The sequence below is a fragment of the Anomaloglossus baeobatrachus genome, chromosome 8 (assembly GCF_048569485.1).
Source record: "Anomaloglossus baeobatrachus isolate aAnoBae1 chromosome 8, aAnoBae1.hap1, whole genome shotgun sequence".
NCBI lineage: Eukaryota > Metazoa > Chordata > Amphibia > Anura > Aromobatidae > Anomaloglossus > Anomaloglossus baeobatrachus.
Genome location: NC_134360.1, coordinates 63,795,867 through 64,084,224, shown reverse-complemented (window position 1 = coordinate 64,084,224; position 288,358 = coordinate 63,795,867). Strand labels below are relative to the sequence as shown.

Below are 288,358 nucleotides of genomic sequence, written 5' to 3'. Positions count from 1 at the left end.
GATGGAGCACGTTTGGGAGTGCGCAGCATGGCGGATGGAGCACGTTTGGGAGTGCAGAGCATGGGAGATGGAGCACGATGGGGGGTGCACAGCATAGGGGATGGAGCACGATGGAAAGTGCGCAGCATGGGGGATGGAGCACGATGGGGGGTGCGCAGCATGGGGGATGGAGCACGTTTGGGAGTGCGCAGCATGGCGGATGGAGCACGTTTGGGAGTGCGCAGCATGGCGGATGGAGCACGTTTGGGAGTGCGCAGCATGGCGGATGGAGCACGTTTGGGAGTGCGCAGCATGGCGGATGGAGCACGTTTGGGAGTGCGCAGCATGGCGGATGGAGCACGTTTGGGAGTGCGCAGCATGGCGGATGGAGCACGTTTGGGAGTGCGCAGCATGGCGGATGGAGCACGTTTGGGAGTGCGCAGCATGGGAGATGGAGCACGATGGGGGGTGCGCAGCATAGGGGATGGAGCACGATGGGGAGTGCGCTGCATGGGGGATGGAGCACGATGGGGAGTGCGGAGTATGGCGGATGGAGCACGTTTGGGAGTGCGCAGCATGGCGGATGGAGCACGTTTGGGAGTGCACAGCATGGGAGATGGAGCACGATGGGGAGTGCGCTGCATGGGGGATGGAGCACGATGGGGAGTGCGCTGCATGGGGGATGGAGCACGATGGGAAGTGCACACCTCCCCCCATCACACACACACACACACACACACACGCGCGCGCGCACTGCACAACACACCACACACACACACGCGCGCGCGCACTGCACAACACACCACACACACACACTGGGAACCACAAACAACTGCCCTACACAGACACCCACACACACAGACAATGCTGCACACACACAACACCCAACACACAAACACCGCAGCACACACAATTATATGCACAATACCGCACAACACACACATTGCACAAAACATACCTCCCCCCAAAACACACCACACACACACAATGCTACAGACACACAGCGCTCCACAAACAACGCAACACACGCAACACACATACAACACCGCTCTCACCCCCCGTCACACCCAGACAACACCCAGAACATGTACAGCGCCCTACACAAACACTTGGTAACTACACACAACAACATCTATATATATATATATATAACAAAAATCCTACATGAACTACACAATACGTAAATTCTAGAATACCCGATGCGTAGAATCGGGCCACCTTCTAGTGTATATGTATATATATATATATATATATATATATATATATAATAAATATATATATATATATATATATATATATATAATAAATATATATATATATATATATATATATATATATAAACTACATTCTCACCCCCTGTGGGTGGTTATTTGTCCTTCCTTATTCTCGGGTCCTCTACCAGAGGCCTGGGAGTTTGAGGGTTCTGCGCAGGATCTTAGTTGTTCCCAGCACTGCGCTTTTCTGGACAGAGAGCTCAGATGTTGCTCCTGGAATCTGTTGCAGCCATTTTTCCAACTTAGGGGTCACTGCTCCAAGTGCTCCTATCACCACTGGAATCACTGTTACCTTCACCTTCCACATCTTCTCCAGTTGTTCTTTAAGGCCCTGGTATTTCTCCAGCTTCTCATATTCCTTCTTTCTGATGTTACTGTCATTAGGCACTGCCACATCTGTTATCATTGCAGAAGGGCAGTGAGCCCCATAGGGGTGAGCAGGCCCATGACGATCGGGAGGGTGCAGGGTAGTAAGGAGTTAAAAGGTTTTGGTTGGGGATGAGGGAGATAGATGGGGGCATGGGATTGGTGGTTGGTACTGGAGGGGGGATTGGTGGAGAGCAAGGAAGGGGTGGGGGCGTAGTTTGAGGTATAAAGAGAATGTAAAGTGTGTTACCTCCCCTTTCGTCGCTTGAACTTTGTGCCCCAGGACGTTTGTGCTGCAGCCCACTGCGATGGCTGACCTGGCTGCTTTAATGGACTTAGTGCGTGGGGCTGCTGAGGTCCTGGGTGCTGACGTACTACGGGATCAGCTGGCGGCGGTTTGCGGTGCTGGAGCGGTGATTCCTGCTGCTCCTGCGCCCGGGCCTGTTCTGCGTGCTCGGCGGTCACGGCCGCCGGTGCGCTACTCCCCCAGTGGAGGGGGGAGAAGGAGATCAAGGAGCCCCTTCGGGGACCCTCCGGCACGAGGGAGCCCCGCGTCTGCTGTGGTGGAGCTGCCGGTTGCCGGGAGGAATCCTCGCCGGAGATCCCGCAGGTCGGAGGTGGGCGGAGCTTCGGCGAGGCCTACTTCCGGTCCGCGGCCTGCAAGGTCCCGGAGCGGAGTAGCGGCAACCCCCGGTGATGTGCGGGCCGGGGGTGGAGCCCAGCGTATCGGATTGGCGGTGGAGACTCCCTGCAGACGGCAGGGGAGCGACTCAGGACGGATAGTGGAGGTGGAGTGCGGCGGCGGGCAGAGACGAGCGGGAGAAGAGTGCGGCGGCCCGGCGGCCATGGTGCGGTCCCGGATTACGGTCCCCTCCGGCGAGGATCGGGCTGGGGGGGGTTCCCGGCGTTTGTCAGAGGCGGGACGGCAATCCCGCAGTCGGCAGGGAGGGAGCCCAATGAGCAGGGAGGACGCAGCAGCGGCGCAGCAAGGATACCGGAGGCCAGCAGGGATGGACGGCGGTACGGCGCCACGTCGTGCCAAGAGACTGAGGTCCAGCAGGAGGCGTCCGGAGGAGCGGGGTGCGGTGACCGTGGGGGTCGACGGCCGCCAGGTGCGGGCTGTCCCCTTGCTGGTCCCCCCTGTGGCCAGCAGCGGCAGTTCAGACTCCGGAGGGGATGAAGAGTCGATGGCAGCGACAGGCCGGACGGAGCGACAGCAGGATGATCGGGGCACGGCTGTGCCAACGTCGGTGCAACGGCAGCCGGGTGAGCGAGCGACAGAAATGTTTAATGCTGTGGGTAGTGCGGGCGGGGGAGGGGGTTCCTCCGCGGGAAGTGTTGCGCAAGGGGCGAGTGCGGTCGGTCAATCTGGTCTACCGGGCCCGGATTTTTGGGGGCAGCTTTTGGGGGTGTTGCAGGGGTTGTCGGCGGAACGGGGTAGTCGGATTGGGCCTGGGGCTCCGGTGGGGGCGTGGGTGGCCCCCTCGGAGGTAGTGCAGACAGAGGCGCCGGGGCGTGAGGTTGCGGCGCGGGACACTACCGCGGCGGTAGATGCGGGACAGGCGGCCGGTGGGGTGGCTGCCGTGGGTGCGAGTAAAGAGGCGGAAAAGGAAAAAGAGAAAGAGGATGAGGTTGTGCGGTTGGATGATAGGGCGCGGAGTGAAATTTATGTGTGTTTTGAAGGTCAGTTGGGGGTTCATTTAAAAAAGGAAGTGAGGGACAAGATTTGGAAAGGGGAGTATGTGGAAATTTTTTCCCTGCTTCCCCTGGAGAAGTTTAATTTGGATAAGGTGAAGCCCAGTGATACAAAAAAGGAGAAGGAGGATGAGGAAAAACGGAGGTATAGGTTGATCCCGAGGACGTTTACCAATTGGCTGCAGGCCTTTGCGATCTTGGCTAGCGTGATTGGGGAAAAGGAGCCGGAGCATTGTTCCGCTCTATTCGGTTATATGGACGCGATAGGGGAGGCGTATAGAGTATACGGCGGATTAGGGTGGTTAAGATATGACGAACAGTTCCGGCAACGGAAGGCTCTGCGGCCTGGTGTTCGGTGGGGACACAAAGATATTTCTTTGTGGATGCGGCTAATGACGGCTCCGGCTCAGCCCTTTCGAGGTGGTGCCGGGAGCCCGGGTGCGAGCGGCGGGTCCCCGGCTGGACAGAAAAAGGGGGCTTGTTGGCAATATAACGAGGGCCAGTGTAAGTTCGGGGCCTCATGTCGTTTCAAACATGAGTGTTCCGGATGTGGAGGTTCTCACTCCCTGGCAAGGTGCTTTAAGAAAGGAAAAGGAAAGGCGGGGGAGGGGTCTGGAAAAAGGGAGGACGCCAGTGAGGGTAGAGGCGATGCTTCCCTATCTAAATAGGTACCCGGACGTTAGAGCGGCGGAATTGTTGGCACGTGGTTTTACGGAAGGTTTTCGGATTCCGTTTGAATCTGAGGCGCCGGTGTTTCGCCCGGGGAATTTGAGGTCCGCAAAAGAACATCCAGCGGTGGTGAAGGAAAAGCTGCAAAAGGAAGTGGAGTTGGGGAGGATGGCGGGTCCATTCCAGGACCCGCCATTCTCCAATTTAAGGATTTCCCCCCTTGGGGTGGTGCCTAAGAAGGAGCCGAACAAATTTCGGCTCATCCATCATTTATCTTATCCGGAGGGATTGTCGATGAATGATGGGATATCACCAGAGTTGTCGGCAGTTTCTTATGTATCCTTTGATAAGGCATTGGAGCTGGTAAGGGCTGCCGGGCGGGGGGCCCTAATGGCAAAGGCGGATGTGGAAGCAGCTTTTCGTTTACTTCCGGTGCATCCAGAGAGTCTTCATCTCTTGGGGTGTATGTGGGATGGGGAATACTATGTGGATCGCTGCCTGCCGATGGGCTGTTCCATTTCGTGTGCACATTTTGAGGCATTTAGTACCTTTGTGGAATGGGTAGTCAAGGACGTGGCAGGGGTCCATTCAGTGATTCACTATTTGGATGACTTCTTTTGCGTGGGTCCGGCGGGCTCTTCGGTTTGCTCCTTGTTGTTGTTTACGTTAGAGCGGATTGCGAGGAGCCTGGGTATTCCGTTGGCAAAAGAAAAAAAAGAAGGGCCGGTGACTGCTCTATGTTTTTTAGGTATTGAAATTGATACACTGGCAATGGAATGCCGATTGCCTGAGGGGAAGCTTCTGGATTTGAAGGCGTCGGTGCGTTTTTTGTATCAGGCCAAGAAGGTGCGGTTGCGGGACTTGCAGTCAGTGCTCGGGAAATTGAATTTCGCTTGTCGCATCATGCCGATGGGGCGGATCTTTAATAGGAGGCTGGCAAGTGCAACCGCGTGGGTAAGAGCTCCGAATCACTTTGTCAGAGTGACAAAAGTGATGAAGGGGGATTTGTTGGTTTGGGAGAAGTTTTTGGACCGGTACAACGGTCGGACTCTTTGGATGAGCAAGGCTTTGTCCAATAGCCAGTTGGAGTTGTATACTGATGCGGCTGGAGCGACAGGTTTTGGGGCAATTTTTCAGACGCACTGGTGTGTTGGAAAATGGCCAAAGCTTTGGGTGGAAACAGGTCTGGTGAGGAATTTGGCGCTGCTGGAATTGTTTCCCATAATTGTAGCAGTGGAGTTATGGGGCCCCGATTTTTCCGGAAGAAGGGTTTGCATGCATTGTGACAACATGGCGGTGGTGCATTCCATCAATGCGCTGTCGGCAAAATCCCCGCCGGTTGTGGGGTATTTAAGGCACTTGGTGTTGCGTTGTTTGGAGTTGAACATTTGCGTGGTGGCTCGACACGTGCCAGGGATTCGAAACGAGGTGGCTGACGCGTTATCACGGTTTCAGTTTTGCAGGTTCAGGAAGCTGGTGCCGGGAGCGGACGCGGATGGAGAACCTTGCCCGGACGGGCTGTGGGACCTGGCATCGGTGTAGCTTTTGAGGGGATTAGGAGATCGGTGTCTGAGGCTACTTGGTGCCGATATCAGGCGGTGTGGAAGGAATGGGTAGAGTTGGAAAGAAGGGACTTCGTGGAGTCGGGTTACAAAGACCGAGTGTTGGGGGTCCTGATGTTAATTAGTGGGGATTTTTCGGCAGGTCGGTCCGTTTCGGTGATGGGTGGCAAGCTGGCGGCATTGGCCTTCCTGTTTCAGATGCAAGGGGTCCGGGATGCGACTAAGGATTTTCTGGTGCGGCAGGCAATGAAGGGTTTTCGGAAAGGGGCCCAGTCGCGTGACATGAGGCGGCCGGTGTCATTGCCTTTGTTGGGGCGTTTAGTGGGATGTTTGGGGGAATTGTGTTCGTCTCCTTTTGAGAGGGGGTTGTTTTCGGTAGCTTTTGTATTGGCGTTTTTTGGGGCCTTTCGCATTGGTGAATTGGTCAGCCCGACTAAGCAAGCAATGGGTGGTTTGATGATGGAGGATGTAATGCTGGGGGAGGATAGAGTGGAATGTCGGCTTCGTTTTTCGAAGACGGATCAGAGGGGGCGGGGGCGCTTAGTGGTGTTGTTTGCGTTACCGGGACACCAACTGTGCCCGGTGGTACAGGTTTCGGAGTTTATAAAGGTACGCGGAGGTTACCCGGGCGTTTTCCTGCGGCATGCGGACGGATTGGCCTTGTCGCGTTACCAATTCATTGCGGTGCTGAAGATGGCCTTAGCTCGGGTGGGGGAGGAGCCAAGTGAATACGGGTCTCACTCCTTCCGGATTGGGGCGGCAACGGAAGCCGCCAGGTGGGGTTTGAGTGAGGATTGTATCCGGCGGATAGGGAGGTGGGAGTCTTCCAGGTTTCGCTTGTACATTAGGCCTCATTTGGTCAGATGATGATTCGGGGGTGGGGAATTCCTGTTTTGTGTTTTGATGCTGGTATGTGACAATTTTCTTGGCTGTTGCTGTTTTATTCGTGGTGTTTATATTTTGTAGGGCCATGCCTTGTGTGGATCCTCGGGCACTCCTACGTGTATTGGGGAGCGTTGCGGGCGGATGTGCGTCACGATGGTCGGCAGCTTGGAGTGTCGGTGACGGAGGCCCGAGTAAAGTGGCTGGGAATTCGGGGCATGACCTGGGGTAGGGTGCGCCCAGAGGTGGCTTATTATAGCCGTATGGATCGTGACCCGGATGTGTTAATTTTACACGTGGGTGGGAATGATTTGGGAGTAAGGTCGGCAAGGGAATTGAAAAGGGACATAAAGTTGGACCTGTTACATTTGTGGAGGGCGTTCCCGGGCATTGTGATCGTTTGGTCGGACATCATAGCTCGGACGCAGTGGCGTTTTGGTAGGTCGGTGGACCGTATTAATAGGGCTCGGAGTAAGCTGAACCGGGCAATTGGCAGGTTTGTGGCACGGAATGGTGGTTTGGTGGTGCGGCATAGAGAATTGGAGGAGTCCACGGAACAGTACCTAAGGGGAGATGGAGTTCACCTGACCGATGTGGGTCTGGATTTATGGATGTTGGGTTTGAGGGATGGCCTGGAGCAAGCACTTGGGGTGTGGGGGGCCCGGGCCAAGTAAGGTGGTCACTTGGCCGGTCTGTGGCGGGGGGATAGGTCCGTCTGAGAGGTTGGGAGTACCGACAGTCGGTTGGTTGGTACGAAGTCGCTCAAGGGGAGTGGCTTCGGAGTGGATGGGAACTTGCAGGCGGAGGTCCTGCAGGTTCTGGGTGGGGGTAATTAACGATGGAACGTTATTACCCCTCACCTTGGGCCGGTTGGTCACGGCCGAGGTGGTCCTCTGGGCCGGTTTGGAGGTTACGGCCGGGGGGTTAAGAATGATGGTTGTTTCCCTCTCGGATGGATCTATCGGTGGTTTTGGTTATAAGGGTATATATGTATAAAGGTTATGTTTAACAATGGGTGGCATGTTGAGCCACGAGTTTGGTATACATATATACGGTTAAATAAAAGCTGTGGCCATTCCTTGCAATAAAGTCGTAGTTATCGTCTTTATTTAAGTAAATAGGGTATGGGGGGTAGAACCTGTTAACCTGCTTATCCCTTATAGATGCGTCATGTCTTCTGATCCTTGTCTACTATCACGATATCTGGTTGGTTAGCTACCACTTGCTTATCCGTCTGGATCTTGAAGTCCCACAGGATTTTAGCCCTTTCATTCTCCACCACTTTCTCTGGGGTCCCCACCTGGACGTAGGGGGACTTAGCCCATACACTGTACAGATATTCCTGTATACAATTCCCGCTACTTGGTTGTGGCATTCGGTGTACGCTGTTCCTGCTTACATTTTGCATCCTGCCACTATATGTTGGATTGTTTCCGTGGTTTCTTTAGATAGTCTACACCTTGAGTCTTGTCTTGTGTGGTAGATCCCTGCTTCTATGGATCTGGTACTTAGTGCCTGCTCTTGTGCTGCTATGATTAGTGCCTCTGTGCTGTCCTGGAGTCCAGCTTTCTCCAGCCATTGGTAGGATTTCTTCATGTAAGCCACCTCCATTATCTGTCTATGGTACATTCCATGCAGCGGCTTGTCTTGCCATGGCACTTCATGTTCTTGTTCTTCCTTCTCGGACTGTTGTTGTTGCTGTCTTAGGCTCTCCTTCAGCATTTCATCTTTTGGTGCCATTTTTCTGATGTATTCCTGGATACTTCTTGTTTCATCCATGATGGTGGCTTGGACACCTATCAAGCCTCGACCACCCTCCTTTCTGTTGGTATACAATCTTTGGGTGTTTGACTTGGGGTGGAGACCACCATGCATTGTAAGGAGCTTCCGGGTCTTCACATCTGCAGTTTCCATTTCTTCTTTTGGCCAGCACACTATGCCAGCAGGGTATCTGATAACTGGCAGAGCGTATGTATTGATGGCGCGGATCTTATTCTTCCCATTGAGCTGGCTCTTTAGGACCTGTCTTACCCTTTGATGGTATTTGGATGTTGCTGCTTTCCTAGCCTCCTCATCATGGTTACTGTATCCCTGTGGGATGCCAAGGTACTTGTAGCAGGTTTGTACATCTGCTATGTGCCCTGCCTGTAGTTCTACTCCATCAGTCTTTACTACTTTGCCTCTCTTTATGACCAGCCGGCCACACTTCTCCAGCCCGAAGGACATCCCAATGTCTTCGCTGTATATCCTGGTCAGGTGGATGAGTGAACTGATGTCCCGTTCATTTTTCGCATACAGCTTGATGTCATCCATGTAGAGCAGGTGGCTGATGATGCTTCCACTCTTGAACTTGTATCCATAGCCAGACTCTGTTATTATCTGACTGAGGGGATTTAAGCCTATGCAGAACAGCAATATTATTTTTATATATATATATATATATATATATATATATATATATATATATATATATATATATATATATATATATAGATATACAGTCCCCGTAGGACCACTCGTACAGGTTGTGGCCCAGGTCAGGATAGCTTGGCAGGACAGTCCCCACAGGACAGGTTGTGGACAAGACCAGGTTAACTTGGTAGAACTGGTTCTGTGGAAGACACAGTGTTAATGCAAGACAGCAAGCGGGACCTGGACTCCTAGCTACAGAACGCGTAGAACAGGCGACGCCCTCCAGGCAGGAAGCTCCTAATATACCTGACCCTGACTGATGCTATATCCTGTTAGGGAGTGCTGGGCCTTTAAGAGGAGGTCAGTGACCGCGCGCGCGCCCTAATGCGCATGCGCGACGCCCAGGTGCCGGAAGCCAGAGCAAGGAGCGGTGCCGAAGAGGACGTGTGGCTGGAAACAGGGGACCCGGGGACCGGAGCGGTGAGTGAGGAACGACGTCGGGACCCGGGGAGCGTGACAATATATATATATATATATATACAAACACTGTTTTTATATATATACAGTGCCTACAAGTAGTATTCAACCCCCTGCAGATTTAGCAGGTTTACACATTCGGAATTAACTTGGCATTGTGACATTTGGACTGTAGATCAGCCTGGAAGTGTGAAATGCACTGCAGCAAAAAAGAATGTTATTTCTTTTTTATTTTTATTTTTTTTTAAATTGAGAAAAGTTTATTCAGAGGGTCATTTATTATTCAACCCCTCAAACCACCAGAATTCTGTTTGGTTCCCCTAAAGTATTAAGAAGTATTTCAGGCACAAAGAACAATGAGCTTCACATGTTTGGATTAATTATCTCTTTTTCCAGCCTTTTCTGACTAATTAAGACCCTCCCCAAACTTGTGAACAGCACTCATACATGGTCAACATGGGAAAGACAAAGGAGCATTCCAAGGCCATCAGAGACAAGATCGTGGAGGGTCACAAGGCTGGCAAGGGGTACAAAACCCTTTCCAAGGAGTTGGGCCTACCTGTCTCCACTGTTGGGAGCATCATCTGGAAGTGGAAGGCTTATGGAACTACTGTTGGCCTTCCACGGCCTTGACAGCCTTTGAAAGTTTCCTCCCGTGCCGAGGCCAGGCTTGTCCGAAGAGTCAAGACTAACCCAAGGACAACAAGGAAGCAGCTCTGGGAAGATCTCATGGCAGTGGGGACATTGGTTTCAGTCAATACCATAAGTAACGTACTCCACCGCAATGGTCTCCGTTCCAGACGAGCCCGTAAGGTACCTTTACTTTCAAAGCGTCATGTCAAGGCTCGTCTACAGTTTGCTCATGATCACTTGGAGGACTCTGAGACAGACTGGTTCAAGGTTCTCTGGTCTGATGAGACCAAGATCGAGATCTTTGGTGCCAACCACACACGTGACGTTTGGAGACTGGATGGCACTGCATACGACCCCAAGAATACCATCCCTACAGTCAAGCATGGTGGTGGCAGCATCATGCTGTGGGGCTGTTTCTCAGCCAAGGGGCCTGGCCATCTGGTCTGCATCCATGGGAAGATGGATAGCACGGCCTACCTGGAGATTTTGGCCAAGAACCTCCGCTCCTCCATCAAGGATCTTAAGATGGGTCGTCATTTCATCTTCCAACAAGACAACGACCCAAAGCACACAGCCAAGAAAACCAAGGCCTGGTTCAAGAGGGAAAAAATCAAGGTGTTGCAGTGGCCTAGTCAGTCTCCTGACCTTAACCCAATTGAAAACTTGTGGAAGGAGCTCAAGATTAAAGTCCACATGAGACACCCAAAGAACCTAGATAACTTGGAGAAGATCTGCATGGAGGAGTGGGCCAAGATAACTCCAGAGACCTGTGCCGGCCTGATCAGGTCTTATAAAAGACGATTATTAGCTGTAATTGTAAACAAGGGTTATTACACAAAATATTAAACCTAGGGGTTGAATAATAATTGACCCACACTTTTATGTTGAAAATTTATTAAAAATGAACTGAGCAACATAACTTGTTGGTTTGTAAGATTCATGCATCTGTTAATAAATCCTGCTCTTGTTTGAAGTTTGCAGGCTCTAACTTATTTGCATCTTATCAAACCTGCTAAATCTGCAGGGGGTTGAATACTACTTGTAGGCACTGTATATATCTATATCTATCTCTATCTATCTATATCTCTATCTATCTAGCTATATATATATATATATATATATAACCCATGATGGAATGGTCCTGCTGTAACGCCCATACTGATGTCCGCGCGCTGCCCTGCCTTCCTCCCCCGGCGGGGACGTTGGTTCTCTCACCTGCCTGGCCGTCCTGCGGTGGCTACCCCGTCCCCGGTCCATGCTGCTGCAATTTTCAAGCTTTTAATTTTTATGCCCTTAAGGCCTGTATCACACGTCAGTGATTCTGGTACGTTTGTGCTTTTTTTTTCTACGTACCAGAATCACTGACATACGCAGACCCATTATAATGAATGGGTCTGCTCACACATCAGTGATTTGTCACTGACCATGTCTCCGTGCAGCGTGCACGTGTGGCCGTGATTGCCGCACGGAGACGTCCATTTTTTTCTGGCATCACGGATGTCCCACGGACCACGCAGTGGTGTGATCCGTGAAACACGTGCCAGAAAAAAACGTGCTTATAAAATAAAAAACATGTTTACTCACCCTGCTTCAGTGGCGCTCTCTGCAGCCTGTTCTGCCTGCTGCTTCTGAGCCGGCTCATTACTGTCGCGCATATTCATGATTGCATGACACAGCCGACCCGGAAGCAGCTGCTGCGGGGGTCAGCGCCGGACGGATGCTGCACCGCGGGAGCGATCAACACCATGGAAAGCGGGAGCGGGCACAGGTGAGTTTATTTCTAAGTGCAATCACGGGCCACGGAGAACGGAGCCCAGATTGCACTTAGACAACCCACGTGTGCCGTGAATCACGGCACACGGAGGGACATGTGCGTGTTTTACACGTCAGTGAAGAACGTCAATGTTTTTCACTGACGTGCAGGGCCGTATTTACCATTAGGCACCCGTAGTCCGGTGCCTGGGGCGCCGCGTTGCGGGGGGGGGGGGGGGCGGCACCTTCTGGCTGCAAAAAAAAAAATTATTTTTTTTTACATCCTCCTCCCCCTCCGTTAGACAGTCTATTAAATCCGCTGTGTTTTCGGAGGGGGGAGAGGGGTGAGAGGCGCACCTCCTTCTATCTGTATCTGCGTCTTTAAGACGCGCATACAAATAGACTGCGGGCGCCGGGCACAGGGAGCTGATTGACCTCGGAAGTGCCACCCCCTGCACTTCTGGGGTCAGAGGCGCGCCAATCAGCTCCGTGCTGTGGTGGTCAAAACTGTAGATGCCGCGGAGGACAGCACACTCACCGGAGCCAGCTGCAGGAGGATGACGGACACCGGAGGAGGAGCTGCAGCTCCGGCAGGAGGAGAAGGAGGAGGAGGGCGGCGGCAGCAGCAGCACAGGAGCAGGTGATTAATCACTCTCAGAGTTCCTAGTTCCTAGTGAAGTGAAGGGAGGAGAAATGGGGAGGCAGGTAGAGGCTATAAAGTTAGGATTGTGGGGGAGGGGCAGAAGAGGCTATAGTCTGGGGATTGTAGGGGAGGGGCCGGCAGAGGCTATAGACTAGGGATTTGGAGGCCTATTATTGTAGTCTGGAGGTTAGGGGGCCTATGACTCGACAGTGTTTAGGGGGGGTTGGGGCTATTAGTATAGTCTTAGAGTTAGGGGGCCTATTAAAGAACATGGTGGTCAAGGGGGCCTATTGCTGTAAAGGGGGAGGTTTAGGCAGCCTGTTGCTGTAGAAGGGGGAGTTAATGGAGCCTGTTGCTGAAGGAGGTGGGTTAATGAAGCCTGTTGCTGAAGGAGGAGGGTTAATGCAGCCTGTTGTTGTAGGAGGAGGGTTAATAGAGCCTGTTGCAGTAGGAGGAGGGTTAATGGAGCCTGTTGCTGTAGGAGGAGGGTTAATGGTGCCTGTTGCGGTAGGAGAAGGGTTAATGGAGCCTGTTGCGGTAGGAGGAGGGTTAATGGAGCCTGTTGCGGTAGGAGGGGGGTTAATGGAGCCTGTTGCGGTAGGAGGGGGGTTAATGGAGCCTGTTGCGGTAGAAGGGGGGTTAATGGAGCCTGTTGCGGTAGGAGGAGGGTTAATGGAGACTCTTGCGGTAGGAGGAGGGTTAATGGAGCCTCTTGCAGTAGGGGAGGGTTAATGGAGCCTGTTGCTGTAGGAGGAGGGTTAATGGAGCATGCTGCGGTAGGAGGAGGGATAATGAAGCCTGTTACGGTAGGAGGAGGGTTAATGGAGCCTGTTGCGGTAGGAGGAGGGTTAATGGAGCCTGATGCAGTAGGAGGGTTAATGGAGCCTGTTGCGGTAGGAGGAGGGTTAATGAAGCCTGTTGCGGTAGGAGGAGGGTTAATGGAGCCTGTTGCGGTAGGAGGAGGATTAATGGAGCCTGTTGCGGTAGGAGGAGGGTTAATGGTGCCTGTAGCGGTAGGAGGAGGGTTAATGGAGCCTGTTGCTGTTGGGAGGAGGGTTAACGGAGCCTGTTGTTGGGGGGGTTAATGGAGCATGTTGCTGTTGGGCGGGGTTAATGGAGCCTGTTGCTGTTGGGCGGGGTTAATGGAGCCTGTTGCTGATGGGGGGGGGTGTTAATGGAGCCTGTTGCTGTGGGGGGGTGGTTAGGGGGCCTGTTGCTGTAGGAGGGAGTTTAAGGGGGCCCTTTGCTGTAGGAGGGGGGGTTTAGGGAGCCTTTTGCTGTAGGAGGGGGGGTTTAGGGGGCATATTGCTGTAGGGGGCCTAATGCTGTAGATGGGGGTTAGGGGGGCTTACAGAGGGAGGGATAGTGCAAGGGACAAAATCGATGGGGAAAAGTATAAGGACTCGGTATGTTGGGGTCTCAGTATGGAGAGGGGTAGATGTAGAAACTTGGCACCCAAGATCAATGTGAACCGTTTTTATTGAGAAGAACTTGTAGGACCAGCACAAGCGCAGATGTTTCAGTCAAAAGACCTTCATCAGTGTGCGTGCAGAGGGTCCTCCGAAGATATAGTAGCGTGGCGAGCAGCGTGGCTGGGTATGACGTGGTGTCCACCACTGTCTATGTGGTCCTACAAGTTCTTCACAATAAAAACCACTCAGTATGGGGGGGTTCAATATGGAGTGGATCAATGTAGGGGACTCGGTATGAAATGTGAAGTAACGCGGGGGTCTCTGTATGCTGAGTGGGGCAGCGTGGTGGTCTCTGTGTGCTGAGTGGGGCAGCGTGGTGGTCTCTGTGTGCTGAGTGGGGCAGCATGGTGGTCTGTGTGCTGAGTGGGGCAGCGTGGTGATCTCTGTGTGCTGAGTGGGGCAGCAGGGTGGTCTCATTATGGAAAAGGGGCAGGCAGCATTTGGAGTACATTAAGAAGGGGCAGCATGGGAGGCTCAGCATGGAGATGGGCAGCATGCATGGGACATTGTGAGGAGGGGGCAGCATGATGTGAGGACAGTGTGCAGATCATATTTCATAATTGAGGAAGGTGTGGTGGGTATAATTTATAAGGGAAGGCAGTGTGGTGTTTTAGTTTATTAGGGGCAGTGTGGTGGGAATAGTGTATAAGTGGGGACGGTGTGGTGGGAATATTTTATAGGAGAAGATAGGGTGGAGGTCATGTACATTAAGAGGAATTGTGTGGAGTAATATTCTTTTGTGGGGAGCGCAGTGAGGAGCAGTTATTTTTTTCACAGCATAGGATTATTTATGGCACAGCGTTTGTGGTTATTGTTATTCAGGAACATTATAATGACATTATTATTTTACAGGCCACCATGGTGAGATGTGCTGCAGAAGACCGGAGAAGAGGGAAGTCTGCAGAGACGAGATGTGGATGTGAAGTCATCATGGAGTCGGGGACATGAGAAAACGGCGATCGGTGAGTGAATTATCACAGACCGTAAACTACACTAACATTTACTCAGGTTTAGGGGAAAAAATGACCGGAGTGCTTCTTTAACCCCTTCACGACCATGGACGGATATATCCATCATGGATCGTGTCCCGTTTTCAACAGCTGACATGTGTGCCTGCATGTTACGAGTGGAATCGCATTCCACCCGTAACATTAACCCCTTACATCTCGCTGCCAAAGTCTGGCAGCGAGATCTAGATGCGCGCGGCCATGATTTTTACTTACCGCCGCCCCCATGAGTGATCACGTGACTTTCGGTGGTTGCCATCATAGCACAGGGTCATGTGATGACGCCTGCAGCTATGAAGTTTCACTTTCGTTTTCCCTCGGCCAGGAGCAGAGAGAAACAGGAAGTGACTGAATCTGCTGTTTACAGCTGTATAGCTGTGATCAGCAGATAGGTAAGAGCGATCAGATTGCTGATTGCTATAGCCCCCTAGGGGGACTAGTAAAATAAAAAAAAAGTAAAAAAAAGTTTTAAAAAATAAAACAAAAAACCTAAAAGTTAAAATCACCCCCCTATCCCCCCATTGAAAATTAAAGGGTTAAAAAATAAATAAATATACACATATTTGGTATCGCCGCGTTCAGAAATGCCCGATCTATCAAAATATAAAATCAATTAATCTGATTGGTAAATGGCGTAGTGGCAAAAAAAATTCCAAACGCCAAAATTACGTTTTTTGGTCGCCGCAAGTTTTACGGAAAATGCAATAACAGGCAATCAAAACGTAGCATCTGTGCAAAAAATCTGCTACGATTAGAAATGACAGCTCGAGACGCAAAAAATAAGCCGTCACTGAGCCATAGATCCCGAAAAATGAGAACGCCACGGTTTTCGGAAAATGGCGCAAAACGTGCGCCACTTAAGTGAGGCCCTACCCACTAGACAAGTTCTTACTAGGAAAACAAGGAAGCTGCGGAGACACCATCACATGTTTCTCAACACTGGCAGGTAAATAGCCAGGTCTTTCACCGAGAAGGAACAACCACGGGAATGGCAGTCTCCAGTCAAGGAGACCACCTATGCCAAAACATGGTATCCATCCACAGACAGCTGTTTTGGGGTATTTGCCCCTCAGTGTGGAGTAGGAAACTGGCTAGTGGGAGCAATGCCTAGTAGAAGACTACATAGGTAAGGATGGTTGACCTTAGGGAGATCAACATCCAGCACCGCGGAGCACCATCACGTGTTTCTCAATGCAGTGACACTAGAACAAGGCCCCTGATCTCCCTAAGGTCAACCATCCTTGCTTATGTAGTCTTCTACTAGGCATTGCTCCCACTAGCCAGTTTACTACTCCACACTGATGAGGGGCAAATACCCCGAAACAGCTGTCTGTGGATGGATACCATGTTTTGGCATAGGTGGTCTCCTTGACTGGAGACTGCCCTTCCCGTGGTTGTTCCTTCCCGGTGAAAGACCTGGCTAGTTTCCTGCCAGCGTTGAGAAACACGTGATGGTGTCTCCGCGGTGCTGGATGTTGATCTCCCTAAGGTCAACCATCCTTACCTATGGAGTTCTCACTAGGAGTTATCACATTCTTGACCAACATGAGTGCGCTGGGAGGATTCATAGGTCTGTAGTCAAAGAGGGACACATAGTCGAACTACAGACTTGTCATTCTAGACCGGACAACCCATTTTAAGCTAAACTGTGTGTGATTTTTGTAGTGGATTCGTCCCTTATATAAATGTTTGTTTATGTAAATGGAAAATCACTTCACCCGACAAACAAACCTTTTGCTTGTGTGCTGGGTGATCTGACAGCCGGTTTACATAGATCATTCGGTTTCTGATTAGCGTTTTAAATGCACCTCAAAGAGTAACTGAACTTTTTGTTTATTTTATGCCCAATAATTCTGAGAAGATTGGTGAGAAATCTGGTCCAAAGACCCCCAACCACAGCTGAAAAGCTCTTTTTGAAGAGCATGCAGAGCGGATGCTGTAGAAAGTCATAGTCCTGTCTCCTGAGCTGTGCACTTCTAAGGGGTCTTTTGAACAATTTTTAAATGTTTAATATCCGCAGGTACAAAGTCCCGTGGACACATAGCGTAAAGGGTGCTTTACACGCAACGACATCGCTAAAGAGATGTCGTTGGGGGTCACGGAATTCGTGACGCACATCCGGCCTCGTTAGCGACGTTGTTGCATGTGACACGTACGAGCGACCACTAACGATCAAAATTACACACCTTATCGTTGATCGTTGACACGCTGTCCATTTCCCAAATATCGTTGCTGTTGCAGGACACAGGTTGTTCGTCGTTCCTGCGGCAGCTCACCTTACCTGCGGCCGCCCGCTATAAGGAAGGAGGTGGGCGGTATGTTCGTCCCGCTCATCTCCGCCCCTCCGCTTCTATTGGACGGCCGCTTAGCGACGTCACTGTGATGCCGAACGAACCACCCCCTTAGAAAGGAGGCGGTTCGCCGGCCACAGCGACGTCGCTAGGCAGGTAAGTAGGGTAACGGGTCCGATATTGTGCACCATGGGCAGCGATTTGCCCGTGACGCACAACCGACGGGGGCGGGTACGCTCGCTAGCGAGATCGCAGCGTGTAAAGCGGCCTTTAGTGTCTTTGAAAATCTGAAGCTGTTAACAATAAGCTAAATAAAACTGAACGTGTGCACAGCAAGTGCAGATCTTCATTCTTATAGCGTTTAGCACTTTTTCAAGTGTGTTACACAGTAGATCCACCTTAAATAGATGTCATGTGCCCAAAATCATAGTTTTACGTTGTCAGTAAGGGGCGCGAGCACTTACAGTGCCTAGGGCAGCATGGAGGCCAAATACAGCCCTGCTGACGTGTGAAACGGGCCTTAACCAGAGAGTTCTGTCAAACAAAATAGTTAATAAATTGCATTTCCCACATACGTACTTTACATCAGCGCAATTTTTGAAACAAAATTTTTTGATGTTAGGAAATTAGAAGGGTTCAGAGTTTATCATCAATTTCTAATTTTTCAAACAAAATTTACAAAATCATTTTTTTTAGGGACCACACCATGTTTGAAGTCACTTTCAAAAGCCTAGGTGACAGAAAATACCCAAAAGTGACACCTTTCAAAGTACTCAAAACCTCATCCAAGAAGTTTATTAACCCTTCAGATACTTCACAGGACCTAAAGCGATGTGGAATGAAAAAAAATAAAAATGATCATTTTACCTAAAAATGTTGCTCTAGACCCAATTTATTCACTTTTAGAAAAAAATAACACAATAAAATGGACCCTAAAATTTGTTCTCCAGTTTCTTCTGACCGCGCTAAAACTCCACATGTGGTCAGATACCTCTGTTTGGACAAATGGGAGAGCTCGGAACAGAAGGAGAAATATTTGAATTTTGGAAAGCAAATTTGACTGAAATACATTGCGGGCACCATGTCACATTTGTAGGGCTTCTAAGGTACCTAGACAGAAGAAACCCCCCACAAGTGACCCCCATTTTGGAAACTAGACCCCTCAAGGAATTTATCTAGATGTTTGGAGAGGACCTTGAACACCCGGTGTTTCACAGAAATTTAGAATGTTGAGCTGTGATAATAAAAAAATACATTTCTACCACAAAACTGTTACTTCAACCAGATACTTTTATTAAAAAAAAAAGAAAAGAAAGCCAACAGGAAAAAAAAATCAGCATCAAATTCATTGTGCAATTTCTTCTGAGTACGCTGATACCTCATATGTGGTGCAAATCCAACTGTTTGGGCGCATGGCAGGGCTTGAAAGGGAAGGAGCGACATTTGACTGGAAAATTGGCTAGAAAAAACCCTCGTAATAAAACGATGGCAAAATGTTTACAAATGAGAATAATTTACATTCTCCTCCATGTACATCATTTACAAGTGAACGCACATTCATGGCGGATGCTATGAAGCGTTTGGAGAGCCCCTAAGGTGCCGAAATAGTGGAGCTCCCCCACAAGTGACTCTATTCTGGAAACAAGACACCTCAAGCATTTTACCTAGGGCTATAGTGAGCATTTTGAATCCACGAGTACTTAACAGAATTTGATAACCTTAGGTCGCCATATTGAAAAATTTCCTTTTTTTTTCACACAAATGTTGCTTTAGCATTAAATTTCTCATTTTTTTCGAGAGGTAGCACCAAAAAGTGGACCCCACAGTTTGTCCAATTTCTTATGCAGCCAGGGATACCCCACATGTGGTCAAAAACGTGTTTAGATAAATGGGAGTGCTTGGAATAGAAGGCACACCATTTGAATATTGGAAAAGTTGAAATAAATTGCGGGCATCATGTCGCATTTGCAGGGCCCCTAGGGTACTTATACATCAGAAACCCCTACAAGTGACCCCATTTTGAAAACTAGACCCCTCAAGGATTTTATCCAGGAGTAAAGTGAGCATTTTGAATCCTCAGGTACTTCACAAAAATATTGCTCTAATGCAAAATTTCTCTCTTTTAGGCTATGTGCCCATGATCTGGCGACACTGTGTCTAGTACACAGTGCCAGCCCTTCTGCAGAGATGGGAGTGTTGTCCACGGAAGAATACAGCTGCCTGTCCCCACAATCCGGGTTAAGGCTGCTGTGGACTTTAGCTCTCGTCTCTGCAGCATAAGTTTACATGCTGCTGCTCAGGAAACCCCATCGGATGTCAGTTTATGCTGCAGAGAAAATAAGCGCAGTGGGCATGGGATTTATAAAAATTCTTCCACTGCGCTTCTACTGCACAATGCAGCGTACTGGAAGGAACGAAACTACTCTGCGTCCAAAACACTGCAAACCCTGATTGTGGGCACACAGCCTAAAACGCTACAGTGGATGGATGGATGCATGTCAAACACATATATAATGTCCCACCCCCTACATATTCTAAGCTGGCACCCTTTAATGCCTTTCATGTGGCACAACAGGGTGCTTAGCCTTGTATTTAGCTGAAAACTAAATAAATAATTAAAATAAACGACATGGGGTCCCCCCTATTTTTGATAGCCAGCTAGGATAAAGCAGACAGCTGCAGCCTGCAGACCACAGCTAACAGCTTCACCTTGGCTGGTAATCCAATGTGGAGGGCACCCCAGGCTGTTTGTTTTAATTATTTATAAATAATTACAAAACAACATGGGGTCCCCCCAAATTGGATTACCAGCCAAGGTGAAGCTGACAGTTGGGGTCTGGGATTCTCAGGGTGGGAAGTGCCATGGTTATTGAACTCTTCCTAGTATAAAAATAGCAGGCCGCAGCCGCCCCAGAAGTGGCGCATCTATTATATGGGCCAATCCTGGCACTTCGCCCCAGCTCATCCTGATGCCCTGGTGCGGTGGCAAACGGGGTAATAAATGGGGTTGGTACCAGCTGTAATGTCACCTGGCATCAAGCCCAGCGGTTAGTGATGTCACAGCGTCTATCAGATACCCGACATCACAACTGTCAGTAATAAAAAAAAAATAGACAACAAAAAAAAGGAACACCGGGGTTTTATAGGGGGTGACCTGGCTGAACCTAGGGAGGAGTTTTATGTTGCATCTGCTATGGCACATGCGACAGCAATCAGGAAGGAGGAGGGTGAATGTGGCCGGCATGCTGCCATCTTGAATTATGGAGAGGGGGTTGGGGGGGTCACTTTGGCGACACCTGACGACCGGAGGGGATTGGAGATTTATCTACCATCTGACATGTTTGATCATGCCATTTGGGAGATAAATCATTTTTCACCGTGCGCTGTCATTTACTGTAACGTGACCATCAGTATACAGTGTATACCGATGATTACGTGAATGGGGACCGGAAAAAACGACCCGAATCATGATCTCCAGGGTCTCACCTACCCCCGGTAGCTAAAATACCAAAGATTTTCTGACGCTTGGGGGCGCTATTTACTTTTTTCTGCCTGCCGTTTATCTCCGTAGGCTGTTGTAATGGGGTTAAATGTCAGTAATGCAGAAATAACCATCAGCCGTGTGAGAAAAAGAAAACTTTGTAAAATATCCTGTTCAGGAAAAGGTAATTGAAAATAATATAATTTATAATTAACTCCTTCATGGACCGATACTCTAATAATATGTAGAATATAATGTTCTGACGATATCTTTAGTGATATTTTAATTGCTGAGTATGAAATCATAAAGCTGCCCCCCAGATTATCTCCCCAGCTTCATATATTAAGCAGAGTTATAGCACGTCTATATGAAATGCACTGTGAAGAAATAACAGCGTCCTGTCCCTTTAAATTCTGTGTGTTGCATGACACTGGTCAGCAGCCAATAAGATTGCTGGATTTGAATCTGAAGAAACACAAACAAACTGTCGCTCTCCTCAGTGTTTTACAGACAGTGACGAGTGGAGTTGTATATCGGTGAGTAGCCGCCATCACATCCCCTGATGACCGGACACTGATTTATCTCCTCGCCTCGATGCTTCTTTCCTGTTTTCTGGAATCCGCTGATGGTTTTATCATTTCACCTAAACTCAAAACAGGCGAGAAACCGGGCAGAGCCGAGAATTCTGCCACAACCGCTGCTGTCACTGGCCACTAGGGGGCGCTATCAGTACAATCTGTATTTACTGGTGCACTGTGCTCCCCCTAGTGGCTGCAGGAAAGCAGAGGTTTATGTTTAGGTCACACAGGACACTGCTGCCGGTATTATTTATTGGGGCATTATTTACCACTAATGTCAGTGGGATTAGTGTCCTGGCACTGTTATTGGGGGTCAGGCTCTACGTGCTGGTAATGAAGTCACTGTCGCTGTCATTTTTGTGGGGTTAGTTGTTTTTATTTGCATGAAGAACATAGGAATCCATGTTTGCCATATATCTTTATTTACAGGCCCCAGTACAATCCAATGTACAATGTTTTCCATGTGGTATTACCTATACTGGAGACTCTACAAACACCCAGAATAGACTGGGTTTGCTCATGTTGCCTCCATGTATGGGTGTAATGGGGTCTGATACCGGGGGTGGACGCGCACTATGAATATGTGTGGGATCTGCAGTGTTTGTGTATTTATCAGATCTGTGACTAAATCTTTTTTGGATTCACAGATTTTACTATGGAGTTGTCAATGTACGATATTTACAAGATGGCACAGAGCAGCCGCTCTATGGAGGTCCGTAGCTTTATTATACACAGAGCCTCGTCCTATTGTCCATCCCTGATGAGAGGACACTCACCAGATTCTGTTTTCTTTAGGACGTCTCCCGCCGCCGGCACTGCATCTTCGGCTCTGGATACGTATCATGTGAGATTATTATTTTATAGAATAACAATTTCCAGTAAATCTGAGAATAAAGTGTCATTCCTATAATCCAGCATTTAATAATCCAGAACATGTATTAGTCCAGCACAGAATTACAGCACATTGTCAGTTAGAAAATAGTTTTCCATAGTAATTTGTGTGATTTTCTTTGCATAGAATTATTCAGAATCCAGCAGGTCACGGTGATTTGGGTTAAAGGAATTTTCCTGTAATTTTAAGGATTTCTGGATATTGTATGATTTAACCCATTATCTGCTTGTGTTTTCTCTCCAGATTGTCCCAGCACAAGGGAGGAGGCGGAAAACCAACTTCTCATCTACAGCACAAGATTCCTCCCGTCACCAATCTTCAATATGGAGGTGACTGATCACTCCGCATATTATGTCCTCGTGTTCTGTCCATAGATGTAAAGGAATGTCTCAGCAGACAATTAACTTGCTCTTTTTTTCTTAGCGCCTGATGCCGACCAACCGCGAAGCACAGAAAAAATATCTTCCATATCCTTTATATGAAGAAAGACCTGAGCCGCCATCATGGACGCCAGAGCCGCCATCATGGACGCCAGAGCCGCCATCATGGACGCCAGAGCCGCCATCATGGACGCCAGAGCCGCCATCATGGACGCCAGAGCCGCCATCATGGACGCCAGAAGAGAAAAATGAAGAGATAATGGAACCAATGGAGGTGAAAGACCAGGAAGAAAGTGAGAAAGAAGACACCAAGAAGACGCCACAGCAGCGGAATGAAGTGGTGATATCCGATCCACTAAAATATCGGGAGGTGAAAGACTTTGAAGAAGATGAGAAAGAAGACACTAAGAAGAAAGAAAAGAAAGGTTCAGGAGCTCAACGACGAATGGTTCAAAATACCACAACAATCACACAGAACCAGCCGGCAAAGAGAAAACAAGATCAGGACCAGCCGGCACAGCGTCAACAAGATCAGAACCAGCCAGCAAAAAGACAACAAGATCAGAGGCAGCCAGGAAAGAGACAACGAGATCAAAACCAGCCGGCAGAGAGTCAACGAGACCAGAGCCAGCCAGCAAAGAGACAGCGAGATGAGAACCAGACGGCACAGAGTCAACGAGATCAGAGTCCGCCGGCACAAAGTCAACGACTTCGGATCCACTTGGCAAAGAGACAGAGACTTCAGAAAAAGCCAGCAAAGAGACCAGTTAAGAAGCAGCCTGCACAGAGACAGATGATCCGCCAGCAGTCCTCCGTATTCAAAAAGATGTGCACCAACCTCAGTAAAATAAAAAACACCGTATGGACCAAGCTCTTCAAAGCGATGAGACGCTGATGGACTGTGGACCCAACATACAAGCTGTAAGAACATCAACAGCATAAAATCTGGTGAGTATAATAAATTAATAATAATAATAATCAAAAAATAGTAATTATTAGGTTTAGAAATAGGTTAAAAATGTAGTAAAAACATTAAAGACATATATAATAGAAGCAGTAATATAGTATCTAATATCATAATAATAATAAGCAGTAACTCTAACATTAATTGTATAATAATGATAATTAGATCCATAAAAATCTCAGCAGGTTTGATCCAGGGTTATTGGACTGATCGCCTTTTCCCGGGGTCGAGAAGGAATTTTTCCCCTTGAGACACAAATTGGCTGAACGTGTCCAAGGGTTTTTGCCTTCTTCTGGATCAACAGCTTTAGGAATAGGAATTTAAGTTATAATTTTAGTAAAATATCAATACAAATGTTAGTAATAATAATAATAATAAAAAATATAACAAAAATATCTAGAATAAAATATGACAGTAGAATAATATTAAAATAGTAATACGATCAGTAAAATAGCAACAAACTAAAAATAGCATAAATAATAATAATAGTAATAATAATTTTACAGTATTTATAGTAATGACTAGAATAATTAGTATATCAATAATAGGTATTAGGGGATTTGATCCAGGGTCTTGGACTGATCGCCTTTTCCCGGGGTCGAGAAGGAATTTTTCCCCTTGAGACACAAATTGGCTGAACGTGTCCAAGGGTTTTTGCCTTCTGCTGGATCAACAGCTTTAAGAATAGGGATCTAATTAATAGCAAATAAAGAAATAAAATGGATATTAGTAATAATAATTATATTAGAAAGAATAGGTTAAAAAGGATAGAAATAGTAGTTAAAAAAATAATGGTAATGAAATAGTAATACAAATTATAATATTACATTATTATTAGGAATAATATAATTCTAACAATACATTATTAGGTACTGTCAGATTTGATCCAGGGTTCTCTGACTGATCGCCTTTTCCAGGGGTCGAGAAGGAATTTTTACCCTGTGACACAAATTGGCTGAATGTGTCCAGGGGTTTTTTCGCCTTCTTCTGGATCAACAGCTTTAGGAATAGGGATCTAATTAATAGCAAATAAAGAAATAATAGAAATATTAGTAATACTAATTATAATATTAAAAAGAATAAGTTAAAAAGCATAGAAATAGTATTTTAAAAAATAATAATATAAATGATATTACATTATTATTAGAAATAATATAATAACATAACACATTATTAGGCACCAGCAGGATTGATCCAGGGTTCTCGGACTGATCGCCTTTTCCCGGGGTCGAGAAGGAATTTTTCCTCTTGACACAAATTGGCTGAATGTGTCCAGGGGTTTTTTCGCCTTCTTCTGGATCAACAGCTTTAATTCTAGTGATCTCATAGTACTAGACTAATGATAGTAATAATAAAGTATAATAATATTGTAATAGTAATGAATAGGTTACTAGGATAATAATAAGAATATTACAAATACAATAAATAGGTTAGTGTAGGGCCCCATCTGATGAGGTCGCCTTGTCGTTGGCAGATGGGCTTGCACAATTTGGTTAAAATGTGCACTAAGAACCTCAAATTAATAAGTATAGTAAATATGGCAGTAATAAAAGGTAAACTATTATAAATATAACTTTCTGTCGTTGCCTTTATTTTCCTGCAAAAAAGAAAAACAGAAAATAAAACACATTTACAAACATTTGTCTTTCAATGTAGCAATGAGATGCATGATCTAGATGTCGCCTGCAAATGCCGCTGTGTAGCCCTAATCTAAAGTGTATCACTGGTGGAGAATCAGCCAGTAATTGTGAGCTATGGGAATGATGGGTCCAGTTGTTCTCATATGCATACAGTCTTGTGGGACGCACAGTGCGCTTACATGGACGATCATGACGGACATTCTTTGTACCGTGTTAGCCGGTGGATAGAAGAAAAATGTTTAAAAGAGATGAGAGTCCTCAGAAGTTGATCCAAGTTTCATTAGTATTTTCCATCAGAGTCATCAGAGTTTGGTCAGAGGACCGTGTGTGAGAGGAGAGCTCCTTTTCTGCAGATCACAGCAATTCTGCTCTGATCTACAGAAATAAATGAGCGATCAGACTGCTGATCCTTTTACTCCCCTAGGGGGTCAAGTAAAATAAAAAAGTTTAAAAAAAAAAATGAAAAAAACCTAAAAAGTTCAAATCACCCCCTGATCGCCCCATTGAAAATTAAAGAGTTAAAAAAAAGAAAAAATATACAGGTTTGGTATCGCCGCATTCAGAATGGCCCGATCTATAAAAATATAAAATCAATTAATCTGATCGATAAACGGCGTAGCATCAAAAAAATTCCAAATGACAAAATTACATTTCTTGGTCGCCGTAAATTTTGCACAAAATGCAATAACAGGCGATCAAAACGTAGCATCTGTGCAAAAATGGTACTGTTAAAAATGTCAGCTCGAGATGCAAAAAAAAAAGCCATCACTGAGCCATAGATCCCGAAAAATGAGAATGCTACAGTTTTCGGGAAATGATGCAAACGTCTGCATTTTCTTTCACCCCTTAGATAACAGTAAACTTATACATGTTTGGTGTCTCTGAACTCGTAATGACCTGAAGCATCACACCAACACATCAGTTGTACTATATAGTGAACAAGGTGAATAAAATATCCCCAAAACAATTGTGCAATTACCGTATTTATCGCTTTATAAGACGCACTTGGATGATAAGATGCACCCCAAATTTAGAAATAAAGGTAAAAAATAAAAATGGGGTCCGTCTTATATTCCGGTGTTGTCTTACTGGAGGGGGGGCAGCAGTGGTGGTGAAGCGGGGTCACAGGACGTAAACATTGTGCTGGCAGGCGCGGTGGGTCAGTGGAGGCTGGCGCGTCGACGTCCGTGGTGGCAGGACAGTGGCGGCGTCCCGTGGCGGCAGGCGCGGAGGGTGAGTGGTAGCAGGTGCAGCTGGTAAGTGGCGGCAGGTCAGTAGTGGCAGCAGCAGCGGATGAGTGGTGACCCAGGCCGGTGTGGTGAGTGTCCCAGTGTCCGCGGTCCTAGTTCACATGATGGCGCCTGGAGCGGCGCATGCGCAGATGGAGCTCTCATCCAAGGGCTCCATCTGCGCACGCGCTGACTCCCGGCGCCATCATTTGAAACTGGGACCGCAGACTCACTGGGAAACCTGCCGCACAGCCGCCCGGACGCACAGAGTGGCAGCCAGCAGGTCACTCGCCCACCTGCACAGATGCAGCCCGCACCGACAGGCACCCGGCTGCCGCCCGCCCGCGGCACACAGGCACCCGGCTGCCACCCACCTGCGGCACACAGGCACCTGGCTGCCGCCAGCACGCACACAGGCACCCGGCCGCCTCAACGGACCTGGTCGCCGCACAGACGGGCCCCCCAGGTAAAGCTACATTCAGATTTTAAGACGCACCCCTCATTTTCCTCCCAAACTTTTTGGGAGGAAAGGTGCGTCTTCTAATCCGAAAAATACAATACATACAGCAGCCATTCTAAAAAAAAAACCCATAGCGCTGCAGTCTTAATTTGAGGACATAGATTTCCAGTAAAAAATGGTAACAAATTTATAGAGAAAATAAATTTTAAAACCTTTTTTCAATCTCTTATACTTGGGGAAAAAAATCCACCTGCTTTGGGGACATTTCTGGAGTAAAGGCCCCGTCACACACAGATAAATCTTTGGCAGATCTGTGGTTGCAGTGAAATCATGGACACATTGTTCCATTTGTACACAGCCACAAACCTGGCACTGATTGTCCACAATTTCACTGCAACCACAGATCTGCCACAGATCTATCTCTGTGTGTGACAGGGCCTTAAGTTACACATCTTTAGTGATGTAACCTATGATGAATTTGATGGGTGGACAGGACACCCATGCGCTGCGCATCCTATGCTTGTATTGGTGGAGCTGGCCGACACGGTGGTGTAAATGCCAAAAATCACAATGTTTTTGTACAACTTCCAAGTTGTGAAAACATTGCAACCTATTAAAGAGAAGAAAACCAACCAGCAGGATTTTGCTGTTTAAGGCCTCTTTTACACGTCCGTGAAAATCACGCACGTGTTTCACGGACGTGTCAAAGATACGTATTGCCCTCGGTGTGCTGGGTGTATGGCACACGTATGTTCTTCGTGTGTTATCCGTGATAACACATGGAGAACGGGAATTTTCTACTCACCTGTCCCTGGCGTTGCTGTCCATGGTGCTGATCTTCGGTCTCCGGTCTTGCAGACTCCCCGCTGCTGCAGCTTCCGGCCGCAGTGAAGTGAATATTAAATAAGCATAATGAGCGGCGGTCGGCAGCAAGTGACAGCAGCGGCAGAGACAGGAGGGCTGGAGAAGGAGAGTAATGTTTTTTCTTGTCTCTCGCAGACACGTCTTTTCTCCGGTGCGTGTCAAACGGAACACATCCGTGTGGTCCGTGTGCATTACGTGTGACACTTTTGCGTTCCGTGTGACACCCGTGATGCCAGAGAAAAAAATGGACATGTCGGCGTAAGAAGCACACGGATACATGTAAGTTCCGTGCAAAAATACTTATGTGTATCCAAATCCATTAGAACATCCTGGTCTACGTGTGTACGTGTCTCCGGTACGTGAGAAAACTGCCAAACATGTACCGGAGGCACATACGTGTGAAAGAGGCCTAAAGTAAAGGCAGTGGCATACAGGCAGTAAAATGCTGAATCCAGGCATACCTGTTATAGAAAGATCCGATGCTTGGCTTATGAAATATCTTTAATCGAAGTTCCAGAAATGCCCTGCACTTTGATTGACAGGTGCAACGGGGACGGGGCCTTTGTGGGTCGGGTCCTCGGTATTTATTCCTCCTCCGGCGTCCTCCTGGCTTTCCCCCTTTTCTTTATTTGAATATCGCACAGCACCACCACTGCAGCACGTCCTCATTACCACAGTATTCTGTCTTCATTAAAATGGTGCTGGAGTCCGCGCATGCGTGTACCACGATGTCTGGCTCCATTTTATTAAAGACAATGTCCTCCATTGCCCAAAAATTGCCAGGGGCCTGGAAGAGAGGGGGAGGCTGCAGAGGAGCGCACGGGGGCGTGGGGAGGCTGCAGAGGAGCGCACGGGGGCGTGGGGGGCTGCAGAGGAGCGCACGGGGGCGTGGGGAGGCTGCAGAGGAGCGCACGGGGGCGTGGGGAGGCTGCAGAGGAGCGCACGGGGGCGTGGGGAGGCTGCAGAGGAGCGCACGGGGGCGTGGGGAGGCTGCAGAGGAGCGCACGGGGGCGTGGGGAGGCTGCAGAGGAGCGCACGGGGGCGTGGGGAGGCTGCAGAGGAGCGCACGGGGGCGTGGGGAGGCGGTAGAGGAGCGCACGGGGGCGTGGGGAGGCGGCAGAGGAGCGCACGGGGGCGTGGGGAGGCGGCAGAGGAGCGCACGGGGGCGTGGGGAGGCGGCAGAGGAGCGCACGGGGGCGTGGGGAGGCGGCAGAGGAGCGCACGGGGGCGTGGGGAGGCGGCAGAGGAGCGCACGGGGGCGTGGGGAGGCGGCAGAGGAGCGCACGGGGGCGTGGGGAGGCGGCAGAGGAGCGCACGGGGGCGTGGGGAGGCGGCAGAGGAGCGCACGGGGGCGTGGGGAGGCGGCAGAGGAGCGCACGGGGGCGTGGGGAGGCGGCAGAGGAGCGCACGGGGGCGTGGGGAGGCGGCAGAGGAGCGCACGGGGGCGTGGGGAGGCGGCAGAGGAGCGCACGGGGGCGTGGGGAGGCGGCAGAGGAGCCCACGGGGGCGTGGGGAGGCGGCAGAGGAGCGCACGGGGGAGTGGGGAGGCGGCAGAGGAGCGCACGGGGGCGTGGGGAGGCGGCAGAGGAGCGCACGGGGGCGTGGGGAGGCGGCAGAGGAGCGCACGGGGGCGTGGGGAGGCGGCAGAGGAGCGCACGGGGGCGTGGGGAGGCGGCAGAGGAGCGCACGGGGGCGTGGGGAGGCGGCAGAGGAGCGCACGGGGGCGTGGGCAGGCGGCAGAGGAGCGCACGGGGGCGTGGGGAGGCGGCAGAGGAGCGCACGGGGGCGTGGGGAGGCGGCAGAGGAGCGCACGGGGGCGTGGGGAGGCGGCAGAGGAGCGCACGGGGGCGTGGGGAGGCGGCAGAGGAGCGCACGGGGGCGTGGGGAGGCGGCAGAGGAGCGCACGGGGGCGTGGTGAGGCGGCAGAGGAGCGCACGGGGGCGTGGGGAGGCGGCAGAGGAGCGCACGGGGTCGTGGGGAGGCGGCAGAGGAGCGCACGGGGGCGTGGGGAGGCGGCAGAGGAGCGCACGGGGGCGTGGGGAGGCGGCAGAGGAGCGCACGGGGGCGTGGGGAGGCGGCAGAGGAGCGCACGGGGGCGTGGGGAGGCGGCAGAGGAGCGCACGGGGGCGTGGGGAGGCGGCAGAGGAGCGCACGGGGGCGTGGGGAGGCGGCAGAGGAGCGCAGGGGGACGTGGGGAGGCGGCAGAGGAGCGCACGGGGGCGTGGGGAGGCGGCAGAGGAGCGCACGGGGGCGTGGGGAGGCGGCAGAGGAGCGCACGGGGGCGTGGGGAGGCGGCAGAGGAGCGCACGGGGGCCTGGGGAGGCTGGAGAGGAGCCCACGGGGGCCTGGGGAGGCTGGAGAGGAGCCCTCGCGGGCCTGGGGAGGCTGGAGAGGAGCCCACGCGGGCCTGGGGAGGCTGGAGAGGAGCCCACGCGGGCCTGGGGAGGCTGGAGAGGAGCCCACGCGGGCCTGGGGAGGCTGGAGAGGAGCCCACGCGGGCCTGGGGAGGCTGGAGAGGAGCCCACGCGGGCCTGGGGAGGCTGCAGAGGAGCCCACGCGGGCCTGGGGAGGCTGCAGAGGAGCCCACGCGGGCCTGGGGAGGCTGCAGAGGAGCCCACGCGGGCCTGGGGAGGATGGAGAGGAGCCCACGCGGGCCTGGGGAGGCTGGAGAGGAGCACACGCGGGCCTGGGGAGGCTGGAGAGGAGCACACGCGGGCCTGGGGGCACAAACCTGAGGGACGCTGGGGCAGCCGCTCCTCTTCTGTGGGACGAGAGCAGAGCACATTGCAGGCTTACAACGCCCACAAAATATGTCCTCCAGTGTATGCATGGCTGAGCCTAAAATGTATGGGCTCCTTCCAGGTTGGTGGCCATGTATTGTATGCGAGATTTAAAGGGCCAGCAGCCGGCTGCCGCCTGAGCACTCCTGTCCCTGGGAATCTGCCCAGGGGCCGCAGGGAAGATCATCGCGGTCCACATATGTCCCGCGGGCCGAAGGTTCCCCTCCCCTGTATTAAATTAATGTGTGATAGTTCAGTTTTCATATGACCTCCAGCCTCTGGGTGGCGCTGATGAGCACAAGTGCTGCAGTCAGTGGTCACAGGTGTGCGGCACATGATGGGGAGTCCTGGGGCTGCACTCACTGCAATGAGCACAGGATCTGCAGGTAACTAGAATCCAGAATGTATGAGGTGACTGTACCGGGTCAGTCGTTGTTTGCTGGTAATTCCCTGAAGGTAGAAAAGGTGATGGCTGCTAATTAACCAATTGTTGTAATGTCCCTCTGTAACAGTCACTTCCATTGCCCCCATACACGCGGCAGCTCCCATATTATATATGAATCCTGTAGATCTGCAAATGGTTTTTGGCCCATGTGATAATCTGAAGCGATGCAGCTTCTCCGCAGTGACTTCCCATCATTAGCAGCGCCATATTGCAGGGCACTGCGGCCGCTGCCGCTGCCCCTGACTGCTGAGCCCCTCACTACGTCCCCCCCATGGTCACCTCTCCCTCCTCCCCACTGTGCAATGCCCCCCGCTGCCCCCCTTCCCTGCTGGGACCTCCTACAGGGCATATAAACAGCTGCCGGAGTCCCTCCTTTCTCTTACCACATCTGCCCTCAGGGTGAGCATCGCCGATGGACCCCCTGGAAGCAGCGGTAAGAGAAAGGATCGGACGGGAGGGAGCCGAATGGCTTGCCTCCCTTGTGGGCACCAGCTTCCTCCTGCCGGTTCCCAGCAGCGGGTGGCGCAGGTCTTCCAGACCCTCCCGTCCACCGCAGCGCCTAATCCCCACAACAGACCCCAGGCGCAGGGCGGCCCGGTCCAGAAGGTCCGGTCCGCTCTCACCCCCGGCCACCTATCCCCTGCCCCACCGGGCATCGCGTTCACATATATCGCGCAGCGCTGCACCCCCGTCACCCAGGCATGCTGCCCCCCACCGAGCATCGCGTTCGTCCACGCCGCGCAGCGATGCTCCCCCTCCCCTCAGGAATGCTGCCCCCACCCTGGCATCACGCTCGCCACCACAATGCAGAGCGCCTCCCCCCAGGCACTCTGCACCGCCCAGCATGACGCGCCCCTCATGTTGCTTACCGCTCCATGCTGAGGCTGCGTCACATCCGGTATCCATGGCAGCCGAGTCACTTCCTGTGACTCGGCAACCATGTGACTATACTGTACTTCCGGTTTTCGGCCCCCGGACCGGAAGTGATGTCATTAAAAGTAAAAGCGGCAAATTTAAAGGGAAATGCAGTCATAAACAAACATGCTTTATAACTGCATTTCCTGCCCAGCGTTCGCATTCTTTACAAAGCGAACGTGGTGGTCTGCAGCAGTCAAGCACCCACCCTCCAGCCAGCAATCTCCACTGCCCTCTAATCACACATCAGCATCCAGGCCACATTATGGGAGCATCAGAAAGCAGAAGCTCTTCAGCCGAGGGATCAGCACACTCTGACTCACACCAGGAATGCAGGGACCATCATGGGCACCTTCCCCAATCTGACCCTAGCAAGAACAATGAGTTCCATGGTGAAGAGGATCCATCCTTACCCCTGACACCGCCATGCTCCAACCTACAGCTCCAACCGCAGGAAATCCAAGGTACTCCTCCATTAGATTTACCCCCCCTGCCAACCCCTGCAATCCATCCATCGCCCATCCTGCCAGTAAGCCAACCGCAGGTAGAAGCAAGGCACTCATCACGCGTGGGGTCAGCCGAGCCAGGATCATCAGCTCTCCATCGTAGACCCCCTAGGGGTCATAACCACAGAAGATCACCGTCCACTTCCCGCAGCAGAAGCCGAGATAGCCACGGGCGTCACTCCCGGCGCTCACGGCACAATCACCAGTTCCGTTCATCCAACCGCAGCAAGAGATCATCCCGCAGGAGACACCACACGCCATCCAGCACTGCGTCATCCGACTCTCGCCGCAGCCGCTCACTAAGCGGCCCTCCAGGCGAAAGGTTTGCTAATCACCACCACGGCAGCGAACCACTACCCGAAGAACTACCCCAGATGGCGGCGCCAGAGGACCAACCTACCACATTGGCCGGTGAGTGCAGCTTTACCAGCGCTTGGGCAGGGGGGACCCATCCAGGAGTAATGAGGGAAGCGGTTCGTTCACCGTCGGGACTAGTTCTAGTTAACCCCGCGTTCGTAAAACGCCAAGACATAGCGCATCAGCGCCCTGACCTACACAGGGACATGTTCTATTGTGGTGTTTCACCGCTTGGAACCCACCTAACCCTGGAAACAGTCCAAAAAATTTGGGCTAATGATTATGTGGATATCTGGTCCCTAATATCTGCGGATCAAAACACCGTCGACAAGGAAAGACGAGGCAACGACCGCCAATTCGCTAAAAAACCCACTGTAGCCAAGACCATAAATAATTGGTTGCAGGCTTTCTGCGTTATGGGGTGCGTGATGGGTCAGAAGCACCCCGAACGATGCTCAGAACTCTTCACTTACTGCGACACCATTTACAACTCCTATAAAACCCATGGGGGATCAGCGTGGTGGAAGTATGATGAAGAATTTAGGAGACGCCTGGCACTCCAACCACAATTGGGTTGGGGTGTAAAGGCAACCGATTCGTGGCTCAGACTCATGATGGCGCAAAAGTCCTTTCAGTCCTTTCCAGGCCAATTTTCCCCAAACCACGGCACACCGGGAGCCGCAAATGTTCGCAGACCAGGTTGCTACTGGCTCTTCAACGAAGGCCATTGCAGGTATCAAGGTCTCTGCAAATACAAGCATGAGTGTTCATCCTGCGGGGGAAATCACACCTCCACCAAATGCGATAAGCAAACAACAAGGCACCATGCAAAAAATGCACCACCAGGTCCCAAGGAACCCAGTGATCGTGCACGAGATGGAGCCATGGCTCGAACGTTACCCCAATAAGGCGGCGGCTGACACCATCAGAGACGGTTTCACCCACGGTTTCTTTATCCCCTTTAATTTCTCCTCAGAACCAACCTTTGCCCCAAACCTGAAATCTGCCCGGGTCCAACCACAGGTCCTGGAAAACAAATTACTCAAGGAAGTGGCACTAGGCCGCGTAGCAGGCCCATTCACTAAATTACCATTCCCAAACCTTCGCGTTTCACCCCTAGGGGTTGTGCCTAAAAAAGAAAAGGGTGAATTTCGCCTCATACACCACTTATCCTTCCCGGCCGGGAGGACAGTAAATGACGGCATCCCCACAGAGGACTCAGCAGTGTCCTACGCGTCTTTTGACAAAGCAGTCGGACTGGTACGCAAAGCAGGGCAACGAGCATTAATGGCTAAATCGGACATAGCGTCCGCCTTTCGCCTGCTACCAGTGCACCCTGATTGTCACCACCTGCTAGGGTGCTATTTCAACAAAAAATTCTTCTATGACATGTGTCTTCCCATGGGTTGCTCCATATCCTGCTCTCACTTCGAGCTCTTCAGCACCTTCCTAGAATGGGTGGTTAAGGACGTGGTAAAGATCAAATCAGTCACCCATTATCTAGATGATTTCCTGTTCGTTGGCCCCGCCAACTCGGAAACATGCGCTATTGCGTTAAATTAATTCCAGGCACTAGCGGACAAATTCGGGGTTCCGCTGTCAAACGAAAAAACAGTTGGCCCTGTGACATGCCTTACCTTTTTGGGAATTGAAATAGACTCAATTACCATGATGTTTCGGTTACCACTGGAAAAGGTCCAAAAAACAACATCGTTCATCGACGGGTTCTGTGCGGTTCGTAAGGTAACCCTGGCGCAAATGCAATCTTTATTAGGCTTGCTCGCCTTCGCCTGTAGAGTCATGCCTATGGGAAGGATCTTTTCCCGTAGGCTTTGCCTGGCCACTAGGGGCATAGCTGCCCCCCACCACAGGATTCGCATCACCAGCGCCCTACGGGAGGACCTACGTGTATGGAGGTCTTTTCTAGCTAATTACAATGGACGCACGTGTTTTCAGGAACAGGAGGTTTCCAGCTCTGACATATCTCTATTTTCGGATGCTGCCGGGTCCACCGGATTCGGAGTTTTCCTTGGTCCCAAGTGGTGCGCTAGTCGCTGGCCCCAAAAATGGCACTTGTCAGGTTGGACAAAAAACCTCACTTTACTTGAGCTGTTCCCTATAATTGTAGCTACGGATCTTGGGCAGATCAGCTGGCGAATAAACGAATCTGCTTCTGGACCGACAACATAAGTGTCGTCCACGCCATTAACCACCTGGCATCTTCTTCCCCGCCAGTGATCAGCTTACTGCGCTATTTAGTCCTCAAGTGCCTCGAGCATAACATCTGGTTCAGGGCCCGTCACGTGCCAGGGATCGATAACACTATTGCTGATGCCTTATCACGTTTTGAATTTCAGAAGTTTCGTGTATTACATCCGGAAGCGGACAGCATTGGCCAGAACTGTCCACAGTTCCTTTGGACGGTCCCCGAGGACAGCTGATGCCTTTGGTCCAGGCATCTCTAGCTCCATCTACGTGGCGTTCGTACGGTAAGGCTTGGAACGAATGGTTAAATATAGCACAACCGCTGCCTAGCCAGGTGTCTGCTTATTTTCTCAGCAACTCCGTTGCTCGGTATATAGCGCATTTGCATAGTAATGGCGTGTCGGGTATTGTAGCGCAGCAGCGGCTCGCAGGCATAGCCTTTCACTTCCGGGTTCGTGGATGGCCTGATGTCATCAAGGCCTTCTTGTTTACGCAGGCCGTTAAAGGCTGGAAGCGGAAGCGTCAGTGCACTGAAAGCAGAAGGCCCATTTCATTTGCCATTCTCTCAGGCATAATAAACCAGCTAGGCGACGTATGTGCCAATGACAGCGAGGTCCGCTTGTTCCCGGCTGCCTTCTCGCTTGCATTCTTTGGGGCTTTGCGAATCAGTGAATTAGTCAGCAGATCATCAGCTCGTCCCGGGGGTCTGCTCCACGACGATGTTATAATTTGCAATGGTGGAGTACGGGTTCGCATAAGGCGCTCTAAAACAGATCAGCTCGGTAGAGGGGTTTGGTTCCCCATTTTCCCGTTTCCCGGCCCCCTCTGTCCCATCCTTATCTTGCAGTGTTACTTAGAGTCTCGGGTTCCCAATAAATTCTTTTTAGAGCACGCGGATGGATCCCCGCTCACGGCAACGCAGTTTTCAGCCTTGCTAAAAACGTCACTTTCCAACCTGGGCTTACAGCCAGGGGATTACAGCACACACTCCTTCCGCATAGGCGCAGCAACCGAGGCAGCAAGGGCCGGCTTCTCGAACGAGGAGATACAGCGGATAGGGCGTTGGAAATCAGACTGTTTCTTCCGCTATATTAAGCCAGATCTAATTTAACCCCCCGATCCCTGCAAACCACCAAATTTTACACAAGTCTTAACCTCGAACCAGCCTCGGCAGGCACTACATCTTTCCACATCTCAGATAACTAATCATTGCTAACCATTCAGTCCCGTAGTTCCGCCACCAAAAGCTATGACAACACTAATACAATGATGGACGCTGACACTATGATAAATATGCTGAGTACAGTTGCTAACAGCTTTTCTTCCTAGATCCGGCGAGACCTAGCATTTGGATCCTAGGTCACTCACACATATTCTGGGCAGCACGGCGGGCCGAGTCGAGACCAGGTGGAAGCGAGCTGGGATTTCATCACCTCAAGTTCTATTGGAGAGGAGATCGGGGCATGGCCTGGACACAGGTCCTGCCCGAGGTAGTGAACATAGCAAGGATAGCCAGGGGCCCAGTAGTGTTAGTCATCCACGCGGGTGGGAACGACCTGGTAAATGTGAGGATCCAGGAACTGCTTGCGGTCATGCAAGCAGACCTGGATAGGTTTAGCGGCTTCTTCAGCAACGTAGTGGTGGTATGGTCCAGTATATTACCAAGATTATGCTGGATAGGGGCAAGGAACATAGCGGCTGTGGAGAGGTCAAGGCGGCATGTCAATATGCAGATCGCCAAATTTATAGCATCAGGAAGAGGGATAGTGCTGGGACATGAGTTGCTGGAATCAGAGATCAGCAGATTGGTGCTAGAGGATGGTTTTAGCCTCAATGACATAGGTCTGGATATTTTCCTGTCAGACATCCAGGACGGGGTTGAGCGGGCCATGAGGGCCCTGTGTGGGGGTCGCAGCTCAGGCGTGGGCCTTCGCCACTCCGTGGCCGGTGGAAGAGGGATTTGGTGAGAGCCAACCTGCCACGGACGGCCGTAGGCATCGGGCCTCCTCCCTCAGGTTTAAGGCGGATTTGTGCCTGTGGTAAAAGCTGTGGCCAAAATATCAAGCAACCCCCTTTTTATATCAAAATTGAATGGTGTTACGTGGATACCTTCAATAAAGAACAAAAGAAAGATATTCCATGTGTGGTCTCCTTCATTGCGCGGTGGGGAGGGGGAACCGGTTGGTGGGTCTCGGCAGTCTGCAGGGCACTGCGGCCGCTGCCGCTGCCCCTGACTGCTGAGCCCCTCACTACGTCCCCCCCATGGTCACCTCTCCCTCCTCCCCACTGTGCAATGCCCCCCGCTGCCCCCCTTCCCTGCTGGGACCTCCTACAGGGCATATAAACAGCTGCCGGAGTCCCTCCTTTCTCTTACCACATCTGCCCTCAGGGTGAGCATCGCCCGCCCTCCCTCCCTTAAGAAGGTTTTGTTACAAGTTCGGAAGTCACAGCCGGTGGAAGAGGGATTTGGTGAGAGCCAACCTGCCACGGACGGCCGTAGGCATCGGGCCTCCTCCCTCAGGTTTAAGGCGGATTTGTGCCTGTGGTAAAAGCTGTGGCCAAAATATCAAGCAACCCAATTTTAATATCAAAATTGAATGGTGTTACGTGGATACCTTCAATAAAGAACAAAAGAAAGATATTCCATGTGTGGTCTCCTTCATTGCGCGGTGGGGAGGGGGAACCGGTTGGTGGGTCTCGGCAGTCACAGTAATGGTGCAGGTGGTCCATGGTAAATCTGGAGTGCTGACCTCTGTATTGCACCATTGGGAAAACTAAGTTCAGAAAGCATCACATTAATATAGGACTTATCCAATAATTGCAGGGATTTTTGTCTTTTCTGGGTTTTTTTTTGTACTTTGCAATGGTGAGAAAGTATTGGAGGAATTTCTCATTGCTTCCAGTGCAAAAAAAAAACAAACAAAAACAAAACCTGGCACACTTGCATTAATATCATGCCCCAATGGATGGAACTATATGCAGGTATTAGCAGGACACGGGTTTGACCAGAAATTGCTGTAAACTGTTCATTGTTTTTTTTTTGCAGTTATAGCATCATAAATACCTTTAAAAATGGGTGGCAAAAAAAAAAAATGAGCGTTGCAAAAACGTGCTGCTTTGTTGCTGAGTTTTCCATTTTGGCTGTGTCTTCTGCACGCTGGCCCAATTATGGTTCTTACGCTTATGTGCACACACTGCAGGCTTGGTGCAGAAATTTTCTGCATGAAAGCTGCACCTTCTGGAAGAAAAAGGCACCAGAGCATTTTTGTGCCATGCGTTTTTTTTTTTTCGTTTTTTTTAATAAAGTCAGTGGGTGGAAGGGCTAAAAAACGCTGGAAAAAAACGCACCAACAATTGACATGCTGCAGATTATTTTCTGCAGCAAATCTGCAAGTAAAAAATAAGCAACGTGTGCACAGGACTATAGAATTCTAATTGAATTTGGTGGCATGAAGAGAGACATGAAGATTTGGGCCACAATCTGCACCAAAAAAAAACTAGTGTGCACACAGCCTAAAAGTTCTCATCTATCCACTCGATAATTGATAGCTGCCGGATTGGTGAGTGTCCCTGCACCAGGGTCGCCGAAAGGGTCTAACGGACTCCAATCTGTCCTGGCTGCAAGGTCATTATTAGGAGGGGCCGAGTGGTGAGGCGTTACCAGGAGGGGCCGAGTGGTGAGTCGTTACCAGGAGGGGCCGAGTGGTGAGTCGTTACCAGGAGGGGCCGAGTGGTGAGGCGTTACCAGGAGGGGCCGAGTGGTGAGGCGTTTCAAGGAGGGGCCGAGTGGTGAGGCGTTACCAGGAGGGGCCGAGTGTTGAGGCTTTACCAGGGGGGGGCCGAGTGGTGAGGCGTCACCAGGGGGGCGGCCGAGTGGTGAGGCGTCACCAGGGGGGGGCCGAATGGTGAGGCATTACCAGGGCGAGACGACTGGTGAGGCATTTGTGTCGCCCCTGCGGCTTCAGACGCCACAAGGTACTGCACCTCACCCGGGGTGCAGTATTAATCTCAGATACGGATGAGGTCATTGCTGGTAAACCACCACAACACATCCAACACACAACTCGGGAGCTCTGTCACTGGGACTGGGCCAGGGTAGGTGCCAGAGGTGGCCATCACAAAGTATGGGACCTCTTGCCAACTAGTTCAGCAACGCACGAGGTGGGGCACCTGCAGGGAAAGTGAGGAGCCATCTCACACATCATTCAGTTATCTCCAGGCGCAGCCCATGCCAGGTCAGACTCGGGGAGAGACGTTGGAAGACACTGCACAGAAAGGAGCCCGTGGTCAGGAGCTGGAGGGTGGCTCGACCCGGGTTCTTAGGAAGAAGGGCATCCCAGGGTTTGCGGGGAGTGCGACAGGCACCCGTGACTCGTTCCACAGCCCAGGAGCTGGGGTGGAGGGAAGACCACTGAAAGGACACACAAGGAACCACCAGCTTTGACCTCTGAACTATCCAGGATCAGCTGGAGCCCATCACAGCTGAACACGGCACTCCAAAGGTGGTGTAATTTCAGTGAGTACAGAACTTGAACTACACCCTCTGTGTTGTCCCATCATTGCCGGCGCTCCCATCATTGCTCCCCTGTGCCATAGGTGGTTACTACTCCCAACATCCTCTCTGGGGCCTGAGCTCTACCTTTGGAGAGCTGTAACATCTCAGCTGCATTATCATCCACCCCAGAGAAGACCTCACGCAGCGGCTGCTAATACTGGCCGCACACCACAGGTGGTGTCACGAATGACTACTCCCATCATCCCCATCTTTATTAACACCGCCGGGGTCACAGAACCGGGCCAGGCCGCTATGACAACTCAAACAGACACCGGCCCGGTGACGAGTAACCCCCCCCCCCGAAACCGCGTGGGTACGTCATTACCAGGAGGCGCTGAGTGGTGCGGCATTACCAGGAGGTGCTGAGTGGTGCGGCATTACCAGGAGGTGCTGAGTGGTGCGGCATTACCAGGAGGTGCTGAGTGGTGCGGCATTACCAGGAGGTGCTGAGTGGTGCGGCATTACCAGGAGGTGCTGAGTGGTGCGGCATTACCAGGAGGAGCTCAACACCTCCTGGTCTCAGTCAGAACAAGGGGCATAATTCCTGCTCTGGAGATCAATGGGGGTGAAGATAATTTGTTCAATTTGGAAAACCCCTTTAATGTCCCAGTGCCAGTATCATGTAAGGTAAGTATATAATGTCAGGGTCATTATCTGTGAAGCCCCGCGTACGCTGTGTCGGTGCATTACCTTCAGGGACTCCACGTAGATGGATCTGTCTGGTCACAGGTAGGAAACCTTCTTTGTAGTTTGCCGTGACGCCACTCTCAGATTTGCGGTCAGTGGGGACCGCCACTGCAGGTTAAGGGATGCCTGGGGCTGATGGTGAGTGCAGTTAGTTGGAATAGCCCCCTGAGAGCGAGGCAAGCCCCAGGGCCCTGTGTAGGTGCGTAGTACCACAAGGCGCAGAATAACTCCACACAGGCAGAATGTCTTTCAGGGTTTTTACTCACTTCAGGTGGCAGGGTGAGTAACCCGGGCGTAGCTGGGATGAACCAGGCGGGAACCAGGTGTCCTTCAGGCTGACTTGTGAGGGTGACTACTAACTCGCCTTCCTTAGCCCTTGGTGGTTTGGGGTGACCCCGACTTTGAGTCCCTATGGGGGTCACCCAGGGAAGTTGCTGAAGCCTCACTCCCCTTCGTTTGCCGTGTGCTTGTTGCCTGGGCCAGATCACTCCAGCTTCTTGCCTCCTGTGAGCTATGGGCCCTAACTGTGGCTACGTGGCTGCGGCTTTTTGTGGTGTTGTGGCGTGGGCTTTGAGAGCCCCACACCGGCAGGTTTAGCAAAAGAAAGCTGGATCTATCTCCGCTTCGGGATCTGCCGCCCGTTTGGGCCTGGTACTCTCTAGCAGTCTCCTTACTTCCCACTCCGTTGCTCTCTCTCTAGCTGAAGATGGATTTCGGGTAGCACTCCTAGTTGACCGTTCTCCCCCGTCGGTAGCCACTGCGCGGACGCTGTCAGACTACAGCAGCCCAGGGGAAGGGGTCAGCTCTCCTCGGAGCTCCCTGGACTCTGCTCTGAACCGGCTCACATCTGGGACCTTCACTCCTGCTCCTGTCAGAGCTTCACTTTCCTGCTCCTCACTCCTCCACACTCTGCTGCAGACTCTAGACTGTTTACTCCTCCTCCTTTCCCTTTTGTGCCTGCCTACGCCACCTAGCAACCAGATTCTCTTACCACACCCCTTGAGAGGAGATGGAGGCTTTTGGCCCCCTCCACTATTCCAGTGAAGGTGAAGGCTTTTCCCCCTCCTGGGATCCCCAGGGGTCCTCTCATGGGTACATGTGTGAGACCTGATCACTATGCGCCTGTGTTCCACACCCCAGTCAGCCTTCTGGATTACCTGTGTTGTACTGTCCCCAGCATGGGTGCAGTACTCAGTGGTGCCTGACCAGGTCAGGGGCGCCACATATCCTGTACCCCCAGTGTCAGTGTCATTATCCTGTACCCCCAGTGTCAGTGTCATTATCCTGCAACCCCAGTGTCAGTGTCATTATCCTGTACCCCCAGTGTCAGTGTCATTATCCTGTACCCCCAGTGTCAGTGTCATTATCCTGTACCCCTAGTGTCAGTGTTATTATCCTGTACCCCCAGTGTCAGTATCTTGTACCCCCAGTGTCAGTGTCATTATCCTGTACCCCCAGTGTCAGTGTCATTATCCTGTACCCCCAGTGTCATTATCCTGTACCCCCAGTGTCATTATCCTGTACCCCCAGTGTCAGTGTCATTATCCTGTACCCCCAGTGTCATTATCCTGTACCCCCAGTGTCAGTGTCATTATCCTGTACCCCTAGTGTCAGTGTCATTATCCTGTACCCCCAGTGTCAGTATCTTGTACCCCCAGTGTCATTATCCTGTACCCCCAGTGTCAGTGTCAGTATCTTGTACCCCCAGTGTCAGTGTCATTATCCTGTACCCCCAGGGTCAGTGTCATTATCCTGTACCCCCAGGGTCAGTGTCATTATCCTGTACCCCCAGTGTCAGTGTCATTATCTTAGGCTATATGTAATTACTCTTCAGGGGGCCTCTATATGTGATGATAGTACAGGAGGAGCTTCACTATAAATACTGTATATGTAAAAAAAAAAAGAAAAAGCCTGATCTGTGTATAGAGCAGTGTTGTCAGAATACACAGGACTAGAGAAGGGTTTATCCAACATGTAACACTAATGTGGAAACTATAGTGCAGACAAATATTCACCAGAGTCTCCAAATAGTAAAGTGTATTGGGTGGTAATGCTTCACACCTCCACATACTGACTCTTAGGGTATGTGCCCACGATCAGGACTCACTGTGTTCTGCATGGAGCGGGTCCTGAGCTGCGGGGCCGCGCGTCTCCTCCGCAGGAGACCGCAGCTGTCAGTGCCCACAATCAGGCTTCAGTGTGCTGCGGTCTCTCGCTTGTGTTCTCCATATGGAGGAGCATGCGATTACGCAGCAAACAATTGACATGCTGCGGTCTAGAAAGAAGATCCGCAGGTCAGTGTTTGCTGCGGAAACAAGAATCACATTGGGCGCGGGATTTCTAGAAATCCATCCACTGCTTGTACTTACAACGCAGCGTTTTGGATGCAGCTGAGCCATGCTACAGCCAACATGCTGCAAACACTGATCGTGGACGGCTGGGCACGCACCTTACAGGGGATTTCCCAGATAGATGGCGGCAGAGGGGGATTAATGTTAGTAAATGTTTCCATGTGAAGATGCTGGATAACGTTCTGCTTCTCTTTGAATATTGTTGTCCTGATGGACTCGGTGGTTTTCCTAGGACAAGGAACGTCCATGTGTAAGAAAAACTGCGACTGACTGTAAATAACAGATTCCATTATTAACCACATGAGATGCTACAAGAGATCCTGTGCTATCTGCAGGCACAGGACAGGCCTCTTCTGCGCTATCTGCAGGCCCAGGACAGGGCTCTTCTGCGCTATCTGCAGGCCCAGGACAGGGCTCTTCTGCGCTATCTGCAGGCCCAGGACAGGGCTCTTCTGCGCTATCTGCAGGCCCAGGACAGGTCTCTTCTGCGCTATCTGCAGGCCCAGGACAGGGCTCTTCTGCGCTATCTGCAGGCCCAGGACAGGGCTCTTCTGCGCTATCTGCAGGCCCAGGACAGGGCTCTTCTGCGCTATCTGCAGGCCCAGGACAGGGCTCTTCTGCGCTATCTGCAGGCACAGGACAGGGCTCTTCTGCGCTATCTGCAGGCCCAGGACAGGGCTCTTCTGCGCTATCTGCAGGCCCAGGACAGGGCTCTTCTGCGCTATCTGCAGGCCCAGGACAGGGCTCTTCTGCGCTATCTGCAGGCCCAGGACAGGGCTCTTCTGTGCTATCTGCAGGCCCAGGACAGGGCTCTTCTGTGCTATCTGCAGGCACAGGACAGGGCTCTTCTGCGCTATCTGCAGGCCCAGGACAGGGCTCTTCTGCGCTATCTGCAGGCACAGGACAGGTCTCTTCTGCGCTATCTGCAGGCCCAGGACAGGCCTCTTCTGCGCTATCTGCAGGCCCAGGACAGGGCTCTTCTGCGCTATCTGCAGGCCCAGGACAGGGCTTTTCTGCGCTATCTGCAGGCCCAAGACAGGGCTCTTCTGCGCTATCTGCAGGCCCAGGACAGGGCTCTTCTGCGCTATCTGCAGGCCCAGGACAGGGCTCTTCTGCGCTATCTGCAGGCCCAGGACAGGGCTCTTCTGCGCTATCTGCAGGCCCAGGACAGGGCTCTTCTGTGCTATCTGCAGGCCCAGGACAGGTCTCTATGCGCACTGTAGAGTTTTCTAAAAGGCGCATGTTATACTGAGAGAAGCCGAAAATGTACAAGTAATAAAAACGTTTATGGTAGCTATAGTGTGGGCCCCTAGAGGCAATTTCCCTGGTAGGCCCCTCACACCCCAGCTTTCCCCTGGCCTCTTGCACCCCCTCCCCCCCCCTGTAAGCTACATTCAGATTATAAGACGCACCCCTCACTTTCTCCCAAATTTTTTGGGAGGAAAAGTGCGTCTTCTAATCCGAAAAATACGGTATGTTAGAAGACCAGGATTTCATGGAGCTTGTTCCCTTAATAAATGTGAATGTCTTTCCAAGTGTCGACATGGAGGTTTGCTTAATTTGGCGTGAACCTTGTTCCCATGGCAGATCCCCACTGCTGGATGTTGTAGTCCGCCTCATTCCAGTTATAATGAAACAAATGCAATCCCTGATAAATAGGACTAAAGGCCGCTTTACACGCTGCGATATCGTGACCGATATCTCCAGCATGGGTACCCGCCCCCATCGGTTGTGCGACACGGGCAAATCTCTGCCCGTGGCGCACAACATCGCCCAGACCCGTCACACTACTTACCTGCCTAGCGACGTCGCTTTGACCGGCGAACCGCCTCCTTTCTAAGGGGGCGGTTCGTTCAGCTTCACAGCGACGTCACAGTAGCGTCACTGAACCGCTGCCCAATCAAAGCGGAGGGGCGGAGATGAGCGGGACGAACATCCTGCCCACCTCCTTCCTTCTGCATTGTGGCCGGGAGGCAGGTAAGGTGAGCTTCCTCGTTCCTGCGGTGTCACACGGAGCGATGTGTGCTGCCGCAGGAACGAGGAACAACTTCATTACTTCTGCAGTAACGATATTTGAGAATGGACCCCGATTGTCACCGATGAGCGATTTTGCACGTTTTTGCAATGATGCAAAATCACTCATAGGTGTCACAAGCAACGGCATCGCTAAAGCGACCGGATGTGCGTCACAAATTCCGTGACCCCAACGAGATCGCATTAGAGATGTCGTAGCGTGTAAAGCCTGCTTGTTTGAGGAGCACTGTGTGTCTGCAGCATTCTGTGTGTGTGGTGCTGTGTGTGTTGCGCGGTTTGTGTGGGTGTGGAGTGCGTATGTGTGTTTTGGGGGGAGGTATGTTTTGTGCAGTGTGTGTTGCGCGCTATGTGCGTATATTTATGTATGCCGCGGTGTTTGTGTGTTGGGTGTTGTGTGTGTGCGGCGTTGTCTGTGTGTGTGTGGGTGTCTGTGTAGAGCGTTGTTTGTGGTTCCCAGTGTGTGTGTGTGTGGTGTGTTGTGCGGTGCGTGTGTGGCGGTGTGTATGTGTAATTTGGGGGGAGGTGTGCACCCCCATCGTGCTCCATCCCCCATACTGCGCACCCCCATCGTACTCCTTGCCCCATGCTGCGCACCCCCCATCGTGCTCCATCCCCCATGCTGCACACCCCCCATCGTGCTCCATCCCCCATGCTGCGCACCCCCCATCGTACTTCATCCCCCATGCTGTGCACCCCCATCGTGCTCCATACCCCATGCTGCGCACCGCCTATTGTACTCCAACCCCCATGCTGCACACCCCCCATCGTGCTCCATCCGACATACTGCGCACACCCCATCATGCTCCATCCGACATGCTGCGCACCCCCCATCGTGCTCCATCCCCCAAGCTGCACACCCCCTATCGTGCTCCATCCCCCATGCTGCACACCTCCCATCGTGCTCCATCCTCCATGCTGCACACCCCCATCATGCTCCATCCCCCATGCTGTGCACCCCCCATCGTGCTCCATCCTCCATGCTGCACACCCCCCATCGTGCAAAATCCTCCATGCTGCACACCCCCCCATCGTGCTCTATCCCCCATGCTGGGGCCGCCAGGGGCGGGTCCGAGCGTGGCAACGTGTGCCGGGGGCGGGGCTGAGCGGGTGAGGCGTCAGCCGGCTCCCTGTACATGTGTCCTGGGAGCCGGTGTACGCTGGTAACCATGATACACATCGGGTAACTAAGGGAAGCGCTTCCTATAGTTACGCGATGTGTATCATGGTTACCAGCGTGGCGTCAGCGTATGCCGGCTCCCTGCACATGTGTACCGGTGTACGCTGGTAACCATGATACACATCAGGTAACTAAGTGAAGCGCTTCCTATAGTTACGCGATGTGTATCATGGTTACCAGCGTACACCGGCTCCGTCACAATCCCAGCATCGCAAAGTTATGTTCGCCGGCGGCGGGGCTGAGTGTGGCGGGGGCGAGGCATCAGCGTATACCGGCTCCCTGCACATGTGTATCGGGAGCCGGTGTATGCTGGAGCGGGCGATGCGTGCGGAGGGCCGGGGCGAGCGGCTAATTCATGCGGGGGGCGGGGCCAGGCCGAGGCGAGCGGCCAATCCGTGCGGAGGGCCGGGGCGAGCGGCTAATCCATGCGGGGGGCGGGGCCAGGCCAAGGCGAGCGGCCAATCCGTGGGGGGCGGGGCCAGGCCGAACCCAGTGGCCAATCCGACAGTTGTCACGCTAACGACACTGTCACGGTGACACTGTCACCGTGACACAATTTTGGAGCAAGACAGACAGACAGACAGAATAAGGCAATTATATATATATACTAGAAGGTGGCCCAATTCTACGCATCGGGTATTCTTGAATTTACGTATTGTGTAGTTCATGTATGATTTTTGTTATATATATATATATATATATATATATATATTAAACCAAAAAAGAAGAACCGAACAACAAGGTCTTAAATAAGTTATATCTTTATTATCAAAATTAAAATTATACATAAAACACACACACTACTGTTGACTGGAAAAAGGCGTCAAGAAAAACCTGCATAATATGTATGAATAAATATCAATCGAATATATGACGGTAGCGATAGGGAATTCAGGAATGGTAATAAAGAATAAATTACTGCCAAAAACTACCAAAAATAACTAGCAAGCACTGAGATATAACTGAATTTGGTGCCATGTATTTATAATAGGCAAATTACAACTGGTAGCAAATACATTAATAGGTACCACCGATAGCCTCAATAAGGCAGGAAAATATAAAGGAAAGACACATGGCTCAGGGGATTATTAGACCCGTAAAAATTAATTAATCCTAGGGAGTTTGTCAGAGTCGACACAATTCAATCACTAAATAGTGGTGTATTCCCCAGAAATTTGTAGAGCACAGCTTCTTTACAATATATAATACCTGCCTTAGCAAGAGGACATCAGGTACCGTAATAAAATACGATCATCAAAGGTATAGCTGGTAGTAGGTAGATAAATAAGTGAAGAGAATACCATTCCAAATAACCACTAACACTAAAGCCGCCAGCCACAAAAAAGCAGGTAAAGTAGAGAGTGAGAGACAGCTTCACAGATTATAGACCCATAGAGGAAAGATATAGATGTAAATAATCCTAATCCTAAAGAGGTGTCAGAATCGGCACACTCTAATCACACAAATAGTGATATATTCACCTGGGGTTTGTGGAGCACAGTCTCCTCTCAGTGTACGGCGCCTGCCCCGACGCGCGCACGTTTCGTAGCGACTTCTTCAGGGGGTGGAGTCATAGAGGATTGCCTCGGATTAAATGTACACTAACAACCTATCAGCACAGAAGGTGAACGCATGCGTTGTTAAGCGCATACGTCATTAATCACGTGATAGCGGTGTCACTTCGCGTCATAGGTGAATCAGGGAGATGGACGTAACAATAGAGCGAATCAGCACAAGGTCTGCGCGCATGTCAATTAATGATCCCTCAGCACATAATATAGTATAAGCGCAGGCGTAGTCAAGCCTGTACGTGATAAATCACGTGACAGGAGTGTCACAGCGCGTCATAGGTGAATTACAGAGATAGACGTAAAGCAACAGATCAGCACAATACCTATGCGCATGCGTCGCTTGATTATATATATAGAAAGTCATATGGAAAAGTGTCCGAAACCATTGCAGAAAGGCGGGAAAATAGCCATAGAGATAACGTATAGAGTATTAATCTGAACTAAAGAAATTTGACATAATATCATATGAAATCGATGCTAGATTAGATATATATCAAAGGGGATCAAATAATAATAATAAACTGGACAATATCAAAAATGAATTTGCAAGACAAGTGATCGAGACCAATTGACCCATCCAGTAAAAGTTCTAACCATGTATTTTACCTAGCAATAAAATAATAATAATTAGATGAAAGAAAAAGAACTTAGGAAAAGCCAAATATGGACAGACAGATGTGACAGAGAATATATGATAAACAGTAAATAAGACTCTATATAAAGAGAAAAATATATATCATGTTATAACATAACATAATATAATATAAAGTGCACAGTGTGCTTGGATAACATAGGGGGTTAGATAATAACCCATTATTATGTTATAACATGATATATATTTTTCTCTTTATATAGAGTCTTATTTACTGTTTATCATATATTCTCTGTCACATCTGTCTGTCCATATTTGGCTTTTCCTAAGTTCTTTTTCTTTCATCTAATTATTATTATTTTATTGCTAGGTAAAATACATGGTTAGAACTTTTACTGGATGGGTCAATTGGTCTCGATCACTTGTCTTGCAAATTCATTTTTGATATTGTCCAGTTTATTATTATTATTTGATCCCCTTTGATATATATCTAATCTAGCATCGATTTCATATGATATTATGTCAAATTTCTTTAGTTAAGATTAATACTCTATACGTTATCTCTATGGCTATTTTCCCGCCTTTCTGCAATGGTTTCGGACACTTTTCCATATGACTTTCTATATATATAATCAAGCGACGCATGCGCATAGGTATTGTGCTGATCTGTTGCTTTACGTCTATCTCTGTAATTCACCTATGACGCGCTGTGACACTCCTGTCACGTGATTTATCACGTACAGGCTTGACTACGCCTGCGCTTATACTATATTATGTGCTGAGGGATCATTAATTGACATGCGCGCAGACCTTGTGCTGATTCGCTCTATTGTTACGTCCATCTCCCTGATTCACCTATGACGCGAAGTGACACCGCTATCACGTGATTAATGACGTATGCGCTTAACAACGCATGCGTTCACCTTCTGTGCTGATAGGTTGTTAGTGTACATTTAATCCGAGGCAATCCTCTATGACTCCACCCCCTGAAGAAGTCGCTACGAAATGTGCGCGCGTCGGGGCAGGCGCCGTACACTGAGAGGAGACTGTGCTCCACAAACCCCAGGTGAATATATCACTATTTGTGTGATTAGAGTGTGCCGATTCTGACACCTCTTTAGGATTAGGATTATTTACATCTATATCTTTCCTCTATGGGTCTATAATCTGTGAAGCTGTCTCTCACTCTCTACTTTACCTGCTTTTTTGTGGCTGGCGGCTTTAGTGTTAGTGGTTATTTGGAATGGTATTCTCTTCACTTATTTATCTACCTACTACCAGCTATACCTTTGATGATCGTATTTTATTACGGTACCTGATGTCCTCTTGCTAAGGCAGGTATTATATATTGTAAAGAAGCTGTGCTCTACAAATTTCTGGGGAATACACCACTATTTAGTGATTGAATTGTGTCGACTCTGACAAACTCCCTAGGATTAATTAATTTTTACGGGTCTAATAATCCCCTGAGCCATGTGTCTTTCCTTTATATTTTCCTGCCTTATTGAGGCTATCGGTGGTACCTATTAATGTATTTGCTACCAGTTGTAATTTGCCTATTATAAATACATGGCACCAAATTCAGTTATATCTCAGTGCTTGCTAGTTATTTTTGGTAGTTTTTGGCAGTAATTTATTCTTTATTACCATTCCTGAATTCCCTATCGCTACCGTCATATATTCGATTGATATTTATTCATACATATTATGCAGGTTTTTCTTGACGCCTTTTTCCAGTCAACAGTAGTGTGTGTGTTTTATGTATAATTTTAATTTTGATAATAAAGATATAACTTATTTAAGACCTTGTTGTTCGGTTCTTCTTTTTTGGTTTAATATATATATATATATATATAGATGTTGTTGTGTGTAGTTACCAAGTGTTTGTGTAGGGGCTGTACATGTTCTGGGTGTTGTCTGGGTGTAGCGGGGGGTGAGAGCGGTGTTGTATGTGTGTTGCGTGTGTTGCGTTGTTTGTGGAGCGCTGTGTGTCTGTAGCGTTGTGTGTGTGTTGCGCGGTTTGTGTGTGTGTGTGGTGTGTTGTGCAGTGCGCGCGCATTCCCCCAGCATCAGCCTCTCTCCTCCCAGCATCAGCCTCTCTCCTCCCAGCATCAGCCTTTTCTGTCCCCAGCATCAGCCTCTCTCCTCCCAGCCTACCCCAGCCTCAGCCTCCCCCAGCATCAGCCTCTCTCCTCCCAGCATCAGCCTCTCTCTTCCCAGCATCAGCCTCTCTCTTCCCAGCATCAGCCTCTCTCCTCTCAGCCTACCCCAGCCTCCGCCTCCCCCAGCATCAGCCTCTCTCCTCCCAGCATCAGCCTCTCTCCTCCCAGCCTACCCCAGCCTCAGCCTCCCCCAGCATCAGCCTCTCTCCTCCCAGCATCAGCCTCTCTCCTCCCAGCATCAGCCTCTCTCCTCCCAGCCTCCTCCAGCACGCCGTGCTCCTCTGCCGACACTCACAGATCCGATCGCATACACTCACACACACCCACCCGATCGCATACACTCACACCCACCCGATCGCATACACTCACACTCACCCGATCGCATACACTCACACACACCCGATCGCATACACTCACACACACCCGATCGCATACACTCACACACAACCGATCGCATACCATACCCACTGTGCTGCTTTTCTCTGCAGCGTAAATTGACCTGCAGCGCGGCTTCCCAAGATGCAGCATGTCAATTTATGCTGTGCAGAAGCGAGTGTCCTCAGCTGGGAAAATAGTCTGTTGCCTCATTAGTGAATGGATCCTTCGTGGGTTTCACCTGAATCATGTATTTCGGAGATGTAGATGGAAACCCTGATGTAAGTGCTCAGCATAGAGCACAGGATAAATGTGAACTGATCCAAAATGTTCTGTACCAAAATTGTCACCAAATAGCATTCAACTTAACCCACAAAAATACAAAGTCCCCATTCAGGTCCGTCATCGACTATTGGAAATATAGGGGGCTTCAACGTTATTGGTAGCACAAATGCTCTCGAAAAACACTATAGCTCCCCCCTCAAAAAAAGATTAGTAAAATCTGCGCTCCCAATCCAAATGCCCCCTCCCTACTGAGCCCCACAATAAGGCTAAACCACAGTTGGCATCCACATGTTTGCCATTTTTGTAGTGGGGAGAGCCCACTAAACTGTACGGGGTGCAGGTTTACAGAAGCACGAGCTGGGCACAATATATGGGCACTACAATGTACTGGGCACAAGGGCTTATTTGCAATTTTTAATTCTGCAGCATTCACTGTGTTTGACACCATGAGTGTTTTCCAGAGACTAAATAATCACTACACCCAAAGATAAATTCGCACATGGGTGTAATTTCCCAAATTTTGTCATTTGTGGGGGATTCCTTCTGTTCTGGACATGGGGTCTGCAAACTATTCTAGGAAAATCTGTGCTCCAAATATTAAATGGCGCTCCATCCTCTCCGAGCCCTGTGGTGCGGCCAAACAGTACTGTATGGTCACATGCGGAGTATTGACACATTCAGAAGAAATTGTGTTACACATTATGGAGCCCTTTTTTTTACCTATTCTGTTTGCGAAACTTGGAAATCTGGGGTTAAAACAACATTTTAGTGGTAAAAATGTAAATATTTTTTATCCACTGCCCATAATAGTATAACATTTTTTGACACACCTGTAGCGTCAATATGCTCACTGCACCCCTGGATGAATTCATTGATGGGTGCAGTTTGTAAAATGGAGTCACTTGTGAGGGGTTTCTGCTGCACTGGCACCTCAGGGGCTCTGCAAATGTGATATGGCACCTGTAAACCACTCCAACTAAATCTGCACTTTAATATGGCACTCCTTCTCTTCTTTATTTTTTTACTGTGCCTCAAAAGTAGTTTTCTGCCACATATGGGTTAAGGCCGCTTTACACGCTGCAATATCGTGACCGATATCGCTAGCGTGCGTACCCGCCCCCATCGGTTGTGCGACACGGGCATATCGCTGCCCGTGGCGCACATCGCGCGGACCCGTCACACTACTTACCTGCCTAGCAATGTCGCTGTGACCGGCGAACCGCCTCCTTTCTAAGGGGGTGGTTCGTTCAGACTCACAGTGACGTCACAGCAGCGTCACTGATCCGCCGCCCAATAGAAGCGGAGGGGCGGAGATGAGCGGGATGTAACATCCCGCCCACCTCCTTCCTTCTGCATTGCTGGCGGGCGCAGGTAAGATGTTCCTCGCTCCTGCGGTGTCGCACAAATTCCGTGACCCCAACAGATCGCTTGAGCGATGTCGCAGCGTGTAAAGCGGCCTTTACTGGCATACTCAGGAGAAATTGCACAACAAATTTTATGGTTCATTATCTTCTGTTACCGTAGTGAATTTGAAAAATTTGGCGTTAATGCAGTATTTTTGTGGTTAAAATTTTTTTTTTGTTGTTTTCACAGCTTAACGTTATAAAATTCTGTGAAGCATCGGGGGGTTCCTGGTGCTCACCAAACATCTAGATAAATTCCTTGAGTCTAGTTTCCAAAATGGGGAGCTCCACTTTTTAGGAACCACAGGGGGGCTCCAAACGCGACATGGCGTCTGCCATAATTTTAGCCAATTTTTTAACCAAATGGCGCTACTTTCTTTCCAAGCCCTGCCGTTCACCCAAACAGTTGATTTTTACCACATATGCCTGCCTCTGGACACAACTTTTTCAGATAAGTTTTTTTGACTTTCCATCTACTTGGATGGCAGTCTTTTGTTATATTTTTGGGATACTGTCTTTAAAAATGCTTCAGATAAGTTTTTTTGACCTTCCATCTATTTAGATGTTGGTCTATTGTATATTTTTTGTGCTTTTTTTGATCTGTGCAGGGCTGAACAGGGCCATATAGGGTTTCCCTTTCGGTGAATGGGGGCGCCAGAACCTTTAGGGCAGGGGTCTCAAACACGCGGCCCGCGGGCCGCATGCGGCCCCTCAGGATGCTTCGTGCGGCCCCCAGGCCCGTGCCCCTGTTCACTATCGCGGCAGGTGCAGGGGCCGCAGCCACTGTCTGCACTGTATGTCAGATTAATGTGTTGCTGGGGATGCGCTCTCGCGCCGACAATACAATCATCTGACATAAATCACTGACAGTGACACTGCACCGGCCGCGATAGTGACAGGGGTCACGGGGGAGCGCAGGACAGGTGAGAAGAATGGTGTGTGTGTGTGTGTGTGTTGGACGTTAACCCCTTAGCGACCTATGATGTACTGGGTACGTTATGGCTCCCTGGTACTTAAGGACCCATGACGTACCCAGTACGTCATGGCGAAATCGCAGCCCCGGTGGCTGCGATGGCTGCAAATACCTTAGATTCGGGAGGAGGGGACCTCAGGAGGGGTGGTGTCTCCTCCCCAGACCTACGGAGGCTGTGATTGGCTGAGCGGCGTTCGTCAGCCAATCACAGCAACTAATGTTTCAGCCATTGAAAATCGCTGAAACATTGAAATCCAGCCAAGATCAGGGCAGCTGTAGCCCTGATCATTGGCTGGAGCTGGGTGACCTGTGTTTCACCTGCCCCCAGCTCTGATTGGAGAGACCGGCCTTGTGACCGATCTCTCTAATCACTGTGGATCTGGGGCCGGAGACCGCCCCCTCAGCTTCACTCCGGCATCTGTGGAAGGTGAGTGGAGCTGGTGACCCATTACTACAGGATGGGGACAAACTGCGCACATTACTATGAGATGGGGACAAAGCTGGGGACATTACTATAGGATTGGGACATTACAAGGATGGGCACAATACTATTGGATGGGGACATTATTACTATAGTATGGGCACATTAGGATAGGGACTAGGATGGGCACATTACTATAGGATAGGGACTAGGATGGGCACATTACTATAGGATAGGGACTAGGATGGGCACATTACTATAGGATAGGGACTAGGATGGGCACATTACTATAGGATAGGGACTAGGATGGGCACAGTACTATAGGATGGGGACATTACTACAGGATGGGGACAAGGTGGGCACAGTACTATAGGATGGGGACTAGGATGGGCACATTACTGTAGGATTAGGGACATTACTACAAGGGGACAAGGATGGGAAACATTACTATAGAATAGGGATAATGCTGGGGACATTACTATAGGGTGGGGACAAGGTTGGCACATTACTAAAGGATGGGCACATTACTATAGAATGGGGACAGTACTATAGGATGGGGACATTGCTACAAGGGGACAAGGATGGGGAACATTACTATAAGATGGGGGACAAGGATGGACACATTACTATAGATTGGGGACATTACTATAGGATGGGGACAAGGATGAACACATTACTATAACATGGGGAAAAGGATGAGCACATTACTGCAAAATGGGGACAAGGATGGGGAACATTACTTTAGGATGGGGACAAGGATGAGCACATTACTGTGGGATGGGGCACAATACTACAAGGGGACAAGGATGGGCACGTTACAACAATATGGGGAACATTATTAAAAGATGTTGGTCAAAATTTCTATATAGTGCTAATTGTAAGACTATTAGTTACAAGAAAGGGATAAAATGTAAAAAAAAAAAAAAAAGGTTTATATTTAAACAAAGAATGTGCACGTTTGCTATAATGAACAAGTGAAAATGTTGAAAATCAGTGATCCCAAGGTGTGTAAAAAAAAAACCAAAAATAAAATATATATATTATATATGGTGCCAATAAAAATGTCACTTTGTCCTGCAAAGAATGCGGCCCCCCCAAATTATTTTTTTTCCTCTGTGCGGCCCATACACCCAGCCGAGTTTGAGACCCCTGCTTTAGGGCGTCATACCCGCCATTGCTAGGCAGGGAGAGTTTCCATTAGGGCTTATTTAGGGCCAGTTTACAGTCTAACTCTCCCGCCTGGGTTTTTGTGTTGCTATATATTCTGCAGGATCTTAATTTATTTTTTCTGTTTATTGTGATTGAGATGGTCTTTGACTTTTTAAAGTATTTATTAAAAGTTACATTTTAATGGGACATTTTTCTATGGTTTGCTTATAATTTTTGTTAATCTCCTATAGACTGCGGCCTGGTTATATATGGTCAGATTACTTGTTAGCCTTTCTTGACCCCTGCTTTTTCCAAACTTTCTCCTGAAAAGGCATTTCTGTTCATATTCCTGAGGACACTTTGGGGCTTTATTTCCCTCCCCAAAAAAACAGCTTGCAAACCAATATCAGTATGAGATACGGAGGAGATAAAAGCACCCAAACCAGAGCACTGAGAAAAGGGACCGGGCAAGACCCTTCATCATAAGTCTTGAGAACAAAATAAGCAATATAGAATTCTCTCAACAAAACAAATGTAAGGTGACGCTCTCTAGATACAGGCCTACCCAAAAAATATTTAAAAGACTGGTTTCAGACGTCCGTGTTTAATCAGGTACAAGCAACACGCATGGGTATGGTCATACGTGTGTCACATATGTGACATCTGTGTTTACATACATGTGACATCAGTGTGACACGTACCGGAGGAAACACGCGTCTTTGAAATAAAAAGATTTTCTATATTCACCTGTATCCAGTGCTGCTGTCTTCGGCTCTGCTGTCTCCTGCTTCTGACCCCCGCTAATTATGCTTATTGAATATTCACTGCACCTCGGACCTGGAAGCAGGAGCATCATCGGGGACAGTATCGCCGGTGACAGGTGAGTATCCAGCAAGCAGTGTGTGTAGTGATGTCCATGAGGTCATTGGAGTTCACAATGAACTCTGATGACCTCCTGATGACACCCCCGCGACACCCACACTACAGCAGATGTCACGACGGTGACTTCACGGGTTCATCAGAGTTCATTGGGAAATCGGATGACCTCCTGGACATCACTGCACACACACTGCTTGCTGGATACTCACCTGTCCCCGGCGGTGCGGTCCCCGATGCTATCCCCGGAGATGCTCCTCCTTCCAGGTCCGAGGTGTAGTGAATATTCAATGAGCATAATTAGCGGGGGTCAGAAGCAGGAGACAGCAGAGCTGGATACAGGTGAATATAGAAAATCTTTCTATTTCAAAGATGCGTGTTTTCTCCGGTACGTGTCACCCTGATGTCACACGGATCACATCAGTGTATGATCCCTGTGACACTCAGGATGCTGGAGAAAAAACAGACATGTCTCTGTGTGTATGTGCAGGGCCATGAGGCATCTCGCGGTCCGTGTAACAACATGGACGTGTGTGCAAATCCAGAGAATAACATGGGTGCGCGTGGCATCCGTATTAAAAACAGATGTCACACATACCTAAAACACGAACGTCTGAAACCGGCCTAAAGGGGGTGTTACACGCAGTGATATCGCTGGTGAAAGCACCCGCCCCCCGTCGTTTGTGCGTCACGGGCAAATCGCTGCCCGTGGTGCACAAAATCGTTTGGAGCCGTCACACATACTTACCTGCCTAGCGACGTCGCTGTTGCCGGCAAACCGCCTCCTTTCTAAAAGGGCGGTTTGTGCGGCGTCACAGCGACGTCACTAAGCGGCCGCCCAATAGAAGCGGAGGGGCGGAGATGAGCGGCCGTAACATGCCGCCTACCTCCTTCCTTCCTCATTGCCGGCGGCCGCAGGTAAGCTGCAGTTCCGCGTTCCCGCGGTGTCACACGTAGCAATGTGTGCTGCCTCGGGAACGACGAACAACCTGTGTGCTCAACAATCAACGATTTTTTTAAAAAACGACGATGTGTCAACGATGGACGATAAGGTGAGTATTTTCCATCGTTAACGGTCGTTCCTTGCTGTCATACGCAACGACGTTGCTAACTATGCCGGATGTGCGTCACGGAGTCCGTGACCCCGGCGATGAATAGTTAGATACGTCGCTGCGTGTGACTGGGCCTTTAGAATGTGCATATATATCTTTTATAGAGGTATCCTAGTCACTACAAATTATCACCCATCCACGGAAACATGACAACTACTAAATAGGAAGGTATCAAACTGCTGAGTACTGCAGCACAGTAATGAAGTAGCATGATGGCGCTCTGTACGGATCTCAGCGGTCCGATCCACACTATTGTAGAGTTCCAAACAAATTAGCAACAGCCACCTACACATGGTTAGAAATTTTTACAACACATTTCAACAATGAATATGTGATACTCAAGGTACATAAGGACATAATATACTCAAGTGTAGGTAGGACTCAAAAGGGCAAATCGCTGATATTTAACCAACACCACAGGAGAAAAAAACAATCAAACGCCCATCATATGAAATTGCAAATTTATTGTGTAATAATAACAGACAACGTGAAAAGGGTGGAGACATTAAGTACAGAGAGAGTTCATCCCAAGAAAGTCTGTGGACCCTATGATGTACAAAAAAAATGTTTAGGAATAGTTTTCAGAGTGGCTTTATCCGTTTGGCTGGGTGCCGCCTCTCTGACCCTCTTAACCATGCCCCCTGATGAAGATAACCTTGCGTTACCGAAACGGCCGTCGGGTGGTCTGAGGGTCCCTCCTCTCTCTCTCTCTTCTCCTCCTTTGACATCCAGTATCTGACCTTGCCCATGTAAGTATTCAATTGGCTCATTATATACTATGCGGCTTGAATTGCCAACATTATTTATTTATGGTCACATGTCTTGAGATTGTCCCACAGGTGTATGGCGACATCTAGCGGGCATAATGAGTATTGATGGTGTTACTTTGTAAGTGTAATGGCTGTATGTATATCATTTTTGGAGGGGTCCGCAGACTTTCTTGGGGTGAACTATCTCTGTACTTAATGTCTCCAGCCTTTTCACGTTGTCTGTTATTATTACACAATAAATTTGCAATTTCATATAATGGGCGTTTGATCGTTTTTTCTCGTGGTGTTACTATTGTAGAGTTTCAGTTCTCCGATGGAGATAATATTTAGTAAATGTATTATGTGACTTATTATACCAACTTCAGCCTTTAACTTCATTGTTTTCCCTTAGTTCCAGTGATAAAAAGGCAACAACTGGTCGCATGGAGTCACTAAGCCTAGATATTACAACCTACAACAGTGTGGATAGCCTCTTCCAGTACAGTGATGGAGAACAGTCACTTCAACGAGGATGGATCTTTTATTGGAGCTTATACAGAATCAAAGGAAAAAGATACAGAGGATGGGACCCCACACATCCAGTCTCTACACTCCTAATAACAGCTCCGCATCCATGAAGCACATTATCTTATATATGGTAATTCTTCAAGCTATACGATCGGCCGAGGACCCCCCGGAATCCTGCACCATCTGTTGTGAATAACACCTAGGAGGCGGAGACATAGAAGGTTCCCACCACCATCACCTCCACCACCACAATCACCATAGAGATATGGACACTGGAACCCATTCCCCAATAACACCTATACTGAAGTCATGAATCCATCAAGACTGATGCTCCCTACAGCCATACGAGCGGAGGAGGACCCCCCCAGAATCCTGCAAGATCTGTTTGGAAGACCTTGTCACCGGGGACGCCATCAGTTATACGGAATGCGGCAACTTTTCCCACCTGCCATGCATAGAGATGGCTTCAGGACAACATCACCTGTGCAGGTACATCAAGACCAAGTCAGAGTATCTGCTCCGTGCGTATTTAGAAGACATTGGCGAGATTGAAGAACTAACTGATGATCCCAACATGCGCTATTATCCACCACTACTTGTATTGGCATATGGCAAATGGCAAACCCTTGTGTATCTTTGAGTGGATGGACTGACAGCCTGCTGTGATCCAGAAACGGTGAGTATTTTACTTTACAATCCAGTTATAAATAATAGCTATTGCATGTTATTTGATTTGGTAGGAGAGATTGTCACTAGAGATGAGCAAACCCGAGGTTCGGTGTTCGGTGTCCATACGAAACACAGACTTTATAAAAAAAACCAACAGAATTCTGGTGCTTTTCGTATGCTGAACCCCCCCCGAACCAAACTTCCACAGGTCCGCTCATCTCAAATTGTCACACATAATGTCTGCATATGTTTATAGGAACATGAGTGTCACTCGTGGATTTAGCACAGCGGCTGCCGGACACAACAGGAGGGACGGCACAGATCCACCATTTCTGTGTGCAGCCCCTTCACACACACCATTCCAGCTTATCTTACATTATATATCAGGGGAAAGTGCACAAAGCAGACAAATTCTAAAGGCCCCGTCACACTAAGCAACATCGCTAGCAACATCGCTGCTAACGAACAACTTTTGTGACGTTGCTAGCGATGTTGCTGTGTGTGACATCCAGCAACAACCTGGCCCCTGCTGTGAGGTCGTTGGTTGTTGCTGAATGTCCTGGGCCATTTTTTAGTTGTTGCTGTCCCGCTGTGAAGCACAGATCGCTGTGTGTGACAGCGAGACAGCAACAACTAAATGTGCAGGCAGCAGGAGCCGGCTTCTGCGGAGGCTGGTAACCACAGTAAACATCGGGTAACCAAGAAGCCCTGTCCTTGGTTACCCGATATTTACCTTTGTTACCAGCCTCCGCCGCTCTCACTGTCAGTGCCGGCTCCTGCTCTGTGCACATGTAGCTGCAGCACACATCGGGTTAATTAACCCGATGTGTGCTGTAACTAGGAGAGCAAGGAGCCAGCGCTAAGCATTGTGCGCTGCTCCCTGCTCTGTGCACATTTAGCTGCAGCACACATCAGGTAATTAACCCGATGTGTGCTGTAACTAGGAGAGCAGGGAGCCAGCGCTAAGCATTGTGCGCTGCTCCCTGCTCTGTGCACATTTAGCTGCAGCACACATCGGGTTAATTAACCCGATGTGTGCTGTAACTAGGAGAGCAAGGAGCCAGCGCTAAGCATTGTGCGCTGCTCCCTGCTCTGTGCACATTTAGCTGCAGCACACATCGGGTAATTAACCCGATGTGTGCTGTAACTAGGAGAGCAAGGAGCCAGCGCTCAGTGTGCGCTGCTCCCTGCTGTCTGCACGTGTAGCTCCGTGCGCTGGTAACCAAGGTAAATATCGGGTTGGTTACCCGATATTTACCTTAGTTACCAAGCGCAGCATCTTCCACGCGGCGCTGGGGGCTTGTCACTGGTTGCTGGTGAGCTCACCAGCAACTCGTGTAGCGACGCTCCAGCGATCCCTGCCAGGTCAGGTTGCTGGTGGGATCGCTGGAGCGTCGCAGTGTGACATCTCACCAGCAACCTCCTAGCAACTTACCAGCGATCCCTATCGTTGTTGGGATCGCTGGTAAGTTGCTTAGTGTGACTGGACCTTAAGATTGCATAACAAATCAACACAAATACATCAATGCTATAGTGTGCCGTGTGCAAGATTCCCAATTTTCCTTAAATCATCTTTTATAAATTTCTCATAGGAACATCTTGGAAGGGGCAACTAACTATCGGCAAGACAGAAGAGTCCATCGTCCATCATTATGGAGAAATAAAGCCTTTAATGAGAAGAACAAGCTGCCGAATAACCTCCATATCCTTCCGTGCCTCGTTCCCGGGGTCATGCTGCCTTACTTTGGTGTTATGTTCCTAGGGTCGGCGCCAGTTATAGTTCCTGCTCTGCAGTGTACGCCTCTGTGAGTTTGCTCTGATCCTGCCCGCTACCCAGTCCTTGTCTTCCTGACTTCTATCCTTCCTGCTTTACCCAACCTCCCTGTCTCCCTCTCCTGCGCCCTGATTTGTTGTTCTGTCTCCATGCCCTCCCCCTACTGACTTGCTCTCCCGGTATCTGACTTTGGCTTGTTATCTGACTTTGGCTCTGTTCTCCTCTGGCTTCTGACGACACCTCCTCACTTGACGCCGACTCTGTCTGCTCCCTTGTACTACATTATCTCCTGGCCCTAACCTTGGCTTCTATGACTATCCCATTGCATCCATATGCGGATGACCCCCATCCCTATGATTTCTATGTATACCCCTGCTGATGAGACTTAGTATCACAAATAAAGATTTACATCCAGTCACTTTATAGTTGATGTCTTCTTTGACTGTAGTCGTTCTCTTTCTTTTCACCTCCATTTTGTCCAGACACCATGATGACTTCTCACATCCACAGCACGTCTCTGCAGACTTCCATCTTCTCCCGTCTTCTGCAGCACATCCCAACACGGAGCCCTTAGAAATAAGAGTGTTGTTAACCCCTTAACGACCCATGACTTATTGCGTATGTCATTGTGACATGGTGCTTAACGACCCATGACGTACCCAGTACGTCATGGCGAAGTCGCGGCCCCCGGAGCCCCGGTGAGTGCGATCGGTTCACACAAACCTTAGATTCGGGGAGGAGGGGACCTCTGCCTGACCTCAGGAGGGGTGGTGTCTTCCCCCCCCCGGACCTACGGAGGCTGTGATTGGCTGAGCGGCGTTCGTCACTGTAATGTTTCAACCATTGAAAATGGCTGGAACATTGAAATCCAGCCCTGATCAGTGCAGCTGTAGCACTCATTGGCTGGAGCTGGGTGATCGGTACTTCACCCACCACCAGCTCTGATTGGAGAGATCAGCCTTGTGACCGATCTCTCCAATTACCGTGGACTTGGGTCGGTGACCGCTCCCCTCAGCTTCACTCTGTCCGTGGAAGGCAGCTGGGATCCCTGCAAGTGCCCTGGTAAGCCCCTGCCCCCCAATCGGCTGCCCTGCCACCGCCGCTGATCCACCGCCGATCTCCTCTATCTGTTGCAGCCCCCTCCATCTGCCACCGCTCTCCCCCATCAGCCGCTGCCCCCCTCCATGAGCTGCTGCCCGCGCTCTACCATCCTCATCTGCTGCCCCCTCCACAATCTCCCACCCTCCCCGATCTGCTGCCCACTCTCCACCATCTCACCTTCCCAATCTGCTGCCCGCTCTCTCCAGCTCACCCTGCACAATCTGCTGCCCGCTCTCCACCAGCTCACCCTGCGCAATCTGCTGCCCGCTCTCTCCAGCTCACCCTGCGCGATCTGCTGCCCGCTCTCTCCAGCTCACCCTGTGCGATCTGCTGCCCGCTCTCTCCAGCTCACCCTGCGCGCTCTCTCCAGCTCACCCTGTGCGATCTGCTGCCCGCTCTCTCCAGCTCACCCTGCGCGATCTGCTGTCCGCTCTCTCCAGCTCACCCTGCGCGATCTGCTGCCCACTCTCTCCAGCTCACCCTGCGCGATCTGCTGTCTGCTCTCTCCAGCTCACCCTGCGCAATCTGCTGCCCGCTCTCTCCAGCTCACCCTGCGCAATCTGCTGCCCGCTCTCTCCAGCTCACCCTGTGCGATCTGCTGCCCGCTCTCTCCAGCTCACCCTGCGCGATCTGCTGTCCGCTCTCTCCAGCTCACCCTGCGCAATCTGCTGCCCGCTCTCTCCAGCTCACCCTGCACAATCTGCTGCCCGCTTTCTCTAGCTCACCCTGCGCGATCTGCTGCCCACTCTCTCCAGCTCACCCTGCGCGATCTGCTGTCTGCTCTCTCCAGCTCACCCTGCGCGATCTGCTGCTCGCTCTCTCCAGCTCACCCTGGGCGATCTGCTGCCCGCTCTCACCCATCTCACCCTCCGCGATCTGCTGCCCGCCCTCTCCCATCTCTCACCCTCACCAATCTGCTACCCCCTCCACCCCCTTGCACCCTCCCCAAAATGCTGCCCCCTCCACCACCTCTCACCCTGATCTACTGCCCGCGCTCTCCCATCTTCCACCGCTCCTCCATCCACCGCGCCCTCTCCCATTCTTTCCTCCGCCGTGCCCTCTCCCATCCTCCGCCATGCCCTCTCCCATCCTCCGCCGTGCCCTCTCCCATCCCTCTCCCATCCCATGAAAGCGATGCACGAGTCTCACATCGCGTCATCCGGCACGGTCGTTCTCTGCCAGACAGGAGTATGCGGCTGTGCCGGATGATGGGATGCGAGATTCGTGCATCGCTCTCACGTGTGGCACTTGCCTTAGTGTCAGTTGCAGGCGCTCATATTATATTTTTTCTACTTTTTTTTTTTTTTTTTTTACTGACGTCTGTATTTTTTATTTCGCCAAACTAATTTTTTTGTATGGGGTGGTCTAGTTTCCAAAACTGGGTCACTTGTGGGGGAGCTCCATTGTTTAGGCAACTCAGGGGGTCTCCAAACGCAACATCTGTTGTGGGTAAAATGTTTGAAGGGTTTTTAAGGGATACTATTATGGAATGTCTCAATGTTAATAACTGTTTAACTCCATATCAACATGGATTTATGAAGGATCGCTCCTGTCAAACTAACCTGATCAGCTTCTATGAGGATGTAAGCTCTCACATGGACCGAGGAGAATCATTGGATGTCATTTATCTCGACTTCGGTAAAGCATTTGACACTGTCCCACATAAAAGACTGCTAAGTAAAATGAGAAAGCTTGGGCTCGGGGAAAATGTGTGTAGATGGGTAGGTAGCTGGCTTAGTGGTAGAAAACAAAGAGTGGTTATTAATGGTGCATACTCAGATTGGGCCAGGGTTACTAGTGGGGTGCCACAGGGGTCTGTATTGGGCCCCCTACTATTTAATATATTTATTAATGATCTGGTGGATGGTTTACAGAGTAAAATATCAGTATTTGCAGATGATACAAAACTATGTAAGGTAGTTAACACAAAGGAGGACAGTTTGCAACTACAGATGGATTTGAGTAAATTGGAGAATTGGGCTGAAAAATGGCAAATGAGGTTTAACACAGATAAGTGTAAGGTTATGCACATGGGAAGGAGAAACAGATGCTACGATTACTTACTAAATGGGAAACTGCTGGGGAAATCAGACATGGAAAAAGACTTAGGCATCTTAGTGAATAAGAATCTAAATTGGAGTGCCCAGTGTCAGGCAGCAGCCACCAAAGCAAATAGGGTGATGGGATGCATTAGAAGAGGTCTGGGGGCACGAGATGAAAACATCATTCTCCCTCTGTACAAATCACTAGTCAGACCAATTTTGGAGTATTGTGTGCAATTTTGGGCGCCGGTGCTGAAGAAAGACATTACTGAACTTGAAAGGGTTCAGAGGCGGGCTACTAAAATAATAAATGGAATGGGTGCATTACAATACACGGAAAGGTTATCAAAATTAGGTCTATTTACTCTAGAAAAGAGAAGACTTAGGGGAGACCTAATAAATATGTACAAATATATCAGAGGGCCATATAGAGATCTCTCCCATGATCTGTTTGTACCAAGGACTATGACAAGAACAAGGGGGCATTCTTTTCGATTGGAGGAAAGAAAATTCCTACATCAGCATAGAAGAGGGTTCTTCACGGTAAGAGCAGTGAGGCTCTGGAACTCTCTTCCTGAGGAAGTGGTGATGGCCAACTCACTGAATGAATTTAAGAGAGGAATGGATGCATTTCTTGTTAGCAAAAGTATAGAAGGTTATAAATAGCATAATCTTACAGGTAGATAGAAGAGCGACCTAGATTATTAGAGGAATGGGGGGGGCTGCAATACCAAGACAGGTTATTAAACTTGGGGTTAGTTAGTTAGGAAAAACAAAGGCTTAGGGGGATCTAATCACAATGTATAAATATATGAGGGGACAGTACAGAGACCTTTCCAAAGATCTCTTTACACCTAGGCCTGCGACTGGAACACGGGGGCATCCGCTAAGTCTTGAGGAAAGAAGGTTTAATCATAATCACAGATGAGGATTCTTTACTGTACGAGCAGTGAGACTATGGAGCTCTCTGCCGCATGATGTTGTAATGAGTGATTCACTAGTAAAATTTAAGCAGAGCCTGAACGCATTTCTTGAAAAATATAATATTACCAGTTATGTATATTAGATTTTATGACAGGGTGTTGATCCAGGGAACTAGTCTGATTACCGTATGTGGAGTCAGGAAGGAATTTTTTTCCCCATTGGAGCTTATTTGACACATTGGGTTTTTTTTGCCTTCCTCTGGATCAACATGTTAGGCTACGGGTTGAACTAGATAGACTTAGAGTCTCCCTTCAACCTTAAAAACTATGAAACTATGAAACATGGCGTCCGTTAATAATTCCAACCAGTTTTGTTGTGAAATGGCGCTCCTTCTCTTCTGAGCCCCGCCATGCGCCCAAACAACTGATTTCCACCACATATGAGGTATCTGTGTACTCAGGAGAAATTACACGATACATTTTATGGTGCATTTTTTCCCGATACCCTTGTGAAAATGCTAAATTTTATGGCTAAAGTAACATTTTCGTGTAAAAAAAAAAAAGTTACATTTTCATTTTTTCCTTCTACATTGCTTTGGTTGCTGTGAAGCTCCTAAAGGGTTAATAAACTTCTTGGATGTGGTTTTGAGTAGAGTGAAGGGTGCAGTTTTTAGAATGGGGTCACTTTTGGGTATTTTCTGTCACCTAGGTTTCTCAAATCACTCCAAAAGTGATGTGGAACCCAAACATTTGTTTTGTAAATTTTGTTGGAAAAATGAGAAATTTCTGATGAACCCTTCTAACGAAAAAATATTTTGATTCAAAAATTGCGCTGATGTAAAGCAGACAAGTGGGAAATGTTATTTAGTAAGTATTTTGTGTGACATATCTCTCAGATTTATGGGCATAAAATTTCAAATTTTGAAAATTGCAAAATTTTCAAAATTTCCACATATAAACGCAAAAAATATCGGCCTAAATTTACCTCTGACCTGAAGTACAATATGTCACGAAAAAACAATGTCAGAATCGCCAGGATCCGTTGAAGCGTTGCAGAGTTATAACCTCATAAAGTGACACTGGTCAAAATTGCAAAAAATGGCCGGGTCTTTAACCCCTTAACGACCCATGATGTACTAGATACGTCATGGATCGTGTCCCGGTAAGCCCCGCCCCCTGCCGCCGGCGGGCGGCGGCGAGACGCGCACATATCAGCTGTTATCAACAGCTGATATGTGTGCCTGCTAGCCGCGGGTGGAATCGCTTCCACCCACGGCCATTAACCCCTTACATTTCGCTGCCAAAGTCTTGGCAGCGATATGTATATGGGCGCCGCCATGACAGTGACTTACCCCGCCCCCGCCGGAAGTCACGTGACATGATCACGTGACTTTCGGCGGTTGCCATGGTAGCACAGGGTCATGTGATGACGCCTGTGGCTAACATGAGTCACTTCCTCTCAATGCCGGAATACAGCCGGCATTGAAAGTGAAGCAGCAAATCTGCAGTTCTCAGCTCTGTAGCTGAGATCTGCAGATTGTGCAAAGCGATCGGATTGCTGATCGCAATAGCCCCCTAGGGGGACTAGTAAAATTAAAAAAAAAAGTAAAAAAAAAAGTTTTAAAAAATTAAAAAAATATATAAAAACCTAAAAGTTCAAATCACCCCCCTTTCACCCCATTGAAAATTAAAGGGTTAAAAAAATAAAAAATACACACATATTTGGTATCGCCGCGTTCAGAAATGCCCGATCTATCAAAATATAAAATCAATGAATCTGATCAGTAAACGGCGTAGCGGCAAAAAAATTCCAAACGCCAAAATTACGTTTTTTGGTCGCCGCAAATTTTGCGCAAAATGCAATAACAGGCGATCAAAACGTAGCATCTGCGCAAAAATGGTACCGTTAAGAACGTCAGGTCAAGATGCAAAAAATAAGCCATCACTGAGCCTCAGATCCTGAAAAATGAGAACGCTACGGGTTTTGGAAAATGGCGCAAAACGTGCGCCACGTTTTTCGGACAAGCTTGTGAATTTTTTTTAACCCCTTAGATACAAGTAAACCTATACATGTTTGGTGTCTATAAACTCGCATCGACCTGAGGCATCATACCCACACATCAGTTTTACCATATAGTGAACACGGTGAATAAAATATCCCAAAAACTATTGTACAATCCCACTTTTTTTGCAATTTTTCCGCACTTGGAATTTTTTTGCCGTTTTCCAGTACACTATATGGTAAAACTTATGGTTTCATTTAAAAGTACAACTCGTCCCGCAAAAAACAAGCCCTCATATGGCAAGATTGATGGAAAAATAAAAAAGTTACGCCTCTCGGAAGAAGGGGAGCAAAAAACAAAAACGCAAAAACGGAAAGTGCCCGGGGGCTGAAGGGGTTAAGGTGAAAACAGGCTGGGGGCTGAAGGGGTTAAAATGCACTCTATATAAAAATAACTGCATTCACACCATTGGCTTCATTTACACCTTTTGGATTCAGAGTATTCAAGGTAAATATCCACTCGATTCCCGATGTAATAAACGGGCTCCAATCTGTTGTGTATCTACCACACACTTCCTCAGCTTTCATGCACGTAACATTACATACTCTATCACCTGCTACAAATAAATGTTGTGCCGCTGTGGTTTGAATTCTTTTAAGGGACTGATGTGTCATAAGAAGCACATGAAGGTCCAGGAGTGGCGTAGTCAGTCTCCAGATTACAACCCCATTGAAAATGTCACCTCACCTTTAATTTCCTGTGGGCCCCCTCACAGTGAGGAAGAGGTTCCATAGAAAATTAGAGGTGACACAGTGGAGGAGGGGGCCCACAGGAAATTAGAAATTTACTGGGGGACCCATCCCCCTGTGTTACCTTTAAATTGCATGAGGGTCCCCTCCCCTAACTGCCTCAGGTCAGGTAATGGCAGTAGCTTGAGACCTATCTGCAGTGTGTCCACCCATATCCTGTCCACCGCCATTAACTTGAGAACGGCGGCAGCTATAGGCATAAAAGTGGTGTCTAGGTATAGTAGTCATGCGCTACGCAATGAAACCACCTATAGCGCCACCTGGTGGAAAACAACGGGATTAGCATTTTTATCTCAAACAGAACAAGATAGAGAAAAAAGTGAATTACAAAGTTGTAGGGCATCATCAATTCAATACGAATCGACACCTTGCATACAGAAATGCTATGATATGAAACCCTTGCCCCCCCCCCAAAAACATTGAATGCTGGTCACGCATATGGCGCTCATGTAACTTTGAGGCTCAAAGTGGCCCCCGTCAGCTGCAATGCACATCTGGCCTCTGCACAGCATACTGCATCTTGCTGCACGTTGTGCAATATGGTAGGTGACACGTTTGCACAAGCATCAGTGATACATCGTCGTAGGTCCTGCAATGTTGGTGGAGGGGTCGCATACACCTGCTGTTTGATGTGACCTCACAGAGAATAAGTCCAATGGGGTCAGGTCAGGTGAGTGTGGAGGCCACTCCACGCAGCCACCATACCCAATGACTTGTCGGAAGGTCTCCATAAGGTATCACTTCACGTCCGCAGCCTTGTGAGTTTTACACATTCTAATCATAGCATTTCTGTATTCAAGGTGTCGATTCGTATTGAATTGATGATGCCCTACAACTTTGTAATTCACTTTTTTTCTATATCTCGTTACGTTTTTGAAATAAAAATGGTAACTCCGTTGTTTTCCACCAGGTGGAGCTATAGGCGGTTTCATTGTGTAGCGCATGGCTACTTTACTATGCCTAGACACCACTTCTATGCCTATAGCTGCCGCCATTCTCAAGTTAAGTCAAGTTAGGATATGGATGGACACACTGTATATATTTTATTACTTCACATCACACGGCAGCTGAACTAGCAATGCCCCTCTGCTGCTCCTCACACGGCAGCCAGGCCACCAATGTCCCTCTGCTGCTCCTCACACAACAGCCGAGCAAGCAATGTAGGAAGAGATTGAGATGCGCGCAGGGAGCAGAACAGGTGATCGTCAGCTGGTCAGTGTGTCGGCAGGCTGTGTGATCATGGGCACACCGCTCTCTGCACGCGATGAGACCAATACAGCTGCGGCCACAGCAGATAATGTGAAGGTGCTGCACTGCACTCCTTATCCCTTTGTTTTAGTTCAGGCTGCCCGCCATTGTTGGGTAACAAGAAAAGTGCACACTGTGCACGCAATTAAAACACTGAGCATTGTAGGAGGCAAGAGTTGCAGTTCTGGACTGGTGGCAGGGCCCACCATAGGATTCTCCGATATCATGGTGCACCAGTCCGACCGTGAAATAAACCCTTCATTTGGTGCCTGACCAAAAACTGTGTCAAATGGGAGTACACTTATTTAGAGGAAAGTGTCCCAGGTGACAGGTCTGCCTCAGCCCCAATAAAAAGGGAGGGGGAGGGGGTGACTTTGACAACAAACTGGACACATGTATTTTTGAGGTGATGGTAATAAGCACCTATCAAACGTGTAAAAATCCCATAGAGGAAGAAAAACTGGGCACTATTCAATGTGCAAGTGTAAGGGGTGGGCAGACCCCTTACTAGGAAAAGCCGTTTTCCCTTTAAATATTGTTAATGTTGATGTTATTTTAATAAAAGTGCTTTTACTGGTTTAGGGGATCCCCAGTGGCCGGGTGGGACGGCTGTCACCACAGAAACAGGGCAGAGGAAAGGAGGAGCCGGCAGCAGAAAGGGGAGGGAAAAAAGGGATGTTAAGGAAAAAAGTTAGAGCCAGGAGGCAGTTGAGTCCGGGACGGGAGAGAAGAAACAGAAGGGGCAGAGTGTGGGAGCTGGGTAACTAGGAAAGCCGGAGAGAAAAGGAGAAGGCGTAACCTCAAGTGTGAAGCAGTACTGGTGTGGGTCCGGTCTGTGTGTAACCGTAGTGGGAGCCAGGTGAAGTGGATTAGCCGGGCACATCCCCACTGGAGGAGACGTCAGGAACAGGTTTTTCCCCTAGTAAAAAAGAAGTGTGAAGTCATCTGTTACTGCCGGTTTGTGAAGGAGTGTGTAATAAAAATGCCTTCTGGTTTCACCGACTCACGCCTGAAAAGTGTTTGTACGTCGGACGACATCTGCACCACCACACTCTGCCCCACCAAGACATCTCCTGTCCCAATAGTGACGGCGGAGCCAGGGGTAAGCCTGAGAGAAAAAGGGGCCACGACTACAACCCCCGAGGCACCCCTGGCACCCCGTTACACAAGGACTTCATGTTATCCGTATACTTGTTCTTAACGTGTGATGGCTGTGATCGGTGGGGTCCTGTTTCCCCTTTTCACTGACGATCCATGTTACAGTAGCGACTGTGTCTTGTCGTCTCATTCTTTGTATTGAAAACCTGATATTCTTTGCATTAATATATTTATACTAGCTGTAGTACCCGGCGTTGCCCGAGATAGTAACTGTCTCTCTGTCTCGCTCACTCTCCCTCTCTGTCTGTCTGTCTCACTCTCTGTCTCTTGCTCTCTGTGTCTGTCTGTCAGTCTCTCTCTCTTAAGCGGGGTTTACACGCTGCGACATCGCTAGCATCGGCTAGCGACGTCGAGCGCGATAGCACCTGCCCCCGTCGTACGTGCGATATTGTGTGATCACTGCCGTAGCGAACATTATCGCTACGGCAGCATCACACGCACATACCTGCTCTGCGACGTCGCTCTGGCCGGCGAACCGCCTCCTTTCTAAGGGGGCGGTTCGTGCGGCTTCACAGCGACATCACACGGCAGGCGTCCAATAAAAGCGGAAGGGCGGAGATGAGCGGGACGTAACATCCCGCCCACCTCCTTCCTTCCGCATTGCCGGTGGAGGCAGGTAAGGAGATGTTCGGCGCTCCTGCGGTGTCACACACAGCGATGTGTGGTGCCGCAGGAACGACGAACAACATTGCTAATAAGCATTAAACGATTTTTTTGTTTCAGGACGACCTCTCCGTGGCAAATTATTTTGACCGCTTTTGCGATCGTTTAAGATCGCTCAAAAGTGTCGCACGCTGCAATCTCATTAATGACACCGGATGTCACAAACACCGTGACCCCGACGATAATTCATTAACGATATCGTAGCGTGTAAACCCCGCTTTACTCTGTCTCGGTGTGTGTCTGTGTGTCTCTTTCTGTCCAGCCATGTCCAGAAGTGAGGAGCCACCACTGACATGTTACCGCTAGTGGCTCATTATACAGGCCACCGCTGGGGATGTTCGGGCTTTACCTTCACTTGAGGTTTTTCCTCATAAGAAGAAGTGATCTACCCTTATTTACAGCATTGCCATTTTCGCAATTTTTTTTTTCTTTTCCACTTAATCAAAAACATAAGACTCTCACTTATTGAGAAGCAAAAATAGCCACCCTAATGTACCAATTAGGTTCAGTAGCAGCCCCCTCCCTTCCCCATTAATCACGGCAGCAGCTTCCTCCTTTTCTCATTAGATGCGGTAGCGGCTCCGTCCCTTCCCCATTTGTCGTGGCAGCGGCTCCTTCCCTTCCTCATTAGTCATGGCAGCGGCTCCCTCCCTTCCCCATAAGTCACAGTAGCGGTTCCCTCCCTTCCCCATTAGTCGCGGCAGCGGCGGCTCCCTTCCTTCTCCATTCGCGAACGCCGCAGAGAAGAAACGCCGGACTTGAGAGCAGAGACATTCATCTGACCTGAGCGACCCCTAGGTGAGTATTATAAAGTGTTTTTTTACGTTATATAGAGCGGCCGGGGCTCTTATAGGCCTAAAACACACTTCCGCAAAAAAAAACGTCCGTATGACACGGTCCGTTTTTCGGGTCCATGTTCCGTATTTGTGGGGCGTTTCTCCTGTACGTATGGCATCCGTGTGATGGCGTATGCGAGCCGTGTGGAATGTCCGTATTGTCATGAAATACGTACGTGTGCAGTCAGTGTGCCGTCCGTTTTTTAAGATATGTATTTTCACACAAAACACCTTGTTAGCCCATCATAATGTGCTCCTGGTGTGCTAAATTGGTCAATTAACTACCCAATTTGGTTAGTTTGCTTAAATAACCTTAAAAAACATGGCTTCAAAGCTCTTTCTCACATTAGACACACTCCAAAATGTCTCTCTCCAATGAAGCAATCATGTATTTGCTCTGGTTGATATCTAGGAGATTTGGGGTTAGGCGACATATGATTGAAGAAGAGCCACCACTGGAGAAAAGGATGTGGATCCACCCCCTTGTGAAGCTCAGGAAAACACATGGGCAATATGGGGAAATGCGGCAATTTCCACCTAAATTCCAAGCCTACTGCCATCTCACCATGAATTCATTTGACAACATCCTTGGCCTTGTTTACCAACGTTTGAAGCATCAGGACACCTCTATGCGCCTCAGCATCTCCCCTGAGGAACGACTGTTGGTGACTTTACGGTAGGTGTTGACATGTATACTCATGCCTTATCTGTCTTTTTGAAATACATGTTAACTTGCTAAAGCATCATTTTGTAGTTAATTTTAAAATTAATAATATTGTTTTTGTGGAAACCTTATATTGATCACTTAACCACATTGCAAAATCAAATTATAAACTGAGAAGTCACTTCTTCCATTCTATATTTACCAAGATTAAAGAAACAAGAGGCTTAATTCAAATAAACTTGTTTATTAACCCCTTAACGACCTTTGACGTACTGAGTACGTCATGGTGACATGGTGCTAAACGACCCATGACGTACTCAGTACGTCATGGCGAAATCGCGGTCCCGGAGCTCCGGGGAGTGAAAGTTGTTTTATTAAACGGTAGATTCGGGAAGGAGGGGACCTCTGCCTGACCTCAGGAGGGGTGGTGCCTCCTCCCCGAACCTACAGAGGCTGTGATTGGCTGACGGATGCTGCTCAGCCAATTACAGCCACTGTAATGTTCCAGCCATTGAAAATGGCTGGAACATTGAAATCCAGCCCTGATCAGTGCTGCTGTAGCACTGGCCATTGGCTGGAGCTGGGTGATCGATGCTTCACCCGCCCCCACCTCTGATTGGAGAGACCGGTCTTGTGACCGCTCTCTCCAATCAATGTGGATCTGCGGCCTGTGACCGTCCCTGGAAGCCGAGGAGAGCGGTAAGTTGCTGTCCCCGCCGCCCGCCCCTGTCCCCGATCGCCCCGCTGTCCCCGCCGCTGTGTCCGATTGCCCCGCCGCTGCTCCCGCTCCACCGCTGTCCCCGGCGCCATGCTCCCGCTCCACCGCTGTCCCCGGCGCCATGCTCCCGCTCCACCGCTGTCCCCGGCGCCATGCTCCCGCTCCACCGCTGTCCCCGCCACTGCTCCCGATGCACCGCTGTCCCCGCCGCTGTCTCCGATCGCCCCGCCGCTGCACGCACTCCACCGCTGTCCCCGCCGCTGCTCCCGATGCACCGCTGTCCCCGCTGCTGTCTCCGATCGCCCCGCCGCTGCACGCGCTCCACCGCTGTCCCTGCCGCTGCTCCCGATGCACCGCTGTCCCCGCCGCTGTCTCCGATCGCCCCGCCGCTGCACGCGCTCCACCGCTGTCCCCGCCGCTGTCTCCGATCGCCCCGCCGCTGCTCCCGATGCACCGCTGTCCCCGCCGCTGTCTCCGATCGCCCCGCCACTGCACGCGCTCCACCGCTGTCCCCACCGCTGCTCCCGATGCACCGCTGTCCCCGCCGCTGTCTCCGATCGCCCCGCCGCTGCACGCGCTCCACCGCTGTCCCCGCCGCTGTCTCCGATCGCCCCGCCGCTGCTCCCGATCCACCGCTGTCCCCGCCGCTGTCTCCGATCGCCCCGCCGCTGCTCCCGCTCCACCGCTGTCCCCGCCGCTGCTCCCGATGCACCGCTGTCCCCGCCGCTGTCTCCGATCGCCCCGCCGCTGCTCCCGATCCACCGCTGTCCCCGGCGCCATGCTCCCGATCCACCGCTGTCCCCGGCGCCATGCTCCCGATCCACCGCTGTCCCCGGCGCCATGCTCCCGATCCACCGCTGTCTCCGGCGCCATGCTCCCGGTCCACCGCTGTCCCCGGCGCCATGCTCCCGGTCCACCGCTGTCCCCGGCGCCATGCTCCCGGTCCACCGCTGTCCCCGGCGCCATGCTCCCGGTCCACCGCTTTCCCCGCCACCATGCTCCCGGTCTACCGCTGTCCCCGCCGCCGCTCCCGATCCACCGTTGTCCCCGGCGCCATGCTCCCGATCCACCGCTGTCCCCGCCGCCGCTCCCGATCCACCGCTGTCCCCGCCGCCATGCTCGCCACTGTCCCCGCCGCCGTCGCACCCACCTTTTTCAGCCGCTGCTGCCCCCGAATCGGCCCCCACTGTTCCCGATCGGCGGCCGCCGCCGCCTCCTTCATCGGCTGCCCCTTCTCCATCGCCACACCTCCTATCCCTCCATGTGCTGCAAGCCACCCTCCCCCCACGTGGGGGGAGGGTGGCTTGCAGCACATGTGGGGGGAGGGTGGCTGGCTTGCAGCACATGTGGGGGGAGGGTGGCTTGCAGCACATGTGGGGGGAGGGTGGCTGGCTTGCAGCACATATGGGGGGAGGGTGGCTGGCTTGCAGCACATGTGGGGGGAGGGTGGCTGGCTTGCAGCACATGTGCTGCAAGCCACCCTCCCCCCACATGTGCTGCAAGCCACCCTCCCCCCACATGTGCTGCAAGCCACCCTCCCCCCACATGTGCTGCAAGCCACCCTCCCCCTACATGTGCTGCAAGCCACCCTCCCCCTACATGTGCTGCAAGCCACCCTCCCCCCACATGTGCTGCAAGCCACCCTCCCCCCACATGTGCTGCAAGCCACCCTCCCCCCACATGTGCTGCAAGCCACCCTCCCCCCACATGTGCTGCAAGCCACCCTCCCCCTACATGTGCTGCAAGACACCCTCCCCCCACATGTGCTGCAAGCCACCCTCCCCCCACATGTGCTGCAAGCCACCCTCCCCCTACATGTGCTGCAAGCCACCCTCCCCCCACATGTGCTGCAAGCCACCCTCCCCCCACATGTGCTGCAAGCCACCCTCCCCCTACATGTGCTGCAAGCCACCCTCCCCCTACATGTGCTGCAAGCCACCCTCCCCCCACATGTGCTGCAAGCCACCCTCCCCCCACATGTGCTGCAAGCCACCCTCCCCCCACATGTGCTGCAAGCCACCCTCCCCCCACATGTGCTGCAAGCCACCCTCCCCCTACATGTGCTGCAAGCCACCCTCCCCCCACATGTGCTGCAAGCCACCCTCCCCCCACATGTGCTGCAAGCCACCCTCCCCCTACATGTGCTGCAAGCCACCCTCCCCCCCACATGTGCTGCAAGCCACCCTCCCCCCACATGTGCTGCAAGCCACCCTCCCCCCACATGTGCTGCAAGCCACCCTCCCCCCACATGTGCTGCAAGCCACCCTCCCCCTACATGTGCTGCAAGCCACCCTCCCCCCGGGGCCCCCCCCTCCTCCATGTGCCATCTCTCTCTCCCATCAGACTCTGCCCCCCTCCCCGATCTGCTGCCTGCTCTCTCCCATTTTCCATCTACTGCCCCCTCTCACCCTCCTCGATCTGTTGCCTCCTTCATCTGCTGCCTCTTCTGTCTGCTGTGATCCTGCTGCCTAGATCCATCCTGTAAGGTAGGTATCCCCATCTCACCTCCCCCCCATCCTCTACCGCTCCTCCATCCGCTGCGCCATTTCCCATCCATCCGCTGCGCCATTTCCCATCCATCCGCTGCGCCATTTCCCATCATCCATCCGCTGCGCCCTTTCCCATCCTCTGCCGCTCCTCCACCCGCTGCGCCCTTTCCCATCTTCCATCCGCTGCGCCCTTTCTCATCTGCCACCCCCGCCCTCTCGCATCGCATTATCCAGCACAGTTGCTCGCTTCCAGACTGCAGTGGATGATGCGATGCGAGACTCGTGCATTGCTCTCACGTTTGGCACTGGTCTTAGTGGCAGGCGCTCCTTTTTTTTTTTTTTTTTACTGATGTCTGTATTTTTTATTTCGCCAAACTAACTTTTTTTGTATGGGGGGGGTCTAGTTTCCAAAATGGGATCACATGTGGGGGAGCTCCATTGTTTAGGCACCTCAGGGGGTCTCCAAATGAAACATGGCGTCTGCTAATAATTCCAATCAATTTTACTGTGAAATGGCGCTCCTTCTCTTCTGAGCCCCGCCGTACGCCCAAACAATTGATTTCCACCACATATGAGGTATCGTCGTACTCAGGAGAAATTGCACAATACATTTTATGGTGCATTTTTTCCTGATACCCTTGTGGAAAAAAAAGCTACCTGTTTGAAAAAACAATTTTGTGGTAAAAAAAAGAATAAAATATTTTCACGGCTGAACATTACAAACGTTTGTGAAGCCTCCAGGGGTTCAAAGTGCTCACTAAACAGCTAGATAAATTCCATGAGGGGTCTAGTTTCCAAAATGGGGTCAGTTGTGGGGGAGCTCCATTGTTTAGGCACTTCAGGGGGGTCTCCAAACGCAACATGGCGTCCGCTAATAATTCCAACCAATTTTGCTGTGAAATGGCGCTCCTTGCCTTCCGAGTCCTGCCGTGCGCCCAAACATTTGATTTCCACCACATATGAGGTATCTGCGTACTCAGGAGAAAATGCACAATACATTTTATGGTGCATTTTTTCCTGATACCCTTGTGATAAAAAAAGCTACCTGGTTGAAGCAACAGTTTTGTGGTAAAAAAAAATTTTTTTCTTTTCACGGCTCAAAGTTATAAACTTCTGTGAAGCCCCCAGGGGTTCAAAGTGCACATCAAACATCTAGAAAAAATATTTGAGGGCTCTAGTTTCCAAAATGGGGTCACTTATGGGGGAGCTCCATTTTTTAGGCACCTCGGGGAGTCTTCAAACCCGACATGGCGTCCGCTAATGAGTGCAGCTAATTTTGGACTCAAAAATTCAAATGGCGCTCCTTGCCTTCCGAGCACTGCCGTGTGTCCAAACATTTGATTACCACCACATATGGGGTATCTGCGTACTCAGGAGAAAATGCACAATACATTTTATGGTGCATTTTTTCCTGATACCCTTGTGATAAAAAAAGCTACTTGGTTGAAGCAACCGTTTTGTGGTAAAAAAAAAATGTTTTCTTTTCACGGCTCAACGTTATAAACTTCTGTGAAGCCCCCAGGGGTTCAAAGTGCACATCAAACATCTAGAAAAAATATTTGAGGGCTCTAGTTTCCAAAATGGGGTCACTTATGGGGGAGCTCCATTGTTTAGGCACCTCAGGGGGTCTTCAAACCCGACATGGCGTCCGCTAATGAGTGCAGCTAATTTTGCACTCAAAAATTCAAATGGCGCTCCTTGCCTTCCGAGTCCTGCTGTGTGCCCAAACATTTGATTACCACCACATCTGCGTACTCAGGAGAAAATGCACAATACATTTTATGATGCAATTTTCCTGATACCCTTGTGAAAATACTAATTTTTATGGCTAAAGTAACATTTTTGTGTTAAAAAAGTAAAATTTTCATTTTTTCGTCTACATTGCTTTGGTTGCTGTGAAGCTCCTAAAGGGTTAATAAACTTCTTGGATGTGGTTTTGAGCAGAGTGAGGGGTGCAGATTTTAGAATTGGGTCACTTTTGGGTATTTTCTGTCGCCTAGGTTTCTCAAATCACTCCAAATGTGATGTGGTACCTAAAAAATTTTTTTTGTAAATTTTGTTGGAAAAATGAGAAATTGGTGATGAACTTTGAACCCTTTTAACTTCCTAACGGAATTTTTTTTTTTTTTCAAAAATTGCGCTGGTGTAAAGTAGACATGTGGGAAATATTATTTAGTAACTTTTTTGTGTGACATATCTCTCAGATTTATGGGCATAAAATTTCAAATTTTGAAAATTGCAAAATTTTCAAAATTTTCGCCAAATTTCCGAAATTTTCACAAATAAACGCAAAACATATCGGCCTAAATTTACCACTGACATGAAGTACAATATGTCATGAAAAAACAATCTTAGAATCGCCAGGATCCGTTGAAGTGTTCCAGAGTTATAACCTGTCAAAGTGACACTGGTCAAAATTGCAAAAAATGGCCGGGTCTTTAAGGTGAAAACAGGCTGGGGGCTGAAGGGGTTAAACACATTATTAGATAATTTTCCAATATGGAAAGTAAAGATCACATATGCTTTTCCCAAACAAAGAAATTATAAAAAAACATACACAGTATCTCGCCAGTCATTGAATGTTACAAATATGTGTTGTGAAATATAAATTACATGAATAGTCAAGGTAATGTCATGTTTTTATTCTTTTACAGCTACCTAGCAACGGGGCAATCCATCAGTAGTCTGCACTTCGAATTCTTATTGGGAAGGTCCACAATTGGCAAGATTATCCTGCATACCTGCACTGTGCTTTGTGAGACCCTTAGGCATCATGTCATGCAGCTACCTTCAACACAGGAATGGATGCACATTGCAGATGAATTTTTGGACAAAACAGCTTTTCCTAATTGTATTGGTGCCATTGACGGAAAACACATTACAGTGAAGAAACCACCAAACTCTGCATGAAGATATTTTAATTATCATAAGTTTTTTCTGTAGTTATTTTGGCCATGGTAGATACAAACTATTGCTTTTTATTTGCGGATATTGGTGCCTATGGCAGTGCATCAGATGCACGCATTTTCAGAAGCTCACGTTTAGCAAGACAATTAATGTCTGATAGTTTAAGTTTGCCTGCACCAAGACCATTGCCTGGTACTAATGGCCCAATTGTCCCTTTTGTAATGGTTGCAGATCAGGGGTTTGCATTGTCAAGGCATTTGATGTGTCCATATCCCAGAAGGGGGCTGGACAGATCAAAAGCCCTATTAAATAGCAAATTGGCCACAGCACGTTGCTATGTAGAACGTTCCTTTGGCATTTTGGCCTCAAGATGGCGCATTTATCAAACCACCATACAAGTCCAACCAACCACCGTCAAGGCTGTCATTAAATCGACAGTAGTGTTACATAATTACTGTAGATTAAATGAAAGCAATGACGAAGATATTGACGAGTTGCCTGCTTTAAATGCACCATTTGTAGACAATGGTAGTGTCAGAACCACTGTGTCCACTTCTGGTCTACAAGTGAGGAATCAGTTTAAAGATTTTTTTAGTTTAAATAGCCATAGTCATGTATAATTTTGACATTAAGAATGTTTGTAAACACTTGGTTACATAAGCACAAACACATATGTAATACAAAAGAGAAAATGACCATACATAGGTATAATTTGTGTTTTTTTGGTAGGTTGGTTGTGTTTGTGGTCCCCATAAGCTTTAGTAATATAACTATATTGTTATGACATCAGGATTTTTTGTTGTTCTGAAAAAAATACTACTGAATGTACATGACTAATAAAATTATGGCAAATTTGTTATGAAAAACTTAGTCCAGAATTATTATTTTACCTATGTATGTATGTTCTGTTTTGCAAAACACCCTGTATTTTTTTTTTATATACAATTTTGTCAGGGACTTTAGCCCATACAAAACACCATACTTTATTATGCAATAATGTCATGCAAACATAATTTGCTGGACACTATTGGAATACAAGTATGGGACCAGACAATATGCAGATACTGCATAGTGTCGGGATTTTTAATAATAAATGTGTCTGCATGTAAGTGTAGTAGTTTATGTGTGTGCATCTTATCCCTAAACCCAGTTTTTTCAAATGGATGGTCCAAACAACATGTCCAGAGCAAGGCATCATTCTAACAGGCAGGTATTGTTTATGAAGTGATAGAGTAATTTTTTTTGGCGTAAATGAAAACAAAAATATGACCACATGCATATAGAGTAAGTAAAGTATTACATTATGATATGTTTTCCCACCAGCAATACCCTAGAAAACATACCAAAATGTAAAATAATACATACAATATCACATTATGATTCAACTAAATCCTCTAGGCTAGTGATGTTTTCCTGTGTAGGCTCCATTGCATTGACATCTACAGAATATGTTTGCTGCACAACACTAGATGTTGTAGTGAGTGTCTGATCAGTGTTTCCACTAGTAACAGTTGTTGTACTAGGAACAAATAATGAGGCAGTTGTTTGAGCAGATGGGAGCCCAAGTGTAGGTGGTACATATTGATGTGTTGAAAGAGGCTGAGTATGTGTGTATGTGAAGTTAGTTGGGTAAGTCTGTTGTTGAAAGTACTGTTGTTGTGGATTATTAGGAACATGGTAGGCTGTTGGTTGTTGAAACATTTGAGGTAGTCTATGAACATTGCTAACAATACTAGGATAGTTAAAAGTGGTTTGCATTGGTGTTTGTTGGGGTACTTGTGGGACAAATGTTGGCTGTTGAGATGGCCTTTGTGTCATTAATGTACTTGTTTGTTGTGGGACAACTGTTGGCCTAATTTGTACATCAGTTACCATAGAAGAAGATGGACACTGTATATGTGATTGTTGCACTACAGGATTAAGTTGAAAATTAGAGAAATATTCTTCAGTTTGGGTTTCCACAGTTTGTTGAGTTGTGTTTGTGTGTGGGCCACGTGGATTGGCTCTCCATTGTTCTATCACTTCAGAACAATAAATGGGTTCTGGCTCACGTTGGGTAGCAGATATTAGTGTTATTAAGGACGCCCTCAATCTGTCCTGCCTATTAGCATGAACCAAAGCAAGAGAGGGAGAAAGGGAGCGGCAAAATCTATCTCCATCACTCTCTGGTATCAGTGAATTCAGCATGTGTATAATTCTGGTATCAATGATATCTGGCAGGGAACGTAAATCTTCATAACGCCTATGTCTGCGACCATGGATAGATTGGGCTACTGTGCGCATGGTATTAGTTGATATTGTTAAAGCTGGGGTCTTGTTTCCTCTCAGGTAGCTGGGACGTCGGCCGGTTGTGAGAGCAAGCTTAAAACACCATAAAGACAGATTATAGTGAGTCAAATAGCTCTGCTGCTTTATTAGATTTTTGAAGGTTCCTTTATACCTTTCAAACTGATTACGCAATATGAGACACGTGATATGATTATACAACTTTAGTTTATACCAAATATAGTCATTTGAAAGTTATTCATGATATCATCCCATATGGAAAGGATTAATGTTTCATTGCCAAGAGAGAATTAATATTTCAAGCCAAAGATATGTAATAAAAGTGTTTTAAGAGATGTGTTCAATCAAACCTTGTCAAACAAGCTCCAGGTCAAGATGACCGTATAAACAATAGCAGATGTGGGATAGAACATCAATTACTCATTCCATCCTTGCACAATGGATTGCGTAACGATTTCATAACTAATCAAATACCCATATGTGGGGAGAATATAATGAACTTCATATGTTATAATGAACTCTATACTGGACTTCGATCTATACCAAAAAGATACAAAATGGCTTCTCTAACAATTCCCCTCTTTTGATTAATTATGTTCTATCTCATCTGTCCCTTCCTATAGGGTAGACCGCAGAGCCTTGTCCTACATTCACAATACACTAGGCTTTCCCTACGCGCATCATGGGGCCCCGCCATTCAAACGTGCTCTGTGAGATCGGCCTACATATCCCTATACCCATCCTATCTACTGTTCCTAGAGGGGAACATATACTTAAGGCTATATAAGGCTATATGTAGCATAATATATATATGTTCTACCAGTTTATTCATTATATAAATGTGGTATATGTTTGTATAGTCCTTGTAGTGTGTTTATATATCACACACTTTATGGTGTAACTTTATGGAGTCTTTATAGTGTGTTTATATATCACACACTTTATGGTGTATGGTGTTAAAGTTCTTTTCATGCTGATGTTCTTGCATCTTGTGGTCAAACGATTCCATAGGACTTCCACAGTAGGCACAGTTGGTTAAGTCTGCCAGGGTATCTTTGTCACATATCATACATCTGCATCTCTTTGTGGTTGTTATGGTCATCATTACTTGAGTTTGGAGGGATTCAGTATCAATAGCTTCTCTCTTTTGGGGTTTGCATGTTCCTGAAAAACAGCTACAATTAGCTCCTAGAATTTTCTTTACAAGCATTACAAATAATTTTACCAATACTGCAATTACTAATATTATAAACGCTCCTTGAATGACATAATGTATTATCCCTGTGATCCATCTACCTCCACCCTTTGGAATCCATCTATAAGTTTTTTTTTTCCCACAAACAATGTAAATACCCTTTGAAAGTTCAAACTGATATTCACTTAGTAACGCCATTACTACTGATACAAACTGCAAGGTCTCATCATACAAACACCAAGAATCTTCTAAGTCAGTGGTAACTACTCTATAAAATTGAAAGGGCACACAGTATGGTTCTTTATCATTAGCTATTGACATATCTGCTGCTTCATCATCCAACTACCCTTCTTCAACTTCTTCACTCATGTGTATTGCACTGCGATTTGCACAGGTATCAGCGTCACCATGTTCGAATCTATAGGCTCTGGTCCAGTTTGTTTCATGCATGTATCTTTGCAGGGATATACAAGGAGGTCTGGTACAATACGGATTTTGGTTTGGGGCATAACTCCTTATTCCAAAACTAACTTTTAACATTTGATTGGGAATGGGGGTTACAAAACAAGACATGATATTAATATATATTCATGATACATTACAAATTTATTGTCCCACTGTTTATACCTAAAAGGAAAACAACATATAGAAAGAGAAGCAGTACACAATACTTCCCTAATGCCATTTCTTTAATCTCTTTAATCTTTGTGAACCCTCCTGCAATGGGATGTATGGACTTTTACTGAGGTTGGTGTACTAAGTTGGACTTGGTGTAGATCCAAGTTTCCCCCACACGCCTCCAGACCGTCACCCAGTCCCCCAAACTTCAGAGAATGTGTGCCAGATTGGAAGGATCTGGAATGAAACTGAAACCAACTGTTTATTACATGGTATTACATATTTAATCAATCATCTTATATATCAAAAATTACACGTCTGATTACTGGATCTGTGAACAAAAATTGCATTTTGTACCTTTTTATCTTTTATCTTTTATATATACAATTTCTATCATGTGCTTTTCTAGTAATAACATATCATTTTCTGCACTGGATTGCCTCTGACCAAGTCTGGGAAGAAATCCACAGAACACGCACAAACTTGCATAACACTTGCTCATGGTATATCACTATAATTTATCTGCGATCTCTGAGATGGGAAGAGCCAATGCAGGGTATATTTCTATAAACTATACAGTTTTCCTTCTTACATTATTTTGGGTATTTTGGGCATATGTCTTACAAGTCTGGGTAAATCTGGACTAAATTCTGGTGGCACCCATACCTTGTTTTTTTAAGACACACACTTATATCCGTTTTTCACAGAGAATTCCTTATTAATCTATTGGTTACCTGGACCATCAATAAGAAGAGAGCTTATGGCAGAGAAATATTACCGCCCTGTATCCACAGACCTCAGTCAGCTGGGCTTCCTGCGTCTCTATCTCCACTCCTCGTTGAATTTCTTGTACCTGTAGGGATTTAAGAACACAAGAAGTGGCAGACGTCACAGACGTGACAGGAGCCACCAAGGTGGTCTGTACAGGGAAAGATGGAAAACTCTCAACTCTAGGCCCGGTTATTATTTCTTTCTTAACTACACCTGTGTAAGCATCTTTTTGTGCTCCATCACTGTCAGCTCAGGTCTAGACTTTATCTTCATTGTACCTGGCTTATTTAATAACAGGAGAGCAATAACAGGGGAACCTTCATTCGGGCTCATACGTATTCTACAGTTTTTCATTTCAGTTGACACTCAGTAAAGATCTATTGCTTATTTTTAACCATCTTACCCAGTTCTGCTTTTCCCATTCAGAGAGGGCCTCATCCTCACTGCCTTCTATACTAATATAGGTAAGAAGGGAGTGGTTTAAATTTTAATTTTTTCGTGCTGTGTAAGCCGTAGCCTTTCCAGTGCAGAAGCAACCAATCATCTGTAAAAACAAAGCTAAAAATATGTCATCATATCATTCTTACAACATTACCTCCAACCAGTTAATAGTCTTCAGCATTTATACTTTATATGGATATGGTCAAAAATACTGAACAAAACAATTATATTTTCATTTTTCTGCTTAATAGACATGTTTCATAGTGACTATTACAAGGGAAGTGCTACTATACTACTAGAGTATATAATAGATAACCTCCTTTCCCCCCTTTTGTATATTTATTCACTCAAAATTTTTGCTGGACAAATATACAATATACAAACAATTCAAAGGTTGTGGGTTTTCGATACAAACAATTGTCTCTAAACTTTATTTATCATTTGTGTCGAATAACAAAAGTAGCTAGATTAAATATTATGAGTAGAGCTACCTTACACTTTGCTAGTCAGTTCATTTAATAAATATTTTGTCAATACTTGAAATAATAATTACTACACTTAGTATAGTGCCTTGTATTTCTATAGTATATTACCAAATTAACATTAACATACTTCCTTTGCACGGGTAACCACCACCAGAACATATATATATATATAAATATTTATACATACATATCCCACTAGATGGTGTTTTTCCCTAAATTATAACAAAACAAATAAAATGAGATATTTTGCAGTCATGGTGTAGAGGGAATTATGAATCCACAGAGAATGTCATCACTCTTCAGCATCTCAAAACCCTCTTTTGCTTTTAGAGTTTTGTTGATAGGATTTTATTAACATTGCATGCTGCCAGCACATAAAATAGTTGGCTGCATTTTCTCTGACACTAAAGGAATGACATTCCCCAACTCACAACTCACCAATTGTTCCAACACTGTTCTTTTAGGTAATTCTCTACCTGTTTTGTGATGGCTTCCATTCTGCTTTCTACTCAGGGGATATTATTTTATACACAAATATACAGGTACCTTAATTTTGATGATGGTTCTCATTCAGCTTGCTTTCATCTATTTAAATCAAAGACATCATTACAACAAGCATATATTCCGGCATTGGTCCTGTAACAATGATTCCAATTTTTTTATAATGAACTATTCCAGCATTTTTGTTTATTAACTAGTATAAGGCTTATTCTCATATCTATTATACTATATATATCTTTGCTAGTGGGAAGGGTTACCTGTGTAGTGGCTGAAGGGCCGTCTACAGATTTAACCATAATTATTTGCTTTCCTTGGGGGCTGCCTATTTCCCAGTCCCAGTATGTTGTTTTTATGATTGCAACCTATATCTGTTCTAACAAATGCTCCCTTTCTCTGTACCTCCCGTTGTTGCCCTTTTCTTCTTATCCTGTAACAGTCTCGTTTATAGTGTCCCCTTTTTCCACATCCAAAACACAATCCCTTTTCTTTATACTCATCAAAATATGGCATTTTATCCATTCTACGCTCAGTCTGTAATCCTTCCACTGATCTTTTTACCGCATTATCAAATGCTCTTGAGTGTATGTTCACCATTACAGGGGTTTGTTCCTGAGCTTTCTTTTTCATCATCTGATCTTCTATAGCTCTTATCATGTGCAATGATTGTTCAAGTGGTACACATTTATAGTCTATACATGTTCTTACTACTTCTTTTCTAAGATCTCTCCTTAACCCTTCCTTAAACATACCCTTAAAGAGCGCTCTTTCCCTAAAGTCCTTTAAGTCATAACCATTATCTATAAAAAGGGAAACACATCGAGCATGATATTTGTCTACTCTTTCATCTTGCCCTTGAAACATTTCTGAACACAATATATCTGTAAACTTCTCCTCTGATACCTTAAGTCTATCCTCATTGTCATAGTCATTTATAAGAGGATGATGGCGTTCAGAAGTTCGGAGCCACGCTGCGACTTGAGCATGGTATCCGTGCCTCTGAATCCATTGGTAATTCTCTCGGCCGAACTGCTGCCACCGGCAAAAATCTAAACAACCTGTCTTAGGCATCCCCGCCTTCTTCAATATTTTAGCACTGTTCTTAACTGCTTTTTCTCCATTCTCCCTTCTGACCAAGTCAATCATCTTGAATCTTTGATCCATACTGTTTGACCTAGTAGAATGTCTGGTAAGACTGGTTCCCATAGTGTGGTAGTTAAAAGGTAGCGGCCCTCCACCTCACACTATCTGCTGATCTGCCCAAAGGGTAGCGATCCCTTGGCTAGCAGTTCAAGCGGTTGACTTATGTCGGCTAGCTACTAATTCCTTTCCGCTAGCTACAAATTCCCCTCTAGAATCTAGTATTTATCCACTAGCAGTCAACAAGGAACCCCTATCTTTCAAGGTAATCAAACCAGTTTGTCTTTCTTTTCTAATATACCATTGTCTAAGCTAGTAAAGACACACAAACAAATACAACACAACTCCAATTGCAATAGCTATATATTCCTCATTCATCAGAATCATCTGATGTTGACACTTCCATTCCTGAATCCACCCATGGTACAGGGTGTGCGTCTATTCTGATCTTATTCCCTGATCTTATGCTGGGGACACAAGATCCTGCTCGTTTTCGTGGTCTTGGTCTGCCACAGGCAGCACAATATTCACGCCAATCAGGATTTTGTTCTCCGCACACACAAGTCCATCCTCCTGGTCCCGTTACTAGGGCTGATTCCCAGAGAATGTAATCCAGTGGATCCTCTCTCATTCCCAGTACAACAACTCTCTATATATCTTCTATTGCAACTTTACCTTCACATCACACAATGTTACTAAGCAAAGACAATGTTCACCATTCCTAACAAATCATATGCAGCTCAAACCATACCTCTAAATATCAGAGATGTAAAACAACTGTTAACAATATACTAGACTAGATCTTCTGTTTTTGCCCATCTGGAAATAAATGACATACTTCTAACTCAGTTAATACACGGCATTCCAATTCTATGAGCTCTGTTCAGCGTGAGCTCTGTACAGCGAGTGCGGGTTATAAGGTCACAACGCTGCAGTCTGTTCTCCCCCCTCACTTTTCACTGCAAGTCTCTGACTATACAGGGGAAAGTGACAGAAGTCTATCACACCTAAAAACAAAAAAACAACTTCAATATAATATATCAGATTGAAAAGGTAAGAAGCAGTAGCCAAGTATTATATTATTAGTTAGTGGGTTAGTATTGTGAAACAGATAAAGAAAGAAGACAGAAGAAGAAAGGAAAAACTTGTAGCAGCATAATTTACAAAAAGTACAACTTTGTTTTCAGCATATAGGACAAGACAAACAAACAATGAACATAAAGGCTACCTGAGGAATCGCGAGTTTCTCGTTTATATCCCCTGGAGACTGACTCGTGCCTTCTACCCCCTCTTGAAGAGAAAATACTTTGAGATCAAAAAGATCAACTTACCTAGGTTTAGTATTTTCTGTTCAAGAAGGAAGATCGCTGTGTTCAGTCTTAGACGGATGGAAAGGGGAAAGTCTGGGGTCCCAGTCATGGGGCTCGCTGAGGGCCTCCAACTGTTAAAGCTGGGGTCTTGTTTCCTCTCAGGTAGCTGGGACGTCGGCCGGTTGTGAGAGCAAGCTTAAAACACCATAAAGACAGATTATAGTGAGTCAAATAGCTCTGCTGCTTTATTAGATTTTTGAAGGTTCCTTTATACCTTTCAAACTGATTACGCAATATGAGACACGTGATATGATTATACAACTTTAGTTTATACCAAATATAGTCATTTGAAAGTTATTCATGATATCATCCCATATGGAAAGGATTAATGTTTCATTGCCAAGAGAGAATTAATATTTCAAGCCAAAGATATGTAATAAAAGTGTTTTAAGAGATGTGTTCAATCAAACCTTGTCAAACAAGCTCCAGGTCAAGATGACCGTATAAACAATAGCAGATGTGGGATAGAACATCAATTACTCATTCCATCCTTGCACAATGGATTGCGTAACGATTTCATAACTAATCAAATACCCATATGTGGGGAGAATATAATGAACTTCATATGTTATAATGAACTCTATACTGGACTTCGATCTATACCAAAAAGATACAAAATGGCTTCTCTAACAATATTCTTGGCTGTGTGCCTGCATGTTGCTGTGGACTACTCTCTGCAAGAACTGGTGAAGGGCCACTTTGTTGCCCTGTAGACTGGCCTGCAATTACATTAGTGGATTGACTTGTGCCCAAACCCAAATCAGAGGACATTTCTTCTGCGTCTGGCTGGCTGGTGATGGGGATTGGTGGAGGTTGATATGAGGTAGGCTCCATCTCAGAAGCAGAGGTAGCTGTAAATACTGCTGACTGGGCTTCCTCACTATCTTCCAGGTTATCCTCTGTACTTTGATGAAAAAAAAAAACCATTACTGTGTGCCTTTAAAATAAAACCACCATGTGATGTAATGCTTGAAACTTACTTTGGTACTTCCATAATGGGCATAAGGAAGCTCAGTTTTTCATAATGAACATATTTTCTCTTCTTTGCAGCGGCAGCTGTGGTGGCCACAGGGTTATACTCTCTGCGGAACTGGTCACGGGCTGAGCGCCATCGCCGTTTGACAAGATCCACTGTTAAAAAACATTAAAAAATGAAAAATAAGGTCACTAATTCAAACAATTGTAGATGTTAAAAAATTAGACATTAGTTTTGGATTGCATCAATTGTATGAAATAAGAACACATCCATGTGTATGACATCAACAACCCATTACACTCATATAGTGACATAATAACACAATAAGCATGGGAGAAAAAACAAGTTCAGCAGTAAACATCTGCAACCACTTATTAATCATTCATCTCCTTATAATTGTTAATAAAAAAAAAAACCTACAGAAAGCCATGACAAAAAAAAATCTACAAACCCATGAAGTGCCATATGTTCCACATATATTTTCCATTACACACTACACATTACTGTTACCATTCCAGACATGGTGACACCAAGGAACTTGCATAATAAACCAAACATAGAAATACAAATCCAAAAATATAGACAAATCACAGCACATTTGCAATAGAAAATGCACAGAAATGGTAACCAAAAAAAACGCCAAACATGTTTAATAGTGGCTTCTTCACCCTGAAATGCCATTTGTACATGCATAAAATACTTTGCAGGCCATATATACACATGCTGACATTACTAGTAAACTGCAATGAATACTTCAAAAGGGCAGAAAACTACACTCTCCTGTTTGTGAGTCTCCAGTGTATCTCAAAATGAGTCAGGCCCATTAATACATGCCAAACAAACTATACCAATATGTTTATACTCTGCCTACAGAATGTGCACATGTAGGTAAAGACAGAAGCAATGCAAATATCTGTACTCACCATATCTATTTTTCTTTCCAGGGGTGCATTGAGACCATCCATTCCTAGGGTAGACTATCTCTGCCACAGCCATCCAGGCTCTCTCCACCATTAGCCTGTCATGGTAGCCATCATCACGTGTGTCCCACAGCTCTGGATGCCTCTCTACTTCTCCAATCAGCCTCTCTGTATCGATTCTGGGCGCCATGATCAGTACCTGTGTTGTTCTCAGAGCTCAAAGTTCCCCTGCAGTGAGAGGACAGGTGCCCAGCTGCTGTCTGGCGTGCAAATGAGACAGGAAATGTATGTTTGGCGCCAGAATTAAGGGCCTCCAATTGACCTGATAGATTCGTAACAAGTGTTTCAGATTTTGTGATGAAATACGGACACGGACGATACGTGCTGAACACGGACATACTCCGTGTGCGGTCCGTGCAGGGACGGACCCATAGACTAAAGCGCGTCCGTGCCTGCGTGTTGCCGGCCAAAAACGGACATGTCGTCCGTGTTGAAAAGCGCACACATTTACTTATGACACGGACACACGTTCCGTGTGATTTTACGTATGTGTGCCATCTTCCATTGATTAACATGGGTCTCCGTGTGTACGTGTCTCCGGTACGTGCAAATACGTACCGCACATGTACAAATTACACGGATGTGTGTTGCGGGTCATATACAGTATTCTGGAATGCTATATATAGAAGATCACTGGTGGTGGCCGCAGCTAATAGGGACAAACGTGAGGACAAGTTCCCTTTAAAGCACTACTTCAATCTAAGTCTGCTGCCCTCGTTCTTATTGCAGCATCCAAAAGAACGAAAGGCACTCACCAAGATTTGCTGTGACAGGAGTTTATTTCCACATCGGATTACAGGTTGCGGCAGTGAGGGAGGGGGGTGCACGGAGCACATAAGACGACGGCCGTTTCACACTGATCTCTGGCGCTTCAACAAGTCTACGAGTACCTCACGTCCATTCCTATTTTTTTACATAGGTATCACACCTGAATTCTAACATTATTAGTGATTTAAAAACAAATAAAAATGAAAAAACATACATCAAAATGGACAGTGACAACAGGCGGTATACGGGCACAGATGTCATTAGAGCATTATTATAACATTATAATAATACTCTAATGACAACTATGCGGTGTGTATATCCTTTATAGAGGTATCCTAGTCACTACAAATTATCATCCATCCATGGAAACATGAAAACTACTAGACAGGAAGGTATCAGACTGCTGAGTACTCCAGCACCGGTAATGGAGCAGCATGATGGCGCTCTGTAGGGATCTCCGCCGTCCGATTCACACTATTGTAATGTTTATCAGCTCTCCGATGGAGATAATTTTTAGTAAATGTATTGTCTCTTATTATACCAACTTCAGCCTTTAATCTCATTGTGTTCCCTTAGTTCCAGTAATAAGGCAACAAGTGGCAGCATGGACTCACTAAGCCTAGATATTAAAACCTATGACAGTGTGGATAGCCTCGTCCAGTACAGTGATGGAGAACACAGTCACTTCAGCGAGGACGGATCTTTTATTGGAGCTTACAAAGAATCGAAGGAAAAAAATCCAGAAGATGGAGCCGCACACATCCAGTCTGTACACTCCTAATAACAGCTCCGCATACATGAAGAACATTATCTTATATATGGTAATTCTACAAGTGACATAGAAAGCAGACTGGTGCCTCTATACAAGAAGAAATCGGCTTGGATATTCCGTTGGTGAAAACTCACCAAAAAAAAAATGGAACATTGACATTGTATAAATTATATAAATTTATTTGCATTTTGCAGAGAGAAATAAGTATTTGATCCCTCTGGCAAACAAGACTAAGTACTTGGTGGCAAAACCCTTGTTGGCAGCACAGTAGTCAGACTTTTTTGTAGTTGATGATGAGGTTTGCGCACATGTCAAGAGGAATTTTGCTCCCCTCCTCTTTGCAGATCATCTCTAACTCATTAAGATTTTGAGCCTGTCGCTTGGCAACTCAGAACTTCAACTCCTCCATAAGTTTTCTGTGGGACATAGGTCTGGAGACTGGCTAGGCCACTCCATGACCTTAATGTGTTTCTTTGAGCCACTCCTTGGTTGCCTTGACTGTATGTTTGGGTCATTGTCGTCATGGAAGACACAGCCATGACCCATTTTTAATGTCCTGACGGAGGGAAGGAGGTTGTCACTCAGCATTTTATAGTACATGGCTCCATCCATTGTCCCATTGGTGCTGTGTTGTGGTCCTGTGCCCTTAAGCAGAGAAACACCTCCAAAACATAATGTTTTCACTTCCATGCTTGACAGTGGGGATGGTGTTCTTTGTGTCATAGGCAGCACTTCTCTTCCTCCAAACATGGCGCGTTGCGTTAATGCCAAAAAGCTCCCAATCACTCTCAGAATCATTCAGGTGTCCATTGGCTAACTTCAGACGGGCCGGCTGCACATGGGCCTTCTTGAGCAGTGGGACTTTGTGGGCACTGCAGGATTTTAAGCTATTACGGTATAATGTGTTACCAATAGTTTTCTTAGAAACAATGGTCCCAGCTGCCTTAAGATCATTAACAAGTTCCCCCCATGTAGTTTTAGGCTGATCTCTCATCTTCCCCATGATCCAGGATACCCCACAAGTTGAGATTTTGCATGGTGCCCCTGATCAATGTCGATTGACACTCATTTTGTATTTCTTTCATTTTTTTACTATTGCACCAACAGTTGTCTCTTTCTCACCCAGCGTCTTACTTATGGTTTTGTAGCCCAGTCCATCCTTGTGCAGGTCTATGATCTTGTCCCTGACATCCTTAGAAAGCTCTTTGGTCTTGCCCATGTTGTAGAGGTTAGAGTCTGACTGATTAATTGAGTCTGTGGACAGGAGTCTTTTATACAGGTGACAATTTAAGACAGCTGTCTTTAATGCAGGTAACGAGTTGATTAGGAGCATCTAAGTGTCTGTAGGAGCCATTACTCTTAATGGTTGGTAGGACATCAAGTACTTATTTTTCTGCAAAATGCAAATAACCTTGTATAATTTATACAATGTGATTTTCTGGATTTTATTTTGGATATTCTATCTTTCACTGTTAAAATTAGCCTACCCTTAAAATAATAGACTGTTCATGTCTTTGACAGTGGGCAAACTTACAAAATCAGGAAGGGATCAAATACTTATTTCCTCCACTGTATACCCAAACAGGTCAATCCGGGGAGATTAGCTACAATGCCAGGGGTTATAAACTTCTTGATTATGTTGCGGATTGTGGACAAAGGAACATCAAGATCTCTGGAGATTGATTTGTAACCTTGAGAATGTTGATATTATTCACCAATTTTGGTTCTTAAGTCTTCTCTTCAGACAGCTCTCTTATCCTCTTTCTGTTCGTCAATGCTTAGTGTGGCACCCACAGACTCACAATGTAAAGATTGAGTCACCTTCTCTCCTTTTTATCTGGTTTCAGGTGTGATTTTCATATTGCCCACACCTGTTACTTGCCACAGTTAAGTATGAACAAGCATCATCTGCTTGAAACAAAGTTGTTTACTCACAATTTTTGTAATTGGGTGAATAATTTCACCCAATAAACAAATTTTGTTTGTTTATTGGGTGAAATTATGTCCAATTTGCCTTTTTTATCTCTTTTTGTGTTGTTCCAATACACACAAAGAAATACAAGTGTATAACAAAACGTGTAATTGCAATAATTTTTTGTCAGAAATACTTCATTTTCTGGAACAATTTCAAAGGTGCCAACACTTTTGGCCATGACTGTATATGAACCAAAGTATTAGGATATCTTTTCAATCCACCTACAGGAGCTTTTATGATCCCCCATTCTATATCCATAGACATTAATATGGAATTGATCTCTCTTTGAGGCTAGAACGGCTTCCTCTCATCTGTGAAAGATTTCTACAAGATTTTGGCGGTGTGTTTAGGAATTTTGCACATTTATCTAAAAGAGCATTTGCGAGATCAGAACTCATGTTGAGAGGTGTAACGGGCCCACAATGTCCATTATAGTTCATCCCAAAGGTGTTTGATGGGGTTGCAGTCAGAGTTCTGTGTAATCGGTCATATTCTTCCACAGCAAACTCCCCCAACCATAGCTTCATGGACCTTGTTTTGTGCACTCGGGCACAGTCATGGGGAAGAGAAAAGGGCCTTCCTGTTGTGAATGTTAGTTATGTCTTGGCTGCTGGGAGGCTCCCTCTGGTGGCCAGGAAGGGTTTGGACAGAGACCAGGTGTGTTGTGCAGTGGGTGTTTCCTTTCCTAACTCTCTGCTTATTTAAGTCCTGGTCTGATTGCAGGCTGTTGCCGGATGCCAGTTGTTCTTTGTATCTCCAGCCTGCTTAATCCTGCTCTACATCACATCCACTCCAGATAAGTTCTTGCTCTTTATTTATTGCCTGGTTCTTTTGCTTATCTGGGTTTGTCATTTGTTGTGGTTGGTTTCAGTTTATTTCCTTCCAGGGATTTTCCCCCTCAGTAGATTGTTGAGGAACTTTCTGCAGTTCTGTGTGGAGTATTGCTCCTTTGGGTCCATGTGTTTGTGGCTTGTTGAATTACTTATAATTCTTGTTTTCTGTTCATTGGTATGACAAGGGCACCTGGTATAGGACGGAGTTCAGATCGAGCGATCTGAGGGCCTTTTTGTACTATCAGGAAGTTGGTATTTTGCAGGGTTTTTTTCTGGCTACCATCAGTCCCTTTCCTGTCCTTTCCTATTTTAGTCAGCGGGGGCCTCACCTTTTGCTAATCCTGTCATCTACCTGTGTATTGTGTTTTTCCTATATCACCGCAGTCTTTGAATGTGGGGGGCTTGCTATTCTTGTCTATTTTCTGAGGCAGAGAGTTATTCATCTTTCCTACCTTTAGGATAGTTAGTTCTCCGGCTGGGTTCGCGGTGCACAGGATGTTCGTTCACCCCTCGGCTACTTCTAGTTGTGTTGGTTAGTAAGGGGATGGCGGCCAGATTAGTTGCCAAGGCTCTTGTCACCTTTTTGCCAATGATTTGTGGTGATCTTCCATGGTTCCGGATCATAACACCTTCCCCAAACTGTTACCATAAGGTTGGAATCAGACAATTGTCCATGTGTTCTGTGCTGAAGAATTAAGATTTCCCTTCAGTGGGACCATGGAACCTCGACCAACCACTGAAAAAAAAACATAGTATGGCACAATGTAGTCAGGCAGGTATCGTTCTGATAGTCACCAAACCAAGACTTGTCCATCAGACGCCAGATAAAGAAGTGTGATCTGTCACTGTACAAAGCACGTTTCTTCTTGGGTTCATTGGTCAATCCAACAATAGATCTTGACCAATACCAGAGTCCAATGGTGGTGGCTTTACACATGAAGCTGTCGAGTGGTGCAGTGCTTGTGCTGATATTGATACCAGAAGATGTCTGGACTCTGCAGTTACGGAGTCAGCAGGGCGTTGGTGACTTCTGCCCTCTGCTCCTCAGCATTCGTTGACTCCGCTCTATAACATTATGTTGTCTCGACTTCAGCTGAGTTTCTGCACTTCCTTCCACTTTTCAAGTGTGTTCAACAGATTGGCCCATGTACTGTATAAAAAGTTGACATTCGTCATTGCGACCTGTATCAAAGCCAACTTTACTCTGAATGATGAGCATCCATAAAAGAATAGTGTTAAGTGGTAAAAGAGAAGGAATCAGAATTATAGATGCTGTTGAAATGAAAGAAGTTCGAAGCTTTGTGTTGTCTTGTTTGTATTTTGCTCTTTGATAAAAAAAAGAAATAAAAAGAATAAAAATCATTGACTGTTCTTTGAGTTCTTGGTAGAAGTGTTTTTTTTTCATGATTTCTACATGTATATGAAATACTGGTAATGATTAGATGATTGGTTCGTCTAAATATATCAGGGATCAGTCAACAAACAAGCAAAGTGCTCGTACAACACTTTTAAAGATAAGTAATAAACAGAAGCGGTTCCGCACTGAACTGTGCAATACTTTACACCGAATATCTTGGAACAGCCTCAGTCCTCCTTTTAGAAGAAATGGTAATGGGTGCACGTGGGCGGGAGAGGAGATATCCAGAACACAAGTCCATAAAGTAGAAAACCACGGCATACACCATCCACGATCCAGAAAGTGCTTTTATTCCATATAGCATGCAAGTAAAATAGCGGGGAAGAGAGAGACGGGTGCAGGCCCCCCAAGGACGACGGCCGTTTCGCACCTTGTGTGCTTCTACGGGTGCAGTGACCGTATGCCGTGGTTTTCTACTTTATGGACTTCTCACTTAAAAAGATAGGCGTAAAAGTAGAAAAAAATTGAGCCTACAAAATAAAGAACCAAAAAATAAAAAAAATATACCAGTAAATATGTATATTTATGTAAAAAAATAAACTAAAAAATAACACATATTTGGTATCGCTGCATCCGGAAAGTTCTGATTTATAAAACTATAATACTAGTTAACCCCTTCAGTGAACACCGAAAAACAAAAAGCGACAAATATCACCTAAAAAAGTGGACTAAAATGCGATCAAAAAGTTGCATGTAAATAATAAATGAATAGCTGAAAACATCATCAATAAAAATGCTATAGCTTTCAGAGTACAGCAATGCTAAAGCAATTCTTTTTTCTATAAAGTAGTTTTTATGGTGCAAAAGCAGCAAAACACAAAAAAAAAACAATCTAAATGTGGTATCACTGTATTCGAACTGATACGAAGAATACAGCTGTCTTATCACTTTTATTATTAATTATAGATACACTGCACACTATGGGTTTTTTTGCAAGTGAAATATATTTATTTAAATAGGAGAGATCATTAAGCTTATTGCGACCAATTCCTACGTTTCGGCTAATAATAGAATTCCGTAAACCAATTTTATCTATAGTGACTGGAGAAGATGGAATAGATGTAGTTGCTGTATTGGGACTTTCAACAAGTCCAAAATGTGTTTTTAGTCTGAGATTCCTGTAAAACTTATGGAGGTCCCTTTCTAATTGAAAAGAATCCCATTGCGGTGTAGGGCAGAATGATAAACCCTTATTCAACACAGACATTTCTATTGGTGATAGGGTATAGTCAGAAATATTAACTATCATATTTGGAATCTTACTTGAGATCTCGTGATTCTGTCTGATGGTACGATGTGACGACCTCCTGGTGTACGTTTTTGTCTTTGGTTTTTGCCTAAAAAAAGGCTGGTTTCCCCGGTGGCCACTGCTGGTATCGCTTCCTGAACTGAAGGAACCTTGTCTGGAGGAACCCTGGTTGTATTGCCAAGATCTTAAAGTAGAAGATTCGTTCCATTTATATACTCTATTCAGCGCGTAGTCTTGATTGTCCCTTTGAAATTTTTGGCGCTTTCTCTCTTGTAAGAATTTACGGTGTTCCTCTAAAGTAGTGTCAATCTGGCTTTTGAGGTTGGTGAGCTCACTGTTGGTTAGGGTAGTGGCAAGCTGGGTCTCTATAGCTGTTATTTTGTCCTTTGTATCCTTGATAGCGGTCTGTAAACGATCTATGGTCAAAATAATGATATCTAGTGAGCATTTGTTTAAAATGCCTGTAAATTTTTTACAATATTCCTCATCATCTGAGAAAAGAGAAGGGCGAAGATGGCATCTAAGTCCTCTGGGTATCTTATTCTGACGATAGTATTCGGCTAGTGTCGTGCAATGTAAATCAAATGATATCAGTCTTTTCTTTTCCTTTTCCAAATCCCTTGTCCTTAGCTCCTTGGTAGGAATTCGAAGGAAGTCCGTGGATGTTGTTACTCGAGATACTATATTACTGCTTGTTGTGTCATCAAAGGCGAAAGTTTCCATAGACATCTGTGCTTCGGTGCTAACGCCAAACGGTCATATAGTAAACAAAGGAAAAAGGCGTGCACTCTACTCAGTAATTTAAGGTGCAAGTGTACGGGTGTAGCTCCCAATAAACATTAATTATAGATACACTGCACACTATGGTTTTTTTTGCAAGTGAAATATATTTATTTAAATAGGAGAGATCATTAAGCTTATTGCGACCAATTCCTACGTTTCGGCTAATAGCCTTGTTCACGTAGTCGCTAAGAAGGAAAAGAAAAAAAGCTTTGAGTACATTTTTTTTCTTTAATTATTAAAATCATCAATGATATTTGTTGAAGCATATGATAAAAACCCATATACAAAACAACTATATAGCCATTTAATTTCAGTAGAGATGGATATTTTATTGCTTGTTTATCTCATGTTATCTCATTTAGTGCCTTAAAATCTGTTCTAGAAATTTCTTTTGCACTTACCATGACTTAACATATGGGGAATCCATTATCAAAAACGTACATTAAATCCTTTAAAAAAAATATGTTAACTTGCACATATTGTATATTTATGTATATATTTGTAAATATGTATGAGTGTATTTATGTACTCAAAGCTTTTTTTCTTTTCCTTCTTAGCGACTACGTGAACAAGGCTATTATTAGCCGAAACGTAGGAATTGGTCGCAATAAGCTTAATGATCTCTCCTATTTAAATAAATATATTTCACTTGCAAAAACAACCATAGTGTGCAGTGTATCTCTAATTAATGTTTATTGGGAGCTACACCCGTACACTTGCACCTTAAATTGCTGAGTAGAGTGCACGCCTTTTTCCTTTGTTTATCACTTTTATTACACGGTGAATGACGTTAAAAAATAAATCAATTCCTGAATTGCCGTTTCTTCTTGAGTCTGCCTCACAAAAAGTGGAATAGAGAGTGATCAAAAAATATTACATGGATCAAGATTGTACCAATAAAAACTCCAACTCATCCCGCTAAAAAACAAATCCTCACATGATTTTGTTGGCAGAAACATAAAAAAATTATAACCTTCAAAATTTGGTTATGCAAAAAAAACTTTTATTTTGTAAAGAAGCAATTTTTAATGTGATAGTAACCAAACCTAAAAAAAAATAATAAAAATATATAAAGCTGGTATCGCTCTAATCATACTGACCTGAGGAATAAAGCCGCCTAATCACTTATCCCGCATGGTGAATGGTGTAAAAAATAGTAATAAAGCCAATTCTTCAACTGCTGTTTATCTGTTCATTCTGCCTCCCATTTGCTCATATTTATCCCGCACTTTACGCTGAGTGCTTACACTGGGGATTATATGTAAATCTCTGAAAAAATGTGATTCAGACAAATTCCCCAAAGAAAAATTCACTATAGTGAGGCAGAGGAAGTCACTATGAACTCCTGTCTGGCATATGGTCCTGCCTTATCCATTTTTTATGCATCTTTTTAGACGTGCACAAAAGTGCGATCAACAACAGTTTTGACCACCTTCGAAAAGGAGGACACAACTGATGAGAGGCCGAACGTCGTCCAGAGTAACTCTGCTGCCTCATTATAGTGAATGGACTCGGTGGGAGTTTCACGTGAATCACGTATTTCTTAGATGTAGATGAAAACCCTAATGAAAGCACTCAGCATAGAGCACAGGATAAATGTGAGGTGATCCAAAATATTCTGTTCTCCAAATTGCCAAAAAATGTCAAACAACAAGTCCCCGCTCAGGTCAGTCATCTGTTAACGAAAATATAGGTGGCTTCAATGTTACTGGTAGTACAAAGGCTCTGGAGCAGTGCTATAAGCCTCCCCCCCCAAAAAAAATCCAGCACAATTTGCACTCCCAAGTGCAAATGCCCCTCTCTCTTCTGAGCCCCACAATGTGCTAAGCCACAATTAATGATTTATTTGCAATTTTTAATTTTGCAACATTCATTGCGTTTAACAACATGGGTGTTTTCTAGAGACAAAATCATCAGTACACCCGTAGGTAACCTCCCAGAGGGGCGTAATTTCTAAAACTTGGTCACTTGAGGGGATTCTGCTGTTCTGGCACATAAGGTTACTGCTAATAGAGTCCATATAATATTCTAGGAAAATCTGTGCTCCAAAAATCAAACAGTACTGTACAGTCACATGTGGGTTATTGCCACATTCAGGAGAAATTGTGTAACACATTATGGGACTTTTTTTTACTTATTCAGCTTGTTAAAATTGGAAATATGGAGTAAAAACATTTTAGTGTTAAAAATGTAATTATTTTTCCTTCACTAAACAATAGTATAAAATTTTGTGACACACTTGTGGTGTCAATATGCTAAGTGCACCCCTAGATGAATTCATTGAGGGGTGCAGTTTGTAAAATGGAGTCACTTGTGGGGGATTTCTGCTGTTCTGGCACCTGAGTCTTTGCCAATATGACATAGCAAACAAACACAATTCCAGCAAATTCTGAAGTCCGATATGGTGCTCCTTGCCTTTTCAGCTTTGCACTGTACCTCAAAAGTAGCTCCCAATTACATGGAGGGCACTGGTACACTCAGGAAAAATTACAAAACAAACTGTATGGTCAATATTTTTCTCATTAGCCCTTATAAAAATTAAAATCTTGGGGCTAAAACAACATTTTAGTGAAACAAATGTAATTTTTCTTTCTTCACCACCTAATACCATTATATCGTCACGCTAGGTACGGGGAAGTACCAAGCAAACAGTGGAAGGAAAGGGAAACCCTGTGTCTAGGGAAGGGGGATGCTGACCCCTGACCAAGCCTACCTCTGGTTTCTGGGGGCCTTCAGCACCCTGGATAGGTTCCGCATCTATACGCCGAGCCAGATACCTGACCCTAGGTATCACTTGTGCTGGACCCTAAATAGGGAAAAGGTGGGATGAGCTCTTCATCAACCCCACTAAACACTAAATAAGACATAAGGAGGACACACATGGGGAAAATGCAAGAACTACGGTACTTATCCACAGAAGACTCAGGTAGAAGTTCTGCAAAGTTTCAGATGAAACACACTTAGGTTTGGATCTGGCAAGCCTTTTTTGTCAGCTATACGTTTGTATCTGTCTCCCATTACCTTCAAATTTTCTGAACCCCTTGCCATACAGAAGAGTGATGAAGCAAAATACTCCTCCTCAGGAACTCCTGAAGCACCCCTACCACTAAAGGTACCAAATTGCGGGTGAAAACCGTATGCACTAAAGAATAGTGACTTGCCAGTAGACTCCTGGTGACAATTCTTTAAAGCAACTTCAGCTAATGGTAAAGGTGCCCGATCTTCCTGGTTCTCGGAGACAAAGAACTTAAGGTAAGTTTCCAAATTGTGAACCATGCACTCGGTCTGCCCATTCGACTGAGGATGGAAGGCAGAAAAGAAAGACAGCTGCACTCCCAGTTGAGTACAAAGGGCACTCCAAAATTTGGAAACAAACTGGGTTCCCCGATCTGAGACCACATTGGAAGGAACCCCGTGAAGCTTCATGATCTCATTGATGAACATCTGAGCCAGAGTCTTGGCATTCGTAAGTGCTGGTAACAGAATGAAATGCGTCATCTTACTGAACCTATCCACAATCTACACACTACATCTAATCACACTGTTGTTACCTCCAGTGCGAGCCATTCAAACACTAGAAGCGTACCTGAGCACAGCGATACTCGCACGAGTGGAATTCACAAGTAAAGCATCCAAACTCCGAACCCGAATTCTGTTTTTTAAAGTCAGTGTCCAATTCGAAAATAGAACATCGGGTTCACTCATCTCTACCCCTGAGCCTCCAACCCCTCCCCCTCCAGGTCTGGGCACAAGGCTGAAACGACCACCCCCTTCTACAAAATGGGTAATTGGTTCGCATGATCAATACCACCAGGGAAGCTCCTGGATAATGCATCTGCCTTGGTGTATTTAATCTCTGGATGGTAAGTGACAGTAAAAAAAGTAGATATGTGGGAAATGTTATTTAGTAACTATTTTATGTAACATAACTTTATAGGCATAAAATTTCAAAGCTTGAAAATTGCCAAACTTTTGCCAAATTTCTGATATTTTCACAAATAAATGCAAAAAAAATTAAACCATGTATCGAAATTAGGAACAATTTGAAAGACTTATCATAACTCATGAGACCTCATATCAAGAGTATTCCAGCTACCAAGATGATAGCAAATCCTGAAAAAAATTACATGAGAGTTATGGACGTTTGGGATACATTTTGTATAAACAGGAGGGAAATGTTAGGAAACTCAAGAGTTAAAAGTTATAGTAAAATGTATTTCCTAAAGATGTTCTCATGGCAAGAACAAAAGAATGTTTATAGATTTGTACTTATCAAACACCTGTTTTTGGGATGTGACTGTGACCTTATATTTGTACAGAACTTGTGTTATTAACATCTGTGGGTAAGAAAAATAAGCGTATTGGGAGGAGATGTCATGGGGGTGGTGCTGACAGATCAGGGGTTTCTAAGCTGGCCCTAAGACTGGGGCCCCAACGCTCTCCCTCACCCCGGGGGTACCCTTGAAGGTAGGGAGGTCCAGGATTCTCAACTTGGCGCTGTCTCCTGTACAGCTCTGATCTTACTCCGCCAACCCTGAGAAAGGTCCAGAAAGCCAGTAACAAAACCCCACAGAAAAGACACAGACAAGGGTGAACGAAACCTCGTACACACAGCACTCACACACAAAGGAGAGACAATATGTGTACAGAGGAATAAATTAATGGGTAGAGAAAAACAGGGTTCACACCACGTAACAAAGAAACTGTTGTTTAGCATATAATGAGACCCACTGAGAACGTGCAGGCTGATGCCATCTTTGGCAGCCTCTTACTACACTCCCCAGTCTTAGATAGGAAGAGACCAGCTGAAGATGGTAAGTAGCAGCCTGGCTCTCAGAAGGTTGCACACTGTTCAAAAAGGATTAATTCCTGCACAGCTGGAAGTAGTTAAACAACTCAGCCGATGCCCAGCAAAGCTGAGCACTTAAGACAGACCAGGCTGCATGTCAGACTATGCAAGGTGAAGAGTCCAACGTCGTAGTAGTAATCCGCGTGTGCGGAACCGGACACCGCATGACAAGAAACAGTTCAAGATGATGTCAAGTATGTGTTGTATGATAACATTCTGAGATGTTAATGATTAAAATCTATTTGAGTAATTAAGAAGTAGACAAGTATATCTGAGTGACTCCACTGTACTCTAAGGGCATAAAAAGACCTTGAGATGCATTATATCTCAGACAACAGCTTGACCTTGCCTTTGTCTCCTTGCTGCAAGAATGAAAAATGCCAGCGTCAGATGAATCCGTGCCTCAAGAAATAATTTCTCCAACAATTTATCAGACACACAAGAAAAAATTTAAATATTTGAAAAATGAAATAAATGTTTTAAAAAGAATAATAAAAAGGTGATTATAATGTAAACCCTCCAAACCTCTAACTGCCAACCAGAAATCCACAAAGAAAGCCATACTGTATTTTTCGGATTATAAGGTGCACTTTTCCTTCCCAAAAAGTGGGAAGAAAATTAGCGGTGCGTTTTATAAGCTTAATGCACCTTACTGGGAGGTGGTGGAGAGGGGCCGCAGGAGGCAGTCGCTGTGCTGGGCCCTGTGCGCTGGCTTGTGTGGTGGGCTTGGCAGCGGGCTGTGTGGCGGGCTGTGCTGGGGTCTGTGCGACGGGCTGTGCTGGGGCCTGTGCGACGGGCTGTGCGGGGGCCTGTTCGACGGGCTGTGCTGGGCCCTGTGCGCTAGCTTGTGTGGTGGGCTTGGCAGTAGGCTGTGTGGCGGGCTGTGCTGGGGCCTGTGTGACTGGCTGTGCTGGGGCTGGTGCGGGGGGTTGTGCTGGGCCTGTGCAGCGGGCTGTGCTGGGGCCTGTGCGGGGGGCTGAGCTGGGGCCTGTTTGGGGAGCTGAGCTGGGGCCTGTGCAGGGGGCTGTGTTGAAGCCTCTATTCCGCGCTGTACTGGGGCCGGTGTGGGGTGCGAAGCAGTAGCGAGCAGTGCGGCAGGGGTATATTGAAAATGTCGGCGGTGCGGGGCTCAAATAATGGTTCCCGGAGGCGGTGCAAGCACAAAGGGAGCTCTCGGCTCAAGATCTCATCTTGCACGCGCCGCCTCCGGCACATTGATCTCTGAGCAGCGGACTTAAGGCAAATGGCAACCAGAGGTGGCGCATGCGTAGATGAAATCTTGGCTTGTCATTGAGCTGATAGCTCAATCTGCGCACACGCCGACTGCAGGCGCCATTTCTTTGAAGCCTGCACCACCAAAAGTTTCTGGAAGTTGCCTATCTCACAGCATCTGGGACACCCACCTCCCACACCATCGACCTGCTCCACCACCGCGCCTGCCTCCTGTGACCCCGCTCCACCACCGCTGCCATGCCCCACGGGATGATGAGCGCTGCGTGCACATAACCTGGTCCATAAATGAACACTCATGAGGAGAGGGGAAATATTACTCCACGCGTTTCACCACACTTCTGGCTTCCTCAGGGATCTAGTGATGCGATGTCAGATAGGTCTTAAATAGGGTTCAAATCAAGTAGATCAAATTCAGCAAATCACAATCAAGATAATAATTACCAGAAGTGGGTTTATTATTTTAAAAGGCAGTGGCCCGGGGTATAGGAACAGAGTTAGGGACAAAGGAAAACCATTAGGACCTCAAGAACTGCGCTGAAATGTATTGTCAGTGACTTCTATGTCTGGTATATTATCCTCTAATTAAACATTTAACCCATTCTTGACATAATTGCTACAACACCATTACCTATTTTTCACCCTCACCCCCTCCCTACAGCTTGTTTCCTATATGCACTGTAATATTGCTCCCCACGTCTTGCGTTCTGCCATATTTATGTATTTATTCTTCTCCCATGAATGTTTTTATCTCCCAAAAACCTGTTTAATGATGTATCTAAATAAAAATATTTATTTTATATTATCCCTCCTTTCAGTGGTTTCCTTTCTGTCTGTTGTCTGATCAATTACCGTTCTTCCCCGAAAATAAAGCAGGGTCTTATATTATATTTTGCTCCGATATATGCCCTAGGACTTATTTTCAGGGGGCGTCTTATATTTTCCCATGAGCAACAATCCACATTTATTCTTGAACAAAAAATGAAATCAACATTTATTCATATATAATCATCATCACATCCTAGATCATCAACATTTTGTGTTACTCCTATTACTGGGTCAGATGCACATGGTCTTATCTGATTTGCCATATTCGTGGTGCAGAACCCGTCCTCTAGTGGTGGATACATACCATATTTACAAAGGGTTAATTTACCTGCTGAAATTTATTATTCTCTATGTACTGCTAAGTTTACCCCCAAAAGAAAGCAGACACCCCTTAAAAGAATCGCATTTACCAGACCCTAAAAAATTAGAGTTGGCAAGTGAATGGGCTCTCACATACAGATCTGACAGTTCCCCTTTAGTTCTGCAGCAGTTGGCTCCACCTGGTGACTGGAAGCAGTGTCACTCGCGTGGAGTGATACTGGTACCCGATCTGTTTGTGAGAGCAGCAGTGCAATTTAGCTGGAACAGCGAGCGACCTGACAGCGATGCAGATCTCTATGTGAGAGCCCATCCACCATCGGCACTTGACAAGTGTAAGTGGGGTCTTGTGAGTGTGATTTTTTGGGGGGGCTGGGGGGTGGGAGGTGTGTCTGCTTTCTTTTGGGAGTGTCTGCTTTCTTCAATGAAGAGTTCTGCTGTATTCTTTAACTGTTTTAGCTGCTTGGACACTTCCTTATGGAACTGCAACTAGGGCTTATTTATGATTAGGGCTTATATTTTAAGCATAGTCAAAAAATCCCCCCATAACTTGTCCCACAAAAGACAAACCTGTGGCTATATGGACGAAAAACAAAACAAGTTTTGGATCTCAGGACAAACACCAGAACCTAAAGGGGTTGACATTAAAATATATTTTATTTGCTTTGTATAAATGATTAATAATTTCATATATCCCATAAATACACAGCATTATATATAGGTACAGTTATATACAGTCTGTGGTCCGGCGCTGCATTATGAGGTCGGCAGTGAGGTAGTGACATTAGACACATGATGGGGCACGGATCATGGACTGTGATGTAATGTGATGTTATGGCATCATAATGGCCTCCATTATTATAGGGGCTGCTGTTCCATTGATCGGTGCACTCACGTAGGAGAATTTTCTTTAGTGAGTGCTCTCTTTGATTTAGTTGATTTTTTGACATAATCAGAGTATTTATATTGAAGAGAACCTTAGCTGAAGTCCTGAAGTTTCCTCGAGGCCGAAGGATCTCCTTCATCTTGGTCCAATATGGATTCTGAGGACAATTACCATCATTACCATGTTCGAGATGAACCATCCTCACATGGACCTGCCCGTCCTTCTATATCAGGTAAGATGAGGAAGGGCATAAAAAGCCCCTAATATGTCTATATACAGTGCTGGCCAAAAGTATTGGCACCCCTGCAATTCTGTCAGATAATACTCAGTTTCTTCTTGAAAATGATTGCAATCACAAATTCTTTGGTATTATTATCTTCATTTCATTTGTCTTCAATGAAAAAAAATAAAAAAAATTGTCATAAAGCCAAATTGGATATAATTCCAAACCAAACATAAAAAAGGGGTGGACAAAAGTATTGGCACTGTGTGAAAAATCATGTGATGCTTCTGTAATTTGTTTAATTAACAGCACCTGTAACTTACCTGTGGCACCTAACAGGTGTTGGCAATAACTAAATCACACTTGCAGCCAGGTGACATGGATTAAAGTTGACTCAACCTCTGTCCTGTGTCCTTGTGTGTACTACATTGAGCATGGAGAAAAGAAAGAAGACCAAAGAACTGTCTGAGGACTTGAGAATCCAAATTGTGAGGAAGCATGAGCAATCTCAAGGCTACAAGTCCATCTCCAAAGACCTGAAAGTTCCTGTGTCTACGGTGCGCAGTGTCATCAAGAGGTTTAAAGCCCATGGCACTGTGGCTAACCTCCCTAGATGTGGAAGGAAAAGAAAAATTGACAAGAGATTTCAACGCAAGATTGTGCGGATGGTGGATAAAGAACCTCGACTAACATCCAAACAAGTTCAAGCTGCCCTGCAGTCCGAGGGTACAACAGTGTCAACCCTTACTATCCATCGGCATCTGAATGAAAAGGGACTGTATGGTAGGATACCCAGGAAGACCCCACTTCTTACCCCGAGACATAAAAAAGCCAGGCTGGAGTTTGCCAAAACTTACCTGAGAAAGCCTAAAACGTTTTGGAAGAATGTTCTCTTGTCAGATGAGGCAAAAGTAGAGCTTTTTGGGAAAAGCCATCAACATAGAGTTTACAGGAAAAAAAAAAGAGGCATTGAAAGAAAAGAACACGGTCCCTACAGTCAAACATGGCGGAGGTTCCCTGATATTTTGGGGTTGCTTTGCTGCCTCTGGCACTGGACTGCTTGACCGTGTGCATGGCATTATGAAGTCTGAAAACTACCAACAAATTTTGCAGCATAATGTAGAGCCCAGTGTGAGAAAGCTGGGTCTCCCTCAGTGTTCATAGGTCTTCCAGCAGGACAATGACCAAAAACACACTTCAAAAAGCACTAGAAAATGGTTTGAGAGAAAGCACTGGAGACTACTAAAGTGGCCAGCAATGAGTCCAGACCTGAACCCCATAGAACACCTGTGGAGAGATCTCAAAATGGCAGTTTGGTGATGGCACCCTTCAAATTTCAGGGACCTGGAGCAGTTTGCCAAAGAATGGTCTAAAATTCCAGCAGAGCATTGTAAGAAACTTATTGATGGTTACCGGAAGCGGTTGTTCACAGTTATTTTGGCTAAAGGTTGTGCAACCAAGTATTAGGCTAAGGGTGCCAATACTTTTGTCTGGCCCATTTTTGGAGTTTTGTGTGAAATGATCAATGATTTGATTTTTGTTTCATTCTCTTTTGTGTTTTTTCATTGCATGCAAAATAAATGAAGATAATAAAGAATTTGTGATTGCAATCATTTTCAAGAAAAAACTGAGTATTATCTCACAGAATTGCAGGGGTGCCAATACTTTTGGCCAGCACTGTACAGGTGTGTAAAATATGTGTTCCTCATAGAGGATAATATTCCCCAGGAGAAAGTACTTATATGTGTGTTGTTTCTCTTTTTCACACAGGAACATCGCGGCGCAGCAGGGAGGACTCCCCGATTGCGCACAGGACGAGAGGCAGGATTGCAAGACAAAGAAGAGTGGATATTGCCCCAATTACACCTAGGAGGCGGAGAAGTAGGAGGCTCCCACCACCACCACCACCATCACCTCCACCACCACCATCCCCTCCACCACCACCATCACCTCCACCACCGGAGATGTATGGGCTGTGGAACCCATTGCAAGAGAACATCCTTCCTGAAGTAATCAATGATTCAAGACTCGCATTGCCTACAGCCATACGATCGGCGGAGGACCCCCTGGAATCCTGCCCCATCTGTTTGGAAGACCTTATCACCGGAGATGCCATCAGCTATATGGAGTGCGGCCACCTTTTTCACCTGCGATGCATTGGAGAATGGCTTCAGGATAACATCACATGTCCTTTGTGCAGGCACATCAACTCCATTGTAAAATATCTCGTCCCTGCCTATTTAGAACACATTGGCGAGATTGAAGTGCTAGCAGATGAACCCAACATGCGCCATTATGCGCCAGTACCTGTATATATCTATGGCGAATGGCGCACCCTTGTATTCTATTGAGCGGATGAACTGCTACCCAGTCCTCGTCTCCCTGACTCCTGTCTTCCCCATTTTGTCCGACCCCCTGTCTCCCTCTCCTGCTCCCTGATTTGTTGTCTTGTATCCATGCCCTCCCCCTACTGACTTGCTCTCCCGGTATCTGACTTCGGCTTGTTATTGACTTCAGCTCTGTTCTCTCTCCTCTGGCTTCTGACGACACCTCCTGGCTTCTGACCTCCGGCTCTCACTTGACTCTGACTCCGTCAGCTCCCTTGTACTACGTTACCTCCTGGCTTCTGACCTCTGGCTCTCACTTGACTCTGACTCCGTCAGCTCCCTTGTACTACGTTACCTCCTGGCTCTGACCTCGGCTTGCATGACTATCGTATTGCATACATACGCGGATGATCCCTATCCCCATGTGATATGATCACTGGTAAAGTGCAAGAGGGGGAGGTATGTGTCACTGAGACTACTAAAATCAGTGATGTGAACCTGGATGTAATGCTCCAGCATACTAGGTGCTAAGAGGGTTAAATTGCTTTTAACTGGGCCAGGTTTTTGTGAACAGCTAAAGAGATGGGTGGGACGGCTGTTCACCATACCTCCACCTCGGGGTGTGGTCCAAGAGCTAAAAGCCTCTGGACACACTCACTGTTCTGTGTGTTTTGTGTTGGAGGAAGCAGTTCCTCATCTCTGTGAACGGTGTGGAACCCCAAACTTTACTGAACCTGCAGTGTATGGACTTAATACATGAGGCTTTGTTTTCTTTTATGCCGGTAAGGCTGTTTTGTTTTATTTTGTTCCAGCTGGTTTATGGAGCTAATAAAGCAGCTAAAATTTAAACCGAGAAGCATTCCTGTGTCTACCTCATACTGCAGCTGAGTGAGTGGATCTACCACACCCATGATTTCTATGTATACACCTGATGATGAGATGTACTATCAAAAATAAAGATTTACATCCAGTTACTTTATAGTTGATGTCTTCTCTGATTGGAGTCGTTCTCTTTCATTTCACCTCCATTTTATCCACACACCATGATGACTTCTCACATCCAGAGCTCGTCTCTGCAGACTTCCATCTTCTTCCGTCTTTTGCAGCACATCCGGACATGGAGCCCTTAAAAATAAGAGTGTTGGTAAAATGCCCTCTATATAAAAATATCTGCATTCACACCATTTATACCTTTTGGATTCAGAGTATTCAGTGTAAATATCCAACTTGATTCCCCATGTAATAAACGGGCCCAATCTGCTGTGTATCTACCACACACTTGCTCAGCTATCATCCACCTAAGATCACATACTGCATCATCTGCTACAAATAAATGTTGTGCCGATGAGGTCTGAATTATTTCTTCATCTCAAATCTTCTTTTCTTCCTGATTCTCCTTCTTCATCTTTTGTACAAAATTCAGTATGGCAGATCGATGTTCTGTTAGTGTAATCATACAGTCAGGTGTAACTACAGTATATACAGTCAGGTGGATACAGTCAGGTGTATATACAGTATATACAGTCAGGTGGATACAGTCAGGTGTATATACAGTATATACAGTCAGGTGTAAATATACAGTAAGGTTGTATACAGTCAGGTGTATATATACAGTCGGGTTGTATACAGTCAAATTCTATATATACAGCCAGTTTGTATACAGTCAGATATATACATATATATATATATATATATATATATATATATATACAGAACTTGTAGAAAAAGAAGGGATCCAGCATCCAAGTTCCAATTAAATTAAAAATGTTTCTTTATTCAACAAAGATAAAAGGGTTCTTCCATGATAATAAAATCCAGTTTACATGGCAGGGTAGAAAAATCGGAACGCGTTTCGGAGTGACAACTCCTTACTCTGAACGGTTCAGAGTAAGTTTTGGTTCAGAGTAAGAAGTTGTCACTCCGAAACGCGTTCCGGTTTTTCTACCCTGCCATGTAAACTGGATTTTATTATCACGGCAGAACCCTTTTATCTTTGTTGAATAAAGACACATTTTTAATTCAATTGGAACTTGGATGCTGGATCCCTTCTTTTTCTACAAGTTCAGTGATTGGCTGCAGCCCAGTCTGGCTGTTTCCTGATCCCTGCATCGTTCCTCTTTGGTGGTTCTGCAGGTGGGTGAACTGGTAATTATTTCTCTTATATACAGTGCCGACCAAAAGTTTGGACACATCTTCTCATTCAAAGAGTTTTCTTTATTTTCATGACTCTGAAAATTGTAGATTCACATTGAAGGCATCAAAACTATGAAGTAACACATGTGGAATGAAATACTTAACAAAAAAGTGTGAAACAACTGAAAATAGGCCTTATATTCTAGGTTCTTCAAAGTAGCCATCTTTTGCTTTGATTACTGCTTTGCACACTCTTGGCATTCTCTTGATGAGCTTCAAGAGGTAGTCACCGGAAATAGTCTTCCAACAGTCTTGAAGGAGTTCCCAGAGCTGCTTAGCACTTGTTGGCCCTTTTGCCTTCACTCTGCGGTCCAGCTCACTCCAAACCATCTCAATTGGGTTCAGGTCAGGTGACTGTGGAGGCCAGATCATCTGGCGTAGCACCCCATCACTCTCCTTCTTAGTCAAATAGCCCTTACACAGCCTGGAGGTGTGTTTGGGGTCATTGTCCTGTTGAAAAATAAATGATAGTCCAACTAAATGCAAACCGGATGGAATAGCACGCCACTGCAAGATGCTGTGGTAGCCATGCTGGTTCAGTATGCCTTCAATTTTGAATAAATCCCCAACAGTGTCACCAGCAAAGCACCCCCACACCATCACACCTCCTCCTCCATGCTTCACGGTGGGAACCAGCCATGTACAGTCCATCTGTTCACATTTTCTGCTTCGCACAAAGACATGGTGGTTGGATCCAAAGATCTCAAATTTGGACTCATCAGACCAAAGCACAGATTTCCACTGGTCTAATGTCCATTCCTTGTGTTCTTTAGCCAATACAAGTCTCTCCTGCTTGTTGCCTGCCCTTAGCAGTGGTTTCCTAGCAGCTATTTTACCACGAAGGCTTGCTGCACAAAGTCTCCTCTTAACAGTTGTTCTAGAGATGTGTCTGCTGCTAGAACTCTGTGTGGCATTGACCTGGTCTGTAATCTGAGCTGCTGTTAACCTGAGATTTCTGAGGCTGGTGACTCGGATAAACTTATCCTCCACAGCAGAGGTGACTCTTGGTCTTCCTTACCTGGGGCGGCCCTCATGTGAGCCAGATTCTTTGTAGAGTTTGATGGTTTTTACCACTGCACTTGGGGACACTTTCAAAGTTTTCCCAATTTTTTCGGACTGACTGACCTTCATTTCTTAAAGTAATGATAGCCACTCGTTTTTCTTTACTTAGCTACTTTTTTTCTTGCCATAATACAAATTCTAACAGTCTATTCAGTAGGACTATGATATCCACCCGAATTCTGCACAACACAACTGATGGTCCCAAACCCATTTATAAGGCAAGAAATCACACTTATTAAACCGGACAGGGCACACCTGTGAAGTGAGAACCCTTTCCGGTGACTACCTCTTGAAGCTCATCAAGAGAATGCCAAGAGTGTGCAAAGCAGTAATCAAAGCAAAAGGTGGCTACTTTGAAGAACCTAGAATATAAGACATATTTTCAGTTGTTTCCCAATTTTTTGTTAAATATTTCATTCCACATGTGTTAATTCATAGTTTTGTTGCCTTCAATCTGACGCTACAATTTTCAGAGTCATGAAAAAAAAGAAAACTCTTTAAATGAGAAGGTGAGTCCAAACTTTTGGTCGATACTGTATATATATACAGTCTTGTTGTATACAGTCAGGTGTATGTTTACAGTTTGGTTGTATACAGTCAGGTGTGTATATATAGTAAGGTTGTATACCGTCAGGTGTATATATACAGTCAGGTTGTATACAGTCAGATGTATATATACAGTCAGGCTGTATACCGTCAGGTGTATATATACAGTCAGGCTGTATACAGTCAGGTGTATATATACTGTCAGGTTGTATACAGTCAAGTGTATATATAGTCAGGCTGTATACAGTCAAGTGTATATATACAGTCAGGTGTATATATACAGTCAGGCTGTATACAGTCAGGTGTATATATACTGTGAGGTTGTATACAGTCAAGTATATATACAGTCAGGCCATATACAGTCAGGTTTATATATAGTCAGGCATATATATATACTGTGAGGTTGTATACAGTCAAGTGTATATATACAGTCAGGCTGTATACAGTTAGGTGTAGATATATAGTCAGGTGTATACAGTCAGGTGTATATATACAGTCAGCCGTATAGTCAGGATGTATATATACAGTCAGCTGTCTACAGTCAGGTGTATACAGTCAGGTATATATACAGTCAGGTGTATACAGTCAGGTGTATATATACAGTCAGGTTGTATACAGTCAGGTGTACATATACAGTCAGGTGTATACAGTCAGGTGTATATATACAGTCAGCTGTATACAGTTAGGTGTATATATACAGTCAGATGTATACAGTCAGGTGTATATATACAGTCAGCTGTATACAGTCAGGTGTATAAATACAGTCAGGCTGTATACAGTCAAGTGTATATATACAGTCAGGTGTATACAGTGAGGTGGATATATACAGTCAGGTGTATACACTCAGGTGTATATATACAGTCAGGTGTATACAGTCAGGTGTATATATACAGTCAGGTGTATATATACAGTCAGCTGTATACAGTTAGGTGTATATATACAGTCAGGCTGTATACATTCAGGTGTATATATACAGTCAGCTGTATACAGTTAGGTGTATATATAGTCAGCTGTATACAGTCAGGTGTATATATACAGTCAGGCTGTATACATTCAGGTGTATATATACAGTCAGCTGTATACAGTTAGGTGTATATATAGTCAGCTGTATACAGTCAGGTGTATATATACAGTCAGGCTGTATACATTCAGGTGTATATATATAGTCAGCTGTATACAGTTAGGTGTATATATAGTCAGCTGTATACAGTCAGGTGTATATATACAGTCAGGTGTATATATACAGTCAGGCTGTATACCGTCAGGTGTATATATACAGTCAGGCTGTATACAGTCAGGTGTATATATACTGTCAGGTTGTATACAGTCAAGTGTATATATAGTCAGGCTGTATACAGTCAAGTGTATATATACAGTCAGGTGTATATATACAGTCAGGCTGTATACAGTCAGGTGTATATATACTGTGAGGTTGTATACAGTCAAGTATATATACAGTCAGGCCATATACAGTCAGGTGTATATATAGTCAGGCTGTATACAGTCAAGTGTATATATACAGTCAGGCGTATATACCGTGTTTTTCCAAAAATAAGACCCTGTCTTGTACTTTTTTTGCCCCCCAAAAAAGCACTAGGGCTTATTTTTGGAGGAGGTCTTATTCTTGGAGAAACACGGCCAAAAAAAGCAGACCCCCCACTTCCCAGGAGACTCATACTTACCAGACCCGGAAGTCTGCTTGGCTCCCAGGTCCTCCCTCTGATGTTCGGTGGGTGCTGCACGCCGTCCTCCCCTGCTTTTGGCTGACACACTGACACACAGCAGATCGCAGATCACAGACACATACACACACATCACATCCAGCGTTAAAGAATGCTTCCAGCCACAGGGAATGATGGGAGGAAGTCACGTGTGTACGCAGGTCCTGTAAGCAAGCATTGTGGCAGGTCCTTGCGCTCCACTGCACTGCCTGTCAGGATTCTGCCGGCGAGAAGAAATCGGTGTCGCTGGATGTTGTGAGTGTGTGATTCGATGTTTGTGTGTGCTTTGTGATTTTTGTGTGTGAGAGATCAGGGGTGTGAGTGTGTGCGATCACTGCAGGTCCTCTGCTTGGCGTCTGGTTAGTGTGATTGCAGGGTGTCCGCTGTTTATAATGAAGTGCAGTATTTGTTAACTTTTTTAGCTGCACGGACACTTCATTATTGAACCGCAACTAGGGCTGATTTTCAGGGGAGGGCTTATGTTTAAGCCTTGCTCCGAAAATACTGAAAATCCCTGCTAGGGCTTATTTTTGGGGGAGGTCTTATTTTTGGAAAAACAAGGTATATACTGTCAGGTTGTATACAGTCAAGTGTATATATACAGTCAGGCTGTATACAGTTAGGTGTAGGTATATAGTCGGGTTGTATACAGTCAGATGTATATATACAGTCAGCCGTATATAGTCAGGTATATATACAGTCAGGTGTATACAGTCAGATGTATATATACAGTCAGCCGTATATAGTCAGGTATATATACAGTCAGGTGTATACAGTCAGGTGTATATATACAGTCAGCTGTCTACAGTCAGGTGTATATATACAGTTAGGTTGTATACAGTCAGGTGTATATATACAGTCAGCTGTATACAGTCAGGTGTATATATATAGTCAGATGTATACAGTCAGGTGTATATACACAGTCAGGTGTATAAATACAGTCAGGCTGTATACAGTCAAGTGTATATATACAGTCAGGTGTATACAGTGAGGTGGATATATACAGTCAGGTGTATACAGTCAGGTGTATATACAGTCAGCTGTATACAGTTAGGTGTATATATAGTCAGATGTATACAGTCAGGTGTATATATACAGTCAGGTGTATACAGTCAGGTGTATATATACAGTCAGGCTGTATACATTCAGGTGTATATATACAGTCAGCTGTATACAGTTAGGTGTATATATAGTCAGCTGTATACAGTCAGGTGTATATATACAGTCAGGTGTATACAGTCAGGTGTATATATATACATTCAAGTGTATATATACAGTCAGGTGTATACATTTAGGTGTATATATACAGTCAGGTGTATACAGTCAGGTGTATATATACAGTCAGGTGTATACAGTCAGGTGTATACAGTCAGGTGTATATATACAGTCAGGTGTATACAGTCAGGTGTATATATACAGTCAGGTTGTATACAGTCAGTTGTATATATACAGTCAGGTGTATACAGTCAGGTGTATATATACATTCAAGTGTATATATACAGTCAGGTGTATACAGTTAGGGTGTATATATACAGTTAGGGTGTATATATACAGTCAGGTGTATACAGTCAGGTGTATATATACAGTCAGGTGTATACAGTCAGGTGTATATATACAGTCAGGTGTATACAGTCAGGTGTATATATACATTCAAGTGTATATATACAGTCAGGTGTATATATACAGTCAGGTGTATATATACAGTCAGGTGTATACAGTCAGGTGTATATATACAGTCAGGTGTATACAGTTAGGTGTATAGTCAGGTGTATATATACAGTCAGGTGTATAGTGAGGTGTATATATACAGTCAGGTTGTATACAGTCAGGTGTATATATACATTCAAGTGTATATATACAGTCAGGTGTATACAGTCAGGTGTATATATACAGTCAGGCTGTATACATTCAGGTGTATATATACAGTCAGCTGTATACAGTTAGGTGTATATATAGTCAGCTGTATACAGTCAGGTGTATATATACAGTCAGGTGTATACAGTCAGGTGTATATATATACATTCAAGTGTATATATACAGTCAGGTGTATACATTTAGGTGTATATATACAGTCAGGTGTATACAGTCAGGTGTATATATACAGTCAGGTGTATACAGTCAGGTGTATACAGTCAGGTGTATATATACAGTCAGGTGTATACAGTCAGGTGTATATATACAGTCAGGTTGTATACAGTCAGTTGTATATATACAGTCAGGTGTATACAGTCAGGTGTATATATACATTCAAGTGTATATATACAGTCAGGTGTATACAGTTAGGGTGTATATATACAGTCAGGTGTATACAGTCAGGTGTATATATACAGTCAGGTGTATACAGTCAGGTGTATATATACAGTCAGGTTGTATACAGTCAGTTGTATATATACAGTCAGGTGTATACAGTCAGGTGTATATATACATTCAAGTGTATATATACAGTCAGGTGTATACAGTTAGGGTGTATATATACAGTCAGGTGTATACAGTCAGGTGTATATATACAGTCAGGTGTATACAGTCAGGTGTATATGTACAGTCAGGTGTATATATACAGTCAGGTGTATATATACAGTCAGGTGTATACAGTCAGGTGTATATGTACAGTCAGGTGTATATATACAGTCAGGTGTATATATACAGTCAGGTGTATACAGTCAGGTGTATATATACAGTCAGGTGTATACAGTCAGTTGTATATATACAGTCAGGTGTATACAGTCAGGTGTATATATACATTCAAGTGTATATATACAGTCAGGTGTATACAGTTAGGGTGTATATATACAGTCAGGTGTATACAGTCAGGTGTATATATACAGTCAGGTGTATACAGTCAGGTGTATATGTACAGTCAGGTGTATATATACAGTCAGGTGTATATATACAGTCAGGTGTATACAGTCAGGTGTATATATACAGTCAGGTTGTATACAGTCAGTTGTATATATACAGTCAGGTGTATACAGTCAGGTGTATATATACATTCAAGTGTATATATACAGTCAGGTGTATACAGTTAGGGTGTATATATACAGTCAGGTGTATACAGTCAGGTGTATATATACAGTCAGGTGTATACAGTCAGGTGTATATGTACAGTCAGGTGTATATATACAGTCAGGTGTATATATACAGTCAGGTGTATACAGTCAGGTGTATATGTACAGTCAGGTGTATATATACAGTCAGGTGTATATATACAGTCAGGTGTATACAGTCAGGTGTATATATACATTCAAGTGTATATATACAGTCAGGTGTATATATACAGTCAGGTGTATATATACAGTCAGGTGTATACAGTCAGGTGTATATGTACAGTCAGGTGTATATATACAGTCAGGTGTATATATACAGTCAGGTGTATACAGTCAGGTGTATATATACATTCAAGTGTATATATACAGTCAGGTGTATATATACAGTCAGGTGTATATATACAGTCAGGTGTATACAGTCAGGTGTATATATACAGTCAGGTGTATACAGTCAGGTGTATATATACAGTCAGGTGTATATATACAGTCAGGTGTATACAGTCAGGTGTATATATACAGTCAGGTGTATACAGTTAGGTGTATAGTCAGGTGTATATATACAGTCAGGTGTATAGTGAGGTGTATATATACAGTCAGGTTGTATACAGTCAGGTGTATAGTGAGGTGTATATATACAGTCAGGTGTATACAGTCAGGTGTATATATACCGTCAGGCTGTATACAGTCTAGTCTATATATACAGTCAGGTGTATACAGTCGGATGTTACTCTTCTCGCCTCCTGTGCAGTGCAGTCGGTGCCGGCGCTGTGTTGTCTTCTGAACATTTCAATAAAGTTTATTGAACAGGGCTCGCAGCGTAAACAAACATGGCGGCTGCAGCAGCCGGAGACACTGACTGACCCGGGGGAGCTGGGATCCTTCTCCGCACACCGGCCACCATGGAGGACACGGCGGGGTTCAGTGAGGACAGTGACGAGCAGCCTGAGGTGAAGATCATCGGCTCTGAGCTGGTGGAGAATTACACGGTGAGTGGCCGGGCCCGGCATAGTGATAGCGGTGTATGTGGCCCCTGCTGTGCTAGGCTGTGAGACTGCTGCAAAACTACAACTCCCAGCATTCCCGCCAGAGACAGTAACTGCTGGGGCATGATGGGAGTTGTAGTTTTTAATCAGCTGAGTGCCTACCAGCTGAAATCCATTGCAGCAAACTTTTGGGGCAGTTCTGGTGTTTATGAAGGAGCAGAGGCGCCTGAGCAGGGATACCCTCCGCCATCAGCCACCGCTGCCCAGAGGAAAACCACCGAAAACTGGGGACGGGCCCTAAAATGGGATTCCAACCCCTTCCTAACTGGGACATGTCTCTTTTTGTTTTTCTTTTTCTAGGGGGGATTTGGCCACATCCAGCGTCAGACTGGAGCACCCTGGTCCCACCATGTAGCTACATAGAAGTAAATAAAAGACAGACAATTGCGTGGTAAGGCTGCTTTCACACCTCCGGTTTTAGCAGTGCGGCTAAATCCGGCTCTAAAACCTATGCAACGGATGCGGCGAAAAAAACGCATCCTTTTGCATAAGTTTTTACATGCGGCCCGTCCGTTTTTTGCCGGTTGCGGCACGCTACTGAGCATGCACAGTGCAAAAAAACTGCATGCGGCGGCCAAATGCGGTTTTTGCCGCATCCGTCATCCATAGGCATGCATTGGAAAAAGCGCCGCATCGGCCGGATGCGGTTCAATGCGTTTTTTTTTCACGGACCAAAAAACGTGCCAGGCAACATTCCATCCAGCCACCGCATGGGCTAAATATGCCGCATCCGGCAAAAACCGGACCGAACGCAAGGCCATGCGCACAATCCGGCACTAATGAAAGTCTATGCAGAAAAAACGCAACCGGTGGCAAAAAAAAACTGTTGCGTTTTTTGTGCAAAGAGCCGGATTGTGCCGCACAGCAAAAACCGGATGTGTGAAAGCCGCCTAACACGCACTAATATCCGGGTATAATACAAGGCAGTGCACGTCTCAAAGTCGCTCTCCTGTGTTATTATATTTTACCGCAGTGGCGGTGCTTTGTATTTAAGGTCCCTGACCTTCCCTTATACTCGTCCTCTGGTGTCTTCATCCTCTATCGCCATCACGCTCTTCGGTCTGTAACAGTTTGTGACCTGCCGGAAACTCAAGTGTTTCATGACTCTCACAGCCTTGTATTGTGCGCTTGTGATGTAACTTCTGGCCAGTCATAAGATGCAGGCACAAGATGGTGCCACAGGACAGGAGCAGTGCCGAAGAAAAGTGACAACACCGGAGGGTGAGGAGAAGACTGGAGGCCGGGATACTGAGTGAAAAGCGTCACTACAGCACTGACAAAAAGACGGAGAAATAAAAACTAAGCTGGAATGATGCTTAATGTTATAGATGAGAGGGCATCTGGATTTTGATGCAAACTCAATGATAAATGTCCCCCAATATGTAGGGGTAATACAGGAGGAAAAGGGGCTCAGTCAGTCAGGAGTGATACAGGGAGAAGGGGTTTCAGTCAGTTAGGGGCTATACTGGGAATGGGGCTCAGTAAGGGGTTGTAAAGGGGGATGGAGCGCCATTAGTCAAGGGTGGTAAAGGGGATGGGGTGCCGTCAGTCAGGAGTGATACATGGGGAGAAGGGGGCTCAGTCAGTTAGGGGCTATACTGGGAATGGGGCTTAGTCAGGGGTGGTAAAGGGGGGATGGGGCTCCGTCAGTCAGGAGTGATAGAGGGAGATGCAGCTCAGTCGGGTAATACAGGGAGAGGAGGCTCAGTCAGTCAGGAGTGATGCTGGGGAAGAAAGAGCTCAGTCAGGGTTGAAACAAGGGGAGGGAACGCAGTCATTCAGAGGTGATACGGGGAGAGTGTCTCAGTCAGTTAGGGGTGATATAGGGAGAGGGGACTCAGTCAAGAGTAATACAGGGGGAGAAGGGGCTCAGTCAGGGGTATAACAGGGGGAGGGGGCTCAGTCAGCCAGGGGTGATACAGGGAGAGAGGACGCAGTCTGTCGGGTGATACGGGAAGGGCTCAGTCAGAGTAGAGGAAATCAGGGCAGAATAGCGTTCTGTTCGTTACCTCTAGTGACTGGCATCTGCAGCTGAGGATCTTGTCACCAGTGACGCGCACTGTTCTCCGATGTTGTCTAACACTGAGAGGAGCAGCGCGCAGTCACTACTACCCTCCCTGCATAAACATCAGAGAGCGGAGCGCATCACTGGTGACAAGATCATCAGCTGCAGATGCCGCTCACTAGAGGTAAGGAACAGAACGCTGTTCCACCCAGATTTCTTCATATTACCACTCCAGTGCCTGGGCCCACCAAAGAATCCTCCAGTCCTCTGGTGTACCCATAGAAAATTAAAGGCAAAAATTAAGGATGAGGTGATACAGTGGGGAAGGGGGCCCTCAGGAAATTATAAATTTACTGTGGGACCTGTCCCCCTGTGTCATCTTTAAAGGGAACCTGTCACCAGTTTTTCATCGTAGAAGCGGCGGCCACCACCAGTGGGCTCTTATATACAGCATTCTAACATGCTGTATATAAGAGCCCAGGCCGTTGTGTAGAACATAAACACTTTATAATAATCACCTAACGGTCGCGCTACTGTGGATTCTAGACAGATGGGCGTCTCCGTTGTCCGCTGCCGGCGCCGCCTCTTTTGGCCATCTTTGTCGTCCTTTTTCTGTAGCCGCGGTGCATGACGCGTCTACATCATCCACACGTGCCGGCATTGAGATCCTGAGCAGATTAAAGTATTGTAGTGCACCTGCGCGGGATCAGCGAGTGTGTATGATGTAGGACGCGTCATGCACACAGGCTTCAGAAGGAGGGCGAAGATGGCTGAAAGAGGAGGCGCTGCCACCGGAGAACAGAAACACCCATCTGACTGGAATCCACCGCAGCGCGACCGTTAGGTAAGTATTATCAAGTGTTTTTTTTAATGTTTTACACAGCATGTTAGAATCCTGTATATAAGAGCCCCATTGGTGATGGCCGCCGCCTATACGCTGAAAAACTGGTGATAGGTTCCCTTTAAATTGCATGAGGGCCCCCTCCCCTAACTGCCCCAGGGCAGGTAATGGTAGAGGCTGGAGAACTATCTATATATTTTATTACTTTACATCACACTGCAGCCAGGCCAGCAATGCCCCTCTGCTGCTCCTCACATGGCAGCCAGGCCAGCAATGCCCCTCTGTTGCTCCTCACACGGCAGCCAGGCCAGCAATGCCCCTCTGTTGCTCCTCACATGGCAGCCAGGCCAGCAATGCCCCTCTGCTGCTCCTCACACGGCAGCCAGGCCAGCAATGCCCCTCTGCTGCTCCTCACACGGCAGCCAGGCCAGCAATGCCCCTCTGCTGCTCCTCACACGGGAGCCAGGCCAGCAATGCCCCTCTGCTGCTCCTCACACGGCAGCCAGGCCAGCAATGCCCCTCTGCTGCTCCTCACACGGCAGCCAGGCCAGCAATGTTCCTCTGCTGTTCCTCTCCGTTTACGATGGTGCTGCTTGGGCAGTTTCTGGTCCAATCACAGCACAGCTCTTTGCTTAACCTGTGCTGTGAGGTCACACAAAGAAAACTAACGCTCATTGGCTGCACTGTATCCAATCAGTGTTAGACTGTCACCACCACTGTCCATGGTTTTAAAGGAGGAGCCTGTCGCATGCAGGGAACAGAGCAGGTGATCATCAGCCGATGAGTGTGTCGGCAGGCTGTGTGATCATGGGCGCACCGCTCTCTGCGTGCGATGAGACTAATACAACTGCGGCTGCAGCAGGTGATGTGAAGGCGCTGCACTGCACTCCTTATCACCTTGTTTTAGTGCAGGCTGCTGGGTAAAAAGAAAAGCGCACACGGTGCACACTATTAAAACACCGAGCAGTGCAGGAGGCAAGACCTGCAATGCTGGACTGAAGGCGGGGCCCACCGGAGAATTCTCCGGTATCCCGGTGTTCCAGTCTGACCCTGGCCATGTCTTTAGTCACAGTGGCCACTACAGTAGGTGGAATGGACCCTTCATTTGGTGCTGGACCAAGACGTGTGTGAAATGGGCGTACCCCTAATTAGAGCAGAGTTTTCCTGGTGACAGGTCTGCCTCCGCCCCAATAAAGAGGGAGGGAACAAACCCTCTTTTTTTTTTTTTTTATCCGTGCCTGATGACACCGATGCAAGACTCACATGAGTCATACGCAAGTGTAATCATACCCTTACTTTGATAATATAGTGTAGCGCCCCTGAACTCATCAGGGCACTACTAGGTAATGCATCCTGACAAAGATGCAGGGCCTACCCCCAGGGACCAGGAAGACCAGTGCCGGTAACACCAAAACACATAATTAACCCCAGTTTCCTCTCCCAGCCAGGGTGACTGACTAGTCCGGGACCTAATGGATGGCCACCCAGGGGTGGAGCCAGTCCAGTCCATTAGCCGATGACCAGGTGGGAAGGGACAGACAGAAACACAGTGGAGTCCGGTAGTGACAGTTGAAGGGGACGGACGTGTCTGCAGACGAGGTCATGTAGCAGTGACCTAGGTGGCACAGGAGAGTGGTTGCCAGGGAGGGTACAGCCAGGTACCTCTGGAACCAGAGCACAGATGGGGCACAGGACCCTAGGTCAGGCGAACGCTTCAGGCTACCTGACAAATACCTGCACAGTGAGGGGACCTTCAAGGACCTCACTGACCCAAGAATCCAGGTGCAGCAGCAGTAAAGATAGAGCCAGGGACCGGAACAGAACATCGACCCTACAGGGTTCACACTGCCCGCTGTACGGACAAGAGACTGCCGACAGACAGTAAAGGACCCACAAACCCTCCAAGCCACGGGGTTCCACCAACCAGTGAAAGGTGCCTGAGAATGAGGCCACCGAGTCACCACACCGGCACTGACACTACAGGGATCTGACTCAGCCGGCCTTAGCGCAGCAGTACCAACAACTCAGTAAAACAACAGTTGCACTGCATCCCCATCGTGTGGTCTCCTTTCTTTCTGCACCGAATTCCACCATTTACTCCCTGGGACTCAGCCCTACTTGCGGAGGGCCCATCATCCAGGCTGCCATCACCATCAGCCCCAGTGGTAAAAGACTGTGCAGCGGTGGTTCCATCACTATAACTGCAACCCGCAAGTGGCGTCATGACACAAACTCTTTAATCTGTCCAGTATATGTAATCACGTTTAAAAAGCGTCCCCAGGGTCACGGAACCGGGCATCGGCCGTTACACAACCATGACACAGCATCCCCGTACATATACAGCCCGGGACCGAGTACCCCATAGCCCATGGGCGACACAATAGTCCCTACATCCTGGAAACACCCAGACGTGGAATTCATGAAGGACAGGTTTGCCAGGACTGATTTTCTAGTCCCGTGAATTCTTGGTTTGGTCCAGCCCTGATGTAACCTGTGTGGAAAGCCAATGATTATATCGTGACCTATTGTTTTGTTCTTTATCTTTCTTAGGTGTATATCATCGAGGTTTCCACTGGTTTATATAACTGGACTGTGAAGCATCGGTACAGCGACTTCTATGATCTCCATGAGAAGGTGAGTACATCGGCCAGATTCCTAATTCAGCCCCTCTTACACCTCAGGCCTTGAGCTCAGATCTTGAGAACATTGTCTTACAATTTACAACTAAGATCTCTGAGGTTTGGGATATTTTTCATTCTCTGTTAAATGATCTGTAATTGCTGTAATTACTGCTCGGATTAAGGTCACACGTGATGATGAGGATGGTTCTTCATATGTACAGTTATGTCATAACACTATATAGTAAGACGGAGCTCCGAAATGGTCGTTGTTTTTTCATTGAGGTTTTCTTCCTTTACTGAATGTAACTGACCAGTTCATTATCCCACTGGTTTCAGTGGTTGGATGAAATGTTCAGTTTAGTTATATTCATTTCTTCGGCGCTCCATTGGGAGACCCAGACGATTGGGTGTATAGCTACTGCCTCCGGAGGCCACACAAAGCATTACACTAAAAAGTGTAAGGCCCCTCCCCTTCTGGGTATACACCCCCCGTGGGATCACGGGCTGCTCAGTTTTCAAGCTTTGTGCGAAGGAGGTCAGACATCCACGCATAGCTCCACTGTTTAGTCAGCAGCAGCTGCTGACTATGTCGGATGGAAGAAAAGAGGGCCCATACTAGGGCCCCCAGCATGCTCCCTTCTCACCCCACTCTTGTCGGCGGTGTTTGTTAAGGTTGAGGTACCCATTGCGGGTACGGAGGCTGGAGCCCACATGCTGCTTTCCTTCCCCATCCCCCTGAAGGGCTCTGGGGAAGTGGGATCTTACCGGCCTCCAGACTCTGAGGCCGGGCTCCATCCACAGACCCGGAGATCCTGCTGGATACGGAGCTGAGTGCCGTCAGGGACAAGGCCCTGCAACATTCAGGTACTCTGTGTCCCCGTACAGACAGGCACAGACACACGCCAGAGTTGCTGGGTGTGCTAGTGCGCCGGGGACAGTAGCGCTGCGCGCCTGGGTCTTATTCACTACAGCTTAGCTGAGTGACTTTCTGTGTTGGGAACTACCGCGCCGACCGCCCCTGGAGCGGCGGCGCGGCTGAGACTTGTAGTGCGCCGGGGACTCGCGCTGACCGTGCTTGTACGACGGCAGCGCTCATAAATCTAGTCCCCGGCTTTTGCGGCCTAGCTCCGTTTCGTTCCCGCCCCCAACCCTGTCAATCACGGAAGGGGAGAGACGCTGTACAATCAGTCAGCGCCGAGGGCTGGAGTCTTATTTACATACTCCAGCCCCCTCACTGGGCACAGTGGGACGCCAGTTTCCCGCACTTTGTCTGAACACGCCCACGGACCGTCCCTCTTCACAGGACGCTGGCAGCCATTCCTGCATGCAGTCTGAGCTGGAGAACGGACATAGCCCTGGGAGACCCAGACAAGGGATTCTGGCGACCACACACCCGCTGTTAAGCGGGCGGTAAGCAGCACAAAAGTGCTGACCCCACTAGTGCCACAGTGTTATTTAGTGTACTTTTTGTCTGTACCTATATATTGCACTGTACGGTCGCTTCTTGGCTTATACCCCATTGCTCTGAGGAGACAACAGCATGTCATCCGCAAAAAGCAAGGGTGCCAAGGCACAGGCTTTATATGCTGCTTGTACCGCATGTGGGGCTGATCTACCGGCAGGTTCCACTGACCCCCATTGTGTGCAATGTTCGGTCCCTGTGCCACTTCGTCAGCCGGAGTCTATGGTGGTAGTGGCCCAGGCAGAGACGCCTGTGAACCCTGCCCCAGTGACGGGGACAGAGTTTGCAGTTTTTGCTGATAAGATGTGTGTGACTATGACAAAAATTCTTGAAACTTTGCAGTCCAGGCCGGTCACTCAGACCATGGACACTGTTGATGCAATGTTCCCCGGTCCCCCTCAGTTGGAACTAGTCCAGGCTACAAGGGGGTCTCAGGCATCACAGGCTGAAGGCTCTGACTCGGACGACAGTCCCAGGCAGCCTAAGCGAGCTCGCTGGGAAAGACCCTCGACGTCATCACACTGGTCAGGGTCTCAGCGAGAGGCTTCTCTGTATGATGAGGCAGAGGTAGCTGATCAGGAGTCTAATCCTGAGACCGCTCTCAATCTGGATACTCCTGATGGTGACGCTATGGTAAATGATCTTATAGCGGCCATCAATAGACTGTTGGATATTTCTCCCCCAGCCCCTTCAGCGGAGGAGGCAGCTGCACAGCAGGAGAAATTCCATTTCAGGTATCCCAAGCGTAAATTGAGTACTTTTCTGGACCACTCTGACTTCAGAGAAGCAGTCCAGAAACACCATACTTATCCAGACAAGCGTTTCTCCAAACGTCTTAAGGATACACGTTATCCCTTTCCCCCTGACGTGGTCAAACGCTTGACCCAGTGTCCAAAAGTGGACCCCCCAATCTCCAGGCTTGCGGCTAGGTCCATAGTTGCAGTGGAAGATGGGGCTTCACTAAAAGATGCCAATGACAGACAGATGGACCTTTGGTTGAAAGCGGTCTATGAAGCTATCGGCGCGTCGTTTGCTCCAGCATTCGCGGCCGTGTGGGCACTCCAAGCTATTTCAGCTGGTCTGGAGCAGGTGGACTCTCTCATACGTCCATCAGTGCCGCAAGTGGCGTCCTTAACCTCGCAAATGTCTGCGTTTGCGACTTACGCTATCAATGCGGTCCTAGACTCCACGAGCCGTACCTCAATGGCGTCCGCCAACTCTGTGGTTTTGCGCAGAGCCTTGTGGTTAAAGGAATGGAAAGCAGATTCTGCTTCCAAAAAATGCTTAACCAGTTTGCCATTATCTGGAGACAGACTGTTTGGTGAGCAATTGGCTGAAATCATTAAACAGTCCAAGGGTAAGGATTCTTCCTTACCCCAGCCCAGATCAAGCAAACCTCAACTGAGGAGAGGACAGTCGAGGTTTCGGTCCTTTCGAGGCTCGGGCAGGGCCCAATTCTCCTCGTCCAAGGGGACTCAGAAGGAGCAGAGGAGCTCAGATTCCTGGCGGGCTCACTCACGCCCAAAGAAAGCAACCGGAGGAACCGCTTCCAAGGCGGCTGCCTCATGACTTTCGGCCTCCTCCCTCCGCATCATCGGTCGGTGGCAGACTCTCCCGCTTTTGCGACATTTGGCTGCCACAGGTCAAGGACCGGTGGGTAACAGACGTTTTGTCTCACGGGTACAGGATAGAGTTCAGTTCTCGTCCTCCGCCTCGGTTCTTCAGAACTTCCCCACATCCCGACCGAACCGATGCCCTTCTGCAGGCGGTATGCTCTCTAAGGGCAGAAGGAGTGGTGATCCCTGTTCCTCTTCAGGAACGAGGTCAAGGTTTTTACTCCAATCTGTTTGTGGTACCAAAAAAGGACGGCTCGTTCCGTCCTGTTCTGGACCTAAAACTGCTCAACAAGCACGTAAAAACCAGGCGGTTCCGGATGGAATCCCTCCGCTCCGTCATTGCCTCAATGTCTCAAGCAGATTTTCTAGCATCAATAGACATCAAAGATGCTTATCTCCACGTGCCGATTGCTCCAGAGCACCAGCGTTTTCTACGCTTCGTGATAGAAGACGACCATCTTCAGTTCGTAGCCCTGCCCTTCGGTCTGGCGACAGCCCCACGGGTTTTCACCAAGGTCATGGCAGCAGTGGTAGCAGTCTTGCACTCTCAGGGACACTCGGTGATCCCTTACTTAGACGATCTGCTTGTCAAGGCACCCTCTCAAGAGGCATGCCAACACAGCCTAAACATTGCGCTGGAGACTCTCCAGACTTTTGGGTGGATCATCAACTTTTCAAAGTCAAACCTATCACCGACCCAATCACTGACATACCTTGGCATGGAGTTTCATACTCTCTCAGCGGTAGTGAAGCTTCCGCTGGACAAGCAGCGGTCACTACAGACAGGGGTACAGTTTCTCCTTCAAGGTCAATCGCACCCCTTAAGACGCCTCATGCACTTCCTGGGGAAGATGGTGGCAGCAATGGAAGCAGTCCCGTTTGCCCAGTTTCATCTGCGCCCACTTCAATGGGACATTCTCCGCCAATGGGACGGGAGGTCGACGTCCTTAGACAAGAAAGTCCTCCTCTCCCAGACGGCCAAGGACTCGCTTCAGTGGTGGCTTCTTCCCACCTCATTATCACAGGGAAGGTCCTTCCTACCCCCTTCCTGGGCGGTGGTCACGACAGACGCGAGTCTGTCAGGGTGGGGAGCAGTTTTTCTCCACCACAGGGCTCAGGGTACGTGGACTCAGCAGGAGTCCACTCTTCAGATCAATGTTCTGGAAATCAGGGCAGTGTATCTGGCCCTACTGGCCTTCCAACAGTGGCTGGAAGGAAAGCAGATCCGAATTCAGTCGGACAACTCAACAGCGGTGGCATACATCAACCACCAAGGCGGGACACGCAGTCGGCAAGCCTTCCAGGAAGTCCGGCGGATTCTGCTGTGGGTGGAAGCCACGGCCTCCACCATATCCGCAGTTCACATCCCGGGCGTAGAAAACTGGGAAGCAGACTTTCTCAGTCGCCAGGGTATGGATGCAGGGGAATGGTCCCTTCACCCGGACGTGTTTCAGGAAATCTGTCGCCGCTGGGGAATGCCGGACGTCGACCTAATGGCGTCTCGGCACAACAACAAGGTTCCGGCCTTCATGGCGCGGTCTCGCGATCAAAGAGCTCTGGCGGCAGACGCCTTAGTGCAGGATTGGTCGCAGTTCCAGCTGCCCTATGTGTTTCCACCTCTGGCACTCTTGCCCAGAGTGCTACGCAAGATCAGGTCCGATTGCCGCCGCGTCATACTCGTCGCCCCAGACTGGCCGAGGAGGTCGTGGTACCCGGATCTGTGGCATCTCACGGTCGGACAACCGTGGGCGCTGCCAGATCGACCAGACTTGCTGTCACAAGGGCCGTTTTTCCATCGGAATTCTTCGGCCCTGAACCTGACTGTGTGGCCATTGAGTCCTGGATCCTAGCGTCTTCAGGATTATCTCAAGGTGTTGTTGCCACCATGAGACAAGCTAGGAAGCCCACGTCTGCTAAGATCTACCACAGAACGTGGAAGATATTCTTATCCTGGTGCTCTGCTCAGGGAGTGTCCCCCTGGCCATTTGCATTGCCTACGTTTCTTTCCTTCCTGCAGTCTGGGTTGGAAAAAGGTTTGTCGCTCGGCTCCCTTAAAGGGCAAGTCTCAGCGCTATCTGTATTTTTTCAAAAGCGTCTAGCACGACTTCCTCAGGTACGCACGTTCCTGCAGGGGGTTCGTCACATCGTCCCTCCGTACAAACGGCCGTTAGACCCATGGGATCTGAACAGGGTACTAGTTGCTCTCCAGAAGCCGCCCTTCGAGCCTCTGAGGGATGTTTCACTTTCTCGACTCTCACAGAAAGTGGCCTTTCTGGTAGCGGTCACGTCTCTTCGGAGGGTGTCCGAACTGGCAGCGCTGTCATCTAAAGCCCCCTTCCTAGTGTTTCACCAGGACAAGGTAGTGCTGCGCCCGATCCCGGAGTTTCTCCCTAAGGTGGTATCCCCCTTTCATCTCAATCAGGATATCTCCTTACCTTCTCTTTGTACTCGTCCAGTTCATAGGTATGAAAAGGATTTGCATTTGTTAGATCTGGTGAGAGCACTCAGAATCTACATTTCCCGCACGGCGCCCCTGCGCCGCTCGGATGCACTCTTTGTCCTTGTCGCTGGTCAGCGCAAAGGGTCGCAGGCTTCCAAATCCACCCTGGCTCGATGGATCAAGGAACCAATCCTTGAAGCCTACCGTTCTGCCGGGCTTCCGGTTCCTTCAGGGCTGAAGGCCCATTCTACCAGAGCCGTGGGTGCATCCTGGGCATTACGACACCAGGCTACGGCTCAACAGGTGTGCCAGGCAGCTACCTGGTCGAGTCTGCACACTTTCACCAAACATTATCAGGTGCATACCTATGCTTCGGCGGACGCCAGCCTAGGTAGAAGAGTCCTGCAGGCGGCGGTTGCCTCCTCGTAGGGAAGGGCTGTTTTTGCAGCTCTAACATGAGGTATTAATTTACCCACCCAGGGACTGCTTTTGGACGTCCCAATCGTCTGGGTCTCCCAATGGAGCGCCGAAGAAGAAGGGAATTTTGTTACTTACCGTAAATTCCTTTTCTTCTAGCTCCAATTGGGAGACCCAGCACCCGCCCTGTTTCCTTCGGGATTTTTGGTTTTTTCGGGTACACATGTTGTTCATGTTGAACGGTTTTCAGTTCTCCGATGTTCTTCGGATTGAATTTGTTTAAACCAGTTATTGGCTTTCCTCCTTCTTGCTTTGGCACTAAAACTGAGCAGCCCGTGATCCCACGGGGGGTGTATACCCAGAAGGGGAGGGGCCTTACACTTTTTAGTGTAATGCTTTGTGTGGCCTCCGGAGGCAGTAGCTATACACCCAATCGTCTGGGTCTCCCAATTGGAGCTAGAAGAAAAGGAATTTACGGTAAGTAACAAAATTCCCTTCTTTGTGTTCAAGTGGAAAGATCGCGCCGCCTTCATCACGGAGGATCTGCTCAATGACCTGGGGTATTACTACATGACTTTTCCCCAATATTTATACGATTTTATCTTACAGCTGACGTCGGAGAACAAAATAGAGTGGAGTTTATTGCCTCCGAAGAAGATTATCGGGAAGAACTCCAAAAGCTTGGTGGAAAAAAGGCAGAAGGATCTGGAGGTCTATCTACAAGCCCTGCTCACAAAGTTCCCCGCCAGCGCCCCTAAAGCTTTGTCTCAGTTCCTGCACTTTCACTTGTATGTAAGTGATTCTAATACCAAGATCTGGGACCTTAAAGGGAACCTGTCACCAGATTTTGGCTTTCTAAAGTAAAACGAGCACCTTAAGCAGCGCCTGTACTGCTCTATAAAGGTGCACGTTACCCCCTGACTCCCCATAAACCCCAAAAATACTTCTATAAAATTTCCTGCCATGTAAGTAAATTGTCCGGTCTGATTGGCGTTCTAATCTGCACATCCTGTCCCTCCTTTCGCCGTCCTCCTGAGCTGATTGACGTGGATGACACCTTGGGCGCCATCCATGTAGGCGGGGAAATCTCACGCCTGTGCATACATATTCCTGGCTCGCGCAGGCACATTTTGCTGTACCCTATTGCAGGCAGAGCTGAAAACATAGGTGCACGAACTGGCGAGCTCTCTGCGCAGGCGATAGATTTTGCCCAGCGATGTGTATGACGTCACTCGCTTCATCTAAATCGCCAGGCAAAATCTCTCACCTGCGCAGATAACTCACCGGTTCACGCAGGCGCACCTATAGTTTTGGCTCTGCCTGTAACAGGGCAGAGTGAAGTGCGCCTGTGCAAGCCAGGAATATGTCTGCGCAGGTATGAGATTTTGCCCAGCTACGTGGATGGCGCCTGAGGCGTCATCCACGTCAATCAGCTCAGGAGGACGGCGAAAGGAGGCAATAGAGGCGCAGATTAGGACGCCCATATGACCGGCTAATTTACATACAGGGCGGGAGAGTTTAAAGAGGTATTCGTGGGGTCTACAGGGGGGGTCAGGAGGAAACGTGTACCTTTACAGAATGCAGCACAGGCGCTGCTTAAGGTGCTAGTTTTAGTGTAGAAGGCCAAAATCTGGTGACAGGTTCCCTTTAATAATCTGTCATTAAAGAGACACAATTTCTTCCTTCTGGACATGGAGACAGTAGTCTCTATTTTCAGTGCTTCTTTTGCTACGGCGCCCGTACACATTAGATAAAAGCAGTTTGATAGTTACACAACCACTGAGTGTCACATTATTACAGTAAATAGCAATTGGGGTATTGTAGAAAAACAAATAACTCCTAAAACATAGCATTTAATAAATATGCATTAAAAAGTGGACTGCCACCATAAAAGAATAAAGAGTGTTTATCATGGGCTGTAGAACCAAAATACCAGCCTCAGACAGATACACTCAGGCACCAAATGCAGGGGGTATGAAAGGACAAGTCATACACATACCTGCATCCTTGTCTATCGGTCTGTCCATGGGGCAAATCTACTGTCTGCCAGACCTGATGTTATTGCTGGTATGACGATTAGTACCGTATCAAGACTCCCCTGATGATCATTTATTGAAACGCGTCGGGAGGTACATTATTTGGTTGAGCCAACATAAGGTATTATGTGTATGACCTTGGTGAGGTCGCCTGAGGTTGAGCTCTATGATCTTATGCCCTTGAAAATACGGTAAGACCGTTTTTTTCTACTTTATCTGTATGGTTGCGGTTGTTTTATGGCATTTGCTGTCCTAACATAGCAACCATTTTGTATGTGACAAGGATGCAGGTATGTGTATGACTTGTCCTTTCATACCCCCTGCATTTGGTGCCTGAGTGTATCTGTCTGAGGCTGGTATTTTGGTTCTACAGCCCATGATAAACACTCTTTATTCTTTTATGGTGGCAGTCCACTTTTTAATGCATATTTATTAAATGCTATGTTTTAGGAGTTATTTGTTTTTCTACAATACCCCAATTGCTATTTACTGCTCTCTTATCAAGGGGGACGTTCATTTGGTTATTGCTATTTCTCACATTATTACAGCCACGCACACTTTACTCTGCTTTGGCCATTATGATCGCAGCCTGGTCGTACGCCACGGACGCCGAGCAACTAAGCAAGATCTGGGAGAAGTCTTCAATGAAACACCTTTCGTTGAATGAAAGATGGAAAAAAAATCAAACATGGGCGACTTAATATCAGACCATGATGGGCTGTGATTAGTGATGAGCGAGTTTCGACATATTCTGATTCGCGTAACTCGTAACGAATACTGTCTAATACTTACGTATTCATTCCAAATAGTGTGCAATGCAAGTCAATGGGGAATACTCACAATGTGACGAGTAACCCGAATGCCGTACTATTCATGCGACTAGAGAATAGTGCGGAATTCAGGTTACTCGTTACTTTACGATTTTTTTTTCCCATTGACTTGCATTGCACACACTATTCGGAATGCATCCGTGAGTATTAGACAGTACTCGTTACAAGCATCGCGAGTCTGAGTATTTCAAAACTCGCTCATCATTAGCTGTGATCCATCATCTGAAAAAAGCGATTTCTCGTAAAGGGAACCCGTCAGGTCCCCTGTGACCCCACAACCACCAGCAGCTGTGAGTACCCGTGTAAATTCCCCTCCTAACTGTCCTTTTATTACATTGGACACGTAAAGAAATCTTCAGGAAAAGTATATCTAAAGTCTGTTTATGATGTGGAATTGACCCCCTTGACTAGTCGATGGGGCATTAGTTCCCCGGACTTGTCAGCCCACCTAGCATGTTATCAGGCCACTGTAAGAGGGATACCAGGACTTAGAAGAGCCAGCGTCATCACCAGTGCTTTACACAGCTCATCCATGCCCTCGACTTTGATCCCTCACATAGACCGTCTGAAGTCGAGTGGACATGTCCCGGCTTCACAGAGGCGCTCTTCACATGACCGGAAGTCTGCAGAAGACATAGGGAGGTTACATAAGTATACACAGCTCCTGGTGGTTTCGGGGGACACGATAGGTCCCCTTTTAAGTTTTACCCAACAAACTTGTGGTTGAGTTGCTTTTCATGATCCAAGCATTGTTGTCAAAGAGTACAGTATAAGTTGGGATGTCCCCCCCCCCCCCACCCCAATGCTGAAAGACTCTGAGGATGAAGGTGTCAGACCGCCCCTCATGCAAATACTAATATGCCCACGGTTTTCTGACATTCAAGGCGGCCTTTCCTGTGCTGTGGAGTTGAGGTTCAGACTTAACACTGAACCCCCCCCATGGGTGGTCATCTTAAATGCAGAAGGGCCAGACCTCTTAGCAGATGAGGCAGTGGGAGCTAAATGGAGGGCACCAGATGGGGTGACTGTTCATGAGCAATGTATAGGGACTTTTCAGTGCCAGGGTGGAGCACGTGACTGTACATAAGCAATGTATAGGGACTTTTCAGTGCCAGGGTGGAGCACGTGAGTGTACATAAGCAATGTATAGGGACTTTTCAGTGCCAGGTGCCAGGGTGGAGCATGTGACTGTACATGAGCAATGTATAGGGACTTTTCAGTGCCAGGGTGGATGAGTAATGTATAGGGACTTTTCAGTGCCAGGGTGGATGAGTAATGTATAGGGACTTTTCAGTGCTAGGGTGGATGAGCAATGTATAGGGACTTTTCAGTGCTAGGGTGGATGAGCAATGTATGGGAACTTTTCATTGCCAGGGTGGATAAGGAATGTATAGGGACTTTTCAGTGCCAGGGTGGAGCACGTGACTGTACATAAGCAATGTATGTATAGGGACTTTTCAGTGCCAGGGTGGATCACGTGACTGTACATAAGCAATGTATAGGGACTTTTCAGTGCTAGGGTGGATGAGCAATGTATAGGGACTTTTCAGTGCTAGGGTGGATGAGCAATGTATAGGGACTTTTCAGTGCCAGGGTGGAGCACGTGACTGTACATAAGCAATGTATAGGGATTTTTCAGTGCCAGGGTGGAGCACATGACTGTACATAAGCAATATATAGGGACTTTTCAGTGCCAGGGTGGATGAGCAATATATAGGAACTTTCTTCATCGTTCCTTATGGGAGACCCAGACCATGGGTGTATAGCTTCTGCCTCCGGAGGACACACAAAGTACTACACTAAAAGTGTAGCTCCTCCCTCCGAGCATATACACTCCCCAGATGACAAATCCAACCAGTTCAATGCTTTGTGTTCAGGAGGTCACACACACATGCATCCTCTGAATTTTGATTTTTGATTTCAAAGATTTGGAAGAAAAGCGGGTCCAATCTGGACTCCCGGCATGTCCCTTCTCACCCCACTGTGTCGGCGGTGCTGTTAAGGTTGATTTTACAAGGCTGGAGCCTTCACATGCCGCACTCCTTCACCATCCCGAGGCTCTGGCTTGAAGTGGGAGCCATCACGGTTCTCACTGCTTTGCAGGAGACCGGTCTCCATCCGCAGCCCTTTTCAGGATCCTGCCGGACGGAGCGCTCACCTCCCAGGGACCTGGCACCTGCGTCTCACAAGCTAAGTACTGAGACGTTATTACCACAGACAGTGGTCTTTCCAGGGGTCCCTTGTACTTTATATATTGGGGAGAGTGTGTTATATGACTGTGTTAACATTTCCGGCCGCTTCTCCAGTTTTCACTGGAGAACCACGCCGATGGTGCCTGCACGCTGGCCGCATGTTTAAATCTAGGCCCCGGCTTCGCCTGAGGCCTAGTTTCGATTCACTACCTCTGCATGTCAGTCGTGCAGAGGGACAGTGTGGCTCCGCCCAGCGGCTGCTCAGCACAGGGAACGGACACTCCTCACTGAGGAAAGATTCCCTCCCCTGTATACCTAATTTGCCCTCCGGATCCAGCTCTCAGAGTAGGCCCCGCCCCCTCTCCTCGCTCCGGCGCCATTTTCTCAGCGTTCTCAATGTCTGCATAACCACATTGTCACAAATGGGGGCCTGGGCTGGGGAATCTGGAGGGCACAGAGAGATCCCTATGTTAAACGGTCTGGCAAGCCACAACCTCCGGTTGTGCAGCTGCTTATATACTCTGTTTATATACTCTGCTGGGGGTCATTCTGGACAGAGCCCCCACTTCTGCAGCATGTCTCACATCAGAGCAAGGCTGCAAGGCTGTTCTTAATATGCACTGCATGTAGACTCGTACTGCCTGTACCGAGCACATAACCACATAGTGGTCCCTCATCCTGGAAGCTCATCAGTGGTCCCTCCGGCTGCTCCGGCTCCGGTGGCTGAACCCCCGGTTTGGGTAGAATCCCTCTCTCCAGGGGACAGCTGTCCCGGACACTGCTGAGCATGCATCAGCCTCCTTCTCAGGGCGCTTCTGCTGCTACGTCTCGCTCAGCAAAGCTCACAGAGGATTCTTCATCTGGTCTCAGACCCCGTCCTCCTAAAATGGAGACGCAGGGTCCCCTTTCCTTCCTTGTCCCGCGGCTCTGATTCACGAGCTGACTCGCAGGACGAGGAGGATGCCCTTACTAGGGGCTCGGACGCTACTTCATGTACCCCATTGATCTGTCCGAAGGTGACGCAGATGCTAATGATTTGATTGCGTCCATTATATTTGTACTGGACCTCAATCCGCCTGTATCAGGGGAGCATCCCCCTCTGGCAGAAAGGCATCAGTATACTTTAAGAGAACAAGGAGTGTGTTCCTTAACCACTCCAGTTTTTCAGCCCACTGTGACCAAGCCCAGAGCCCGTCCTGACAGACGCTTCCCAAAGCGTGGTTCTGATGACTGTTTTCCCCTTCCACCAGAGGTGGTCAAGGAGTAGGCTCATTCACCAAGGGTGGACCCTCCGGTGTCTAGACTTTCAGCCCGGACAGTTGTATCAGTGGCTGACGGCACCTCTCTAAGGATTCCACTGTCCGCCAGGTTGACCTTCTGGCCAAAGAGGCGGCAGGGGCCTCGTTCTCCCCATCTTTTGCAGCAGTGCGGGCTCTCAAAGCCATCTCTGCTTCTCTGGAGGAGATGCATTCCCTCACCAGGGACTCTATGCCCGAAATGGTTGCCTTAACTTCCAGGCTTCAGTCTTTTCATCCTATGCCATGTCTACCATGCTGGAGACTGTCGCCGCACTGCGGTGGCCTCGGCTACTTCCCTCGCTATCCGCAGGCTCCTGTGGCGTCGAGAGTGGAAGGCAGATGCTTCTTAAGAAGTTCCTTGCTGGGTTCCCTTTTGCTGGGACCAGTCTATTCGGTGAACAACTGGATGAAATTATTAAGGAAGCTTTTGGCAGGAAGAGTACTTCCATGCCACAAACCCAGAAACCTGTCCAGGGCAGGAACCAGTCGAGGTTTCGTTCCTTTCGTTCCTCTAAGCCCTCGGCCTCGTCCACTAACTCAGCCAAGGTCCGTAAGCCAACTGGCGCATGAAGCCGCGTCCTCAGAAGTCCGCAGGAGCTGCTGCCACCAAGGCAGCCTCCCCTTGATTATCTGGCCGCACCAGCAACGTCCTTTGGTCGGTGGCAGGTTCTCCCACTTGGGCGACGTGTGGTTTCAACACGTCTTCGATCAGTGGGTGTGGGATACCATCTCCCACGGCTACAGAATAGAATTCTATCCAGCCCGCCAAACAGATTTTTTCTGTCAACTCCCCCCTGCTCCAAGGCCGCCGCCTTCTCTCAGGCCGGGGCATTCTTGCAGGCCAATGGAGTAATTGTACCAGTTCCCGACTGGGAACGGTTCTCAGATTTCTACTCAAATCTCTTCCTAGTCCCCGAAAAGGACTGTGCCTTCCGACCTGGATCTCAAGCTTCTCAACAAGCATGTTCAGGTGCGGCATTTTTGCATGGAGTCTCTGCGATCAGTCAATGACCCAAGGAGATTTCTTAGCATCCATCGACATCATAGATGTCTATCTGCATGTGCCAATCGCAGTTTCACACCAGCGTTGGCTACGTTTTGTAATCGGAGAGGAACATTTCCAATTCGTGGCTCTCCCCTTCGGGTTAGCCACGGCCCCTTGTGTATTCACCAAGCTCATGGCAGCAGTGGTTGCGGTTCTGCACCTCCAGGGGTTGGCAGTGTTTCCTTACCTGGACGACCTTCTAGTCAAGGCTTCATCCAGTGCAGACTGTCAGCGGAGTGTCTCGCTCACTCTCAGCGGAGTGTCTTGCTCACTCTCGCCACACTTGTTCCATTCGGGTGGCTTGTCAATCTGCCCAAGTCCACTCTGACCCCGACCCAGGAACTTACGTTCCTAGGGATGCAATTCGAGACTCTGCTGGCACTTGTGAAGCTGCCCTTCATCTGGCGGTTCGCTCTCTGCTGAGGTTCCGCCGTCATTCCATCAGGCACCTCATGCAGGTGCTGGGTCAGATGGTGGCGTCAATGGAAGCGGTTCCCTTTGCCAGTTCCATCTGCGTCCCCTGCAGCTGGACATTCTCCGCTGTTGGGACAAGCGGACCTCTTCCTTGCACAGGCTGGTGGCTCTGTCGCCACAGACCAGGAGCTCTCTTCAGTGGTGGCTTCGGCCCCTCTCTCTGTCCCAGGGACGCTCCTTTCTGGCCCCGTCCTGGGTGATTCTCACCACGGATGCCAGTCTATCCGGCTGGGGAGCAGTGTTTCTCCACCACCGAGCACAGGGCACTTGGACTCCGTCCGAATCAGCCCTCTCGATCAATGTGCTGGAAATCAGAGCTGTGCTCCTAGCTCTCGTAGCTTTTCACCACCTGTCGCCAGCACATTTGAGTCCAGTCAGACAACGCGACAGCAGTTGCCTACATCAATCACCAGGGCGGGACTCGCAGCCACCTAGCCCTGTTGGAAATTCAACGCATCCTTCAGTGGACGGAGGACTCCAAGTCCACCATATCCGCAGTCCACATCCCAGGCGTAGAAAACTGGGAGGCAGATTATCTCAGCCGTCAAACCGTGGACAGCGGCGAGTGGGCCCTGCATCCGGCAGTATTCCGGTCAATCTGCCGCAAGTGGGGCACTCCGGAAGTGGATCTAATGGCATCCCGGCACAACAACAAGGTCCCGGTTTACGTGGCTCGCTCCCACGATCCGCAGGCCTTGGCGGCGGACGCGCTGGTTCAGGATTGGTCCCAGTTCTGTCTGGCCTACGTGTTTCCCCCTCTAGCTCTCTTGCCCAGAGTCCTGCGCAAGATCAGAATGGAGGGCCGTCGGGTCATACTCATCGCCCCAGACTGGCCCAGGCGAGCTTGGTTCCCAGACCTGCTCCGTCTGTCCGTAGAGGTGCCGTGGCATCTCCCGGACCGCCCAGACCTTCTCTCCCAAGGTCTGCTTTTCCGCCAGAATTCTGCGGCTTTCAGATTGACGGCGTGGCTCTTGAGTCCTGGATCCTTACGGCTTCAGGCATTCCTTCCGAGGTCATCTCCACTATGACTCAGGCTCGGAAGTCTTCCTCGGCCAGGATTTACCACAGGACTTGGAGAATTTTCCTGTCCTGGTGTCGCTCTTCCGGCCATGCTCCTTGGCCGTTTTCCTTGCCGACCATCCTGTCCTTTCTACAGTCCGGTCTGCAGCTAGGACTATCTCTCAATTCCCTCAAGGGACAGGTCTCGGCTCTGTCAGTGTTGGCCCAGGTGCGCACCTTCATGCAGGGCGCATCTCACATCTTTCCGCCTTACCGGCGGCCTCTGGATCCCTGGGACCTTAATCTGGTCCTCACGGCCTTACAGAAACCCCCCTTTGAGTCTCTTAGGGAGGTTTCGTTGTTTCGTCTTTCACAGAAAGTGGTCTTTCTGGTGGCCATAACTGCTCTCAGGAGAGTCTCTGATTTGACTGTGCTCTCTTCGGAGTCACCCTTTTTGTTTTTTTCACCAAGACAAGGTGGTTCTCCGTCCGACTCAGGGCTTTCTCCCTAAGGTGGTGTCTCCTTTCCACCTTAACCAGGACATTTCATTGTCTTCCCTTTGTTCGGCCCCTGTGCATCGCTTTGAGAAAGCGTTGCATGCTTTAGATTTGGTGCGGACACTCCGGATCTATGTGTCAAGCACCGCTGTTCTTAGGCGGTGCACCTCTCTTTTTGTGCTGACCACAGGTCAGCGCAAGGGTCTCTCGGCTTCTAAACCGACCCTAGCTCGTTGGATTAGGTCGGTCATATCCGATGCCTACCAATGTTCTCAGGTGCCTCCCCCGCCAGGGATTAAGGCGCACTCTACCAGAGCTGTCGGTGCCTCTTGGGCTACGGCTCAGCAGGTCTGTCAGGCTGCCACTTGGTCTAGTCTGCACACCCTTTCGAAGCTCTACCAAGTGCATGCTCATGCTTCGGCAGATGCGAGCTTGGGCAGACGCATCCTTCGGACAGCTGTCGCCCATTTGTGAAGTTAGGTTTGCCTACTTCTCAGTTTCTGTTTATTTCCCGCCCATGGACTGCTTTGAGACGTCCCATGGTCTGGGTCTCCCATAAGGAACGATGAAGAAAAAGAGAATTTTGTTTACTTACCGTAAATTCTTTTTCTTATAGTTCCGACATGGGAGACCCAGCACCCTCCCTGTTGCCTGTTGGCAGCTTTCTTGTTCCGTGTGTTTTCACCGGCCGTTGTTGTAGACAGAGGTTCCGGTTATTCCGGGTTTTACTCTATCTCTACTTATGGGTGGATGTCCTCCTTCAGCTTTGGCACTAAACTGGTTGGATTTGTCATCCGGGGAGTGTATATGCTCGGAGGGAGGAGCTACACTTTTAGTGTAGTACTTTGTGTGTCCTCCGGAGGCAGAAGCTATACACCCATGGTCTGGGTCTCCCATGTCGGAACTATAAGAAAAAGAATTTACGGTAAGTAAACAAAATTCTCTTTTTTCAGTGCTAGGGTGAATGAGCAATGTATAGGGAATTTTCGGTGCTAGGGTGAATAAGCAATGTATAGGGACTTTTCAGTGCCAGGGTGGATGAGCAATGTATAGGGACTTTTCAGTGCTAGGGTGGTTGAGTAATGTATAGGGACTTTTCAGTGCTAGGGTGGATGAGCAATGTATAGGGACTTTTCAGTGCCAGGGTAGAGGGCAGTGTTATAATGTAAATAATTATAAATGGTATATCTAGAACAATCTCTTTGCTAGAACCAATTTTTCCAAGACATCTGCGGGATCCTCTCCTATGACCGTACAATTCCTTACGGACACATCCGAATGTGATAAGGAATATTCCCACCTTATAATGTTATGTGATGTCACTCTGACTACCAATGTCCCTATGCTTCATTCTCTTTAAATAAGTATACTATGCAGAGGCAGTTTCTGCACCAAACCGTGCAATACCTTTATAGCCGGGTTTATCGGTCAGCTTCAGTCCTCCTTATGGAAACAATGGTCATGGGTGCACCTAGACAGGGAAAAGAAGATCCAAACCAATGTCCAGGAAGTAGAAATCTACGGCAGACACCATCCAATTTTCCAAAGTGCTTTATTCCAATATCATGTGCAGTTAAAAGTAGTGGGGAGAGAGCCGGATGCAGGCCCCCTAATTTACGACGGCTGTTTCGCACGTCCTTGTTCTTCTATGGGTCCAAACATGGACGTCCACTACTTTTACATTGATTGTCCTTAGGATAGGTCATCAATGTCTGATCGGCTGGGGTCCGACACGCCGCACCCCTGTCAATCAGCTGAAAGATATGGATCACTCAGATCTTATCATTCCTTTTTCCTTTATATATTTAATAGTTCTATAGAATCACTTGGAGCCCGATAATGCCGTCCTTTCCTGACTGTAGAATTGATGTCTGACCGTCTGACTGTCATGTGCTCAGCCTGTAATAAAGGATCTTTTATGTTTTTTTTTTCTAGGAAATCCATGGGATTGCAGCGGTTCTGGCTGAGGAGCTTTTTCACAATGGTAATTTGGTAATTTTCCACTTATTAAGCTAAGATGATATTCTCAGACATGTACTAGGGTGTATGTGACGCAGGGGACATTGCTGTATCGCATATGGATTGTCAGGTTAAGACAGTTGTAAGGAGCTCGTCCCTTTATTCTTCTTAATCCTATTATTAGACATTACCAGATACTCCACAATAATTTTTATCTATGTTCTTTAAGGAAATATATTGCCTATAAAAATACATTTTTCCAGAATTAAAGAGAATAGAACAGGTTCCTCAGGTCCACAAACCGGCAACACGTACAGTGCCTTGAGAAAGTATTCTTATCCTGTGAACCTTTCCCCATTTTTTGCCTGTTCTTCTTTGCCCACAAGCTCTCGCTCAGTGAGATTGTACACAGACGTCTAAGGGGTACTTTACACGCTGCGACATCGCTACTGATATATCGTCGGGGTCACAACCGGCGCCGGTAGCGACATTGCAGCGTGTAACACTAATGAGCGACGATCAACGATCGCAAAATCGTTCCAGAACGGTGATCGGTGACACGTCGTTCATTTCCTTAATATCGCTGCTGCCACCGGTACGATGTTGTTCCTCGTTCCTGCAACAGCACACATCGCTATGTGTGACACAGTGGGAGCGACGAACATCTCCTTACCTGCGTCCACCGGCAATGCGGAAGGAAGGAGGAGGGCGGGATGTTACGTCCCGCTCATCTCCGCCCCTCCGCTTCTATTGGCCGGCCGCTTAGTGACGCCGCAGTGTCGTCGCTATGATGCTGAACGCACCTCCCCCTTGAGGGAGATATTGTTCGGCGGTCACAGCGACGTCGCTGACCAGGTATGTGCGTGTGACGCTGCCGTAGCAATAATGTTCGCTACGGCAGCGATCAAATGTCGCACCAACGACGGGGGCGGGTGCTATCGCGCTCGATATCGCTAGCGATGTTGCAGCGTGTAAAGTACCCCTTAGTCTTTCCCGGATTCTGAATGGGATTTTGGTCTAGACTGTGACTGGGCCGTTCACACACAGGAATATGCTTTGATATAAACCATCCATTGTTGCTGTGGCTTGATGATTAGGGTGGTTGTTCTGCTGGAAAGTGAATCTACGCCTCAGTATCAAGTCTTTTGCAGCCTCTGACAGGTTTTCTTCCAGGATTATCCTATATTTGGCTACATCCATCTTCCTATCAACTCTGACCAGCTTCCCTGCCCCCGCTGAAGAAAAGCCTCCCTACAGCAGGATACTGCCACCACCATGTGTGACTGTGGGGATGGTGTTTTCAAGATGATGTGTAGTGTTAGTTTTCCACCACACATAACATTTTGTATTTAGCCCGAAAAGTTCTAGTTTGATCTCCTATAACCAGAGTCCCTTGTACCAGAGTACCATGTAAGGGACACAGTGAGCACATGGAAGAAGGGGCTCTGGTCCAATATACCCAGAACCACGAGCAGTTCTAGGTGCATATTGCTAATCCCTGCCTAACTGTCCCTGTATAAACTAGCATAGATAAAGAGATATTTAGAAAAGTATTTCTAAAGATCTTTTATCGTATGCTAATGGGCGTTAGTTCTCCTGGCTAGTCGGCCCCATTAGCATGTGGGTGTGCTGACATGCTAATGAATGTGCAGCGTCAGAGGATGTATCACTCACCTCTTCGATGCCATAACGTCCGACGCTGGAATTTGGCTCAGTGCGTATGATCCCGGACTTCCGGTTATGTGCACTACATGAGTTTGAAGCCATGACTCGTACACCCGGCTTCATAGTGCACATGACCAAAACTCCGGGGTCATGCGCACTGAGCCGATATCCAGCATCGGACATGATGGCAGCGGAGAGGTGACAGATCATCCTCTGCACATTCATTAGCATGATGGTACACCCACAGGGATGTACTAACATGCTAATAGGGGTGACTAGCCAGGGGAACTAACGCCCAGGGGACTAGTCCCCTTCTCATTAGCATACGATATAAGATCTTTAGGAATACTTTTCTAAAGATCTCTTTATCTATGCTAGTGTATACAGGGACGGTTAGGCAGGGATTAGCAATATACATAGAGAAAAAAAAAGGGTTTTCAGCTCCCCAGTTTGTTGTAAATTCAGCTGGATGAAAGCTCCTGGACGGTGCTCAGTAGAACAAGGGAGGCTGTAGACCAGGGGTCTCAAACTCAGCTGGGTGTATGGGCCGCACACAGAAAAAAAATAATTTGAGGGGCCACATTCTTTTCAGGACAAAGTGACATTGGTAGTGGTACGGCAGTGGTACTAATATAATAATTATAAATATAATATATATATATATATATATATATATATATATATATATATATATATATATATATATATATATATATATATATATATATATATATAATATATAAATAACGCACACATTTTTTTTGTAAGTAATACAGTTTTATTTACAATAAGCACCGCATAGTAATTTTGGCCAACATCTTGTAGTAATGTGCCCCATCCTGTTCCCCATTCTGTAAAAATGTGCGCATCCTTGCCCCCTTGTAGCAATGTGCCCCATGCAGGTCCCCTTCTTATAATAATGTGCCCCATGCAGGTCCCCTTCTTGTGGTAATGTGCCCCATATGCAGGTCCCCTTCCTATAGTAATGTGCTTCATGCAGGTCCCTTTCTTGTATTAATGTGCCCCATGCATGTCTTCTTGTAGTAATCACACACACACACACACACACACCCTGTGCAGCCTCAGCTGACACACACACACCCTGTGCAGCCTCAGCTGACACACACACACACCTTGTGCAGCCTCAGCTGACACACACACACACACACACACACACACACACACACCCTGTGCAGCCTCAGCTGACACACACACACACACACACCTTGTGCAGCCTCAGCTGACACACACACACACCCTGTGCAGCCTCAGCTGACACACACACACACACACACACACACACACACACACACACACACACACCCTGTGCAGCCTCAGCTGACACACACACACCCTGTGCAGCCTCAGCTAACAGACACACACACACACACACCCTGTGCAGCCTCAGCTAACACACACACACTCCCTGTGCAGCCTCAGCTGACAGACAGACACACACACACACACATACACACACACACACACACACACACACACACACACCCTGTGCAGCCTCAGCTGACACACACACACACACACCCTGTGCAGCCTCAGCTGACACACACACACACACACCCTGTGCAGCCTCAGCTGACACACACACACACACTGTGCAGCCTCAGCGGACACACACACACACACACACACACCCTGTGCAGCCTCAGCTAACAGACACACACACACACACACACACACACACACACACACACACACACCCTGTGCAGCCTCAGCTGACACACACACACACACACACACACACACACACACACCCTGTGCAGCCTCAGCTGACACACACTCCCTGTGCAGCCTCAGCCAGCAGCAGAAACACACACACACCCCCTGTGCAGCCTCAGCTAACACACACACACTCCCTGTACAGCCTCAGCCAGCAGCAGAAACACACACACACTCCCTGTGCAGCCTCAGCCAGCAGCAGAAACACACACACACACACACACACACACACACCCACCCTGTGCAGCCTCAGCTAACACACACACACACACACTTCCTGTGCAGCCTCAGCTAACACACACACACACACACACACACTCCCTGTGCAGCCTCAGCCAGCAGCAGAAACACACACACACACTCCCTGTGCAGCCTCAGCCAGCAGCAGAAACACACACACACACTCCCTGTGCAGCCTCAGCCAGCAGCAGAAACACACACACACACACACACACACACACACACACACACATATTCTGCTCACCTATCCTCCGTCGGCTCAGCAGCACGCGGACGTGGACCCGATAATGATCACAGCTCCTGCCTGTCACTGCTGAACTTTCTGCCGGCGCGTACAGAGCAGTTCTCACTGCACAACAGCCACTGGCCCACTGGCCAATCACAGGTAATTATCTGAGGTCATATGGAGCAGGTGCTTGCCTCTGATTGGCAGGCGGCTGTTATTGTGTTCTGCAGCGAGAACTTTACTGTGCCCGGCAAAGGCAAAACTGGAAACTGAAATAGATAGCTGGCAGCTGCGGCCCCTGCACCGGTCGCCATCTTTGCCGGGTCCACGGGCCAGCGGGCCGGAAGAAGCCACCTGAAGGGCCGCATGCGGCCCGCGGGCCGCGTGTTTGAGACCCCTGCTGTAGACAATCAAAGTGAGGAGGTGCTCCGGCACAAAATGTCCATGCAGACAGAAATTGTTAGAGATTAAAAAAACATCTTTAATTCCTAATAGTTAAAAAACATGGTCAGTCCCCGCTCTTTCTTTCGGTCCATGGAATCTTTAATGATCACCTTTGTCTGGGGCACATCCAGATCAAGGGTCCAATTGGTCAAATTACAGAGACCCAAGGACATGGGGGTATGGCCCTTCCTGATCTTTATATATACTACCTGGCCGGACAATTGAAATATCTGGGTCAATGGACACTCCCCGGGGTTAGGGGTTCTCCGGTGGGACTTCACAGGTGTGGATCTCCTATGGCCACTATTGACGGATCACAAGAGGGCCCCTGAGGGTCGTGTCCTCCCGATACACAAATTGGGGGCCAGGATCTGGAAAGAGGCTAAAGCCATATTCGGATTTCATGATATACCAACTGAGACACCCTTATGGGATAACCTGGACCTTCCACACTTTTGTGGGTTGCCGGGGTTTGGCGAATGGAGGAATCGAGGAATAGTCTCCCTGGGATCACTGGTCCGGGATGGTGAACTTCGCCCCTTTGCACAACTGCGTACGGAATTTGACTTGCCGGAATCTCATGGGTTTCAGTATCTCCAGATTAGGCACGCCTTTCGGGCTCAGTTCTCTGATTGTGGGGTTAGATTCTCTTCCTTCCCAGTCATTGGAATTATTAGATCACAGGGCCCTGGTGGTCTTATTTCCAAACTATACTCCTCCCTCATTCGGGCCAAGGCCATGAACAGTCCTCTTTCTGTCCGGGAGAAGTGGAGTGTCAGGATCCCTGAAATTGATGATGTAGTGTGGGACGACATTGTCGAATCCCACACGCTGGTCTCTCCTGCAATTAATAATAGACTGATTCAGTTATATTGAAAGGAAAAAAGGGGAGCAAACGATCAAAGCCCAATAAAGATAAAGATCAAATTTATACAAAAAGTGATTTTTTATTATTATTAGCAAGTGTTATCACAAGTATTCCAGTGGACACAAATTATGCATCATATATATCATATAAAACTCAAAAATATACAGCGGAGTTGTGTGATTGTGACCACCATTAGCATATCTTGTTATAATCTCAAGTCATACACATAATATCTATATTACATAAGGGGTATGTTAATCAAAATATCCAGCATATATGTCCAACTAGCCTTTACAAATAGCCAGCAGGGGTCACTATTTTCCAAGGTTATCTTATGGCTAATAGCAAAATTGCGTCATAAGCTGGATATTGAGACCATACAAAACCTCAACGATACCATACTACATATTAAGGCTGATAGACTGTGGCATGCTTGTGTACTAATCTTCACATAGAGGTCGTTATAGCAAGTGGACAGCAAAGGTCGCTATACTATAATTTTGACTGCCAGCCAATATGTGGCCAAGAAAAAACTTATATATCCTATGCTAGATGTCCAGTAGAATATCCAAAACATGCAAGCCTCCAATCTGATACCATACTAGACATCAAGGCCAATAGACAATCCCATATATTGTGGCAAGCTTGCATGCTGGAATTCTCATAAGATAGTTTAAACAAATGGACAGTAGGGGTCGCTATACCATGATTTGACTGGTAGTCAATGTGTAACAAAAAAAGACCTATATCTCATATACTAGGTATCCAGCTAGACATTCAAATCATGCAAGCCACTAGTCAGCGATACTGCACTGAATATCCGGCTGGCAGACAAATCATTATATTATGGCATACCATGACCACCATACCGCATTTACGGCCAAAACTAGCTGCACTACCACTATTGCAATACCGTACTGGATATCAGGCTAGCAGACAAACTATTATATTATGGCATACCATGACCACTACACCGCATCCACGGCTAAGACTCTGCACTACCGCTATTGCAGCATATCACAAAAATCAAGCCATAGTGATGACCAGGACACACAGATTATAATTACCGCTGTATAGAAGGACTCCCGACACGTGTTTCGGCTTCTCAACCTTCGTCAGGGGGCGTGTCTAATCACCCGGGAGCACAGGCTTTAAATACTGCCTGTCTCCAATCATCATCAACCCCTCAGATGACGCGCGCGTTGTCATGACGCCTTGCCGACGCTGATACAGCTGCCGCGTCACCAGTCATCAGCCCCAGGATATTATACCCCGGGAGTGAACGGCCAGTATAGACACAGCAGACTGGTCAGGGCCGGCCGCCAGTGACAGCCGTGCGTACAGGTATCAGATGAAATATATGTGCAAAAAACTAAATAATTGTGTTATACATATACACTAGTGATCTGAAAGATATCATCTCATGAGACACAGGTACATATAAGATATATATATATATATGTACACATCTACAATTTGTGGCATTTAAGTGTCAACAAAAAACAGGGGAGGCACATGAGGATATTATGACAAAACATATAATTTATGAAATAGTATATAGACTATCATGTTTGTACACATTTCCCAATCTCATAAAACAGGAGGATAGACAAAGTCCCCCATTACTCAAACGGCCGTCGTGGTTGCTGTTTAGCTTTTTCCATATATCCACAAGACAATATCATTCGACCGTATCTATTGTATTAACTGATACACAAAGTATGAGATGTCAAATCCTCAGTCTTTTCCATTTTATTCCTTCCGTCAATAGATGTATCATTATTCATGAGAAAATATTCACAGATAACTAGAAATAATAAAATAAGAAGGGTTAATTAGACAAAAGTTAATTAACACTTTATAAAAATAGATGCATATACGGCACAAACGTATATATCTAGGGCATTCCAGGTCCTATATGACAGAAACAGCATGATATTCTATAGAAATGACGCAAAACTGATATTTTCATTGAGGCCAGATGGACACACAGTACCCAATGTGTATATCCATCTGGCCTCAAGTTGGGCCAATCTCCTGCTGATCTCACCACCCCTTATCCCCAAGTCGATTTGATCGATACCTTTCACCCTTAGTAGACCACTATTACAGGAATGAAATTTAAAAAAGTGTCTTGGAAGGGTTTTGAGACCTTCAATATCAGTCGTATTGCGTGCAGCTTCAATCCCCAATATATGCTCACGAGTGCGTACCTTCAGCTGGCGTGTCGTAAGTCCAATGTAGATTTTGGGACAAGGACATGTCGCGTAATATATAACTGCCCTAGAATTGCATGTTATATATTTCCGTATTTCATATGTTTTAAGATTTTTAGCATCAGTGAAGGTACTCTCACGGCATATATTGGGGCATGCAACGCACCCTCCACACGGGAAACATCCCAATTTTACATTGGGTTTGAAATTTCCCAAAAATGTGGGATCTCTCTTATTACTCCCATAGTGGCTACGGATCAAATGATCCCGGAGATTTTTATTTCTACGCATGGTGATCGATATCTTCTCGGGGATAATTTTATTAAGGGTGGGGTCAGCTTGGAGTATAGGCCATGCCTTCTCCAGGCAATCACGTATGGATGGAATTTGCGCACAATAGTTGGTCACAAAACGAATTTTATCACTTGACTCAGATTTCGGTTGAGAGTATAGTAGTGAATTCCTAGATGAGTGTTTGGCTCTGTGGTATGCTTTTTTTATTACTCTCCCACTATACCCGCGTTCTTTAAATCTTGTCATAAGATTATGAGCCTGATGTTCGAAATCCACATCAGTCGAGCAGATCCTCCTAAGCCGGAGAAACTGCCCGACCGGTACTGATCTGATCATAAATTGGGGATGGGCAGAAGATGCATGGAGGAGCATATTTGTTGAAGTCGGTTTACGATATAAATCAGACTGTAGGAAACCGTCACCATCCTTCCTTATCAACACGTCCAGGAATTCAATCTGTTCAAAAGACCACTGGAACGTGATCTTGATGTTGCGTCTCCCCGAATTAATTCCCTGCATAAATAAATTAAGTTCCTCAACCGACCCCTGCCAGATCATAAAGATATCGTCGATGTACCGCGCCCAAAATAGGATGCGGTCCATCAACGGCTGCTGATCTGACAGGAGAAGGTCCCTCTCCCACAGCCCCAGGAATAGATTAGCATATGAGGGGGCAAAGGCCGCCCCCATTGCAGTGCCCTGGAGCTGTAGGTAAAAGGAACCCATAAAAATAAAAAAATTATGTGTAAGGGAGAATTCGAGGAGACGCAACACCAACCCACGAAATTCCGAAGGCATATCAGCCATATCCAAATAAAATTTGGTAGCTTCAATGCCATCTTTATGAATGATACTGGTATATAGTGACTCAACGTCTCCAGTCACCAGTATCGTATCATTGCCAACAAATAAACCGTCAATCTTCTTAAGAAAGTCGCCGGTATCCTTGATGTATGATGGTAAACTTTCAACCATCGGCTGAAGAATGGAATCAATCCAACGGTTAACTTTTTCAAGGAAATTGCCACACCCCGATATAATAGGTCTTCCTGGGGGTATAGAGGCATTTTTATGTATTTTGGGCAATAGATATAGAGTGGCAATTGTTGGTTCAGCCACCAGTAGCGCCGAAGCCAGCCCCCTGTCGACAACACCGCCATCTGCTGCCTCACCGATAATTTTTTTAAGTTGTAATGTAAATGAAGAGAGGGGATTGAAAGTCATTTTTTTTATAGCATGTTTCATTTTTCAATTGTTTAAATGCCTCTCTCTCGTACATTTTGGTGGGCCAGATGACGATGTTGCCGCCCTTGTCCGCTGGCTTCAGCACCACCCCTGGGAGCTCCTTGAGTTCCCGTAGTCTCAAACGTTCAGCTCTTGATAAGTTATCCCTCCGTATTGTAGGAGAAATTTTCTCCAATTCTTTGGTAACTACTTTAACAAAAAGTTCCACATTGGCACAAGTATAGTCTCCCTGGGATCACTGGTTCGGGACGGTGAACTTCGCCCCTTTGCACAACTGCGTGCAGAATTCGATTTGCCGGAATCTCATTGGTTTCAGTATCTCTAGATTAGGTACGCCTTTCGGGCTCAGTTCTCTGATTGTGGGGTTAGATTCTCTTCCTTCCCAGTCATTGGAATTATCAGATCACAGGGCCCTGGAGGCCTTATTTCCAAACTATACTCCTCCCTCATTCGGGCCAAGGCCATGAACAGTCCTCTTTCTGTCCGGGAGAAGTGGAGTGTCAGGATCCCTGAAATTGATGATGTAGTGTGGGACGACATTGTCGAATCCCACACGCTGGTCTCTCCTGCAATTAATAATAGACTGATTCAGTTATATATAATACACCAGAGTTATATCACTCCCCAGAGACTGAACAAGATGAAAAAGCCGAATAAACTGGCGGGGATGGGTTGTCCGAGATGCGGGAGAGACGGTGCTGATTTCTGGCACATGATATGGGATTGCCGGGTCATTCTCTCCTATTGGAGTGAGGTTGTAACGACTCTTTCCACCATACTTCAAAAAGGGGTTGCTATGTGCCCAATTCTGTGTCTATTTGGGGTGGTGGGGACTCACTCCTGGTCCCAAGATGAAAATTTATTAATAAAAAAGGTACTGTTTTTGGCCCGGAAGGGCATTATACTAAATTGGATGAGCACTCACCCCCCCCCCAACTAGAGCCTCTTGGATTGCATTGGTAAATGCTATAATTCCGTCAGAACAATTTGTTTATAAGACGAGAGGTTCTTTAAATAAATTCGACAAAATATGGGATAGATGGATGGGATCGCCCTTGACTGGAGGATCACCCGGTTCCCTGGCTGATAACCTACAGTCGGTATTATCGCAATAATAGCCAATAATGCTCCAGTGGGTGGAAAGGAGAAACATGTGATCCATGATATACTGTGTCAGGGATATAACGAGATCCCTGAAACCTGGGTTGCACTCTCCTTGTTAATATGGGCTTCTTGCCTCAGGTTGGATATGACTCGCGAGCTGACACCTTTGCTATGTTTACTGTACTAAGACCATGCTGAAAGTAATAGACGTTGACTTGATAGTTGTTGCTTTATTACCCTGATTATCAACCAGTTTACATGTATTTTTACTGTACAATTTGCTGATTTATCCTCTAATGTAATGATTTACTTAACCTTCAATAAAATGAGTTTAAAAAAAAAACATGGTGAGGATAAAATTTTCTATGATTGATGCGTTTCAGACGCTGGGTCTTTAGTCATAATCATAAGGAGAAAGCACGCTAGTGCGATATAAATAGTCTTGTGAAAGCTAAAAAAAAAAAAAAAAAAAGGAGGAGGAAATGACATGGTCAAAACAATTAATTATGCAAAATAGAGAACATTACATATGCAAAAAGAGTGTATGACCTTGGACTGATCTTTGGTATATTTATTGAGTCTGTTTGTTTAACCCCTTAACGACCGCGGGCCGTAAAATTACGTCCTAAATGACATAATCTTACTGCCCGCGGTCCTCCGGCGGCAGCATGCCGCGATCGGCACACATCTCAGCTGATTTTCACAGGTGAGATGTGTGCCTGCTAGGCACGAGCAGAATCGTTATCTGCTCGTGCCGATTAACCCCTTATATGGCGCTGTCAATACATGACAGCGCCATTATAAGCGCGATCGCGGTAAAGTTTTACTTACCGCCGAAACCGGAAGTCACGTGACGCGATCACGTGACTCCCGATAGTTGTCATGGTAGCACAGGGTCATGTGATGACTCCTGTACTACACATGAATTGGTTTCACTTTCGCTGTGCCCGGGGCACAGCAAAAGAGAAAGACAGCGTATCTGCTGTTTACAGCCTTCCAGCTGTGATCAGCAGATACTGCAGAGCGATCGGAATGCTGATCGCAATAGCCCCCTAGGGGGACTAGTAAAATAAAAAAAAAGTAAAAAAATAAGTTTTAAAAAATTAAAAAAAAACAAAAAAACCTAAAAGTTCAAATCACCCCCCATTCGCCCCATTGAAAATTAAAGGGTTAAAAAAATATACACACATTTGGTATCGCCGCGTTCAGAAACGCCCGATCTATCAAAATATAAAATCAATTAATCTGATCAGTAAACGGCGTAGCGGCAAAAAAATTCCAAACGCCAAAACGACGTTTTTTTGTCGCCACAACTTTTGCGCAAAATGCAATAAGAGGCGATCAAAACGTAGCATCTGCGCAAAAATGGTACCGTTAAAAACGTCAGCTCGAGACGCAAAAAATAAGCCGTCATTGAGCCTAAGATCCCGAAAAATGAGAACGCTACGGGTCACGGAATATGGCGTAAAACGTGCGCCACTTTTTTCTGACAAACTTCCGATTTTTTTTTTAACCCCTTATATAAAAGTAAACCTATACATGTTTGGTGTCTACGAACTCGCACTGACCTGAGGCATCACACCCACACATCAGTTTTACCATATAGTGAACACAGTGAATAAAATATCTCAAAAACCATAGTGCTATCGCACTTTTTTTGCAATTTTTCAGCATTTGGAATTTTTTTGCCATTTTCTAGTACACAATATGGTAAAACTGATGGTTTCATTTAAAAGTACAGCTCGTTCCGCAAAAAATGAGCCCTCACATGACCATATTGACTGAAAAATAAAAAAGTTACGTCTCTCAGAAAAAGAATGGCGAAAAAAAAAAACGGAAAGCGAAAAATCGGCCGGTCGTGAAAGGGTTAAACCTGCAGGTTGTCTAGCATTCATATATAATAGCATAAAGGCTTCTTGTTGGTGTAACATTTGAATACGATTTTCACCCGTATTATTGGTTATAATGTGTTTCAGGGCATGCACTTTAAAATTGCTCAGATCACCACAATGGGCATGTACAAAATGGGATGAAGCACCAGAAAGATTCCTAGAAGTGGGGTTACGTGTGTCATAAATATGTTCGGAAATACGGACACGCAAGGGGCGGCCAGTACAACCGACATACTGAAGCTGGCATTCCTGACAAGCGATGACATAAATCACAAAGGAATCTTTACAATTCAAAAAAACATCATTCTTTAGAATTTTGTTAGTGGCAGTGGACAGAATGGATTTTTCATTAGTCATAAATGGACATAAGCCACATGCCCTCCTGCCACATTTAAAAGAACCTGTTAATGACAGCCAGTTACGATGGGATTTTTTTTTTTACACATTTTTTAGTATGATCAGAAGGAGAAATGGTACTGCCAATACTCTTGCCTTTTTTAGAGACAAAATTGACCCCCAAATTAAGAATCTTTCTGACTGTTTCATCCGAGTGTAAGGCTATGTGTGCACGTTGCGTACAGTCACTGCAGACATTTCTGCAGCGATCTGAAGAGCACACGTGCGCTTCAAATCGCTGCAGAAAATGTCCGTAGTGAAAAAACAAAAAGCCGATTCCATGCGCTCTGACTGCAGCCCCTCCCATAGACAGAGCGGGGGCTGCAGGCAGAGCGCACGGAAGAAGTGACATGTCACTTCTTAGAATGCGCGCTCTGGGCAGCAGCCAAAGCGCTGCGCTCTAAGACGCCACGTGCGCACATCTCCTGCATAATCTCCATAGACTGTGCTGGGGACGCAGGATGCATGCAGTGACGCTGTGCTACAGAGCGCAGCGTAACTGCATGTAATTACGCAACGTGCGCACATAGCCTAAGCCTTAGGGGAGGTGGAAACATTTCTTTATGCACCTTAGGTGGTGCATGCACAAAAGGTATTCTTGGGTGTGATGGTTTGAAGAAATCCAATTGTTTGGGAGGGATTGACCCTTCCTGGACTCCTCTTTCAAGAAGAGTGTTCAGATTAGTCTGAATTTTAGAAGAAGGATCCGACTGCAAATGCTCAAAGGTTTTAGAGTCCTGTAACATTTTAAGAATCTCTCTTTCGTATAAAGCAGTGTCCAAAATGACAATGGAGCCTCCTTTGTCAGAGTTCTTAATAGTTAGATTGCAGTTAGATCTCAATTTTTTCCATGCAGATCGTTCCCTGCTAGTAAGATTCTGTTTGAAGGGCGTATCCTGAGAAAAAAAAGAGTCTTGAGATCTGTTTCAACCAGAGACTGAAAATCGTCCATGCTTTTAGTTCTACTTTGAATGGGGTAATATATTGGATTAGGAACATTTCTCACAAAAGCTGCTTCAGTCAAGGTAGGATCCCTGAGATTCACACCTGGAAAATGTTCCATATCCTAAGGCTACTTTCACACATCCGGTTTGAGCCGTGCGGCTCAATCCGGCTGTGAAACCTATGCAACGGATGCGGTGAAAACACCGCATCCTTTGCATAAGTTGTTACATGCGGCCGGTCCGGTTTTTTCCGGTTGCGGCACGCTACTGAGCATGCGCAGTGGAAAAAACCGCATGCGGCGGCCGGATGCGTTTTTTTCCGCATCGCGCCGCATCCGGCATCCATAGGCATGCATTGAAAATGCGCCGCAGCGGCCGGATGCGGCGCGATGCGGTTTTTTTTTGCAGGAGCAAAAAATGTTGCAGGGAACGTTCTATCCGGCCGCCGCATTTATTTATTTTGCTGCATCCGGAAAAAACCGGATGCACCGCAAAGCCATCAGGTACAATCCGGTTACAATGCAAGTCTATGGGGATAAACCGGATGCGATACCGGATCCGGTTTACCCGTTTTTTTCCGGATTGTACCTGATGGGAAAAAACTGATGTGTGAAAGTAGCCTTAGATGAAAGATATTCACAAAAAGTAGTTGATTGTAGATTAGGAAAAAATGGCTTACGGGATCTCAAAATTCTGGTCTCATTTGACTAAAAAAAAATGTATTTTGACAGTGATATTGCGAATGAATTTGACATCCAACATAGTGGTGAATAGACTGAACTTCTTTGCAGGAACAAAATTCAAACCTTTGCTCAACAATTTAATTTGATCATTGTTTAGGATAGAGGCCGATAAATTCAAGACTGAGAAAGATTCACTGTCATCTTTTAAACATTGTTGCGGGTAAAATAACCGTGTCCTTTTCCGCTGGTACTTGCGACCTGCCCGCCTCGTTTTTTTGGTTTTGGAGTGTTTTTTTGGAAAAACTCGTAAAAAACTGGCTGGCTCATTAGATGTGGTAGGCGTCTCAAGGTCTGAGAGATCAGTGTTGGGATCACTGGACTCCGCTTCAGTGGAGCTGAAACTCACTCTGGGAGTATTGGGATTTTTATTTTTAAGAATAGGTTTTACTGGCTTGCATTTTTCTCTGTACAAGTGCCAATCGTACACATGATTAGAGGAGTAATCCAAAGTGTCCCGCTTGAACTCATTTTGTTTAGTGGTAGTAATAAATTCCTCTAGCTTGGTCAAATTATCATTGATCTTTTTTTTCTGATGCCAAAAAAGCAGAGGATTGGACATGTGTTTGTAGATTACTCTCGATTTCTTTGATACTATTTTCCAGAGAATCCATTTTTTTCTGGTCATAGGTGAGGATTAATTCTATGAGCTTGATGGAACAATTAGAAAGGATTTGATCCCAAGATTTTATGAAATCCTCAACATAGACTGTAGTAGGTCTCTTTTTAATCCTTAAACCTCGTGGTAACATATTATGTTCCAAATAAGCACTCAAAGTCTTGGAATCCCACCAGGTTTTTAATCTGGAAGTCATCAGCTTTTCAAGGTTGTTCATCTGTTCCTTTAGATCTGGACTGATCTCTAGATTTTGTACATTATCCAGCGCAAATAAGGCTGCTTTCACACATCAGTTTTTTCCCATCAGGTACAATCCGGAAAAAAACGGGTAAACCGGATGCGGTATCGCATCCGGTTTATCCCCATAGACTTGCATTGTAACCGGATTGTACCTGATGGCTTTGCGGTGCATCCGGTTTTTTTCGGATGCGGCAAAATAAATAAATGCGGCGGCCGGATAGAACGTTCCCTGCAACGTTTTTTGCTCCGGCAAAAAAAAACCGCATCCGGACGCTGCGGCGCATTTTCAATGCATGCCTATGGATGCCGGATGCGGCGCGATGCGGAAAAAAACGCATGCGGCCGCCGCATGCGGTTTTTTCCACTGCGCATGCTCAGTAGCGTGCCGCAACCGGAAAAAAACGGACCGGCCGCATGTAAAAACTTATGCAAAGGATGCGATGTTTTCACCGCATCCGTTGCATAGGTTTCACAGCCGGATTGAGCCGCACGGCTCAAACCGGATGTGTGAAAGTAGCCTTAAGCTGCTGCTTTATTGAATCTGGTAGAATTCTTAACATTAAAAAAGTCTTCCACAACGGTGGGTTGAGTTTCATCCATATTGAGAATTGCTGATAATTCACTGGGAGCAAGGAATCAATGAGGAGAAAAGCCAAACTCGATATAGTAGAGAAAAAAAAAGGGTTTTCAGCTCACCAGTTTGTTGTAAATTCAGCTGGATGAAAGCTCCTGGACGGTGCTCAGTAGAACAAGGGAGGCTGTAGACAATCAAAGTGAGGAGGTGCTCCGGCACAAAACGCCCATGCAGACAGAAATTGTTTAGAGATTAAAAAAAAACATCTTTAACCCCTTCACGACCGGCCGATTTTTCGCTTTCTGTTTTTTTTTTTTTTTTTCGCCATTCTTTTTCTGAGAGACGTAACTTTTTTATTTTTCAGTCAATATGGTCATGTGAGGGCTCATTTTTTGCGGAACGAGCTGTACTTTTAAATGAAACCATCAGTTTTACCATATAGCGTACTAGAAAACGGCAAAAAAATTCCAAATGCAGAAAAATTGAAAAAAAGTGTGATAGCACTATGGTTTTTTGAGATATTTTATTCACTGTGTTCACTATATGGTAAAACTGATGTGTGGGTGTGATGCCTCAGGTCAGTGCGAGTTCGTAGACACCAAACATGTATAGGTTTTACTTTTATATAAGGGGTTAAAAAAAAATCGGAAGTTTGTCCGAAAAAAGTGGCGCACGTTTTACGCCAAATTCCGTGACCCATAGCGTTCTCATTTTTCAGGATCTATGGCTCAATGACGGCTTATTTTTTGCGTCTCGAGCTGACGTTTTTAACGGTACCATTTTTGCGCCGATGCTACGTTTTGATCGCCTCTTATTGCATTTTGCGCAAAAGTTGTGGCGGCAAAAAACCATCGTTTTGGCGTTTGGAATTTTTTTGCCGCTACGCCGTATACTGACCAGATTAATTGATTTGATATTTTGATAGATCGGGCGTTTCTGAACGCGGCGATACCAAATGTGTGTATATTTTTTTAACCCTTTAATTTCCAATGAGGTGAATGGGGGGTGATTTCAACTTTTAGGTTTTTTTGTTTTTTTTTTTTTAATTTTTTAAAACTTTTTTTTTTTTAACTTTTTTTTTATTTTACTAGTCTCCCTAGGGGGCTATTGAGATCAGTATTCCGATCGCTCTGCAGTATCTGCTGATCACAGCTACAAGGCTGTAAACAGCAGATACGCTCTCTTTCTCTTTTGCTGTGCCGCCGGCAGACCGCGGGCAGTAACATTATGACCGCAAGGACGTAATTTTACGGCCCGCAGTCGTTAAGGGGTTAATTCCTAATAGTTGAAAAACATGGTGAGGATAAAATTTTCCTATGATTGACTCGTTTCAGACGCTGGGTCTTGAGTCTAAGGTCATACACTCTTTTTGCATATTTAATGTTCTCTATTTTGCATAATCAATTGGCAGTACCATTTCTCCTTCTGATCATACTAAAAAATGTGTAAAAAAAAAATCCCATCGTAACTGGCTGTCATTAACAGGTTCTTTTAAATGTGGCAGGAGGGCATGTGGCTTATGTCCATTTATGACTAATGAAAAATCCATTCTGTCCACTGCCACTAACAAAATTCTAAAGAATGATGTTTTTTTGAATTGTAATGATTCCTTTGTGATTTATGTCATCGCTTGTCAGGAATGCCAGCTTCAGTATGTCGGTTGTACTGGCCGCCCCTTGCGTGTCCGTATTTCCGAACATATTTATGACACACGTAACCCCACTTCTAGGAATCTTTCTGGTGCTTCATCCCATTTTGTACATGCCCATTGTGGTGATCTGAGCAATTTTAAAGTGCATGCCCTGAAACACATTATAACCAATAATACGGGTGAAAATCGTATTCAAATGTTACACCAACAAGAAGCCTTTATGCTATTATATATGAATACTAGACAACCTGCAGGTTTAAACAAACAGACTCAATAAATATACCAAAGATCAGTCTAAGGTCATACACTCTTTTCTTTGTCGCTCCTAATTGGGAGACCCAGACAATTGGGTGTATAGCTACTGCCTCCGGAGGCCGCACAAAGTACTACACTTAAAAGTGTAAGGCCCCTCCCCTTCTGGCTATACACCCCCCCGTGGGATCACGGGTTCCTCAGTTTTAGTGCAAGAGCAAGAAGGAGGAAAGCCAATAACTGTTTCAAAAACAAATTCAATCCGATAAACCATCGGAGAACTGAACTTATCAACATGAACAACATGTGCACCCGAAAAACAAAATCCCTAAGAAAAAACAGGGCGGGTGCTGGGTCTCCCAATTGGAGCTAGAAGAAAAGGAATTTACGGTAAGTAAACAAAATTCCCTTCTTTGCATATTTAATGTTCTCTATTTTGCATAATTAATTGTTTTGACCATGTCATTTCCTCCTTTTTTTTTTTTTTATCTTTCACAAGACTATTTATATCGCACTAGCGTGCTTTCTCCTTATGATTATGACTAAAGACCCAGCGTCTGAAACGCGTCAATCATAGGAAATTTTATCCTCACCATGTTTTTTAACTATTAGGAATTAAAGATGTTTTTTTTAATCTCTAACAATTTTTGTCTGCATGGACGTTTTGTGCCGGAGCACCTCCTCACTTTGATTAGCAATATACACCCAGAACTGCTCGTGGATCAGGGTGCATATTGGACCTGACAGGCTCCCTTTAATGAGACAAAACTAGAAGTTTTTAAGCTAAATGCAGTGTATGTGTGGCGGAAAACTAGCACTGAACATCATCTTGAAAACGCCATCCCCACTGTCGCACATGGTGGCGGCAACATCCTGCTATGGGGAGGCTTTTCTTCAGCAGGGGCAGGGAAGCTGGTCAGAGATAATGAGATGGATGGAGCTAAATACAGGAAAAATCCTAGAGGAAAACCTGTTAGAGGCTGCAAAAGACTTGATTGGGGCGTAGGTTTACCTTCCAGGAGGAAAAGGACCCTAAACATCCTAGAGCCTGTGTCTGCCTGGCTACTCACTGCTGAGTTCTCCTCCACCCTAAATACAGTTTAATAGGAACTGTAACCTGATACCTCATTGTCCTTTACAGTTTGGCTGACTTGGCTCATGACAGAGTTGAGCTTTTTTCAGGAGGGGATGAAGTGGCTCATAAGTGGAGAAAGAAGCAGATTTCCATGATGAGACATATTAAAAAGTTTCTTATATTTACCTGTACTATTAATTTATGCAAGGATTGTTAAAATGACAGTGACCATTTTAAAGCGAGTAATATGGATAATTAAAACAAACATGTTCCAAGCAGAATATCCCTTTAACCTTTCTGCCACCCTTTCAATTTCTCATTTTTTCCTCCCCTTCTTCGCAGACCCATAATTTTTTTATTTTTCTTTCAATTTCAATACAGTTGTATGAGGGCTTGTTTTTTTTTGTGGGGCGAGTTGTACTTCTGAAAGAAACTATTTATTGTATCCTATAGAGTACTGGAAAATGGGAAAAAAAAGTGAAGTGCTGTGAAATCACAAAAAATTCACAATTTTTTTTTATTTTTTTTTTTTAATTTACCGTATTTTCCGGTGTATAAGACAACTTTTTAACCCTTGAAAATCTTCTCAAAAGTCAGGGGTCATCTTGTATGGCAAAGCACGGGGCTGCTGTCTGCCGTTATGACTTTACTGCAGTTGAATACTTTACACGGTCGGCACAAAGCATTCAACTGCAGTAAAGCGCTGACAGCAGCGGCGGCCATGTGTATTTGACCCAATCACTGCGGTCCGCAAGAAGCACCCTTTGATTATAACATCCAGAGCATGCAGCCACCGCTAATGTAAGTGCTTTACAGCAGTTGAATGCTTTGCAGCATGACCACCGCCGTAAAGCATTCAGCTGCAGTAAAGCCATGATGGCTGCCTGCAGTGGCGGCTCCGTGCACCAGACTAGATCACCGAGAGGTTTATATGCCTGCGGACTGCAAGAAGCAGCTGAGGAAACTGCGGGAACGGAGGACAGGTGAGAATAATTTTTATTGTGTGTAAGCAATGGCATAATAGGGGCCAAGAAGGGGATCAGTAGGAGGACATTACTAAACAATAGGCACATTACTGCAGGGGACATTACTAAACAATGGACTGTAGAAGTACCAGGAGGTACGAAATGGCCGTCATCCCCAAGGAGCCTGCACCCAACCTTCTTACCGCTCTTTTACCCTTCTTTATGGAATGAATAAAGAACGGATTTGGATTTTTACTGTGAGTGCTGTGGCTTTCCTTCTTATTGTGGACTATCTGGATCTCTTTCCTGTTTCCACGAGAACCCAGGACCAGTGCAGTGGTCTGTTGACCGGATCGGACTCACTCCTCCCTGGCACCAGCATATGGCACAAGGCAGTGGTGCACACCCACTTCTCTTTTGAATTACTAAACAATGGGCACATTACTGCAGGGGACATTACTAAACAATGGGCACATTACTGCAGGGGACATTACTAAACAATGGGCACATTACTGCAGGGTACATTACTAAACATTGGGCACAATACTGCAGGGGACATTACTAAACAATGGGCGCATTACTGCAGGGGACATTACTAAACAATGGGCGCATTACTGCAGGGGACATTACTAAACAATGGACACATTACTGCAGGGGACATTACTAAACAATGGGCACATTACTGCAGGGGACATTACTAAACAATGGGCACATTACTGCAGGGTACATTACTAAACATTGGGCACAATACTGCAGGGGACATTACTAAACAATGGATACCTTACTGCAGGGGACATTACTAAACAATGGGCACAATACTGCAGGGGACATTACTAAACAATGGGCGCATTACTGCAGGGGACATTACTAAACAATGGGCGCATTACTGCAGGGGACATTACTAAACAATGGACACATTACTGCAGGGGACGTTACTAAACAATGGGCACATTACTGCAGGGGACATTACTAAACAATGGGCGCATTACTGCAGGGGACATTACTAAACAATGGATACCTTACTGCAGGGGACATAACTAAACAATGGGCACAATACTGCAGGGGACATTACTAAATAATGGACGCATTACTGCAGGGGACATTACTAAACAATGGACACATTACTGCAGGAGACATTACTAAACAATGGGCACATTACTGCAGGGGACATTACTAAATAATGGACGCATTACTGCAGGGGACATTACTAAACAATGGGCACATTACTGCAGGGGACATTACTAAACAATGGGCACATTACTGCAGGGGACATTACTAAACAATGGGCACATTACTGCAGGGGACATTACTAAACAATGGGCGCATTACTGCAGGGGACATTACTAAACAATGGGCGCATTACTGCAGGGGACATTACTAAACAATGGATACCTTACTGCAGGGGACATTACTAAACAATGGGCACAATACTGCAGGGGACATTACTAAATAATGGACGCATTACTGCAGGGGACATTACTAAACAATGGACACATTACTGCAGGAGACATTACTAAACAATGGGCACATTACTGCAGGGGACATTACTAAACAATGGGCACATTACTGCAGGGGACATTACTAAACAATGGGCGCATTACTGCAGGGGACATTACTAAACAATGGGCGCTTTACTGCAGGGGACATTACTAAACAATGGACACATTACTGCAGGGGACATTACTAAACAATGGGCACATTACTGCAGGGGACATTACTAAACAATGGGCGCATTACTGCAGGGGACATTACTAAACAATGGGCACATTACTGCAGGGGACATTACTAAACAATGGGCACATTACTGCAGGGGACATTACTAAACAATGGGCACATTACTAGGGGGGAAAAGGATGGGCACATTACATTTTATTGGGATCTATTTTTATTTTTGAAATTTTCCATTAGCTGCTGTAGTTCCCACCCCAGGCTTATACTCGAGTCAATAAGGTTTTACAGTTTCTTGTGGTAAAATAGGGGCCTCTTCTTATGACAATAGAATGAATCTGGTGAAAAAATGGCCGTGATGGTTTATTAAGAGTTTCACAAATTAACTAACCAAATAATCAACTTTTGATATAAATAATCAACTCTTATCATCCGATAAACCCATTATAATTAATCTACAAGTCCATTTTAATCAAATTAAACCAATCCACCCAGCAAGCTGGGTGATTTTCCCCACCCGGACACGCCCAACCAGGCGTGGCCCCCCCCCCCCACAAAACCACACAGCCATTTTTCAATTATTGATTGCAAACCAAGATTAAAAATATCCATACCGATCTCTGACAAGTGGACCCAATCTTGCCTAAATAAACCAGGCGTAAACCCTTCAAGGTCCCTATGCCTATATGTGAAACCACCTAATAATTTTACAAATTTTTCGAGGTCCCTGTTAACCCTTTTTCGGATTTTAATCATGAATTGCAATCCATCCGCATTCCAAATTAATCGCGGAATTATTTCCGATACCACCAAACATGTATTAGGGAAATAACTCTTAACCCTTTAGTGACGGAGCTAATTTTCACCTTAATGACCAGACCAAATTTTGCAATTCTGACCAGTGTCACTTCATGAGGTTATAACTCTGGAACGCTTCAACGGATCCCGGTGATTCTGAGATTGTTTTTTCGTCACATATTGGACTTCATGTTAGTACCAAATTTAGGACAATATTTTTTGTGTTTATTTATGAAAAAAATTGAATATTGGCAAAAATTTTGAAAATTTAGCAATTTTCAACTTTTGAATTTTTATACCGTTAAACCAGAGATTTCTGTGACACAAAATAGTTAATAAATAACATTTCCCACATGTCTACTTTACATCAGCACAATTTTGGAAACAAAATTTTTTTTTGTTAGGAAGTTAGAGGGGTTCAAAGTTTATCAGCAATTTCTCATTTTTACATCAAAATTTACAAAACCAGTTTTTTAGGGACCACATCACATTTGAAGTGACTTCAATAGGCCTAGATGACAGAAAATACCCAAAAGTGACACCATTCTAAAAACTGCACCCCTCAAAGTACTCAAAACCACATTCAAGAAGTTTATTAACCCTTCAGGTGCTTCACATGAACAAAAGCAATGTGGAATGAAAAAAAGCAAAAATTAAATTTTACCTAAAAATGTTGCTCTAACCCAAATTTATTCACTTTTAGAAGAAATAACACAACAAAATGGACCTCAAAACTTGTTCCCCACTTTCTTATGAGCGCGCCGATACCCCACATGTGGTCAGAAACCTCTGTTTGGACAAATGGGAGGGCTCGGAACAGAAGGAGCAATATTTGAATTTTGGAAAGCAAATTTGGCTGAAATAGATTGCGGGCACCATGTTGCATTTACAGGTCCGCTAAGGTACCTAAACAGAAGAAATCCCTCACAAGTGACACCATTTTGGAAACTAGACCCCTCAAGGCTTCTATCTAGGGGTATAGTGAGCATTTTAGATCCACAGGTACTTCACAGATTTTGTTAACGTTACGTTGTCATATTGAAAATTTTAATAATTTTCTCAAAAATGTTGCTTTAGCATCAATTTTCTCACTTTTTCAAGAGGTAATTCCAAAAATTTGACCTCAAGGTTTGTTAACCACTTTTTTATGAGCGCGGTGATACCTCACATGTGGTCTGAAACCTTTGTTTGGACAAATGGGAGGGCTTGGAACGAAAGGAGCAATATTTGAATTTTAGAAAGGAAATTTGGCTGAAAAAGATTGCGGGCACCATGTCGCATTTGGAGGTCCCCTAAGGTACCTAAACAGCAGAAACCCCGCACAAGTGGCCCCATTTTGGAAACTAGGCCCCTCAAGGAATTTATCTAGATGTTTGGTGAGTACCCTGAACCCTCAGGTGCTTCACAGAATTTTATAACGTTGAGCCATGAAAAAAAAAAAATAAAATTTTACCACAAAATTGTTATTTCAACCAGGTAGCTTTTTTTTTTACAAGAGTAAAAGGAAAAAATTCAGCATAACATTTATTGTGCAATTTCTCCTGAGTTTGGCGATACCTTATATGTGGTGGAAATCAACTGTTTGGGCGCATGGCAGGGCTCGGAAGGGAAGGAGTGCCATTTGACTGCAAAATTGGCTGGAATCAATAGCGGACGCCAGGTTGCATTTGGAGAGCCCCTGAGGTGCCTAAACAGTGGCGGTCCCCCAAAAGTGACTCCATTCTGGAAACAAGACACCTCAAGGCTTTTATCAAGGTGTATAGTGAGCAGTTTGAATCCACGAGTACTTCACAGAATTTGATAAGCTTAGGTTGCCATATTGAAAATTTTCATTTTTTTCACAAAACTGTTGCTTTAGCATCAAATTTCTCACTTTTTCAAGAGACAACAACAAACCGTGGACCCCACAGGTCGTTATCCAATGTCTTTATGAGCACAGGGATACCCCACATGTGGCCAAAAACCTCTGTTTGGATAAATGGGAGGGCTTGGAATGGAGGGAGCACCATTTGAATTCTGGAAAAGTTGAAATAAATTGCGCGCACCATGTCACATTAGCAGGGCCCCTTGGGTACCTATACATCAGAAAACCCCCACAAGTGACCCCATTTTGGAAACTGGATTTTATTCAGGAGTATAGTAAGCATTTTGAATCCACAGGTACTTCACAAAAATGTTGCTGTAGCAACAAATGTCTCACTGTTAGGCTCTGTGGCCATGATCCAGCGACACGGCATCTAGTACACAGTGTCAGCCTCCTGCAGAGATGTGAGTGTTGTCCACGGGAGAACGCAGCTGCCCAAGCCCACGATTTGGATTCAGGCCGCTGTGGAGCTCTATGCTACCTGCAGAGAACACTCATCTCCGCAGCATAAATTGACATGCTGAGGCTCGGGAAGCTGCGCCACAGGTCGGTTTATGCTGCGGAGAAAAGAAGCACATTGGGCATGGGATTTCTAAAAATCCTTCCACTGTGCTTCTACTGCACAACGCAGCGCTATGGACGCAGGGAAAACACTCTGCGCCCAAAACGCTGCAAACCCTGATTGTGGGCGCACAGCCTAAAATGCTACGATGGATGAATGGATAGATGTCAAACAAATATAACGTCCCATTCCCCTGCATATTCTAAGCTGGCGCCCTTTAGTGCCTTTCATGTGGCACTAAAGGGTGCCTAGCCTTGTATTTAGCCCCCCAAAAAATTAATAATTAAAATAAACGACGTGGGGTCCCCCCTATTTTTGATAGCCAGCTAGGGTAAAGCAGACAGCTGTAGCCTGCAAACCACAGCTGACAGCTTCACCTTGGCTGGTGATCAATTTGGAGGGCTCCCCAGGCGTTTTTTAAAAAAAAAAAAAAACGTGGGGTCCCCCCCAAATTAGATCACCAGCCAAGGTGAAGCGGACAGCTGGGGTCTGGTATTCTCAGGGTGGGAAGAGCCATGGTTATTGGACTCTTCCCAGCCTAAAAATAGCAGGCCGCAGCCGCCCCAGAAGTGGCGCATCCATTAGATGCGCCAATCCTGGCGCTTCGCCCCAGCTCATCCCGCGCCCTGGTGCGGTGGCAGACGGGGTAATATATGGGGTTGATACCAGCTGTAATGTCACCTGGCATCAAGCCCTGGGGTTAGTGATGTCACGGCATCTGAACAGATACCGACATCACTAACCCAGTCAGTAATAGAAAAAAAAAGACAAAAAAAAAATTTATTTGAAAAAACACTCCCCGAAACATTCCTCTTTTACCAATTTATTGAAAATAAAGAAATTCCGGTCGCTGTAATCCATTTTGGAGGTCCTTCGGCGACTCTGGATCTTCTAGAATATGGGGGGCACGTTCAGGGAACGTATCCCCCATTTTCTGGAAGAGCAAGCTCTCCATGAGCAGTGTGGGTGCAGTAATCTGAGAATACTGCACTCACACTGCCCCGGTCCAACCTAGGGCAGAGTGACCTGCAGTAACCTCATTCCAGAATATGAGGGGCACGCTCACAGAACGTACCCCCCATTTTCTGGAACAGCAGCCTCTCCATGTGAGGAGTGTGGCTGCAGATCACTGCACTCACCCTCCCCCGGTCTACAGTGGAGCCTGTGCATCAGTGACGTCAGCAGGATCCCTGCTTGCAGGGATCCAGCTGACAGCCGCTGTCTGCGCATGCGCCGCCAGCATTGAAGAAGGAGGCGGCGATCGCGGGCCCGGAGCGGCAGACAGGTAACGTATAACCGGGGGCTTGGGGGGGGGGGGGTGACGGGGGGTGACCTAGTGGGACCTGGGGACACCTTTCTGCCGCATGTGACGTGTCACATGCGGCAGAAAGAGCAGAATGAAGGCGGCCGCGCGCTGTGCGCCGCCATCTTCCACGCTCCGGAGGGGGGAGGGGGTGGTGGCTCTGGAGAACCGGAGGGGGCTCCGGTGACCAGAGGGCTCCGGTGGACCGGAGGAGGGGTCAGGGGGAGGACATTTCCCTCCGATCTGAAATGTTTGATCATTTCAGATCGGAGGGAAATGACTGCAGAGCCGGCGCCGGCGGCAGTTTTCTGTGCGCTTCGGCGCCATTTTGGATGTCCGGTGGGGGTAGGGGTGGGGGTGGGGGGACTCTCCGGTACCGGGGGCTTTGGGGGCACTAGGGGGTTAGATTTCTTTCTCATCTGACATGTTTGATCATGTCAGATGAAAAAGAAATCAGTTTTACCGGCCATTTCTTTTTTTTTTCATGTGTTCGTCGGTATACGGTGTATACCGCCGATCACATGATCGGGGTCCAAAAAAAACACCCCGATTCATAATCTGGGGGGTCTCAGCTACCCCCGGTAGCTGAAACCCCCGAGATTTTCGGTCGCTGGGGGGCGCTACAGGGTTTTTTCGGGCCGCCGCTTTAAAGCGGCGGAACAGAATAAGTACCCTGTTTTGCCGCCGCTTTAAGTCGTACGGCCGTCGTTATGAGGTTAATAGCTAAAAGATCCTTATGCATTTCCCATAACAACTTAACTGTATTATGCCTGCCAATATCGTTCCCGATAATCATCAGCTCAGGGGAAGGATAATACAACAATAATTTTCTTACCCTCCCAGCTAGCTGTGACCAAGCCATCCCCCTATAACCGAACCATAAAACTTGAATAAAGTCCATATCAAAAGACAGATTTTCTGTATATGTTCTCTGACTTGCCCTCTTCTGAGCCCAATGGATATAAGAATGTCCCAAAATCCAGATGATTATTGGGCCTGAAACAATGAACAACCATTAACATAATAAATCAGGTCTGATATATGATTTAAATCTCCCATAATCCCAACGGCCTAACGCTTTAATGTTATCCTCGCTTAAACCAAGACCTGCAGCTACTGTAGCCGCTCCTATTCTAAATGAATGTGACGAAATGTTAAACTTACCCATATTCAGCTTAAACAAGCATTTCTTCAACATACTGTTAAATTGGAAGCTCGTTGCGGGATCGCCTGTCGCATGAATCAACAAAGGTCCCTTACCTACAGGCCGTACCTGCAGCCAATTTCGCACATTCTTGACGGGACAAATGTCTGCATTACTCAAAGGATTTAATTTAACTAATGACCCTTTACCTAACTGATCAGTCTTGGATCTTCTAATATTAATTAACAGTTTGTTGTCTGATATGGACACACCCTCTACTTTTAAACCTGTTGGTTGACTCTTACTCCCACTCATTAATTCACCAACCCGTAACGCAGCAAAAAACATTACTGTGAATGCAGTTTGAAACAAACAGGTTTCAAACTCATTCCTACATACCAACTTTAACACTTCCCACAGCTTATATAATAATTCAATAGACACAGGTCTCCTTGTGTCCGGCTGAAATTTCGCTTTTTTTTTAATCCTTTTAGCACCTGACCAATTGGAAATAAACTGCTGAGAGGCGGACTACCGCCAAGTTTTAAGAAAAATGAAATGCCAGCGATCAACCTGGCTAATGCAGCGTAGGATACCCCGTCCTCGAGCAGTTCATTCACAAACTGTAATGATGCAACAGCATTTGATGTATAAGGATTAAAGCCGTTATAGATACAAAATTTTAACCACTTATCCCATGCCCTTGAATAGCCAGCCCATGTGCTGTTTGCCAAAGACCCTTTAATAAGTCTTGGAATTAATCCCATAAAATGTCCCACAATTGTGCTGGGCAACGTGTGTTTCCTAATTCCGCCTTTGGGCATAGCCGATGAAACTCGTCCCACTGCTGACGAGAAAGAGAATCAGCCATAACATTAGACTTACAAATAACATGCGTAGCTTTTAGCCAAATATTAAGATTGAGACAACATAAGACAATCTGCCTCAAAATCCTGACTGTCCACCTACATTTTGACCCAAGTGTGTTAATGCCGAATACAACTCCTTGATTATCGGAAAACAACCTTATCCTTTTGTTAGCCAAATGCCTACCCCAAAGAACCAAAGCCACTAATACCGGAAACAACTCTAGCACTACCCCATTCTTTGTCACCCCGTTTCTAACCCAAGACTCATGCCATGACTCCGCTGACCAATACTGACCTAACATCACGCCATACCCAACCTTGTCATCTGAATCCAAGAAAAGAGACAATGCATCGGAAGAACAAAACTCCTCCTGCCAACAACTGATCCCATTGAAATTATCCAAGAATTCTAACCATACACCCAAATCATCTTTCATAACCTTCGTTACCCTGATATGACATCTGGGGGACCTAACCCCTTTTGTCGCTTCATACAAGCTTCTGGAAAAAACTCTTCCCATAGGGATGATTCTCAAACTGAAATTTAACAATCCCAACAATGACTGTAAACTACCTAACGTAGTTTTTTCCTTACCTAGCAATTCCATTACCAATCCTCTAAGTTTCAATATTTTTTCAACTGGCAGCCTGCATTCCATTCTATTAGAATCAATTAGAATGCCAAGGAACTCCAAACTACAACAAGGAAAAACTGTTTTTTCCTCGGCTAAAGGGATACCAAACAGTCCACTCACCTCAATGAACTTAGAAAGCAGATCATGACAAACTTCTGAACCACATCCTCCTACAAACAAGAAATCGTCTAAATAATGCACTATACCACCTGCTGGTATCTCAAACTCCACAACCCATTGCAAGAATGACGAAAACGCCTCAAAATAATAACAGGACATTGAAAACCCCATGGGTAGACAGCGGTCAAAATAAAATTTCTCCTCAAACGCAAAACCAAGCGAATTAAAGCCGCAGGGGGCAACTGGCAACAACCGAAATGCCGACTTAATGTCCGATTTTGCAAGCAAAGCATCCTTACCAAACCGCCTCAATAAATCTACCGCCATGTCAAAAGATGCGTATTTCACTGACACCCTGTCTGCCTCTATCTCATCATTCAAGGACAAACCTACAGGATAAGACAAGTGGTGAATCAACCTATAATTCCCAAACTCTTTCTTTGGAACCAAACCCAAGGGCGATACCCTAAAATTAACAAACGGCGCCGTATCAAACGGCCCCGCTACCCTACCCGCTTCAACTTCCTTTAAAATCTTTCCTCTCACTATTTCCCTATTTTCATTAACAGAACGCAAATTATCAAACTTCACACAACCCGAACCTCTAAATTCTGGAACTGGAAAACCGAACCTGAATCCATTCAACACAACACTACGCTTCTCCCTGTTTGGAAATATTTCTAACCATGGCTGCATTTTTTCCCACTTCACTGGTGTCTGCGCCTTTAGAAATATGTTCCTTTGTGTTGTGTAACTGTTGGCTAGCTTGATTCTGTTTTTAAAACATTTGGCCATAGAGTGCGCTCCGCCACAAAATGAGCACTCGTGCCGAAAACGACAATTGTTTAGCCATCGACATGCAGACTCATTGAAGGCGAAGCACACTCCCTTCTTAATTGTTTGATTTGGTGTTTGCCTTAATCCGGCATTCCTTTGAGGAAGCATTAGATTAAGCCATAAACCAACATCCTTTAAACCCCACCCAATATTATGATGAACCGCCATCTTCTGGCGAAACGATTCATCATAACTTAACCATGCCACCATACCGCCAAAATTGCGATATGCCTCCAGTATTTTGTCTAAATGCTGAAAGAGCCCACTACATAGATCTGGACGTTTCTCCCCAAGAACAGCAGCATATATTGAAAATGCTTGCACCCAATTGTTGAATGATTTATACACCTTCCTACCTTCCAACTCTTGCTTCTCATCCCTTTTTTCCAATCTATGCTGCTGCTCTTTATTAAAAGGCAACAAGGAGAACAGATCAATGAACTCCCTGTTCCAAATTTTTTCTTTTAAAACACTCAAATGAAAACCTAGAGGAGATATTTCACAAGTGAGTGCTTCCTTAAAACAAATATCAGGCACCCCTGAAGGTCTGTCTTTGAATAATGCAGCCCCCACGGATGCCGTACAACCTTATCCCTACTCTGTAATACTGCCTTTACAGTATCACTAACTAGATCCCTAAACTCACAACTACCATAATCAAATACATTAGTCAAAAAATTATTCTTCTCACCCCTGCTGCCTTGCTGCAGAGCCTGGTCTTCTCCCATCAGATCTGCGTTGGGGGCCGCTTCCTGGATCGTGATGCCGTCCTTCCTCTCATCCCTCCGTTGCCCCATCTCCACCTGGCCGCTGCATCCTGCTGTCGCAGGCACATTGCCTGCCCAGACCCTGAGCGCCGCCGCTGCCCCATTAACACTCTTTTGCATGGGCAGCGGCGGGACACTCCGGTCTCTGGCCCGGCCGCGCTCACCAGTCGCCGCCATCAACTTCCAGTCGGCGCGGACTGATGACGCGCCGCTTCCTCTTGTTGACGCGATGTCCGTCCCCTTCTGCTGACGACACCTCTCTCGCGATAACTTCTTCTCCTTCCGGCTCAGCGGCGTCTCCCTGCTTGACTTCTTCCGTGATGACAGCAGCGGAGGTGAGTAAACCTCCCGCCGACTCCTCTTCCTCGGCAGGCTTTTGATTGAAGCGACCTCTCCGATTAGCGCGACATCCTCTTCACCGCTCTCAATTTCCTTCCTCGCCGCGGTCTCTTTTTCTGGCTCTGGTACTGACGCCGCTACAGAGAGGCAAGCCCGCAGCCAATCTTCGCCGCCTTCTTCTCCTGCTCTCCGCACCAGCTCCTGCAGCAGCTCATCCATGCTTCTTTCTTCAGTCAGCTGGAACTGCACAGCTGACCACGAACACCTGTTTAAATACAAAAACTGTTCCCGCACTTTTACTCCTTGGCCAATCAAATCTTTAGGAAAAGAGCGCGCAACAGCTGGATAAAACCGGACAAATCCAGCTGTACGCGTTACCAGCTGGTCAGCCACACATTTTCAAAAACATTAACCCTTAGCATCCCGAGCTGCTAATATTCAATCCAAGGATGCCTGTGCGACCATGTAAACACACCACTATTCGCTATGTGTGTTTACCCATGACAGTGCTGGCAGAGAAGAGCTGTCTCAAGTATTTCCTGATGCCTGGGACAGATCCAGAATGTTTTATGTGATAATACCGCTCCGTGCTCCTCCTTTCCTGGCGCTGTAATGTCTGTGAGATTAGGTGTAAATGCATCATTCTTACCTGATCACTCTGTAAAACCAGGTTCTGACCTTTTCTGGAGGCGTTTGTACCCCCCCTATGATAGTGTCTTCCTATGATAGTGTCTTCTTTGGATTTGGTAGCATCTGACACGGGGGAAAAAAGGCAACGCACTAGTAAAGAATCTCTAACACCCTCTTGTGGAAGGGAAAATTGCATAAAAAGTGTCCTAAAGTTTAAAACCAGTTGGTCCATTTAATCAAGAGTGGCGTTTTTTACACAGAAGGAGTGCTAGAGTCAGACCCTCCTCATTCATAAATAGGTGTATGCCTTTGTGTGGTGTAGTGACCACCACCGCTCCTCATGAATTCATGAGAGCTCAACGTGCAAAGGTTGGACAGCAGGGTTCAGTCATCCATGGAGTTTGAGTTTCAAATGGGCTGCAGATCAGAAGTTATAATTGTTGGTACACTGGTTCCCCGAACATTTGGTAACTATTAGGGTATGTTCACCTGTAGTGTTTTTGTTGCAGATTGTCTTGCATCGAAAACGTGAGTCATGGATGTAAAAATGCTTGCTACATTATGCACGTCTTTGGGTGTGGAAAAAATGCTGCAAAATTTCCATTTGTGAACATACCTTAAGAGTACAATAATAATATATTCAAAGACTTTGTAGCTATGGCAGAAGTGTAGTAGCCCTGGTGGGACAATGTGCGGAAAATAATTAGTAATTGATTAAAGGGAATCTGTCAGGTGATTTTTCTAGTAAAATACTAATATTCTCTTTAAATGGGGCCTAAGCAGGCCTTTTTGGATCAGTAAATGTTATTGCTGTAGCTTCTCCTGGTATCTTGTTGTACGCTCTTGAGCATTCAGTGACTCATGAAGGCTTGTCAAGGGAATGGAAGATAATTGATTAGAGGGAATCTGTCAGGTAATTTTGTAGTACAATACTAATGTTATCCTTAAATAGAGCTTAAGCAGACCTTTTAGGATCAGTAACTTTTATTGCTGTATCTTCTCCTGTTATCTTGTTGTACGCTCTTGAGAATTCAGTGTCTCCAGACAGCTAGTCAAGTGTATGTAAATACAATTTGCATATTCACTGCTTCCCCCACCTCCCAGTGCATTTACTATCACTGCTGAGAATTGGGAGGGATTATGGGTGGGGGCAGCAATGCAAATTCAGATTTACTATCACTGAGGCTAGCACTGAGAGGTGTGAGTGGGGAGTAGTGACTATGCAATTTGTGTTTACATATGCTTGACTATAAAACCAAAAACCACAATAGACATATGGGGGCTCTGTTGCATAAAATCTACATAAACACCAAGAAATGAATATGCAAGCCAAAATTATATGATTCAATAAACAACATCGTTATTACAATAAATTATGAAATACATAACAAAAAATGGATCATCCCAGAAAGGACGGATGATATAATGGGAAAGCACCAGGCACTTGTTATTTTGTTGCTGAACTACCGTATATAAGCAGTATAATATATTATTCCATATTAGAAATCATACATAGTTTGCAATCCTTGTCTACAGTAATTGTTGAAAAGTATACATATAATTATAGTGGGTTGCAGCTATGGTATCATCACATAATTACATAGCTACATAATATTACCAGCAGTCCAAAGAAATAGTGGTGCCACGGCCTCCCACAGACACACTGACGCGCGTTTCGCACCTACACGTGCTTTATCCAGGAGTGATCTGTATTAGAAACACAGGCCTCTTTATAGTTAGGGAATCCCTCATAAATGTGGAGCCGGTGTGTAGAATCAGAGAAAAACCATGACGTGATATCCGGGAATAGACACGTGACCCGTCCCAGTCTCTATAGCGACGCATGGAAACAACCAAGTTAATTCATGGAGCGCCCGTAAATACATTTCCGGGAGCATCACATCAATATCAATATGTCAATATATATATCAATATATATTGTAATAAAGATGTTGTTTATTGAATCATATAATTTTGGCTTGCATATTCATTTTTTGGTGTTTATATGCTTGACTAGTTACTATGTCACACTGAATTCTCAGGAGCTTACAACAAGATAACAGGAGAAGGTACAGCAATAAAAGTTACTGATCCTGTTAGAGCTGCTTAAGCCGTATTTAAATATAACATTAGTATTGTACTAGAAAATCACCTGACAGATTCCATTTATTTGTGATTTGATGTAATTGTAAAATCATATTTTTACTTTTTTCCAGGGGAACAGTTACTTGTAGCGGGGGAAGTGTTTCATATGAGACCCCTCCAGTTATATGCAATAACACAGTTACTGCGGCACGCCAAGCCAACCTGCATCAACGGAGACGCCAAGACCGATCTGGGACATATCCTGGACTTTACCTGTAGACTCAAGTATCTAAAGGTAAGTGGTCTGATTTTCTTATATCATTTGCTCTTATTCAGTAGCAGAACCATGTTAGTAACTGGATATTTTTTTTTATCTTCCTCAGATCAGCGGCACCCGAGGTCCTGTAGGAACAAGTAACCTACAAGAACATTTACTTCCATACGATCTCTCTGTATTTAAGTCTCTTTCTCAAGTTGAGGTACGTAATGCTCCATATAACAATTTTCATAGGATTCATATTGTGTTTTTTCGGAAATTGCAATTTTATTAAATGTGCTGTCCAGCATTAAAGGAATTGTTCAGGCTCTATGTGATTGCAGACTTGTGAATCCTCACAGTGCGTACAATGCGCACTGTCAGGATTCTCCACAGATTAGAGCGGACGGGCGCATGACCCTGAGTTTGCGATTGTTATACAATCGATCATGCACCGACTAGATGAGCGCTGCCACGATCAGTGACTTCAGCTTAGTTGCATTGTTTGTTTGGTGCCAGAGGTAATCTGAAATATATCCCCCTTTTTAGGACTGGGTTAAGCTACTGCTTTTTCCTGCAGTTCTTAGGATAGCTTGTCAGTATCCGACGTGTCGGGGTCCGACGTCCAGCGGTTATTTCCCATGGTGGACACGTTGCACAGAGTCAGAACATCAAAGTGCCGTACAATGCGTAGTGGCCGTTCCTGGGTACTGCAGCTCATAAACTACACAACTGCTTTTTGCTGGGGACGCTGGGTGTCTGACCCCCGCCTGTGCCAAACGGATGACGTAACCGAAGGATCCATATCTGACAGCGCATTCAGACGTCCATATAAATCGGTTGGAGCATGAACTGCAATGCACGGACTGTCCGGCGGTGTCACGGCCTTCTACATCTCTATGGGGCTGTGATGCTCAAGTCAGGAGAGTCATGGCCTGTCTATGCATTGTGGACCGTGCTTGGAACGGTTTTCATGGACGTCTGTATGCTCTGAAGTCCTGATAGAACACTTTAAAGGAAACCTGTCACCTACTTACCTGCGGTGCAGTCCAGTGTGATAGGCATTGCTGGTCTAGATCCGATGTCTCCTTTATCCTTGTGATCGCCGTCCTCCTTGCTTCATATGCATGACGTGGCCGGTGTCATCCACACAGAAGCCTCCATTGTGTTCTTGTGCATGCCCACTTCTTTCTCCTGCTGAGGGCAGATCAAAGTATTGTAGTGCGCATGCGCTGGGGATCTGTGACTGTTCCCTGCGCCTGCGCATTACAGTACTTTGCTCTGCCCTCAGCAGGACAGAGAAGTGTGCAATGGCGATCTCTGTGTGGATGACGTAGAATTAGTCATTCTCATGTAGCAAGAAGGGAGGATGGCTATCCCAAGAAGAGAGGAGGCGCTGGATCAAGAACAGTGATGTCCATCGGACCTGACCGCACCGCAGGTGAGTAGGTGACAGGTTCCCCTTAATAGCACAGATCTCGACTTTATTGGCAGTTCAAAGAATGGGGCAAAGGTACACATGCATGACCGCCAATCAGTTCAGATTGGGAACTGCAGATCCCTTTTCTAGTGATTGGTGAGAGCTCTGCAGTGGGGGAGGGGAGCTCTGCAGTGGGGGAGGGGAGCTCTGCAGTGGGGGAGGGGAGCTCTGCAGTGGGGGAGGGGAGCTCTGCAGTGGGGGAGGGGAGCTCTGCAGTGGGGGAGGGGAGCTCTGCAGTGGGGGAGGGGAGCTCTGCAGTGGGGGAGGGGAGCTCTGCAGTGGGGGAGGGGAGCTCTGCAGTGGGGGAGGGGAGCTCTGCAGTGGGGGAGGGGAGCTCTGCAGTGGGGGAGGGGAGCTCTGCAGTGGGGGAGGGGAGCTCTGCAGTGGGGGAGGGGAGCTCTGCAGTGGGGGAGGGGAGCTCTGCAGTTTGGGGAGAGCTCTGCAGTTGGGGGGGAGCTCTGCAGTTGGGGGGGGGGAGCTCTGCAGTTGGGGGGGGAGAGCTTTGCAGTTGGGGGGGGAGAGCTCTGCAGTTGGGGGGGGAGAGCTCTGCAGTTGGGGGGGAGAGCTCTGCAGTTGGGGGGGAGAGCTCTGCAGTTGGGGGGGGGAGCTCTGCAGTTGGGGGGGGAGCTCTGCAGTTGGGAGGGGAGGAGAGCTCTGCAGTTGGGAGGGGAGGAGAGCTCTGCAGTTGGGGGGGGGAAGAGCGCTGCAGTTGGGGGGGGGGAAGAGCTCTGCAGTTGGGGGGGGAGAGCTCTGCAGTTGGGAGGGGGGAGCTCTGCAGCAGGGGGGCTCTGCAGTTGGGGGGGAGCTCTGCAGTTGGGGGGAAGAGCTCTGCAGCGTGGGGGGGTGAGGGCTCTGCAGCGTGGGGGGGTGAGGGCTCTGCAGCGTGGGGGGGTGAGGGCTCTGCAGCGTGGGGGGGTGAGGGCTCTGCAGCGTGGGCGGGGTGAGGGCTCTGCAGCGTGGGCGTGGTGAGGGCTCTGCAGCGTGGGCGGGGTGAGGGCTCTGCAGCGTGGGCGGGGTGAGGGCTCTGCAGCGTGGGCGTGGTGAGGGCTCTGCAGCGTGGGGAGGGTGAGAGCTGCTCTGCAGTGGGCCCCCCAGTGATCAGCGCTTATTGATGGATTTAGGTTGTACGTAGGATGTTTGGCCCATCTCTGAGCCATGTATACAGTGCAGGGACAATAGCTACAGAGAAGGGGTATGGATGGAAGGAATTCCGTGTTCTGCTGACCTGCCGGGTTCTGGGTTCTCAGTATATAAAAAAAAAATACTGCAGAGGTTAGGCCTAAGTCACATGTCCAATTGTCATCTGTTTGTAATGGATGCAGTATTTAAAAAAAAAAAAAAAAAAAAAGATCTGTTACAGAGAAAAAACGAATGCAAAAATTAAAAAAATGTCATTTCTTAAATAGATTAGTCGTTATAAAAAAATGAAAAAAAAAAAGCTCTTGATTTTTACTTTCCATCCGTTTTAGCATTTGGTTTTGGGGGGGATCAGTTTTACTAGAGGTGTTCTGAGCATGTGCAGTGCTGAAACCCGAATCCGTGGCTATGTGCCTCGTTCCGCCCTCTCCACCCCTGTCCTTTATCTGTTTTGTTTCTATTTCTAGGTCCATTGTTCTATCATCTTTAACATATTGAAATTATTATTTTTTATTCTATTAAAACATAAAATACAATAAACATATTTGAAAGAAAAACGGGATCCGTTAATGGATGAAATAACCGATGACCACCCGCTGTGATCCTCCCCTTAAGGCTGCGTGCCCACGATCAGGGTTCACAGCGTTTTGGATGCAGCATGTTTTCACTGCATGCAAAATGCTGCGTTGTACAGTACAAGCAGAGTGGATGGGATTTATAGAAATCTCCTGTCCGCTGTGCTTGTTTTTCCCACAGCAAACACTGACCTGCGGTGCAGCTTCCCGACCTGCAGCATGTCAATGCTTTGCCGCAGAGACGCAAGTGTTGTCTGCAGGGAGAACACAGCGAGAGAGACTGCAACTGCCTGAGGCTGGATCATGGGCATGAGCAGCTGCGGATTTCTGCAGAGGAAACTTGTATCCCTGAAGGTTAGGACCCAGCGGGTCTTGATCATGTGTATATACCCTTAGGGCGGCTTTGCACGTTGCAACATCGCACGTGCGATGTCGGTGGGGTCAAATCGAAAGTGACGCACATCCGGCGTCACTTTTGACATCGTAGTGTGTAAATCCTAGATGATACGATTAGCAAGCGCAAAAGCGTTGTTATTGTATCATCGGTGTAGGCTCTGACTTTTTCAAAATTACGCTGCCGCGACAGGTACGATGTTGTTCCTCGTTCCTGCGGCAGCACACATCGCTGTGTATGAAGCCGCAGGAGCGAAGAACATCACCTTACCTGCCACAAGCGGCTATACGGAAGGAAGAAGGTGGGTGGGATGTTTACATCCTGCTCATCTTCACCCCTCCGCTTTGATTGGCCGCCTGCCGTGTGATGTCGCTCTGACGTTGTACGACCCGCCCCCTTAGGAAGGAGGTGGGACGCCAGTCAGAGCGAAGTCGCAGGACAGGTGAGTGCGTGTGAATCACAAGATATTGCAGCTGCGACGGGGGCGGAGACTATCGCGTGCGACATCGCGGCATCGGCTTGCGATGTCGCAACGTGCAAAGCCCGCCTTAGACTTTGGTATTAAATAGAAAAACAGATCTACAACCCCTGGTTGAAAAAAAAATTATGGCGTCACCTGGCTCTGAGGATGTTCATTCAGTTGTTTACTTTTATTTTAAAAAAGCAGATCACAGACGGCACAAAACTAAAGTCATTTCAAATGGCAACTTTCTGTCTTTAAGAAACACTAAAAAAAAATCATGAAAACATAAAGTGCTAGCCAGTAACTGTTACTTTTCAAGACCAAACTGGGAAAAAATTATGGAATCATGGAAAACAGAAAAAAATTGATTCATCACTCAATATGCCTTTCATCCAGTCATCCACAGTCCATGATTGCTTTTCCTTAGCTCATTGTAACCTTGTTTTTTTTTTTTCTGTTTAGGTGTTAATGATGGCTTTTGTTTAGCTTTTCTGTATTTAAATCTGATTTCCTTTAGGCGGTTTCTTACAGTTCGATCACAGACATTGACTCCAGTTTCCTCCCATTTGTTCCTCATTTGTTTTGTTGTGCATTTCCTGTTTTGGAGACATATTGCTTTAAGTTTCCTGTCTTGACGCTTTGATGTCTTCCTTGGTCTACCAGTATATTTGCCTTTAAAGACCTTCCCATGTTGTTTGTATTTGGTCCAGATTTTAGACACAGCTGACTGTGAACAACCAACATCTTTTGCAACATTGCGTGATGATTTACCCTCTTTTAAGAGTTTGATAATCCTCTCCTTTGTTTCAATTGACATCTCTCGGGTTGGAGCCATGATTCATGTCCGTCCACTTGGTGCAACAGCTCTCCAAGGTGTGATCACTCCATTTTTTTTTATCCAAACGAACAAGGAAAAAATGAGCCCTGCACCACTTGTATGCTTCTATTACCGTTTGGCAAACACACTTGTATGCACATATAGCACCAGCAGAGTATATAATCCGGGAGCAACGTGCTGGTCACAGAAGTAAGTGTCCCATTCAATATGTAGCAGAAGAAATTGACCGCAATTACCGTTGCTGTGTCCGAAGTTCTTTATTTCAAAATTTCAGTGCAGGATAAAATAATTAGCGGGAGGAGACCTGCATGCCAGCTCCTCACAGGGGACGACGGCCGTTTCGCCTGTAATTAGGCTTCCACGGGTCCACCAAACCCAAAATTGTTGTTTTTCTGATCTGGTCTTGAAGAAGAGGTCCTCACCTTGAAACGCGTAGACCGTAGTAAAGATTATTTTATTCAAAAGGTCTACGCGTTTTGAGGTGAGGACCTCTTCTTCAGGACCAGAACAATCAGAAAATCAAAAATACATCCATTTGATATATTGTTGATTTTTTTGATCCTGAAGAGGAGGTCCTCACCTCGAAACACAGAGACCTTTGGAATAAAATAATCTTTCATTAAATCAACAATTTCTTTTATCATTCTTTGGCGACAGAGTGGCGTTAACCCCTTCTACTCTCCAGTATTGAAGATAGATTTTTTGGCGATTCATTTTTGGGATCAGTGCCTAGGAGAGGTGGCAGATGTTCCCTACTATCCATAAACTTTATTTAACCTTTCGTCCGATATTTCCCTTTTCTTCATCGTTCCTTATGGGAGACTCAGACCATGGGTGTATAGCTACTGCCTCCGGAGGACACACAAAGTACTACACTCAAAACGTGTAGCTCCTCCCTCCGGGCTATATACACCCCCTGGATGACAATCTAACCAGTTCAATGCTTTGTGTTCAGGAGGTCACACACACACATGCATTTTCTGATTTTTAATTTTTAAGATTTTTGATTTCAAAGATATGGAAGAAAAGCGGGTCCAGTCTTACCCCACTGTGTCGGCGGTGCTGTTAAGGTTGACTTTACAAGTCTGGAGCCTTCACATGCCGCGCTCCTTCACCATCCTCTGAGGCTCTGGCTTGAAGTGGGAGCCATCACGGTCCTCTCTGCTTTGCAGGAGACCGTTCTCCATCCGCAGCCCTGTCAGGTTCCTGCCGGACGGAGCGTTTAACCCCCCCCAGGGACATGGCCCTGCGTCTCAAAAGCTAAGTATTGAGACGTTTTTCAGGGGTCCCGGGTACATTTATTGAGGGGAGAGTATGTTTTGTAACTCTGCTGTGTTTTACGGCCGGTTCTCTAGTCTTTTCCTGAGAACCGCGCCGAGGGTGCCTGCTCGTCGGCCGCATGTAAAAATCTAGGCCCCGGCTTCAGTCGCGGCCTAGTTTCGGTTTCAGTCTCTCTGCATGTCATTTTTTGCAGGGGAGCAGGGCGGCGCCGCCCACCGGCCGTTCAGCAGAGGGGAGGACACTCCTCTCTGAGGAGATGTTCCCCTCCCCTGTATCTCTCCTTAGCCCTCCGGATTCCCGCTCTTGGGCTAATCCCCGCCCCCCCCTCCTCACTCCAGCGCCATTTTATCAGCGTTCTCACACTGATCGGCGCTGGCTGCTGCAGCTGTTGCATCCACTGGGGGTCTGAGCTGTGGAATCCGGAGGGCACACAAAAAAGCGGTCTGGTAAGCCACAACCTCTGGTTGTGGGCTTTATTATACACTCTCAGGGGGTCATTCTATAGGAGTGTATTATTTACTGCAGAGTCTCCACCTCAGCAGCATGTCTCTCACTAGGATCAAGTCTGCTAAGCTGTATGCTATATGCACTGCTTGTAAGTTCATTCTGCCAGAACCGAGCACATACCCACATTGTGATGCCTGCTCTAACATGGTGGTGCCTCAGCCTGGAGCCTCTTCAGGGGTCCCCCCGGCCGCTCCGGCCCCGGTGGCTGAACCCCCGGCTTGGGTAGCATCTTTTTCCAGTGCTATCTCCCAGTCTTTTGCCGACTCCATGGGACAGCTATATGGTTATGGGGAGATAAGGTATGCACACCAGTGACTATGGAAGGGGAATACATGGAATAGCAGAAACTGCTGTGTGAATACTGACATGAAAAATTCAATAGCATTTGTAAGAATGAAATGTGAAAAATGGAACCTGCATTACTGCCATGAATATATGAATAAAGAGAAATTTAGCTACTGAATTGATCAATGCAGAAGAGCCCCAACACTACGCCAAAGTATTTCTCTACGTTGGGGTCCCTAGCTTGTGTGTGTCCTCTCATGCAGTTAAAAAACTTACCGTGTATGGGACGCTGAGACCCAGGCTATATATGCGTATAATGTGGATTGGCAATAGGTGTGTATGGGGAGGGTTCACAAACGAAAAACTACTAACATTAAGGAATAACGTTTGGAACTCCATTCTATGTCTGAACTGGGTGCAAAAAACCTAAAAAACATCACTATGGGGAGATAAGGTATGCACACCAGTGACTATGGAAGGGGAATACATGGAATAGCAGAAACTGCTGTGTGAATACTGACATGAAAAATTCAATAGCATTTGTAAGAATGAAATGTGAAAAATGGAACCTGCATTACTGCCATGAATATATGAATAAAGAGAAATTTAGCTACTGAATTGATCAATGCAGAAGAGCCCCAACACTACGCCAAAGTATTTCTCTACGTTGGGGTCCCTAGCTTGTGTGTGTCCTCTCATGCAGTTAAAAAACTTACCGTGTATGGGACGCTGAGACCCAGGCTATATATGCGTATAATGTGGATTGGCAATAGGTGTGTATGGGGAGGGTTCACAAACGAAAAACTACTAACATTAAGGAATAACGTTTGGAACTCCATTCTATGTCTGAACTGGGTGCAAAAAACCTAAAAAACATCACTATGGGGAGATAAGGTATGCACACCAGTGACTATGGAAGGGGAATACATGGAATAGCAGAAACTGCTGTGTGAATACTGACATGAAAAATTCAATAGCATTTGTAAGAATGAAATGTGAAAAATGGAACCTGCATTACTGCCATGAATATATGAATAAAGAGAAATTTAGCTACTGAATTGATCAATGCAGAAGAGCCCCAACACTACGCCAAAGTATTTCTCTACGTTGGGGTCCCTAGCTTGTGTGTGTCCTCTCATGCAGTTAAAAAACTCCTTTATGTTAGTAGTTTTACTTTGGCGTAGTGTTGGGGCTCTTCTGCATTGATCAATTCAGTAGCTAAATTTCTCTTTATTCATATATTCATGGCAGTAATGCAGGTTCCATTTTTCACATTTCATTCTTACAAATGCTATTGAATTTTTCATGTCAGTATTCACACAGCAGTTTCTGCTATTCCATGTATTCCCCTTCCATAGTCACTGGTGTGCATACCTTATCTCCCCATAGTGATGTTTTTTAGGTTTTTTGCACCCAGTTCAGACATAGAATGGAGTTCCAAACGTTATTCCATAATCCATGGGACAGCTGTCCCGGGCTCTGCTGACCATGCATCAGCCCCCTTCTCAGGGTGCCTCTGCTGCTCCGAGCTCTGCAGAACTCTCAGAACATGTTTTAGGACCCCGTCCCCCTAAACGGAGACGCAGGGATCCTTCTCCTTCCTCGTCCCACGGCTCTGATTCACGAGCTGAGGTGCAGGGCGAGGAGGATACTTTTACTGTGGGTTCAGATGCTACCTCTCTGTACCCCATTGACATATCTGAGGGTGATGCGGATGTTAGTGACTTGATTGCATCCATTAACTCCGTACTGAACCTCAATCCACCAGTGTCAGAGGATCAAGCCTCTCTGGTAGAAATACACCAGTTTACCTCTCCTAAGAGAGCTAGGAGTACGTTTTTTAACCACTCCAGTTTTCAGGCCACTGTGACCAAGCCCAGGGCTTGTCCTGTGTCCTGACAAATGCTTTCCAAAGCGTAGTTCTGATGACCGTTTCCCCTTTCCACCTGAGGTGGTTAAGGAGTGGGCTCAGTCCCCAAAGGTGGATCCTCCGGTGTCTAGAATCTCAGCCCGGACAGTCGTTTCTGTGGCCGATGGCACCTCTCTTAAGGATCCCACTGACCGCCAGGTTGACCTTCTGGCCAAATCTGTATATGAGGCGGCAGGAGCCTCGTTCTCCCCGTCTTTTGCAGCAGTGTGGGCTCTTAAGGCAGTCTCTGCCTCTCTGGCGGAGATACATTCCCTCGCCAGGGACTCCATACCCGAGATGGTTGCCTTAACTTCCCAGGCTTCGGCTTTTTCATCCTATGCCATGTCTGCCGTTCTAGAGGCTTCTCACCGCACGGCGGTGGCTTCCGCTAATTCTCTCGCGATCCGCAGGATCTTGTGGCTTCGAGAGTGGAAAGCAGACGCTTCTTCTAAGAAGTACCTTGCTGGGCTCCCCTTTGCTGGGTCCCGGCTGTTCGGTGAACAACTGGATGAAATTATTAAGGAAGCTACTGGCGGGAAGAGTACTTCCTTGCCACAAATTAAAACCAGGAGACCTGTCCAGGGCAGGAACCAGTCGAGGTTTCGTTCCTTTCGTTCCTCTAACTGGTCATCCTCTAAGCCCTCAGCTTCGTCCACTACCTCAGCCAAGGATCGTAAACCGAACTGGCGCGCGAAGCCGCGTCCTCAGAAGAGCGGAGGAGCCGCTGCCACTAAGGCAGCCTCCTCTTGACTATCTGGCTGCGCCAGCAACATCCTTGGTCGGTGGCAGGCTCTCCCACTTTGGCGACGTGTGGTTTCAACACGTCTCCGATCAGTGCGTGCGGGATATCATCTCCCACGGCTACAGGATAGAATTTTCTTCCAGCCCGCCAAACAGATTTTTTCTGTCCGCTCCCCCCTGCTCCAAGGCCGCCGCCTTCTCTCAGGCCGTGGCATCCTTGCAGGCCAACGGAGTAATCGTACCGGTTCCCGCCCGGGAACGGTTCAGAGGTTTCTACTCAAACCTCTTCCTGGTCCCCAAGAAGGACGGTTCCTTCCGGCCCATCCTGGATCTCAAGCTTCTCAACAAGCATGTTCAGGTGCGGCGCTTTCGCATGGAATCTCTGAGATCGGTCATTGCCTCAGTGACCCAAGGAGATTTTCTAGCATCCATCGACATCAGAGATGCCTATCTGCATGTGCCTATTGCGGTTTCACACCAGCGTTGGCTACGCTTTGCAATCGGAGAGGAACATTTCCAATTCGTGGCTCTCCCCTTCGGGTTAGCCACGGCCCCTCGTGTTTTCACCAAGGTCATGGCAGCAGTGGTTGCGGTCCTGCATCTCCAGGGGTTGGCAGTGATTCCTTACCTGGACGACCTTCTTGTCAAGGCCTCATCCAGTGCAGACTGCCAGCGGAGTGTCTCGCTCACTCTCGCCACGCTTGTTCAATTCGGGAGGCTTGTCAATCTGCCCAAGTCCACTCTGACCCCGACCCAGGAACTTACGTACCTAGGGATGCAATTCGAGACTCTGCCGGCACTTGTGAGGCTGCCCTTAGTCAAACAGCAGTCCCTTCATCTGGCGGTGCGCTCTCTGTTGCAGCCCCGCCGTCATTCCATCAGGCACCTCATGCAGGTGCTGGGTCAGATGGTGGCGTCAATGGAAGCGGTTCCCTTTGCCCAGTTCCATCTGCGTCCCCTGCAGCTGGACATTCTCCGCTGTTGGGACAAGCGGACCTCTTCCTTGCACAGGCTAGTGGCTCTGTCGCCGCAGACCAGGAGCTCTCTTCAGTGGTGGCTTCGACCTCTCTCTCTGTCACAGGGACGCTCCTTCCTGACTCCGTCCTGGGTGATCCTCACCACGGATGCCAGTCTCTCCGGCTGGGGAGCAGTATTTCTCCACCACCGAGCACAGGGCACTTGGACTCCGTCCGAATCAGCCCTCTCGATCAATGTGCTGGAAATCAGGGCTGTGCTCCTAGCTCTCGTAGCCTTTCACCACCTGTTGGCGGGCAAGCACATTCGAGTCCAATCGGACAACGCGACAGCGGTTGCCTACATCAATCACCAGGGCGGGGCTCGCAGCCGCCTGGCGATGTTGGAGGTTCAGCGAATCCTTCAATGGACGGAGGACTCCAAGTCCACCATATCCGCAGTCCACAGCCCAGGCGTAGAAAACTGGGAGGCCGATTATCTCAGCCGTCAAACCGTGGACAGCGGCGAGTGGGCCCTGCATCCGGCAGTGTTCAGGTCAATCTGCCGCAAGTGGGGCACTCCGGAAGTGGATCTAATGGCATCCCGGCACAACAACAAGGTTCCGGTTTACGTGGCTCGCTCCCACGATCCTCAGGCCTTCGCAGCGGACGCGCTGGTTCAAGATTGGTCTCAGTTCCGTCTGGCCTATGTGTTTCCCCCTCTAGCTCTCTTGCCCAGGGTTCTGCGCAAGATCAGAATGGAGGGCCGTCGGGTCATACTCATTGCTCCGGACTGGCCCAGGCGAGCTTGGTACCCAGATCTGCTCCGTCTGTCCGTAGAAATGCCGTGGCATCTCCCGGACCGCCCAGACCTTCTCTCTCAAGGTCCGTTTTTCCGCCAGAATTCTGCGGCTCTCAAATTGACGGCGTGGCTCTTGAGTCCTGGATCCTGACGGCTTCAGGCATTCCCTCTGAGGTCATCTCCACTATGACTCAGGCTCGGAAGTCTTCCTCGGCCAAGATTTACCACATGACTTGGAAGATTTTCCTGTCCTGGTGCCGCTCTTCCGGCCATGCTCCTTGGCCGTTCTCTTTGCCGACCATCCTGTCTTTTTTACAGTCCGGTCTGCAGCTAGGACTGTCCCTCAATTCCCTCAAGGGACAGGTGTCGGCTCTGTCGGTATTATTCCAGCGGCGTATCGCCCGACTGGCTCAGGTGCGCACCTTCATGCAGGGCGCATCTCACATCATTCCTCCTTACCGGCGGCCTTTGGATCCCTGGGATCTTAATCTGGTCCTCACGGCCTTACAGAAACCCCCCTTTGAGCCTCTTAGGGAGGTTCCCTTGTTTAGACTTTCACAGAAAGTGGTTTTTCTAGTAGCCATAACTTCTCTCCGGAAAGTCTCTGATTTGGCTGCGCTCTCTTCGGAGTCACCTTTCTTGGTGTTTCACCAAGACAAGGTGGTTCTCCGTCCGACTCCGGATTTTCTCCCTAAGGTGGTGTCTTCTTTCCACCTTAACCAGGACATTTCATTGCCTTCCCTTTGTCCGGCTCCTGTGCATCGCTTTGAGAAGGCGTTGCATACCTTGGATTTGGTGCGGGCGCTCCGAATCTATGTGTCACGCACCGCCGCTTTTAGGCGGTGCACCTCACTTTTTGTGCTAACCACGGGTCAGCGCAAGGGTCTCTTGGCTTCTAAACCGACCCTAGCTCGTTCGATTAGGTCAGCCATCTCTGATGCCTACCAGTGTTCTCAGGTGCCTCCACCGCCGGGGATTAAGGCGCACTCGACCAGAGCTGTCGGTGCCTCCTGGGCTTTCAGGCACCAGGCTACGGCTCAGCAGGTTTGTCAGGCTGCCACTTGGTCTAGTCTGCACACCTTTTCGAAGCACTACCAAGTGCATGCTCATGCTTCGGCAGATGCGAGCTTGGGCAGACGCATCCTTCAGGCGGCTGTCGCCCATTTGTGAAGTTAGGTTTTGCCTACTTCTCAGTTTTGTTTATTTCCCACCCATGGACTGCTTTGAGACGTCCCATGGTCTGGGTCTCCCATAAGGAACGATGAAGAAAAAGAGAATTTTGTTTACTTACCGTAAATTCTTTTTCTTATAGTTCCGACATGGGAGACCCAGCACCCTCCCTGTTGCCTGTTGGCAGTTCTTGTTCCGTGTGTTTCACCGGCTGTTGTTGTAGACAGAGGTTCCGGGTTTTCCGAGTTTTACTCTATCTCTACTTATGGGTGGATGTCCTCCTTCAGCTTTTGCACTGAACTGGTTAGATTGTCATCCAGGGGGTGTATATAGCCCGGAGGGAGGAGCTACACGTTTTGAGTGTAGTACTTTGTGTGTCCTCCGGAGGCAGTAGCTATACACCCATGGTCTGGGTCTCCCATGTCGGAACTATAAGAAAAAGAATTTACGGTAAGTAAACAAAATTCTCTTTTTCTTAGAAATGGTCAGATATTGTTTTTCCCTTTCTTCAGACGGTGGTGAATGCTGATAACGTTCCAGTCTATCACGTGAAGCAGCTGACGGTCACCAGACTTCCCTGAGGCTGCGATCTGTTTTATGTAGTCAGCAGAGATAATGAAGAGCCCACTTCAGGAAGGGCCTCGCCCCCGGCTGTTCTTCCCAGTAAACACAGCGCTCACTTATCACTCCGATTTTTTGTTTTTTCAGATCTGCCATTCTGATGCCAAACTTATCCAGGGATTCACCTCTTGCAAGAAGACATTGGCAACCATGACGGTTCAGTTTTCAACATCCTCATTAAAGGTGCGAATTTCAGTACATGACGATTTTCATCAGAATATTTAGATTTTATTGCTTTATCTGTTACATGGTTCAAGGTTGCTCCAGTCATATATTGTGGAGCACAAGTTCTACAGAGTCCGATAATAAGCTTCAAAGTATTTCCCATTCAGCAGATTTCTCCAGCACTGAAAGGCCTTGTGCAGAAAGGGTAAGAGGAAAAAGGAGGAAACTGCGAATCCAGATCAAATGCCCAGTGGAATCAAATGCTCCAAATCCACTAGGTGGCCCGCGCCTAGTTTTTAGGCCACCCGCACCTAGTTTTTAAGCCGCCCGCGCCTAGTCTTTAAGCCGCCCGCGCCTAGTTTTTAGGCCGCCCGCGCCTAGTTTTTAGGCCGCCCGCGCCTAGTTTTTAGGCCGCCCGCGCCTAGTTTTTAGGCCGCCCGCGCCTAGTTTTTAGGCCGCCCGCGCCTAGTTTTTAGGCCGCCCGCGTCTAGTTTTTAGGCCGCCCGCGCCTAGTTTTTAGGCCGCCCGCGCCTAGTTTTTAGGCCGCCCGCGCCTAGTTTTTAGGCCGCCCGCGCCTAGTTTTTAGGCCGCCCGCGCCTAGTTTTTAGGCCGCCCGCGCCTAGTTTTTAGGCCGCCCGCGCCTAGTTTTTAGGCCGCCCGCGCCTAGTTTTTAGGCCGCCCGCGCCTAGTTTTTAGGCCGCCCGCGCCTAGTTTTAAGCCCGCCCGCGCCTAGTTTTTAGGCTAGAGGTTAGAACAACCAACATACACGGAATTTTGAACCGTGCCATACTATGTACATGGATAGAGCCACAGTGTCATCCTTTTATAACGTACCCAGCAGCTTTCCTATGTATTTTGGCATTGTACGGTTCACCTGACATCTAGGCTTCTGTATAAACACCGTGTTTTGTTGGTGATTCCCCCAACAGTCTCCTGCCTGCCTGCGCGTTTGTCCGGGTGGTTCGGCTTCTCCCTGGGCGCGCCATTTGTGCTACCGCCTCTGTGACGCCCACTCTCCTTGTGGGAGTGGCTGTCTCCATGGCGGCGGCCAGACACGCCCGCAGTGATTGCTGGGTCCCGGGACATCCGGTCATGCACCGTTTTGGCCATGGGACTCCGTTAGGTGACTTAATGTACTGCCATATCATTTCCCTGCTTCGGGTTTGTTCTGACATGGGATGTTGACGCTAGTTTTCTGACAACACCCCTTCAGTGATGTCATCATATTAAACACACCTATATGACTGCACCAATGCTGAGAGGTTTTAAAGCCGATCACAATACCCTGATTCTAACTGGAATCCCGATTGGCTTCCATATGTGACCATTGCCCCTCTGCTTATGACATTTGCAGCTAGGGTGGAGTATGAGCGTTGTGGTTTTGTGTCCTTATGTTACCACTAGAAGGTGGCCAGATTCTAACGTATCGATTAGTCTAGAATGTGTATGTAAGTTAGCAGATTGAATAATAATATAATCAGTAAGTCTTGAATAATGATGGTTCAATTTTTGCTCGTTGGTCTCCTGCTGTGCAGCACGCACCGGCGTGTTTGACAGTTGGAGACCAAGGATCTGAATGGGCAGGGAGCCGGGGTAAGCTAGTAACCATGGTACACATCGGGTAACTATGCAAAGCGGTTTCTATAGTTACCCGATGTGTACCATGGTTACCAGGCTACGCCGGCTCCGGCACACGTGTGCCGGGAGCCGGGGTAAGCTAGTGGTTTCACACATCCGGCTTTTCTCCACTTTGTCGGATCCGGCGCGCTGCCGTAGGCTGGTTTCAGACGTCCGTATTTTAGGTACGTGTGACATCCGTTTTTAACACGGATGTCACACGTACCCATGTTATTCTATGATGTGCCTCACACGTCCATGTTTGCACACGGACCGTGTGACTTTTCATGACCCCGCACGCACACACACAGGCATCTCCGGCAGCACGGATGTCACACGGATCGCACACTGTTGTGATCCGTGTGACATCAGTGTAAAACGTACTTTTTAATAAAAAGATTTTCTATATTTACATCTCTCCGGCTCTGCTGCCTCCCGCTCTTTATCGCCGCTCATTATACTCACTGAATATTCAGTGCCCGGAGGAGCCGGAAGCGGGAACAGCTCTGGGGACTTCAGTGCCGGGGACCGCATCGCTGGGTGAGTGTACAGCAGAGTATGTGTGTGTGTGTGTGTGTGTGTGTGTACATGCATGTGCGCTATGTGTGTATGCGCACGGTGTATCCATGTGTCTGCTATGTGTGTGCTCAGTGTGTGTGTGCTCTGTGTGTGTGTACAAGCATGTGCGCTTTGTGTGTATGTGCCCGGTGTATCCATGTGTGTGTGTGTCTGTCGTGTGTGTGTGCTCAGTGTGTGTGTGTACATGCATTTGCGCTGTGTGTATGCGCTCGGTGTATCCGTGTGTCTGCTATGTATGTGTGTGTGTGTGTGTGTGTGTGTGTGTGTGTGTGTGTGTGTGCGCTCAGTGTGTGTGTGTGCTCAGTGTGTGTGTACATGCATGTGCGCTATGTGTGTATACGCTCGGTGTATCCGTGTGTGTGTGTGTGTGTGTGTGTTATGCGGTCAGGAGCGGGAGGCAGCAGAGCCGGAGAAAGCAGGTAAATATGAAGAGTATTTTTATTTCACAGACGTGTTTTCTCCGGTACCTGTCACACGCATGCAAACACGGATGTCACATGTATGACCATAACCATGCGTGTGACTGGTACCTGATTAAACATGGACGTCTGAAAGCAGCCATACACTGTGTACAGTACAGTGGCCGCGCCGCCACCTCCTGTTCACATGCTCCGGTCACATGACAACACGTGTTCGGAGCTTGTCGCGCGGCCACTGTAGTGTACACAGTGCACGGGAGCGCGCCGGATCCGACAAAGTGGAGAAAAGGTAAGTAACTATTCAGATCGACAGTGCTGACGTCTGCCGGGAGCCGGGGTAAGCTAGTAACCATGTTATACATTGGGTAACTAAGGAAAGTGGTTTCTATAGTTACCCAATGTTTACCATGGTTACCAGTCTACGCCGGCTCCGGCACACGTGTGCCGGGAGCCGGGGTAAGCTAGTGGTTTCACACATCGGGCTTTTCTCCACTTTGTCTTGCCGGTGTGGGCTTCCGGGGGTGCAGCAGTCACCTGAGAGTCGGGGCTTTGTGTGGGTTCGGGGAATGCGTGCGGGGGGCAGGGCCAGGGCGAGCGTCCAATACGTGAGGGGGCGGGGCCTGGCCGAGCTGCCAATGCTTGCAGGGGGCCGGGGCGAGCGGCCTATCCGTGCGATGGTGGAGCCTTGCCGAGCGGCCAATCCGTGCGGGGGGGGCGGAGGCGAGGCGAGCGGCCAATGCGACGGTTGTCACTGTAACGACATAATTTTGGAGCAAGACAGACAGACAGACAGAATAAGGCAATTATATATATAGATGAGAATGTAATATGTTACTGACTCTACACACCCCTTTAAACAACAATGGGAAGACACGCTTTAAATCTGACATACTGGGTTACTTTGGTGTTTTCTCTTGCTCTTTCATTGGTGCACTCATAAAAGGGCACTCCCTTTGCATATGAGGCCACCCCCGGAAGAAGGCATTAGATCGAAACCTATAGGTCGGGGTTTCCTGGATCCTCACGCCACGACTCAGGTTTCCTGACTCAATTGCGCCCACTTCTTTTTCCTTGGGTACCACATATATCTTTCTGATCTCGGACACTTGGTCCTTGGGGCATGCATTATGGCAGCCATTTATACCTAACTAGAAGGTGGCCCGATTCTACGCATCGGGTATTCTAGAATTTACGTATTGTGTAGTTCATGTATGATTTTTGTTATAGATATATATATATATATATATATATATATATATATATATATATAATTATATAGATATTGTTGTGTGTAGTTACCAAGTGTTTGTGTAGGGGCTGTACATGTTCTGGGTGTTGTCTGGGTGTGGCGGGGGGTGAGAGCGGTGTTGTATGTGTGTTGCGTTGTTTGTGGAGCGCTGTGTGTCTGTCGCATTGTGGCTGTGTGTCTGTCGCATTGTGTCTGTGTGTGTTGCGCGGTTTGTGTGGGTGTGGTGTGTTTTGGGGGGAGGTATGTTTTGTGCAATGTGTGTGTTGTGCGGTATGTGCGTATATTTATGTATGCCGCGGTGTTTGTGTGTTGGGTGTTGTGTGTGTGCAGCGTTGTCTGTGTGTGTGGGTGTCTGTGTATGGCGGTGTTTGTGGTTCCCTGTGTGTGTGTGTGTGTGTGTGTGTGTGTTGGGGGGAGGTGTGCACCTCCCATCGTGCTCCATCCCCCATGCTGCACACCCCCCATCATGCCCCATCCCCTATGCTGCGCATTCCCCATCGTGCTCCATCCCCCATGCTGCGCACCCCCCATCGTGCTCCATCCCCCATGCTGCGCACTCCCCATCGTGCTACATCCCCCATGCTGCGCACTCCCCATCGTGCTACATCCCCCATGCTGCGCACTCCCCATCGTGCTACATCCCCCATGCTGCGCACTCCCCATCGTGCTCCATCCCCCATGCTGCGCACCCCCCATCGTGCTACATCCCCCATGCTATAATAGTTCTCCTATTATACTCAGAGAGGAGTATAATAGGAGGACTGTAATAGGAGGAGTAGTCCTGGGGGGAGAGAAGTATAATGCCGGCTCCCTGCACATGTGTACCGGGAGCCGGTGTACACTGGTAACTATGATACACATCGGGTAACTAAGGGACCTTAGTTACCCGATGTGTATAATGGTTACCAGCGTTCACGGCCTCTGTCAAGATCCGCGCTGCTGGGATCGTGACGGAGCCGGTGTACACTGGTAACTATGATACACATCGGGTAACCAAGGGACCTTAGTTACCCGATGTGTATAATGGTTACCAGCGTTCACGGCCTCCGTCAAGATCCCAGCATCGCAAGGTTATGTCTGGCGCTGCTGGGATCGTGACGGAGCCGGTGTACACTGGTAACTATGATACACATCGGGTAACCAAGGGACCTTAGTTACCCGATGTGTATAATGGTTACCAGCGTTCACGGCCTCCGTCAAGATCCCAGCATCGCAAGGTTATGTCTGGCGCTGCTGGGATCGTGACGGAGCCGGTGTAGAAACAAGCGATATCCCAGGATGTTGTGAGTGTGTGGATGTGATGTGTGAGGTGTGTGTGAGAGTGAGTGTGATCTGATGTGTGTGTGTGTACTCACCTGGGAGTCGGAGCTCCGTGTCAGTTGGGCCAGAGCGAGCGTGCATTGCGTGAGGGGGGCGGGGCCTGCAGAGAGCCGGGGCGAGAGGCCAATCCGTGGGGGGGGGCGGCGCCATGGCGAGCCCAGCGGCCAATCAGCTTTGTGTCACCGTAAGGACACAATTTTGGATTGGAGCATGACAGACAGACAGACAGACAGAATAAGGCAATTATATATATAGATTGTTTGTGTGGTATCCGTTGGGACACTCACGTGTGGTGTTTTTGTGCAGCTACCTCTTTTTAATACCTTTGTATTATTGACTACTGAGCTGTGGAGTGAGTGCGCCACCTGCTGGTCCTCTCCCCTAAATCCTCTCTTTTAATCTTTTTATGCATGTTTGTCTTAATTGATTAATGTAATAAACTTATATATATTTTCATGACTTGCCGTTGTACAGGTTTTCCTTTTCTTTGCTTCTAATTTTTAGGCCGCCCGCACCTGATTTTTAGGCCGCCCGCGCCTGTTTTTTTTTAGGCCGCCCGCGCCTGTTTTTTTTAGGCCGCCCGCGCCTGTTTTTTTTAGGCCGCCCGCGTCTGTTTTTTTTAGGCCGCCCGCGCCTGTTTTTTTTAGGCCGCCCGCGCCTGTTTTTTTTAGGCCGCCCGCGCCTGTTTTTTTTAGGCCGCCCGCGCCTGTTTTTTTTAGGCCGCCCGCTCCTGTTTTTTTTTTAGGCCGCCCGCGCCTGTTTTTTTTTAGGCCGCCCGCGCCTGTTTTTTTAGGCTGCCCGCGCCTGCATTTTAGGCCGCCCGCGCCTAGTATGGAGAAAGCTGCAGCCAGATGAGTCTAGCAGCGGCTCTGAACATAGGAGCGCTCCACCAGGCTGACCACTTCTCTCTATGGGGGACATGGACAACCGCTAAACAGTGGCTCAGCCTAGAACTATGGTGGACCTTTATAGAGAGTTTAAGGATTTCAGTGCTCATAACATAAGGAGTGAGAACCCCTGCACTTAAACAGGAAAACAGCAATGGATAAAGAGGGGTCAGCAATCTGCGGTGCGCCGTCTGTTTCTAAACCACAATGCTAAGCATGCCCTGACAGCCACTTAAAGGGGTATTCCCATCTCCAAGATCCTATCCCAATATATAGTAGGTATAATGATAATAATATCACCAAATATCTCCAATTATATATGTAGTATAGTTCTCCTGATATAGTTAGCCATGTCTCTTACCTCATGTGCAGAGCATTGCAGCTTAGTTATCCATGGTTACGACCGCAAGCAACTAACTGACTGTCACTATATGAGTGGACGTAACCATGGATACCTAAGTTGCAATGCCCTGTACATGAGGTAAGAGACAGCTAATCAGGAGACCTATAATTGGAGGTATTTGCTAATATTAATATTATTACATCTATTACATATTGGGTTAGGATCCTGGAGATGGGAAAAATCCTTTTAATACTTGTACATAGCCCTTGTATTTGCTTTTTTCTCTCTCCCTCTCTTTCCCTGTCTCTCCCCCTCGCTCGCCTCCCCCCTCGCTCGCCTCCCCCCTCGCTCGCCTCCCCCCTCGTTCGCCTCCCCCCTCGCTCTACTCCCCCCTCGCTCTCCTCCCCCCTCGCTCTCCTCCCCTCCCCCCGCTCTCCTCCCCTCCCCCCGCTCTCCTCCCCTCCCCCGCTCTCCTCCCCTCCCCCGCTCTCCTCCCCTCCCCCCGCTCTCCTCCCCTCCCCCCGCTCTCCTCCCATCCCCCCGCTCTCCTCCCCTCCCCCCGCTCTCCTCCCCTCCCCCCGGCTCTCCTCCCCTCCCCCGGCTCTCCTCCCCTCCCCCCGCTCTCCTCCCCTCCCCCCGCTCTCCTCCCCTCCCCCCGCTCTCCTCCCCTCCCCCCGCTCTCCTCCCCTCCCCCCGCTCTCCTCCCCTCCCCCCGCTCTCCTCCCCTCCCCCCGCTCTCCTCCCCTCCCCCCGCTCTCCTCCCCTCCCCCCGCTCTCCTCCCCTCCCCCCGCTCTCCTCCCCTCCCCCCGCTCTCCTCCGCTCTCCTCCCCTCCCCCCTTTCTCTCCTCCCCCCTTTCTCTCCTCCCCCCTTTCTCTCCTCCCCCCTTTCTCTCCTCCCCCCTTTCTCTCCTCCCCCCTTTCTCTCCTCCCCCCTTTCTCTCCTCCCCCCTTTCTCTCCTCCCCCCTTTCTCTCCTCCCCCTTTCTCTCCTCCCCCCTTTCTCTCCTCCCCCCTTTCTCTCCTCCCCCCTTTCTCTCCTCCCCCCTTTCTCTCCTCCCCCCTTTCTCTCCTCCCCCCTTTCTCTCCTCCCCCCTTTCTCTCCTCCCCCCTTTCTCTCCTCCCTCCTCTCTCCGCTCCTCTCGCTCCCTCTCTCTCTGCTCCTCTCTCTCTCTCTCTGCTCCTCTCTCTGCCCCGCTCTCGCTCTCTGCCCCTCTCGCTCTCTCTGCCCATCTCGCTGCCTCTCTCTCTCCGCCCCCGCTCGCTTGCTCTCTCTCCGCTCCCTCTCTCCGCCCCTCTCGCCCTCTCCGCCCCTCTCTCCCTCTCCGCCCCTCTCTCCCTCTCCGCCCCTCTCTCCCTCTCCGCCCCTCTCTCCCTCTCCGCCCCTCTCTCCCTCTCCGCCCCTCTCTCCCTCTCCGCCCCTCCCTCCCTCTCCGCCCCTCCCTCCCTCTCCGCCCCTCCCTCCCTCTCCGCCCCTCCCTCCCTCTCCGCCCCTCCCTCCCTCCCTCTCCGCCCCTCCCTCCCTCTCCGCCCCTCTTGCTCCCTCCCTCTCCGCCCCTCTCGCTCCCTCCCTCTCCGCCCCTCTCGCTCCCTCCCTCTCCGCCCCTCTCGCTCCCTCCCTCTCCGCCCCTCTCGCTCCCTCCCTCTCCGCCCCTCTCGCTCCCTCCCTCTCCGCCCCTCTCGCTCCCTCCCTCTCCGCCCCTCTCGCTCCCTCCCTCTCCGCCCCTCTCGCTCCCTCCCTCTCCGCCCCTCTCGCTCCCTCCCTCTCCGCCCCTCTCGCTCCCTCTCCATATTTTGAAAAACAGTAATTTGCATTATGAAATACACTTTATATGAGAGAGACCTGTAAATGTACAGTGTATTTATGGTATCTAATCCGCACAGTCTTTGGCTTTTTCAGGACATCTTGGTGCCAGAAGCTCTTGAGTTTGATAACTGGGAGGCAGAAGGCTCGTCTCCAGATTGTCCCATCACCGCTGTGGTTCCTAAGTGGAGTGCCCTGACAACGGTGGATATGAGCCACAATCAGATTGCGTCTATAGATGATTCCGTGGTGCGTGTCCCCAGATGTGCAGTGAGCTTTTAAATATCTATATTTCGATACATTTATATTTATTATACGGATTTAACGATTCCCTGTCTTTGCAGAAGCTGACCCCACAAGTGGAATTTCTGGCTTTGAGTCATAACTACATCTGCTCAATAGAGAATCTCCAGGTAAGGGGATATATGCACATGTCCAGCAGACCTTCAATCAACCCTCAACGGCCTGGGCAAAATGAAAAATCTGTGCCTCCAAATCCCATTGGCGTGCTGCTCCTATACTTTTCAGGATAAATTTTATTTTTTTAATGTCTTTATTAAATGTGTCCTATAATGTACCAAGTTCCATTGCTGCAATTACAAGTGGGTGCAGGCTGTATACCACAGCTAACGCCCACCATATGTGCAGCAGACACAGCTCTTACAGACCTTATTATGTTTGTTTATACAAAGGGGTTAATAATGCTGATTGCAGGAGGACTGACTGCTGGAACCTCCCACAAATCAGAGATCGGGGCTTTAGAACTCAGAAAATGGGGTTTTACACCACATCCTAAATGGAGCAGAGGTTCCTGATCCACAACCTCAGCCTGCGTTCCAATCATTGTCCATGGGACTGTCAAGCACAGTGCACGTTTGTTCCACTCATTGTCTAGGAGACTGTCAAGGACAATGCACCTGCACAACATTCATGGTCTTTGGGACACTTAAGCAAAGTGTACCTTTGCTTCATTTATTGTGTATGGGACTGTCAAGCACAGTGCACCTTCACAACATTCATTGTCTATGGGACTGTCACTCACAGTCCACCTCCATTCCACTCATTGTCTACAGGACTGTCAATCACAGTCCACTTTCATTCCATTCATTGTCTACAGGACTGTCAATCACAGTCCACCTCCATTCCATTCAGTGTCTACATTACTGTCAATCACAGTCCACCTCCATTCCATTCATTATCTACAGGACTGTCAATCACAGTCCACCTCCGTTCCATTCATTATCTACAGGACTGCCAATCACAGTCCACCTCCATTCCATTCATTGTCTACAGGACTGTCAATCACAGTCCACCTCCATTCCATTCATTATCTACAGGACTGTCAATCACAGTCCACCTCCATTCCATTCATTATCTACAGGACTGTCAATCACAGTCCACCTCCATTCCATTCAATGTCTACAGGACTGTCAAGCACAATGCAGCTCCGCTCCATTCATTGTCTATGGGACTGCCAAACACAGTCAACCTTCGTTCCCGTGACGAGGGTTGTAGGCTTCCGTATTCTGGCCATAATACCAACTAAAACCTAATATTTTTTTGTACAGGATACAGCCAGGCCCCTTTCTGTTAGGCCCTGCATATTAGAGTTCCTGTCCCTGTATGGTGCACAGATGGAGTACGGCTTGGCAGCCCACCTGATCTAATAGTATGGGCGTCACCTAATAGACCGCGGGTTTGTGACTGTGCATCTGCAGGTGTGAACAGCGCTCTATGCAAGCCATCAGTGTGCAGTTTTATCATCCAGCAATCGCCCCCCTCCATTTTTTGGAAGTTTGTGTGATTTGCTCCTTCTGCACCTGTAATGCCTCTACTTAGTGGGGGTTTAGCTAGAGTACTAGTTTTTGGCCTGGGCGATGTACAACTGATGCCCTTCTTTGCTTTAAGTAATGTCTATGGGACTGCCAAGCACAGTCAACCTTCATTCCATTCATTGTCTATAAGACTGTCAAGCACAGTGCATCTGCGCTACATTCATTGTCTGTGGGACTGTTAAGCAAAGTGCACCTCCGCTCCATTTATTGTGTAAGGGACTGTCAAGCACCGTGCACCTCCATAACATTCAGTCTCTATGGGACTGTCAATCACAGTGCACCTCCGCGACATTCATTGTCCATGGGACTGTCGGTCACAGTGCACCTCCACGACATTCATTGTCTATGGGACTGTCAAGCATAAAAGCACCTCCGCTCCATTCATTGTCCATGGGACAGTCCACCTTTGTTCCATTCATTCTCTATGACTGTCAAGCACAGTGCACCTGCGCAACATTCATTGTCTATAGGACTGTCAAGCACAGTGCAGCTCCACTCCATTCATTGTCTACAGGACTGTCAAGCACAGTCAACTTTCGTTCCCGTGACGAGGGTTGTAGGCTTCCGTATTCTGGCCATAATACCAACTAAAAGCTCATATTTTTTGCACAGGATGCAGCCAGGCCCCTTTCTGTTAGGCCTTGCATATTAGAGTTCCTGTCCCTGTATGGTGCACAGGTTGAGTATGGCTTGGCAGCCCACCTGATCTAATAGTATTGGGCGTCACCTAATAGGCTGCGGGCTTGTGACTGTGCATCTGCAGGTGTGAACAGCGCTCTATGCAAGCCATCAGTGTGCAGTTTTATCATCCAGCAATCGCCTCCTCCATTCCATGGAGGTGTGTGTGTGATTTGCTCCTCCTGCACCTGTGATGCCTCCACCTAATGGGGGGCTTAGCTGCATCCTGCTAGAGTACTAGTTTTTGGCCTGGGCGATGTACAACTGCAGCCCTTCTTTGCTGTAAGTCATGTCTATGGAACTGCCAAGCACAGTCAACCTTTATTCCATTCATTGTCTATGAGACTGTCAAGCACAGTGCACCTACGCTACATTTATTGTGTATGGGACTGTCAAGCACAGTGCACCTCCACTCCGTTCATTGTCCATGGGACTGTCAGTCACAGTGCACTTCCTCTCCATTCATTGTCTATGGGACTGTCAAGCACAGTGCACCTCGGCGACATTCATTGTCTAGGGGACTGTCAAGCATCCTGTACCTCCGCTCCATTCATTGCCTATGAGACAGTCAAGCATAGTGCACCTCCACTAGATCATTGTCTATGGGACTGTCAAGCACAGTGCACCTTTGCTCAATTCATTGTCTACAGGATTGTCAAGCAGAGTGCATCTCCACTCCATTCATTGTCTATGAGACTGTCAAGCACTGTGCATATCTGCTACATTCATTGTCTATAGGACTGACAAGCACCGTGCACTTCTGCTGCATTCAGGGCGAGGCTTAGTCTGATCTCTGGATATCTGAGGGTCCTAGTTGTCAGTCTTCCAGCAATCAGCTTGTTATGCCATATCTTATTTATAGGGGGTAGTATTTTTATTTAAAGGGACTTGGCCATTAACACGCAGATTACATAAGGGTCCTTCGTCACAATAAATAATTGTCTAAATATTTTTTTCCCTCCTTATTCAGCACTTGTACAACCTGGTTCACTTGGATCTTTCTTATAACAAGCTATCTGTTCTGGAAGGCGTTCACTCCAAGATTGGCAACATCAAAACACTCAATCTATCCGGAAACCTTCTAGAGAGCCTCAGGGGGCTGAACAAGTTGTATTCGCTTGTTAATTTAGATCTTGGCAACAACAAAATCTCCCAGGTACTCACACACTTTGAAATACATTTTGTAGCAATGTCTTGTTTTTTTGTTTTTTTTTTTTTGTTTTTTTTTCATTTCTTTTTTATATTCAGGAAATTGATATGACATAGAAGAAAGGTAAAGCATCAGCAGTGACAATCAGGTAGCCATGTATTTGGTGCAAGCCTCAGGATCACCATATAGTTGCTCCAAAATAATGCTAAATTTCAGTCCAAATTCATATCAATAGCATAATTGTGACCGAAGTGCAAACTAATGTCTCAACTTATTATATAATGACGCTAGACGCCCCATATATTCACACGAGCCCATAAAACAGAATTCCTGGTTGAGACATTCCCCAAAAGACTTGCAGCAGTATTTGCAGCAAAATATGATCCTACTGTACAAAGTATTGACTCCAGGGGGCTAAATACAAATGCAGATTAATATTTTTAAAGAATTTAGAATAGCATGTATTCTTTCCTTTACACTTCATAAATACATTCCACTTAGTATTGGTACATACATTTAAGTTTGTGGGTGTAACGTGGAAAAGATCACGAGATGTGAAAACTTCTTCAAAGCACTGTAAGCCAGTAACATAAAAAAAATAGTAGATCGGCAAAGTTTTTCATACTTATTGTAACAAAGGGGATATGTGCAGCTTATTATGGTTATTAGAACTGTCACCTGTCACCAGTTTTTTTCAGAATTGACCCAAAATTCTCACCTTCTGCAGCTCCAGGGCTGCATTCTATGAAGGTGCACCTTGTTCCCAGACTCCCCCTGGTCGCATGGGCGTCCTTTTCTTGGTCGCATGGGCGTCCTTTTCTTGGTCGGATGGGCGTCCTTTTCTTGGTCGGATGGGCGTCCTTTTCTTGGTCGGATGGGCGTCCTTTTCTTGGTCGGATGGGCGTCCTTTTCTTGGTCGGATGGGCGTCCTTTTCTTGGTCGGATGGGCGTCCTTTTCTTGGTCGGATGGGCGTCCTTTTCTTGGTCGGATGGGCGTCCTTTTCTTGGGTTGGATGGGCGTCCTTTTCTTGGTCGGATGGGCGTCCTTTTCTTGGGTTGGATGGGCGTCCTTTTCTTGGTCGGATGGGCGTCCTTTTCTTGGGTCGGATGGGCGTCCTTTTCTTGGGTCGGATGGGCGTCCTTTTCTTGGGTCGGATGGGCGTCCTTTTCTTGGGTCGGATGGGCGTCCTTTTCTTGGGTCGGATGGGCGTCCTTTTCTTGGGTCGGATGGGCGTCCTTTTCTTGGGTCGGATGGGCGTCCTTTTCTTGGGTCGGATGGGCGTCCTTTTCTTGGGTCGGATGGGCGTCCTTTTCTTGGGTCGGATGGGCGTCCTTTTCTTGGCTCCTGTTTTTCTTTATGCTTTTGTTCGCCATCCTCCTTTCCTGATTGACGGGAGTGACGCCTCCCTCATCATCCAAGTTGCTCTGCAAAATCTTGCACCTGTGCAGAGTCATTCCCGGCTTCGACAGTTCGCTCTTCCCCATCGCGGGCAGATCAGGAAACATGGGTGCACTTGCGCAAGCCAGGAATGACGCTGCAGAAGGAGATACTTTTGGTTCAATTCTGAAAAAACTGGTGACAGGTTCCCTTTAATGCACATAGAGAGCACACATTTTGGGAAGGTTCAGGGAATAAAAGCTTTGTCAGGAGCTCTTCTTTAAGAAACTCTAATGCTTACAAATACCAGATATGTGGCCCGGCCTCATGTGATCTCGGGGCGTTCTGAGATCAGAGGGTCACAGTATATAGTTGACCGTAGATCCGCTATACTGCCCACTCACCATTTACCCTAAGTTGGAGCTTATTTAATTCCATCTGGCACTGAAGGGGTTAAAGGTTCACTTCTATCCTGCAGTGATCTAACAGGTAGTTGTAACCTCAGCTGCAGCCACTCCCTTCTGCTATATATATCCGCTCTTCACTCCTCCCTATGCCGGCTAAAGCTCATTCCTATTGCCATCTTTGTTAAAGAAGCTTGTCCATGCTGAGCGGTGGTGCTGTTCCTGTTACAGCTGCGAAGCTCCTGCTGGAGAAACCTTGGAGTGCTCTTTGTTGTGTCTTTCCTACCTTGTGTTGTCTTATTGTAGTGGCAAGACTAGTGTCTCACTGAAACTCACTAGCCAGGGTGAGTTTAAGCTCAGCAAGGGCCTAGGCATGTGATGGGCAACGAGGGGAAGGACCCGTATAGGGACGCTAGGGAGTCCAGACATCAGTCTAAGCTGAGCGTTAGGAGGTGACCCTGTTCCCCTCTCCCTAAAGTCAGGATCCACCATTGTATTGTGTTCCCGGCGCTTATTGGGATTTCCATTGTCCCTGGCGGACCCCTGGTAGTCACTGGGTGACAATATACTGTACCTATTTGCCTGATAAATTGTGATCCTTACAATCAGCACTAATTTACTAAATGAAAGCCCGTATTTGAACGTTGGCTCCTATGGAGTTATTGTTCACAGGGAAGCCAGAAACATTTTTTTGTTGTTGTGTTTTTTTTTTTTTTTTTATTATTATTATTATTATTATTATTATTATTATTTTTATTATTGTTACTATTATTGTTATTTTTTTCTATTATTACTATTGTTGTTTTCTTCGGCGCTCCATTGGGAGACCCAGACGATTGGGTGTATAGTACTGCCTCCGGAGGCCACACAAAGCATTACACTAAAAAGTGTAAGGCCCCTCCCCTTCTGGCTATACACCCCCAGTGGGATCACTGGCTCACCAGTTTTCTGCTTTGTGCGAAGGAGGTCAGACATCCATGCATAGCTCCACTGTTTTTAGTCAGCAGCAGCTGCTGACTATGTCGGTTGGAAGAAAAGAGGGCCCATATGGGGCCCCCAGCATGCTCCCTTCTCACCCCACTTTTGTCGGGTGTTTGTTAAGGTTGAGGTACCCATTGCGGGTACGGAGGCTGGAGCCCACATGCTGTTTTCCTTCCCCATCCCCCCTCAGGGCTCTGGGTGAAGTGGGATCTTACAGGTCTCCAGGCACTGAGACCGGGCTCCATCCACAGACCCAGAGAACCTGCTGGATATGGAGCTGAGTATCGTCAGGGACAGGCCCTGCTACATTAAGGTACTCTGTGTCCCCGTACACATCGCGCACACACACACCAGCATTGCTGGGAGTGCTAGTGCGCCGGGGACAACAGCGCGGAGCGCTCGTGCTATTATTCACGGCAGCTTTGCTGTGTGAATTTATGTATTGGGAACTGCCACGCCGGGCCGCTGCTAGGTGTTTTTACACTGTGGCGCGGCTGGGACTAGTGGTGCGCCGGGGACTCCGCGCTGGCCGTGCACATAGGACGGCCGCGCTTATTACTCGAGTCCCCGGCTTTGCGGCCTAGTTTTCGTTTCGTTCCCGCCCCCAGCCCTGCCAGTCAGGGGAGAGGCGGGACGCTGTACAGATAGTCAGCGCCGAGGGCTGGAGTCTGCTCTGCATTCTCCAGCCCCCTTCACTGGACACAGTGGGACGCCGGTTTCCCGCTCTTGCCTGGGGCACGCCCACGGCCCGCCCCTCGTCACACGAGCTGGAGAAGGACGCCGGCAGCCATTCCTGCAGTCCGAGCTGGCAGCCAGTCACAGGACTCTGGCGACAACACACCCGCCTATAGGCGGGCGGTAAGCAGCACCTGAAGTGCTGACCCCACTAAATACCGTTGTGTCCATTTGTATTTTATGCTTACACTGCACTGTAGGTCGCTATTTTTGGCTATATGCCCTCTTAGATGGCGAGACAACAGCAGCAAAAAAGCAAGGGTGCTAAGGCACAGGTTTTCTATGCTGCTTGTATTGCATGTGCTGAAGTGTTCATTTGTACTTATGCTTGTATGCTATACATTGCACTGTACGGTCGCTATTCTTGGCTATATTCTCCTAGAATGGCTAGACTACAGCAGCAAAAAAGCAAAGGTGCTAAGGCACAGTTTTTCTAGGCTGCTTGTATTGCATGTGCTGAAGTGTTCATTTGTACTTATGCTTGTATGCTATACATTGCACTGTACGGTCGCTATTCTTGGCGATATTCTCCTAGATGACTAGTCTACAGCAGCAAAAAAGCAAGGGTGCCAAGGCACAGGCTTTCTAAGCTGCTCATATTGCATGTGCTGAAGTGCTCATTTGTACTTTATGCTTGTATGCTATACATTGCACTGTACGGTCGCTATTCTTGGCTATATACTCCTAGATGGCTAGACTACAGCAGCAAAAAAGCAACACAGGCTTTCTATGCTGCTTTTACTGCATGTGATACTGTTCCACCGGCAGGTTCCACTGACCCCCGTTGTGTGCAATGCTCCCCTGTAGCACTTGGTCAGCCGGGGTCTCTACTAGAGGTGGCCAAAGGAACCACCTGTGAACCCTGTCCATGGACAGGGACGGTGTTGCAGTTTCGGCTGATAGATTGTCATGGGATAGTGACTTGCAGTCCAGACAGGCCATGGGCAATCTTGATCATTGCTCCCTGGCCACCCTCATTTGGAACAAAATCAGTGCTCCGGGGGGGTCCCAGGCATTCCAGGGTGAAGGCTCTGACACGGACGACAGTCCCAGACAGCCTAAGCGAGCTCGCTGGGAGCGGCACTCGGCCTCATCACTAGTCAGGGTCACAGCAGAGGACTCTCTGTATGATGAGGCAGACGTAGCTGATCAGGACTTTGATCCTGACACCGCTCTCAATCCGGATACACCGGATGGTGACGCCATGGTGACTGATCTTATAGCGTCCAGCAATGGCATGTTGGATATCTCTCCCTCAGCTCCTTCAGTGGAGGAGTCAGCTTCCCAGCAGGAGAAATCCCATTTCAGTATCTCAAGCGTACATTGAGTACTTTTCTGGCCACGCTGACTTCAGAGAAGCAGTGCAGAATCACCACGCTTACCAGATAAGCGTTTCTCCAAATGTATTAAGGCTACATGTTATCCTTTTTCCCCCTGACGTGGTCAGGCGCTGGACCCAGGGTCCAAAGGTGGATCCCCCAATCTCCAGGCTTGCGGCTAGATCCATAGTTGCAGTGGAGATGGGACTTCACTTAAAGATGCCATTGACAGACAGATGGACCTCTGGTTGAAATCTGTCTATGAAGCTATCGGCGTGTCGGTTGCTCCGGCATTCGCAGCCGTATGGGCACTCTAAGCTATGTCAGCTGGTCTTGCGCAGCTGGTCTTGAGCACAGGTACATCTGTGCCGCAGGTAGCGTCCTTATCCTCGCAATGTCTGCATTGCGACTTACCCTATTAATGCTGTCCGAGAGAGACAGTCGAGGTTTCGGTCCTTCTCAGGCTCGGGCAGGTCCAAATTGTCCTAGTCCAAAAGGGCTCAAAAGGCTCAGAGGGGCTCAGATTCCAGGCGGGCCCAATCACGCCCAAGGAAGGCAGCCAGAGGAACCGCTTCCAAGGCGGTCTCCTCATGACTTTAAGCTCTCTCTCTCCGCATCCGCGGTTGGTGGCAGACTCTCTCGCCTTGGCGACATTTAGCTGCCACAGGTCACAGACCGGTGGGTGAGAGACATTGTGTCTCACGTGTACAGGATAGAGTTCTGTTCTCGGCCTCCGGCTCGATTCTTCAAAACTTCCCCACCTACCCACCGAGCCGATGCTCTTCTGCAGGCAGAAGGAGTGGTAATTCCTGTTCCTCTTCAGGAACAAGACACGGTTTTTCCTCCAATCTGATTGTGGGGGACCTAAAACTGCTCAACAAGCACGTGAAGGCCAGGCGGTTCCGGATGGCATCCCTCCGCTCCGTCATTGCCTCAATGTCTCAAGGAGATTTCCTAGCATCAATAGACACAGGATGCTTATCTCCACGTGCCGATTGCTCCAGAGCACCAACGTTTGCTACGTTTCGTTATTGAAGACGAGCATCTTCAGTTCGTAACCCTGCCCTTCGGTCTGGCGACAGCCCTACGGGTTTTCACCAAGTTCAGGGCAGCAGTGGGAGCAGTCCTGCACTCTCAGGGTCACTCGGTGATCCTTCCTTGGACGGTCGACTGGTCAAGGCACCCTCTCAAGAGGCATGCCAACACAGCCTGAGCGTAGCGCTGGAGACTCTCCAGAGTTTCGGGTGGATCATCAACTTCTCAAGGTTAAATCTGACACCGACCCAATCGCTGACATATCTGGGCATGGAGTGTCACGCTCCCTCAGCGATAGTGAAGCTTCCGCTGGACACGTTCACTACAGACGGGGGTGCAGTCTCTCCTTCACGGCCAGTCACACCCCTTAACACGACTCATGCAGAGGCAGTCACTTTCGCGCAGTTTCATCTGCGTCCACTCCAATGTGGCATTCTTTGCCAATGGGATGGGAAGTCGACGTCCCTGGAAGGAACGTCCCCCTTCTCAGACGGTCAAGGACTCTCTTCAGAGGAGTCCATCCTTCAAATCAATGTGCTGGAAATCTGGGCAGTGTATCTTGCCCTGCAAGCCTTCCAGCCGTGGCTGGAAAGCACACACATCCGAATTCAGTCGGACAACTCCACAGCGGTGGCGTACATCTACCACCAAGGCGGAACACGCAGTCGGCAAGCCTCCCAGGAAGTCCGGCGGAGTCTGATGGGGGTGGAAGACAGAGCATCCACCATATCCGCAGTTCACATCCCGGGCGCAGAAAACTGGGAAGCAGACTTCCTCAGTTGCCAGGGTATGGACGCAGGGGAAGGGTATCTTCACCCGGACGGTTTTCAGGAAATCTGTCAACGCTGGGGGATGCTGAACGTCGACCTAATAGCGTCTCGGCACAACAACAAGGTTCCGATTTTCATGGCGCGGTATCACGATCAAAGAGCTCTGGCGGCAGACGCCTTAGTTCAGGTTTGGTCGCAGTTCCAGCTACCTATGTGTTTCCCCCTCTGACACTGCTGCCCAGAGGGCTACGCAACATCAGGTCCGTTTGCCGCCGCGCCATCCTCATCGCCACAGACTGGCCGAGGAGGTCGTAGTCCCCGGATCTGTGGCATCTCACGGTCTGCCAACCGTGGGCACTACCAGCCCGGCCAGACTTACTGTCCCAAGGGCCGTTTTTTCCATCTGAATTCTACGGCCCTGAACCTGACGGTATGGCCTTTGAGTCCTGAATCCTAGCGTCTTCAGGATTATCTCAGGACGTCATTGCCACCATGAGACAGACTAGAAAACCGACGTCTGCCAAGATCTTCCACAGCATGTGGAGGATATTCTTCTCTTAATGCTCTGCTCAGGGAGTGTCTCCCTGCCCATTTGCATTCCCTACTTTTCCTTCCTTCCTGCAATCTGGTTTGGAAAAAGGTTGTCACTCGGCTCCCTCAAAGGACAAGTCTCAGCGCTATCTGTATTCTTCAGAAGCGCCTAGCACCACTTCCTCAGGTACGCACGTTCCTGCAGGAGGTTTGTCACATTGTCCCTCTGTACAAACGGCCGTTGGACCCATGGGATCTGAACAGGGTACTAATTGCTCTCTAGAAGCCGCCCTTCGAGCCTCTGAGAGATGTTTCACTCTCTCGACTTTCCCAGAAAGAGGCCTTTCTGGTAGCGGTCACGTCTCTTAGGAGAGTGTCCGAGCTAGCAGCGCTGTCATCCAAAAGCTTCCTTCCTGGTGTTTCACCAAGGCAAGGCAGTGCTGCGCCCGATTCCGGAGTTCTCCCTAAGGTGGTATCCCCCTTTCATCTCAATCAGGATATCTCCTTACCTTCCTTTTGCCTCATCCATTTCATCGATATGAAATGGATTTGCATTTGTTGGATCTGGTGAGAGCACTCAGAATCTACATTTCCCGCACGGCGCCTCTGCGCCGCTCGGATGCACTCTCTGTGCTTGTCGCTAATCAGCGTAAAGAGTCGCAGGCTTCCAAATCCACCCTGGCTCGATGGATCAAGGAACCAATTCTTGAAGCCTACTGTTCTGCTGGGCTTCCGGTTCCATCAGGGCTGAAAGCCCATTTTACCAGAGCCGTGGGTGCGCCCTAGGCATTACGGCACCAGGCTACGGCTCAGCAGGTGTGCCAGGCAGCTACCTGGTCGAGTCTGCACACTTTCACCAAGCATTGTCAGGTGCATACCTACGCTTAGGCGGATGCCAGCTTAGGTAGAAGAGTCCTGCAGGCGGCGGTTGCCTCCTTGTAGGGAAGGGCTGTTTTACAGCTCTAACATGAGGTATTTCTTTACCCACCCAGGGACAGCTTTTGGACGTCCCAATCGTCTGGGTCTCCCAATGGAGCGCCGAAGAAGAAGGGAATTTTACTTACCGTAAATTCCTTTTCTTCTAGCTCCTATTGGGAGACCCAGCACCCGCCCTGTTGTCCTTCGGGATTTTTGGTTGTTTTTCGGGTACACATGTTGTTCATGTTGAATGGTTTTCAGTTCTCCGATGTTACTTCGGAGTGAATTTGTTTAAACCAGTTATTGGCTTTCCTCCTTCTTGCTTTTGCACTAAAACTGGTGAGCCAGTGATCCCACTGGGGGTGTATAGCCAGAAGGGGAGGGGCCTTACACTTTTTAGTGTAATGCTTTGTGTGGCCTCCGGAGGCAGTACTATACACCCAATCGTTTGGGTCTCCCAATAGGAGCTAGAAGAAAAGGAATTTACGGTAAGTAACAAAATTCCCTTCTTTTTCTATTATGATTTTTTTCTTTTATTATTGTTATTATTATTGTTATTTTTTTCTATTATTATTATTATTATTATTATTATTATTAACAACCTATCTTTTTTTCTCAGGTTGATGAAATAAAAAATCTAGGAAGCCTTCCGTGCATAGAGACCGTCAATCTGACCGACAACCCTGTCACCATTGTCCCTGATTACCGGACCAAAGTCCTTGCACAGTTTGGTGATCGCGCTGCTGAGGTGAGAGCATAGTCGGGTGTGCTCAGATGGATAGGACGATTTGGGGTTTGTTCACTCGATTTTAAGAGGACTTTTGATTTCATGGTTTTGAAGGAGGGAAGCACACACTTAAAGGAGTTTTTCCAAATCGCAAGCCATTCCCCTGCTGAAGGTTGGCCCCCCTGAACCCCCAGCATTCCCAAAAACCGAGATCCCATCTTAAATGGAATGTATTTGCACTTTCTCAGCCTCTGCATCATTCATTGTCAGTGGGAAAAAGTACTTTACGACCATTCCGTAGCGAGTGGATGCAGCGAACGCCGAGCATGCGCACTTCCACTCTATTCAGGATTGGGATAGCTGGGAGTCTCACTGTTTTGTTAAAGGGGAGAGTGAGCACTTAAACTCAATCAGCAGCTCTTCACCTCTGCATGGACGGTGCAGGAGCGCAGCCGCACTCCTCCCATAGTGTCCGTGCCGGCTCTGATCATTGGCTCCTGTCTGCAGTACAGTACCAAGCAGCCGCCATAGACAGGAGCCAGCAATGATACTATGTGAGCGCAGCTGCTCTTCTGCAGTGTCCATGCACAGGTGTAAAGCTGCCGATTGAGTTCAGCCAGTGCTCACATGTGTGTGCTGTCAATCATGGTATGACTGTATACAAATTGAGGGGGCGTAATGCTGAAGTGAAAGGTGCACGGTCTCATTTGAATACAAGATTTTATTTATCATTTACTGGAAATAAAAACTCTGAAATCTAAGTCTCCTACATACCTATATAAGTAGCTTATTTAGCAATTTGGGGGTCACAGACCCCTTTTAATCATTTACTTATTGCACTTTGGTGCTCCTGTGTTCAGGTATCTTAGAATCTGTCAGATGACTTCTAGTGCAATACTAGTTATCTTTTAAGCAGACATTTTAGGATCAGTAAAGGCCCCTTTACACACTGAGACTTTCAGCGATCCCACTAGCGATCCCAACTTGGCCGGGATCGCTACAAAGTCTCTGGTGAGCTGTCAAACAGGCAGACCTGGCCAACGACGCAACAGCGATCCGGACCTGCAGAACGACCTAGCTAGTCAAACACTGGAAACGAGTGATGTGTCACAATGTCTGTCAATCACTATTCTCTGTCAGTCGGTCTCTCCCTCTCGGTCTCTATTCTCTCTCTGTCGGTCCGTCACTATCTATGTCCCTCTCTCAAGGTGGCTTAACACACTGCAACATCGCACATGACATCGCTGTAACGTCACCGGTTTTTTGACGTAATAGCGACCTCCCCAGCGACATTGCAGTGTGTGAAACACATCAGCGACCTGGCCCCTGCTGTGAAGATGTGATCGCTACAAATCGTTCAGGACCATTCTTTGGTCCTTTGTTTCCCGCTGTGCAGCAAAGTTTTAGTGTGTAAAGGGGACTTTACAGCGACTTCGTTAGCGACTTCCCTTTCAAAAAGCTGCTTTACAACGTCCCCAATGACTAGCTAGGTCGTTCTGCAGGTCCGGATCGCTGTTGCGTCGTTGGCCAGGTTTGCCTGTTTGACAGCTCACCAGAGACTTTGTAGCGATCCCGGCCAGGTTGGGATCGCTGGTGGGATCGCTAGAAACTTTCAGTGTGTAAAGGGGCCTTCACAGTCTGTCGATCATTTTCCCCTCCTCTCTCATACTCACCGATCCCCGATCCCCGGCGCAGCGCTGCACGGCATTCACACTGCTGCGGCGGCTTTTACTACTTTGAAAAAGCCAGCCGCTCATTAAACAATTTCGTATTCCCTGTTTTCCCCGCCCACAGGCACCTATGATTGGTTGCAGTGAGACACGCCCCCACGCTGAGTGACAGGTGTCTCACTGCAGCCAATCACAGCAGCCGGTGGGCGTGTCTATACTGTGCAGTGAAATAAATAATTAAATAATTTAAAAAAACGGCGTGCGGTCCCCCCAATTTTAATACCAGCCAGATAAAGCCATACGGCTGAAGGCTGGTATTCTCAGGATGGGGAGCTCCACGTTATGGGGAGCCCCCCAGCCTAACAATATCAGTCAGCAGCCGCCCAGAATTGCCGCATACATTAGATGCGACAGTTCTGGGACTGTACCCGGCTCTTCCCGATTTGCCCTGGTGCGTTGGCAAATCATGGGTAATAAGGAGTTATTGGCAGCCCATAGCTGCCAATAAGTCCTAGATTAATCATGTCAGGCGTCTCCACGAGATACCTTCCATGATTAATCTGTAAATTACAGTAAATAAACACACACACCCGAAAAATCCTTTATTAGAAATAAAAAACACAAACACATTCCCTCATCACCAATTTAATCAGCCCCAAAAAGCCCTCCATGTCCGGCGGAATCCACGGACCTCCAGCGTTGCTTCCAGCTGTGCTGCATGGAGGTGACAGGAACAGCAGAAGACACCGCCGCTCCTGTCACCTCCAGGCAGCAAATGAGGTGAGTAGCACGATCAGCTGAGCTGCCACTGAGGTTACCCGCTGTCACTGGATCCAGCGGTGGCCGCGGGTAACCTCAGTGACAGCTCAGCTGATCGCACTACTCACCTCAGTTGCTGCGTGGAGCTGACCGGAGCGGCGGTGAGTAGCGCGATCAGCTGAGCTGTCACTGAGGTTACCCGCGGCCACCGCTGGATCCAGTGACAGCGGGTAACCTCAGTGACAGCTCAGTCGATCGCGCGGCTGTCTTCATTAGCTGCGTGGAGGTTACAGGAGCGGCTGTGTCTTCTGCAGCTCCAGTCACCTCGATGCAGCACAGCTGGAAGCGACGCTGGAGGTCCGTGGATTACGCCGGACATGGAGGGCTTTTTGGGGCTGATTAAATTGGTGATGAGGGAATGTGTTTGTGTTTTTTATTTCCAATAAATGATTTTTTCGGGTGTGTGTGTTTATTTACTGTAATTTACAGATTAATCATGGAAGGTATCTCGGGGAGACGCCTGACATGATTAATCTAGGACTTATTGGCAGCTATGGGCTGCGAATAACTCCTTATTACCCCGATTTGCCAACGCACCAGGGCAAATCGGGAAGAGCCGGGTACAGTCCCAGAACTGTTGCATATAATGTATGCGGCAATTCTGGGCAGCTGCTGACTGATATTGTTAGGCTGGGGGGCTCCCCATAACGTGGAGCTCCCCATCCTGAGAATACCAGCCTTCAGCCGTATGGCTTTATCTGGCTGGTATTAAAATTGGGGGGGACCGCACGCCGTTTTTTTTAATTATTTATTTATTTCACTGCACCGTATAGACCCGCCCACCGGCTGCTGTGATTGGATGCAGTGAGACACCTGTCACTCAGCGTGGGGGCGTGTCTCACTGCAACCAGTCATAGGCGCCTGTAGGCGGGGAAAGTAGGGAATACGAAATTGTTTAATGAGCGGCCGGCTTTTTCAAAATAGTAAAAGTCGCAGCAGTGTGAACGCCGTGCAGTGCCGCGCCGGGGATCGGTGAGTATGAGAGAGGAGGGGAAAATGACCGACAGACTGTGAGAGAGGGACAGAGATAGTGACGGACCGACAGAGAGAGAATAGAGACCGAGAGGGAGAGACCGACTGACAGAGAATAGTGATTGACAGACATTGTGACACATCACTCGTTTCCAGTGTTTTAAGTCCCCTTTACACACTGAGACTTTGCTGCACAGCGGGAAACAAAGGACCAAAGAATGGTCCTGAGCGATTTGTAGCGATCAGCAACTTCACAGCAGGGGCCAGGTCGCTGATGTGTTTCACACACTGCAATGTCGCTGGGGAGGTCGCTATTACGTCACAAAACCGGTGACGTTACAGCGATGTCGTTTGCGATGTTGCAGTGTGTAAAGCCACCTTAACTGTTATTGCTCTCTATCTTATCCTGTTATCTTGTTGAAAGCTTCATAGAATTCAGTGTCTTGTGACAGCTATTCAAATAGGGCTTAAGCAGCTCTAACAGGATCAGTAAGTTTTATTGCTCTACATTATCCTGTTATCTTGTTGTAAGCTATGGAGAATTCAGTTAAGGAAACATCACACTAAGCAACATCTCTAGCAACATCACTGCTGAGGCACAACTTTTGTGACGCAACAGCGATGTTGCTGTGTGTGACATCCAGCAACAACCTGGCCCCTGCTGTGAGGTCGCCGGTTGTTGCTGAATGTCCTGGACCATTTTTTAGTTGTTGCTCTCCCACTGTGAAGCACACATCGCTGTGTGTGACAGCGAGAGAGCAACAACTGAATGTGCAGGCAGCAGGAGCCGGCTTCTGCGGACGCTGGTAACCAATGTAAATATTGGGTAACCAAGAAGCCCTTACCTTGGTTACCCGATATTTACCTTCGTTACCAGCGTCCGCCGCTCTCACGCTGTCAGTGCCGGCTCACTGCTCCCTGCACATGTAGCCGAAGTACACATCGGGTAATTAACCCGATGTGTACTCTGGCTAGCGGTGCAGGGAGCCAGCGCTAAGCGGTGTGCGCTGGTAACCAAGGTAAATATCGGGTTGGTTACCCGATATTTACCTTAGTTACCAAGCGCAGCATCGCTGCTGGCTGGGGGCTGGTCACTGGTTGCTGGTCAGATCTGCCTGTGTGACAGCTCACCAGCAACCTGTGTAGCGACGCTCCAGCGATCCCTGCCAGGTCAGGTTGCTGGTGGGATCGCTGGAGCGTCGCTTAGTGTGACGGTACCTTTAGACATAGTAACAAGTCAAGCATCTGTAAATACAGTTTGTATATGCACTGCTCCCCAAACCACCCATTGGATTCACCAACCCTGCTGACAGGTAGGAGGGAGTATAGGTGGGGGCAGCAGTGCAAATTCAGTTCAGATTTACTATCATTGATGCCATCACTTAGAGGAGGGAGCAGGGCATATGCCGTTTCTATTTACAAATGCTTGACTGGTTACTATGTCACACTGAATACTCCATAGCTTACAACAAAATAACAGGATAATATACAGCAATAAAGCTTACTGTTAGATCCTGTTAGAGTTGCTTAAGCCCTTTAAGATAACATTAGTATTGTACTAGATAATCGCCTGACAGATTCCCTTTAATAAGGAATGGCCTAAAATATTTTTATTTTTTTTTAATTTTATGTTACCATCCTAGTATAGAAATGCTAAACCTGGAAATAAGTGTCCTAATTGTCACATTTGTCTGCTGAAGGGTTATAGAGACTCTCCTATCAGTAAAACTCTTTCGAAAAAGGTGCTCTGGAAGGCGTCTCGTGATCGCTGGAACGGTTTTGTTCTGTAAGGGAGTTGGTCCATTATCCTTTTAGAGGATTATTTCCATTTTTAGCAATTTATCATCAGATAGGTGATAAGGTGTTAATCAGTGGGAGTCCCACCTGTGGAAACTGCCACAATCGTGAAAATGTGGTGATGAAGTGCTCCGTGTGAGAGGAGCGAGGGCTACACGTGTGTGCCGGAGGTAGCCGAGCGTCGGCTGTACTCCGCTGTCTTCGGCAGTTTCTCTGGTCACGCGCAGTACTATTATTCAGTTTTTTTGCTGACTGTTTGTTTGGTTTCTGTTTTTCTTTTTAGGTTTGTTTAGATAACACCAGTACAACGGAAAAGGAGCTGGATACTGTGGAAGTGTTAAAAGCAATCCAGAAAGCAAAGGAAGCAAAAAATAAATTGAATAATGCTGATAAAAAGGTATAAAGAGGATTTTATATCTTCTGAAATCATTCCCTTAGTATTAATTTTTTATTTTTTTATTCTTTTTTTTTTTTTTTTACATTTTGCACATCAGTACATTGGCAGCAATGTGCGCCTTACTTTTTATATTTCTCGTTACACAAGTGAAGTTTTCCCAGACTTTGTGTGAAACTTGTATATTTTAATAAGATGCACAAATTGTGTAAGAAACAAAGAGGGAGAGTCCTGAAAAGAAACCACTAGCAGCGGAAGAACAAAAAAAATATGAATTTTTAATAGAAGATAATGATGATGGAGTATTTTTATATAATGTAGATGAGTTTAATGATTGACTGTGAAGAATGAGAAACTGGTGCTTGATCTGTTTTATTCTGCTGCGGAATGACTGAATTTGCACTACTGCCCCCACCCATACTCCCTCCTACCTCTCAGCAGTGATAGTGAATGCACTGGGGAGTGAGAGGAGGGCGCAGAGGATATGTAAATTGTAGTTACCGTACTTAGGGGTGCTTCACACACAGCGAGCTCGCTGCCGAGATCGCTGCTGAGTCACGCTTTTTGTGATGCAGCAGTGACCTCATTAGCGATCTCGCTGTGTGTGACAATGAGCAGCGATCTGGCCCCTGCTGCGAGATCGCTGCTCGTTACACACAGCCCTGGTTCGTTTTCTTCAAAGCCGCTCTCCCGCTGTGACACACAGATCGCTGTGTGTGACAGCGAGAGAGCGACAAATGAAGCGAGCAGGGAGCAGGAGCCGGCATCTGACAGCTGAGGTAAGCTGTATCCAAGATAAACATCGGGTAACCAAGGTGGTTACCCGATATTTACCTTAGTTACGAGCCTCTGCAGCTCTCACGCTGCCTGTGCTGCCGGCTCCGGCTCTCTGCACATGTAGCTGCTGTACACATCGGGTTAATTAACCCGATGTGTACAGCAGCTAGGAGAGCAAGGAGCCAGCGCTAAGCAGTGTGCGCGGCTCCCTGCTCTCTGAACATGTAGCTGCATTACACATCGGGTTAATTAACCCGATGTGTACTGTAGCTATGGTAGGAGAGCAAGGAGCCAGCGCTCAGTGTGCGCGGCTCCCTGCTCCCTGCACACACAGCTGTGCGCTGGTAACTAATGTAAACATCGGGTAACCATACCCGATGTTTACCTTAGTTACCAGTCTCCGCAGCTTCCAGAGGGCAGCTCCGTGCAAGCGCAGCGTCGCTTGCACGTCGCTGCTGGCTGGGGGCTGTTCACTGGTCGCTGGTGAGATCTGCCTGTTTGACAGCTCACCAGCGACCATGTAGCGATGCAGCAGCGATCCTGACCAGGTCAGATCGCTGGTCGGATCGCTGCTGCATCGCTAAGTGTGAAGGTACCCTTACATTTGACTAGCCTGCAGGAGACATTGAATTTTATTGTGCTTACAATAAGATAACAGGATGAGGTAGAGCAATAAACGTACTGATCCTTAGGCTAAGTTCACACACTGCGTTTTTTTGACGCTGCGTTTTTGTGCGTTTTTGGCCGCTAAAAACGCACAAAAACGCCCCCGCGTCGAAAAACGCGTCAAAAAACGCATGCATTTTTACCGTGATTTGGTGCGTTTTTGGCTGCGTTTTGCTGCGTTTTTGATCTCTGCGTTTTGCTGCGTTTTTCCAATGCATTGCATGGGGGGAAAACGCAGAAAAACGCAGGAAAGAATTGACATGTCCATTATTTTTTTTCAAGCTCAAAAGCGCAGCTTAAAAAAAAAGTTGTGTGCGGACAGCAAAAATGAAAACTCATAGACTTTGCTGGGGAAGCAAAGTCATGCAGTTTTGAGGCCAAAAACGCCGCGAAAAACGCACTGTGCGCACATAGCCTTAGAGGTCTCCTTAAGCCCGATCTAAAGAGAACATTAGTAATGTACTACAAAATCATCTGACAGATTCCCATCATAATTCACATCTCTTTTGTGGGATGAATTGGAATGAATTTGTCAGAAACACCCCTTCTGGCAAAACCCTGCTCACTTTCCAAAATAAAAAAGGATTTGCCAGGACTGGTGTAAAAATGACAAAAGATTCCAAATTGTTGCTCAAAACAAATTGCTATATTTTAAAAACTTTGACTCCGCAATTTTGTCGAAAACTGATGAATAGACAACGTAGAAGCAGAATTGCAATAGTCAGTTGTTAATGGAATCATTTCTAAGAGGAATTACAGAGGAATGACCGGACAGAATTGTAAAAAAATATATAATTCTCTAAATTCTTTTCTTGGAAATGCAAGTACCTATTAAAACAGTCATGTCAGTCGAACCAATGTGTCCTCTATAAAGGGGTTCTCCCATACCATCCCTTCATGGTGGGCTCTGCCTCTGTGTTCTGTAGCTTCTATAGAAGTGAATGGGAGTTGCGGGAGCGGTGAAGTTTCCATAATCCTGACCGCCTCTGGTATAGGAATACCCTTTTATTGGAATATATCTCCGCTTTCGGTTAGATATGTCAGTCTCGTCCCGAAGATACCGAGCCCTCATTGGTCCTGACGTTCTCAGCCCCTTTTTAGAGTCTTAAGTTTGTTTTTTTTATCCTTTCTATATATATTTATACATAAATAAATATGTCAACTAAAAACATTCGTGGAGACCTGATGGTAAAATGCCATGTGTTACTGTCCGAATTCTCATTATATCCGATCTCATGTAATTTTCCCTGTTATTTGTTATGTACATTGACAGTATTAGATAAATAAAAAGATCTATGAAATAATGCATGCGAGTTTGCGTTTTGTAAAGTTTTTTATTCTTTTGTGCAAAGTGCAACACACATCTTGGATTAATTATTAGTATTCAGTGCAAAAATCGATTCTGATTGGACACAGTCAAGTTTCATACTGACATACACCAACAAGAAATAAGTAAATAAAATATATACTGTGCGTGTGTGTGTGTATAAAAAATTATACTGTGTGTGTGTATATATGTGTGTGTATGTATGTATGTGTGTGTATGTATATATGTATGTATATATATATATATATATATATATATATATATATATATATATATATATATATATATATATATATATATATATATATAAAATGTGATATAAAAGGAGACTGGCAGCAGCTGCAGAACGCAAAAAATGCTATATTATATATATATATATATATATATATATATATATATATATAATATTATATATATATAATATAGCATTTTTTGCGTTCTGGTAGCTGCTGCCAGTCTCCTTCTATATCACATTGATAATACTTTATTGGGGTTACATGGATGTTTAAAGGAAACCTGTCACTGAATTCAACCAGGAGCAGCAGCAATCAGAGCTCAGCAGTACAATTGGAGCCAGGTAGGTTTTTCTCTGAATCGCTGCTGTGTTTTAGAGAAAACCTAGTTTAAAGATTAAGCCTGGGACTATATGGACAGACCACACTAGTCCAGCCCTATCCCTGGACATAATCTTCCCGCCCACTGTAGTTGATTGACAAGTCTTTCCATGTAAGTACATAAAGAGAGACCTGTCAATCACCTGGAGCAAAGGAGGGAACCAACTTGCGGCTTTTCAGCATCTCTTCTATCATCATTGATGCTGTTTAACCTATTAAATGCTGCCTGTTGATCTTTGAGCATTTAAAGGGTTATTCACATCTCTCAAGATCCAATCTCAATATGTAGTAGGTGCAATAATAATATCAAACACCTCCAATTAGAAATGTAGTATAGTTCCCCTGATATAGCCGTGTCTCTTACCTCATGTGCAGGGCATTAGGTATCCATGGTAATGTCCACTCATAAAGGAAGTTATTTGCTTGGGATCGTAACCATAGCTACCTAAACTATAATCCAGAGAAGTAAGGAGGGCAGCACTTCACGGTGGGATTCTGCAGTTTTAATAACTTATTGTAAGCGAGTTACAACATGTAAGGAGAGAAGGGAGTGCAGACATGCTGGACAACGGCCGTTTTGCACTAAGGCAAAGTGCTTTAACAGGTCAGGACCCGTGGAAGCACTTTGCCTTAGTGCGAAATGGCCGTTGTCCGGCGTGTCTGCACTCCCCTCTCCCCTTACATGTTGTAACTCGCTTACAATAAGTTATTAAAACTGCAGAATCCCACCGTGAAGTGCTGTCCTCCTTTCTTCTCTGGATTCAGCTGATGATCTACTACAACGCTGGCTGAGCACTCCCTGGGACTGCTGGAACTCCATTACTGAGCACGATTGCGGTCTGTGAGTAAATATTTGGAGCTGCAGTGCCCGGCTGTATCTCCTCCTTTTAAGCTATAATACCCTGCACATGAGCTAAGCGACAAGGCTATGTCAGGAGAACTATTCTATATTTCTTGTACATAAGCCCTAATATAGTTATGTTAAAAGGTTTTTGTCAAGATTTGAAAGTGCATGGGATTGTGGATGACTTTCTTATCAATGGACGACCAACCCCACTATAGCTCCCAGCCATCCCAAGAGCCCGGGCTCTAAAAAAGAGAAGAGCCCCGGGCTGAATGAAGGGGGGGGGCAATGTGCACCGCAACACCAGTCATTCTCTGCATTCTTTAAAATAAATGTCCCCCTTCCACTCCATTCAGCCGGGGATCTTCTCTAGGTTCACACCAGTGATGAGTGGGCACTACCATGCTCGGGTGCTTGTAACTAGTGATGAGCGGGCACTACCATGCTCAGGTGCTTGGTCCTCGTAACCAACAGCTGGACACTTGGATGGGCGTGACTTGAGCTCCCGAGTATAATGGACGATAATGGGAAACTTGAGCATTTTTCTGGAGGATTTCTCTGAAAAATGCTTGAGTTCCCCATTGACTTCTATCATACTTGAGTACTAGGGTCGTGCCCAACTGCTCGTTACGAGGACCAAGCACCCGAGCCTGGTGGTGCCCGCTCATCATTAGTTAACACTGCAGTCTTGCAGCGCTGGGGTCCTGGCTTCAAATCCCACCAAGGACACTATCTGCAAGGACTTTGTATATTCTCCCCGTGTTTGTGTGAGTTTCCTCCGGGTTCCTCCAACACTCCAAACACCTAATGATAGGGGATTTAGATTGTGAGCTCCAATGGGGACGGTGATGATAATGTATGCAAAGTGCTGAGGAATTAATGGCGCTGTATAAGTTAGTAAAATAAAAAAAACCTGTATAAACTGTGTGCCTTTCACAATCCCAGTTCACACACACATTATTATAACACAATGTCGCCCATACAAACAAACAAACATGTAATGAAGTCAGAGAATAACATACGAGTCACATGACAATCAGTATTTAATGGAAGAGCCGCCGTAGCCGGGAGCCCCCCAACACCCCCCCCGACCATGATTCTGCACATAAAGGCTGAGGGCTCTCATATATATTAGATGAACGTCGGCCAATGTCGAAGGGTTCGGCCAATGGTGTAACGTGTTGTGGGGGGCTCCATCGCTCACAACATTGTGAGATAAAGTTCCAGCATCTCCGATTTTGGACTACCAAAACTTTTGTACTTTTGTGTCTGGGAGAGTCGGGTGAGAGAGTTGCCAGCTCAATGACTGGCCAAACTGTAGTTGTCATCCGCTATCTAAAGTGTATGGGTGGGGGTGGGGGGTGTTAAGATTTGGGGGCCTGAGCCTTTATCTGTATTCTCATATATAACCTATCTCTGTTCTAACAAAAACTGGCCATACGCATTAGATAGCGGTCAGATAGACGTTCATGTGTCAGCCGGCCATTCTCCCCTCCCCCCCATACACATGAGCACTCAGCTCCTGCAAGCATTCATGTGTTATCATTGGGGACAGAAGACAGTTATTGGCAGAAGCTTTGGCAGATTATCTGCCCTGAAAACAATACGCTGGACGTTGAATTTCCATCTGCCTCCTCCTTCCCTGCCTTAACGTCCTCAATCGAGAGACCTGCATACACAATACATGGTTATCTGCTCATTTTACATTGTTACTTCTTAATGGAGGGCCTCTCACCGGGTCAAAAGTGGCCATTTCCTCCTTTTATTGTAGTCCCGCCGCTTCCCTGATTATCCCATTTTTATTCTGTCCCCCCGAGATTTTGGCGGTTTATTTAGTGCTAAATTTTATAGTCTTTAAGGGGGCCTGCACACGGTTCCTCGGGGGCGTGACTTTAGGCTGCTACCTTAACCCCGCCCCCTAGGAACAGATCATGAACATTAGCATTATTAAGGCCTGTATCTCTGTCCCAATATGGTAGATTTCCAAAAAACTTACCAGGGGAACAGCAGAAATAAAAAAAGAGCAAACACTGCTCACTTTTGATCCGGTGACATGGGCTTTTGATATTTAGGGTGTGTGTTAGTGAAGTTTCATAGAGGGTCTTCTTGCTGTATGGTATCTATGCACCAGGCACATTTTTTTAAGAAGGTGAGGAGATCCATACGCCTGCTCTATACTATGGTCACGCCTGATCGTAGGTTGTAAATTCAACAGGCGGTATTAATGCATTTATTGCTTTTCTGATGTGCCGTCCTTCCTGTAGTTGTTGTGTTGCCTGTTCTTCTGCTTATTTCATGCTCTTATATCACTTTATTTGTCAGATGAGTGAGGACTGCCGGCTCACATCTGCCAGCTCTTCTTTTCCTGTAAACGCTTCCTCTTCACCTGTCTCTCGGCCTGTCATCCCCAGTCAAGGTAATCATGTATGTATCTTTTGGCTCTGTCGATTGCCCTCTGTTTGCACTGCATGTACAATGTCACAGTAATGACTATCTGTAGCCATGCGCAGTCGTTACAAAGTATCATTGATATAAATAGTTTTGTGGGATAACGTTCTGAATTTTAAAGAATTATTCCCAATGCTAAGAGGAGGAAACGCCACAATGGGTTTTATCCAAGAGAAAAAGAAATATAAACGATATGTGCTCACCTCGGTGGAAGATAAGAAGACCTATAAATGACCGCTGCTGCAGATCCAGATGAATAGTGGTTATTCTGCGCTGCTGTTAAATAAGGATGTTGTACGTTATCCAAAAAATGTGGTTTATTAATTCAACGCGTTTCGAAGCTGCCTAGCTCCTTCATCAGGAAAATGAAAAATCGCAATCTGTGGTTTATCATTTCCCTGATGAAGCGCAGCATCTTCGAAACGTGTTGAATCAATAAATTACATTATAATGATGCTGCGAGTTATTAAAAAAAAGTGGTTTGATTCAAGCTGCCTCCCTTCTTAATCAGAGAAACAAAAAAAACACAATCAATGTGTTTTTTCATACTCCTGATGAAGAGCTGCAGCTTTGAAACGCGTTGAATTAATAAATTTACGTTATGATGCTGTGAGTTATTATAAAACGTGGTTTGATTGAAGGCGTTTCTAAGCTGCCTCGCTTCATCTGGAAAATGAAAAAATCTCTGTGGTCTTTCGTTGTCCTAATGGAGTGGCAGCTTCGAAACGTGTTGATTCAATAAATTGTTATAATGATGCTGTGCGTGTTTCAAAAAACTTGCTTTATTGATTCAATGTGTTTTGCAGCTGCCTCTCCATCAGGAAAAAAAAACCAAGCAATCAATGTTGTTTTTTCATTCTCCTGATGAAGACTGGCAGCTTCGAAACGCGTTGAATCATTAAATTTATGTTGTTTTTTTTTAAAAAGGAACAGCATCATTATTGACCGGCAGTGAGGAATGACCATTTATCATCCCTCGCTCCTAAAGGATGATTCCCAAGATAGTTATCCCCTATCCTTAGAGTAGAGGACAGCTTACTGATGACTATGACCCCCAACAATCCTAAAACCTGTGCTTTGCAAAGCCCTGTCTAGAATAGAGCAGAGGTTTTTGAGCTTGAGCTCCACTCCATTTATTGTTTATGGCAGTGTTCCCCAACTCCAGTCCTCAGGAGCCACCAACAGGTGATGTTCTCAGGATTTCCTTAGCATTACACAGGTGATAATTTAATCACTTGCACAGGAGATAGTTCCAGCACATGGGCAATGCTAAGAAAATCCTAAAAACATGACCTGTTGGTGGCTTTTGAGGACTGGATTTGGGGAACAACAGTCTATGGGACTACCCAAAATGGCCGAGTGCTCTACTTGGTGTACATGCTCGACCTTCACTCCATGCCAGAGAACTCCATCGCTCTATTCCAAGGTTGGAGTCCCAGTGGTGGGCCATACAGCGATCAAGTTATCTCTAGTTCTGTGGATAGGAGAGAACTTGCTATTTGGGGAATACCCCTTTAATTCATTCACTTAATAACTATTCTTTTAACACTTAGTAGTCCAGTGGGCGGTGCTGATAGATATTTGGCATCAACAGTCTTTGAAGAAAGACTGTCAGTCACTTAGGACCGCCTATTGACATCACCCATTGAACGTTCCGATTAGTGCCAGTGTTCGCAATGGAAATTATTCACTGTGTTCACATGTTATTTCTTTAGCAGACCACCTTATTTCCGCTGCTTGCTGGTACGAAGTGGGGGGTTCACATGATGCAGTCGTGTTGCATTTCTTTATCTGTAACATGACCACATCATGTGAGCCCACTAAAAGATCGCTGTTAACGTTGTACGCTGCAGTGATGTTCCAAAATGTCTCTGCATAGTAGAGCAAGCTGTACACGAATATGCAGCTCTGGGAGTGGGAAGCCGACTGTCAGACACAGCCAGACTCCCCTTAAAAGGCAGATAGGGTTTATTACCGTATTTGCCTTCCCGATAGTTGTATACGCAGCACTGAGCAAGCACTGTGTATATATAGTAATGGGAAGTGCTAATGACTCTTCCTCCTACAGATTCACCAGTCATGTGATCATTGTGTCTTGGGAGGAAGGAAGAGTTGCAGGTGTGGGAGTGGGAAGCCAACTGTCATACACAGCCAGATTCCCCTTAGAAGGAAGAGAGGATTTATTACCGTCTTTGCCTTCCCGATCGTTGTACACAGTAACGGGAAGTGCTAATGACTCTTCCTCCTCCGGACCCAGCAGTCATGTGATTTCTGTGTCTTGGGAGGAAGGAAGATTTGCAGGTTTGGGAGTGGGGAGCCGACTGTCAGACACAGCCAGATTCCCTTTAGAAGGCAGATAGGATTTATTACCATTTTTGCCTCATGGTTGTTGTACACAGTAATGGGAAGTGCTAATGACTCTTCCTCCTCCGGACCCAGAAATCAGGTGTTGTGTCTTGGGAGGGAGCAGGAGCTCCTGGATCTTAAGACACATGGACAACTTTGCTATTCAGCCTGGAGTCTGAGTTTCCACTTCAACTGGGGCTAATATACCAGTTACAGGGGACATATATGGTAAAAAAAAGAATTGAATGTTGAAACACCCCCAGTGGTGCACAATTTATGAAATAAATGAAATGTAAATATCGTACATGTGCTCAGAATCGGCCCATTAGGCAAAGCAAAGTATACGAAGAGTCCATAAATTTATTAAAAACAAAAAAAGTAAGTTAATTTTGGGTCATTGAAGCACCTACAGTAGAAGTGTCTCAGCTCAGTAAATAAATGGACCTTTGTGACCTTTATTCTACTTCTTTATTGCTAATGTTAACTGGACTGTTAATTATTTCTAAAAACGCAAAGTTGATGTGAAGAAGGAAAGATGATCAGTAAGTACCGGTGATTGTGCAAATAAAGTACAAGGGAGTACAGCCCTGAACTAAGGCAGAGAATGTGAGCTGTATACAGGACATTTTCGATGCGCTCTATGGCTACATGCGCACACTGTAGATTTTTCTGCACCTAAACTGCAACCAAAACTGCACCTTGTTACAGAGAGCTTAGAAATGTAAAAAAAAAACAACCCGCTTGTAATGATGGTGTATTTTTGGTGCTTTTTTATGCTTTTTTAGTGCTTTTTTTGTCTTGTTTTCTGACTTTGTGTTTCTCAGTACAGAAGGTGTGACAAAACTGCGACAAAAAAGCAAGAAGAATGAACATGCCGCGTTTTTTGTTGTTTTTTTTTTGTCAACGTTTATGACAAACTGCAGACAAAAAAAAAAGCAACCTGCACACAGCAAGTCTGATTTCTCATAGACTTTGCTGGGAAGTCAAAAGTCAGAACTTGTTGCCAACATAACTGCACCAAAAAAAGCAACAAAAACCGTGGCATGTGCATATAGCCTTAAGGCGACGTTACACGGTACGATATTTCGGTTGATATGTCGACGGGGTCACGGAATTCGTGACTCACATCCGGCATTGTTAGAGATGTCGTAGCGTGTGACACCTCCGAACGACTGTTAACGAGCAAAAATACTCACCTTATCGTTGCTCGTTGACACGTCGCTCATTTCCATAAAGTTGTTCCTCCTTCTGTGCGCCGGTTGTTCGTCGTTTCCGTGGCAGCACACGTCGCTCCGTGTGACACCCCGAGAACGACGAACAACTACTTACCTGCGGCCGCCGGCAATGCGGAAGGAAGGAGGTGGGCGGGATGTTACGTCCCGCTCATCTCCGCCCCTCCGCTTCTATTGGATTGCCGCTGTGTGACGTCACTGTGACGCCGAACGCCCCTCACCCTTCAGGAAGAGGATGTTCGCCGCCCACAGCGACGTCGTTAGGGAGGTAATTACGTTTGACGGGGGGTTACCGACTTTGTGCGACACGGGCAATGAATTGCCCGTGATGCACAAACGACGGGGGCGGGTGCGATCGCTCATGCCATCGCACGATAAATCGTTGCATGTAACACCGCCTTTAGGCTTTGTGCGCACAGTGCGTTTTTCACGGCGGTTTTGCGCATTTTCGGGTGCGTTTTTGGGCTTAAAACTCCATGACCTTGCTTCCCCAGCAAAGTCTGAGTTTCATTTTTTTTTTTTTTTTTTTTTTTTTTTTAAAGCTGCGATTTTGAGCTTAACAAAAAATAAAAATGGACATGTCAATTCTTTCCTGCATTTTTCTGCCTTTTCCCCCCATGCAATGCATTGGAAAAACACAGAAAAAACGCAGAGATCAAAAACACCGCCAACACCGCCAAAACCGCACAAAAACACGATAAAAACGCATGCATTTTTATCAATGCGGTTTTTGCCGCGGGTGCTTTTTTTTATGCGTTTTTAGCGGCCAAAAACGCAGCGTAAAAAAAACACTGTGTGCGCACATAGCCTTAAAGTGTTTTTTGATAGGAAACTTACAAGCAAACTCATCTGTACATAGTTGTAAAAAACAAACAAAAAAATACTTAACCACTCCATCACCATCTGCAATTCCTGGTATAGAGAGGGGGATGCCCGGATCAGAGTCCAGCTGGTCATCACAAGAAGCAATCCAGAAAAATCCAAGAAAAATCCAGCAATCCCAAACCATAAAAAATTCCAAAACTTTATTTCACATTTTAAAATTCCATGGTTAGGACTCCATTAAAATGGAAACAGATGACGCGTTTCAGATCCAACAGATCCTTACTCATATCTATAGATATCACTTTATGACATGGTAAAACCCCTTTGAGGTACAAACACGTCAAACATGGCCTACATTGAGCATTGATAAGCCACAACATACAGAGGTTTGTCGTCTTCATGCCCACACAGACAGGAAAATGGAAACTCCTATAAAGTTTACTTTCTAAACATTGTTGATGTATTATATCTATCAGTCTTTTATTATCTTTCATCTGAAGAGCTTAGGCTACTTTCACACCTCCGGTTTTTGCTCTGCGGCACAATCCGGCACTTTGCAGGAAAATCGCAACCGGTTTTTTTTGCTGCCGGTTGCGATTTTCCTGCATAGACTTTAATTAGTGCCGCATTGTGCCGCATGGCCTTGCGTTCCATCCGGTTTTTGCCGCATGCGGCAGGTTTAGCCGATGCGGCGGCCGGATGGAACGTTGCCTAGCACGTTTTATCGTGCGGCAAAAAAAAACGCATCGCGCCGCATTCGGCCGATGCGGCGCATTTTTCAATGCATGCCTATGGCGGCCGGATGTGGCGCGATGCGGCAATAACCGCATCCGGCCGCCGCATGCGGTTTTTTGCCACTGCGCATGCTCAGTAGCATGCCGCAAGCGGCAAAAAACGGACTGACCGCATGTAAAAAACTTATGCAAAGGATGCGGTGTTTTCACCGCATCCGTTGCATAGCTTGCACAGCCGGATTGAGCCGCAGAGCTCAAGCCGGATGTGTGAAAGTAGCCTTATCGAGCATCACAGGCCCATTTATAAAGATGAGGCCTTTAAAGGGAATCTATCTGCAGGTTTTTGCTATGACACCTGAGAGCAGCCTGATGTTGAGATAGAGACCTTGATTACAGCAATGTATCACAATGTGGGTTGCTTGGTGCAGTTTTTATACAATCCCAGTTTTCTCTGCATTAGATGTAACAGTGCTATGAATGTTGAGCTGTTTATAACCCTGCCCACTCCCAATTAACCGGTTCTACACTGTGCAGTGGTGAGGGCAGGGTTACACAGGTTAGCCTGACTGCGTGGCACGAGACACCTAGTCCCCTACTGATCTTCTAATAAAACACTGATTGTATTGAAACTACAACAAGCTGCTGAGCAAGTGACATATCCTTTTAAAGGGAATCTGCAATCAGATTTTTGCTATATAAGGCTACTTTCACACTTGTGTTGAACGGCTTCCGTTGCTATTCGCCGCCTTGAGGAATTACGGTAACCGTTGCAGGAAACCGTTTGATTCCCCATAGACTTCTATTAGCTACGGATAGCAACGGATGGTCTTGCGTTGCATCCGCCTGGCGGATGGAACGCTGCATGTAGCGTTTTTCTGCGCTTGGCGAAGTGTCAAAAAAACGCAACTGGCAGGATTCCGTTGGCGTCCGTTGTTTTTATAATGGACGCCTATGGTGGCGGATTCCGTTAGAATCCGTCACTTGACGGATTCCGTTAACGCATCCGTCTTTACACAACTGCGCATGCCCAGATGTGTAAAGTCAAGAAAAAAAAACTATAACGGATTGCGGTATTTTGTACGATCCGTTGCATCCGTTTTGCCACTATATGCAACGCATCCGTTGTATCCGTCACACAATGCAATGCAACGGATGCCGTTCAACGCAGGTGTGAAACTAGCCTAACCTGAGAGTAGCCTGATGTATAGGCTGACCCCCTGATTCTACCGATGTCACTTACTGGGATGTGTTAAGCTGTTTCATTAAAATCAGTATTTTATTAGCATGAGATTATCACTACAGGACTACTTGTCTTATGCTTTCTGGTCCAATCACACACCCGGCACTGATTGCCCGCTTTCTGTGTATATTGACAGAAGGCAACCAATCATTGATGAGGGTGGGGTTATTTACAGCTCAGAATTTCGCCCTGTGCTAGACGTGAAGCAGAGGAAACCGTGATTCTATCACAACTGCTGCACCCAGAAAACTTAAGTGATACATCATTGGAATCGGGGTCTCAGCCATTATATCATGCTGCTGTCAGATTACACAGAAAAAATCTGCTGACGAATTGCGTTAGTCATTTCTTGAATTTCTGTTTACTGTCATGATCATGAGATAAATGTTCTGCATTATATTTAGTTCAGGACGCGGCTCGTCCATGACCTAATGACTCTGGCAAGCCTGTCCTAGTCAGCAGGACTTCTGGCCGTTCCATGCAATGTTTTTATAGGAAATTTCCCACGGCAGGATACTCATTTCCAGCAAATAGATGCATAACCTCAGGTTCCCTCGATCTTTGCTCCTAATGGAAAACTGGAAAGTAGACTCTGCTTCCCTACATTTCTTCAGAAAAGAAGTATAAAAGTTGTGACCTCTGCCATTAACTCAACAAGGGATCGTTCCCTGTAGTCCTCAAGACGTCCTCACTATGGAGGAATGTTTGTATGTAGGACAAGTGATAAATTGGTGAAGACTTTACACCTCAGAAAAATCCGTGTCTTCCCGTAATGATGGCCACTAATGGGATGAGATGTTGGAAAAGTGGCTGAGCCAGCAGAAACCATGCGAGAAGACATTTCCTCATGTCTTAAAGGGGTATTCCAGTAAGAAGTTACCACCGATCCCTGTTACCGATTTGGGAAGAAGAAACTTCTTCAGGGGGATGTCCAAGATTGGATTGTGAAGGCTTCAGAAAAATGTCCCTATTGGAGTTGGTACAAATCAATTTGAGCCAACACTAAAGGCTGCTTTACACCAGACAATCTATCGTGCGATAGATCGTCGGGGTCACGTTTTTTGTGACGCACATCCGGCATCGCTGGCGATGCCGGCCTGTGTGACACCTCCTAGCGACGCAGTATCGCTCACAAATCGTGAGTCGTGTACTGCTTGCTAGGTTCCATAATATCGTTTAATTTAGTTGTTCATCGTTTCCGTGGTAGCACACGCCGCTCCGTGTGACATCCCGGGAACGATGAGCAGCAGCTCACCTGCGTCACACGGCCGCCGCCGGCTATGTGAAGGAAGGAGGTGGGCGGGATGTTTACGTCCCGCTCATCTCCGCCCCTCCGCTTCCATTGGCCGGCGGCCGTGTGACGTCGCTGTGACGCCGAACGTCCCTCCCACTCCAGGAAGTGGACGTTCGCTGCCCACAGCGAGGTCGCACGAGAGGTAAGTACGTGTGACGGGGGTTACCGACTTTGTGCGACACGGGCAGCGATTTGCCCGTGACGCAAAAAGGACGGGGGCAGGTACGATCGATTGTGGAATTGCACAATCGGTCGTACCGTGTAAAGCAGCCTTAAGCCCTACAAACGTCGATGACTTTGGCTCGATAACACAGCACCTCTTGAGGAAGATACTGTTGGTGCACACATGCAGTATTACTATTATAGATGAGCATAGACCTCAATCTCCTGCACCGTCCTCTGTCGTTTTTAGGAAAATTCAAAGATTTGTAATAAGCTTACCACTGTTTAAAGGGAATCTGTCAGCAGGTTTTTGCTATGTAAGCTGAAGACAGTATGCTGTAGGGGTTAAAACAGAGAATTCAGAAATGCCTGTCTTGTCACAGTCCAATCTGTTGTTCATTTGCAATGTTTCTTTAACCCTAGAACACGCAACCATAGAAATCTACCATAGAAAACAAGTGACCTATCAGGCCTGCGAGGCCCCAGGTATGCGTTCTAGGGTTAACCAGCAGACCTTATGATTGCTCTGACTACAATGTCAGGCACACTGCAGTCCGGCACACCCCCTGCTGTGATTGACACCTCCCTGTCAATGTACAATCTCTATAGAGAGGCTGGTGTGGGCGGGACAGCTCTCTCAGTTCTGCTACATGGCTAAAGCTAAAAATATACTAAGATACTGTTGGTGCACACATACACCAACCTTATTACAGATGAGCATAGACATCAATCTCCTGGACCGTCCTCTGTCGTTTTCTGGAAAATTCAAAACTTTATAATAACCTCACCACTGTTTAAAGGGAATCCATCAGCAGGTTTTTGCTATGTAAGCTGAAGACAGCATACTGCAGGGCTTAAAACATAGAATATAGGGATGCCTGTCTTGTCACAGTCCGATCTGTTGTTCTCACCTCTGTTAAAAGAGAATCTGTCAGCAGGTTTTGCTATGTAATCTGAAGACAGTATGCTATAGGGGTTAAAGCATAGAAGTCAGGGGCACCTGCCTTGCTTGGACTACTCAGTCACGCGTATGGCAGTCTCGCACACTTCCTGTGTGTTCACTGTCAGTGAACAATCTGGCATGGATGGGGGCAACTCTCTCAGCTCTGCTACGTGACTAAAGCGAAAAATTCTAATTGTGTTAGAACGGCTGCAGCCAGTAATCTAAGTGATACATTATTGGATTCAGAATCTCTTTACCTACATCATGCTGCTCTCAGGTGAGGTGGCAAAAATTTGCTGACAGATTCCCTGGAACGACTTATGGATGACTTATACATTGGATAGACCATCGATATGAGATTGGTAAAGGTCTGACACTTGACACAACTGTTCCGCTAAAATTCTCTCCATATATTCCTTTGTAGCCGCTGCTAAGTACTGCACTTTATCTACAAATAGATAATCACTTTCAGTGCCAGGCAACCCCTTTTAATGTATACAGTATGGTAGAACAGGTTATTTATATATTTAATTTTTACACTTATGATTGTACAATCATAAAAAAGCTTAAAATACTGAATGTTTGGATAGAACATAAATATATTTCTTATACAAGTTTAGAACAAAAACAGTTTAATAAATTGTAAATATGCAGAACACTATGAAGTAAATAAGAGAAAAAAATTTGTGCAGTCTATGAATTTGTTCTGAGAAATAGCATCACCTCCATCAGATCCTCCTTCATAGATGACCTCAGATCTGACCTAATTATTTTAAGGCTGGAGAACAACCTCTCTACACTACACAAACTTTGGTTGGTTGCAAAGTGGTGACCACACGGGCAACTCATCCAAAAATCTCAGAGTATAAAGGAATTGCCTCATGCACAGTCAGTTTCGATGAATTGTGGACCTCTTCAACTTCTTTGAAAACAAGTGAAAATTTTTGCTGAAATCTGGTCAATCTATTTGCTCTGGGAGTAGAATCTTTTTCCCTGCGGCAACGCTTTGCCCCATGTCATCCAAATACTTTTCAAAATGAAACTCCTCTTCTGATGAGGCTGAAGATACGGCAGCAGTAGCACTGAATGACAATTCTTCATCTGGTGAGGCTGAAGGTACGGCAGTAGTAGCACTGGATGACAATTCTTCATCTGAGGAGGATGAAGATACAGCAGTAGTAGCACTGGATGACATTTCTTCATCTGATGAGGCGGATGATACGGCAGCAGTAGCACTGGTAGTATCTAAGTCCTCTTGCTCTTGGTAGTCCTGTAGCCAACTCCTCCTAACTGCTACCTCTGTCAGAGATTATTTTCCTTTAGTAAGCTGTTGATCATTGAGCAATTTACGATGACTTGGATTCACATATACAGCTGCCAAAAGAATTTTATTTTCTAATAGCAGTGTCTCTCTCCATTTCATTGAAGCAGAAATGCCATCTGCGATTAAATCTCCTCTTTCCGATGGAAAAACAGCAAGTTCTTCCACTCCTTTATGAAAATGCCGGGTGTTAAATCCTCGGCTTGTAATATCTTTGTCACTGTAAATGGGTGATGAACCAATTCCTTCAATTCAGCCACCTGTGTCCATTGACTTTCATTTACACCGTGTGCAGAATTATTAGGGAATTTGTATTTTAGAGGATTTTTTTTATTATTGATCAACAGCTATGTTCTCAATCAACCCAAAAGACTCATAAATATCAAAGCTTAATATTTTTGGAAGTTGGAGTGTGTTTTTTTTAGATTTGGCTATCTTAGGAGGATATCTGTTTGTGCAGGTAACTATTAATGTGCAGAATTATTGGCAACTTAATAAAAACCAAATATATTCCCATCTCACTTGTTTATTTTCACCAAGTAAACCAATATAACTTCACAAAATTTAGAAATAAACTTGTCTTTATGATGACACTGAACAGCCTACTGTCCATAGATTCTGTCAGTTACTTGATCTGTTTACGATCAACATTGCGTGCAGCAGCCACCACAGCCTCCCAGACACTGTTCCGAGAGGTGTACTGTTTTCCCTCCCTGTAGATATATTTTATGAAGGACCACAGGTTCTCTATGGGGTTCAGATCAGGTGAACAAGGGGGCCATGTCATTATTTTTTCATCTTTTAGACCTTTACTGGCCACGCTGTGGAGTAGTTGGAGCATTGTCCTGCATGAAAATCAGGTTTTTCTTGAACGATACCGACTTCTTCCTGTACCACTGCTTGAAGAAGTTGTCTTCCAGAAACTGGCAGTAGGTCTGGGAGTTGAGCATCACTCCATCCTCAACCCGAAAAGGTCCTACAAGTTCATCTTTGATGATACCAACCCATACCAGTAACCCACCTCCACCTTGCTGGCATCTGAGTCGGAGTGGTGCTCTCTGCCCTTTACTGATCCAGCCTCTGGCCCATCCATCTGGCCCATCAAGAGTCTCTCTCATTTCATCGGTCCATAAAACCTTTGAGAAATCAGTTAAGATATTTCTTGGCCCAGTCTTGACGTTTTATCTTAGGTTTCTTGTTCAGAGGTGGTGGTTTTTCAGCCTTCCTTACCTTGGCCATGTCCCTGAGTATGGCACACCTTGTGCTTTTTGATACTCCTGTAATGTTGCAGCTCTGAAATATGGCCAAACAGGTGGCAAATGGCATCTTGGCAGCTTCACGCTTGATTTTCCTCAATTCCTGGGCAGTTATTTTGCGCCTCTTTTGCCCAACACGCTTCTTGCGACCCTGTTGGCTATTTGCCATGAAACGCTTGATTGTTTGGTGATTACACTTCAAAAGTTTGCCAATTTCAAGACTGCTGCATCCCTCTGCAAGACATTTCACAATTGTGGACTTTTCAGAGCCCGTCAAATCTCTCTTCTGACCCATTTTGCCAAAAGAAAGGAAGTTGCCTAATAATTAAGCACCCCTTATATAGGGTGTTGATGTCATTACACTGCACCCCTCCTCATTACAGAGATGCACATCACCTGATTTTACTTAATTGGTAAATGGCTCTCAGCCTATACAGCTTGGAGTAGGACAACATATATAAAAAATATCATGTGATCAAAATACTCATTTGCCTAATAATTCTGCACACAGTGTAGTGTTACCTGAGTGTTGGCCTAGTCTACAAGAAAGGGTTTCAGCTCAAGCAATCACTCAACCATTAAATAAGTGCCGCCCCACCGAGTGGCTTGATCGACAACTGCCCATTTTCCAGCACGTCTCTTCAAGAGGGAATCAATTTTAGGGGTTCCGGCAGCAATACCCAATTTCCTCACTTTGCCAACCAGAGTTCCAGCATGTCCCTCTTGCAGACTATCTTTTATTGCCAGCTGCGGCATGTGCACAACACAGCGCATGTGATAAATAGGAGAGAGATGTGATGCAGCTTCAACAAGATCATCAAATTCTAAAGGATCGTTTTGCTGTTTATTGAAAGTTTAGACTTGCTTTAAGAAGTACTTGCCTTAATTCAACTTTCCTGTTCACTCTAGAGTCTCTAGCAGTTCTGAGATGATTGCAATCCTTCTTTGTGTCTTTTTGTTTTTACCCTTATCTGTAAAGGAGAAGCTTCACTACTTCTATCATGGAGCTGAAGTGCAGCACAGATTCATCTCAACTAAAAGCCGAGATTCTTTGATCAGGAGCAGAACAGACATTTATAGGACATTTCACAACTTTCCCAAATTCTTATGAAAAATAAATCTTCATCACATACTGCATTGAGCCGCCATACCCAATTTTAGGAGTCGGAGTCTGCCCACGACTCCGTCTCCACAGTCCTGATCTTCGGTGTCTTGCAGCTGTCTCGACAATTACACTGTGTGCAAAATTATTAGACTCTGGGAATTTTGACCAATTCATTATTTTTATGCAGATTTTTCAACTGCGCGTTGTATAAACCTGAATGCTTAGTGGATGAATCAGATCGGGTGATGTGTATTTGTGTAATGACGGAGGTTGTGGCATAAGGATCCAACACCCTTAATCAAAATGTACCGAATTATTAGCGAGCTTGTTTTCTTTAGACAAAAATGAGCCAAAAAAAGATTTAATGGACTCTGAAAAGTCAATAATTGTAGCAGAGTGATGCAGCAGTCGTGAAATTTCAAAGATATTGGGGCATAGTCACAGAACCATCAAAAGTTTTATTGCAAAAAACATGTTGTAAAAAAAAAGACGCACATTATTTGCCAAAGATTTGAGAAGAATCAAATGTGAAGGGACCAGGAAGCGATTATCCTCAAGTGCTGTCATATTCTAGAGTTGCAGCCTCATTGGAGGGTCCAGATGTTCAAGCTGTTCAGAGACCTGGCCGAGGTGAGGAGGCTGCGCCCAACCACCACTGAGCAAGACACAGAAGAACAAGGTGTTCAGTGCTCAGAGACATGGCCGGGGTGAGGAGGCAGAGCTCGACCACCACTGAGCAAGACACAGAAGAACAAGGTGTTCAGTGCTCAGAGACATGGCCGGGGTGAGGAGGCAGAGCTCGACCACCACTGAGCAAGACACAGAAGAACAAGGTGTTCAGTGCTCAGAGACATGGCTGGGGTGAGGAGGCTGAAGCTGACCATCACTGAGCAATATGCAGAAAAACAAGGTGCTCATAGACACGGCTGAGGTAAGGAAGCTAACCCTGACCACGACTGAACAAGACACAGAAGAACAAGGTGTTCAGTGCTCAGACACACGGCCGGGGTGAGGAGGCTGAAGCTGACCACCACTGAACAAGACACAGAAGAACAAGGTGTTCAGTGCTCAGAGACATGGCCGGGGTGAGGAGGGCAAGACACAGAAGTACAAGGTGTTTAGTGCTCAGAAACACAGCCGAGGTGAGGAAGCTGACCCCGGTCACCACTGAGCAAGACACAGAAGTACAAGGTGTTCAGTGCCAAGACACACGACCAGGGTGGGGATGGTGAACCTAACCACCACTGAGCAAGACACAGAAGTACAAGGTGTTCAGTGCTCATAGACCTGGCCGAGGTGTGGAGGGTGAACCCGACCACAACTGAGCAAGACACAGAAGTGAAAATGCCAACGTCGGGCAAAGCGATATAAGACAGATTTTTCAAAGGTTTTATGGACTGATGAGATGAGAATGACTCTTAACGGAGCAGATGGATGGACCATGGCTAGATCAGTATTTGGCACAGAGCTCCACTTCCACTCAGACCCCAGCAAGGTGGAGGGGGGTCCTTCTATGGGTTGTGATCATTAAAGATGAGCTAGTTGGACTTTTTTGCGTTGATGTTGGACTCGAAATCAACTCCCAATTGTACTGCCAGTGACTAGAAGACACTTTCCTCAAGCAGTGGTGCAGGAAAAAGTCTGCATCTTTCAAGAAAACCCTGATGTTCTGCAGGTCAAGACTTCATCACCGCATGGAAGTCTCTACTGCATGGCTGCCAGTAAAGGCCTTAATGATGAAAGAATAGTGACCCGACCCCTTCCTCACCGGACAGCCATAGATTGTCTCATGCGAGAATATCGTGCCACTTATGTGAATCATGCTCTGATCAGAGTGTCAGCAGGATATTCTTTCAGATGAGAGAATCGGAGCACACTGTGAGGAGATGATGGAGAACAAAATTTCTACATCTTCTCCATTCTGTGAGTCCACAGAAATTGAACTACACTCAGACGTCTTCCGAGTGTGCTCCAATGATTATCAGCGCCGCTCCAGTCTGTGTCCTGTGATTTGTGATCTGCCGGCAGCTCCAGTGTCTCATGGAGCGCGCCGGAGTTCACAAATCAATACACGTCTATGAGAGCCTCTTTCTGGCTCTCATATACTTTTATTGAGCACTAGTGATGAGCGAGCAGTACCGTGCTTGGTACTCGATAAGAGCAGTTGCTCGGATGGGCACGATTTGAGCTACCTGGTATAATGGAAGTCAATAGGGAACATGAGCATTTTTCCAGAAGATTTCCCAGAAAAATGCTCAGGTAGCCCATTGGATTCCATTCTACTTGGGAGCTCACGAGCATCCAACTGCTCGTTACAAGACCCGAGCTTTGTAGTGCCCACACATCACTAGTTACTAATACTGAGCACCTGAGCATGGTAGTGCTCACTCATCACTAGTTACAAGTATTGAGCACCCGAGCATGGTAGTGCTCACTCATCACTAGTTACAAGTATTGAGCACCCGAGCATGGTAGTGCTCACTCATCACTAGTTACAAGTATTGAGCACCCGAGCATGGTAGTGCTCACTCATTACTAGTTACAAATACCGAGCACCCAAGTATGGTAGTACCCGCTCATCACTAGTTACGAGTACTGAGCACCCGAGCATGGTAGTGCCCGCTCATCACTAGTTACAAATACCGAGCACCCAAGCATGGTAGTGCCCGCTCATCACTAGTTACGAGTACTGAGCACCCGAGCATGGTAGTGCTCACTCATCACTAGTTACGAGTACCGAGCACCCGAGCATGGTAGTACCCGCTCATCACTAGTTACGAGTACAGAGCATCTGAGCATGGTAGTGCCCGCTCATCACTAGTTACGAGTACTGAGCATCTGAGCATGGTAGTGCCCGCTCATCACTAGTTACGAGTACTAAGCACCTGAGCATGGTAGTGCCCGCTAATCACTAGTTACGAGTACAGAGCATCTGAGCATGGTAGTGCCCGCTCATCACTAGTTACGAGTACTGAGCATCTGAGCATGGTAGTGCCCGCTCATCACTAGTTACGAGTACTAAGCACCTGAGCATGGTAGTGCCCGCTCATCACTAGTTACGAGTACAGAGCATCTGAGCATGGTAGTGCCCGCTCATCACTAGTTACGAGTACTGAGCATCTGAGCATGGTAGTGCCCGCTCATCACTAGTTACGAGTACTAAGCACCTGAGCATGGTAGTGCCCGCTCATCACTACTGTTACAAGTACTAAGCCCCAGATCATGGTAGTGCCCACTCATTACTAGTTATGAGTACCCGAGCATGGTAATGCTCACTCATCACTAGTTATGAGAGCCGAGCATGGTAGTACCCGCTCATCACTAGTTACGAGTACTGAGCCCCAGAGCATGGTAGTGCCCACTCATCACTAGTTACGAGTACTGAGCCCCAGAGCATGGTAGTGCTCGCTCATTACTAGTTACGAGTACTGATCCCCAGAGCATGGTAGTGCCCACTCATTACTAGTTACGAGTACTGATCCCCAGAGCATGGTAGTGCCCACTCATTACTAGTTATGAGTACCGAGCCCCAGAGCATGGTAGTGCCCACTCATCACTAGTTACGAGTACTGAGCCCCAGAGCATGGTAGTGCTCGCTCATTACTAGTTACGAGTACTGAGCCCCAGAGCATGGTAGTGCCCACTCATCACTAGTTACGAGTACTGAGCCCCAGAGCATGGTAGTGCTCGCTCATTACTAGTTACGAGTACTGATCCCCAGAGCATGGTAGTGCCCACTCATTACTAGTTACGAGTACCGAGCCCCAGAGCATGGTAGTGCCCACTCATCACTAGTTACGAGTACTGAGCCCCAGAGCATGGTAGTGCTCGCTCATTACTAGTTACGAGTACTGATCCCCAGAGCATGGTAGTGCCCACTCATTACTAGTTACGAGTACTGAGCCCCAGAGCATGGCAGTGCCCACTCATTACTAGTTACGAGCACTTGAGTATGGTAGTGCCCGCTCATCACTAGTTATGAGTACCGAGCAGCCGAGCATGGTAGTGGTCGCTCATCCCTCCCTATGAGATAATTTGTGCCTTCCAGGCAGTCAGAAATTACGGGCACAAGGTGGCGCCGCAAGACCAGAGTGGCGCAATAAAAAGTATGTAGCTTCCGGAGGGTGACTATTAGAACAGGAACCGGGGACTTAGATTTATACTGCCATTCCAGTGCTGAAAAGAAAACAAAACGCTGGAGTGGAGCTTTAAGTTTTCAAACTGTTGAACCTTTTGGATTGACTGACGACCGTTCTGTAGTGGTTCAATAATAAAATTAATCATCAGAACTCCAAATAGCCTAATAATTCTGAGCACAGCATGTCACCAGCATCACTCTCTGATTATTGAGCAGACGTTAGCAATCAGTGTCTGTGACTATGCACCTAATATAATATTGCACTTCCCCTCCCCATAACTGACTCACTGTATATATGTTCACCATTCTCCTATTGTTATATAGCGTCCCGGATGTGATTCTTACAAATGATTGATCGTTTTGTGTTTCTTAGACAAGTCCACAATCAGCAAATTCTCCGGTAGCTTGACACACATTGACCGCCCAAGTTCACAGCAAAAACGCGAAGCTCAGCAGTCCTTACTTGATGGGGGACAAAACACAGAGGTGATATTCCGGACACGGTCCATCCTACTGGCAGAGTTATCATACACTTTTTTTTTTTACTTTGTCTTTTACGTGCATGTCACATGGAAAACCTCACAATCGCGCTCTCTTCTCATAGCGGTGCACTGTTATTGCTCGGCTTCTGCATATCTTGTTTATATGGTGGGTGCGATCGCTCTTCAGCTTCCAGCTTTTCTCCTGTCTTCTGTGTGGCTTTACATTCTAATCAAGTGTCCTGATCACCTTTTATTTTCTTATGTGCTGTAAAGCTGGCAATACACGTTAGACTAATATTAGCCAAACCCAACAAATTTGGTGGAACTGGCTCTGACTGCAGATGGGTCAGATGAGAAGGGTTAGGCTGATGGAATGCAGCATGCCCAGTCTTTGTGTTTACATAAACAGGGGTCTAGCTCCTTCCACCCCTCTTCCTATTGAGACCACACACTCATTCGATCAAGCCAAGAGTCCATATGTAATGAAGCTCTGGAGAGAGCTGTCAGCTCAACAAGTGGAATATCTAAATTGTATGGCCAGCTTTAGTGATGTTCTGGCCATGAAAGATCCAAGTGCATCTCAATAAATTAGAATATCGTAAAAAAAATTATTTATTTCAGTAATTCAATACAAAAAGGAAAACGTGTGTGTGTGTGTGTGTATACAGTGCTGACCAAAAGTATTGGCACCCCTGCAATTCTGTCAGATAATACTTAGTTTCTTCTTGAAAATGATTGCAATCACAAATTATTTGGTATTATTAACTTCATTTAATTTGTCTTCAATGAAAAAAAATAAAAAAAATTGGATATAATTCCACACCAAACATAAAAAAGGGGGTGGACAAAAGTATTGGCACTGTGTGAAAAATCATGTGCTGCTTCTCTAATTTGTGTAATTAGCAGCACCTGTAACTTACATGTGGCACCTAACAGGTGTTGGCAATAACTAAATCACACTTGCAGCCAGTTGACATGGATTAAAGTTGACTCAACCTCTGTCCTGTGTCCTTGTGTGCACCACATTGAGCATGGAGAAAGGAAAGAAGACCAAAGAACTGTCTGAGGACTTGAGAATCCAAATTGTGAGGAAGCATGAGCAATCTCAAGACTACAAGTCCATCTCCAAAGACCTGAAAGTTCCTGTGTCTACAGTGCGCATTGTTATCAAGAAGTGTAAAGCCCATGGCACTGTGGCTAACCTCCCTAGATGTGGAAGGAAAAGAAAAATTGACGAGAGATTTCAACGCAAGATTGTGCGGATGGTGGATAAAGAACCTCGACTAACATCCAAACAAGTTCAAGCTGCCCTGCAGTCCGAGGGTACAACAGTGTCAACCCGTACTATCCGTCGGCGTCTGAATGAAAAGGGACTGTATGGTAGGATACCCAGGAAGACTGCACTTCTTACCCCAAGACATAAAAAATCCAGGCTGGAGTTTGCCAAAACTTAACTGAGAAAGCCGAAAACGTTTTGGAAGAATGTTCTCTGGTCAGATGAGACAAAAGTAGAGCTTTTTCTGAAAACCCATCAAGATAGAGTTTACAGGAAAAAAAAAGAGGCATTCAAAGAAAAGAACACTGTCCCTACAGTCAAACATGGCGGAGGTTCCCTGATGTTTTGGGGTTGCTTTGCTGCCTCTGACACTGGACTGCTTGACTGTGTGCATGGCATTATGAAGTCTGAAGACTACCAACAAATTTTGCAGCATAATGTAGGGCCCAGTGTGAGAAAGCTGGGTCTCCCTCAGAGGTCATGGGTCTTCCAGCAGAACAATGACCCAAAACACACTTCAAAAAGCACTAGAAAATGGTTTGAGAGAAAGCACTGCAGGCTACTAAAGTGGCCAGCAATGAGTCCAGACCTGAATCCCATAGAACACCTGTGGAGAGATCTCAAAATGGCAGTTTGGAGAAGGCCCCTTCAAATCTCAGGGACCTGGAGCAGTTTGCCAAAGAAGAATGGTCTAAAATTCCAGCAGAGCATTGTAAGAAACTCATTGATGGTTACCGGAAGCGGTTGTTCGCAGTTATTTTGGCTAAAGGTTGTGCAACCAAGTATTAGGCTAAGGGTGCCAATACTTTTGTCTGGCCCATTTTTGGAGTTTTGTGTGAAATGATCAATGATTTTTGTTTCATTCTCTTTTGTGGTTTTTCATTGCAAGCAAAATAAATGACGATCATAATACCAAAGAATTTGTGATTGCAATCATTTTCAAGAAGAAACTGAGTATTCTCTGACAGAATTGCAGGGGTGCCAATACTTTTGGCCAGCTGTGTGTGTGTGTGTGTGTGTGTGTGTGTGTGTATATATTACACATACTGTCCACCTACTTTTGGACGACCCTGTATATTAGTCATTACAGAGGGATCTATTCCTATATATTACATAGTCATTACACACAGAGGGATCTATTCCTATATATTATACCGTATAGAGTAATTACCGTACACACTGATCTATTCCTATATATTATATAGAGTCATTACACACAGAGGGATCTATTCCTATATATTATATAGTCATTACACACAGAGGGATCTATTCCTATATATTATATAGAGTCATTACACACAGAGGGATCTATTCCTATATATTATATAGAGTCATTACACACAGAGGGATCTATTTCAGGTGTTTATTTCTGTTGATGTTTATGGCTTACAGCCAATGAACACCCAAAAGTCATTATCTCAGAAAATTAGAATATTATATAAGACCAAATGAAAAATATGATTTTACACTCAGAAATGTTGGCGCCTACTGAAAAGTCTGTACAGTAAATGCCTCAATACTTGGTCGCGGCTCCTTTTGCATGAATTACTGCATCAATGCGGCGTGGCATGGAGGCGATCAGCCTGTGGTACTGCTGAAGTGTTATGCAAGCCCAGATTGCTTTGACCGCAGCTTTCAGCTCGTCTGCATTGTTGGGTCTGATGTCTCTCATAGATTCTCTATAGGGTTTAGGTCAGGTGAGATTGCTGGCCAATCAAGCACAATGATACTGTGGTTAGTAAACCAGGTATTGGTACTTTTGGCAGTGTGGACAGGTGACAAGTCCTGCTGGAAAATGACATTTCCATCTCCAAAAAGCTTGTCGGCAGAGGGAAGCATGAAGAGCTCTAAAATCTCCTGGTAGATGGCTGCGCTGACTTTGGACTTGATAAAACACAGTGAAGCTACACCAGCAGATGACATGGCTCCCCAAACCATCACTGATTGTGGAGACTTCACACTAGACCTCAGCAGCTTGGATTGTGGCCTCTCCACTCTTCCTCCAGACTCTGGGACCGCGATTTCCAAATGAAATGCAAAATGCACTTTCATCTGTAGGCAACACCTTGGACACAGAGAACAGTGCCGTTTTTTTTTCCTTGGCCCAGGTAAGACGCTTCTTGTCTATTGGTCATGAGTGGCTTGACACAAGGAATATGACACTTATAGCCCATGTCCTGGATATGTCTGTGTGTGGTGGCTCTTGAAGCACTGACTCCAGCAGCGTCCACTCCTTGTGAATCTCCCTCCGTCTTTTGAATGGCCTTTTCGTAACAGTCCTATCAAGGCTGCGGTTATATCCCGGTTGCTTGTGCACCTTTTTTCTACCACACTTTTTCCTTCCACTCAACTTTCCATTAATATTCTTGGATTCAGTAATTTGTGAACAGCCAGCTTCTTTAGCAATGACCTTTTGTGGCTTACCCTCCTTGTGGAGTGTGTCAATGACAGCCTTCTGTACATCTGTCAAGTCTGCAGTCTTCCCCATGATTGTGTAGCCTACAGAACCAGACTAAAGCTGGTGTCACACATAACGACGACGACAACGACGTCGCTGCTACGTCACCATTTTCTGTGACGTTGCAGCGACGTCCCGTCGCTGTCGCTGTGTGTGACATCCAGCAACGACCTGGCCCCTGCTGTGAGGTCGCCGGTCGTTGCTGAATGTCCAGCTTCATTTTTTGGTCGTCACTCTCCCGCTGTGACACACACATCGCTGTGTGTGACAGCGAGAGAGCGACGAAATGAAGCGATCAGGAGCCGGCACTGGCAGCTGCGGTAAGCTGTAACCAGCGTAAACATCGGGTAACCAAGGGAAGCCCTTTCCCTGGTTACCCGATGTTTACGCTGGTTACCAGCCTCCGCTCTTGCTGCCAGTGCCGGCTCCTGCACTGTGACATGTGGCTGCAGTATGCATCGGGTAATTAACCCGATGTATACTGTAGCAAGGAGAGCAAGGAGCCAGCGCTAAGCAGTGCGCGCGGCTCCTTGCTCTCTGCACTGTGACATGTAGCTGCAGCACACATCGGGTTAATTAACCCGATGTGTACTGTACCTAGGAGAGCAAGGAGCCAGCGCTAAGCGCGGCTCCCTGCTCTCTGCACATGTAGCGACGTTATGATCGCTGCTTCTGCTGTGTTTGACAGCTAAGCAGCGATCATAACAGCGACTTACAAGGTCGCTGTTACGTCACCCAAAATGGTGACGTAACAGCGACGTCGTTGTCGCTGTCGCTTAGTGTGACACCAGCTTAAGGGACCATTCTAAATGCTTAGGAAGCCTTTGTAGGTGTTTTGTGTTAATTATTCTAATTTTCTGAGATAATGACTTTTGGGTTTTCATTGGCTGTAAGCCATAATCACCAACATTAACAGAAATAAACACTTGAAATAGATCCCTCTGTGTGTAATGACTCTATATAATATATAGGAATAGATCACTCCGTGTGTAATGACTCTATATCAAAAAATGCAAACACACAAAATATATGTTCCCTATTGCGGCAAGACAAATTCTTGGATCCCTATGATGATGTGACTGGAATGATGTCGGGTTATTTTGTTTTTTCTTTTCCAGGAAATTACATCTGATGATTCTTTGCCAGACAACAAAAATCTTAATTTGAACAAGTGAGTATTTTTTTTTAAATACATAAGCTAAATGACTAAATTTGTATTTCATAAATCAATAATACACATGAAAATAAGTGTAAGCGAAATGCCTGCCTTCTGTGCGTCTAGAACTCCAAATTTAATAAGATTTGTGTTACCGCGTAATAGGAGAAAAATTTAAAACTGCCAGAATTGGTTTTTTTTATTTTTTTTAAAAAAATGCAATAAAATGCAATAACAGGTGATCAAAACATCGCATCTACCCAAAATTGGTATAAGTAAAAATGTCAGCTCAAGACACAAAAAATAAGCCGTCACTTAGCCCCAGATCCTGAAAGATGAGAACATCAAGGTTCTCGAAAAATGGCGCCGAAAACTATTTATTTATTTATTTTTACAGACGTGTGAATTTTTGTTTCACTTCTGAAATTTAAACAAAACTCTACGTTTGATATCTAGGAACTCGTGCAGACCTGGGGAATCCTATTACCAGGTCAGTTTTACCATCTAGTGAACATGGTAAATAAAGAACCCAAAAAAACAATTGTGGAATTGCACTTTTTTTTTGCACTTTCACCGCACTTGGAATTTTTTCCCATTTTCCAGTACAATATGGGGCAGAATGAATGGTGTCATTCAAAAGTACAACTCTGCCCACAACAAACTAGCCCTCATAGGGCTATATTGACAGAAAAATTAAAAAACTCATTATGGCTTTTGGAAAAAGGGGAGGGAAAATCATCAGGTTGTGAATAATAATATAATATTTATTCACTTATATAGCGCTATTAATTCCACAGCACGTTACAGACATTGGCAACTCTGTCCCCATTGGGGCTCACAATCTAAAGTCCTTATTATTATGCATTTGGAGTGTGGGAGGAAACCGGAGGAAACCCATACAAACTCCTTGCAGATGTTGTCCTTGGTGGGACGTGAACCCAGGACCCCAGCACGGCAAAATAACAGTGCTAACCACTGAGCTAGCGTGCTGCCCAAGGGGTTAAAGTGATTATTCTTTTTATATCGTATGTTTCACCTTTTTTCTAATATTATTGAGTAACATGCTATTTGTTTTGCTCCTTCTAGCAACGTAGAAAAGGAATCCCCATTGGTACCAGATCTTCCCAGCTCTCCATTTCCTCTCCCTTGTGTTTCGTACTCTATCACGGATGAAGATTTCATCCCTTACCTTTCTACTTCCATTGCCCATGCATTAAAACAGAAGCAACATCTAGCGGGGGTTATGGAAACACCGGATAACCCAAGAGCCGATCACAGATGTCGTGAGCCAGGAGATGGCTACTTTGAAATGGGACTCCATGAAAGAGAGCAAGGTCTTTCTGGTAGACCTCTCTTCCGAGACCCCGATGTCAGTATTAAAAGAGTTCTCTGGAACTTCACGGTCCATCTCCGGCGAGACTGTTCCATTAAACCATTTCCTTCATGCCTGGTGGTCACCGATACCTTACTTGCCTTATTTGAGATGCGTCATGACCAACGTGACCAGCGCATCTTCCATCCTTCCACAATGAAACTGGTTGGCTATTATTATTATGAAGATCTAACCGAAATGACGTTCCTCATACCAGAAAGCTGCCTGGCGTTGAGTGTGAGAAATGGAGAAGAATTTGTTATTATTTTGACAGATCCTCGAAATTTGGAGGAGTTTTGGTCTTGTTTGCAGTCACAAAAATGTTTGACTTCTCCCCATGTCTCTTCTGCGCTCCATGGAACTGGATTCCAAGGATTTTTCCGAAAACTTATTGAGAAACATCAGATTCATCTATCGGACTGTGAAGTGAAGGGGTATTTCCCAGTCTGTCTATTCTATGGTGAGGACTCCGAGGAAGGTCTTCCAGTTGAGAACACCATATTGAGCCCCAATTTTTGTGTTCGTTGCTCTAAACATGACGTTTCGGAGCAAAACGGGGATAGGTTGTGTCCGGTGTGGCTGGTTCTCACACCACAAGACATGGTCATCATCAGAATTGATTTCCGTATGATCTGTCAGGATAAAAGTATGGCTGACTATTCGCATAACTCTTTTAGACTGAGCCGGATCCCTATGACCTCTGTTGTCGTCCATCCCTCACACCGCTATACTGACAGTGAGCCGGCGCCTCAGGACAGTCACATACTCCGATTCATTTTGGACTCCTTTACTATCACTGCCTCCTTTTTGTTGCCTAATGATGTCAGTAACTTTTTGCCACTTTATAAGCTATTGAGGAGCTCAGTTCAGGATGTGAAAAGTATTGTTGTTTTAAAGTCCTTAAATATGGAGACGTCCACAGAGCAGATCCTGGAAAAGAAAACCCAACGGCAGACTCTAAGGTGAGACCTTTGTTTTATGCTCCTCTGTATACACTGCAATGAGGCCTCATTTTTGGATAAGGAGGAACTGTATACTAATAAAGGGAATGTGTCAGCAGTTTAATCTGAGAGCAGCATAATGTAGGGGCTGCGACACTGATTTCAGGGATGTGTCAATTAATAGCCTGAAACAGCAATACACAGTCTAACATCGAAACTACTCCCTTAACTGAATATCTAAAACATTACAAATTTATTGATATATGTTAAAAGGGAGACACAACACATATAGTGTATATACGTGATAAAACACACAATAAAATATGTACACTCATGGTCAAAATTGTTGGTATCCCTCGTTTAATGAAAGAAAACACCACAATGGTCACAGAAGTAACTTTAATCTGACAAAAGTAATAATAAATAAAAAATCGATGAAAATCCGCAAATGAAATTCAGAGATTGCTGCTTTTCTGCTTTCACAGAATTTTAAAAAAATAAAACTCGTGAAACAGGCCTGGACAGAAATGATGGTATCCCTGAAAATAATGTGACAAAAGGGACATGTTAAATCAAGGTGTGTCCAGTAATTAGCGTCACAGGTGTCTACAATCTTGTAATCAGTCAGTGGGCCTGTATATAGGGCTGCAGATACTCACTGTGCTGTTTGGTGTCATGGTATGTACCACACTCAACATGGACCAGAGGAGGCAAAGGAAAGTTGTCTCAGGAGATTAGAAAGAAAATTATAGACAAGCATGTTAAAGGTTATAAAACCATCTCCAAGCAGCTTAATGTTCCTGTGACTACAGTGGCACATATTATTCAGAAATTTAAGATCCATGGGACTGTGGCCAACCTCCCTGGACATGGCCGCAGGAGGAAAATTGATGACAAATCAAAGAGACGGATAAAACGAATTCTAACTCCTACGCGCGACCCTCCGAGGAAGCCCACGCGAAACGTGCGTAGGGGTTACTAGAGTACCACTCGCAAACAGGGTATACCATGGGTAAATGCTTTGATAGATTTGTGCACAATTTATGGTCTATACTAGCTTCTTACCTCTGATTATATAAGTGTAGCACCGTGTCTGCGCACATCCTGTTGGAGATATATTTCTATCTCCCCCTTGTATTTTGACCTGTGGCACTCCAATTAAGTCGTATTCCTGCACCATGCACTTTGACTTTTTATGTAATGTTAGTTTTCTTTACATATGTGTTAATAAAATTTGTGATATTTTTTCATTTTACTTTGTGATTCAATCGCTTGATTGTACATTCAGTTGTGATATATTATGATATGAGACATAACGATCCTCCCTGTATTTCTTGTTTTCTAGCAGTCCTAAACCGCAGATGACACTACCAACATTATACCCTTCTGAAAGTTTATTTCAGAAATTATCTGAAGAAAACCAGATTCCCTTCCACTTGGCGACATCTCCACATTTCCGCTTTATTTCTGCCCTTAACGGGAGGAGCATTGTGGACTTCTTCCATTGCAGCATCGCCGAGGTAAGACGCTCAGGAATTGCTGTGTTGTGTGCAGTATACGCTGTATTCGCTGGGGATCAGAGCAGAAGTCTAGACCCTGAGGTGTCCACTTTGGTCATTGTCGTAGAGAAAAGGGTTTTTTTTCTCTGTAATATGACACACCAATTTCATTGGAACCAAATATTGTTGTTTTTCACTTGTATACTTGCAGCAAAGTGGACACCAAATTTTCCGGTCATGTAAAATAACAAAACCCGTTAGTATTCAGCCTTCTTGATCAAACGCGGCACTCCATTAGTTTCAGTGTTTGTATCCGCCGATCTCAGTGGTTGATTGCGGCGGTGATGTGAGCTGTCATCATGCTGTCATCGCTGCAGCTGAAACACTGAGACCGGAACAGCAGCTGATTTTTGTTATTTTCCACGAAAGAAGTAATGTTTGAGGTGTATTTTTCTAAAAGTGGAAAACCCCTTTAAAAGAGCTGTCGAAATTGAGTTACGGTGTAATGTCAGAACCTGAATAGTTCATAAAGATCCTCCTGCCTTTGTAGGAGGATTCTATCTTAAAGCTGGCCCCTCAAAGTCCTATTCACGAGATCATAGCAACATATATTTTTTTATATTTCCTAGCTTGTGGTTTACATTCGAAGGTTGCAACATCTGATTTGTACCATGTGTCAGCCAATAAATACTGCGTTTCCCGCAAATAAGACACTTATTTTTTGGTTTTGCCCTGAAAAATGTGCTAGGGCTTATTTTCGAGGTAGAGGTTATTTTTGGGTTTACCCCCAAAAGCAGGCAGAAACACCCCCACAAAAGAGAATTGCACTTACCAGACCCCGGACATCTGCGTCATTTCCAGGTCCTCCTGCATTCCTCCTCAAGTCATCGATGCATTCTACCCCAGGTCTCTGATGCGTTCCACCTGAGGTCCTCGATGCATTCCACCCCAGGTCCCCGATGCGTTCCACCCCAAGTCCTCGATGCATTTTACCCCAGTGGGTCCTTGATCTGTTCCACCTCAGGTTCTCCATACGTTCCTGCTCAGGTCCTCAATGCGTTCCACCCCAGGTCCCTGATGCGTTCCACCTTGCGTCCTCGATTCATTCCTCCCCAGGTCCCCGATGTGTTCCACCCCAAGTCCTCGATGCATTCTACCCCAGGGGGTCCTTGATGTGTTCCACCTCCAGGTTCTCCATACGTTCCTGCTCAGGTCCTCAATGCGTTCCACCCCAGGTCCTCGATGTGTTCCAACCCCCTACAAAAAAGGATTGCACTTACCAGACCCTGGACATCTGTGTTGCTCCCAGGTCCTCCTGCGTTCCTCCTTAAGTCCTCGATGCGTTCCACTCCAGGTCTTCGATGCGTTCCACTGCAGGTCCGCAATGCATTCCACCCCAGCTCCATGATACGTTCCACCTCAGGTCCTCTCGGAAGTAGTACGGTACCACTGGGTGTGTGTGTGTGTGTGTGATGTTACTGTGATCGTGTGTGTGTGTGTGAGTGCGAGTGGGGAGGGATCCTGGAACCTGTGTGTGTGTGCATGTGGACCTGACAGCGACACTGATCAGTATGGGAGAGCCCATCCACCATCAATCAGTCTGGTGAGTGCGATTGCGGGGTCTGTATTCTCTGTTTTGGGGTCTGCTTTCTTTAATGAAGTGTCCTGCAGTATCTGTAACTTTTTTAGGTACATGGACACTTCATTATTGAACTGCGGCTAGGGCTTATTTTCGGGGGAAACACATTAATGGCTGTCACTTGATTCAAGCTGCCCAAATCATGGGCAGCATAAAACAGAGCCTGGCTATATGGTTGCAGATGGGTATGTTTTTCTCTGAGATGCTGCAACATTTCAGAGATCACATACCTTAAAGAGTCGCAGACCATAGGAATAGATGTGACTGGCCGGCACCTGCTTGCACTGCTGTAGTTGATTGACAGGTCTTTCCCATGTGTGTACTTGGGGAGAAACCTGTCAATCACTAAGAGAAGAGCCGAATGAAAACGATTGAGGCCTTTTCAGACTATCTACTCTTTGTAATGTCAGAGTGTTTCAGAGAAAAACCTATGTGACTATATTCGCACAGCCAGGCCCTGATTCACATTGGTCAGTAAGTCCATTGACTGCTTCTTTTTAAAGAGAACATTGCTCATGATTATAGATGAGAAACCTGAGGTTCGGTGTTCTTACCAATCACAGAGTTTACAAGAAAATCCAGATCGGGAGCTTTACGTATGCTGACCCCTCGCACGGGCATCTCTGTGCTCGGGTACACTCGGTGCTCAGCCCAGTGCGAGCCGCTCGCAGTGTTTGAATGGCTCGCACTGGGGGGTAACAACAGCGTGATCGGATGTACTGTGCACCAAACAAAAAAAGTATAACCCCTGCCCACCGTCCCCCAGAAGTGATCTGTTTATGGCTGCCTGTATGTTGGCGGAGATCCGAAATGCCCAATAAGTGACTTCTATTGGGGTTCAGGTGAAGTCCGGGTCCCAAACCAAACCCACAAAACCGAACTTCCACGGGTCCACTCATTTCTAACCGTGCGTCAGAGCCTGGTTTCTGCATCCGAAATATCCATGTTTTACTCTGACACCAAACAGTGAGAGAAAGCCCGGCTCACCTGTACGTAAGAGCGAACCGGATGAAAAGCTCCAAATAGATAATCCACAAAAAGAAATCCAGCACTTCTAAAAAATGGACTGTTATTTCTTCAAGTTAAAAAATGGAGTCAATAAGAGGGAAGTTACAACAAGCAGTTTACGTGTTTCGAGGCCAAATGCCTCTTAATCAGGCATTTAGCCTCGAAACGCATAAACTACTTGTAACTTCCTACTTTTTGACTCTATTTTTTAACTTGAAGACATAAAAGTTAATTTTTTTTTTTAAGAAGTGCTGGATTTCTTTTTGTCAATTTTATCTATTGTTGCTCTGAATTGTAGCAGCACATCACGAGCTAAAAGTGTCTTAACAGTCAAGTGTGACTTGTGTCTAATCCAAGTTATGGTTCCCTGGAGGCTTCTCCCACCCGCATACCTGGACTGACCGATCTTCCTGTAGAAACATAGAAGGACCTGTCAGTCTCGCGGAGTGGGTGGGGAGAAGCTGCTGGGAATGTGCCTTTTGGATAAGTCACTTCATCCCCCGTGCAAAGCATTCTGCAGAATTCGTTACCCCTGGGGTCGGTCAGTGAGCTCCTCTGGCAGGTTTGTAATCCATCTCTTTTCTTCTCCTCAGCATTGTTTTAAGCTGATTGATGACCACATCAAAGTTCTCCTGTCCTCTGCCCATAAGTCATTTTAGAAGAAGGGAGACAAGTGTTATAAACTCTACTGACAAACGATCCCATGTACATCTTCATTGTGAGCTTACCCTGCAGTCTGCTGTGTTCCTTACAGGCTGTAGAAGGGAAATGGTCCAAAAATTAATTTTATTTGTTTTTGGCCAAAGCTACATATAAAAGGGGTTGTCGACACTGTGTCAATCCTGCTAAAGTTCTGTTGGTTCTTTGTCTCCTGCAAGTCATTATGTCATGTGATGGCTGCAGCCAATCAGCAGCAGCTAATAAGATCACATGGTCATCGGGAGACAACACCACTATTGCTGGAACAGCGCTGGTTCAAAGGGCAAGTATGTGGATTTTTTATTTTATATGGGGTACTTTAGAAATTAAGTAGTGGACAACCCCTTTTGATAAGGGACAATATCCATAATATTGATACCCCTGTAGGTGACAATATCCATGTGACCATATGATTTTTGACTGCAGGTATGGCCTCCTTTACCAGTGAGTGAACATCATGATGGGTCTAATGTTTTCCAACCCTCGTTTTACAGGTCGACAATGAAGAATTGCGGTATCTGATGTGGTCTTCAGTGACGACGTATCGATTGCCGGATGCAGAAATGACATCATGTGTTTTATTGTCAACCAAAGCGATTTATTTTGTGCTGGATGACACATTTAAGAGAGTCAGGCGAGATCTGCACGGTAAGAGTGTGTGTGCTCAATGTGTCACAATTCCTGAAATCAACCAAAAGAGGAAATAGTAACCTTAAATTTTCTTCTTTTATTTCCCAGCCATTATAGGGGTTGTCCACCACTCAAAAACCTCTTCTCAATCACCCCATTAAAATAACAGCACATGTACTCCCCTCCGGTGCCGGCGCTGTTCCAGCAGTGTCAACACTCGCTCTCCCAGAGCTCATGTGACATTTACGCCATGTGAGCCCTGCGTCCAATCAGCACCGACTTTTCTCTCTCTCTGCCTTCGAATGTACCAAACATCAACAGGAAATTAGATCTGCAGCTGCGGCTCACATCCTCTTGGTATGTTCAAAGGCGGAAAGAGAGAAGGGCCAACGTGACGCAACAACCTCATGTGAGCCCCGGGAGAGCACCTGCTGACACTGCTGGAACAGCTCCGACACCAGAGGGGAGTACAAGTGCTGTTATTTTAACAGGGGCTAACATAGTGATTGAGAAGGGGTTGTTTGACTTATGGACAACCCCTTTAAGAGCTTTACATTGTACCATGTCAATGGCAATACATTTTTGAGGAGCACATGGACACTCGTTCATTGTAGAAAAATGCTCATGTGAGCAACTCCATTCACTTACCTTGCTCCATGTGCCATCTTTTTTGTACATGGATCAGGGGTCGGTTGTAGGTCGAAGATTTTTGTTCTATGTGTATAACCTTATCCATGATTTTTATATCATTATTGCCATTTTGTTCTTCCTCTATAGACGACTGCAATCAACTCCGATCTGGGTCGTCGTGCGCATTTTACCCTTGTTACTGCATTGCAATTCCATTTAATGACCTTCAGTCGGTGAACATTGGGCTCTTCGATCAGTTCTTTAGGATAACGGGTAAAGTCATCTTTTTGTGAGCAGGTTTTCCATACGTATCATGGTCATTACCCCAAAAATTTATATAGAGAAGAACTCAACTGATCACAGGAACGTAGTCGTATTGATTAGTGGTACCTCCATCCATCGGAAGGGGAACTTTAATCCCCAATGCAAAATTGCGCGGCAGGTCGGATGCTGGAACACCGCTCCATTCATTATGGAGATGCCGTAAGAAGCCGAGCACAGCACTCAGCAGCCCCATAGGGAATGAATGGAGCGTAGGTCAGATGTACAAACTGCTTCTCCAATTAAATAGGGATTTAAGTGCCCCCTTCTGCTGATTGGTGCAGGTGTCAGCAGTCAGGCACCCACTGATTAAAGGGAATCTGTCACCAAGTCTTTGCCACCTAATCTGAGAGCAGCATAATGTAGAGACAAAGACCCTGATTCCAGCGATGTGTCACTTACTGGGCTGTGCAGTGTAATTTTGATAAAATCTCTGTTTAATCAGCAGTAGATTATCATTACAGGACTATTTGGCGTGCTGCCAGGTAGTCCAGCATATTCATGAAGTCTACATAACTGCTAGATCTGCAGTAGAGAAAATATTGATTTTATCAAAATGACAGCAAACCGCTCAGTAAATGACACATCGCTGGAATCAGTGTATAAGTCTCTCAGATGGGGGAGCTAAAATCTGGCAACCGATTCCCTTTAATAAATAAAAGATAAGTGATAATTTGTTTTCATCGGACAACCTTAAAGCACCACTCCAGCATTTTTGTTTATTGCAATCCCTGTAGTAATGCTTTAAATGTAAGTCCCCTGCCCCTAGTTATACACACCTTCCACCACGTTCACCTTTTTCCAGCATCGCCCCAGTCAGTCTGTTACGAAAAGTGACCAGCCGGCAGCTCTAGTGTTTCACGGAGCTCGCCAGAGAGAACTTTTCAATACAAGTCTATGAGAGCCTCATTCTGGCCTAGTTCTGGCTCTCATCGACTTGCATTGAGTGCCTGTGACGGAACTTCTGACATTTGGCCAGTCAGAAATTACAGTCACAAGATGGTGCCGCAGGACCGGAGTGGCGTCAGTAAGAGATGAAGTTGCAGGAAGGTGAGTGTATGACTGGGGGCAGGGGGGCGTACACTCCAGCGCCAAAATTAAAAAAAACAAACACTGCTGTCGTTGTGCTTTAAAGGTTTAGTCTCCTCTCTCTCTCATCGCTCAGGTGGAATATTGGCGTCCAGTTGTCGATAATCATATATATATGTGCTCCTGCTATGTGCTGTGTAATGGCCGTGTCTGACCGTACAGGAACATGGTCTGATCATACCACAGCTCCTCGGCTGGGGAGGAAGTAAAAACGTATACAGACATTACAGCACGAGATCATAAATTATTCTTTCTATGAGGTAAAACATTGTTTAAAAACAGGGAGGGAAATGTTTTACCTCACAAAAAGAATTAGCTCTGATCCCGTGCTGTAATGTCTATCTACTCTCTCTTCTCCAGGAGCTGTGGTATGATCAGACCATGTCCCTGTACGGTCAGACACAGCCATTACACAGTACACAGCAGGGACACATATATAAGATTATCTCAGCACAGGAACATTTTTTGTAAACACATCCAATTGTGGAAACTATTATTATTCCAATATCTATTGATTAAAATGAACTTTGTGGGAAAACCCCTCTAAATTTCTTCTTTGTAAATGTACTTGTAATTTGGATCTTTGATTTTTGCCGTCAGGTTCTTCTCCAAACCTCGTTGTGACATGTCTGACCAGAGACAGCTACACGACGCACGCGTTCATACAGCACCTGATGTCGGCATTAACCCTGCTGGAACGGACGCCATCTCCCGAACCAATTGAGAAAGACTTCTATTCAGAATTTGGACAAAAGAAGACAGGTAAAAGGATGACGACTTTACACATAAATGATTGCACTGGTCATTGGGTTTGTTACCTCTCCTTACGATGAGCAGACCTGATGATGTACGGCCACTTTTACTCCGCAGCCTTAATTCAGGGGAAATGTCTTTTTACACAAATAAATATTCAATGCATGCTTAATGGTTGGTTTATTGTAGCCATTTGTGACCCAGCTAATTTAGTAAAGAAACTCCTCAATTGCCAGTTTATATCTGATATGCAATATTCATAGGGTGACACAATTTTTTGTGTTATCACCACCTTACAGAGTGTGTAACATCAGAAAATGATCCATTGTTTAATTCCAGTTTTATATTTTTTTTTTTAAGAACTTTTGGTTATGTTCTGTGTCACTGTGTCAATGTGAAAAAAATCCTGAAATCTTGCAGTTCTCACTTTGCCACTGAACCTGATACAAGTCTAAAGGCCCGAATGCACATTAGATGAAAGTTGATCTAACGTGTGGATTTCGACAAGATTAACTGACTATGTAACAGATGATGTCAGGGGAGACGACGATCAGGCATTGGACCTTTTAACGGTTATGTTCGGTGTAGAGATAAGCCGCGGCCGGAGGAGTCTGGCAATAGTTGCCTCATAGAGAACACCGGAGAGCTCAGGTGAGGGAGTGCGGAGGGACAGCCGAGGGAGTGCGGAGGGACGGCCGAGGGAGTGCGGAGGGACGGCCGAGGGAGTGCGGGGGACGGCCGAGGGAGTGCGGAGGGACGGCCGAGGGAGTGCGGAGGGACGGCCGAGGGAGTGCGGAGGGACGGCCGAGGGAGTGCGGAGGGACGGCCGAGGGAGTGCGGAGGGACGGCCGAGGGAGTGCGGAGGGACGGCCGAGGGAGTGCGGAGGGACGGCCGAGGGAGTGCGGAGGGACGGCCGAGGGAGTGCGGAGGGACGGCCGAGGGAGTGCGGAGGGACGGCCGAGGGAGTGCGGAGGGACGGCTGAGCTGGAATGACAGTCGAGTGAGTCCAGAGAGAGATGCCCAAGAGATGGCCGAGGGATTGCGGGGAGGCGACGGCCAGGGGGTGCGGGGAGGCGACGGCCGAGGGGGTGCGGGTAGGCGACGGCCAAGGGGGTGTGGGGAGGTGATGGCCGAGGATCTGCGATAACTTTTCACTCCTCATTAACAAGCAGAATTACAATTTTGAGTATTGCTGATATATGCTCACACCATTCACAGTAGGTAATGCTGGCAAGTTTTTCCCCCCTCTCTCCACAATGACCTCTGCACAGGCCTTGCCTAGAAAACTCTCCTACAGCAGGTAATGAACTTTTCCAGTTTACAGGCTCCTATGTGGCTGTTGTAAAGTATATGTCTTAATGTTAACTGGAGGTACGTCTAGATAGATAAAAAATGTAGGTGTAATATTCCCTTTCAATGAGCAGTGCTGCTCCCATTTCCATCTTATGGATGGGGGCACCGTCCAGAGGGGACACAAAGACATGAAGACCAAAGAGGTGAGTAATGCGTCATTAATCAAGAACACGCTACAAATATATATATACTAGAAGGTGGCCCGATTCTACGCATCGGGTATTCTAGAATTTACGTATTGTGTAGTTAATGTATGATTTTTGTTATATATATATATATATAGATGTTGTTGTGTGTAGTTACCAAGTGTTTGTGTAGGGCGCTGTACATGTTCTAGGTGTTGTCTGGGTGTGGCGGGGGGTGACAGAGGTGTTGTTTGTGTGTTGCGTTGTGGGTGTTGCGTTGTTTGTGGAGCGCTGTGTGTCTGTAGCGTTGTGTGTGTGTGTGTTGTGCGGTTTGTGTGGGTGTGGGGTGTGTGTGTGTGTTTTGGGGGGAGGTATGTTTTGTGCAATGTGTGTGTTGTGCAGTATGTGCGTATATTTGTGTATGCTGTGGTGTTTGTGTGTTGGGTGTTGTGTGTGTGCGGCGTTGTCTGTGTGTGTGGGTGTCTGTGTAGGGCGGTGTTTGTGGTTCCCAGTGTGTGTGTGGTGTGTTGTGCAGTGCGTGTGTGGCGGTGTGTGTGTGTGTGTTTTGGGGGGAGGTGTGCACCCCCCATCGTGCTCCATCCCCCATGCTGCGCACCCCCCATCGTGCTCCATCCCCCATGCTGCGCACCCCCCATCGTGCTCCATCCCCCATGCTGCGCACCCCCCATCGTGCTCCATCCCCATGCTGCGCACCCCCCATCGTGCTCCATCCCCCATGCTGCGCACTCCCCATTGTGCTCCATCCCCTATGCTGTGCACTCCCCATCGTGCTCCATCCCCTATGCTGTGCACTCCCCATCGTGCTCCATCCCCCATGCTGCGCATTCCCCATCGTGCTCCATCCCCCATGCTGCGCACTCCCAAACGTGCTCCATCCCCTATGCTGCGCACTCCCAAACGTGCTCCATCCCCCATGCTGCGCACTCCCCATCGTGCTCCATCCCCCCTGCTGCGCACCCCCCATCGTGCTCCATCCCCCATGCTGCGCACCCCCCATCGTGCTCCATCCCCCATGCTGCGCACTCCCCATCGTGCTCCATCCCCCATGCTGCGCACTCCCCATCGTGCTGCATCCCCCATGCTGCGCACCCCCCATCGTGCTCCATCCCCCATGCTGCGCACTCCCCATCATGCTCCATCCCCCATGCTGCGCACCCCCCATCGTGCTCCATCCCCCATGCTGCGCACCCCCCATCGTGCTCCATCCCCCATGCTGCGCACCCACCATCGTGCTCCATCCCCCATGCTGCACACCCCCCATCGTGCTCCATCCCCAATGCTGCGCACCCCCCATCGTGCTCCATCCCCCATGCTGCGCACCCCCCATCGTGCTCCATCCCCCATGCTGCGCACTCCCCATTGTGCTCCATCCCCCATGCTGTGCACTCCCCATCGTGCTCCATCCCCCATGCTGCGCACTCCCAAACGTGCTCCATCCGCCATGCTGCGCACTCCCCATCGTGCTCTATCCGCCATGCTGCACACTCCCAAACGTGCTCCATCCGCCATGCTGCGCACTCCCAAACGTGCTCCATCCGCCATGCTGCGCACCCCCTATCATGCTCCATCCGCCATGCTGCGCACTCCCAAACGTGCTCCACCCGCCATGCTGCGCACTCCCAAACGTGCTCCATCCGCCATGCTGCGCACTCCCAAACGTGCTCCATCCGCCATGCTGCGCACTCCCAAACGTGGTCCATCCGCCATGCTGCGCACTCCCAAACGTGCTCCATCCGCCATGCTGCGCACTCCCAAACGTGCTCCATCTGCCATACTGCGCACTCCCCATCGTGCACCATCCGGCATGCTGCACACTCCCAAACGTGCTCCATCCGCCATGCTGCGCACTCCCAAACGTGCTCCATCCGCCATGCTGCGCACTCCCAAACGTGCTCCATCCGCCATGCTGCGCACTCCCAAACGTGCTCCATCCGCCATGCTGCGCGCTCCCAAACGTGGTCCATCCGCCATGCTGCGCACTCCCAAACGTGCTCCATCCGCCATGCTGCGCACTCCGAAACGTGCTCCATCCGCCATACTGCGCACTCCCAAACGTGCTCCATCCGCCATACTGCACACTCCCCATCGTGCACCATCCGGCATGCTGCGCACTCCCAAACATGCTCCATCCGTCATGCTGCGCACTCCCAAACGTGCTCCATCCGTCATGCTGCGCACTCCCAAACGTGCTCCATCCGCCATGCTGCGCACTCCCAAACGTGCTCCATCCGCCATGCTGCGCACCCCCCATCATGCTCCATCCGCTTAGGAGTGCGCAGCATGCCGGATGGTGCACGATGGGGAGTGCGCAGTATGGCGGATGGAGCACGTTTGGGAGTGCGCAGCATGGCGGATGGAGCACGTTTGGGAGTGCGCAGCATGGCGGATGGACCACGTTTGGGAGTGCGCAGCATGGCGGATGGACCACGTTTGGGAGTGCGCAGCATGGCGGATGGACCACGTTTGGGAGTGCGCAGCATGGGGGATGCAGCACGATGGGGAGTGCGCAGTATGGCGGATGGAGCACGTTTGCTCAGCCTCTCTCTTTCCAGCCTCCCTCAGCATCAGCCCCCCCCTCCCAGCCTTCCCCAAGATCAGCCTCTCTGCTCCCAGCCTCCTCCAGCACGCCGTGCTCCTCTGCCGACACTCACCCACACCCGATCGCATCCACTCACCCACACAACCGATCGCATCCACTCACCCACACAACCGATCGCATCCACTCACACACACAACCGATCGCATCCACTCACACACACACCCGATCGCATACACTCACACACACACCCGATCGCATCCACTCACACACACCCCCGATCGCATACACTCACACACACCCCCGATCGCATCCACTCACACACACCCCCGATCGCATCCACTCACACACACCCCCGATCGCATACACTCACACACACCCGATCGCATACACTCACACACACAGACACTGACGATATTGCACATACGCGCTGATACTCACAACATCCGGGGATATCACATGCTTCTGGCCATGTGATCCTCCGTCAGGTCCTGGAAGCTCACAGCACAGTACCGCCGCCGAGAAGCAAGCGATATCCCAGGATGCTGTGAGTATGTGGATGCGATGTGATGTGTGTATGTGAGTGTGATCTGATTTGTGTGTGTGTGTGTGTGTGTGCTGTTATGTTATGTATGTTCTGCAGCTGCAGGACCTTGATGTGTGGATGCGATGTGATGTGTGTGTGAGTGTGAGCCGGTGTACACTGGTAACTATGATACACATCGGGTAACTAAGGGACCTTAGTTACCCGATGTGTATAATGGTTACCAGCTTTCACGCCTCCGTTAAGATCCCAGCATCGCAAGGTTATGTCTGGCGCTGCCGGGATCCTGACGGAGCCGGTGTAGAAGCAAGCGATATCCCAGCATGTTGTGAGTGTGTGGATGTGATGTGTGAGAGTGAGTGTGAGAGTGAGTGTGATCTGATGTGTGTGTGTACTCACCTGGGAATCGGAGCCCCGTGTCAGTTGGGCCACAGCGAGCGTGCATTGCGTGAGGGGGCGGGGCCTGCAGAGAGCCGGGGCGAGAGGCCAATCCGTGTGGGGGGGCGGGGCCATGGCGAGCCCAGCGGCCAATCAGCTTTGTGTCACCGTAAGGACACAATTTCGGAGCATGACAGACAGACAGACAGATAGACAGACAGACAGACAGACAGACAGACAGAATAAGGCAATTATATATATAGATAATTTGCTCAGCACTTTACAGACATCATCTCTGTCCCCATTGTGGCTCACAGTCTACATTCCCTATCAATATGTCTTTTGTAGTGTGGGAGGAAGACGGAGTGCCTGATGGAAGCTTACACAAATATGGGGAGAACATAGAAATACCTTGCTGATTTTGTCCTTGGTGTTGTCCTTAAACCCAGGACCCCAGCGCTGCAAGACTGCAGTGCTAACCACTGAGCCACCGTGTATAATGTGCATTTTTAAGATATAGTCAGATTCCCTCTTCTCATTGCAATAACTATCGATGGACGGAATATAGTATTGTTGTTGGCCAAATGTTGAGCTCGTTTTTCTCCAGAAATTGGTGCCACAAGCTGCAACTTTTGCTTAATTATGTAAAAGAGATAATATAGAGGTCACTGTTGGGAAAGTTACGTTAGTTGTTTCCTTCCTACTCCGGCTTGATGAGTTATGGTATGTCCCTCTACCAGGAAGGCAGACTAAAACAACCATTGACGTTATAACACAGGAAGTATTGAAAAAAATCTAACAGGAAAATAAAGAATGTGGATCATTCATGGCACTCAGAAGAAAAGCTCTTTCTATGGCCATTCACGGAGGGAGCAGATACTGTAATGTCTTATTATAGACAGGATTCACTTTCCGTTACTAAAGGTGCTGCTGTATTTGAAAAAAGAAAAATTGACTTAATTAGAAATTGATGGCACTAACCAAACACATTTTCAACTAAAGCCTGCTTTACACCATATGATCCAGCATACGATATCGTATGCGATCGTAACCGCCCCCATCGTATGTGCGGCACATTCAATTTGTTGACCGTGTCGCACAAATGATTACCCCCCGTCACACGTACTTACCCTTCCATACAACCTCGATGTGGGCGGCGAACATCCACTTCCTGGAGTGGGAGGGACGTTCGGCGTCACATTGACGTCACGCGGCAGCCAGCCAATAGAAGTGGAGGGGCGGAGATGAGCGGGACATAAACATCCCGCCCACCTCCTTCCTTCCGCATTGCCGGCGGGAGCCGCAGGACGTAGGTAAGATCTGTTCATCGTTCCCGGGGTGTCACACACTGCGGTGTGTGCTGCCCCGGGTACGATGAACAACCTGACGTTCAATTTTTAGGAATTGAACAACATGCATGCGATGAACATTTTACCGTTCAATCGCAATCGCACGTAGCTGTTACATGCTACAATATTACTTATGATGCCGGATGTGCGTCACTTATGACGTGACCCCGCCGACACATCGTAAGATATATTGTAGAGTGTAAAGCGCCCTTTAGTCTCATGATTGTGTATTTAAAAAAAAACATGCTAAAGAGGCAGAGTCTCTCAGAAGCAAAGAGAGTCAGAGGTCACCAATCTATGAACAATTGTTTCTAATAATATTATTTAATAAATTATTTGGGTATTCCAGTTATGCCACCATATAGATTATAGCTACTAGATCGGTGATGGCTCAATGGATAGATGCATACCAATTTGCCAAAATGGGGGATTGTAGTGCACTTGCATGCTCTCTGCAACTTTCTTCAGATTCTATAGGAATGCTGGAGATATCGGAGCGCTGTATGAGATACCACCATCGTATCCTTAGACTTTACATTGAGAATCAGGGAGCATCGGTTGAGGTGTCAGTAGACGATCACCCATCGATTTGGTACTTATGATATATCAAGCAAATAATCCACTACTTTTTCTATATTCTATATATCCCAGTAGGCTGGAAAAATAAATGGTACCAATAAATGATGGTCCATTTTCAATAAAGTCTCATAATTTGTGTATAAAAAAAAGCATGTTAAAGAGGCAGAGTGTGAGGTAAATCCGGAGATATGACGATAAATCATGATATTCAAGTATGTCAGGAAGCCCTCTCCTGGTGTCACCCCCCCTTTCCTTCACACAACTGGTTTAGCAACAAATCCCATGGCCATCTCCTGTGATATGGAGATGAGGTGGTGTGGGAACAATGGACACAGGATGACTCCCTGCCGTGACCCTGTAGTGGGGGCTGCTAGCTAGTTAGCAAGGCTATGGAAATAGCCAGACAGAACGACTCCAGTAAAAAATGGTTCATATCTCGCAAGCCATATTTCCGATAAATATGGCAACCATAAAAATGGTGTCTCCGCATGCGGACGATGCCGGCACACCCTTTTTATGGGAGCAGGACATTGGGAAATGCCCCAGGCGTGATATCAGCCAATGGGGAACTGGCAGACAGGTCATGAGTCCCCTCGTTCTGTAGCTAAATTCATAACTGTCACAATGAGAGCATTGGCGTCCGCCTACGACGCTCCCAGGCAAAGTTATGGCCATATTCCATGTTGTGGATTGTCCATAACTCCAGCCAGGGGTGGAGCAGTGCTCCCTCTGAGGTCACTAAGGTAGGAGGGGACCTGGAGTTGCCCAGGTTGATAACCCTACTTCGGCCATTTTCCAGTGTTCTTTTCGCTGGGGGCACGTGTAGGAAACATCTGTGGGAAGGATCCTAGAAACCTGGGTACAGCGCCCCCCTGTGGCCAGACGCAACAAGGTAACTGCTGGAACTGTGTATGCCTGTTTGTAACCCATGCTTTGATTGTAACTGTACTCTGACATATGTATATTCTGTAGATTCCCTATTGTATATATTGTAGTTCTAGTGTGCTTTAGGCTGATTAAATTATATAATTAATCTTGGGCTGTTCTGTTATCTCGATCTTGAATCCCACGTCTGTGTGTTCGGCTAATAGTTACCGTAAATCGGTTGGTGGCAGCGAATTGTGCCAAGGATTATTGTGGGGAGGCCAGTGAGATTCGGGGAGATTTTATATATTCCGCCCGCGGAGGTCGGGGGAATATATACCTTACTCTCACCGGGGACCCTTCAATAATCGGCATAAGTAGTATAGCGGCCTCCTTGCTTATTGTCGGGCAATTCCATAATTGGCCTGCCTATAAGAGGGGCGCTAGAGAGCGCATCACGTGCTCTGTCGGTCGGGAGGTATAAAGGAGGGGTGACCCCCCACTTGTTACCCCCCGATTGTGACGTACTGGTAGCCAGCGCGGGGGATTTCTGAGTGACCCCCCCGGTGGTTTGTGACATATTGGTGGCATAGCGGTGGGATCGAGATAATAGTGTGTGTGAGTGTGAGACCCATACTCCCAGACACTAAAGACTGCCTGCAGCAGCTGTGGCTGCTGGGGTCTTCAGACTAGCTCAACACTAGAGTGTCAGAGTGCAGATACTGTAAGGTGTGTGGAGGCATCAGGTGTCAGTTCTGTGTCAGTGACCAAAAGTCTGCAAGAATGGCTGATGGCACCAGGAGCAGAGCTATGCAACTGGCCAATGCTAAGGCAGGAGCCGAAGAGAGGGAGGACGGTGCTGTGGACAGCAATGAGGAGGTTGCCCACGAGTCCTCCAGGAGCTCGACGCCAGAAAACCGTTCTGCCGAGGACATTGCGCAACCTGGCACTGCTGGACAAGATGAGGAGGAGCTCACCCAAGGTTCCTCAACGAGCCAGATGCCAGCCCTCCGCTCTGAAAGGGACAGTGAATCGCCTAGCTCTGCAGCGTGCCGCAGATCACCACGTGCCATTCCACCGAGCCTGGGAGGCTCGGATAGCCTTCTTCAAATGGCTATGGCCCTTCTCCAGGCTGGAGACCAGAAGGGCTACAAGGAACTCCTGGCAGAGCGCAGGGCAGAGCGGCACGCAGAGCGTGAGGCTGCGGAGCGAGAGCGGCAGGCAGCGCGTGAAGAGCGAGAGCGACAGGCAGACCGTGACTACCAGCTGCAGCTAGCTCAGCTCCGGCCCTCATCAGCCACACGTGACCTTCAAGACACCAAACTTCCAAAGGTCCGTGTTGAGGACTTCCCAGTGCTGGAGAAGGATGGAGACTTGGACTCTTTCTTGACTGCTTTTGAACGGACTTGCTTGCAGCACCATCTGGACAAGGACCAGTGGGCCAAATACCTGACCCCCCGTTTAAGGGGTAAGGCCCTGGATATCCTTGGGGATTTGCCTGCTGAGGCAGATCAGGGCTACGACACCATCAAGCGGGCCCTGATCCAACAGTACAACCTCACTCCAGAGTCCTACCGCAAGAAGTTCCGGAGCCTACAGAAGGGACCAAAGGACTCCTGGGCTGACCACCGGCGGGCACTTGCCCGAGCTGCCGACCACTGGACCCAAGGCCTGCAGCTTTCCACCGGACCGGAGATCCTGGACTTGTTCATCACGGAGCAACTCTTGTGGAACTGCCCTGAGGATCTCCGCCAGTTCATCCGAGACCAGAAGCCAAAGGGGTCCACGGCTACAGCTGCCCTTGCCGATGACTACACCAACAACCGGGCCCCTGAGGCCAGGAGAGCGGCCACCAGCAGCACCTGGAGAGGGGGTAAGATGAATTCTGCGACTGCCCCACCTGCCCCTAGACTGCAGGGGGTGTCCCCCTCAACTCCCCTCTCCAGGCCCGTGGCAGAGCCAAGACGGTGCCACCAGTGCAACCTACCTGGACACTTCAAGGCCATGTGCCCTCAGCGTCCCAAGGCCCCGGCTCCGTCCCCGTCCCAAGGGCCGCCCAAGGTGTATTGTGTGGGTGGGGGTGGTGGTAGGTCCCTGGACAGCTTCCAACCTGTCACCGTCGGCCGGTCTGTGACCATAGGACTGCGAGACAGCGCCTCGGAGGTGACTCTGGTGCGGCCTGAGATGGTGTCCCCCCAAGACTTGATCCCTGGAAAAACCCTCGCTGTCTCCGGGATTGGAGGCACTGACCCGGCGCTGCCTGTTGCTGACATTTATGTGGACTGGGGCGCAGGGCGGGGGGTGAGGGAGGTGGGGGTAACTGATCGGATCCCTGCAAACGTGCTACTTGGGACAGATTTGGGGCAGATAACCTCCCAGTTTGGGCCCCAACCAAGGGCTGAACCTTCAGCCAGTACTGACATGCCTCCGGACAATGTTAATGTGTTATCTATGAATGATGTAAGGGAGGAGGGAGTGAACTCTGATATTTCTGCTTGCATAGACACCATAGACACACACTCAGCTGCAGCTGTGACAGGGGAGGGGGTCAGAGAAAGGTGTGACAATGCCTCTACAAGTAACCAGCCTGTGAGCTGGGATCTGTTGCCCTCTGCAGGGATAAGCAGAGAGCAGGGTGCTGCAGGGGGAGGACCAGTGTGTGGGGTGGGGGCTACCACAGCAAATGTGGGGTCCCCAGAGATTTCACAGCGGGGTTCTGTTGCTGCAGGGGGGGAACAGGCAGGTGAGATTGGGGCCGGTCCAGGAGCGGAAGTGCTCCCAGGTAAGATCTCGGTGCATGGTTCCCCCACAACCGGGGTGTCAGGAAGCCAGGTAGGTCTGCCTGAACCGGCGACTTGGTCAGGAACGGAGGAGGAGCAGGCACGACCCACGGTCGCAGCGGCTGTGGCCGCTGTCACCCGCAGTGGGAGTGCTGGAAGCCAAGGGGCCTCCCGGAGGTCCGATAGCTCTTCCCCTTCTGACCAAGTGGCAGCCGAGTCAGGTGGAGGCCAGGACACAGGTCCCGGGGTACTGACTGAAGATGTGACAGTCTCGTCGATTCTGGCCACATCTAGTCAGGGGTTTCAGGCAGCGTTAGAAGCTGACGATAGCCTGAAAGCTCTTAAGGAGCAGGCGGCACAGCCTCCCTCGGACTCGGACCCGGAGCGAGTGGTCTGGGACCAAGGACGGCTGTACCGGGCCACGGTCCAGCAGGGTTCACCGGAGGCGTGGCCCAGGGACCGACAGTTGGTGGTACCCTATCCGTTCCGGACGGAGTTGTTGCGGATCGCACATGAGATTCCGATGGCCGGACACCTAGGGATCGCTAAGACCAAGGCCAGGTTAAACCAGCATTTCTACTGGCCAAAAATGGGGGCCGATGTGGCTGCCTACTGCCGTTCGTGTGAAACCTGTCAGAGAGTGGGGAAGGCGGGGCCACGCCCCAAAGCCCCACTGGTATCTCTGCCCATCATCGATGAGCCTTTCAGGAGGGTGGCTGTGGATCTGGTCGGCCCGCTGGCCATCCCCAGCAGCTCCGGGAAACGCTTCATACTGACGGTAGTGGACTATGCCACCCGGTACCCAGAAGCAGTGGCCTTGTCGTCCATTCGGGCTGACAAGGTGGCCACCGCATTGCTGGAGATTTTCTCCCGAGTGGGTTTTCCCCAGGAAATGCTCACTGACCGGGGGACCCAATTCATGTCCCAGCTGATGGAGGCCCTCTGTAAGCAAGTCCAGGTGCGACATCTGGTGGCCAGCCCGTACCATCCACAGACTAATGGCCTGTGCGAGCGGTTCAATGGCACCTTAAAGCAGATGCTTAAGATGTTGGTCGACTCCCATGGGCGTGACTGGGAGCGGTATCTCCCACACCTGTTATTTGCTTACCGGGAGGTTCCACAGGCCTCAACAGGATTCTCACCGTTTGAGCTCCTGTACGGGCGACGTGTGCGGGGCCCCCTGGCTCTGGTGAAAGAGGCTTGGGAAGGGGATTTGGCCACCCCTGGAGTGTCGGTCATCGAGTATGTCATGCGCTTCCGGGACAAAATGCAGGCCTTGACGCAACTGGTACACGACAATATGGCTCAAGCCCAGGCCGATCAGAAGCGTTGGTACGACCAGAACGCTTGTGAGAGGACCTACCAAGTGGGTCAAAAGGTGTGGGTACTGGTCCCCGTACCACAGGACAAGCTTCAGGCAGCCTGGGAAGGCCCATACCTCGTGTACCAGCAGCTCAACCCTGTAACGTACCTGGTCACCCTGGACCCTGCCCGTGGAAGGCGGAAGCCCTTCCATGTGAACATGATGAAGGCACATCATGAGCGGGAGGCATGTGCGCTCCCCGTGTGCAACCTGCCCGAGGAGGGAGAAGCGGAAACCCTCTTGGATATGCTAGCCCAGGTTAGGGCAGGCGGATCCATTGAGGATGTGGAGGTTGGCCACCAGCTCTTGGAAGACCAACGGTCCCAGCTGTGGGCCACCCTCCTCCCCTTCCGGGGGTTGTTTACCAACCAGCCCGGAAGGACTGACTTGGCTGTCCATCACGTGGACACTGGGGATCATCCCCCAATCCGGCGTTCAGCATATCGGGTCTCCCTGGAGGTGCAGCAACACATGCGCCAGGAGATTGACGAGATGCTGAAGCTGGGGGTGATCCAGGCATCCAACAGCGCTTGGGCCTCACCTGTAGTCCTCGTCCCTAAGAAGGACCGAACCACGCGGTTCTGCGTGGACTACAGGGGGCTCAATGCGGTCACGGTCGCCGATGCGTACCCAATGCCACGCATCGATGACCTGCTCGATCAGTTGGCCGGGGCTCAGTACCTGACCATCATGGATCTGAGCCGGGGATATTGGCAGATCCCCCTGACTCGCAAGGCCAGGGAACGCTCTGCCTTTATTACCCCATTTGGACTGTACGAGTCCACGGTGATGCCATTCGGGATGAGGAATGCCCCTGCCACTTTCCAGCGGATGGTCAACACCCTGCTCAAGGGACTTGAAGGGTACGCGGCCGCGTACCTGGATGACATTGCCGTCTTCAGTCCCACCTGGGAGGACCACCTAGAGCATCTAGCACAGGTGCTCAGGCGGATCCACCGGGCAGGTTTGACCATCAAGCCGGGAAAGTGTCAGCTGGCCATGAGCGAGGTCCAGTACCTCGGTCACCGGGTAGGTGGGAGAACACTGAAGCCCGAGCCTGAGAAAGTGGAAGCCATCGCATCCTGGCCCACCCCCAGGACCAAGAAGCAGGTGATGTCCTTCTTGGGGACCGCTGGGTACTATAGGAGGTTTGTTCCATGCTATAGTAGCCTGGCAAAGCCCTTGACGGACCTCACCAAGAAGAAGCTGCCCTCTGCAGTCGATTGGACAATGGACTGCGAGACAGCCTTCCGGGCCCTAAAGGACGCCCTGTCCAGCCCGCCCGTGCTACAGGCAGCCGACTTCACGCGGCCGTTTGTAGTACAGACCGACGCCAGTGACTTCGGCCTCGGTGCGGTGCTCAGCCAGGTGGACTCTGCGAGCCAAGAGCACCCAGTCTTGTACCTGAGCAGGAAGCTGTTACCAAGGGAAGTTGCCTATTCCACGATGGAGAAGGAGTGCCTGGCCATAGTGTGGGCCCTGCAGCGTCTGCAACCCTATCTATATGGGCGCCACTTCATCGTGGAGACGGACCACAATCCCCTCAGCTGGTTGCACACCGTCTCTGGGACGAATGGGCGATTGTTGCGATGGAGCCTTGCGCTCCAGCAATACAACTTCACCATTCGCCACAAAAGGGGCCGTGACCACGGTAACGCAGACGGGCTGTCCAGACAAGGAGAGGTCGCGGACGGGCGCACGGGGGAACACCGGAGTGTGCTGCCCCCTAGCGCCCTCAAAAGGGGGGAGGTGTGAGGTAAATCCGGAGATATGACGATAAATCATGATATTCAAGTATGTCAGGAAGCCCTCTCCTGGTGTCACCCCCCCTTTCCTTCACACAACTGGTTTAGCAACAAATCCCATGGCCATCTCCTGTGATATGGAGATGAGGTGGTGTGGGAACAATGGACACAGGATGACTCCCTGCCGTGACCCTGTAGTGGGGGCTGCTAGCTAGTTAGCAAGGCTATGGAAATAGCCAGACAGAACGACTCCAGTAAAAAATGGTTCATATCTCGCAAGCCATATTTCCGATAAATATGGCAACCATAAAAATGGTGTCTCCGCATGCGGACGATGCCGGCACACCCTTTTTATGGGAGCAGGACATTGGGAAATGCCCCAGGCGTGATATCAGCCAATGGGGAACTGGCAGACAGGTCATGAGTCCCCTCGTTCTGTAGCTAAATTCATAACTGTCACAATGAGAGCATTGGCGTCCGCCTACGACGCTCCCAGGCAAAGTTATGGCCATATTCCATGTTGTGGATTGTCCATAACTCCAGCCAGGGGTGGAGCAGTGCTCCCTCTGAGGTCACTAAGGTAGGAGGGGACCTGGAGTTGCCCAGGTTGATAACCCTACTTCGGCCATTTTCCAGTGTTCTTTTCGCTGGGGGCACGTGTAGGAAACATCTGTGGGAAGGATCCTAGAAACCTGGGTACAGCGCCCCCCTGTGGCCAGACGCAACAAGGTAACTGCTGGAACTGTGTATGCCTGTTTGTAACCCATGCTTTGATTGTAACTGTACTCTGACATATGTATATTCTGTAGATTCCCTATTGTATATATTGTAGTTCTAGTGTGCTTTAGGCTGATTAAATTATATAATTAATCTTGGGCTGTTCTGTTATCTCGATCTTGAATCCCACGTCTGTGTGTTCGGCTAATAGTTACCGTAAATCGGTTGATGGCAGCGAATTGTGCCAAGGATTATTGTGGGGAGACCAGTGAGATTCGGGGAGATTTTATATATTCCGCCCGCGGAGGTCGGGGGAATATATACCTTACTCTCACCGGGGACCCTTCAATAATCGGCATAAGTAGTATAGCGGCCTCCTTGCTTATTGTCGGGCAATTCCATAATTGGCCTGCCTATAAGAGGGGCGCTAGAGAGCGCATCACGTGCTCTGTCGGTCGGGAGGTATAAAGGAGGGGTGACCCCCCACTTGTTACCCCCCGATTGTGACGTACTGGTAGCCAGCGCGGGGGATTTCTGAGTGACCCCCCCGGTGGTTTGTGACACAGAGTCTCTCAGAAGCAAAGATAGAGGTTCACCAATCTGTGAACAATTGTTTCTAAAAATATATTTGTTAATATATTATTGGGGTATTTCAGTTATGCCACCATATAGGTGATGGCTACTAGATTGGTGTGCGTCTATCCACTGAGCCATCACCGATTTGCCAAAAATGTAAGATTGTAGTGCACTTGCATGCTCGCTACAACTTTCTCCAGGTTCCATAGGAATGCTGGAGATATCGGAGCACTGTATGAGATACCACCATCGGATGTTTTGACTTTACATTGAAGATCAGGGAGCATCGGTGGAGGTGTCAGTGGACGGTCACCCATCAATTTGGTACTTATGACGGACCAAGCAAATGATCCACTACTTTTTCTATATTCTATATTTCCCAGTAGGCTGGAAAAATAAATGGTAGTAATGAAGGACGGTCCATTTTCAATGACCCCTCATGATTTATTGTGTGTAAATAAAAAAAAAGCATGTTAAAGAGGCAGAGTCTCTAAGAAGCAAAGATAGTCAGAGGTCACCAATCTGTGAATAACCGATTTGCCAAAATGGGGGATTGTAGTACACGTACATGCTCTCTGCAACTATCTTCGGGTTGTATAGGAATGATGGAGATATTGGAGCGCTGTATGAGATATCGCCATAGGAACCGTAAACTTTACATTGAAGATTAGAGCGCATGGGTTGATGTGTCAGTGGACGGTCACCCATCGATTTGGTACTTATGAGATATCAAGCAAATGTTCCACTACTTTTTGTATGCTCTATATATCCCAGTATTATACTGTTGGTGCACACACATTTAAAAAGAGGTGAATGTACCTTATTTAGGAAGTACATAGATGCTATGTAGGAACAGCCATGTAGGTTATGCTATGCCTTACCAATTGCTGGTACCTCCTCCATTCACTCTTTACGTACTGTAACTTTAAGCCAAAACATAAACTCTGGATAGCTATTGGCCGAACAAAGAGTCAGCTAATCAACTGCCCAACAACCATCTTTCTTCATCATTCCTATGGGAGACCCAGACCATGGGGTGTATAGCTTCTGCCTCCGGAGGACACACAAAGTACTACACTAAAAAGTGTAGCCCCTCCCTCCGAGCATATACACCCCCTGGTTAACCAAATATAGCCAGTTCAATGCTTTGTGTTCAGGAGGCACACATCCACACATGCATTCTCATCTGATTTTGATTTTTGGAAAGAGTTTGAAGAAAAGCGGGTCCAAGCCTGGACTCCCGGCATGTCCCTTCTCACCCCACTGTGTCGGCGGTGTTGTTAAGGTTGATTTCAGGGCTGGAGCCTTACATGCCACGCTCCTTCACCATCCCTCGGGCTCTGGCTTGAAGTGGGAGCCAGCACGGTTCTCACTGCCTTGCAGGAGACCGGTCTCCATCCGCAGCCCTTTCAGGATCCTGCCGGACGGAGCACTCATCCCTCAGGGACCTGGCCCTGCGTCTCACAAGCTAAGTATCTGAGACGTTATTATCGGGGGGTCCCTTGTACTTTATTGTTGGGGAGAGTGTGCTGTGTATCTATTGTGACATTTCCGGCCGGTTCTCTGGTTTTTACCTGAGAACCGCGCCGATGGTGCCTGCTCGCCGGCCACATCGTTAAATTTAGGCCCCGGCTTCGCCTGAGGCCTAGTTTCATTTTCACTGCCCCTGCATGCCAATCATGCAGAGGGACAGTGCGGCTCCGCCCAGCGACTGTTCAGCACTGGGGAGGGACACTCCTCTCTGAGGAAATATTCCCTCCCCTGTATATCTCCTTGGCCCTCCGATCCCGCTCTTAGAGTTGGCCCCGCCCCCTCTCCTCGCTCCGGCGCCATTTTATCAGCGTTCTCATGCATGTCTGCATAACCACATTGTGACAGCGATCGGCGCTGGCCATCTCTCTGGGGGTCCGGGCTGTGGGATCTGGAGGGCACAGAGATGTCTCTATGTCAAACGGTCTGGCAAGCCACAACCTCCGGTTGTGGACCTGCTTTTATACACTGTTTATATACTCTGCTGGGGGTCATTTTGGCCAGAGCCACCACTTCAGCAGCATGTCTCACATCAGAGCAAGGCTGCAAGGCTGTACTTAATATGCACTGCTGTAGGCTCGTACTGCCTGTACCGAGCACATAACCACATTGTGATGCCTGCTCTAACATAGTGGTGCCTCAGCCTGGAGGCTCATCCCCAGTGGTCCCTCCGGCTGCTCCGGCTCCGGTGGCTGAACCCCGGCTTGGGTAGAATCCCTCTCTCCAGGGGACAGCTGTGTCGGACACTGCTGAGCATGCATCAGCCCTCTTCTCAGGGCGCTTCTGCTGCTACGGCTCGCTCAGCAAAGCTCACAGAGGATTCTTCATCTGGTCTCAGACCCCGTCCTCCTAAAATGGAGACGCAGGGTCCCCTTTCCTTCCTCGTCCCGCGGCTCTGGTTCACGAGCTGACTCGCAGGACAAGGAGGATGCCTTTACTGGGGGCTCGGACGCTACTCCATGTACCCCATTGATCTGTCCGAAAGTGACGCAGATGCTAATGATTTGATTGCGTCCATTATATTTGTACTGGACCTCAATCCGCCTGTATCAGGGGAGCACCCCTCTCCGGCAGAAAAGCATCAGTATACCTTGCCTAAGAGAACAAGGAGTATGTTCCTTATCCACTCCAGTTTTTCAGGCCACTGTGACCAAGCCCAGAGCCTGTCCTGACAGACGCTTTCCAAAGCGTGGTTCTGATGACCGTTTTCCGTTTCCACCAGAGGTGGTCAAGGAGTGGGCTCATTCACCAAAGGTAGACCCTCTGGTGTCTAGACTCTCAGCCCGGAAGGTTGTATCAGTGGCTGATGGCAACTCCCTTAAGGATTCCACTGTCCGCCATCTGTATATGAGGCGGCAGGGGCCTCGTTCTCCCCATCTTTTGCAGCAGTGTGGGCTTCAGAGCCATCTCTGCTTTTCTGGAGGAGATGCATTCCCTCACCAGGGACTCTATGCCCCGATGGTTGCCTTAACTTCCAGGTCTTCAGCCTTTTCATCCTATGCCATGTCTGCCATGCTGGAGGCTCCGCACTGCGGTGGCTTCGGCCAATTCTCTCGCTATCCACAGGATCCTGTGGCTTCGAGAGTGGAAGGCAGACGCTTCTTCAAAAAAGTACCTTGCTGGGCTCCCATTTGCTGGGCCCAGGCTGTTCGGTGAACAACTGGATGAAATTATTCAGGAAGCTACTGGCGGGAAGAGTACTTCCATGCCACAAGCCAAAACCAGGAACCTGTACAGAGCAGGAACCAGTCGAGGTTTCGTTCCTTTCGTTCCTCCAACTGGTCGTCCTCTAAGCCCTCGGCCTCGTCCACTAACTCAGCCAAGGACCAAAAACCCAACCGGCGCACGAAGCCGCGTCCTCAGAAGACCGCAGGAGCTGCTGCCACTGAGGCAGCCTCCTCTTGACTATCTGGCCGCGCCAGCAACGTCCTTGGTCGGTGGTAGGCTCTCCCGCTTGGCGACATGTGGTTTCAACACGTCTCCGATCAGTGGGTGCGGGATATCATCTCCCACGGCTACAGGATAGAATTCTATCCAGCCCGCCAAACAGATTTTTTCTGTCAACTCCCCCCTGCTCCAAGGCCGCCGCCTTCTCTCAGGCCGTGGCATCCTTGCAGGCCTACGGAGTAATTGTACCGGTTCCCGCCTGGGAACGGTTCAGAGGTTTCTACTCAAATCTCTACCTAGTCCCCTAAAGGGACGGTTCCTTCCGGCCCATCCTGGATCTCAGGCTTCTCAACAAGCATGTTCAGGTGCGGCTTTTTCGCATGGAGTCTCTCCGATCAGTCATTGCCTCAATGACCCAAGGAGATTCCTTGCATCCTCGACATCAGAGATGTCTATCTGCATGTGCCAATTGCAGTTTCGCACCAGCATTGGCAACGTTTTGCAATCGGAGAGGAACATTTCCGATTCGTGGCTCTTCCCTTCGGGTTAGCCACGGCCCCTCGAGTATTCATCAGGGTCATGGCAGCAGTGGTTGCGGTTCTGCACCTCCAAGGGTTGGCATCCCTTTTCCTGGACGGCCTTCTAGTCAAGGCTTCATCCTGTGCAGACCGTCAGCGGAGTGCCTCGCTCACTCTCGCCACTCTAGTCCAATTTGGGTGGCTTGTCATTCTGCCCAAGTCCACTCTGTCTCCGACCCAGAAGCTCACGTACCTAGGGATGCAATTCGAGACTCTGTCGGCACTTGTGAAGCTGCCTTTAGTCAAACAGCAGTCCCTCCACTAGCGGTGCGCTCTTTGCTGAGGCCCCGCCGTCATTCCATCAGGCACCTAATGCAGGTGCTGGGTCAGATGGTGGCGTCAATGGAAGCGGTTCCCTTGCCCAGTTCCATCTGCGTCCTGCAGCTGGACATTCTCCGCTGTTGGGACAAGCGGACTTCCTTCTTGCACAGGTTAGTGGCTCTGTCGCCACATACCAGGAGTGGTGGCTTCGGCCCCTCTCTCCTCAGGGACGCTCCTTTCTGGCCCCGTCCTGGGTGATCCGCACCACGGATGCCAGTCTATCCGGCTGGGGAGCAGTATATCTCTACCACAGAGCGCAGGGCACTTGGACTCCGTCCGAATCAGCCCTCTCGATCACTGTGCTGGAGATCAGAGCTGTGCTTCTAGCTCTCTTGGCCTTTCACCACCTGTTGGCGGGCAAGAACATTCGAGTCCAGTCAGACAACGCCACAGTGGTTGCCTACATTAACACCAGGGCGTGACACTCAGCCGCCTGGCACTGTTGGTATCCTTCAGTGGACGGAGGATTCCAGGTCCACCACATCCGCAGTCCACAACCCAGGCGTGGAAAACTGGGAGGCAGATGGTCTCAGGTTAATCTGCCGCAAGTGGGGCACTCCGGAGGTGGATCTTCTCTCCCACGATCCTCAGGCCTTTGCAGCAGACGTGCTGGTTCAAGATTGGTCCCAGTTTCGTCTGTCTTACGCGTTTCCCCCTCTAGCTCTTGCCCAGAGACCTGCGCAAGTTCAGAATGGGGGGCCGTCGGGTCATTCTCATTGCCAGACTGGCCCAGGCGAGCTTGGTACCCTGACCTGCTCCATCTGTCCGTTGAGGTGCTGTGGCATCTCCCGGACCGTCCAGACCTTCTCTCACAAGGTCCGTCTTTCCGCCAGAATTCTGCGGCTCTCAGTTTGACGGCGTGGCTCTTGAGTCCTGGATCTTGACGACTTCTGGTATCCCTCCTGAAGTCATCTCCACTATGACTCGGGCTCTGAAGTATTCCTTGGCCAAAATCTATCACAGGACCTGGAGAATTTTCCTGTCCTGGTGTCGCACTTCCGGCCATGCTTCTTGGCCTTTTTTCCTTGCCGACCCTCCGGTCCTTTCTACGATCCGGTCTGCAGCTAGGACTATCCCTCAATTCCCTCAAGGGACAGTTCTCGGCTCTGCCAGTGTGTTTCCAGCGGCGTATCGCCCGGCTGGCTCAGGTGCGCTCCTTCCTACATGGCGCATCTCACATCATTCCGCCTTACCGGCGGCCTTTGGATCCCTGGGACCTTAATCTGGTCCTCACGGCTTCCAGAAACCCCCCTTTGAGCCTCTTAGGGAGGTTTCTTTGTCTCGTCTTTCACAGAAAGTGGTCTTTCTAGTGGCCATAACTTCCCTCGGGAGAGTCTCTGATTTGGCTGCACTCTCCTCTGAGTCACCTCTTTTGGTTTTTCATCAAAACAAGGTGGTTCTCCGTCCGACTCCGGACTTCCTCCCTAAGGTGGTTTCTCTTTCCACCTTAACCAGGACATTTCCCTGCCTTCCTTTTGTCCGGCTCCTGTTCATCGCTTTGAAAAAGCGTTGCATATCCTGGATCTGGTGCGGGCGCTCCGGATCTATGTGTCTCGCACCGCTGTTCTTAGGCGGTGCACCTCTCTTTTTGTGCTGACCACAGGTCGGCGTAAGGGCCTCTCGGCTCTAAGCCGACCCTAGCTCGTTGGATTATGTCGGCCATTTCCGATGCCTACCAGTGTACTCAAGTGCCTCCCCCGCCGGGGGATCAAGGCACACTCGACCAGAGCTGTCGGTGCCTCTTGGGTTTCAGGCACCAGGCTACGGCTCAGCAGGTCTCTCAGACTGCCACTTGGACTAGTCTGCATGCCTTTTCGAAGCACTACAAGTGCATGCTCATGCTTCGGCAGATGCGAGCTTGGGCAGACGCACCCTTCTGGCGGCTGTCGCCCATTTGCGAAGTTAGGTTTCGCTTACTTCTCAGTTTTCTGTTTATTCCCACCCATGGACTGCTTTGAGACGTCCCATGGTCTGGGTCTCCCATAAGGAACGATGAAGAAAAAGAGAATTTTGTTTACTTACCGTAAATTCTTTTTCTTATAGTTCCGTATTGGGAGACCCAGTTCCCTCCCTGTTGCCTGTTGGCAGTTTCTTGTTCCGCGTGTTATCACCGGCTGTTGTTGTAGACAGAGGCTCCGGTTGTTCCGGTTCTTGCTCTATCTCTACTTGTGGGTGGCTACTCTCCTTCAGCTTTTGCACTAAACTGGCTATATTTGGTTAACCATGGGGTGTATATGCTCGGAGGGAGGGGCTACACTTTTTAGTGTAGTACTTTGTGTGTCCTCCGGAGGCAGAAGCTATACACCCCATGGTCTGGGTCTCCCATTACGGAACTATAAGAAAAAGAATTTACGGTAAGTAAACAAAATTCTCTTTTTCCCAACTCCTCCATACACAAGACTGATCTCTCGGCAGAGCATTCCTGTGTTTTCTGAGCCGCTGTTGGGCATCTCTGGCGGCGGCTCATCTTTTAGAGAAGAAAAGGATCGGCATCCCGAAATTGGACACACCGGATCTCTCTTTATCAGAGAATAGGTTGCCCCCTGTACACATTAGACTGTCAATAACTTGCCTATATCTAAGGATTTGACCAACTTTGGTCTCCGCTCTATGGGGGCCTTCTGTTTGGCTTTCCATACATTCTTAGCGTTGGCGACAGTCGCGGTAGTCGTCCAATCCGAAAGTGATAATTATAGCTTTTTGGTATAAGAATAGAAATATAGGAACCAATAGACTAAAAAAACCTTAGGTCCTCCAGATTAAAGTGAAATATTAACTCCTAATCTGTTGCCATTTTGTTTTTTTAATTAGAGAAATCTCCTAATTAATTTTCTCTTCCAGTCTTCAGGTCTCTGGTCTTTCTCATTATATTGACCTGAAATGTGTCAGGATTTTATTTTACTTGTAAAATGATTCATTTCTTCAATTGAAAACCAAAGTTGGAATCATTGTATCTGAATCCAGATGCTGGCGTTGTCTTAAAGGGATTCTGTCACCAGGTTTTTGCTCTACCATCTGAGAACAGCATAATATAGGGGCAGAGACACTGATTCCAGCGATGTGTCACTTACTGAGCTATTCGCTGTCGTCTTGATAAAATCAATGTTTTCTCTGCTGCAGATCTAGCAGTTATACAGAACTCAGGAATATGCTGGACTACCTAAAGTATACCAAGTAGTCCAGTAAAGATAATCTACAGCTGATTAAAGAGTGATTTTATAAAAGCTACACTAAGCAGCCCAGAAAGTGACTGAAAGGGAATCTGTCACCAGGTTTTTGCTCCCTCATCTGAAGGCAACAAAATGTTGATTCCAGCGATGTGTCACTTACTGAGCTGTTTCCTGCCATTTTGATAAAATCAGTGTTTTCTCTGTTGCAGATATAGCAGTTATACAGAGCACATAAATATGCTGGACTACTTGGCAGCACGCCAAGTAGTCCTCTAATGATAATCTACTGCTGTTCAGGTCTCCGGTCCGTTTTCACACATACCGGAGACACGTTCACACACATACTAATTTAAAGGGAATCTGTCACCAGATTTTTGCCATCTAATCTGAGAGCAGCATAATGTAGGGGCAGAGACTCTAGTTCCAGTAATGTGTCACTTTCTGGGCTGCTTAGTGTAGCTTTTATAAAATCACTCTTTAATCAGCAGTAGATTATCTTTACAGGACTACTTGGCGTGCATATTCCTGAGTTTTGTATAACTGCTAGATCTGCAGCAGAGAAAACATTGATTTTATCAAGACGACAGCGAATAGCTCAGTAAGTGACACATCGCTGGAATCTGTGTCTCAGTCCATATATTATGCTGCTCTGAGATGGGAGAGCAAAAAACATGGTGACAGATTCCCTTTAAGACAACGCCAGCATCTGGGTTCGGATACAATGATTCCAACTTTGGTTTTCAAGTCTCTACAATCCTTTCTTCTATTGATCATATAAACATCCGCTGTGCAGTGAGAAAAAGTAAATGAACCCTTGAAATTAAAAATCCTATAGTTCCCCCCTTTAACAGCACAGTCCCAAGTGATCACATGTTATTAGTATTCAATGCAGTATATAGATAATGTTAAAGGGTTCACTTACTTTGTCTTGTGATTGTAAGATGTGAATTCTATTTTTATCGTCGGCTGCCAGATTGCAGGAAATTCATTGCAACATTCAGATTCGGAGGGTCCAGACGTCCTGTATTTTATTTCACTTCCCTTTGTATATTGCGCCACGTAGACACTCACCCAAATACACCTGCCGTGTGACAGTTATTCTTCCGAGAGCCCAATGTGCCGGTCTTCACCACTCTGCTTCCCAGACGCTCCTATCCTGTTAGTCTCTGTTTTATACAGGGGCAAATCTCATTAAAGGGAATACAGTTAGGTCCAGAAATATTTGGACAGTGACACAATTTTCGCGAGTTGGGCTCTGCATGCCACCACATTGGATTTGAAATGAAACCTCTACAACAGAATTCAAGTGCAGATTGTAACGTTTAATTTGAAGGTTTGAACAAAAATATCTGATAGAAATTGTAGGAATTGTCACATTTCTTTACAAACACTCCACATTTTAGGAGGTCAAAAGTAATTGGACAAATAAACCAAACCCAAACAAAATATTTTTATTTTCAATATTTTGTTGCGAATCCTTTGGAGGCAATCACTGCCTTAAGTCTGGAACCCATGGACATCACCAAACGCTGGATTTCCTCCTTCTTAATGCTTTTCCAGGCCTTTACAGCCGCAGCCTTCAGGTCTTGCTTGTTTGTGGGTCTTTCCGTCTTAAGTCTGGATTTGAGCAAGTGAAATGCATGCTCAATTGGGTTAAGATCTGGTGATTGACTTGGCCATTGCAGAATGTTCCACTTTTTTGCACTTATGAACTCCTGGGTAGCTTTGGCTGTATGCTTGGGGTCATTGTCCATCTGTACTATGAAGCGCCGTCCGATCAACTTTGCGGCATTTGGCTGAATCTGGGCTGAAAGTATATCCCGGTACACTTCAGAATTCATCCGGCTACTCTTGTCTGCTGTTATGTCATCAATAAACACAAGTGACCCAGTGCCATTGAAAGCCATGCATGCCCATGCCATCACGTTGCCTCCACCATGTTTTACAGAGGATGTGGTGTGCCTTGGATCATGTGCCGTTCCCTTTCTTCTCCAAACTTTTTTCTTCCCATCATTCTGGTACAGGTTGATCTTTGTCTCATCTGTCCATAGAATACTTTTCCACAACTGAGCTGGCTTCATGAGGTGTTTTTCAGCAAATTTAACTCTGGCCTGTCTATTTTTGGAATTGATGAATGGTTTGCATGTAGATGTGAACCCTTTGTATTTACTTTCATGGAGTCTTCTCTTTACTGTTGACTTAGAGACAGATACACCTACTTCACTGAGAGTGTTCTGGACTTCAGTTGATGTTGTGAATGGGTTCTTCTTCACCAAAGAAAGTATGCGGCGATCATCCACCACTGTTGTCATCCGTGGACGCCCAGGCCTTTTTGAGTTCCCAAGCTCACCAGTCAATTCCTTTTTTCTCAGAATGTACCCGACTGTTGATTTTGCTACTCCAAGCATGTCTGCTATCTCTCTGATGGATTTTTTCTTTTTTTCAGCCTCAGGATGTTCTGCTTCACCTCAATTGAGAGTTCCTTAGACCGCATGTTGTCTGGTCACAGCAACAGCTTCCAAATGCAAAACCACACACCTGTAATCAACCCCAGACCTTTTAACTACTTCATTGATTACAGGTTAACGAGGGAGACGCCTTCAGAGTTAATTGCAGCCCTTAGAGTCCCTTGTCCAATTACTTTTGGTCCCTTTAAAAAGAGGAGGCTATGCATTACAGAGCTATGATTCCTAAACCCTTTCTCCGATTTGGATGTGAAAACTCTCATATTGCAGCTGGGAGTGTGCACTTTCAGCCCATATTATATATAGAATTGTATTTCTGAACATGTTTTTGTAAACAGCTAAAATAACATAACTTGTGTCACTGTCCAAATATTTCTGGACCTAACTGTATGTCACTAGGTTTTACCACCTAATCTGAGAGCACCATAATGTAGAGGCAGAGATCCTGATTCCAGCGATGTGTCACTTACTGGGCTGCTTAGTGTAGTTTTGATAAAATCAGTGTTTAATCAGCAGTAGATTATCATTACAGGACTACTTGGTGTGCTGCCAGGTAGTCCAGCATATTCATGAGCTCTGTATAACTGCAAAGTAAGCATTGATTTGATCAAAATGACAGTAAACAGCTCAGTAAGAGACACATTGCTGGAATCAGGGTGTATGCCCCTACATTATGCTGCTCTCAAATGGGGGAGCAAAAACCTGGTGACAGATTACCTTTAATTGTAAAAACTGCCCATAGAGTTTGAGCCAGAATGTACCGAAACCCTGCACTTCTCTTTCTACGTCACACAGCTCATTTATCATCCCGTCATAAGTGCATTTGTCGCGCCCCACTGGGCAGGTGGTTAACCTACTCGTTGCCGGGCCGGTTGAGGTCAGGTTGAGCGCTGTCACGGGTGGCCTTGCTCTGTTCAGTGGCCCCGAGGCATACAGTAATCGGTGGGGAAGCAGGGTATTTAGAGAGGGCTTGTCGTGACGCCACCTGTGGCGGCCAGGGAGTAGCCACCGCTGCCGGGTTCCTTGCTGGGGCTGGTGGTAGTGCAGCTCGGGTGTGATCGCCCCCCACAGGGGGAGCGGGCCCCAGGAAGATGGTGAGAGTTGTATTGGTGCAATGGGGTGCAGGGCTGGGACACCGAAGAAACTGGACCACACAAGGTGGTAGTTTCCGCTTTACCTTTACTGGTCAGGTGTTATGGTCCAGGTTTACAGTGGTCCGGTCAGCCCAGAAGCAGCGTGGATCTCTCCTTGCCTGGAGGGTTGGAGGTCTTCCTTAATGCTCTCTTGGTGGGAGCCGCTGTGGCCTGGAGCAGCATCCCCTTCTTGCTCTCTGTACTCGAAGATGACTGTCCCCTGTGACAGGCAACGTGAACCAGTTATGGGACCCAGTTGTATTCCTGCGATTCCGGGTTCTGTATTGCTGTTGTGTCTTGGAACTATGGTGGGCCAGGAATGTAGAATTTCATGCCCTCCGGGTTTTGCTACTGGGTCTTTCGCACCTAATAACCGAGGACCCCAGTGTTCTGTCCTAGCGCTCGGTCCTGGAAAGCTCACACAAAAGCTCTCAAACAGCGACCGCTCTTTCTTCTCGCCAACACTATTCTGCCTGACCTCCTTCCTGTTCACTCTAACCCTTCCCCCAAGTCAGCATGTACAGAGACTCCCTTCAAAACAGGTTATGCGCTCCCCCTGCTGGCCTGGAGTAGGAGATGTTGTATGTGATGTTCCTGACAAGGAGAGGTCCCCACGCTGCCTCCAAGCATAGCATTGATCCTAATAAGGAGAACGATGCCACTGTGACTCCCGTGACCACTGGGGTGCCACACATTTACTTCTTTTTTTGTTCTCCAATACCTTTAAATCCCTCTTGTCTCACTCCATTTATTTCTATTGGAGTCCTAAAAACAGCCAAATATTTTTCACAACTCCCTTGGAAGTGAATGGAGATTGACACGAGTAGCCTCCTCTCCATTCAGAACAGCTGTTTCCATAGACAGACAGATTCACGGTTTTGAACGAGATGGGAGCCACATCTATAAGACGTTCATACAAATACCCTTTTGGCTACCAAAAAGCAATTAGTTGGCCTGTCCTAATTCATTGACATTTTTTATTTTGTGCGTGAAAATCTGCAGCAAAAATGTGCAAAAACGTTTCATGTATGAGCATGCTTCGAGTGAGCATCCTGAAAGCCCCACTGTTGGGTGATATTTTCTTTTTTAATTATAAAGCTGCTTATTTCCTATATTGTCAGCAATTCTTTACCAGTCTATTCCTAGATATAATTTGCTTTTGATCCCTAGCCTCTTAAAGGGAATCTGTCAGCAGGTTTTTGCTACTTCATCTGAGAACAGCATAATGTAAGCAAAGAGATCCTGAGTTCAATGAAGTAACACTTAATTAGTGACTGCAGCCATTCTGACACAGTGAAAGATTTTAGATTTTGCATGTAGTAGTGCTGATGGGAGAGCTTACCCCGCTCACACCAGGCTTTTAGTGCTCATTTCCATAGACAGAAGCTGCTAATCACAGAAGGGTGCAGAGTCGGACTACAGGTACCGTCACACTAAGCGACGCTCCAGCGATCCTACCAGCAACCTGACCTGGCAGGGATCGCTGTAGCGTCGCTACATGGGTTGCTGGTGAGCTGTCACACAGGCAGATCTCACCAGCAACCAGTGACCAGCCCCCAGCCAGCAGCGACGCGTGGAAGCATGCTGCGCTTGGTAACTAAGGTAAATATCGGGTAACCAACCCGATATTTACCTTGGTTACCAGCGCACACCGCTTAGCGCTGGCTCCCTGCACTCCTAGCCAGAGTACACATCGGGTTAATTACCCAATGTGTAGTCTGGCTATGTGTGCAGGGAGCCGGCACTTACAGCGTGAGAGCGGCGGACGCTGGTAACGAAGGTAAATATCGGGTAACCAAGGAAAGGGCTTCTTGGTTACCTGATATTTACATTGGTTACCAGCGTCCGCAGAAGCCGGCTCCTGCTGCCTTCACTTATAGTTGTTGCTCTGTCGCAGTCACACAAAGCGATGTGTGCTTCACAGCGGGAGAGCAACAACTAAAAAATGGTCCAGGACATTCAGCAACAACCAGCGACCTCACAGCATGGGCCAGGTCGTTGCTGGATGTCACACACAGCAACATCACTAGCAAGTCGTGCCTCAGCAGCGATATTGCTAGCGATGTTGCTTAGTGTGACATGGCCTTACAGCTGGTGCTGCTGAGACCCACTAATGATAAAGATAAGAGGCTTATACTAACACTGCAGGTAAACAGAAATAGACGGAGATAAGACACACAGGGCTGAATGTTCTATTTTAATTCTTGCAGCATGCTGTCTTCAGATTGCATTGCAGAATCCTCTTGACAGGTTCCCTTTAAGTCCCCATATATTGCCAAGAATGATATAGTGCACATGTCCTGTGCCTGTTACAGACGTGCACAATACTTGCTAATAATGGATGTAGATCGTAATGCCATCAGCGCCGCTCTCAATGTGGAAGTGACCTGCTCAGGACATCGCCTGCTGCCTTCCAGTGATCACACATTTAAAGGGGTCATCAGGCAACGCCTTGAGCTGCTCACTTCTGCATCGAGAGTGGTGCCGATATCATTACAATCTGCATCCAGAGTGGACAGGTATTGTGCACATGTCCTGTTCCAATAATTGTCAGGTATTGTTCTACTGAGCAGGGCACATGCACAATGCCTTTCAGTCGTAGTTGCCTATCTTAACCCCATCGGCACCACTCTCAGTGCAAAAGTGAGCAGCTTAGGACGTTGCCTGATAACCCCCATCGGCAGATGGAGACAGCTATTTTATCATTTGTTGTACTGTTCCTTTAAAACGGGAAATTGGGATCCCTGTTCCTGCAGTTATCGGTGGTCCAAGCGGTCGGACCCCGAGGATTCATACATTGGCTACTTATCATGTAGATATTTGATAAATTTAATTAGTTGGATAACCCCTTTAAAGCCAAACTGACCTTCCTAAACTGCTTCCTTAGCAATTCCTTGTCCTTTATCCTGCTCAAGTCCTTGAGAACCCTGTGTGCACTAAACAATTTTTACTTTTTTTTTTTTTATTATAACATCATCCGCGTATCGGCCTCAGATGCTGCAATAACACTCCTCATTGACCACTTGTTCTCCTTACTGTCGAACAGAGATAATCGGTGGATGAAGGTTGTGTGACCAGACAGATTCCCCTTCATTTTTAGATCTGTGCTCAATTCATCATATTAGTGTCCATTTATCAATATTTCTCGATCACTTCATTGGGAGACCCAGGAAACCATGGGTGCTGTGCACCCAAATGAAGGCTCAGAGAAAGAGATTTTACGGTGAGTATACAAAAATCCTCTTTTCGCTGTTGTTTAATTGGGGACATAGCACCCATGGTTTCCTGTGTCCCCCAATGAAGGTGCAGAGAGAGAGATTTTATGAAGAGTACACAAAATCTTTGCTCTTTCACTTCAATGGGGGACATAGCACCCATGGTTTCCTTTGTCCCCCAATGAAGGCTCAGAGAAACTAATTTTAGTGAGTACACAAAATCTTCTTTTCTCTATCTCTTCATTGGGGGACACATGGTTTCCTTTGTCCCCCAATGAAGGCTCAGAAAAAGAGATTTTATGGTGAGTACTCAAAAATCCACTTTTTGCTGTTGCGTAATTGGGGAAAATAGCACCCATGGTTTCTGTGTCCCCCAATGAAGGCTCAGAGAAAGAGATTTTTACAGTGAGTACACAAAATCTTCTTTTCGCTATCTCTTCATTAGGGGACAAAGCACCCATGGTTTCATGTGTCCCCCAACGAAGGCTCAGGGAAAGAGGTTTTTGGGGAGTACACAAAATCTTCTTTTCCTTTCACTTCATTGGGGGACATAGCACCCATGGTTTCCTGTGTCCCCCAATGAAGGTGCAGAGAAAGAGATTTTATGGAGAGTACACAAAATCTTCTTTTCTCTATTGCGTATTTGGAGACACAGGAAACCATGGGTGCTGTGTCCCAAATGAAGGCTCAGAGAAAGGGATTTTATGGTGAGTACCCAAAAATCTTCTTTTTATTGAAAATGAAAAAAATCTATATATTTTTTTTCTATTTTAGGAAAAATGGAAAATTATGAACTGATTCATTCCAGCAGAGTAAAGTTCATCTATCCTAATGAAGAGGAGATCGGGGACCTGACCTACATTGTGACGGAGCAGAACGACACCTCTGGAGTGTTACCCTCTCTGAATATCTTACTCTATGTTCTAGCATTTCATGTGAATTCTGCAGAAGGACCCGATCACGAAGCTTTGCTGCAACCTAGGACCCTCATCCTTACAAGCTCGGACCTCTTTCTGTTCAATGAAGATTACATTAGTTACCCTCTCCCGGATTTTGCCAAAGAGCCCCCAAAGAAAGATAAGTATCAGTTAATGGATGGGAGGCGCATTAGGGATTTAGATCGAGTTTTAATGGGTTATCAAACGTACCCCCAAACGCTAACATTTGTCTTTGATGACTCCAGTAACCAGGATCTGATGCATAGCTTATCAATGGATCATTTTGGAGACTCTCTAAGCCTGTCTGATGATCAGAAACCATGTGTTGGAGATAAAGAAGTGCAGTGGTACATCTTCATACCCAGCGCCGACTGCCGTGAAAAGCTGATCTCCCTACTCGCACGCCAGTGGGAGATACTCTGTGGTAGGGAGTTACCTTTGGAGTTGACGGGATAAAGTTTACTACACGAAATGAAGCCAAATATTACGGTGTCAATGCTGCTTTTCCGTGCACATTTCTATTGACCCTTTACAGCATTTGTAGCAGCTGTCTGAGCAAATATATGAGAAGTAATTCCTATCAAGTGATCTGTTATTATACAGGGTAATTCAGATGTGACAGGGGGCCAGGAATACATCATCAAATGGCTTAAGATTTCCAAACAAACTGAAAAAAAAAATCTCACGACGATTCCTTTTTCTCATTGACTGTTTATGCGACATGCGCGTCAGAAATCCGCATCAGAAATGTACATTAGAAATCCACACCTGATATCCACACCAGAAATCTACATTAGAAATGTACATCAGAAATCCACATCAGATATCCACACCAGAAATCCACGTCAAAGATCCACGTCAGAAATCCAAGCTGTTTTTAGTTTTGACACTTTTTTTGTAGGTTTTTTCACAACTTCAGTATTGAATTTGGTGCAGATTTGACAAGGAGTCAGTTTTTCTTTTCCCACCACTGAAATCAATAGGCATTTATCCAAATAGTATAGGAAGCAGATTCCTTTCCAAAAATCATATAAAAATAACTCTGCGCAGAGGAGTCCGTTTATAGGCAGTCGGTTCCTCTTTTTGATCGCTATACTGACGGCCTGGCGATAAGTTCAACCCCATAGACTAAGTTTTTATTTCCGTTCCACATCACGTTAATTAGATTCCAAGTGTCGGGCTGTTTTATTTTTCTGTCAATCCTTCTGGATTGAAGACGGGGCGTTCTTCGGCGTCTTACTGCTTCCTTAGCCGTGCTGCTGGGGGAGCAGATACTGTATGATGAAGACCCCTACAGCCGTCACTCGAGCAAAGGGGAAAGGTGGTGAAGGGTTTACAGACAAAACCACATCCCTTGTCAAAGAACGCCCCGTGGACTTAAGACGTCTAATCAGCTTATGGCACACGACAGATTCGCACTGTTTTCTTATTCATGCTTCTACTATCATTGGGAGCGTTGGTAGTTTATACTCATTTCCACATCGACTATTTAACGATTTTAGCATTTGGTTGGGTAAAAAGTGCTCAGAGATTCCCTCTAAAGTCTGTTACCCCCAAACTACAAATTCAGCCAATTAAATATCTATATAGAGGAATCAGCTCATAAAACCAGTGACAAGCAAGTTAGTTGTGTAGTTGCGGTAAAAGGAACATGAAAATGGGGGCACGTTTGTGCACCCTTGTCGTGACCAAGGTGGTGCTTTGTTGCACCCTCCAATTTGCATATCCAGCACTTTCTGTTTGTGATTGAACACACTCCCTTTCTCACAGCCAGCGGTCCCTAAGCTCAAATTCCTGTTCCTATGCGTGCGCACTGACACTGTAGGAGCCCAATGTCATTACTGGCCTGCACTCCGCCTGGGTACGGTCAGGCTCCGATATCTGAATCCACATAATCGCTACACTTCCTGCGGCCACAGATTGGTAGAAGCCGGAGAATGTTCCCCCACGGATACTGAGTGTGCCTCTTGGAATCCTACAGTGTCAGTGCGCAACCACAGGAGCAGTGATTTCAGTTTAGGGAGCGGTGGCTGTAAGAAAGCAAGCGCTAATAGGTGCAAGGACAGCGCTAAGTATGCAAATCTGAGGGCGGAACGGGGCACCGAGACAATAGCTGCACCCTACGGGTGCACGAAGCTCTCGTTTGCGGATGTGCTACAGCACCACTAAAATAATGTTACTCTTATGATTTCTATAGGAGGCTAAGTCCCCTGCATAGATGTTTAATTTGCAGTTTTGGAAGGTACAGACGTCCTCTATAACAGCTCAGCTAGACCATGTTATAGGGGTGGCAATGCGGAGCGAGGACTCCGAGAACCTGTTTCTGTCACACCGATTGATTGACAGCTGGAGAAGCGAGACTCGCAGGCTTTCTATACGCAATAATAGGGATTATCTCATGACGGACATGATGTGGACGCAATGTCTGGCCTATACGTTTCCCTGCACCACTTCTGCAGCCACGATAACTAACGTCGGCATGGGATGCACCTCACATGCTCACTTTTATGTCTTTACCACTTCTTTGCTCTTTGCAGTATATATACATGCTAATGAAGGGTATTTTTTTGTATGTTTTGTATTATAGTGTATTACGACATGTTGCACATAGCTGCCATTCAGAGCCAGTTCACATTTTGTATATTTCACTCTTGTAACGTGCACTTTAACACTTGTATGTAATGTTTATCCACTGCTGTGAATTATCCAAGCCGAGCTCCTCACTGTAAGTACATTAAATCGAAGAGGACTCATAATAGTCTTATATCTGTAAAAACTATGTTTTGGGTTGTTGTTTTTTGTTCCAATATTGAAGAAAAAGCTTTTTGAGATGCGGCTGTTATTGCAAGATGAATGTATAGCAAAAATGTATGGCTGAGATGAGGTACACAACCTGAGGGCCACGTGCAGTCCATGATAGATCCTGAGATGAGAGGTGCACAACCTGAGGGCCACGTGCAGTCCATGATAGATCCTGAGATGAGAGGTGCACAACCTGAGGGCCACATGCAGTCCAGGATAGATCCTGAGATGAGAGAGGTGCACAACCTGAGGGCCACGTGCAGTCCATGAAAGACCCTGAGATGAGAGAGGTGCACAACCTGAGGGCTATGTGCAGTCCCTGATAGACCCTGAGATGAGAGAGGTGCACAACCTGAGGGCTAGGTGCAGTCCATGAAAGACCCTGAGATGAGAGAGGTGCACAACCTGAGGGCTATGTGCAGTCCTTGATAGACCCGGAGATGAGAGAGGTGCACAACCTGAGGGCTATGTGCAGTCCATGATAGACCCTGAGATGAGAGAGGTGCACAACCTGAGGGCTAGGTGCAGTCCATGATAGACCCTGAGATGAGAGAGGTGCACAACCTGAGGGCTATGTGCAGTCCTTGATAGACCCTGAGATGAGAGAGGTGCACAACCTGAGGGCCACGTGCAGTCCATGACAGACCCTGAGATGAGAGAGGTGCACAACCTGAGGGCTATGTGCAGTCCATGATAGACCCTGAGATGAGAGAGCTGCACAACCTGAGGGCTATGTGCAGTCCATGATAGACCCTGAGATGAGAGAGGTGCACAACCTGAGGGCTATGTGCAGTCCATGATAGACCCTGAGATGAGAGAGGTGCACAACCTGAGGGCTATGTGCAGTCCATGATAGACCCTGAGATGAGAGAGGTGCACAACCTGAGGGCTATGTGCAGTCCTTGATAGATCCTGAGATGAGAGAGGTGCACAACCTGAGGGCCACGTGCAGTCCATGATAGACCCTGAGATGAGAGAGGTGCACAACCTGAGGGCTATGTGCAGTCCATGATAGACCCTGAGATGAGAGAGGTGCACAACCTGAGGGCTATGTGCAGTCCATGATAGACCCTCAAATGAGAGAGGTGCACAACCTGAGGGCCACGTGCAGTCCATGATAGACCCTGAGATGAGAGAGGTGCACAACCTGAGGGCCATGTGCAGTCCATGATAGACCCTGAGATGAGAGAGGTGAAGAACCTGAGGGCCACGTGCAGTCCATGAAAGACCCTGAGATGAGAGAGGTGCACAACCTGAGGGCCATGTGCAGTCCATGATAGACCCTGAGATGAGAGAGGTGCACAACCTGAGGGCCATGTGCAGTCCATGAAAGACCCTGAGATGAGAGAGGTGCACAACCTGAGGGCTATGTGCAGTCCATGATAGACCCTGAGATGAGAGAGGTGCACAACCTGAGGGCCATGTGCAGTCCATGATAGACCCTCAAATGAGAGAGGTGAAGAACCTGAGGGCCACGTGCAGTCCATGATAGTCCCCGATATTCTGCTAATCTGATCGTCCAGCGGTCATTATAGCAGCACCACTAACTTTTATACCATGGCTCCACCTGCCCATGCTGCCATGTTGGCATTTTCCCTGTTCTTACATGACTCTGTTCACATCTGTTTTAGGACTTCAGTTTTTATGTTCTATTGTAGCAATAGAAACACCGAATTCCTGCACGGGACAACTCCGTTACACGACAGATAGCGTCCTATCAACCCCATACATAATGACTGACGTGGCTTTTTGCGCAGATGTGAACACAGTCATATGAGTCAAGTCAGCATTGAAGTAAACTAGTGCCCCACGTAATTCATCAAGGGTCAGGGATCTGATGATGCTATCTTCTGAAATGATGTGTCTTGTGTCTTTCTAGCTTTTGCATTGTTCATGTCCAAAAAAATAGAATTAAAGCCCCTCTTGTTCACGAGGTTTGTAGTATATGATATTATAATGATTTATTTCAAAGACTAAATCAGGTTGTGCACTAGATTTGGGGAAAATGATTTGCAGGCCATGGTTCAGCAGCCATGATGTCAGTACTCCTTGGCTGTGGGACCTGACCCCTGCAAACCTCCTATTACTTGCGCCTTTCCTGATCAGTAGACCACTATGACATCATTAGTTCATCACCCCACAACGTAATGACGTCGTATGGTCTGCTAATCCAAAGAGGGGAAGCCGCCGGTAGGATGATGTTCGCATGGCTCTGTTCCTGCAGCCATAGACTACCTATGTGGCCACTGGGCTAAATTTCTTCAAATCTCTTTGCTCAACTCCTATTGTGGACTTGTTTTTCCACTAAAGTCCATACACAGATACATGTGATCAGCTAACTATTTAAAGGGAACCTGTCAAGTCGTATGACACTATTAATTTGTAAATATAGGGTTAATCAACAGGATAATAGTGTTGCCTGGCCATAGTGCGGCACCAGGGAGAAAATAATCTTTCTTCCTCCCTGGAGCCGCTTTCTTTCAGTCATGCAGGCATACCAGGATAGAGGAGATTAGCATGCACTCAGCTATAATGGAGACTAACGGTCCAGCACCACCTGGTGGTGGACTCTTCGTCTCCACTCTACTGCTCACCGGGGAGCCGGACCAGGTTATCCGAGCACCGCACCTTTTACTTCCCTCCAGGGAGCTGTATTCCTCTTTTTTTTCTTTTGACTCCACTATACTGAACAGATTATGAATAACCCTTGTAGCCATAAGGAGAGAATCACTGCACACTCTTATTTCCATGTGCAAAGTCTTTAATTGTAAATGTGGATCCTACAGAATTGGTGAAGGCGACAGGGAACAATGTTTGGACCTAATCAGTCTTGGTCACAGTGCTGCTTAGATAAACTTGGAGTGCTGCTGGCTCTCCTGTGCCTAAGCCTGTTATAGAATGTCATTGTACAGCAAGCTTAGGCACGGGAGTGACAGCAGTGCTTCACGTTTATCTAAGCGCAACTGTGATCAAGACCGATTAGGTCGAAACGTTGTTCCCTGTCGCCTTAAACTATTTTATATGAACCATGTCTACAATTAAAGCCTTTAGGTATTGAAATAAGAATGTGCAGAGATTCTCTCCATAATGCAGGCATACCAGTGTGATTCCAGGCACCGCATACAGCATTGAGAACGGTGGCTATAAGCACAACCCAGCAATGACTGACAGATACTGTTGGGCCGCCTGTTGTTCAAAATGCAGGGGCATGATTACAACCACCACTTTCAGTATAGTGATCAGTGACTGAAAGCCAGCGGCTCATGGGAGAAATAAAGTTCAGTTTCTCTCAGGCGCCAATGAGCACCTTCAGATTAGCCCTATATCGTCACGTTAATAGCATTATCCAACCTGACAAATTCCTTTTAACAAGATTTAGACTTTGAAGATTTCATCAAGCCCCATCCTTTATTCATCTTGCTGCTAGATGTGCTAGACAGTGGTTAATAGTCCTGCAATTCACCTGGCATATACAGTGTATCCACCCATATCCTGTCCACCGCCATTAACTTGAGAACAGTGGCAGCTTTAGGGATAGAAGTGGTGTCTAGGCATAGTAAAGTAGCCATGCGCTACGCAATGAAACCACCTATAGCGCCACCTGGTGGAAAACAATGGAGTTAGCATTTTTATCTCGAAAATGGAACGAGACAGGGAAAAAAGTGAATTACAAAGTTGTAGGGCATCATCAATTCAATACGAATCGACACCTTGCATACAGAAATGCTATGATTAGAATGTGTAAAACTCACAAGGCTGCGGACGTGAAGCGATACCTCATGGAGACCTTCCTACAAGTCATTGGGTATGGTGGCTGCATGGAGTGGCCTCCACGCTCACCTGACCTGACCCCATTGGACTTCTTTCTGTGAGGTCACAT

At 47.3% G+C, this 288,358-nt stretch overlaps 1 protein-coding gene and 1 long non-coding RNA gene across 6 annotated transcripts; one reads left to right on the top strand and one right to left on the bottom strand.

Annotated features, from left to right (window-relative positions):
• Positions 1-22,704: 22,704 nt before the first annotated feature.
• LOC142249216 (uncharacterized) lies at positions 22,705-24,446 on the bottom strand. The gene is made up of 3 exons (XR_012725011.1): positions 24,271-24,446; positions 23,284-23,364; positions 22,705-22,849 (listed from the first exon to the last, which is right to left on the bottom strand). It is a non-coding gene; the product is annotated as an uncharacterized LOC142249216 (long non-coding RNA).
• A 91,972-nt stretch (positions 24,447-116,418) lies between these two features.
• On the top strand, positions 116,419-287,282 carry NISCH (nischarin). 5 transcript variants are annotated; one of them, XM_075321742.1, is made up of 21 exons: positions 116,419-116,584; positions 122,038-122,121; positions 128,653-128,835; positions 139,350-139,398; positions 172,510-172,673; positions 172,762-172,857; positions 185,878-185,973; positions 194,267-194,419; positions 194,515-194,583; positions 197,654-197,839; positions 206,524-206,652; positions 212,173-212,286; positions 218,834-218,927; positions 235,929-236,041; positions 240,890-240,942; positions 242,014-243,261; positions 244,589-244,760; positions 248,580-248,733; positions 249,493-249,618; positions 251,356-251,517; positions 281,513-287,282. In XM_075321742.1, exons 1-21 carry the CDS (start codon positions 116,498-116,500, stop codon positions 282,130-282,132), a joined length of 4,152 nt encoding a protein of 1,383 aa, XP_075177857.1. In that variant the 5' UTR covers positions 116,419-116,497; the 3' UTR covers positions 282,133-287,282. The 5 variants fall into 5 exon arrangements, with proteins under 5 accessions (XP_075177857.1, XP_075177856.1, XP_075177858.1 ...); XM_075321741.1 differs by having other exon boundaries at positions 244,586-244,760; XM_075321743.1 differs by lacking the exon at positions 235,929-236,041 and having other exon boundaries at positions 218,834-218,935; positions 244,586-244,760.
• Positions 287,283-288,358: the final 1,076 nt, after the last annotated feature.

Bases quoted from the DNA above. Each gene is read 5' to 3' on its own strand.
- NISCH (XM_075321741.1), top strand. From the start codon at position 116,498: ATGGAGGACACGGCGGGGTTCAGTGAGGACAGTGACGAGCAGCCTGAG. The intron at 194,420-194,514 runs GTGCGTGTCCCC...CTGTCTTTGCAG, and splicing joins CGTCTATAGATGATTCCGTG to AAGCTGACCCCACAAGTGGA. The intron at 212,287-218,833 runs GTATAAAGAGGA...TTTATTTGTCAG, and splicing joins TGAATAATGCTGATAAAAAG to ATGAGTGAGGACTGCCGGCT.